This window comes from Pinus tabuliformis, chromosome J (genome assembly GCF_031772625.1).
Source record: "Pinus tabuliformis cultivar Carrire ecotype Pingquan chromosome J, CPIR1, whole genome shotgun sequence".
Classification (NCBI taxonomy): domain Eukaryota; kingdom Viridiplantae; phylum Streptophyta; class Pinopsida; order Pinales; family Pinaceae; genus Pinus; species Pinus tabuliformis.
The window spans coordinates 688,981,444-689,269,801 of record NC_142295.1 but is presented as its reverse complement, the minus strand read 5'-3'; the positions used below and the strand labels follow the sequence as shown (position 1 = coordinate 689,269,801).

Sequence of the window (288,358 nt, the reverse complement as noted above, 5' to 3'; positions counted from 1 at the left end):
GATTTTTCCGGAAGATTTTTTCTTAAATAATGGATCACAGAAGCCTCCAATCTGAGAAAAAGAAACTCTTCCATAAAAATGATGCATGAAGGCATGTAGATAATGTGCCTTGAACTCTTCTACATATTGACATGATATGATCTCATAAAGAATATGAGGTGGTTGGGAATCTTGGTTCCTATGATAAAGGAACTATGTATATAAGATCTTGAGAAAGAAATAAGTGAAGAAGGTGAAAGAAGAGTTTGTGAAAGATGTTTCTGTAGTCACGTAAGCTAAGTTGCACGAAACGGGGAAACGGGTACGAGTTTCCGAAACGGGAAGCGATACGAAACGCGACCTCCCCAAATTTTGGAAACGGGGAAACGCGATATATATATATATATATATATATAGAGAGAGAGAGAGAGAGAGAGAGAGAGAGAGAGAGAAAATATTTAAATATATATATATATATGTGTGTGTGTGTGTGTGTGCAATCATAAAGCATAAATGATACATTATAATTTATTACACTTAAACATTAAGATTTAATTTACATCACATTTACTCATGAATGATCACATAATGAAAATAAAAATATCGGAATATCCAAAAGCAACCTTTATTAGATATCCAAATCTCAAAATCAGCCTTTATTTATATTAATATATGAGGCTGCAAGTACAATAAAGACTATAAGGCTGCAAGAGAGAGATAGAAATCAGGATTTTCTGCATCCACATCCCATTCTTTAGAAGGACCACTGTTGTATTGGGGGTCTCCTCCTACATAGTCGAACGACCTTAGTGCTCTTGATTAAATACACGTTTCATACCCTAGTACCCTACATGATCTTGATTATTGGGAGTTTCCCCTGCATAGAGGGCTTGGTTATCTTAATTAAATACAAGTTCCATACCCTAGTACATGATAAAATCCAATGGAAACATTGCAATCCCCCCAATCCTGAAATCCTGAAAAACAAATAAGTCTGCTGGATTTTGAGTGAGATCTAAAATTCTACTTTCTCCATATGAAATCCAATGAGGGCGAAACCACTCTCAAACATCCTGAGTCATTTCATGGTAATGTTAAAAATTTAAGTAAAAGGATGAAAATGAAAAATAAAGGAGAATATGACTTTTACTTTAAGAATTTAACATTACCATGAACTGCATATCATCACTAGGGCAAAAATTCACTTTTATAACTTTAGACACACATCTAGAAAATTAAAAAACAAATTTGAAAAAAAAAAAAAAAAAATTAAAAACACAATTCAATTGGGAAACGCGGGTTGTATGGCCGGGAAACGCGTTTTGGGCCGTACTGCCACGTTTCCATTTCGGGAAACGTGGCAGTACGGCTGGAAACGCGTTTCCTGGCCGTACCAAACGCGTTTCCGCGTTTCGTCCCAGTTTCCAGCCGGAAACGGGCCCCCCCCCCCCCACGTTTCCTGCAACATAGTACGTAAGATAAGGTAAGTGGTCAATATCTAATAAAAAGGAAGGATTAGTAATGACATCTCCATGGAGAAGGTGTAAATACCCTAATATGTATGTTGGAAAAGGAGAACCTTGGTATTGTATGTCTTGGACATGGATTCATACATGTGCAAGATGTTGATGTTGCTAGAATTTGATGTCATGATGAAAGGCCATCATTAAGAGGTAACTTTGATTTAATGTTCATTTTGATTTTTGAGAAAAAATTTGGTTGGGTTGAAACAGGGCTACCGAAAGAGGGTTGTAGAAGTCACCTACAACTAGTACTCATGAGATTGGATGGAAGATACTGAAAGAAACATGACTTGGAAAAGGTAGTTGTATGAAGAATAGCCAGATGTGAATTAGAAGTTCACTTCCCAATGAAGAAAAGGATGACATGACTATTGGTTCAACATTATGTTTCATTGAAGGGAAGTGATGAAGAAGATGGCCAATGCCCTACAAAGAAGTGATGCAGAATAAGGCTTCGTGATGAAGAAATTGAAGTTCATTCATGACATGATGTGTTGAAATAAGGAGCCCTACAAGAAAATGGTAGTACCATGATCTCCGCCGAAGAGAAAATAGTTATTGTTAGATACAAGTCCCTAGTTAAGAGGTAACTTGGGTATATTTATTTTATAGGTATGAGTTGATCCTCCCTAGTTGAGAGGGAGAGATAGACAAATCATTCTTGTCTTCATGTTATGAAGAAAGAATGGAGGATTGGGCAAGCATATAAGATTTATTTCGATACTCTTTGAGGATGAGGTAGGGCATCCAATAGCTAAGAGTATTCAAAGAGAAAATTTCATGAGGATGAGTAAATCCAAGATGGGAATGGTCCTAGAAGGACATACCTTGTGAACATCAGGATGGGGTATGTGCCTTGAGAGACAATGATGAAGGTATCTATTAGTCATTATCTCCCCAGCATTGTGCTCTAAATCTAGTGGAGAGATAGACCTATTATTCAAGGTCTTGTTATATGACAATGTTGTTTAATATGATGAGATGCACCTATATTAGCTGATAAGATAGCTTATGAGATGGCTTACCAATATGACTCTTTTTATGAGAATTCTTCAGTATCAGAATTTCCAAGTACCTTGTATGTATTATGAATACTTCCCTAGTTAAGAGGGAGTGTTTAAGTATGTAACTAGGTTCAGTCTTCATAAATGTGAAAAGTACTCTTGATTCTTGTATATTGTGAAAAGAAAGAAAATTTATTATTTTTTTTATAACATGGGTTTCATGCTCAAAGTCAATTTATTTGTAGGTCAAGCACCCACTAAGTGCTTCTATGGTTTTTCATAGAGTCAAGAAGTCAATTGAGTCATTGTCATATATGAAAGACCCCTTTGGGCATCTTGTATTATGTCAAGAGAATTTATTTGAGTCATAAAAAGTTCCATAAACACCCTCCAAGACCTAGTCAACCTGAAGTCAACAAGTCGGCTTACAAAGAGATGACAGGTCAACCTCATAAGGTTTGTTCGACCTCCATAAGAAGCCCATATATAAGGGAGAACTCCACCTCACTTTAGAAGCATCTAAGAAGTTCGTACAAGGACAAGAAAGGAAAGAAAAGACAAGTGAAGAAGAGGAGAAACTAAGGAAGGAAGAGTGAAGTGTCTAAGGATTGTTTTTAGGGCTACATCATCTCACACGTGCGAACCTAGGGCACCATTATGTTGTATTAAGACTGAAAACTTACAGTCGTCATAAAAGTTGAATTTTGGGGTTAAAAAGGATAAAGTTTGCAATCTGAGTTACCAAGGGAATAGGATCAAGCCAAGTGAAGGAGAAAAGGTTCATAATTATGCCCTAAACTACTCACATGTGCGAAATTGCAGAAAGTACAGGCAAGCCGAAAAGTGTAGTTATGAAGTAGTGACCGAAATCTGAAGTAAGAGCCAAAAATCTGAAGTGTTGAAGCATTTCGACTGGCGTTGACTTTGTTGAAGAGAAGATTATCAAAGGAAATGTTGACTTGGTCTTGAGGGGTATTTTTCAAGGGTCTTAGATCTTGGAATTCGTCATTTGAAAATTCTAGAAAAAGAGAAGAATTCTTGTGGGTTTTCATCTCAAGAGGAGAGATTTTGGTCCTAGCTAGCAGCCTATATTTTGTGTCCTCTTTTCTCATTGATATTCATATTTTGGTAGTTGTTTGATGATAAGAAAATAATAATAATCAATTAAAATAAGAAGCTAACTACAAGTACATCAAGTTAAGTAAAAGAAAATCACAAGCAGTTGTCAAAGTAAGAGAAATCTCCCTAATCTAGTTACCCTTGATTTCTCAATAATAAACAACAGTATTTGTATGCAAGAAGGAGGTCACATAAAAGAGATTATACCACCTTGGAAACTGACAGTAGCCCTAGCATATCACCAATGAGAAGGTCCAACAAGAGAAGGTATCATAGGAAAACTTACATGGGGAGTTAAAAAAGATTAAATGTTATGAAACCAACTCACAAAAAGATAGAAAAGATATATCAACACCTTATAATTCAGCCTCTTCGAGGGGGAAACCTCCTTTACATTACACAAATGAACAATCCTTGGATGATTCAAATGAAAAAACCTCCTTTCTATATATATGAGTCGAAGGGGTCACAATATAACCAAGCTGACCTAACAATAATAATATAAAGGCACAAAATTAACAATAGTGGGATTCTATGGGGCACAATAATAACAATATGGGGATAATATGGGCACAAAAATAACAATAAGGGATACAATGACAATATTAATAGGGGAATAACCAGTATTATAGGGACCTAACATGGCCCTCTCCTTCAAAAAAAAAAATTCCTCAATGCTTGAGTAGTTCTGGATGCTTCCGTATAAAATTCTCATCCTCCCATGTGGAATCTTCAACGGGTAAGTTCTTCCACTTGATGAGATACTCTGAAGTTGATTGATTTCATAGCTCTCGAGTTCTTATTTCTTTGATTGCTTCAGGTTCCAATATGATTTTTCCTTCCTCATCAAGTTCTGGCAATATTGTTTGAACTAGAAGCTTGTCACCTATAACCTTCTTTAAGCATGAAACATGGAAAACTGGGTGCACTCAGGAAGCTACAAGAAGCTCCAATTTGTATGCCATAGTACCTATCTTTTGCAACACCTTGTACGGACAATAATACTTTGGTTATAATTTATTATCCTTCTTAGCTTTCTTGATGGACATTTGTTTATATTGTTGTAGCCGTAGGAATAACCAATCACCTACATCAAAATATCTTTCGCTACGATGTTGATTTGCCTATTGTTTCATTCTATTCTGCGCCAAGGTGAGGTTATCCTTTAAGAGTTGGAGAACTTGTTATTGATGCTCGATGTGATATTCCACTTCTTGAACCTTAGAATTTTCTCTTAAGTATGATGTGATGGATGGTGGATGATATCCATAAAGTGCCATAAATGCTATCATTTTTGTTTCACTATGGAAGGAATTGTTATACCACCATTCAGCTAGAGGCAACCATTTGACCCATTGTGTTTGTTTATCAGATACAAAGCAACGAAGATATCCTTCCAAACATTTGTTTACTATATCAGTTTGCCCATCAGATTGAGGATGATAAGATGAGCTATGAGCTAATTGAGTACCAAGAGAAGAAAATAAGTATGTCCAAAAATTTCCAGTGAAAATGGGATCTCTATCGCTTACAATAATCTTTGGGTTTCCATGTAACTTTTGAATTGTTTCCATAAATGCAGTAGAAATTGTACTCGCTTTAAATGGATGAGATAATGCACAAAAGTGTGCATACTTTGTAATTCTATCAACTACCACCATGATAACACTCTTTCCTTCAGACTTGGGTAAACCTATGATAAAATCCATTGAAACCTCCTCCCAATGTTGGCTTGGAATGGATAAAGGTTGTAATAGTCTCGGGGTCTTAATTGTTTCAACTTTCTTTGGTTGGAAAACCAAACATTCTTCCACAAACTTTTGAATATTCGATTTAAGGCCATCCCAAAAAAAAATCCTTCTTAACCCTATGGTAGGTTTTTAGAAATTGTGAGTGCCCTCCTAAGGGAGAGGTGTGCAATTCCCCAAGAATCTTTTGTTTGAGTTGGGAATTCTTACATAGGTATAACCGATCCTTGTACCATAACGAATTATTTTTTCAGGTAAATATATCAGATGTACTGGGATCTTGTTGTATATTTTGAATGAGTTCCCATACTTCCTCATCATTCTTCCATTCATTCGTTGCTTCGTTTATCCAATCTAGTTGGATAATAGAAATGGAGCAAAAAAAAACTTCCACATCCTCATCCTTTCTTGAGAGTGCATATGCCACAACATTGTGCTTCCCTTTTTTGTAGATGATTTCAAAGTCATAACCCAACATCTTTCTGACCCATTTTTGCTGCTCTTCTGAAGATAATCTTTGTTCTAAAAAGTATTTAAGACTATCATGAACTATTTTTACCTTGAAGTGTCTTCCCATTAGGTAGGGTCGTCATTTCTTAAGTGCATGTAGTATTGCCAACATTTCCTTCTCATAAATAGCTTTGTGTAAATACTTCCCTTTGATTGGATGATTATTGAAAGAAATGGATCATTCTTCTTGCATTAAAACAACACCAATTCCATTTCCTGAGGCATCACATTCCACAATAAAGGTTTTTGTGAAGTCTGGTGTAACTAAGACTGGTGCTTGGCACATTGCCTCTTTAAGATTTTCAATGGCCTTCGTTGCTTTTGGAGTCCATGAAAATGCATCTTTCTTCAATAATGTTGTTAGAGGTGCTAATATTCTCCCATAATTATTAACAAACTTGCGATAATACCCTGTCAACCCGAGAATCCTTGTAGATGCTTTATGGATATGGAGATTTTCCATTCCTTAATGGTTTTAATTTTGCTAGGGTCTACCTTAACACCTTCATGAGATATAATATGACCCAGATATTCCACCTCATATACTCCAAAGAAAAATTTGGAAATTTTTTCATATAACTGTTTCTCCTCCAATAGTTTGAGCAGCATGTCAACATGTTGGACATGATCCTTCCAAGACTTGTTGTAGATTAGTATATCATCAAAAAATACTAACACAAATTTTTTAAGGAAGGGTTTGAAAATGGAATTCATCAAACCTTGAAATGTAGAAGGTACATTAGTAAGGCCAAAAGGCATGACCAAAAATTTATAATGCCCCTCATGAGTTCTAAATAATTTTTTTGGAATGTCTTCAGTCTTCATTCTGATTTGATGATATCCCGAACGAAGATCCAACTTGGTGAAGTAAATTGATCCATGCAATTCATCCAATAATTCATCAATGACGGGAATGGGAAATTTATCTTTAATAGTGAGCTTATTGAGCTCCCTATAATCTGGATACATGCACCATGATCCATCCTTCTTGTGAACCAATACTACTGGAGCATAGAAAGAACTTTGACTAGGTTGAATTATACCAGCCTCTAGCATTTCTACAACCATATGTTCAATTTGACTCTTTTGGACATAGGGATATCTGCAAGGCCTGATGTTTGGAGGAACACTTCCTGGAATCAAATTAATAGCATGATCATGATCACGAATAGGTGGGAGGCCTTTGGGAGTCACTCCACTTGCAACCATCACTTGACACTCTAGTGCTGGATATAGGAAGGAATTCAATTCCTTGGCTATCTTACAATGAATAAAATTATGGGTGCTTCCCGAACCAATCAACACTATTAACTTTTTCTTCTTGATATGCCCTTCTATCTTGATAGTTTGAGGAGTGGTAATTCCAGCCTATGCATTACAAGATATGGTAAGATTCATTTCTTATTTTTCTAGGGTTTGTTCCTACTGTATATCCTCTTCTCTTGATGTTTCTTATTCCTTTTCTTCCTCCTCTTCACAATCTATGTAAAATAATTTCTTCTCGGCACACCTATGACCTTTAGTGTATTTTCTATCACAACTATAACAAATCCCTTTTTCTCTTTTTTCTTCCAATTTTTGTGGTGTCAACCTTGTAGATTGTGGATGACTAGGGGCAACAATACTTCCATCTTTATGATTGTGAGCGGTAGGCTTCCTTGTTTCCATAATTTTGCTTTCCATTCTTCTTGCCAATGTGAATGCTTTCTCCAATGAATCTGGTTCCCAAAAGTGAACCTCATGTTGGATGTTATCTTTTAAAGTCCCTATTAACACATCAATCCTATGCTCCTCTGGAATATATTTTACCCTTATATTCAATTTTTGGAAGTCCTAAATGTGCTTCATCATTGAACCCTTTTGTTTGAGATTTATCAATTGGCTAAAGAAAGTGTTGCTTTTTGTATCCTCATAATGTGCTATCATTTCATCCATAAAAATAGCCCAAGTGAAAATTTGTTTAGGAGAGAAAATCCATCGATACCATACAAACTGATTTGGTTCTAAATATAAAGTTACAATGCGTACCTTTTGTGTGTTTTGCACATTATGGAGATCAAAAAATTTCTCCATCTGTAGTATCCATGTTCCGAGATCCTTGCCATCAAACTTCCTCATATCACTCTTTGAAACATGGTGGTTCTTCGATCCAAAGTTAGAGTTTATGAAATCATTATTAACATTTATTTTGTTCTCATCATGAGTTTCCTTTACTACCCTTTCTCCATTAGTAAGCATTTCTTGTAGAAACTTTGTCAAATCTGTCTTCAAATCTTCCATGCCTTTCTTTAAATCATCCATCTTAGCTTCCATGTCATCCATCTTAGCTTCCATAACGTTCATCTTAGCTTCTACACCTTTCTTTGAACCATCCATCTTAGCTTCCGCACCTTTCTTTAAACCATCCATATTAGCTTCCACGCCATACATCTTAGCTTCTACGTCTTTCTTTAAACCATCCATCTTAGCTTCTGTTACTTTTTGTGCGAGTGAAATTTGTTACACTTGGTCTCATAATTTTGATATATCATGTTGCATTTCTTCCTCCTCTTCATGAGTCATGCTAGAGATTTCATGTTGCTTAATAGGTGTTTCCATTTTCTTTATTCGGGGAATCAATTACCGATAATAATGCTTCACTATGCCCTTTGAATTCCTTCAAACTAATTTTTCAAACCAAGCTTATGCAAAAATATAAAAAAAAAAACTACACACATTTTTTCACTTTGTAGGAGCTCGATATTGAATCTGATGTATCTCTATAATTTTGGATCTCCAAGGTCTGAAATTTCTTGTTGCAGTAACCCTTTGAGTAATCTTTCTAAACCCGCAAGTCTAATCAAGATTGGATTCTCCAATGAAGAGTTATGCCAAATATCCCATGATGACCTGAGTATAGACTAGTTCAGTAGAGTGAACTTGGACGATGTGCTGCGGGTCATTGTTTCAACCTTAGGTTCTGAAAATGATATCCAAAAACCTATAGTTCGTCCTCTTCCTGTAACTTCTTACGAAAATTCAATCTGATGCTCATAGCGAAAGTTATGATGATTTTCCCAAGGTTACCTATTTGGAATGTAATTCGAGGTCTGCAAAAACCCTAACTTCCTTAGATTGTATCTCCGAAAATATAGCGAGACGGGATCTGAAATTCAGAGCTGAGGTTTAGACCGATTTATTATCAAATGGGTTTTTTTGGTTTTAGCTTCTGAAACTTCATAGCGAAAGAGTTATAGTGAAAATTCCACGATGGCTTGTTTTAGTTGAAATTCTGGAGCTTGCAAAAACCCTAACTTCCTTAGATCATATCTCTGAAAATATAGCAAGACAAGATCTGAAATTCGGAACTGAGGTTCAGTGAGATTTCGTCTCAAATGGATTTTGTTTTTAGCTTCTTAAACATCACAAAACAAAAAAAAAATAGCGAAAATTCCATGATGACCTGTTTGGAGCAGCAAAACCCTAGAATCCAAAGCTCTGATACCAAATGTTATGAAACCAACTCACAAAAAGATAGAAAAGATATATCAACACCTTATAATTTAGCCTCTTCGAGGGGGAAACCTCCTTTATATTACACAAATGAACAATTCTTGTATGATTCAAATGATAAAACCTCCTTTCTATTTATAGGAGTCTAAGGGGTCACAATATAACCAAGTCGACCTAACAATAATAATATAAAGGCACAAAAATAACAATAGTGGAATTCTATGGGGCACAATAATAAAAATATGGAGACAATAGGGGCACAACAATAACAATAAAGGATACAACAACAATAGTAATGGGGGAATCACTAGTATTATAGGGACCTAACATTAAAACTCCCACTTTTAATGAAGAACACAAAAAGGGCGAGGAAGTTGAGGCCTAGTTGTTGGCGTTGTGGAGGTACCTATAGTTGTTTGATTACTCCTCAAATATGGAAGCTAAAATTTCCATATACCTGTTGAAGGCTAAGGTTCACCTATGGTGGGAACATCTTAAGGAAGTCAAGCATGTCGATTAAAAGAGGTTGACTTGGCAAAAATTTAAGGAATATTTTCAAAGGAAGTATTTGTTTGAACACTATTGTGAAAAGAAGATGCAAGAATGTTTTTGAGTTGAAGTTGGGCAACATGACCATGGAGGAATATGGCTGAAAATTCACAGCGTTTCTACTGTATGTTTTCTTTATTAAAGACAAGAAGGTTGAAATTCAAAGATATGTTAGAAGGATACCTTCAATCTATGCAAACAAGCTCAAATTTGACGAGCCCAAAGTTACTTGAATGTGGTCATAAGGAAAGATGAGCAGCTATATGAAAAGAACAGGAATAAATCAATTATACAAAAGGCATGGGACAGTAAGAATAAGAGTTTCACGAAGCAGATTAAGAAGGGGTTTAAACCCTCACCCTCCAAAATTGGGTCACAAGTGAAACCACAATCAACCTTAGTTATTAGTGAACCCATGGGCGGTGACATTTCAAGCAAGAAACCCTCTATCTAACCTATCATGTGTTGGGGGCATTGAATATATCATAAATTTCAAAATTGTGCTTATAAGGATGGAAGTAAAAAGATAGTGCACAATATGTAGGCAATCAATACAGTGGAGCATGTGGGAAGAAGCATGCCCAAAATATATGTTGCATTGGATAACAAGCAGGTTGAACACTAAGTGTACATGATTAAGATTAAAAGTATGTTGCATAATCAGCGTATTATTATTTTAATTGATTTAGGAGCCAGTCACAGCTATATTTATCTGAAATTAATAAGGAAAATAGAAGAGCAAGGGCCAAAAGTCATGTCTAATTCAATTAGCTATCGAAGTAAATAGAAGAGTTACAGAATTAGTGAAATAATGTATGATTGTTTTGAATGGATTAAGCACTAAGTCTAAGCTTAATATAATGTCCTTAGGAACATATGATTACTTGATTGGTATGGATTGGTTGGAGAAACATCACATAATTCTTGATTGTTATAATAAATAATTTACATGTGTTGAAGATGAAGTTCAGCAGAGGCACATCTAGGGAATCCATAGATCGATATCTATACAAGAGATATCTACCTTGCAGTTATGAAATAATTTTAGAAAAGGTTGTCAAGTTCTGGCAGTTCATTTGGAGGAACCCAATAGGGTTAGCATGCCAATTTGGAGGATTATCTAGTGTTAAAAGAATATGCAAATGTATTTTTTGAAATCTCAAGTTTACATCTGAAGAGGAATATAGATTTATAAGTTGATTTAATCCCTGGAGCTGCTCCATTATCTAAGACACCTTACAAAATGATAACTCTAGAGCTTAGCGAACTGAAGATGCAATTGGAGAAGTAGTTGAATGAGTACATACAACCCAATGTATCGCCATGGGGGGATCCAGTCCTTTTTGTCAAGAAACTGGATGGAACCTTGCCCTTATGTGTGGATTTCTAGCAATTGAATAAAATGACTATTAAGAATAAATATCCATTTTTGAGAATAAATAAAATATTTGATCAGCTTCAAGGAGCTAAGGTGTTTTCCAAGATTGACTTGCAGTCAAGATATCACCAATTGTCAATTAAGGAGGAAGATATCAATAAGAAAACTTTCTGAACTCATTACAGACATTATGAGTTCATAGTGGTGCCTTTTGGATTAACCATGCACTAGGTGTTTCCATGTGTTTGATGAATGGTGTCTTCCAAGTTTATTTGGACAAGTTTGATATTGTTTTTCTAGATAGTAAGGTATATTCTAAATCAAAAGAGGGGCACAAGTAGCATCTGAGGATAGTTTTGCAGATGCTTTGAGAACACCAATTGTATGCTAAGATCAGTAAGTGTTATTTCTATCAGAAGTAGATTCATTATTTGGGCCATATTATTTCGAAGGATGGGACAGTTCTAGATCCAAAAAATATTAAGGCCATCAAGGAATGGTTAGCATCGAAGAATGTTACAGAAGTATAAGTCTTTTATGGGCCTAACTGGTTATTACAGGAGATCCATTGAAGGATTTTCTTAGATTTTTCATCCCATCACTTCATTGTAGAGGAAAGTTGTTAAATTTGAATGGAAATCTACATGTGAGGAAGTCTTTCAGGGTTTGAAGGCTCTATTAACAAGTGCTTGAGTGTTGAAAATTACGGATCCAAATGAATATTTTCTCGTATGCACTGATGCATGTCAAGAAGGTTTGGGAGGAGTGCTTATGTAGAATGGACATGTGTTATGTTGTGAATCCAAAAAGCTAAAGGACCATGAGAAAAATTATGTTGCACATGACTTGGAATTGGGAACTATTATTCACGCTCTTAAGATGTGGAGACATTATCTTATGGGCTGAAAGTTTAAATTGCAGACATATCACTATCGATTGAGACAGTTATTCGAGCAGTTGAATATGAATGCTCGGCAGATTAGGTGGTTGGAATTGTTAGTTAATCATATTAAGTACATTAAAGGAAAATAGAACAAATTTGTAGATGCCCTTAGTCGAAGCGTGCATTTGATGCATGCCTCAGTAATAAGTATATGTAAGGCGGATATGATATCCAGAGTTAAAGAAGTTGTTAATTTGAATGAGTGGTATTTGGGCATCAAAAATAGTTTACAACATTAGGAAAAGCAACCAATATATTTGGATTACGAACTTGGAGAAGATGAATTTATTTTGTATAAATGTTGTATATATTTTTCAAATGTGCAAGAGGTGAAAGAATTGATTCTGAAAGAGATTGTTAAAATTGGAAAGTAGGGCCAAACTCCATGTGGGTCATCTTATTTATGGAAGCTAATATTATTCTTGTATTTGTAGGATTGATCTAAAGATCATCTGATTCTGACATACATTCATGGAGATATGAATTTATTTGTATTCTTGACAATTTGTCAAGGTCAGCTAGCAAGTAAAACAGTCATTTTCACCCCCAGCTTATCCTCAACGTTGCATATAAAAGGAGGAGACCTTCTGGAATTATTTCACTCATCTCATCTCACATATTTCTCTCTCCTCTTGATTGGGTACGCATAAAGGAGCAGCATCTGTCTCACACATGTGGCTGGAAGAAGGGTTTTCTTATTAGGGAAACGTTGACCTAGGTTGACCGAAAACTGGAGTCTGTCTTTTTTGCCAACGTTGACCAAGTGTTGACCCTTATCATATATGGATTGGGTTAGGTTGCCTCTCCTAGGCAGGCTATAGTTCTGGACAAATGTGTTGACCTCATTTTTTCCCCACATTCAATAGCATTGAATTTAAAAAGGTTGACTGCAGGTTTGACCATAGTTGACTGAAGTTTGACTGGATATTTCATATTGTTTTGGGCTTCCTCTTCTTGCTGTTGGAGGTCGAGTTGATTAAGCATTGACCGAGATTGTTTAGAGGTCAAATTTAACCCATTTGACCAGCTTTGACTTTGTTGGTTAGGGTTTTGCAGTTGTTGTCATAAAATTACATAATTGTATATTTGTATTATCTCTCTCTCTCTCTATTGAGTTATTGAAGAATATAAGAAGAATTGATCAAGGGTTTCCCCACATTGGGGTTTGTCCCTGGCTGGTGCCACATCTTGTGTCCTCTTATCTTGGCTTGTCTTCTACTATTAATATTTATGCTCTATCTGCATTTTACTATCATGTTGATGTGACTGCTATTCTGGAAATTGATATTGGTCTAATAATAAATTTAAAGTAAATTTCTCTTAAGCATAAAACATGCCAAAATTAACATGGTATCAGAGCTAAAGGGAAGACAAAGTCCAAGAAAGAGTGAAAGAGCAATCACCAAAGACAGTTGGAAAGGAAAAAAGGCTCAATGGGTTCCTCATCCCACTTCCCGGCTGAAGCCAAGCTCCGTGAGAATTCTGACTATCACATATGGAAGATGTCTCTTGATCTGAGATTGGAAGAACAAGAAGTGTTGGACTATGTGAAGGGTAAAATCTCAGAGCCTCCATCAAATGCATCGGTTGCTACAAATAACAAGCACATTAAGGGTGAAGTCAAAGTGAAGAAGATTATTAGAGATTCCATTGACAAGCGTCTGGTGGACTACATCTCTGATTTGAACACCTCCAAGGAGATCTACGACAGATTGGTAATCATGTTTAAAGTTAGTGATGCAAATCAAGTTTTGTTCCTCAAAAATAAGTTGAAGGATATTAAGAAGGGCAAGGAAGAGGATATCCAATACTACTTCTTAAGGATCACTGAGATCAAGAATGATCTTCTTCGATTGGAGAAGTCATTCCTGACAGGGAACTAACTATCACTACCTTTGGACGGCTCCCTTCTAAATGGTATATGTTTAGAACCACTCTTCTCAACAATGACTGAATTCCAGGGTTTGAAGAATTGATGTCAAGATGCATTCAAGAAGAGACAAGAATGGTGGAGCAACAAATGCCTTCAAATAGAGGCAACCCCACTGATTTCTCCTCTCATGCCAAAAGGAGAAATGATTCTGGGTCCAAAGTTCATTTCAAAGGAAAGCCCGGATCGAAGGGTGGAAGGAAGGGAAGATTCTTTGTTTGCAATAAATTTGGCCACTATGTGAGGGAGTGTCCAAATAGAAAGGACACATCACATGATGATGATCACAATCATTCCAGGGGCAACTTCAACAACAACAATCAAAGGAATGGCAAGTTCAATGGCAAAGGAAAGAGGACTGTGGGAAATCAATGAAATGGTCAACCCTCCAAGAAAGCAAGGAACTCCAAGTATGAATGAAATGTTGTTAACAATAAGCAAGATGAGTATTATCTTATATCGACCCTCTCCACTACCTCTCCTCTGGACTCATTGGAGATTGGCTTATTGATAGTGGTGCCTCAAGGCGCTCCACTGGTTAGAAGGAAGATCTCTCTAATTTGATAGAGAAGGAGACAAACTTGGAGATTATTCTTGGAGACAATGCCACCTATCCCATAAAGGGTGTAGGGAATGTTACCCTTCAATTAAATCCAGGTAACACAATCCACTTGCAAGAAGTCTTATATGTACTCGATCTCAAGAAGAACCTGGTGTCCATTTCGGCAATGGAAGATAAAGACTACAAGGTGGCATTCATCGATGGAAAGGTACGTGTTTGGAAAAAGAATTTTAAATATGCTTTTACACTTTGATTCTGGGTTGACTATTCATATCAAGTTGGAGGAAGTCCATTAGGGGCCATGTCTTGCGACACATCTCTACAATCTAAGCTATGGCACCGAAGGTTTGCCCACCTTCATTATAAGACTCTAACTGATTTAAGACAAATGGTGACAAGGATGGCCAAGTTCAAAGTAGAGCATGAAGGTGTATGTCCAAGATGTGCCAAAGGAAAACTTAAAAGGGGACCATTCCCCTCAAATAATAGCAAGACTTCAGATATATTGGAGTTGGTCCACTCCGACATATCTGGTATGATGCCCGTAAACTCTTTGGGAGGATATCTATATTATCTCACATTTACAGATGATTATTCTCACAATACTTGGATCTACTTCTTGAAAAAGAAGAATGAAGTGTTGACCTAGTTCCGTCACTTCAAAGCCATGATCAAAAATCAATCCGAGAAGAGAATCAAGATATTGAGGACTGATAATGGGATCGAGTATGAGTCCAATGAATTCCATGCCTTTTGCAGATAAGCTGGCATTAAGAGGGAGACCACAATACCATACACTCCTGAGCATAATGGTGTGGATGAAAGGAAGAATCGTACGATTGTGGAAGTTGTTCATGCCATGCTCCATGATCAAAGGCTTCCGAAGTTTCTATGGGCCACAACTGTGAATACCATCGTTTATGTTCAAAACCAATGCCCTCATCAAGCATTGGACTCCAAGACTCCCGAAGAAATGTTCACTAGTAAGAAACCTAATGTCTCTCATTTTAGAATTTTTTGGAAGTCCCGTATACTCTTATGTGTTGAAAGAGAAAAGAAGCAAATTGGGTGCATCTGGAAAGAAAGGAATCTTTGTGGGCTATAGCGAAAATTCTAAGGGCTATAGAATTTATGTGGCTGGTCAAAGGGAAGTTGAGATAAGTCATGATGTCACCTTTGACGAAGATATGGCTCTTAGCAAGGTTGACAATCTTCCTATTCCAAGGAAGGATAAAGAAGTTGACACCAGGAAGCCGGAGGAAAGAAGAAGAAACGATTCCGGATGTTGAAGAACGTATGGATCCTATTGATCCTCCTCCTCAAGAGCCCTCCTCCTCTAGCAAGAGGCCCTCATGGCTTAGGGGGACTCTCGAAGATGTCGAGAGACATATTGCACCCAGAGGGACTTTCCGTGAAAGCAAGAAGTCGACCAGGTATCAGGGATACTTGACCATTATGAGCACCATCATTCAAAATGAGCCTACATCATTCGAAGAAGTCGTGAAGCATCAAGTATGGAAGGATGCTATGAATGAAGAATACGAGTCCATCATGAAGAATGATGTCTGGGATGTGGTCCCCAGACCCCAGGAAAAAATAGTTGTCACCTCGAATGGCTTTACAAAATCAAGCATGGAGCTTATGGGAGTGTTGAAAAGTACAAGGCTCGCTTTCTTGCTCAAGGCTTCTCTCAAAAGGAAGGTGTGGATTACAATGATATATTTGCACCTGTTGCCCGATACACCACCATCCACTTGATCATAGCCCTTGCTTCTTCGCAAGGATGGAACCTAAATCATATGGATGTCAAAACCACATTCTTGCATGGTTCGATTAAAGAGGAATTCTATGTGGAACAACCCGAGGGGTTTGAGATTCATAATCGGGAATCTCATGTATGCAGGTTGAAGAAATCTCTCTATGGGTTGAAGCAAGCACCCTGAGCTTGGTATGAGAGGATCAATATCTATTTGATGAAGTTGGGATTCACTAGGAGTGAAGCCGATCCGAACCTTTACTTTAAGGTTGAAGATGATAAGCCTCTCAGACTGGTGTTGTATGTGGATGACCTCTTTCTAACTGGTTCATACCCTCTCATTCACAAATGTAAGAGGGATTTGGCTTTCGAATTTGAGATGAAGGACCTAGTACTGATGCACTACTTCCTAGGGTTGGAGGTCTGGCAAAAGCCATTAGAAATTTTCCTATCTCAAGGAAAATACATGGTGAAGATATTAGAAAGATTTGGGATGGTGGATTGCAAGGCCATGACTACCCAATGGAGCTTAACTTCAAGAAGTTATGTGGTAGTGTTTCCGGACCTGAATTGGGAAATGATTCTGAGAATCGTCAACTCATAGGAGCACTAATGTTCTTGGTGAACTCCCTTCTACATATATGTTTTGCAGTCAACACGTTGAGACAATATATGGTTGAGCCTCATCACTCACATTGGATTGGTGCTAAGAATCTTCTGAGATGTCTTTGTGGCACAATCATTGAGTGGACTGAGATACACTGTTGGAGATGTGAGGTTGCATGGTTATTCTGGTGTTGATTGGACAAGTAGTGTGGAGGATCGCAAGACAACTTATGGGTGTTGGTTCTCTTTGGGTTCTGCTTCGATATCCTGGATGAGCAGGAAGCAAAAGTCAGTTGCTTTGAGCACAGTTGAGGCTGAATACATAGTTGCGAGTATGAACTCATGTGAAGTTGTCTAGTTGTGAAATCTCTTCAGTGAGACGTTTGGACACATGCTGGATACCACAGTGATATTCAGAGACAACCAAAGTGGGATTCGATTGGTGAGGAATCCCATGTTCTATGATCAATCCATGCATATAGACATCAGGTGCCACTTTATCTGGGATATCGTACAACGAGGAGAAAGAAGACTCCATTACCCTGGGACTAATGTGCAGGTCACCGATATTTAGATGAAGCCCTTGGGAAAGGTCAAATTATTGACTTTCTGAGAACGACTAGGAGTCGTGGAGAGACCCTCTCCTGAGGGTCTTCTATGATATGGACATTGATCTCTGGGAGCTCTAGGGGGCCTAGTGGTACTTCTTGGAGTGATGAAAAACCATAGGGTGAGTGGTTAAGCCTTCCCCTAGTGGTTTTATATGTAGGCAGGATGAGCGGTTCATCCTTCTCATATTGAGACACACTCATATGGTGAGTGGTTCATCATTCCCCTAGTGATTTGTTGTGTACAAGGTGAGTGGTTCAGCCTTCCCCTGGGATACCCCATGGTGACATGTAGGTAGGATAAGTGGTTCATCTTTCTCCTGCTGAGACATCCTACCCATGCAGTCTGGGACTCATGGGAAGTACCTCTCATCTGGAGAATGAGTAGGAAAATTAGGATAGGGACCATAGTACTATCGATGGAAGCATCGTGTACTATTGTACTCCCTATTCTAGGATGATATTAATATGGGATCAATTGGAATTGACTTCGGGTCAGTAAGAGTGGTATGAGACACTCTCTTTATTTGGAACTGAATTCGGATCAGTAAGAGTGGTATGGCACACTTTGTTTATTGGAACTAACTTTGGGTCAGTTAGAGTGGTATGAGACACTCACTTTATTTGGAACTGATTCAAATCAGTAAGAGTCGTATGACACACTCTCTTTATTAGAACTAACTTCGGGTCAGTAAGAGTGGTATGATACACTCTCTTTATTTGGAACTAATTTCGGATTAGTAAGAGTGGTATGACACACTCTCTTTATTGGAACTGATTTCGGGTTAGTAAGAGTGGTATGAGACACTTTTTTATCTGGGACTGACTTCGGGTCAGTAAAGAATGGTATGATACATTCTCGATCACTTCTTCTTCTTCATAGTTTAGCAGAGCAGAGCAGAGCATTGCATTGATGGTAGATATAGTACTGACAGACAGTTGGATTAGCATATGGAGTTCTCCCTAGTTGAGAGGGAGTGTTAAAATTGGAAACTAGGGCCAAAATCCATGTGGTTCATCTTATTTGTGGCAGCTGATATTTTTCTTGGATTCCTCTCATCGAGATGTGTAGGATTTATCTAAAGATCATGCAATTCCGACATATATTCATGGAGATATGAATTTAGTTGTATTCTTGACAATTTGTCAAGGTCAGCCAGCAAGCAAAACAGTTAGTTTCACCCCCAGCTTATCCTCAACGTTGCATATAAAAGGAGGAGACCTTCTGGCATTATTTCACTCATCTCATCTCACATCCTTCTCTCTCCTCTTGATTGGGTATGCATAAAGGAGCAGCATCTATCTCACACGTGTGGCTGGAAGAAAGGTTTTTCTATTAGGGCAACGTTGACTTAGGTTGACCGAAAACTGCAGGGTGTCTTTTTGGCCAGCGTTGAAAAAGCGTTCACCCTTATCATCTGCGGATTAGGTTAGGTTGCCTCTCCTAGGCAGGCCGCATTTCTAGACAACATCGTTGACCTCATTTTGTCCCCACGTTGACTAGCGTTGACTATCAAAAGGCTAACCATAGGTTTGACCAGAGTTTACTAAAGTTTGACTGGATATTTCAGATTGTTTTGGGCTGACTCTTCTTGTTGTTGCAGGCCGAGTTGACTGAGCATTGACCGAGATTGTTTAGAGGTCAAATCTGACCTGTTTGACCAGATTTGACTTTGTTGGTTAGGGTTTTGCAGTTGTTGTCATAAAATTACATAATTGTATATTTGTACTATCTCTCTCTCTCTCTGTTGAATTATTGAAGAATATAAGAAGAATTGATCAAGGGTTTCCCCACATTGGGGTTTGTCCCTGGCTGGTGCCACATCTTGTGTCCTCTTGTCTTGGCTTGTCTTCTATTATTTATATTTATGTTATATCTGCATTTTACTATCATGTTGATGTGATTGCTATTCTGGAAATTGATATTGGGATAATAATAAATTTAAAATAAATTGCTCTTAAGAATAGAACATACCAAAATTAATAGAGATGCATAGCGTGACTTATGTGGGAAACCCATAATACTAGAAGATTACTACAGTGATCAAGAAGCAGTATTTCTAGCCTGGATTAAAGAAGGATGTAGCAAATTACATAGCTAGTTGTTTGAATTGTCAAAGAGTTAAGGCTGAACACAAGCACACAACAGGCTTTTGTAGTTTGTTACCGCTCAAACTAGCAGGGGGCCTAAATGGGATCGCTAAAGGGAAAATGCTAGACCAAGGGAAACAAATGGAGACTTAGTCCATTTTCACATCAGCTAAGGCTCCCTACTATTTACGGAATTTCACCGATGGGAGGAGACCCAGTATATTATGGAGTCACTAATGAAGGATAAATCAATAAGTGGATGTGGAGTGACCCAAATGATCCCTTTCCAAAAGAGGTTGAAGGATAGAGCTTGCTTGCCTTTTAAGAAACATGTAATGTCTTCTAGGAGAAGGATGGGAGGATTTCAGGGTTAGGTTTAGGGAATATGACTTGTGAAAGAGTTTCTCAACCCTTAAAATCCTTTTTAAAATTGGTACCCCAAATGGTTCTTGAAGAATTGTCTTTTCAAAGAAATGGGACCACACAAGACCAAGTGGACCTAGCCTATGTTAGGATGTAAGAGTATAGCAACCAAGGATGTTCTTAACCCAGACAAGGAAGGGGAAAGGATCAAAGAAAGAATTTTCACTTAAAGGTGCTGAATTGATCCTATGAGGCACTAGCCTTGGGCATACTAGGCAAAGTTTGATCTCAGACCTAAGGCTTGGCTTTTCTCACAACTCCACCGTCAGAATGGCTTCAAAATTGGAGGAGGCCTTCAGCAGACACCAGCATAGGGGAGACTAAGAGATAGAACTTTTTGTATGGAAATTTTCTCAAGAAAATGATGCCCTAGGTGACCCAACTTGGCTAGACCTAGGAAAAGGTGAAAAAGAATTGATTTTGGGTGACCACTTCTTGGTAGATCAATGCCTTAGTATTGGGAGAATGGAGTTTATGTTGGGTCCCTATAATACTAGTGATTACCCCATTACTATTGTAGTTATACCCCTTATTATATTGTTGTGCCCCTATTACCCCCATATTGTTATTTCTGTGCCCCATAGAATCCCTCTATTGTTATTTTTGTGGCTTTATATTATTATTGTTAGGTCGGCTGGATTATATTGTGACTCCTTAGACTCCTATATATAGAAAGGATGTTTTGTCATTTGTATCATCCAAGAATTTTTCATTTATGTAATATAAAGGAGGTTTCCCCCTCGAAGAGGCTGAATTCTAAGGCGTTGGTCTATCTTTTCTATCTTTTCTTGAGCTGGTTTCATAACATTTGGTATCAGAGCTTTGGATTTTAGGGTTTTGCTGCTCCAAATAGGTCATCATGGCATTTTCGCTATAAATTTTTTTCTGTGACGTTTCAGAAGTCGCAAACAAAACCCATTTGAGAAGAAATCGCGTTGAACCTTGGGTCCAAATTTTAGAGCTTTTCGCGTGATATTTGCGGAGATATGATCTGAGGAAGTTGGTCTTTTTGCAGACTCCTGAATTACATTCAAAACAAGTGACCTGGGGAAAATCGTCACTTTCTCTCTGGGGATCGGATTGAAATTTCGTAAGAAGGTACAGAAAGAGGACGGACTGTAGTTTCTTGTGGGTGTGTTTCATATTCAAAGGTTGAAACAGTGACTCGTGGCATGTCATACAAGTTCGCTCTACTGAACCAGTCTAAAAGCAAGTCATTGTGGGAGATTTCACATAACTCTTCCTTGGAGAATCCAATTTGTCTCAAACTTGTGGCATTGGAAAGAGGACGCAGAAGGCTACTAAAGGTAGCAATTTCAGAACTAAATGATCTGAAATTATAGAGATACATCAGATTCAATATCAGGCTTCTATAAATTGAAAAAAGGTGTGTAGTTTTTTTTTAAATTTTGTGTAAGCTTAGTTTAACGGAATTCAAAGGGCATAGTAAAGCATTATTATCGGTAACTGATGCCCCGAGGAAAGAAAATGCAAACACCTAGTAAGGAACCTGAAAGCTCTAGCATGACTCATGAAGAAGAGGAAGAAATGCTACATGATATATCAAAATTACAAGAACAAGTGCAACAAATGTCACGCTCACAAAAGCTAACAGAAGCTAAGATAAGTGGCGTGGAATCTAAGATAAAGGGCATGGAAGCTAAGATGGATGATTTGAAGACAGATTTGAAGAGAGACATGGCAGATTTGAAGATAGATTTGAAGACAGACATGGAAGAATTGAAGAAGTTGCTACAAGAAAGGGTCACTAATGGTGAAAAGGTAGTAAAGGAAACTCATGATGAGAACAAAAGAAATGTTAATCATGATTCCATAGACGCTAATGTTGGATCGAAGAATCACCATATTCCAAAAATCGATATGAGAAAGTTTGATGGCAAGGATCCCGCCACATAGATATTACAGATGGATCAATTCTTCGATCTCAATAATGTGCAAAACGCACAAAAGGTACATATGGCAACTGTATATTTGGAACCAAATCAGTTTGTATTGTATCAATGGCTTTGCTCTTGTAAACAATTTATCACTTGGGCAATTTTTACGGAAGAATTGATAGCACATTATGAAGATACAAAAAGCAACACTTTTTTTAGCCAATTGATAAGTCTCAAACAAAAAGGTTCAGTAATGGAGCACATTGAGGAGTTCCAAAAATTGAACATAAGGGTAAAAGATATTCCAGAGGAGCATAGGATTGATCTGTTCATAGGGTCTTTAAAGGATAATATCCAACATGACGTTCGCCTTTGGGAACCTGATTCATTAAAGAAGGCATTCAAGTTAGCAAGAAAAATGGAAAGCAAAATTATGGCAACCAAGAAGCATACCACTCACAACTATAAAGACGGAAGTGTTGTTGCCCCTAGTCTTCCACAACCTATAAGGTTGACACCACAACAATTGGAAGAAAAAAGAACAAAAGGGATTTGTTACAGTTGTGATAGCAAATACACTAAAGGTCATAAGTGTGCTGAGAAGAAATTATTCTACATAGATTGTGAAGAGGAAGAAGATAAGGAGCAAGAAAGGTCAAAAGAAGAAGATATACTCCAGGAACAAAGCCTAGATGAAGAAAAAATAAATCCGACCATATCTTGTAATGCATTGGCGGGAATTACCACTCCTCAAACCATCAAGATAGAAGGAAAAATCAAGAAGAAAAAGGTAATAGTGTTGATTGATTCAGGAAGCACCCACAATTTTATTCATTGTAGGGTAGCAAAAGAATTGAATTGCTTCCTATATATAGCACCAGAGTGTCAAGTGATGATTGCAAATGGAGGAACAATAAATTGCTCTGGAAAGTGCCATAATATCAAGCTATCCATGGGAGAATATGTATTGACTAGCCCAATGCTTTCCATTCCAATGGGAGGTGTTGATGTTGTACTAGGAGTCCAATGGCTACAATCCTTGGGTACAATAGCTTTTAATTTTCAAGAAATTTTCATCAAATTTTCTACGGAAGGAAAGGAAGTTGAATTAAGGGGTATTGCAGGGAAACCAGGAAAGATAATCAGCTCTAATGGCATGACAAAGCTTCTAAAAAAGGAGCAAAGAGGTGTAATTGCACAATTATGTTCGCTAGATGTTTCCACATTGGAATCATCTATTTCTCCAGATCTCCAAAAAGTCCTGGACAATCATTCCAAGTTATTTGAGACTCCAAAAGGTCTCCCACCTATGCGTGATCATGATCATGCTATTCATCTGATTCCAGGAAGTGTTCCTCCAAACATCAAGCCGTACAGATATCCCTATGCCCAAAAGAGTGAAATTGAACGTGTGGTTGCAGAAATGCTAGAGGCGGGTATAATTCAACCAAGTCAAAGTTCTTTCTCACCTCCAGTAGTATTGGTGCACAAGAAGGATGGATCATGGCGCATGTGTCCGGATTATAGGGAGCTCAACAATCTCACTATTAAAGATAAGTTCCCCATTCCTGTTATTGATGAATTATTGGATGAATTGCATGGATCAATTTACTTCACCAAGTTGGATCTTCGTTCGGGATATCATCAAATCAGAATGAAGATTGAAGACATTCCGAAAATGGCATTTAGAACTCATGAGGGTCATTATGAATTTTTGGTCATGCCTTTTGGCCTTACCAATGCACCTTCAACATTTCAAGGTTTGATGAATTCAATTTTCAAACCATTCCTTAGAAAATTTGTGTTAGTATTTTTTGATGATATACTAATCTACAGCAAGTCTTGGAAGGATCATGTTGAACATGTTGACAGGGTGCTACAACTATTGGAGGAGAAACAATTATATGCAAAAAGATCCAAATGTTTCTTTGGAGTCCAGGAGGTGGAATATTTGGGTCATATTGTATCTCATGAAGGAGTTAAGGTAGACCCTAGCAAAATTAAAACCATTAAGGAATGGAAAATTCCCACATCCATAAAGCATCTGCGATGATTTCTTGGGTTGACAGGGTATTATCGCAAGTTTGTTAAGAATTATGGGAGAATAGCAACACCTCTAACAACATTATTGAAGAAAGATTCATTTTCATGGACTCCGGAAGCAACAAAGGCCTTTGAACATCTTAAAGAGGCAATGTGCCAAGCACCGGTCTTAGCTACACCGGACTTCACAAAAACCTTTATTGTGGAATGTGATGCTTCAGGAAATGGAATTGGTGCATTTCTAATGCAAGAGGAAAGACCCATTGCTTTTGAAAGTCGTCCAATCAAGGGAAAGTTTTTAAGCAAAGCTATTTATGAGAAGGAAATGTTGGCAATACTCCATGCACTTAAGAAATGGCGACCCTACCTAATGGGAAGACACTTCAAGGTAAAAATGGATCATGATAGCCTTAAATGCTTTTTAGAACAAAGATTATCCTCTGAAGAGCAACAAAAGTGGGTCACAAAGATGTTGGGTTATGACTTTGAAATCATCTACAAAAAAGGGAAGCAAAATGTGGTGGCAGATGCACTCTCAAGAAAGGATGAGGATGTGGAAGCATTGTTGTGTTTCATTTCTATTATCCAACCAGATTGGATAAACGAAGCAAGGGAGGAATGGAAGAATGACGAAGAAGTGTGGGCACTTATTCGAAAGCTACAACAACATTCTAGTACTTCTGATACATTTAGCTAGCAAAATGATTCGTTATGGTACAAAGATCGCTTATACCTCTGTAAGAATTCACAACTAAAACAAAAGATTCTTATGGAATTGCACACTTCTCCCTTAGGAGGGCACTCAGGATTTTTAAAATCTTACCACAGGGTTAAGAAGGAATTTTTTTGGGATGGCCTTAAATCAGATATTCAAAAGTTTGTGGCAGAATGTTTGGTTTTCCAGCAAAATAAAGTTGAAACAATTAAGACACCGGGTCTATTACAACCTTTATCCATTCCAAGCCAACGTTGAGAGGAGGTTTCAACGGATTTTATCATAGGTTTACCCAAGTCTGAGGGAAAGAGTGTCATCATGGTGGTAGTTGACAGACTTACCAAGTATGCACACTTTTGTGCATTATCACATCCATTTAAAGCCAGTACAGTTTCTACTGCATTTATGAAAACAGTTCAAAAGCTACATGGAAACCCAAAGATTATTGTAAGTGACAAAGATCCCATTTTCACTAGAAATATTTGGACAGAATTATTTTCTTGTCTTGGTACTCAGTTAGCTCATAGCTCATCTTATCATCCTCAATCTGATGGGCAAACTGAGATAGTAAACAAATGTTTGGAAGGATATCTTCATTGCTTTGTATCTGATAAACAGACACAATGGGTCAAGTGGTTGCCTCTGGCTGAATGGTGGTATAACACTTCCTTCCATACAGCAACAAAAATGACCCCATTTATGGCACTTTATGGGTACCAACCACCATCCATCACATCATATTTAAGAGAAAATTCTAAGGTTCAGGTAGTGGAACATTACATAGAACATCAACAACAAGTCCTCCAACTCTTAAAGGATAACCTCCTGTTGGCACAAAATAGAATGAAACAACAGGCGGATCAACATCGCAGTGAAAGAAGTTTTGATGTAGGTGATTGGGTATTCCTACGGCTACAACCATATAAGCAAATGTCCCTAAAGCAAGCTAAGAAGGATAATAAATTATCACCAAAGTATTATGGTCCGTACAAGGTGTTGCAAAAGATTGGTACTATGGCATACAAATTGGAGCTTCCTGCAGCTTCTCGATTGCACCGAGTTTTCCATGTTTAAAGAAGGTTATAGGTGACAAGCTCCCAATTCAAACAATATTGCCAGAACTTGACGAGGAAGGAAAAATTATATTGGAACCAGAAGCAGTCACAGAAACAAGAACTCGACAGCTACGAAATCGATCAATTTCAGAGTATCTTATCAAGTGGAAGAACTTATCCGCTGAAGATTCCACATGGGAGAATGAGAATTTTATGCAGAAGTATCCAGAACTACTCAAGCGTTGAGGACAACACTTTTTTGAAGGAGAGGGGCATGTTGGGTCCTATAATACTAGTGATTACCCAATTACTATTGTAGTTATACCCCTTATTATATTGTTGTGCCCCTATTACCCCCATATTGTTATTTCTGTGCCCCATAGAATCCCTCTATTGTTATTTTTGTGGCTTTATATTATTATTGTTAGGTCGGTTGGATTATATTGTGACTCCTTAGACTCCTATATATAGAAAGGATGTTTTGTCATTTGTATAATCCAAGAATTGTTCATTTATGTAATGTAAAGGAGGTTGCCCCCTCGAAGAGGCTGAATTCTAAGGCGTTGATCTATCTTTTCTATCTTTTCTTGAGCTGGTTTCATAACAGTTTAAGATAAATATGAATGATGACTTTGTTTCTCAGTCAAGGAGGCCTTAAGACTACCTCACTAGTCTTTTAGGGCAAAGGGAAGCAACCTTACAGCTTTTATACTTCAACTTGCAAAAGGTGATGGTTTATCAATATGAATTCATTGATAGAATTATCCCTAGAAAATTTTATTCAAATTACATGGCCCATACATTGAGAGATGTTATATAGAGACAAAATTCCACAATTTAAGCAGTAAATGAATGCAACAATTAGCCCTAAAAATAATGAAAATCTCAATCCAATGTATATGACTAAGTAAAACAAGAATAGCATTAAAATCATGTACTAACATGTGATAGAACATATCCAACCATCCACAATTTTATAATAGAGAAGCTCCAAGACAAGATAAACCAAATCCAAACATCAAAATTCATCCATAAAGCTCCAATTCATCCTCTAAGAAAAAGTGTGAAAATATCAAGAGAAAGAAGAAATCCAACCCAAAGTGATGATGAGAAAATGAACTCATCTCACTTGTATTTATACACTAATGAGGAGTTTGAATTAGTCTCATTGGCCTACATAAGCCCCAAAAATAAAATAACGTGCTCATAATATAACTTTTAGTGACAAGCCCACCAAACTAACTCACAAATGAAATAATAAGCCTCTTAAGAGGTTTGATGATGAATAATACATGTCGTAGGGCCTCCCAAGAGGCCTGATAAGGTCCATAGGTTCCATAATAAAGAAAAGGACCCTCAAAAGTGATGGACAAGGGGTTTGCCGCTTGTTTTCTCCAACAATAAACCTATGGTGCTCCCAGTGGGTGTGGGGGAATAATAATAACCTCAAGGGTCTCCAAATGAGTCGAAGATGCCTGTAGATCATTTACAAGGGCTCTGATAATGGTGTAGGTGATGCCACATAATCCTACAAGTCTTGGTTCAACTGTCAATATCTGTGGGGCCGGTTGGGCAAAGGTGAACCAGGTGCATCTTCCTTATCCAATAGGTAAGTCTCAAGCATCTATTAACATCCTCGTGGATCCATGGATTGTTTTCTACTGTTTTGGAGGCCCATGGCTCTCAACACACACCCTACTGTGTCGATGTATCCCTCTGGAGGATTAGGACCCTGTATAGGGAGACCAATCCCAAGATGGAGACCATCTGCAATCCTTCATAAGATCCAAAGTGTCCCCTAGCCTTCCAGTACAATAATTCATTAGAGAAATTGAGTAAATGATCTTACCAACCATGGACCACATGTGGGGACTTCATAATGGTCTTCCATTCCCTAATGGGCTTCGGGATACGCCAATGTCTCATAAACTCCAAATGGGGTTAACCAAGTATCCTATTAGATGGATTCTACTTTTAAAGGGGATAATAGGTTCAAGGTACATCCTTCAAAGGTGGTGGCATGTGACAGATAGGTGAATGAAGTAGGGGATGAGAAGGGGCATCCCTGGGCCACATGTTAGGGTACAAGGGTGGCTAATAAAAGGGAAGCCCACACTTGGGTTTATAAGTTATAGGAGGGAGAAATTGTGGTATATGAGGTGCCCCGACTTTGATTTTTCCACCCTTCTTTATATGCCTTTTGCCTCTTTTATGATTTTCTTTGATTAATTGCTCAAGGTTCAAGGTGTAACAGCGTGATGCATAAGATATAGCAGCGAATACCCCCCTTTAATGTAAGGTGGTTCATTGCCCACTAGGGGTTGGGACAATCATGGGTTCCTATATGATGAAGGAGGCTCATAGATCCTGTAGGAACCAAAGTGATGGCACGATGATGGGGTAGATCTCATGTATTGGTTTTTTCTCACGTGCTAAATGTGTTTGTCCCAACCATTTTTGCATTTTGTGGTATATTTTCCTGTTGAATGTGGTCAAATATGCTTTCATATTTCTTTTTAGTTGCATCAACCTTCGGGCATCATTCCAGGCCTAACCCAAGGTTTGGGCAAAGGGAAGGAGCAAGCTAACCATATGTGGACCTAGTGGAGGAATGTGGACCTAGGTGGGAGAAATGATGAATGGGGTAATAATGAGTGGAAAGGGGTAAAATATGTGGATAAGGGAGTGGGACCACGCAACCAAAATCAGAGTTTCCCATGAAATACCATCCCTAAAGACAAGTGGTTAGTAAAAGAGATCCCATGGGACTTGAATCCAGGTTTAATATCCAAAAGGGGTCTAGGGGACAAGAGCACAGACCTAGCTCATTCTTTCTTCTGAATCCCCCCACTAATCCATGCCGAGAAGTGTCCATGATAAGAAAACTACAACATTCAATTACCAAATGACAATGCATACATTTAGGTTAAGGAGAACCACCTTCAAACATACGATCATTGCAGATGGGCGAGGGACCACATGGTTGACTCAAGTGGTAGAGAAATGGCACAATCAGCTAGTTGGTGGCTACAATGGGTTGTTGGCTACTAGCTGAGGACCATCTTCGGGGAAAAAAATAATCCCCTAAGGATATCACCCACAAAATGGTGGGTAACACAACCCATACGTATTCCTAAGTGGAAGTGGGATCTTGTGTCGATGAATTTTATTACTAAATTGCCCTAGACAACTAAGGAGCATAATGTAATTATGGAAGTGTTCTATAAGCTTACCAAAGCTACCAATTTCATACCAATAAAATTGACACATAAGCCAACTAATATATTTGATATTTTTATGAGAGAGATTGTCAGACTGCATGGTGTGCCTAGGGTGATTATATCAAATAGATATATGAAGTTCACATCTAATTTTTGGATAGGATTATTTAAATGGTTGGGTACTAACTTGAATTTTAGTATTGTGTATCACCTTGAGTGTGATGGATAGACTGGGAAAGTTAATCAGGTGTTTGAAAATATGTTACGAATGTATATCATGGATAAACCAGCCAATTGGGAGGAGTACCTACATTTGGTAGTGTTTGCATATAATAGTGTATATTGGGCTTTGTTGAAAATGAGTTTTCTTTAAGCATTGTACAATAGTAGGTGTCATACTCCAATGAGTTGGAGTAATCTAATGGATAGAGTTATGGTTGGTCTGGAATTGCCCAGAGATTTGGAAGAGCAAGTTGTGAAAATTAGGAAAAATCTTAAAGCTACCCAATATAGGCACAAAAGTTATGTGGATATGCATAGAGTTCACAGATAATTTAAATTTGGAGATCATGTGTTTTCAAAAGTTAGGCTGTGGAAGAGCTCATTAAATCTTGGCAATTGTGCCAAATTAGTAGTATGTTATTGTGTACCTTTCAAGATCCTAGAGAAAATCAGTCCAATTGCATACAAACTTGCTTTGTGTTAAAATTTGACAGCTCAGAGATGAATTTCTCCTGGAAGATATTTTAGTTTTGTTTGAACCACCTATAATAAAATTTCATTTCTAACAATTCTAAAATGACTTTCCAAAAATAGTAAGTCACATATCAATTTGGAAGTGACTTTCCAAAAATAGAAAGTCATGTCTAAATCATCAAGGATGATCTTGACATATGGAATCCACTTTAAAATCAAATCAATCATGATTATACAAGTCAATAATTAATATTTTTATCCTTACTAGTATTATTATTATTATTATTATGATATTATTATTTATAAAATAGTCTAAAGTCTCTCACCTTTAATGGATTAATAAAAAAAATTCTCTCATGAAATAAGTAAATTAAATTGAGAATCTCTTACTTGGCAAATTGAACCTCTCTCTTGGAATAAAATAGTAACTCCACTCTTAAGAGAATGTAACTCTCCCTCACTAATTCAATGTATGACAAAAGTGTAACTCTTCATGAAATGCACTTGTAACTCCCTCTTTCAATTCGATTTGTAACTCTCACCAAATACTCTCTCTCTCCCTAATTAAAAAATAAATCCTCAAGACAAATGTACCTCTCTCTCTATTCTTGGGATGAGTTACACTTCTCCTCAAGTAACTCTTCCCTCATGGAATTGAATTCTCCTCTTATTGTCTCAAGGAATGAATTAATTTTGTAACTCTTATTTCTGATCTATTTAAGCAAAAGGAAGTGAGAGTTGAGAGTAACATGTTCTTTGTGAAGAAGGAGAGTTAGAGTTGAGTGTGTACAAAATAATTCTGAGATCAAGTGAAGAGTAAGAGAAAGGGAAGAGTTGGAGCAATTGTATAGGTCAAGATCTAATCAAGAAGGAGAAGATTTTCCGGCAAAGAGCAAGAGCACTTCGGCTACAAGTTGATCAAACATTGGTGACTTTATTCATTCTCATTCTCTCTCTCTATGTGTGTACTCTACTCAACAATTGAAGAAAACTAATAAAAGAAGAATCATTTGGGTTTTCCCCTTGTGGGTTTTGCCCTAATCATTGGAACTAACTCTCAGTGTCTCATATTTGTGATTGGTTGCCTTCATATTATCCTTAAGTTTATGTTCTATCTAAAATTGTTATTCTGAAAAGTTGCGAAAAAAAAAATACAAGTAATTGTAACAGCATATTAAATTCAATTTTATGCAAAGTGCATTCAATTTTCTGCAAAGTACATTAAACTTTCTATAAAGTACATTCAATTTTCTGCAAAGTACATTCAATTTCCAGCATAAAACTTTCAAGTTTCTGCAAAGAATTTTTAAATTTCTACATAGAACTTTCAAAGAGAACATCATATAAAAGCCTTGGTGAAGACAAGTCCAAAGAAAACAGGGATCACCTGAGGAGACCACACTTGCTGCCAAAGTTTTCTAATCGAGATAACTTCGTCCTACTTCAAGATAGAGGAGAAGTTGAATGATGCTTCAAACTTTTTTCCATGGAAAGCAAGGGTAGATATCACTCTTGAAGAACATGAAGTTATGGAGTATATTAAAGACACAATAGTTGATCCACCAAAGAATGCAAATGTTGATGTTAAATCCAAATATAAAAAGGGTGAAATCAAAGCTAGAAAAATTATCCTTGATTCTCTTAGTGATCATCTCATTACTTATGTTTATAGTTTGAAGAAAGCTAAAGAAATGTATGACAAATTAATTAGCATGTTTTCAATTAGTAACTTGAACCAGATTATTAACTTGAAGAATTAGTTGAAGGACATCAAAATGAATAGAGGAGAGACAGTTCAAGCATACTTCCTGAGAATGACTAAAATCAAGAATCAACTGTCAACAGTTGGTGAAGTTGTACCCGAAAAAGAAATGGTGTTGATTGCACTTGTAGAACTTCCCCTGTTTGGGAGACTTTTATCACCACCATCTGCAACATCAACAGTATTCCCACATTTGATGAGCTCTTGGGAAAGTGTATTCAAGAGGAGGCCAGAATAATCTCCAGAGGGAGAATTTCACATCATGAAAAAGGAGAACCTACTACATTTTCAGTCTATGACAAGAGAAACAAACGTAATAAAAAGAAATTTGATTTCAAATCAAGTAAAGGGAATCTAGACCTGTCAAATGTTAGATGCTTTAACTGTCAAAAACATGGTCATTTTTCTCATAACTGTAAATAAAGAAGAAGAGCTCCTAGATTCAATAGCAAACCTGATTATAGATAAGACTCTTTTGAAAATCAAAGAAAGGGGCATCCTAAGAAAACAAGAAATCCAAGATATAGAAATAATGCAGCACAAACTCAATTAGAACTTTTTCTTGTTTTTTCTTTTTCCAATTCTTCTTTTGCAAATTCATTCGATAGTTGGTTACTTGATAGTGGTGCTTCCAAAAATTTTACTAGTTACAAAGAGACACTCTCTAATCTAGTTGAAAGGGAGACTAATTTAAATGGTATCCTTGAAGATAATTCTACTCACCAAGTTAAAGGTTATGGTTCAGTTTCATTTCAATTAGATGATGGAAAATATATTTTTCTGTAATAAGTTTTGTATGTACCTAGTTTGAAAAAGAATCTTGTATCCATATCTGCTCTAGAAGATAAATGGATGAAAGTTACTTTTATTAATGGAAAAGTTCTAACTTGGCCTTTCAACTCAAGTATGAGAGAAGTCTTCACTCTTGGATCAAGATGTGAATGGATTTACAAAGTCGATGGTAAACCCATTCATGCATTGGTCCATGATATCGATCTTCAGTGTGAGCTATGGCACAGAAGATTTGCTTACCTACACTACAAAGCCTTACCTCATGTAAGGAAGATGGTTTCTGGAATGCCTGAGATCAAAATGGATCATGAAGGAGTTTGCCCAGGATGTGCAAGTGGAAAGCATATATAGGGACCATGCCCTTGAAGCAAAACAAAAACTAGCCAGGTACTTCAGCTCATACATTCTGATTTATGTAGACCTATGCATGTTACTTTTGTTGGTGGCTACTTGTATTTCATGATTTTTGTTGATGATTTTTCTCGCAAGACATGGATATTCTTTTTGAAAAATAAAGGGGAAGCATTTGACATGTTCAGATATTTCAAGGATTTGATTGAAAATCAAATGGGAAAGCTGATCAAAGCTTTCTGATCTCTTAATGCGAGAGAATTCACCTCCAATGAGTTTAATGATCTTTGTAGAGACATTGGAATAAGGAAAGAAACCATTGTGTCATACAATCCACAACAAAATGGTGTGGCTGAGATTAAAAATAGAACCATTATGGAAGCAATTAGAGTCATGTTGCATGATAAAAAGCTACCGAAGTTTCCGTGGGGAGAAGCTACAAATATTGTTGTTTATGTGCAAAACATAACTCCTCATCAGGCCTTAGACAATAAGCCTCCTGAATAAATCTTCACTGGTAAAAGGCCTGAGCTGAGTCACTTGATAATATTTGGTTTTCATGTGTAATTCGTGTTGGAAATATTGAGAGTGAGGTGAATCATTATTTCTTTTCAATTTTTATTATTACCAGTTTAGATTCTTTGCAATTTTAATCAAAGAAATAATTTTATTAAATATAGAAAAATATTGAATACAATATCTGATGAATTTTTCCAAGCACCAACTTGGACTTTGATGAGGCTCCAACCTCTAGGGCTCCGACCCTATCTTGTCAAGGAACCAACCTTGGATTTAGGAGCACCAACTCCAAGGACACCAATCCTTCCAATTCTGAAGCACCAACCCGAAGGGCTCCGACCCTATAGTTTTTCTTTGTCAAGAAATGTTTTTTATTGTATTACATTGCTCCCTGTCCTTGTGATCTTTGTAACAGATCGTGGTTTTCACTACATAACTGCTTCAGGAGTGACTGCTTCTCATTATATTACTTCCAAGGAATATATTCATACATACTTCAATGCAGATGTAGTTTATTGCTTCCTTCAGACGATGACTGATGAACCCTTATTTCATTTACAGACCTATTCTCCAGATTGTGTTCTGTACTTCTTCCACACATTACAGGTTTGAACCCTTTTAGAGATTAACCCAACCAACAGACTTGCTCGGCCTTCGGCTTCCTTCCTTTTATTGGACCTTCAGCTTCCTTCTTCATGTTGGACCTTTGGCTTTTGTCTTCGACCTTCAGCTCTCTTTGTTTCTTCAAGTTCATGAGTTGTGAACTGTCAATTCTTCTTTGTGCCTGATGCCAAGATCGATGCTTGAGGTGAAGGAGTTTAGCTTGTATTTATACAAGTTTCACTAATACCAAAAGGACACATTCATTGGGAGGAGGCCGACTTGTATATTAAAATATATCGAAGAGTCTTTCATCCAATTATATCGTAGACTTGATTATTCACGGAAACCACATAAAGGAGAGACTATACCCACAGGGAGGTCCCACATGCCACGTCACTGCTTAAATCGCAATCGCAACTTCATAAGACTCCCGCAATCGCAACTTCAGAGGTCTGCATATAACATTTTCGATCCCCTATTACCGACGGAGCGGATGCGATGTGATATTAAATTGTTTTTGATAAGCCCGTAGGGTCCACAACTCTATCGCAATCAGCGGTCTGTCAGGTCTATTGTAATCAATGGTTTGAATGTGTCAAGCCTTTAATGAAACTTGCGATACGTAACTTTCGATAGGCGGATGTGATATTTCTTTAGGGCATATTATAACAATGCAGCGAGTCCACAATATTATATCACAATCGACAGATTTGAATGTGACATCCTTTCAGACTTGTGATATGACAAGCAATTTTTCATTGAGTCATAGTGTAATGGAGTTATCAGGTCCGTGTTGTATATCGCAATCAGGGGTTATGAGCAGTGTTACATAACTCAATGTAATAGAACTGTTGATAAAGTTCCTCTGATGACATTGTTAACTCGTCTCGAGTCTTCCTCTTGGGCACATGTGCTTTAAAGGGTTTCCATGGTTTAATACTTGGATGTTCCTTAGCTTGTTGCTCCTATGGTGATAGCTCTTCTTTGATTCTCAATGGCTTCCAATGACTTCTTCCTTTTACTCTTGGGTTCTCACTCCTGTGACTTCTCTTCACTCTTCCGCTCTTATGATAGCTATTATTCGTTGTGTGTTCCTCTTTGCTCCTTCCGATGTCGCTACTCTTCTGACGTAATGCTCTTGTTGCTTCACGGATTTGCTCTGCACATAATTTTGTTGGATCTTCTCTGCTTGGCTTCACATCACCATTTAGTATCCCATAATATTTCCATATTGACATCAATGACAATCTAGATCAACAATCTCCCCCTTTATCATTGATGGCAATATTCTTCTTCTCTCCCCCTTTGACATCAATGCCAAAGGATTGCACAAGGACTCCCCCTGTCATGCGGCATCTTAAGAATCAGTTTAGTGTGATGCTAAAGCAATAAGCCCCCTCTTTTGACAGAGATGTTCAAATGCTTCTCGAGGAAGAGGTTTGGTGAGAATATCAGCGATATGTTCCTTCGTATTGATATATTCCAACTTCATGTTTTGTTCAGCCACCTAGTCACGGAGAAAATGATACTTGATTGGTATATATTTGGTCTTTGAGTGCATCACCAGATTTTTACTTAGACTAATAGCACTTGCGTTGTCATAATAGATGGTGATTGGTTGTTCAGTTTCTATGTTGACATCCTTCAAAGCTTCCTTCATCCATAGTATTTATGTACAACAGTCAATTGCGGCTATATATTCGACTTCAGTTGTAGAGAGGGATATATATTATTATTTTTTGCTAAGCCAATCTACCAGGCAATCTCCCGTAAAAAATGCATTTCCACTTGTGCTTTTACGATCATCCATGCTTCTGGCCCAATTAGCATCGGTATAAGTTGTCACTGTAATATTTTTGCTTTTGGGATACCAAAGACCAAAGTCAGGTGTTCCCTTCAAGTATCTGAGAATTCTTTTCACAGCCAACATGTGGGATTTCTTTAGGAGCTTATTGAAATCTTCCACCATTCCCACTACTTGAATAATGTTAGGTCTTGTAGTAGTTAAGTATAAGAGAGCTCGAATTATTTACCTATAAAGAGTTGCATCTATCGGGGGGGATTCATCATCTTTGCTTAATTTGCATTTTGTGGTCTTCGGTGTGCTCATAGGTGCACATTCTTCCATTCCATATCTTTTAAGCATGTCTTTGAGATATTTTGTTTGAGAGATAAATATACCTGTTGTGGTTTGTGATACTTGTAGTCCAAGGAAGTAGGATAGCTCACCAATCATTGACATTTCGAATTCTTTTGTTTTGAGCAATCTCATGGCTCATTTCATCATTATTGCTAGCAAAAATCAAGTAATCAACATATACAAGGGTTATTAGTAATTTATCCTTATCCATCTTCATGTAGAGATTACTTCCTACCACCCCCTTTTTGAAGTTTTGTTGTTGTAGATAGTGATCCAATCTTGCGATAGTGATCCAATCTTGCGTACCACACTCTCGGAGCATGTTTCAAACCGTATAATGCCTTTTTCAACTTACATATAAAGTATTTTCCTTCTACTAGATCAAAACCTTTTGGTTGCTCCATGTAGACTTCTTCCTTGAGTTCCCCATTCAGAAATGTTGATTTTACGTCCATTTTTACTTTGAATCCTTTTGAGCAAGAAAATTCCAAGAACATCCTTATAGCTTCCATACGAGCTACTGGTGCAATTCTTCAAAATCGATTCCTTCAATTTGTGAATAACTCTTATGGACAAGTCTTGCCTTATTTCTAATTATTTGTCCATCTTCATTCATTTTGTTTTTGCACACCCACTTAGTTCCAATTATATTTTTATCCTTTGGACGAGGTACCAGCTCCCATGTCTCATTTTTCTCAATTTGAGACATTTCTTCTTCCATGGCTTCCACCCAATGAGGATCCTTACTTGCTTAAAGCTTTTGGTTCTATCATAGATAGGTTATCAACATCATTTTTATTTGGTGTATTTGTCATCCTTTCTAATGTTCTTAAACAGGAATGTAAGTGACATATAAAGCATGCAAACAATCCAGCAATCAGAAAAACGAAATATACATTAAGCACCCATGGAAACACTGGAAAAAGAAAACTACTGAGCCATTTTATTTCTTCTTCATCAGAAAATACAATAGTAAAAGAGAATGGCTCACCTAGGCTTGTCACAATGGTCAAGCATGACAAAACCTAGGTGAAAAAATGTTGAATTGAAGGCTGTTGCACCAAACTAAATTGTGCTGCCCCAGAAAATCGTTTTGTCTACTAACTTCGAAGGGCTGGAATGACTACTTCTCGTGCTCAGAGACTTATGAGATTTCAGCTCCTTGGCCTAAACCCAGAAAACCCACGAAGGAATTGGCCAAATGTTGACCTCGGAATTTTTCCCAAATTCCCCTTAGCTCCTCTAGTTGTTGACTGAGTTGGTACCCCTATTTGACCCCTTAGATCTACCCTAAAATTCTATAAATTTAGGAGTGTGATCCTTGCCCAAAACCTAGAAAACCCCAAAAAGGGTTTCCCTTGGTTAAAACCTCAAAAAATTGACCCTTCACAGCTTGGCCCTCCTCCAATTTCGAATTATGTCGCTATGATTGATCCTATCAATCTCTGCTCTCCCAACTCCAACAATCCTCCTCAAATGGCCCTCCAAGTGATCTCCTACTTCTCCCAGCCAGCTCCAGCTCTACAATTCCTTCCTCCAACTCCCACGTGAGCCTAGTGATGGCTCTCTGCGCAGGCCCAGGTAACTGTAAATTGGACTGCTGGGATGCTGGCTTTGTTGGCTCCAAACTTGCAAGAAAGGTTGGCCCTTTGCTACTCTCCCAATCCTCTAACTCTCCCGGCAAATGTTTGATCACTGATAGCTAGAAACTCCCCTTGTGTATTCTCCAGCTAACCAGAAATACGCACTCCCAGTTGTGGCTGAATGGTAGTGTTGTAACACACTCTCGAAACTCCTGAAATACTTATGGAACTACCTCTCTAGGGTGGGCACAGATGGTCCCCCAAAGTAGAGGTTGAATCTCCCGCATGATAGATTCGTGGCTAAACAGCTGGTTGACTCAACTAAATAGCAAAGCGAACAGACAATTAATTTTCATTGCAAGGTGTAAGAATGACTCCAAAATGAGAGTTGCTCCCTCCTTATAAGTCATTAGGCCTCCCTAGCCTCATGTGGGCCCCTCCATCCACCTATTCGACTTTCCCTGCAATCTCTTTGAATGGGCCAATTCGACTCCCATGTGGGTGGCCCCCACATTCCACTAGCAACCAAATAAAGTTGAATTGCCTCCTAAGTCCCTAAGTCGGAAATTATGGGTTCTCTTCCTTAGCCAAAATTGTGCAAAATTGTGTAGCAGCACCCTGTTACAAATGTGTTTGAGAAGGGACATGACAGTCCTCCCTTCCCAAATGTTTTTTTCCCTCAAGAAACCTCACAGCTGGGTACTCCAAAATGTGCTCACTCTCCTAGGTGGCATCCTCATCTAGCAAGCTTTTCCAATGCACCAAAAATCGCTTGTCCTCAAGCAAGCCCTGAGCAAGCAACCTCTCTAAATATTGCTCTCCACTGTCACTGCAAAATGTTCCAGGGTCCCAAATGTGCCACTGGATCGTGCTTGACCTCTGCACTGTCTTGATATGGAAGAATCCTTCAATACCAAGACCCCAGGAAATCTTGTCCAACATGAACCTCCCCTCGCGCCACTCACTATCCTGCCCAGTGAAAGTACCAAAAGTCCCCTGCTCCATCGATGACTTGCTAAAGCCCAATGGAAGATTTGCATGATCTCCCCCTGCAGTAGTCAGCACATCCCTAAAGGTTATTGAGTTGTGATGAGTTGTGATGAGTTGTGATGCCCCAGTTCCCTGCTAGTCCCAAAGTGGTGCCACCATGCTGACGTCACGCTACTTTGACTATGTCATACTCCCCATCGTGCACAGTCAGTATCCTCCTCTCCTGGAACTCGATGGTGGAACACTAAAAGAGGCAAGACACATCCTTCCTGGGCATCTCCATGGCACCCAAGCCTACCCATCCAAATCTAACTATGAACCTATGCAGCAACAGAGAATGTCTGCCTCCCCATATGATGAAATCCTCCTTAAACCCCCATGTGTCATCGCAAGAGCGAACTATATCACTCTCTGCCACGACTCCTCTCATCATGAATGATCTATCGATCAATTGAATCCTTGCATCCCATAGCCAAACCTTTTGTGGCATAGCTCTATCAACTGATGGAATCCCTCTGGCCCTCATCTCTACTCGCTGCATGTGATCACTATATAGGATCCATATATCGTGGGCTAATCTGATGCAAGCTAATCTGCCCTATGCCTGCCACTGTGTAGACCGACGATCGCTGGAAGCCACATGTGCCAAAGAGCTACCCCCTGAATGCAACCAAAATATGGGTATCCAATACTCGTAATCGACTTAGGGTATGTAAATCCCTCCTGCCCTTGCGAACCATCTCTCCTAGGTTTGTCATCTGCCCTCTCGATAATGTGCCAATATAAGGTCTAGAGCCTTGACACATATTGGGAAACTACCTCAGTCGTAACCACTATCCTCTGCTCATGCTTGGTCCTAAAATGCCCTGAGAAAAGAGTGACACATGTCTCCCTCGGGACTAGATCCCTAGACGTAGGCTCGGTGATGAACGATATTCCACCCTTGCAGATGATCACCTCATCCCCCAACTTGTGGTTGTCAACTGACGCACCAACCCAACGCCACTGTTGAAAATTCTCCCCCCTAGTGCGTTGAGTCTCACCCAAATAACTCGGATGAGCTCCTCGTCCCTCGTGGCTCATGTCCGAAGTGCAGAAAGTCGACAGGAAAATCGACTGTGCCCATGATGGATGTAGAATAGGTTCAGGCATGTGAGTCCTCGCGAATACCATCAAGTATCGCTCATTTGTGTCCTCATCAATCTTAGGTGAACTACGCCCAAAAGTATGCCCAGTGTTTCCGTCGAAGGGTCTCCCTGCAGGCAACACTCCATGACCTCGTTGTGCAGCACTATACACCCCTGCATGCCACCGATCATCCTAGTACTCCTAGACATGCCACTATACACCATGGCCTACCCCTGTACACTGTTGGATACCCTCAGCTAGAGCTATGTCATCCTGTACTGGCATGTGTCCTGCATGTGTCACTGTACCTATCACTCCCCTTATGTACTCAATGCAATGTGAGGCATTCCCACTCTACAGTGCAATCCAACATATTATGAAACACCACCTTGCATCTCCATGCTCCTCTGTAGGCCCCTGCTCCTCGCTCCATAGCCCCACACACCATTGGATGTTATGGCCTAACATTGGGTCTGTATGCATCAGATTGCATCCCTCTACATAGCACTGGCCGCTATGACATAACTCTGTGTAGTCTTGTGTACCATTGCAACTTTCGTACCACCGTGTAACATATAGTATCCTGCACGGGCCAAAATTTCATCCATGATGTGGGCTACATCCCCCCATCTGCTCCGAAAAACCTGAGTGGCCTGACTCCCCACTTGATAACGGAAATGACACTACTGCACGTATCCTCAATAGTCCCTGCATCCCGTATGCTAGTAAGAGAGCACTCTCTCCATACAATGCCCTGTCCCATCGCAGCAAACCCATCCCATAGCTACTACTATCACCTACCAGCTCTATGATGTGATGAAAAATCCCACCTGGATCCAAAAAATAGTCTTTCCCTCGAGTCCCTCTAGTAATCCATGGCCTCTGCTTACATGTGGCCATGGATGTATCCAACCGCCTAACCTGCTCCATCGAGTACCAACTCAGTGCCTCTCGCCATTCAATCCCAAAGGAGAGATCGAATGTGTAATCCTCTGTTGAAGGAAAAATCCCTCCAAGCTGATGTGGTATCATGCTCAACTCAGTCTTGCTAACCTGTCCACCCCCTTGGGTACGTCTAGACAACTCGGCCTCCCTCAATCCAATGCATAAGGGTGGGTTGATAACGCTATAGACCCCGCCAGTAAGCCTCTAAAGTTAAATATGCTGAAAACACAACGCGTGACCTCTATGCTGCCCCTCATCAATGGCTAGCCCAAGGGATTGCTGCACATCCTCCTCCATCACGGGCTCGACATGAGCCTTCAACTGCTCACCAGTCAGTTGTAGGTGATTATCATCTGGCAACTTTCTGGAGGCCTCTGTACCTATCGGCTCCTCAATAACAGTGGAGTCATCTTCCGGAACCTCACCAACCTGTGGTGCATTGTTATCACCTGAGAACTCGGTCACAACCTCGAATACCTCATCAATGGATGATGCCTCATCAATGGGTGTATGCTCAGCTATCTCTTTGCCAACCATGGCCCCTTCAACTACTCTTTCATCTTTTTTCTTAATACTTCTCATCATCCCTACAAAATCCCACTGAATCTCCATTGGTTTGTGCATACCCCTTAGTTCACAGAATTCCCAAAAATAGAGGGACACCTTAATGCCATGACCCAATGATTGGTATGCCCTCCAGTTTTCCCCTAATAACTCCACATTAGTTGCAATCATGTCCGGATTCCCAATTGAGGAATGAATCAACTTCTTCCCCACATCAATCATCATTTGTTGTATCATCACCACCTCATTCCAAGTGACCGCCATGTTGTTTGATTCTAATATTTCCCACACACTGAGCCAAGATTATGGCTCTAATACCACTGTAATGTTCCTAAACAGGAATGTAAGTGATATACAAAGCATGCAAACAATCCAGCAATCAGAAAAACGAAATATACATTAAGCACCTATGGAAACACTGGAAATAAAGAACTGTTGAGCCATTTTATTACTTCTTCATGAGCAAATACAATAATAAAATAGAATGGTGCATGTGGGCTTGTCTCAATGGACAAGCATGACAAAACCCAGGTGAGAAAATGTTGAACTAAAGGTTGCTACAACTGTTGCACCAAACTGAACCGCGTTGCCCCAGAAAATTGTTCTTCATGTTGACTTCGAAGGGTTGGAATCACTGCTTCTCATGCTCAAATAATTATGATATTTCTTCTCCTTGCTCCTTAGCCTAAATCCAGAAAACCCCACAAAGTAATTGGCCAAATGTTGACCTCTGAATTTTGGCCCAAATTCCCCTTAGCTCCTCTAGTCGCTGGCTGAGTTGGGACCCATGTTTGACCCCTTAGATCTGCCCTAAAAATTCTATAAATTTAGGAGTGTGATCCTTGCCCAAAACCCAGAAAAACCAAGAAAGGGTTTCCCTTGGTTCCAAATTTCAAAAATTGACCCTTCACATCTTAGCCCTCCTCCAATTTTGAATTATGTTGTTGTGACTGATCCTGTCAATCTCTATTGTCCCAAATCCAACAATCCTTCTCAAATGGCCCTCCAAGTGATCTCCTACTTCTACCGGCTAGCTCCAGCTCTATAATTCCTTCCTCCAACTCCCACGTGAGCCTAGTGATGGCTCTCTGCGCAGCCCCAGGTAATTGTAAATCGGACTGCTAGGATGATGGCTATGTTGGCTCCAAACTTGCAAGAAAAGTTCGCCCTTTGCTGCTCTCCCAATCTTCTAACTCTCCCAGCAAATGCTTGATCACTGATATCTCCAAACTCCCCTTGTGTATTCTCCAGCTAGCCAAAAATACGCACTCCCTATTGTGGTTGAATGGTAGTGTTGTAACACACTCCCGGAACACCTGAAATACATATGGAACTGCCTCTCTAGGGCGGGCACATATGGTCCCTTGAAGTAGAGGTTGAATCTCCCACTTGATATATTCGTGGCTAAACAATCGGTTGACTCAGCTAAAGAGCAGAGCGAACAGTGAAGTAATTTTGATTGCAAGTTGTAAGAATGAATCCAAAATGAGAGTCGCTCCCTCCTTATAACTCCTTGGGCCTCCCTAGCCTCATGTGGGCCCCTCCATCCACCTATTCGACTTTCCCTCCAAGCTATTCGAATGGGACAATTCGAAATCCCATGTGGGTGGCCCCCACATTCCACTAGCAACGAAATAAAGTCGAATTGCCTCCTAAATCCCTAAGTCAAAAATTATGGATTTTCTTCCTTAGCCAAAATTGTGCAAAATTGTGTAGCAACACCCTGTTACAAATGTGTTTGAGAAGGGACATGACATCCTTCTTCAGGTTTGTACTCCTTCATCTACATTTCCAATAATCTGCTCTTATGGGTGATGTTTTTGGACGAATTTTACTTTTGAAGGAGTTTGAGATGGTTCTTTTTTATTTTGTTTTTCTTGATCGTTTTCCTACTTTTCAGGTTCTTCTTCACTTTCTTCAATAAAGGGGTCAACTTCATGATCTTAAATTTTCTTTTCTAGAAGGCCTTCATCAATCTTTACATTAATAATTTCCACTATTTTCCGTAGTCGATTATTGTATCACTTGTAAGCTTTGCTTCTGGTAGAATATCCAAGAAATATTCCTTCGTCAACCCGAGAATCAAATTTTCCTGGTGAGTCATCATTGATCTTTATGAAGCATTTGCTTCCAAAAATCCTGAAGTATTTTACTAAAGCAGGTCTTCCTTTCCATAATTCATAAGGAGTCTTCTCATTATTTGGTCTTAGTTGAGTTCAATTCAAGGTATAAACTGTTGTCCCGACTGCTTCCTTCCAAAATTTTGGTTGCAAGTCAGCTGCTAGTAACATAGTTCTTGCCATTTCTTGAACAGAACAGTTTCTCCTTTCAACTACCCCATTTTGTTGAGGTGTTCTAGCAACGAAGAGTTATCTTTTGATTCCATGTTCGTTACAGAATTCATCGTATTCTTTTGATGTGAATTCTCCCCCTCTATCCGTTCTAAGACATTTAATTTTGGAGTCCTTTTCATTTTCTACAAGAGCTTTAAGATTCTTAAAGCATTCAAAGGCTTCATATTTATATTTTATTAAATATAACCACATCATTCTAGTATAGTCATCAACAAATAAAGCAAAGTACCTTTCTCCTTGGAGTGTTGGAGTTCTTGTTGGCCCACATAAATCTGCATGAATGATCTCCGAAGGTTTTGAAGTGGAGAACTCCTTAGTCTTGTGGTTGGTTCTAGTTTTCTTGCCATGTTGACATGCCTCACATACAACTTGATCTGGCTTGAACATCTTTGGAATGTCCTTTACTGCATTGTTTTTTCTCACATTGATCAAGTTATCAAAATTTGTATGCCTCAGTCGCTTATGCCACAACCATCTTTCATCTGTTTGACTTAGATAACATTTATCTTCTTGAATTTTGTTTAGAAAGTAGACGTTATCTGATGTTCTAACTCCTTTTTCTACAATTTCTCTTAAGGAAGAGTTCCTTATTTCACAATTTTTGGTGCTAAAGACAACATTATGTTCTTGATCACAGATTTGGCTAACCCTCAAGAGATTTTGTTTGAGCCCATCTACCAGCAAAGCAATTTGAGCCTTTCCTTTTCGATTAATAACGGTAACGGTTCCTTTTCCAGCTATTTTAGCATATCCACTCCCAAAGGATACATGTCCTTCCATTTTGTTCAATGAGACAAACTTCCATTTGTCACTTGTCATATGTCTAGAGCACCCACTAGACACAAACCAAATATTTTCATCAATGTGAGCACATAGAGCTAGACCACATTTATCCATGTTGGGATTTTCATCTCTTGCTTCTCTTCTTTTGAGGGGGTCAATTTTGTTCACCATGTCCATTATCACTACATAATGAGCAAATTGGATCAAATTTGGCCAAAGGATCAAAAGAGCTAAAGGCTTTGATTTGTCCTTGCCCTTTGAGACTACATGGTTTGTTTGTTTGATCCTTCAATCTTGGTGCTTCATTCTTACGAGCCATGCAATGTTTAGCTCAATGACCAAAATTTTTACAATAATAACAATGCCCAAGAAAGATAGTTTGGTACCTGTTGTAATAGCCATGATTTGAATCAACCCTCTTTCTTGGAGTTACTCTTTCTTCATTCTTTGGATTAGAGATGGGCCTTTGATAAGATGATTCTTCTTCTTTTGGATTGTTGGAAAGTACGTCAGCATAGCTTCTTGCATTATCCTTAGTGCTCGATGATTCTCCTTTAAAACCAATCCCGAACTTGTCACTCTGAGATTTCTAAGTGTTGAGAATGTGAACAAGTGTTTGAGAACTTTTCCAACTTCTTTTGATTTGTTCCAATTCTTTCTTGAGAGATACTATTTCAGCTTCATGTCTTTCACATATGACGTCCTCCCTTCTTTTAGCTTCCTCTTTTTCTATTTTAAGAGAGATAACCTTCTTTCGTAACTTCTCATTTTCTTCAATGGCACTTATTAGTAATTCATTTGTATCTTCTTCATTTTCCTGTCTTGGTTCATCATCTTCAGTGAATGCCATAAATAGTACTTCCTTGCTTCCAGCATAGTTATTTTCTTCATCTGATTCATCATTACTTTCTTTGGATGATTTCTTTTTGATGACCACATATTCATCCTCATCAGATTCATCTTGTTTAGAGAGGAAATTCTTCTTAGTAAATCCTTTCTTTTTGTATATCCTCCTTTTTTAATCTTCCTCATCATCACTGTCATGCTTATGAGGACATTTTGCAGCATAATGACCTATTCTTCCACATCTGAAACAAATAAGAGGGTGATTACCTTTTAGCTTGGAACCTTTCTTTAGTCTTCGTACAAATTGTGCCAATTCGGATTCAAAGTCATCACTGTTGCTATTCCATCCTTCCCCTTTTTGATTTTGAGGCCTTGAATGTTGCATCTTTGGAACTTGGGATTCCTTTCTCATCTCATAGGCAATCATGATTCCATGAAGTTCATCCATCTTGAGACTGTCTAGGTCCTTCATTTCTTCTATAGCACTTATTTTGGAGTCAAATCTGTCTAGGAGAGATCTTAAGACTTTTTGAACATCAGTGCTTTCTTCAATCTTTTCTTCCAATCATTTAAGAGAGTTGACTACTTCAGCTACTCGGAGGAAGTATGATGTAATATCTTCTTCATCATCCATTTAGACTTTCAAACTGCCTCCTATGACTTTGAAGTTTTTCCTTCTTAACTTTGGAGTCCCCATCATATAAGCTAACCAGCTTATCCCATACTTCTTTGGCCAAGTCACAATTCAAGACTCAAAATCAGTAATTCCATTGGTACTGGAATTTAGAGCTTTGGCATTTGCAATGTACGCTTTCATTTCATCTTGATCAGTAGGAAGAGTGGGAGGGGCATTGTACCCATTCAAAACAGCGTTCCAAACTTCAGGTACAAAGGACATTAAGTAGTAAGACATTCTCTTTTTCCAAAAACCAAAATTTGTACCATCGAACAAGGGAAGCCTTCCTATCATTTCTTGATTCTTCATTTTAACTAAGAATCATTTTTCCAGTTGTTAGGTTGATTCTGAAGAAGCTCACTTTGATACCAATTATTGGAAATACTAGGAGGGGGGTGAATCAGAGTTTCTTTTCAATTGTTGTTATTACCAGTTTAGATTCTTTACAATTTTAATCAAAGAAATGATTTTATTAAATATAGAAAAAGATTGAATACAATATCTGATGAATTTTGCCAAGCACCAACTCGGACTTTGATGAGGCTCCAACCTCTAGGGCTCTAACCCTATCTTCTCAAGGCACCAACGCTAAGGGCTCCAACCCTATAGTTTTTCTTTCTCAAAAAATGTTTTTGATTGTATTACACTGCTCCCTGTCCTTTTGATCCTTGTAATAGATCATGGTCTGCACTACATAACTGCTTCAAGAGTGACTGCTTCTCATTGTCTTACTTCCAAGGAATATACGCATACATACTTCAATGTTGCTACAGTCTATCACATCCTTCAAACGATGACTAATGAACCCTTTTACAGACATGTTCTCCAGATTGCGTTATGTACTTCTTCCACAGATTACAGGTTCGAGCCCTTTTAGAGATTAACCCAACCAACAGACTTGCTCGACCTTCGGCTTCCTTCCTTTTGTTGGACCTTCGGCTTCCTTCTTCATGCTGGACCTTAGGCTTCCGTCTTCGATCTTTGGCTCTCTCTATTTCTTCAAGTTCACGAGTTGTGAACTGTCAATTCTTCTTTGTGCCCGATGCCAAGATCGATGCTTGAGGTGAAGGCGTTTAGCTTGTATTTATACGGGTTTCACTAATACCCAAAGGACACATTCATTGGGAGGAGGTCGACTTGTATATTAAAATATATCGAAGAGTCTTTCATCCAATTATATCGTAGACTTGATTATTCACAAAAACCACATAAAGGAGAAATTATACCCACAAGGAGGTCCCACATGCCACGTCACTACTTAAATCGCAATCGCAACTTCATAAGACTCCCGCAATCGCAACTTCAGAGGTCTGCATATAACATTGTCGATCCCTTATTACCAACAGAGCAGATGCAATGTGATATTAAACTATTTTTGATAAGCCCGTAGGGTCCACAACCCTATCACAATCGGCAGTCTGTCGGGTCTATCGCAACCGATGGTCCGTCGGGTTTACCGCAATTAGCAGTTTGAATGTGTCAAGCCTTTATTGAAACTTGTGATACGTAACTTCCGATAGGCGGATGTGATATTTCTTTAGGGCATATTATAATGGTGCAGCGGGTCCGCAATATTATATCGCAATCGGCGGATTTGAACATGACATCCTTTAAGACTTGTGATATGACAACTCTGATACAGCGGACGCGATGTTTCATTAAGTCGTATTGTAATGGAGCTATCGGGTCCGTGTTGTATATCGCAATCGGGGGTTTTGAGCAGTGTTACATAACTCAATATAATAGAACCGCCAATAAAGTTCCTCTGATGACACTGTTAACTCCTCTCAGCTCTTCCTCTTGGGCATATGTGTTTTAAAGGGAAAATTTTAAGAACCCCCCCAAATTTATATGTATAATAAATGGGTGAATCTCCATGGTATATAGGAAAAATGGAAGGCGAATTTATCAATAATATAATATGTATATATAATTTTTTGGCGAATCTCTCACCAGACATGGCGAATATTTTACTCAATTATAAAATCTTGTAAGATCTTGGAATTACCATGGGTTATCATAAACCTGGAGCTTAAAAATTACTATTAGAAATTTATAAAAATTAATAAAATTAATAGTTGATTTTTATTTTATTTTTTATTTTAACCAAGCTAAAATGTTTAACATACATTAAATTACAACATCCATTTTTACTCACCAAGCCCCGAGAGGGATCAAATATCTTTTCACTCTATGCTAGTTTGCATATCACGATATTTGATACCTCTCGGGGGTTAGTAGATTGAGAGTAAAGATGGATCTTTGCTGGTTTAATTCCCCCCATTTAAATAGGCTACATTCCAGGTGAATACCATGGGTCAATACCATGTGCCATTTTGGTGAATACCATGGGTCAATACCATGTTCCATTTTTATTTTTATTAATACTAATATTAGGGTTAATAATGTTTTTTTCATGGTATTAATAACAATCTAGTCCATGGTATTTGTCCCATAGTATATTGCCCATAGGTTTCACCTAAATATAACACATTTTTTGAGTGTTCGTAAATATAAAGTGACTTATGGAGTAAATATAAAAAAATGTTTTATTTGTTTACCATACCTCTTGTTTATTTATATTTTTATTAATTTACCATACCTCTTTTACAAATATGGTATTTGGCCCATAGGATTCACTTAAATAAAACCTCTTTCTTGAGCCTTCATAAATAGAATGAGGGTTATGGACTAGTTTATTTATATTTGTATTTATTTACCATACCTCCACTTTACTTATATTTTTATTTGTTTACACCGTTGCATGTATATAAGATGACTTATGGAGTAAATATAAAAAATGTTTTATTTATTTACCATACCTCTCATTTATATATATTTTTATTAATTTACCATACCTCTTTTATAAATATGGTATTTGGCCCATAGGATTCACTTAAATAAAACCTATTCTTGAAAATGGGCGAATGGATTCACTTAAATAAAATCTATTCTTGAAAATGGGCGAATGGAAGGTTGTAACTCCTAATTTCAAGGGCTAAATCTACCTTTTTTACCCTCTCCCTTAAAATAAGGTGAGCTATTTGAGGTGACTTGTAAAAATGTACTATGATACAAAATATTCGCCCACTAAAAATTTAAAACCCCTTAATTTCGCCAAAGGGCGAACATTCGCCCCTAAAATTTTCTATGGTTTCCATGGTTTAATACTTGGATGTTCCTTAACTTGTCGATCCTATGACTTTCAATAGCTCTTCTTTGATTCTCGATGGCTTCCAACGACTTCTTCCTCTTACTCTTGGGTTCTCGCTCCTGTGACTTCTCTTCACTTTCTGCTCTTCCGATAGCTCTTCTCCATTACGTGTTCCTCTTTGCTCGTTCTGATGTCGCTACTCTTCCTATGTAATGCTATTGTTGCTTCGCGGATTTGCTCTGCATGTAATGTTGTTGGATCTGCTCTGCTTGGCTTCACATCATCATTTAGTCTCCCAAAATATTGCCATATTGACATCAATGACAATCTAGATCAACACTTCCATGTGTCAAAAGAGAAAAGGAACAAACTGGAAGCTTCAGTTAAGAAAGGTATGTTTATTGGTTATTGTGATAATTCAAAAGCTTACATAATTTATGTATCTGATCAAAGAACTATTGAGTTCAATAGAGACGTAACATTTGATGAAGATGCAGCTCTTAGAAAAGCAAGAGACTCTCCTCCTCTTGCCATCGCTGAAAGACAAGTTGTTAATGAAAAAGAGCATGCATCTGAGTCTGAACCGGAGCCTAAGAATGAGTTTGTTGATAATCCAATGGGTTTTATGGATCCTCTAGATCCTCCACCACATGACGCTCCTACCAGAAAGAGACCATTATGGTTGCGAGATACCTTGCAAGATGTTGAACAACATGTTGCCCCAAGAGGAACATTCAAAGAAAGTAAGAAGCCAAGTCGGTTTCAAGTGTACAGTGTTGCCATGAGCAACATCATTCAGGCATAACCATGCACATTTGAAGAAGCTGCAAAAGAACAAGTCTGGAAAGATGTCATGACTGAAGAATACGATTCCATCATCCAAAATGATGTATGGGAAGTGGTTCCTATACCTCAAGGTAAATTTGTTTTCACTTCCAAATGGTTGTTTAAGATTAAACATGTTGCAGATTGTAGTATTGAAAAATATAAGGCTAGATTTTTAGCTCGAGGATTCTCTCAGAAAGAGGGAATAGATTATGATGAGACTTTTACAGCAGTAGCTCGATATACTACTATTTAATATGTTGGTGCCTTAGCTGCTAGCCAATGGATGGACTCTTCACCAAATGGACGTGAAAAATGTTTTCTTGCATGACTTCCCCAAGGAAGAGGTATTTGTGGAACAGCCACAAGGCTTTGAAGAGCATGACAGGGAAACTCATGTATGCAGACTGAAGAAAGCCTTATATGGGTTGAATACTCCAAGAGCTTGGTATGCTCGCATTGATAGCTACCTGATAAAGCTTGGTTTCACAAGAAGCAGCGCAGACCCAAACCTCTAGTTCAAAACAGTGCAAAGTATACCTTTGATTTTGTTATTGTATGTTGATGATTTATTCTTGACAGGAGGAGAACCTCTTATCCACTAATGTAGGAGGGAGTAGTTAGCTTCTGAATTTGAAATGAAAGACCTTAGTTGGATGCATTAATTTTTGGAACTAGAGATCTGGCAAAGACTTGGTGAAATTTATCTTTCTCAAGGAAAATATGTTGTTAAGCTTCTTTAAAAATTTGCTATGGTAGAATGTATGTCATACATACTCTTATGGAAATGAACTTTAAGAAATTATGTGGCAAAGTCGCAGGACCTTGTCTAGCAAATCCCACATAGTATAGACAGCTCATTGGTGTTTTGATGTTTTTGGTAAACACTAGGCCTGATATATGCTTTGTTGTAAACACTTTAAGTCAGCATATGATTGATCCCTTTCATATCCATTGGATTGTTGCAAAACATGTACTTAGATACTTGCATGGCATAAATCTAAGATTGAAATATACTGATAAAAATGTAAGACTTCATGGATACACTGATGTTGATTGTGCAGGTAACTCTGATGATAGAAAGAACACTTCTGGGTGTTGTTTTAGCTTGGGATCTGCCATGATCTCTTGGATGAGTAGAAAGTGGAACTATGTTGCACTAAGTACAGTTGAAGTAGAGTACATTGTTGCTACCACGGCTAGTTGTGAGGCAGTTTGGCTGAGAAAGCTTTTTGGGGAACTATTTGAGCAAGTTCCAGACACAACAATTATATATTGTAACAATAAGAGCGGGATTCGTCTTGCAAAAAATCTTGTGTTTCATCACAAATCCAAGCATATTGAGATCAAGTATCACTATATCCGGGATATGGTGCAGAGAGGAGCAGTGAGGCTCCACCACATCTCCATTGATGATCAGATAGATAACATTCTTACCAAGCCTTTACTGAAGGGAAGTTCTTGGTTTTTAGATAGCGACTTGGACTTATGGACGTGACCCTTCCGGAGGTAGTCACAGCTGATCAAAAACACTAAGTTGTCTTTCCCCCCTGTCAGAGTTCACAGGATTAGGAAATGATGTCGGAAAGCTCGTAAGGATGAGGGACCTCTTGTGTAGTGGGTGCCACAAGAGTAGGCATCAGTATGCATCCGACCCATAGTCTCGAACGTGTGAAGAGCCATCTATCTGGCCAATAGGTGTAGTGAGAGTTGTGTGTGACTTGTCTAGGATGCAAGTATTCCACCACTTGACACTTGGTTGTTTGATTCTTGTATGTGTGACTTGTTTGAGTCTTTTCTAGGTGGTGTCTGTGTTTTATCACCTTTTATAGATGAAAATTAATTGAGTATAATTCTTGTTTATGTGACATGTGATGGTTCTTTCCTTCACAAATTTGTGTCAAGTGGATGATTCTTCTTTAAATTGTGACTTCATTGTTACAGGTGTTGCCGAGCATATTTGAATTGAGATGAATGAAAGAAGGTCATTAATCTCTCTAGTTTCGTTTTTCCCCCTGCTATTTTTAAAGTCTTGAGCAAAGGCTTAAATTTTGCCTTAGCCCCTAGAAAAATCCCTGTGGAGGATATTATCTGTGATATTGAGTTTGGTATCAGAGGTCTACCCGATAGGATCAAGGATACTATCAGGCAGGATTGTGCTGTGGCCTTGAGGAAGGCTAAGCCGCCCAAGAGTAACCTCAGCAGGGATGAATCTTTAGCTCTCAGATCCTTAAACCAGAACAAGGATATCATTGTCCTGAAGGCTGACAAGGGTGGTGCCGCCGTGATTCTTGACAAGGTTGATTACCGCAGCAAGATGTTAGACCATCTTCATAATAGTGGAAGCTACAAAAAGCTTTCCAAAAATCCCTTGAAGAAGGTTGCTAGAAATGTGGCTATGGCTATTAAATCCATTAGCTCGTTGAGTTCATTACACCATAAGCTCATTGAAAGTAACCCGATTACTCCGAGAATCTATGGCCTCCCTAAGATCCACAAGGAAGGTGCCCCCTTAAGGCCCATCGTCAACACCATTGGAGGTCCTACTTATCTCCTCGCGAAGTTCCTGGCTTTAAAGCTTAAGCCCCTCGTTGGTAAGACTGAGTCCTTCGTAAAAGACTCTGCATCCTTTATCGACGAGCTCAAGGACATTAAGCTTGATCCTGGGGACATTCTGGTTAGTTTTGATGTTGTCTCCTTGTTCACTTGCATCCCTATTAATGAGGCCATGACTGTGATCAACCGCCTAACGGATCCTGACACGGCTAGGTTGGTTGAGATCTGTCTCACTTCAACCTTTTTCAGTTTTGAAGGGGAGTTCTTTGAGCAAACATGTGGGGTTGCTATGGGATCCCCCCTTTCCCCTGTTGTGGCTAATCTGTTTATGGAAGATTTTGAGTCCAAAGCTTTGAACTCTTCCCGACTCCTTCCTAAGCTATGGAAGAGGTTTGTGGATGACACCAATGTCATTTGGTCTCATGGCCAGGATGAGCTTGATCTCTTCTTTGATCATCTTAACAAGCAGTCCTCAGCCATTAAGTTCACTAAGGAACAGGAAGTTGATGGATGCCTTCCTTTCCTTGATATTCTTATTTCTAGGAATGAGGATGGCTCCCTGGCCCATCAAGTTTTTCGAAAGAAAACTCATACGGAGCAGTATCTTCATGCCAGTTCCCACCATTTCCCAGCTCAGAAGATGGGGGTTCTTAGTACCCTTGCTACTCGGGCCCTGAGGATCTCAGACAAGAAGAGCTTTGAGAAAGAAAAATCCCATCTGCTGGATGTCTTTGTGGAGAATGGTTACAGTAGATACCCGGGTCATAGGGCTTTCCTTAAAGCTTCCAAGAATTCTCTGGTGAAAAAAGAGCCAAGAGATCGTGTTCCTGGTGTCCTTCTTCCTTATGTTCAAGGGACCACGGATAGAATTAGTAGGATTCTCAGGAGACATAGTATCCCGGTATCCTTCAGGCCCCTGAACACCATCCGTTCGTCTCTCAGATCGGTGAAGGATCCCATCGACCCTAAGGATATGAAAGGTGTTTATTTGATCCCTTGTTCGTGCGGGACCCCCTACATTGGGGAGACTGGTCATTCCATTAATCAGAGGATTAGTGAGCACGCTGCGGATCTGAGGCATAGGAGATTTAAGTCTTCCGCTTTGGCTGAGCATGCGGAGAAAACCAGTCATCATATTTGTATTGAAGAAGCGAGTGTTATTGCTAAGATTCCGCATTTCCATCATCGTAAATTCAGGGAAGCGCTAGAGATTGAAAAGAGACCTAGTAATCTCAATAGAGATGATGGTTGGAAAGTCAGCAGGTGTTGGGTCCCTGCCCTCTCCTCCTAGTGGTTTCCGTCCTCGTTGGTTTTTTATTGTTCTCCTTTTTATGTTATCGTCATTATTTCGCCTCTCCTAATTTTATTTATGGACCTCGGTATAGCTTTTTTCTTCTTATATTGCTTTTCTATTTTACTATTTAACTCGCTATTTTTATTATATTTAACTGTATTCATTATTCCATTCACCTATTTTTCCCTTTTATTTTCTTACTTTATTTGTTATTATTATTATTATTATTATTATTAGTAATTTTTATTTATTTAATTTGTTTTTATTATTATTTTTATTTTATTTATTTATTTATTTATTTATACTATTATTTTTATTTTTCTTTCAGTTTTGTTTTATCCCCATTTGGTTATTCAATTTAATTTTATTCTTTTTATTTTATTTTTCGTATTATTTTATTTTAATTCACTTATTAATTTTTAGTTTTAACTAATTAATTTATTATTATTATTACTATTATTAATATTATTATTACTTTTTATTAATTAATTTATTTTCATTATTTTTCTTCATTTAGGTATTTATTCTTTACCTTTGGTCCTTCAGTTAGGTTTTATTCCCCCTTTATTTATTACTTGATTACTTTATTAGTTTGTATTATTATTATTATTATTATTATTATTATTAATTTAGTTATTTTAATTTATTTTTATTATTATCTTTATTTATTTATTTATTTATACCATTATTTTTCAGTTTTGTTTTAGCCCCATTTGGTTATTCAATTTAGTTTTATTTTTATTAGTTTTCATTTTTATTATATTTTTTATTCACTTATTAATTTTTAGTTTGAATTAATTAATTCATTATTATTAATTATTACTTTAATTATTTTATTTCTATTCTTATTATTTATTTTCATTTATTCTTTACCTTTGGTCATTATTCCCCCTTTATTTATTATTTGGTTTCATTATTCTTAGAGCTTTAGTATTATTTTGCATTACTAAGTTTTAATTTATTAATTAATTAATTAATTAATTTGTTTTAATTTTATTTTTACTATTGGTATGTGTTTTATTCCATTGATCCATGAGCGTTTTAACTTTTATTTATCTCATTTGTTTTATTCGATTTGGTTGTGGATTTATTTTATGAGTTTTTTATATTTTCATTCTCCCTTAATTTAGTAATCTGTTGCAACTAATTTTCTTACTGTATTTTGATCCTGGTCCCTTGGTCATATTAGCGGCTGGTCAAACTAGCCGTTGGAGGCTCTACTCGGTCTATTTAACATGCTTCGCTAGATCTGTTCTTCAACTTGTCCTGACGATGAACCACACTAGTTGGTTCGAAACGCGTCGACAAATGATTTTCCATGTGATTTTCGCCGAAATCTTTCTCTAACATGAATGAAAGAGATCAGGGCAAGCAGAGATCTTTGATGCAGAGAGAAATTTCTCCCTAGTTGAGAGGGAGCGTTAAAATTTGACAGCTCAGAAATGAATCTCCTAGAAGAAATCATATATTTTAGTTTTGTTTAAACCACCTATAATAAAATTTCATTTTTAACAATTTTAATATAACTTCCCAAAAATAGTAAGTCACGTCTCAATTTAAAAGTGACTTTCCAAAAATAGAAAGTCGCGTCTAAATGATCAAGGATGATCTCGACATATGGAATCCACTTTAAAATCAAATCAATCATGATTATACAAGTCAAGAATTAATATTTTTATCATTACTGGTATTATTATTTATAAAATAATCTAAAGTCATTCACCTTTAATGAATTAATAAAAACAGATTCTCATGAAATAAGTAAACTAAATTGAAAATCTCTTACTTGCCAAATTGAACCTATCTCTTGGAATAAAATAGTAACTCCACTCTTAAGAGAATGTAACTCTCCCTCATTAATTCAATGTATGTAAAAAGTGTAACTCCCCATTAAATGCATTTGTGACTCCATCATTCAATTCGATCTGTAACTCTCACCAAATACTCTCTCTCTCCCAAATTCGAAATGTCGCTTCTCAAGACAAGTGTACCTCTCTCTCTATTCTTGGGATGAGTTACACTTCTTCTCAAATAAATTCTCCCTCATGGAATTCAATTCTCTTATTATTGGCTCAAGGAATGAATTCATTTTGTAACTCTTTTTTCTCATCTATTTAAGCAACAAAAAGTGAGTTGATAGTAATATGTTCATTGTGAAGAATGAGAGCTAGAGTTGAGTGTGTGCAAAACAAGCATGAGAGTAAGGGAAAAGTTGGAGCAAGTGTGTAGAACAAGATTTAATCAAGAAAGAGATTTTCCAGCAAAGAGCAAGAGCACTTCAGTTGCAAGTTGATCAAACATTGGTGACTTTATTCATTCTCATTATTTCTCTCTTTATACTCTGATGAACAATTGAATAAATCAAATAGAAGAATAATCATGTGGGTTTTGCCCTTGTGAGTTTTGCCCTAGTCATTGGACCTAACTCTCAGTGTCTCATATTTGTGCTTGTCTATCTTCATATGGTCATTAAGTTTATGTTCTATTTACAATTGTTGTTCTAAAAAGTTGTAAAGAATAACCCTGCATTCTAAGTAATTGTAACAACATAATACATTCAGTTTTCTGCAAAGTACATTCAGTTCCAATCAAATTTCTGCAAAGTATATTCATTTTTTTTGCAAGTACATTCAGTGTTATGCATAGAACTTACAAATTTCTGCAAAGAATTTTTAAATTTTTGCTTAGAACTTTCAGATTTTAACACTTTGCCTACATCCATGCATGTTCATGATGTATTCCATGTATCTTTGATTAAAAAGTATATTCCTACTATTGGTCACGTGATTGATTCGCATATAGTCCATGTGGTCCCAGAGGGTTATTTCCAGGTACAACCCACACAGATTTTGGACAGGATGGTCAAAGTGCTCCGGAACTGAGTCATCAGCATGGTAAAGTTACAAGGGACCCTTCTCGGTCCTAATGAGGCCACATGGGAGCAAAAAGATGTAAAGAGGGAAGAACACCCTAATCCTTTTTACTGGTGTATTGTATCTACATGTATAAATGCGGCGGTGAGGACAATGCATAAAATAAGGGGGGAGGAATGTACTATCCCCACCAATTTACAATGTAAATATGTGTACCTCGATATTAGGTTGGTGAGTTGGAGACATTTTTGTGGGCATGCATGCCTATGTATCTATGTTTTGTGTATTGTGGGGGGCAATATGTCCAGGCTTATTTGTTGGTTTTGGTTATGTGGCCGAAGGGCCAGGATTGTAAATATAATATAACTGATGTACATATTTTCTTTATAATTATTTAATATGTTGGTTGTAAAGCCCACTCTACAATAAGAGTATGGAGGCATGCGACTCCACAACAACACAGGGTAACGATGTTGGATGGCGAATGTTGGTGATGTGGACACTTGGGGCCTACATGGCTTTGGGGTGTGCCAGATGGAAAAGAGGCCATGTAGTTATGGGCAGTGTAAATATACTTGCCTGCAAGATTGATGATTATTATTATGACGATCATGATTATGATTCTAATGATGGTTAGAGTTCAATTCTGAGGAACAAGTTGGTGAGACGTAAGCCCTAAGGTTAGGGACATTACAGTGATAGAGAAGGAAAAAGTATTGTTCTCATCCTCTAATTTTGAGGCTACACTTGAATTTATATTCTCCATGTTCTCTAGTGTTGTTCTTCTATATTCTGTGTGCTTGCACTCTCATCAGTGATTGCTCACATTTGGTCTTGTGCAGGAAGTTCATATATGACCCACAGTTAAACTTAAGATGACTTTTCTTGAGACTGTATTGAACAGATTCAAGCCATCTTGGAACCTTGAAGAGCTTCTTTAGAACTAAGTGCCAAGTCAATAGGGTACTTACATAAAGGTGTTCATGAGCAAACATGAACCTTTGTATGCCACATTCCGAAAGGGCCGACATAATAGGCAATTGCACGTAGGTCCATCAAACTAAACAATATACCACTCAGTCTACTGTAAAACAAGGGCACTACTATCGTTATCAATTCCATCTATACTTTTGCCTGTCCAGGTGGGTTTTCAAGCTTACAGGAGGGGAAATTTACTGTTCAATAATTAGCCCTGCACTCAAGCAACCCTACCCAATCTCTAATGGCTATTGGAACCTCTGCCAGTGGACCTTCAATGTTTACATTGCAATTTCCCTTGGGTTAGCAGCTTGATTTTCTAGTTTTCAGTTCAAGTGTTCTAGTTTTCCCTTACTAAAATTGGTTTAAAACTAAGCTTAAGATAAATATTTATGTATGTACTAAAAGCCAAACAATATATTTGTTCCAGTAATAAAAAATTAACTACATCAGAATGCCTGTTGAACTTTGCAAAGACTTTAATCTATGGCAGGGTTTATTCTAATAAACTGTGGAAATACAAAAGTCTTTTTAGATAATGGACAAATAGGTTTCTTTATGTGTGGTGTCGAATTGAACAATGGGATACAATCAAAAAATAAATAGTAATTTATTTTTTTGACCATGGTGAATCAGTAGATCAAAAATAAATAATAATAATAATCTAATTTTAGGGTCATGGCCAAGCCAAACACCAAATCGGTGTATGAGACCCCCTTGTTTGTGAGACAACGGAACCACCTCCATGCAGCAATTTCTAACTGCTAAAGTCTGCAAAGTGTACAAACACTAGCCCCCTCTGGATTTGAATCTATGACCTCTTATGAGGTAGTAAATGTTCTTAACCATTAGGCCCAGATGTTAATCTATCAGCCATTCAATGCATTTACAAAAACAGTCACGTAAGTGTGAAATTCATACACTTACCTTCTGAAATAAAAATCGCTACTAAATAAAATCACAAAACAAATGCTTGATGGCGAGATCAATATACCTTTATCTCAGCCATTCAATGTATATCTACAGAAACAATGAAGTAAAAACCAGTTGTATGAAAGTAATACTCTGTTATCTTAATTGACAACTTAACCCATTTCAACTCCAAAGAATTATTCATCCTCGTTATAAGGCTCCCAAGCCATTTCTTAAGGCTAAAATTTAGAAATAAAAGAATACAAATAGACATTTCCAATGATAAAGAAAAACCAGTGAACCTTATTGTTTTATCACAAACCAGAATGAATTCAAATTTTTCATGCATCAAAACATATGAAGCATGTCCATACAGTACAATTTTTTAAAACTGGTTTGCACCTCTATGAACTGCATCAGTTTGGAGAGTAACCCAGAAGCAAAATTAATGGCGATGTATCAACAGAAGCCATACAATAGGATTATATGTCTACAAAACTCAGAAGCACCTCTATAAACTGCAACTTGCAAAAAGAGATGTTGTTTACTGTCAAAAGCACTGGAAAAATGTAATGGTGCATCAAGATTCAAGCGACATGTTGTGCTAAGGTTAAAATTTTTACAAGCTTTTTTCTCCTGAGTTCATGTGGTACAGGACCAAATACTCGGGTTCCAATAGGCTCTCCTTGTTTATTCACAAGAACAACAGCATTGTCATCAAACCTGATCTCACTTCCATCACATCTTTGTCGCTGCATAGCAGCACGCACGACGACACAATATACTACTTCACCCTTCTTAACTTTCCCACGAGGATGTGCTTCCTTCACAGATGCAATAATTGTATCTCCTAGGCGTGCTCCTTTCCTCCCCTTGAGAGCCTGGATACACATTACTCGCTTTGCCCCTGAGTTATCAACAACTTTAAGACTGGTTCTCATTTGTATAAATGTTCTTTGTTGCTGTCAATACCGAAGAAAAAGATTAATAGATTAAGTATACGCATCCCATATTTAAAGATATTTTGAGCACTGATAAACTTTAAAGTACACACCCAAGAAAGTTTCAAAGGAAAAATGTCAAAGTTTGAAAGAAGTCACAAGGAAAGGAAGTGAGCAAATGCTGGAAATGTGCTTTACATAAAAGTGAGATATGCACCACCAAAGTTCAATAAAATTTATTTAACAGGAGACCTATGTTAGGAACCACTTCTGTACATGAAGCAGCCATTTCTGTACATGAAGCATTCCCCTGATATGGTTACAAATGACTGGTAAACATTTCCCTTTACAGAATGCCTGTCTACAAGCCTACAGTACAGATAAAAGTATTAACATACTCCAGAAGATGGACATTGTAAAGATTTGTGGAATGCTTATAGCAACCAAAGAGGCTTGTTTCATTTCAGTAAGACCTACAACAAGGACAACCATTCTGAGCAAAGGGAGTAAGCAGTTGTTAGATTCAAGAACAGGAAAGATTAACTATTCATTTTCTCATTTTGCAAAGGTTTTCAAGGAAAGCTATATTGTCGTGTACTATTTCAGTTTTTCCCCTTGGAAGTATCCCACATACACAAAAAAAAAGTAAGTTATACCTTGTTTAAAATGCTCAATGAGATAAGTATTAAATGACTAACAAAGGACTTGTGGAGAAATGGCAAGAGAAGATTATGCAAATTGCAAATATCTTCTTAGAGACATTAGTTTTCACTCAACGCAATAAATGAATAAGCAAAGGTTTAAATACCCGAAGTATCAGATCACAGAATACAACTAATGCACAAATATCACTGTAAGAATTCAGCAAATGCATGAAGATCACTCTTTGCAACAAATGAAAAATTGTTAGTGAAACATCTTCGAAGGAATGGAATGAATCCAGAATAACAATTTCAAAGGTAAAAGTTCAGTGTTTCATATCCCAAATGCACATTGCAAACATAATATTATCTTTTACATTAAAAACCATAGAGATGTTACTTGCCACTAGACACGAAAAGATATACTCAAAGACTGTAGAGATGTTAATCGCCTCTAGAAAGGTCAAGTATACCACTATATTTGACAAAGTATATTTTGGCATTCAAAGATTACATGCTGGCGCAATATTTTATGCCAAAGATTTAGAAACAGGTAAAGTGCACCCAAAGAAAACTAATGCTTAAATGTAGTACCTAAGCAACATAAAATGTACTATAATATAAGATATTATATGATAATTTTACTAAAGTCTAGAGGCAAGCAAAAGAATAGACCAAAGATAAGATAAGATAATTTTACTAATGGCTAGAGGCAACCAAAAGAATAGACCAAGTTACCAATATAAATAGAAAATACAAGTTACCAACATAGTGTGGGAGTGTCAAGGCTACTCCTGAAAGCTAAAAGGTAAAGAGGTACAAGTGAAAATGAAGGAAAAGCAACTACGAAAGTATGAAATGAGAGGGAAAACACTAAAAAGAGAGAAGCAGAGGCAGATTTAGGGTAGAGATCAAGGCCATCTCTATCCCCATCAATCACTATGAAAATACCAAAGAGAACCCTGATAATATTCCATGGGAAGTGCCTGAGGCTGAGAGGACCTTGTTGGGTGATTCTAGGAGGATCCTGGGGGCAATCAATTGAAGATCTTCTTGCATTTGAGGTCAGAGAAAATCTAGTGACATGCATCTGATTGCTCGACTTGGGTTAGCTCCACATTGAAATCATGTACATCTTTATAACCTCATGAAAGTGGTTCGGTCATCAATAGAATGGGAGGAAGCATGTCCTCTCATTGATCTAATATCATATGCGTCCATGACCAAGGAATTTGCACGACACTAAGTACCTCCAAGCCGTACTTCTAGAATCAGCCCAGTCAAATTGAAAATCGGTCAAACCAACCGGTTAGCTCCCTGAGATATCAAACCAGCCCAATAAATCCGATTCGTTGGTCGGTCATGACCGGTTAGGTATCAAACCGGCCAGTTTGGGTACCAAACCAGCCGATTTCGTAAAAAACGATCGATTAAGAAGCCACATAGTTGGGCATGTCGATGGGACTAGCAGGTGGTTTTTGGAAAACCATGGCAGGTTCCCTCCTAAATCTGCCCCCCTAAGCTCCTATTTGCCTCACAAATTTGATTTCTAGTGTTTGTGAGCATATGACAGCTCGGGAAGTTCTGCAATAGCATTCAGTTTTGGAGCAACAATAGCAAGTTTGGAGATTATTTGCCATCTTGGAGTTGGTTGGAGTTGTCTAGTGGAGTTGGGGGTGTTGATCCCAATGCAAATCTGGAAGTTAAACCAGGAGCTGAAGGAAGCGAACCACCAATACCAAGCATGGCACATGGTGACACGTGAGGGAAGCAGTGGTCGTGCAGCTCACCGAACTCGTGGTTACAGTATTTGTAGGCCTAGTGTTGTTGCTCATACTACTACTAGTACTGCTATTAAGGTTGGAGAGGAGTTTGAGGAGTCCTCAGACTCTGAGCTAGATGATGTTTATGTAGCTCTTGGTGATGATCCCATGTGTAGTAGTGATGATGAGTTTGATGAGTGATCACTGATTTGTAATAGGTTGGTGGCCTAGTAGCTTAAGTTGTAGCAATGCTTTTGGATTCTAGAGGCCATTTAGAGCCTCAATGTAGCATTGTTTTCAGACTCTAGAGGCCATTTAGAGCCTCAATGTAGCATTGTTTTCAGACTCTAGAGGCCATTTAGAGCCTCATTGGTTATGTATTTTTTCGATGATATCTTTGATATGTATTGCACTTGGTTCCATTTTGATATTATGCACCCTTACATGGTATATAGATGAGAAGACTTTCCATATTTTGGTTCTAATGCTTTGGAATCATGGTTTGTAATCTTAAAAATAAGTTTTTTCATTAAAAATTGATTATTTTATGTATTTTAATTTTTTTCCAATCTTGGTTTATTGAATCTGATGCAATATGGTTTGATCCGGTTCCAGTTCGAATCACAGTTAGATAGGTGAACAATTTGAATCCCAGTTCCAATTTTTAAAACTATGCCTCCAAGTACCTCCAATGGCCAAGATAGGCTGAAAGAAGCATGTGACAAACTTGGTAGGGTAAGGTCTAGATAAATCTTGTAAGGTCTATCCTCTATAAGTGGTTGCCTTGCATATGTAAATAGCCAAACATCTATAATCTAAATAGTGGAAGAAGGCAGCAAAGAAGTCTCCATCGTCATGATATAGATAGGGATATCTCCCTCAAATGTCATAATATATGAGAAATCTAAAGATATAGTGCTCCTTAATATCAATCTTCTATAGATGATACAACTTACAAATCCTCTCCATCCACAGGATGTGATGATCAAGCTCAACATAATGAGAACAAATCCTCAATTCATCAAAAGAAATATTGAGGCCATGCGGCCAATGACACTAACAACAATCATGGTGGATAATAAGGTTATCCTTCAGTTGCAAAAAATGCAAGGCCATCTTAGTACATAGAATCTTGGGGAGGAAATATATGTGAAATGAATATATTGTCGATATATGGCTTGATTGACCACCTTATTGATATGATATGATATCCTTTCTAGAGGGAGGAGTTGTCTATGATCATCCAAAGAACACCCAAAAGGAAGTACTCAATAGAAATGCCAATGCATTCAAAGAGCAAAGAAGCCTCTAAGAACCAACACTACTTTCACCCCAAGGGATCCATGGAGGCAATCCCCCCAAAAAGAACAAAGGGCCAAGTAAGGGTATCTTTACCATCATGTAGCTAAATAACTTAGGAAGCATATCCTAAGAAGAAAAGCAAACAAGTTTGAAAATGCTCCCAAAGGCTAAAGCACTTAGCTCGGAAAAGTGCCTACAGAACAATCCATTTTCTATGAATCATGTGCTAGAGCATGATATATTAGAATCTCTAGACAAAACCAATTCGTAGTAATCTAGGCCCCTAAATCTTAGGCTTTAGCACCATAAAGCACAATGGGTTTGATGATCATGTCAAAGAGATGCATCTTGGAGGGAACATCTTGAAAGTGCAAACATTGGCACTCAAGGATAAAAAGAGACTCGTTCCCCTTACTAAATTGAGGTTGGGAAACAAACCTCTAATTGAATCTAAGACACATGAATTGGACCCTCATAAAAGTATATGTTGCGGTGATCTCCACCTCTCCGCCTTGTTACCCACCATTTTGTGGGTGATATCCCTAGGATAAAAAATATTCTCCATGATGATCCTCAGTCGGCAGCCAGCAGCCCCTCGAAGCCACCAACTAGCTCAATGTGCCATTTCTCAGCCACCTGAGCCAGCCATGTGGTCGCTCACCCATCTGTCATGATCGTATATTTGAAGGTGGGCCTCCCAAACCTAAAAGTATGCCTTGTTATTTGGTAATTGAGTATTCTAGTTTATTTATCATGGAAACTTTGGGCATGGATTAATGGGGGGATTCAACGAAAAGAGTGGTCTAGGTCTATGCTCTTGTTCCCTAGGTCCCTTTTGGAATGTTAACCTTGCACCCTACTCCCGTGGGATCTCTTTTACTGGCCTATTGGTTTTAGGGATGGTACTACATAAGAAACCCTAATTTTGGTTGTGTGGTCCCACTCCCCAATTCACATATATTACTCCCCTTCCACTCATTACACCCCCAATCATCTCTCCTCCCACTTGGGTCCACATTCCTCCACTGGGTCCACATAGGATCAACCACCACCTCCCCTTGCCCACATCTTCGGTCGAACCTAGAATGATGCCCGGAGGTTGATGCAACTAAAAGAAAAAGAAAAAGCATAATTGGCCACATTCAACAGGAAATTGTACCACAAAATGCAAAAGATGGTCGGGACAAAAGCATTTAGCATGTGGGCAAAAGCCATGACATGAGCTCTACCCCATTCCATGGCCATCACCCTAGTTCCTACATGGCCCTTGATGAGCCTCCTTTATCATTCAGGAACCCATGATTGTACCAAACCTTAGTGAGCAATGAACTGACCCACCTTATAAGGGGGTATCCACTGCTATACTTTACGCATCATGCTCTCATTACCTAGAGCCTCGAGCAGTTAACCAAAGAAAATCATAAAAAGGCAAAAGGCATATGAAGAAGGGTGGAAAAATCAAGGTCGGGGTAACTCATGCACCACGATTGCTCCCTCCTACACATTATTTACCCAAGTGTGGGCTTCCCTTTTATTAGCTACCCTTGTACCATGGCATGTGATCCAGGTTGCCCCCTTTCATTCCCTACTCCATTCCATCATTATACCACCACCATATGAAGGATGTACCACGGACATACCACCCCCTTTAGAGGTAGAAACCACCTAATAGGATGCCTGGTTAACCCTATTTGGAGTTGGGAGACATGAGCACATGCCAAAGCACATTATGGAAGGGCATTCCATTATGAAGTGCCCACTTGTTATCCATGGTTTATAAACTCTTTTACTAGATTTCTTTAATGACTTGGTGTGCTGGAAGGCACGAGGACGCATTGGATCTTATCCAAGATTGCAGGTGGTTTCCATTTGGGTTTGGTCTCCCTATACGGGGTGCTGAACCAAGAGGACTACATTGGCACATGTAGGGTGTGTGTAGAGAGCCATGGGCCTCCACAGTAATAGACAACACTCCATGGATCCCCACAGCCATTTAGAGATTGCTCGTGGTTCACTTATTGGACGAGGAAGATGCACTTGATCCATCATGCCCAGTTGGCCCCAGAGTTGCACCATACACTTGGCAGATGATCCGATACTTACACAATGATGTGACATCACCTACACCATCATCCTAGCCCTTGCAGGCGATCTACACAAATTTTCAATTTGTTTGGAGACCCATGAGAACACTTGTGTGCCCCACATGTCATTTGGACCACCACAGGTTATTACAAGGGGCCAACCCCTTGCCCACTAATTTTGGGAGTTCAACTACACATTATGCCACATATGGACTCCATTAGGCCTCCTCCAAGGCCCAACGACATGCACTATTCATTATTTGACCTCTTGAGAAGCTTATTCTTTTGTTTATGAGCTAGTTTGGTGGGCTTGTCACCAAAAGTTAGTTATTTTGCACATTATTTTATTGTAGAGGCTAATGTAGGCCTAATTATCTAAATCAAACTCACTAGAAGTGTATAAATACAAGTGATGTGAATTCATTTTAGCATCATCATTTGGTTTGGACTTGTATCTCTCTAGATATTTTTGCTATTCCTTCTCAGTGGACAAATTTTTAGAGGATGGAATGAATTTTGATGTTTGGATAATTTTCATATGTCTTGGAGCTTCTTGATGGCAATTTTTAGGATGGTTGGATATATTCTTATACATGTAAGTACATTTTAATGCTATTCTTTCTATCTAATTTTGTCACATACATCGTTGCTGGGATTTCGTTATACTAGGGCTTATTTGTTGCATCTCTTATGCGAAGTTGTGGAAATTGTGTTTCTGGATAGTGAATGCTTCATGCATGGGCCATGTATAATGAATGAATGTTCCTAGGGATGTTTCATCACTGAAATTCATCTTGAAAAGCCATTTATCCTGCAAAATGAAATATAAAGTCTTTGAAGTTGCTTTTGTCGCTGCCCTAGTGCCAAGCGAAGTTGTCTTTAAGGCCTCTTTGACCTAGAAAATTCAAAGGTCCATAATCATAATTCTACCTTAATCCAATCTCCAAAGGATTAGGCACTGGTCCACCCAAAGGTGATCACCTTAAACCTGTTTTCCTTCTCCCCTTTCCTCTTCTTTGGGTCACTTAGGCATCAATTATCTCATGATCTAGCCATCCAAATACTTTGATTTTTGGTCCACAAATGTGATGGTGTGTCTTCAAGAAGCCCTCCAAATTTCATGAGATTCCGACGATGGGATCTTGAGATATCGCAAGCCCTAGCTCGAAGACCAATTCTTGCCCTTGGTTTCCCTTAGGGTAGAAACCTAACTGGGATCCTTTCATTGCCTTTCATTGAAAATTCATTCCTTGATCCCTTTCCCCTCCCTAATTAGGTCAAGCATATCATTGGTTGTTGAACTCCCTCCTCTTGACTTAACCTAGGTCCACTTGGTCCCTTTGGTTCCATATCTTATCAAAGTCAACTCTTAAAAACCACTTGGGAAACCAAGTTCCACAACGATTTTAAGGTTTAGGAAACTCCTTTACGAGTCACATTCCCTAAGCCAAGCCCTCAAATCCCTATTCCCCTATCCTAAATAACCTTGCACCTTGCTTAAAAAACAAGCAAGTCCCACTCTTGAGTCTCTCCTAGGAAAGGATCATCGAGATCACTTCACATCCATCTTAGTTGATCTATGCTTCATAAGTGATTCTCTATATATCGGGTCTCCTCCCATCGGTGAAACTCTGTAAAGAGTAGGAAGCTCTAGCTGTGGTGACAGTGGGCTTTAGCTTCATTGTTGCTCTTAACCTAGCAAGTGCCCCTCTAGAACACCCTGCTAGTTTGAGCGGTAACACACCTCAAAAGAAGAAATGAGAATTTTATCAAATCATTCATAGAAGTATTAAATATCATCATCTTAGTTGTGTGAAGTTGCTTTCGTAGGCACTCGGGGGATGAAACCCAAAGGATGACATCATCTATAAAGAGAATTAGTAAAATCAAGGCATACTATAAAAGGCAACCATTGTTATCATGTGTGTGCTTCCCTGAGGTGTACCTCAACTCATCAATGTAGATCAAATAAGGTCAACAAGTGAAGTCACCCTTGGGCCTTGTTTGACCCCAATCTCTTGATTAAGTTAGAATGTCCATGGGGCATGTGAATGCAACCTATAACTATCTCATATAGCTTCATCAATGAAGAGATACTACAAGATGTCAATACAATGCAATCATTGTTGATTTGGGGTAGTATCGGATGTGCTCTAAGCCTCAAATTTTGTAGGGAGGCTTGGGCACAGGTATTCCAAAGAACCTAGAAAGTGTTTTGGGAAATTCCACCCAGAAGTGATTTTATTAAAATAATTAATATTTTTAATGGGGTTCCTAAGTCTAAACTTAGGAAAATTAAAATATTAATCGGTATTAATCTAATCCGGGGTGAAACTTATAGAAAAAGCCATGGATCAAGCCAAAATGATCTGAGCCTTTGATTAGGAGTTAATCTAGGCCGTTGGTTGTCCAACAGAAAGATATAAGAAGGGGCTTAAGGGTCATTTGGAAAACACACAGAGAGATTGAGAAAATCGACTTTCTGAGGTGAGAAGTTCTCAAGAGGGAAATCGATTGAGGAAATCTTGCAGTAGAGGGGCAGTGAGAATTCGGGAGAAGGAATTTCCGGAGAGTACTAGGCAGAGAAAGAACAGAAAGACAACCAGAGGAAAGCTGACGCTAGCCTACGCAAAGGTAGCGCAGTCAGTGAGAGGAAGTCGATTTCCTGCTGAAGGAAGTCGAAGTTCAGTTGTCGGAAGCCAGGGAGGCAGAAAAGTCGATTTCTTAGCCAGCGGAGGATCCAGAGGAGAGGCAACGTAATACCCAGGAGGGGTGACGCAGAGTTTGCCCAAGGTGACGTAGTTCTGCACAGAGGCCACGCAAAGGGTGACGCAAAGCCTCCAGAGCTCAAGGATCAGTCACTGATTCTCCAGTGACAGGGTGAGATCATTTCACCAGTCTTTTGTTCAGTGTTCTCTCTGTAACAGATTGTTAGTTGAGCATCCTAGAATTGTACTCAAAATTTTCTCCTGCATAATAATAAAACCTCTGAGTTGTTGCACCATTTTTCCCGCATTGGGTTTTTCGGGGACATTTTGCCCAAAAATAACTATGTCCTATGTGTTGTATTTTTCTTTCTTGCTAAGTATTTTGTTTCCGCATATATGTTAATTAAGTGAAGCCTACAGATGTATTTCTTCGATAGTTATTGTAGAACACAGTAAATAACTTGCATGGATTAGCAAGTAGGAGAAGTAACGTTAGTTTGCTGCAATAGGGATTCCGACCTAGGAATTTTCACATGGCATCAGAGCTAGTGCATGTGAGACAAGAAGAGCAGAACTAGAAACGCCAGCACTGAGCAGAAGGGGAAATTGAAAAGTTGCATGAGGCAGCGAGTCAAAACCCGAGAGGGTTTGTGCAGTTCTAGCCGGAGGGTCGAAAATTCGAGGTAGTTTCTCTCTGAGTGAGTTGACGTAGAGAAAGAACTTCTAGTTCGAATTTTGTTGTCGCAAAGGGAGCAGCGTTGAGCCTCAGCGTGAGGAGCAGTTGGTGGACGCAGATTTTTCAGTGGCCAACTTTGCCAGGCTGAAAAGATGTCAGAAGAAAGAAGCAGCAGAGCATAGTGAGGGAATACTTCCTCAGTGATTTCTTGTCGAGGAAATCAACATTTCTCAATTGCTGAATAGCAAAGAAGCAGCAGCTTATCAGCTCCATCAAGGAGTGCGTAAGTCAGCATAGGAGCTACGCAGTAGGGAGAAAGAGGGAGCAGTTCGACAGTTTTCGGAGGAGATGGCAACTAGTGGCTTGAGGGATCAGGACAGGTTTGACGAGGCTTCCAACTATGCCATCTGGAAGGCTAGAATGACTTTCCTTCTAGATGAGCATGCCCTCAAGATGTATGTTGATAATGTGGTAGTTGTCCCAGCGGATGCAGATCCGCTGAAGAAGTACAAAGCTAAGATGGCTAAGGCAAAGAGGATGATCCTAGATGGAGTCAAGGATCACATGGTGTGCCACGTTGCAAGCAAAGGGACCACTAAGGAGATGTGGGATGCCTTGGCCACATTTTATTAGGGATCTTCTGAGCAGCAGAAGATGTACTTAGAGCAGAAGTTGAGATATACTTAGATCCAAAAGGGAGAACGTGTGGATCCATTCCTCGCGAAACTAAAGGAGACCCGTGATGAGCTGTTAGCTGCGGGACATACACCTCAAGGCTCGGAGTTAGTGAGACTAGCTCTAAATTCTGTCTCAAACAATTGCCAGATCTTTGTCCAGAGTATCCTGGCCAGAGCAACATTACCAAATTCGAAGGATATGTGGACAGCTCTAAAACAAGAAGAGCTGAGGAGAGACCTGCTCAAGGTAAAACTTGATGGAAGCAGCAGCAATAGTGGGTAGAAGCCCAAACTGGAGGAAGAGGATAACACAGCCCTTGCATCGAAGGGACAGTAGGGGCAATAGAGACGAAAGAAGGATGTCCCCAAGGTGAACTGCTTCAGATGTGGCGAGATGGGCCACTATGCATCCCAGTGTCCTTTGAAGAAAAAGGGCAAGGATGAGAAGCATGATCCCAAGGTTGCAACCACGAAGATCGACGAGGAGGAATTTGCCATGACAGCCAGGATACCTCCAAGAGGGAGGTGGGCTGATATAGAGTCGTAATCAGGAGGACTACAGCTGGGCAGGATCCTTGAGGAGCCCACCTCTTGGATCATCACCTTGCTACGGGAGCCCATGATCAGTAGTAGCAGGATGGTGGAGTTTTAGTTGGTGCCATGGAGTGTTGATTCAATAGATGCAGTGACTAGAAGAGCCAGAGGTTGAGTAGCGCAGAGCAGAGAGGCAACAGTGCGAGGAGGCACAGTGTAGAGCTTCAGCAACGCAGTGGCTTCAGACGCAGCATGAGACTAGCAGCAGTCAGGATTTCAGCACCGAAGTGTATCCACTGGATACTTGTCCAGTTTGGGTGTTTTCAGTTGCTTCTCTTAGCAACTGAGTTGCAATGCAGATGCAGTGTTGGGAGGAAGGACCAACAGCAACACGGATGAAGAGGGAGCTGCAGTACAGATGTAGTATTGGCAGTCGCAGTGTCAAAGGCATTAGTACAATAGCAGTAGCAGCGCAGTGGTTGGTAGACAGCAAGTCAGACATCAACAGTGCAAAGACGATGCTTCAGAGTTAGATCAGTACGCAGAAAGGCAATGTATTGCTAAAGCAGATTCCTCGCTAAGAGGGAGTGTTGATTTGGGGTAGCATCAGATGTGCTCTAAGCCTCAAATTTTGCAGGGAGGCTTGGGCATAGGTATTCCAAAGAACGCAGAAAGCGTTTTGGGAAATTCCACCCATAAGTGATTTTATTAAAATAATTAATACTTTTAATGAGGTTCCTAAGTCTAAACTTAGGAAAATTAAAATATTATTGGGTATTAATCTAATCAGGGGTGAAACTTCTAAAAAAACCATGGATCAAGTGATCTGAGACTTTGATTAGGAGTTAATCTAGGCAGTTGGTTGTCCAACAGAAAGATACAAGGGGCTTGAGGGTCATTAGGAAAACACACTGAGCGATTGAGAAAATTGATTTTCTGAGGTGAGAAGTTCTCAGGAGGGAAATCGATTGAGGAGATCTTGCAGCAGAGGGGCAATGAGAATCCCAGAGAAGGAATTTCTGGAGAGTACCAAGCAGAGAGAGAACAGAAAGACGTCCAGAGGAAGGTTGATGATGGCCTACGCAGTGCTGATGCAGAGGCAGTGCAGTCAGTGAGGGGAAGTCGAGTTCCCGCTCAGGGAAGTCGAAGTTCAATTGCCGGAAGCTAAGGTGTGAGTCTGGGAGGCAGAAAAGTCGATTTCTCAGCCAGCAGAGGATCCAAAGGAGAGGCAGCGTAATACCCAGGAGGGGTGACGTAGATGCTGCCCAAGGTGACGCAGTTCTACACAGAGGCCACATAGAGGGTGATGCAGTTTTGCACAGAGGCCACGCAGAGGGTGACGCAAAGCCTCCAAAGCTGAAGGATCAGTCACTGATTCTCCAGTGACAAGGTGAGATCATTTCACCAGTCTTTTGTTCAGTGTTTTCTCTATAACAGATTGCTAGTTGAGCATCCTAGAATTGTACTCAATATTTTCTCCTACATAATAATAAACCCTCAGAGTTGTTGCACCGGTTTTCTCGCATTGTGTTTTTCCAGGGATGTTTTGTCTAAAAATAACTGTGTCCTATGTGTTGTATTTTTCTTTCTTGCTCAGTGTTTTGTTTCTACATATATGTTAATTAAGTGAAGGTTGGAGATGTATTTGCTTCGATGTTTACCATAGAACACAGTAAATAACTTGCATGGATTAACAAGTAGGAGAAGTAACATCAGTTTGTTGTAGTAGGGATTCCTGCCTAGGAATTTTCACAATCTTTGTATTAAGGATTCCATTCAAACATAATCAAAAATCGTTTGAATGTCCACAAAGCAACAAATGACTTTGGATGACCATTGTTTAGCCTCTTTAATAATAGCATGAACAATAAGATGTGGTCAATTGTCTGGTAATCTCTCCTAAACCTTGCTTGCCCCTTAGTCTCTCCAAGTGCTCTAAAAAATTCTCATTCAAGATCATAACAAAAAGCAACGCAAAGGTGTGCCCAATTATAATAGCCCTTTTGTAATTTGGATCAAAGTTGTTTCCCACTTTGAAAATAGGGTGGATAATAACTTTTGAACACAAAGAGGAGAAGCTTGAGCAAACAACATCATTAAAGAGATTAGCAATATGGACTACAAGAGAATCAATACCATACTTCAAAAATATGTCTTGAAAACCTTCCTCCTCTGATGCTCTGCTAGTGCTCAAAGTTTGAATAGTTCTCTTAATGTCTCCCAAGGTAAAAAAGTGACAACAGGTGGAGGGTGACTGGACAAGTATAAGGGCCTAACCCAAAAAGTCATAGAGGGAAGTGACCAAGAGTGTTAATCAATCTCTAGTAGAGGAGTGGTTTTTCAAGGGAGGAAGGTATGCCAAAAGGTGAGAGGAAAAGTGTGTAGAGTTAAAAGAAGTTTGTGTCTCTTGAGAGAAAGAAATTCTCATTTCTTTCACTAAAGGAGACATTAATACTCTTATGATGATTTCGCTGCACAGTAGAAATTTTGATAGGTTGATGTTTCAAAAGAAATAACCAGATTCAACATCGGGACAAAAGAGTCAAGCAAAAGAAGAAATGAAAACAAGGATCAAATATATGATTAAAAATAAGATGAGAGGATTAAATATATTTAATCATATATTTAATGAAAACAAGGATCAAATATATGATTAAAAATAAGATGAGAGGATTAAATATATTTAATCATATATTTAATCCTTGTTTTCATTTCTTCTTCTCCTTGACTCTTCTATCCTGATGATGAATCTGGTTATTTGATTTGAAATGTCGACATATCAAAATGTCTACCAAATCTACTCTGGAAGATCAAAGCATAATAATTCATTCCCACAAGAATCTCAAATTAACCATTGACATTCTTTCTATGTGGAAGGAATGAAGGATGGATCATGCTTGAGGACAAAATAATTATGCCTATACATAGTCTTGCAATCCTCATTGTACCACTAGTTCATGAAACAATTTCCGAGGGGTTTAAGAGATTTTTTGTGGAGTAGGAGTCTAAGCCCACTTCCCAAAGGACCTTTCATAATAAGTTGTATTTGGTTGTGATCGTGTCAAAGGAAGAGAAGTAGGAAAAATGTGGGATAAGCAAGCATAGGTGAAAATCATGAGCATTAGTATACTTGATGTCAAAGCAAATTATAGTATGTGCATTGCCATATGACCTTGGGGGAGGGAGAGGGGGGAGAAGGGAGACATCCAAGAGGCTAAACAAAACATAGGAGTGATTAGCAATGAGGAGTGGAAGGAGACAAATATCCAATAAGGGGGTCCAATGCCTACTTAGCCATAACATTATTAACCACATTGGAACCACCCCTATGGGGAAAGCAAGTATACATGTTGGAATCAAGGTAGCAAGAGATTCCATTGAGAATAAAAAGACTATGTGATTCTCCTAGGTAGAGAACATCTCTCCCATATGTTGTGATGGGGATGGATCCATCTCTTGACTCCCTTCGTAAGCCAACTACATCGAGGTCTATCTCATGAAGGCAAACTACATCCTAGACTAACAAGGGATTGATGCCTATTAAGTCAATGAGTAAGCATTGAAATTTACTAGGCATATGATATCCCTAAAGAAATTTATAGTGTGATATAGAACTTAAGCGACTAAAAGTATTTTTCAAAGTTTATTCAGGTATGAGTTAATAGTCTATGATTTTCCAATCAGGTTTAGATTTATAGCTTCCATATTGTAATACATAGTGACTTTACAAAGCAAGTTTGCGAGCATTGGCATAGATTAAGTAGAACTCCACATTGGCATAGATCAAGTAGAACTCCACATTCTAATGATTTGAATGCGATCTCCCTTTTCACTAGTTGGGGAAAAGGTCTTTGGCAATTCCCCATTACATAAACCTTGTGGGCCACTCCTCTAAGCTTCATTATCTAGCTGCTATGTATGTCCCAAAATAGAGGAATTTTGAAAGAAGAAAACCCATCCTTGAGGGTCGTCTAGAGAGACATCAAAATAAATTTCAAAGTTCTATCTATTCATCCCCAACCTCAAGCACACAATGATGAATAAATAACATCTTGGTCTCTTCGATCATCAAATTGGAAATTACAAATAACCCTACCAAGCTATTAAAAACCACTAACTAGACACCACTTGAGCAAGTGTGGTTCAAATTCAAATTTGATGGAACCTCAAAAAAAAATCCTAGATTGGTCGGAGCCAATGGTATCCTCAAATTGTTGAGAAATCTAGGGCATTAACATTAGGCGATTTCTCTTCAATTAGTGATTGTTTGTGAATGATTTTAACTTGTTTAGATTAGGATCTTCTTCATGTTAGATTATTAATGTTTTTCTTCATCAAACAGTAACCAATGCATGAACATAAATAGACAAGAGACACAACATGTATGCAATGAACCAGGACCAAAACCTCTCACTCTGTGAGAGGAAAACCCGCACAAATTCTTCTTATGGAGATTCCTGTTGGAAATAATACTGAGAGGGGGGGTGAATCAGTATTATCAGATTAATCAAACTTTTTAAATGCTCAGAAACATACGCTACTTCAGTTAAGTGAACCAGCGTGTACACGCTACTGTGACGAAGTAAAACAGCGTATAAGAAGAAAACTCACAATTTAGTTAGCTTATTCTTCAATTAAGTGCATCAAGACATTATTCACCATATTAACAGTAAACATGTGCAGTATAACAGAACAGATAAAAAGCCACACACATGAACACCAAGATATAAGGTGGAAACCCAATGTGGGTGAAAACCACCTGCTGCAAGTTGTCTCTATCTTTCTTTAATATGAAACTTCAGTTTACAATCTTTTGTACTGGTGCAGCCTTATACCAGTACGCAGGCTACAACCTGCAGAAGGCTACAACCTTCTCTCGTTCTCCAAACTTCCTTGGAAGGGAGCTCCAACCCCCTTTGCTCTTGTACTAGCCAAGATACTAGTACGTAGGTGCTGACCTACAATCTTCCTTCTTTCAGGTATCACTTTTCATACATTTTCAGACTTGGATATTCCTGAAGCACAACATTACAATCTGAAGACCACAATTCATTCAATTTAGATCATTGAAGCATAAAACAACCAAACTTTGAATCACTGAACCACTGAACCCTGTCAATCACCAGTTACCAGAACACAGAGCAGACTACAGAACTCTGCAATAACAGTCAGACCCCACTGTAAACCCAAAATCAAGCTTCAAAAGATATACGCTACTTCAATGAGCAAAACCCGCGTATACACGCGCTTTTACCGAAGCCAACCTGCGTACAGATCTAAAAATAGACTTTCTCAATTTGCAGCTGTACCAGACATTAGTTAGACCCAGAACGTAACATTGCGACAATATGCAGATCTAGAAATACGCATAATCAACCATATCATGATAGTGCATTTCAAACCATTAGATCCCGATCTATCCTTAGATCTAGTCTTCCATCAACCGATGTGATCTCTCCTTAGCTCATATCAAGCAACCCGAACCCTGCATATCAGATCTCTTTCTCTCTTAGATATTCAAGCCTTGTCGAAAGATGATTTTGCCTAATGATCTTCTTCTCCTTATATAGTCTTAGGCCTAGCTTAATACCAAGAGCCAAAACCATAGTAACACAATACCATCAACTTTAAAACTAGGGATCGACACGCCCGTCGAGACATAATGGTCCGAAATCATAGGTACAACTTCCAAGGACTAACCACCATGGACCAAAGGAACCTTTCCACATACACGCGCTTTTTCTGAATCGAACTAGCGTGTACACGCGACTTGGGCTTAACGAAACGGCGTGTATGAGCTTCCTTGGCATGCTGTACAGAGATCTGCCTTCTGATTAAGTTGCCATCACCTGTACCAACCTCTGAGCACTTGTACCAACCTCTGAGTAAGTTGCCATCAAGGACAATACTTGAATCATAATGCCAACAATTCCAATTCACGAATGCCAAGACCAAGACCCTTGATCTAGTAGCCTCTCTAAGACCAAGACACGCATCCTTTTTCCATATTCTCGTCTTCTCTTTCACTTCGACCTTCTTCATAGCATAAATTGAGATCATCTCTTCTCATGACAACGAACTATCATGTCATCAAAGATAGCTCCGAATCCTTGAGACCTCTTCCTAGCAGAGATCCGAACTTCATGTAATGACTTGATCTAGACTGGTCACTGTGATCTGAATTCAGGGATACCTCCTCTATTCTGTGATCCAAGTTCTGAGAGAGATCTGAGATTCTCTTCAGCCCTTACACTTCGCTACTCCCTTATCATTTTAATAGTTGTCCCTCATTCTTGTTCATGACTAGACATCTGAACTTGTCACATTATCACTGTCCTTGTGATCTGAATCTTAGAGGGATCTGAATTCCCTTTTTCCTCCCACAGATGTGTAGGCTTCAATTGCAGCCTTTAAACTGAAGCCTTCATTGAGATATCTATCCAAATTGAAGGTAATCCAAACCTCCCTTTCTGTCATTTCTTCACCGAAATCTCAGACATATCCATCCAAACTTTCTTCTGTTATTAGCCATCCGAAATCATAGAGATATGCAAAAACATGACTGTGGAAATGTGAAGTATGTTCACCCTATTTATAATGGTTGGTCCATATATGAAGTCGACATGACATCGTGAATAGATGTGTCTCCATACAACGAAGCCGACATGAGTTATTATTTCATCTTGCAGGCCGACATAGGAAGAGGATTGTGTGCTTGTCGTTGGAGGACTATTTAGACACATTATAGACTCAAATACATTGTTATATCCCCAAGAAGGGTTATTCGTATATGAAATAGACTCTTTGAGTTTTAATAACCAATCCTAAGGCTCTCAATGGGAGTCATCTAAAACAAAATCACTTGCTCATGAAACCCATGAAGCAAGGCTTACAAAAATAATTTTATTTTCTTCATTACATCATTTACAAAAGTCACAATTACATGTCATTATGAAGACCGAACCTAGTTACACTTTTCAACACTCCCTCTTAACTAGGGAGGTATTCATAATGGTACTTGGTCATTCTCAATCTGAAGAATTTCTCATAAGAAGAATCGGATTGGTAACCCATCTGTCTAGCATCATATCAACCAGCATTGTCACATAGCAAGGCCTTGACTAACAGCTCTATCCACATGATCAGAGCACAATGTTGGCGAGACCAATGATTCATAGACACCAAAATCATTATCTCTCAAGGTACATACTCCACCTGATTGTTCACAGAGTATGACCTTCTTTGGACTATTCTTATCTTGGATAGCCAGTCCTCAAAGAATGTCGTTCCACAACTACTCTTATCTTGGATGCCCGCTCTCATCCTCAAAGAGTATCGGAAGCTAGATGATTACCCAATCCTCCATTTTGTCTTCCCAAGTGAATACCACAATGATGTGTCTCCCTCTCAATTAGGGAGGACATCAATTCCAATAATGAAATGTACTCATTCCTATGGAAGGAATGTACCTAAGCTCCCTCTTGGCTTAGGAATTTCCAAGTTTCTTCCAAGTAAGAAACTTGCTTTTAGGCTCCCTCTTAATTAGGGACCTACAGCAGCTCCTTGATCAGCTGCTAGAAAAACTCATTCCTTCGATGTCATGAATTTCTTTGTCCACGAGTCTTCATCTTTGTGGATTCTGCATAGAGCATAGACCATCCATCACTTTCATCCATGAGTTAGTCATGTCATCATTCCTTTTATCATAAAGTGATCCATCAGTCTTCATCTGGCCTTGCTTCATGTCATGCTACTTTCTCCATGCCATATTTTTCCAAAAGGATCTTACATCCTTCTATATGGTCCTCTCTTGGAAGCATCCATAGTTCTTCCCTTTGGCAATCCTGCATAAGCCCATCCAGATATTTGTTCAAAAATAAGAAATGAACACTTAAATCAAAATTACTTTGTGATGGTCTTTCATCACAACATCTTCCTATAGGTATCAGCATCTTGCATACATTTTGAGACATCTCCCAAACATATCCATTGTCAAGGGTCTCCATCTTTTTCAGAATTCCATCAGAGCCTTCATATCTTTCTGGGAGATTTCCTAGTCAAATCTTCTTGGTCTTTGGATGTTGATTGTTTTTATCATGGTTGCATATCTCATGATCTCTTACTTCCTTTCTTCACACATTCCATTCCCAGGAGCTTCCAATCAGAGTTCCTTAATTGTAGTCAACCACCTCATACTTCATATGAGGACATATTATGTTGATTTCATCTAGTGTGACATATGCCTTCCTGCTTTCTTTCAAAGGAGGAGATCATTTTCCCTTGATCATGCTTCTCAAGATAGAAGTAGTGATCCATGTTACCTGCAACCACATGACATGACATTATCATATTAAATGCATACATACCCTATTTACTTTTAGGTCATCTAGGCTTCTTTCAGCAGCTTCCATGATTCAAAAGATCTTCAACCCCTTGATCTGTTTCATCTCTTATGTCATCATACCATCATCCCATGAACTCCACAAGTTGGAGTTCCTGATGAAACACTTGCTTCCTCTCTAGATCGGTGAACCCTCCGATGAGGATTCCATCAGAGAATCTTGAGGATCTTGCATATCCCTATCCGGCAGATGTTTCCTTTTTGACTTGATGTATGATGAGCCTTGTCCTGGATGACTTCTTCTTAAGTTTGCAATGAGGTTCTCAAGAGCTATATCCTTCATATTTGACTGCCATGGATTTTGTTCCAGACATCCTTCATGTTTCCTATGGTGATGTCACAAGCTCTTATTTCTAATGCTTCCAAGAAGCCACGATGCATCTTTATTATTTATTATAGCCATAGCTTCTAAGTTCTAACAAAAGATTTAGGAGCTATGACAAGACCTTTTGTAAGGGAGACTATCTCAGCATAGTAGAGATCTCTTACTTCCTCTTTTCTTGGAATTCTTCTCTTCGGCTCCACTTCTTTGGTGATATGGGCTTCTTCTCTTCTTTTCTTAGGAACATTTTTTCCAAACTTCCCTTTCCTTCCTGATAATGTTTGAGTCCTTTAACCTTCAACACTTATATCCTCAACCTGTCTTCTTCTATCTTGCATAGAAACTACAAGTTGTTGAATGAGATAACTTTCTTATCCCCATGGACATTTGTTACCTTGTTCATCAGTTGGTGCATTTAGAACAATGATGATTATCTTCTTATCATTTCTCCCAGATCTCGCAATTGAGATCTTATGAATATATCCCTTCCTTCTTTGATACCTTCAATTTTGTGTAGCTCCAATCTAAGTCATGTGACCTTCTTTATTGCATCTTTAGAGAATAGTCTTACAAGCTTATCATATACATCTCTTTGATGTCTCCAATACTACTATATGGGGGGACCCTTCATAACAATCCCTTTCCATGCATTCAAAGGAGACCTTTTTTGTTGATGTGTTCAATGACTTCACTTTCTTCGAGGACTATGTCTATCCTCTTTTCCATGTAAGGAATTTCGATGACTCAGCCAGCTTATAGATCTCCTTGCAAACACGAAGTCATTTTACCAAATTGATTAAAGAATGAAAGATACTTACTTGACAAGTGAAGATGAAATCTTCAAGTTGATCACTTTAATGATGATTGAAGAAGATGTATTAGTGCTCCCTTTTGGATGATCTTCTTCCAAATGAAGAAGCCTTCTTCAGTGAGAGGAGATTGCACCTTTTATAACGACAGCGCCTTTAGATCTAACTCTCTTGATTATCTTCTCCTTCCTCCTTTCGGTTCTTCTTACACATTGAGATCATTTCATTTCTGAGCATAATATGATAGCAACAAACTGTTGACACGCTTGAGATGGCACTATGTTACTATCTTGACAACAAATTGTCCTTTCTGCAGCATTAGCAAGACATTCTAATACTTCTCTTAATGGCAGCTCCTTCACATCACCAAACCATGGCTTCTATACATCATCTAGCCAAAATTATATTGAAACTTCTTTAACTGTGGAGATCCGAACTTTACCCTAAACAAACCCTCGCTTTCACTTCTATTTAGTCTGAACTTGATACTGTGATATGACATCTGAAACTATCCATCAACACAGAGATCTAAACTGTTGTGCTAGGAGTCTGAATTTATCAGTGAAGATAATATCGGCGATATTCGCCGAATATCGAAAATATCGCGATATTTTCGGCGAGCCGAAATACCGCCAAGAATGTTGGCATTATGATTATGGTTTGGCTCTATGGTACAGGTGTTGTACTTGATGGCAACTCACTCAAGTGGCAAAACTCTGTTCAAGCCCTCAAAATGATGGAAAATAAGAGGTTCGCAGGTGCATCGTTCAAAAGGTGCGGACCCGCAGGTTCGCCATCCAGGAAGTGCGGACATACCCGCAACTTCTCCGTTCATAAGGTGCGGTCCCCCAGTTCACTCACTCCAATGCAGAGAAGCGCGCTCACGTGGGGTTTCTTATGTTTGGCCCTTGGTATTTAGCCGTCGTTAAGGGATCCTATGGTTTTGGCCCGTGGTATAGGATCTAAATTATTTGAACCCCTGTTTGGATCCCTTGTATTGGTTTTCGATGGTTTTGTCCCATGGTTTGAATAAGGGCTTGCCTATAAAAAGGAAAAGAGATCACTTGGCCGGACACTTGTGAAATTTGAATATCTTAAGATCTGAAATTTTGGGTGATTGGTTTTAAAAGCTAGATCTAAATCAAGGAGAAAACTTAAAGCGAATTTATTGATAAGTCGTGATCTCTCGAGCGCATGATCAGATATGTGGATCTGACTGTTTGTGGCACATTGGAGGACTGTTAATTTGGCCCTAATCAAAGGTTCGCATGTGATCCACGGCGTGAGTGCGGGGGTACGCAGCGTAGGAGAAGGCGCAGTGCGGGGGTACTCAGCGCAGCAGAAAGCGCAATGTGAGGTACGCAGCGCAGAAGAAAGCACAGTGCGGAGGTACGCAGGGAAGCAGAAGAACCAGTTGTGGAGGTACGTTGTCAGGCGGACAGTGCAGGTGCAGATCTGAGCAGAGGTACGCAGGGCAGCAGAACGAGTGGTGCGGAGATACGCAGAGCAGAAGACCGAACAGATGCGGATCTGCGCAATTTAGACACAGAAGAGTTGCGGGTGTTCGCAGGCTTCTATTGGTGAAGTTGCGGACCTATCTTGAAACATTTGTTGGTTGTCTTTTATCTATTGCTGCAGAGTTCTGGGTTTAGATTTCTGGTATTACTTTTCTGTTTACAGCATTCTGAGAAGTTAGGTGATTCATTGGTTGATTGAATAAGGAGATTGGGTGATTTGCATGTACTTGATGATTATTTGATCTTCTTGGATCCAGTTTGAAAATTAATGAAACGTGGTCCTTAAAGAAGTAAAAGAGTTAAGGGGGTTGTAGCTCCCTTCCAGGAGTGACTGGAAAACAAGAGAGAGTTGTAGCTCTCTACAGGTTGCAGCCTGCGTACTGGTAAAGGACTGCACCAGTACAAAATCCTTGTAAAAGAAGTTTCTAATTGAAAGAAGATAGAGACATATTGCAGCAGGTGGTTTTCACCCACATTGGGTTTCCACCTTATATCTGGTGTTCTTTGGTGTGCCTATCTATTTTTCTTGTTCTTGTTCAATATTATATGGCACTGACATACAAATTAATGATCAATATCTGAAGAATAAATTAAAGTATAAATCTGGAAGGTATATTGAAAAGAATTTGATAATACTGATTCACCCCCCCCCCCCTCTCAGTATTATTTCCAACAATTGGTATCAGAGCAGGTTCTTCAGAAGAAGCCTGATCGCTTGAAGAAAGATCTTTCATCATGAGCAACTACGAGAGGGATGCATCAATCAAGCCACCGATTTTTTATGGGACAAACTTCATTTATTGGAAGGTAAGAGTTACTACCTATCTTCAATCTCTTGGTACAGAAGTCTGGGATATCATAGATACAGCGTATACTTTTCCATCAGCAACTCCTACAGATTCGGCTGAGAAGAAGAAATATGAAACAAATGCAAAGGCGGTCAATACTCTATTATGATGCCTATCTCAATCAGAATTTGTCAAGATAATGCAGTTTAAATCCGCAAAAGAGATATGGGACAAGATTGTTCTGAGCTATGAGGGAGATGATCAGGTAAAACGAGCAAAACTTCAAACCCTCAAGATTCAGTGTGAAAATCTCAAGATGTATAATGATGAAAGTGTGGCTAACTATTTTCTTCGTGTAGATGAGATTGTTAATTGTATGAAAAATTTGGGTGAAGAAATAAAAGAGGCTGTTGTGGTTGAAAAAGTTCTAAGATCTTTGTCACCTAGGTTTGAATCTAAAGTTTCTGCTATAGAAGAAAAAGAGAATCTACAAAACCTTAAAATGTCACCGCTGCACGGAATTCTAACTGCTTATGAAATGAGGAAAGGAGGTCCATCAAACAGGAGAGAAGCTGCCTTCAAGGCTTCAGGCAAAGGAGAGTACTATGAGTCAAGACATGTGTCATCAGAAGAAGAAGAATCAATTTTTGTCAGAAATCTTCAACGGGGTATTGGAAGATTCAGAGGTAAGTTACCTTTCAAATGCTTTGCTTGTGGAAGAGTAGGTCACTATGCTGCCAAATGTCCTCATAAGGATAAGATCGACAAGGGAAAGGACCCTGTTAGATGGAACAAGAAACAGAATGCAAATAAGAAAAGCTATTACACTCATGAAGACAGTGATGGACTATCAAATAGTGATGAAAATGAACGAGGTAATGACTATAAACTTTTAATGGCTTTTGAAGATGATGATTACATGGATGCTATAGATGTGGATAGCTTTTATGAAGAGATTTCTAGACTCAAGACATGTTTAGAAGAAAAGAATGTGATCATTGATACTCTGCAATTTCAACTTGATGAAAAAAAAAATTTCTTGAGAAGTTAGAATGTGAAATTGTTGGCCTTAGAAAAGAAATTGAGAAAACAAAGGCTCTTAATCTTAAATTTGTTAAAGGATTTGAAACTCTGGATGAGATTATCAATATACAGCGTTCTCCACTAATCAAAACAGGTCTGGGTTATAATGGAGAAACATCTCAAGCATCCACCTCAAAGAGTTATCTTGATGCAGCAAGGAGGAATGAGCAAAAGCCCAATGGAGATCACCAGGTAAAGCAGGGACGAACTACAAACAAAGACTACCAGTTAAACCAGGGGCAATCCATCTTAATGGTGAACAAAAGCTACAACCAGCCACAGGTAAAAACTTCTCAATTTGCTTCAAGAATGGATGACAATAGAAATTACAATCATTTGGCTGGTAGATTTGATAATCGCAGAAGTTTCTTCAATGGCCAATGTTTCTCTTGCCATAACTTTGGTCACAAAGCAGCTCAATGTGTTGCCTATAAGACAATCATGACTAGAGAAGCTCAAAAACAAAGAAGTATGACTGGGATTACGAAAAGGACCTATAACAACTTTTCGGCACTTGAAAATGAAATTGAATGTTCTATCTGTAAATAACTTCGGTGATGAAGATTCTGAATGCAGGAGCAGGTTTCGGCAGACAAAGGAACAAGCCTCAAGCACCAGAACATGGAGAATAAAGGAACCACAACCAGAAAGATGTGGGATAGCTTTTTATGCAGAAGGACAGGAAAATCTATGGTACATCGACAGTGGATGTTCGAAGCATATGACAGGTGATAAAGAAAAACTTGAATCATATACTGCTTTAGAAAAGGGAAAGAAAGTTTCTTTTGGAAATGATACCCCTGCAGCCATAAAAGGAAAAGGCACTGCTCAGTTGAAAGAAAAGGTCAAAGCTGGAAATGTTTTGTATGTTGATGGCTTGAAGCATAATCTACTGTGTCAGTCAGATGTGCGATCAAGGAACCGAGGTAATATTTCGATCAAATGGATGTAGTGTTCGTGATCTTGATACAGGAAAAACAGTGATCAAAGGTAGAAGAACTCCAAATAATTTATACATATTCGAAGAAGGACAACAACAATGCTATTTGAGCAAGGATGATGAACACTGGTTATGGCACCGGAGGTTAGGGCATCTAAGCTTTTCACAAATAAGGAAAGCATGCAAATACCAGGCAGTTCGTGGTCTTCCAGATATCAAAATTCCAGACAACACAATATGCAAATCATGTCAGTTTGGTAAGCAAACCAGAACTAACTTCCCTGAGAAGGAAGGATCAGCTAGCAGGCCTCTTGAGCTAGTCCATACAGATGTATGTGGTCCATTTAGAACAAGGTCACCTCGAGGAGAAGAATACTTTATATTATTCATTGATGACTTCTCCAGGATGGTTTGGTTAGGACTTATGAAGCACAAAGATGAAGCATTCGAAAAATTCAAAGCCTTGGCCGAAAACGAATCAGATCACAAAATTAAATGCCTCAGGTCCAACAGAGGTGGGGAGTTTACCTCAAATGAATTTTTCGATTTCTGTGAAGAACATGGAATAAGAAGGGAATTCTCTACAACTAGGACTCCTCAGCAAAATGGAGTTGTGGAAAGGATGAACAGAACGGTCCAACAAATGGCTCGTGTTATGCTTGATGAATCTGGAACTCCCGCAACCTTCTAGGGTGAAGCTGCATTTGTTGCGGTTGTTATTCTCAACAAAACAAATGTCCGAGTGAACAACACTCAAACTCCTCATGAGCTCTGGTATGGTGAGACTCATTCGGTAAAGCATTTCAAAATTTTCGGAAGCAAATGCTATATTAAGAATAATGATGAACAGCTTGGCAAACTTGAACCTAGAGCAGATGAAGGCATTCTCCTTGGTTATTCTCCCCACAGCAAAGCATATAAGTGTTACAATAAAAGACTTGGAAGAATTGTTGACAACATTGATGTAGTGGTTGATGAAAAAGGATACATTTCTAGGCAAGTCAATTATGAAAATATCGAAGATGATGAAGACTACTCTCCAAATCAGATTGATGATGAAGAAGAACCTCAAGAGGCACCAGAGGAACAGATAAGGATAGAAGAGAAGACTCCATCCAGGTACGTTCAAAAGAATCATCCAGAATCTCAGATTTTGGGGCAGAAAGAGGCAGGTGTACAAACAAGAAGAATAATTGCAGAAGCCTCAAGCTATTTGGCATTACTCTCCTCCACTGAACTACAAAATGTAAAAGAGGCGTGCAAAGATGAATGCTGGGTCAAGGCGATGGATGAAGAACTTGAGCAGATCGAAAAGAACAACACTTGGGAGTTGGTTCCTAGACCAAAAGATAAGAATGCCATAGGGACAAAATGGATCTTCAAAAATAAGTTGAATGAAAATGGGGAAGTAATTAGAAACAAGGCCAGACTTGTTTGTAAAGGGTATGCTCAACAAGAAGAAATAGACTTTGAAGAAACTTTTGCTCACGTTGCTAGACTTGAGGCCATCCGAATGTTCCTTGCTCTCTCAAGCTTTCAGAAGTTCAAAGTATTTCAAATGGACATAAAATCAGCCTTTATGAATGGAGACTTAGCAGAAGAAGTGTACATTGAGCAACCAGATGGGTTCATCCTTGGGAATGATCCAAATCTTGTATGCAGACTAAAAAAGGCTCTCTATGGTCTTAAACAGGCTCCAAGGGCTTGGTACTACCGTTTGGACAAATATCTTCATCAACAAGGTTTTTCAAAGAGATCAGCAGATAGCAATCTTTATATAAAAATTGAAAATGACAAATTGCTAATACTTGTTGTGTATGTAGATGATATTATCTTTGGCAGCAATGAAGAAGCTATGAGTCAAAGCTTTGCCTTGGTGATGCAGAAAGAATTCGAAATGTCTTTGCTTGGAGAACTGATATATTTTCTTGGATTGCAAATCCAACAAAATGAAGGCGGGATCTTCTTGTCTCAAACCAAGTATCTCAAGCAAATTTTGAAGAAATATGGCATGGAAGATGCAAAACCAGTATGTACCCCCATGGTCACAGGATGTAGCCTCAGTGCAAATGATGAATCAGCAGCAGTGCATCAACCAACCTACAGATCTATGATTGGAAGTCTACTTTATTTGACAGGTACCCAACCAGATATCATGCATGCAGTGGGAATAGTTGGAAGATTTCAAGCAAATCCAAAGGAAACCCATCTTCGGGCAGTGAAGAGAATTTTCAAGTACCTTCAAGGAACTCAAAACTATGGCTTATGGTATCTTAGAGATACAGATCTCACACTTCATGCTTATACAGATCCAGATTGGGTCGGAAGCGTGCATGACAGGAAGAGCACAAGTGGTGGTGCATTCTTTATGGGTTCCAGATTAGTATCTTGGTTCAGCAAGAAATAGAGTTTGATTGCTTTATCTACAGCTAAAGCGGAATATGTGGCTGCTGCATCTTGCTGCACTCAACTCCTTTGGATGATGCAGACCTTGCAGGATTTTCAAATCACTTGTACACCACCTATCTCCATCTTATGTGATAATACAAGTGCAATCAGCATTTCAAAGAACCCAGTCATGCATTCAAAGACCAAGCACATACCGATCAAGTATCACTTTCTCAGCGAACAAGTGCTTGAACAAAAGGTCAAGTTGGAGTATGTTCCTTCTAAGGAACAAGTTGCTGATATACTCACCAAACCATTGCCCAGGGAGACCTTTGAATACCTCAGGCAAAAGCTGGGGGTTGTTGATGCATCATCTTGTTGTTGAATCTCATCTGTTTCAGAGATTGTTGGTTGTACGCATGTTTCATATGGGGTATACGCGTACATTTGCTAGGTTGCAGATTGGTCGAAGACAGAATGGCACAGGTTCAGGGGGAGCATATATTCTTCTAATAATGCATTGTTGGCATTATGGTAGAATATCTTGGAGAAAGTACAGAAGGAGAACATGGATGTTGATCTGAATATTGCTGCAATATGTCTCTATCTCTTTTCACGGTCATTTATGGTGTATGGTGGATTATGGTTCTTCTTGAAGAACTTTTTCTTTTGCAAACCTGATCTATATTCAAGGGGAGCTTGATCAGCAAAGCAAAGGCCTAAGCATGTTCTCAGGGAGAGCATAACCCTTTGCCCTTGATGTCAAAGGGGGAGAATGACGTTGAGGATCTTGAGGTTGCCATCAAGTCTAAAGGGGGAGATTGTTGGCATTATGATTCTGGTTTGGCTCTATGGTACAGGTGTTGTACTTGATGGCAACTCACTCAAGTGGCAAAACTCTGTCCAGGCCCTCAAAATGATGGAAAATAGGAGGTTCACAGGTGCATCGTTCAAAAGGTGCGGACCCGCAGGTTCGCCGTCCAGGAAGTGCGGACATACCCGCAGGTTCTCCATTCATAAGGTGCGGTCCCCCAGTTCACTCACTCCAATGCAGAGAAACGCGCTCACGTGGGGTTTCTTATGTTTGGCCCTTGGTATTTAGTCGTCGTTAAGGGATCCTATGGTTTTGGCCCGTGGTATAGAATCTAAATTATTTGAACCCCTGTTTGGATCCCTTGTATTGGTTTTCGATGGTTTTGTCCCATGGTTTGAATAAGGGCTTGCCTATAAAAAGGAAAAGAGATCACTTGGCTAGACACTTGTGAAATTTGAATATCTTAAGATCTGAAATTTTGGGTGATTGGTTTTAAAAGCTAGATCTAAATCAAGGAGAGAAATTAAGGTGAATCTATTGATAAGTCGTGATCTCTCGGGCGCATGATCAGATCTATGGATCTGACTGTCCGTGGCACATTGGAGGACTGTTAATTTGACCCTAATCAGAGGTTCGCAGGCGATCCACGGCGTGAGTGCGGGGGTACGCAACGCAGGAGAAGGCGCAGTGCGGGGGTACGCAACGCAGCAGAAGGCGTAGTGCGAGGTACGCAACACAGAAGAAAGCACAGTGCGGAGGTACACAGGGAAGCAGAAGAACCAATTGCGGAGGTACGTTGTCAGGCGGACAGTGCAGGTGCAGATCTGAGCAGAGGTACGCAGGGCAGCAGAACGAGTGGTGCGGAGATACACAGACCAGAAGACCGACCAGATGCGGATCTGCGCAGTTTAGACACAGAAGAGCTACGGGTATTCGCAGGCCTCTATTGGTGAAGTTGCGGACCTATCTTGAAACATTTGTTGGTTGTCTTTTATCTATTGCTGCAGAGTTCTGGGTTTAGATTTCTGGTATTACTTTTCTGTTTACAGCATTCTGAGAAGTTGGGTGATTCATTGGTTGATTGAATAAGGAGATTGGGTGATTTGCATGTACTTGATGATTATTTGATCTTCTTGGATCCAGTTTGAAAATTAATGAAACATGGTCCTTAAAGAAGTAAAAGAGCTAAGGGGGTTGTAGCTCCCTTCCAGGAGTGACTAGAAAACGAGAGAGAGTTGTAGCTTTCTGCAAGTTGCAGCCTGCGTTCTGGTAAAGGACTGCACCAGTACAAAATCCTTGTAAAAGAAGTTTCTAATTGAAAGAAGATAGAGACATATTGCAGCAGGTGGTTTTCACCCACATTGGGTTCCCACCTTATATCTGGTGTTCTTTGGTGTGCCTATCTATTTTTCTTGTTCTTGTTCATTATTATATGGCACTGACATACAAATTAATGATCAATATCTGAAGAATAAATTAAAGTATAAATCAGGAAGGTATATTGAAAAGAATTTGATAATACTGATTCACCCCCCCTCTCAGTATTATTTCCAACAAAGAAAATATCGCGATATTTTTGGCTCCCGAAAATATCGCGATATTTCCGAGATATCAACGATATCTCGGCAAAATATCGCGAGACGATATAAAATGTCGCCCAGCATGTTTTGTCGCGGCTAGAAAAAAAATATCGCCGAGCATGTTTTGCCGCGGCTAGAAAAAAGGAAATATCGTTTTTTTTCCTTCATTTTTGCTTTTGAGTGTTGGAGAAGGAAGGGAAGAGTTTTGTGGTGGTTGTCAAGGAAGGTTTGAGGATCAAACAACAATTATCACCACCAACTAAGATTTTTTTGTGGATTAAAGATTGAAGAATAGTGAAACAAACTTCATTTCTTCCATTAACAGGTATGTTCTTTTTTGTTTTTGAGGTTTCTGCGAGTCTAATGTTTATGTAGATTTACTTCCGGATCCATCGCATTCAAATTCTTTTTTGATCGACGTTTCGAACCAGCAATAGTGGTTCATCTTCAAGATGTGAAAGAATTGTTGGAAGACTGGTCTTATTTATCAAATATATAGAGATGTGTGACATGCTTAGCTGAGAGATTCTTTTAAATTATTTTTAATTGTCCTATTTAAATGTATTTGTATTAATTGTTTCATGTTTTAATTTTATTTATTTTAATTATATTTAATTTAATTATATTCATTTTTAATTATTTATTTATTTTAACTATTTTAATTTTAATTAATTTATAAATTAAAATTAAAATACATATCCATGTTTATTTATTAATTAAAATTAAATATATTTATTTTAAAATCAACTATGTATATGTATTTTAATTTTTTATTAATTAAAATTAAAATACATCTATGTTGGTTATACTTCTATTTATTTCATTTATTTTATTATTTTAATTAATTATTAATTTTAATTGTTATGATTCTATTTGTTTATGTTTTAATTTTAATTTGTTTTAGGATGCGTTGCCCTATTTTAATTGTGTTAAATAATCCTCAAGTTATTCTTGTTTGATGAATAATTCTTTTAATTATTTTAATTTTAATTAATTTATTCATTAAAATTAAAATACATATTCATTTTTATTTATTAATTAACCCTTTAGTTATTCTTTTTGATGGATTATTATTTTGATTTTAATTAATTTATAAAATTAAAATACATATCCATGTTTCTTTATTAATTAAAATTAAATATGTATATGTACATATACATATTTATTTATTAATTAAAATTAAATATGTATATGTATTTTTAATTAATTTATTAATTAAAATTAAAATATATATATATATATATATGGGTTATACTTATCTTTATTACATTATATTCATTTATTTTATTATTTTAATTGTATATTAATTCTAATTGTTATATTTCTATTTGTTTTTGTTTTAATTTTAATTCGTTTTAGGATGCGTTGCCCTATTTTAATTGTGTTAATTATCTTAATTTTATTAATTTTAATTATATGTCTTGATTATTTATTAAAGCTTCCTATATATAGTCCTAGGTTGTGGAGTTCTTATGGTTAAGATATTTTCAATTATTGTTAAATTATATTTAATTATGGTCATAGTGTGTTAATTTAGTTAGAATAGATTAGATTTTTTATGTTTGATATAGGTCAATTAGAGGAGGATTATAGTTGGGTAGGGGTAGATTTGGATGATAGGATAGGAATCCAGTTTTCATTTATGGTCCATCCATCGTCTCTATTGAGGTTATTAGGGTGTTTGCTAATTTCTACGGCTTCTCTGAATTTCCTTATGAAGTAGTGATCACTTCTAGCTAGGATGCGGATATCCTCTATACAGATTTGGTGCTTAGTTTTTTCAGAATGTTCAACTAGAGTTGAGGATTTGGATCGATTGTGTTTAATGTTAGCGGAGTGTTCCTGGATTCTTGTGCTAAAGGATCTCCCAGTTTCACCTACATAGGGTTTGCCGCATGAGCAAGGAATTAAGTAAACACCTTTATGGCATTTAGGATCAATCTTGTCTTTGACTGGATTAAGGCAGTTACAGATAGTGTCTAAGGGTTTTAAAGTGGTTAGAATTCCATTATTTTTCAGGATGCGGGAAATTTTGTTTGTAGTCCCTAGTATGTAAGGGAGGTTGACTGTTCCTTTTATATTATCAAAGATTTTATTTTTGTTAGGACTAGTGTATGCCTTATTTATGGCTTTGATAGCTTGATGTTTCTTGTATCCGTTTTTTAGGAAAACTTTAGTAAGGTGTTCTATTTCTTCTTCTAGGTGTTCCTTGTCAGAAATTCTAAGGGCTTTGGTTGCTAATGTGTTGAGGACACCCAGTTTTTTAAAAACCCCTATGTTAATTATTTTTTCATAGATTTAGGGTTATGCTTGCTTGCCTCTTTGCCTACCAACATTTTGTTTCTTTGTTTTTTTTTCCATTTGCTATGATTTTCATGCGCATGAGCCAATGCAAGGGTTTTCTCCACATTTGGACAGCAAGCTTCATTTTTTTTCAACTTTCTTATGCACCCTCTTATTGCCATTTTTCATTCACATTACAAAATGCAAATAATGTAGTAATTTTTCTTAAATGAGGTGGTTATTACTTATTATTTTTTGTGTTTGGGGGTTTAATGCCAATTTTTTGTTTTTTTTGTGCCCTAGGTTTGAATTAGTTCACTACAAATGTCAAATATGCCAAAAGCCTTGGACCCATTTTAGGAGTATGGGGAGGCTGTTATATCATGCAAATTGTGTGGGACCAAGATGTCAGGAGGGGTTACACGATTGAAATACCATCTGGCTAGACTCTCTACACATGATGCAAATGTAATGCCTTGTATGGTTTCTAGTGCAGAGGTTATACAAAAAGCTCTTGAAGCAATCGCTGAACAAGACAGAATGAAAGCTGCTAGGGAAAGGCCAATGGTCTCAGATAGATAGCTGCTAGTTTTATTTGTTTTGCAACTTTTGCTACATATAAGTTTATAACTCATGATGATGAAATACTTTTAAAGTTTTATATATGTGATGTTATTTTGTTTGAGTCCTTGATTGGACAATTATCAGGGATCAACAGGATATGTGATGTTATTTTGTTTGAGTCCTTGATTGGACAATTATCAGGGATCAGCAGGATATGTGATGTTATTTTGTTTGAGTCCTTGATTGGACAATTATCAGGGATCAGCAGGATTTGGTATCGCCTTTGAAGTTTGATGTATCATTTCTATTTGACATCATATATATCAATGCCTTCTTCATATTTATGTGCCAATGTGTTTAGTTCATGTTGTTATTGCTTTATATGTTTAGAAATCTAAAAAAAAATGAATATATTATGCATTTTTTATGCTTACCGATATTTGCCGATATTTTCGTCGATATTGCTGATAAGATATTTTCTGGACCCTCGCCGATATTTTGTCAATACCGATATTTTCAACACTGGAATTTATCACTGTCCTCTCCAAGACAATGTAATCTTCAACTTTAAAGTACTTCGAGCTACCTTGCTTTGTAGATAACTGGATGAGGATATTTGTGGTCTTTTTATGATAACTATAGGATCCAAAAACTTTTGCTATTGTAGATTGCCTCTTTGATCTAGGGTTTGATTCTTCAATGTAGTCCTTGATTTTTTGCTTTAATAACCTTCGACTTGCTTTGATGCCTTTCTTGAAACTCGATCCTTGAGTGTCTCTTTGATTAGATGCCCTTCCTCTGACTTCAACACCTTAGCTCTGATACGATGTTGAGAAATCTAGGGCATTAGCATTAGGTGATTTCTCTTTGATTAGTGATTGTTTGCGAATGCTTTTTACTTGTTTAGATTAGGATCTTCTTCATGTTAGATTAATAATGTTTTTCTTCATCAAACAATAACCAATGCATGAACATAAATAGACAAGAGACACATGATGTAGGATATGAGCCAGGGCCAAAACCTCTCACTCTTTGAGAGGAAAACCTGCACAAATTCTTCTTATAAAGATTCCAATTGACGAATGCCAAGACCAAGACCCTTGACCTAGTAGCCTCTCCAAGACCAAGACACACATCTTTTTTCCATCTTCTCGTCTTCTCTTCCACTGCAACCTTATTCATAGCATAAACTAGGATCATCTCTTCTCATTACAACGAACTATCATGTCGTCAAAGATAACTCTGAATCCTTGAGACCTCTTCCTAGCAAAGATCCAAACTTCATGTAATGACTTGATCTACACTGGCTACTGTGATCCGAATTCAGGGATACCTCCTCTATTCTATGATCTGAGTTCTGAGAGAGATCTGAGATTCTCTTCAACACTTACACTTCGCTACTCCCTTATCATTTTACTAGTTGTCCCTCATTCATGTTCATGACTAGACATCCGAATTTGTCACATTATTACTATACTTGTGATCTGAATCTTAGAGGGATCTGAATTCCCTTTTTCCTTCCACAGAATTGTAGCCTTCAATTGCAACCTTTAAACTGAAGCCTTCATTGAGATATCTATCCGAATTGGAGGTAATCCAAACCTCCCTTTCTGTCATTTCTTCACCGAAATCTTAGACATATCCATCCGAACTTTCTTTTGTTATTACCCATCCGAAATCATAGAGATATGCAAAAATCTGACTATGGAAATGCAAAGTATGTTCACCCTATTTATAGTGGTTGGTCCATATATTAAGCCAACATGACATCTTGAATAGATGTGTCTCCATATAACAGGTATCTTGTTTAAATTGTTGGATTTTAAGATAGCATTAAAAATTTTATTCGATTGGCAGGTATTGTTAGGATATTCCGACACATAGGAAATAGTTAAGTATAACTTGGTCTAGTATAGAGTTAGGTAAAGTGTGTTTCTTTACTATGTACATTTTGTAACTTACAATCCGACGGTCACGATATGTAGTGATCCGACGGTTCATTCTCTCCTCGGTATTACCGACACTTGATCCGTGGCTTAACACCCAATTGGTCCATGATCTCTATTTAAAGAGCATGGAGGGTCATTTGTAGGTTAACCGTCCATGAAAGAAGCTTATGTAAATTTTCATTCTTTTATTAATAAATTGCCTAAAGTGGCCGCGTTGGCTCAGGCCGTGGACTGTTTCCCTCTTTGAGGGTTTTAACCACGTCAAAAGTACTGGTGTATTGATCTGTGATCTGTGTGTGAGCGGTGTCCTTTGGTGTTCTGTCTAAGGAACTTACCCTGTAAATTCCTACATGGTATCAGAGCTATTTGAGGGTCGCGTCCGTTGGTGATCCAAATCTGAAGCCGGTAGAACTGCATCAGAATGTCGTTTCCTAGATCTACTGTTTCTGACTACTTTCGAGCCAAGAGGACTGCTCTATTGTGTTGGGAGCATCTGTTCCAGTGAGAAACCCCTTTCGTTCATGCGAAAAGGTTTCCGGTAGCCCTAGCTACGTCATTTTTAAGATCTGGAGGTATACAGTGTTTATTTGCAATTTACAGTTATTTTCTCTTTGTTTATTTCGGTTTCGGTTTATTTAGCCTTTTTTAATTACCGGATCTATACCTTTCATTTCTGCATATGCTCTTTGCCCCGCGACTCTGTGCGATCTGGGCAAATCAGAAACAGAAAGGAAGGATTTTTCTCATGCGTATGCTCTTTTCCGCTGTGCCTTAGTGTGATCTCGGAAAATCAGAAACATTGAGGAAAATATTTAGTTTCCGGCTAAAGCTAACTTCGAGCCGCAAGGTTCATTTTTTTTGTATGTCCGTGTTGGGTTTTGTGTTTTTTTTTGTAGGGAAAAAGAGCTTTCTCAAAGCAAGCACGCAACCCAAAGCTTCAACCCCCCCCCCTCTCTCTCTCTCTCAAATTTTTTGTATAGCTCACTTGGTCCAAAGCTAATTTATGAGAGTAGAGGTCTTGAGTTCAAGTCTCCTTTTTGTGGGGGCAGATTTTTCATTTCCGCACATTCCCGCACTTTGTCGACACCTTCATCAAATTTTCTTCAAAAAGCCATAACTTCTTCATCCGGAAGCCGTTTTCAGAGCCCTTTTTTTTAACCAGCCCACAATCTCACTACCGGAATCTAAGAAACGAATTTCTTCGACGAGCTTCCATCCTTGTTCAACAACCGTAAGTGAGGTAACGGACGAGCTTCATTCTCTTCATCGCCCCACCTGATCGATGCTAACCGGAGGTGTAGGCTAGGCGGCTCCTACTTTCAACCGGAAGTCCAGCGCCAGCAGCAGCACCAACTCGAACCAGTGGCCAAAGCTAAATCACTCGAACCAGTGGCCAAAGCTAAATCAAGTCCATTTTTCGCGATCTTTCCATTGGAACACTTAGTTTCAGCATCTATAGCTTCAGTTTCTGTTAAAATTGAAAGTCCATGCCAAGTTATTCTTGACAGCACCAACTACTTCCAATGGTGGTCCTACATTGTAGATTTACTTAGAAGTAAAGGTCTCTACAGAATAGCCTCAGGCCAAGAAACCAAACCGAAAGATGAAGATAAGGCAGCTAAATGGGAAAATAGGCAAGATCAAGCACGTGGGTTGACAGGAATGTCTATTTCTCCAGATCTTAGATTCCATATTGCAGAACTTGATACTCCTGATGAAGCATTGAAACAGATTACTAAAGTTTTTGGAATCAAAAATGAACTTAGAGCCCATCAACTTGAAAATGAGTTGCTTACATTGGACCCCAATAATTTTTCTTGCATTGAAGATTTTTTGTCCAAGTTCAAGACCCTTAGACTTCTCTTGGAAGGTGTCAAGGTTAAGAAAGAAGATAGTAACCTTATCTATTCCATTCTTACTAAGTTGGGACCAGCCTACTCTATGTTTGTTTCCACCTTCCATTCTACAAGAGAAGCCTTCATTTCTCAAGGACAAGACTACAAGTCCCCTTCCTTTGATTCTTTTTGTGATTCTTTAATAAGAGAACAAGAAAAACTCTTACACCTTGGTCTTCTTAATCTTGGAAACTCTTCTAAGAAAGTGTTAGCCGCCCAGCAGCAACCAAATCCAAAGAATCCTAAGAAGTTGTATCCTAAAAGGAATGGTCCACCAAACAAGGGTCCTAAGCAATTTCAGCCTCAAAATGAAAAATCATTTCAACAAAATGATAAGACAAATAAAAACAAAGGGAAGAAGACTGATAGACATTGCAACTTTTGTAATCGAGATGGCCACTTAGAATCCAAATGCTTTAAGAAGATGGAAGCCTTGGAAGCAGCAATGAAGAAGCATAACATCCATTTGGACCACTCTTCAACTTCAACTTCATCTTCAGGAATGGCACTTTCTGCATGTGGTTGTCAAGCATCTCGGTCTGGCTATGCACTAAATGTATCTTCTTCTTCTCATTCTCATGAGTGGCTCATTGATTCTGGAGCTTCTTATCACATGGCCAAAAACAAAGCCATGTTTTTTTCTTTAAATAATTGTAACACCAAAAATATATATGTTGGTGATGATAGATCTCTTAGTGTTGTAGGGACTGGAACTGTTCATATAGACAATGGTCAGTTTAATGATATATTATGTGTTCCAACCTTATCCTGCAACCTTCTATCTGTATATCAAATAACTCATTCAGGTGAAGGTAAAATCGTTGAATTTTCACCTCACGATGTTGTAATTAAGGACCTAAGAGATCCTAGACAAATTTTAGCCACTGGCATTACTGATGATTCTACAAGGTTGTATAAGTTTCACAACTTTGGGTCATCAAATCTTCCCTCGGTATTTGTTGCTCATAATGATGAAGTGAGCAAACTTTGGCATGAGCGATTTGGTCACTTAAACTATCACTCTCTTCAGAATCTATGTAAAGAAAATATGGTGACAGGTCTTCCAATGGTATCTTGCAGAGATGGTGTTTGTTCCGAATGTGTACTCGGAAAACATCATCGGGACAGTTTTGAAAAACGTGCCTCTTGGCACGCCTCAGCCCCTTTACAACTTGTGCATAGTGATTTATGTGGTCCACTTCCAGTTGTTTCATTCTCTGGCTACAAGTATTTCTTAACTTTCATTGATGATTTCTCCAGACGCACTTGGGTATACTTCTTAAAACTCAAGAGTGAAGTATTTAACATGTTCTTGGCCTTTAAGGCCTTTGTTGAAAAACAATCTGGACATCAAATTCTTAAGCTAAGATTTGATAATGGCGGAGAATATGTTAACAACAAATTCATCAACTTTTGCACTGATAATGGAATTCAAATGCAACATATTGTTCCATATACTCCACAACAAAATGGTGTAGCTGAAAGGAAGAATCGCACCTTAAAGGAAATGGCTAATTGTATGCTTCAATCTAAAGGACTTAGTCTTAATTATTGGGCAGAAGCAATTAACTGTGCAAATTACATAATAAATCGCACTCCTACTAAGGTTTTAAAGAATATCACTCCAAAAGAAGCATGGAGCTCAATTAAACCAGATGTAAGTCACTTTCGTGTTTTTGGAAGTGAAGCATGGGCCCATATTCCAGATGAGAAACATAAAGCTTTAGAACCTAAGAGTGAAAAGTGTATTTTTGTTGGATATTCTGAAGATGTCAAAGGATATAGACTTAATCCACTTAAGCCCAAAAATGTTATCATTAGAAGAGATGTAAAGTTTGCTGAAAATATATCGGCCTACGAGCCTAGTTCGGCGGATGTGCCACCTCTCCCTATCTCTTCTACTTTTGAAAATATTTCTTCTTCAGATGATGAAAGCGAGGATGAAAATCCTCCCCCACCTTCTTTAGATCCTCCTTCAGCTCCTCAGCTTCCAAAATGGGTCCATGCTACTCGGGATGCAGCAGGGGATCTTACCGATGATCCTACAGATCAGCGACGTACACGTTCTCAGTTTGATAGAGCCTCTTCTTTACTGGCTCAAACTTCAGTGAATTATGATCCTGACACCTTTGCAGAAGCTTCAGGCCATCCAGATTGGGAAGCAGCTATGAATGAAGAATATCATTCATTATTGGTAAATGATACATGGGATCTTGTTCCTCTACCAAAGGGACGAAAAATTGTTAGATGCAAATGGGTTTACAGAACCAAGTATGGACCAGATGGGAAAGTTTATAAACATAAAGCTCGTCTTGTTGCTAAGGGTTTTTCACAAGTTGAAGGCATTGACTACACTAAAACCTTCTCCCCTGTTGCCAAAATGAACTCTATCCGCCTTGTTCTTTCCCTTGCTGCCTCTTTCAAATGGGAAGTCCATCAAATGGATGTTAAATCTGCCTTCTTGCATGGGGACTTGCATGAAGAAATCTATATGGAACAACCTATTGGCTTTATACAAACAGACTCCAGCCTTGTATGTCGGCTTAAGAAATCCCTTTATGGTCTCAAGCAAGCTCCTCGAGCTTGGTATGCCAAAATGGATAACTTTCTTTTAGAAAATGGCTTTTCTAGGTGTCATTCTAACAATACTGTCTACACCAAGAAAGTGGGCAAGTCTCTTATCATTCTTGTTCTTTATGTTGATGATCTTATCCTGACTGGTAGTGATCCCGACCTTATAAACCATGTGAAGTCTAGCCTTAAAAGGAAGTTTGAAATGACAGACTTAGGACACTTACATTATTTTCTTGGTCTTCAAGTCTTGCAATCCAAGGAAGGTATTTCCCTTTCCCAGTCCAAGTATGCCTGTGATATTCAACGCCATTTTCACATGGAAGACTGTAAGCCAGCCCCTTCTCCCTTTCAGTCTGGAGTCAAACTTTCAGTCACTTGTACTTCTCCTGAAGTTGATGCTACCTTATACCGTTAACTTGTAGGAAAACTTTTGTATCTAACCCATACTCGTCCTGACCTTTCCTTTTTGTTGGCCTTGTTGCTCGGTTTATGCAAAACCCACGTGAAAGTCATTGGAAAGCAGCTAAAAGAATACTTCGTTATGTTCGAGGTACAGTTTAGTTTGGGATTCATTACAGTGCCGAAGCATCTCCTCTATTGGTTGGTTTCACTGATTCCGATTGGGCTGGTGACCCTGATGATCGAAAGTCTACTGCAGGTTATGTGTTTACTCTTGGTTCAGGACCTATTACATGGGCTTGCAAGAAACAAGGTGCCATTTCTCTTTCTTCAGCAGAAGCAGAGTATCGTGGTGTCATAGAAGCTAGTAAGGAAGCCTTGTGGCTTCGTCAGATCCTGTCAGAGTTTGGCTTTCAGCAGCAACATCCGACTACACTTTGGTGTGATAATCAAAGTGCCATTCAACTATGCAAAGATCCAGTCCAACATCAGCGCAGCAAACACATTGAACTGCACATGCACTTCATCAGAAAGCTCATCCACGACCATGTTCTTGAAGTGCAATATTGTTCAACAGATGATCAAGTTGCAGACATCTTTACAAAGGCTCTCACAGAGGCGAAGTTCACTAAACTTCGATTTATGGTTGGAGTTCAGGAAGTTGTCACTAGGGGGGATAGGCTCTAGTGCCTCCTTCCTTCTCCTATTTTGTCATATTTGTAAATCCTTCAATCCTATCCCAAATTGTTCTTAAGGGGGGATGTTACGATATTCCGACACATAGGAAATAGTTAAGTATAACTTGGTCTAGTATAGAGTTAGGTAAAGTGTGTTTCTTTACTATGTACATTTTGTAACTTACAATCCGACGGTTCATTCTCTCCTCGGTATTACCGACACTTGATTCATGGCTTAACACCCGATTGGTCCATGATTTCTATTTAAAGAACATGGAGGGTCATTTGTAGGTTAACCGTCCATGAGAGAAGCTTATGTAAATTTTCATTCTTTTATTAATAAATTTCCTGAAGTGGCCGCGTTGGATACCTCTATTAATTTGACGACTTATATTTGAAGTGTGCAGAAGTCATCCTTATTCAGAGATTTTGGGCGTTTGGGGAAGTCCTCAGTTGGACCAGCCGACTCCCGAAATTTGAGATCTGGAGAGTCTTCCGGATTGAAACTCCAAGATTATCTAACAATCTATTTTTTTGCAAGGTGTTTCTGGGCTAGTACCTCATTAAAAATTTTAAATATCTTTTATAACTTGTGCAAAAGTGATAGATCTGGCTAGAAAGAGTCTTAGATCTACAGATTTGGGAGCGAAGTTGGACTCATACTCCTCGGATCTGATAGATCTATAACTCATTTGTATAAATTTGTAATTATCTTGAATAGATCTGAGAATTTTTTTTTAATTTGGGTCTTGAGGTTTTATTTATTTTTGTATATATTGGGATTTGAGTATTTTTGTTTTCTATTTTGCAGGTGCGGATCTAAAAGAAAAAAGTTAATTTGGATCCATGTCTAGACCCTGGAGGGCAAGATTTGGCCTAAGCAAAAATTAGCAAAGAAGATTATTCAGAGAAATTTTCTTCAAGGGTTTCAAATTTAGATCTGAGGATTTCATAATTTTTTTTAGAACAAATTTGAAGCAGAAATATATCAGTTTAAAATATAAATTTCTAGGAAATTTTTTAAGGTCCTTAGGCTACCATTTTTTTATCCTATTCGTTGCCTTGAAGCTTCAGCTTTCTGCTCCCTCTTTTACTGCTCCATTGCATTTCGAAACCCTTCAAATTTCACTACTAAACCCTCTATATTTTTCCTTTCTTTTCCTCTACTCGAAATTGCTCCTCTTTTCTGCTGCAATTTTGCTCCCCTCTTTCTGCAAATTTCGACTTCCTCCCTCTTTGCCAAATCGTTATTTCCTCCCTTGCATTTCGAAAGGCTTTGTCCCTCTCAGCTACATCATTTTTGCAGCCTTCTCTATAAACCCTCCCTCATTCCCTTTCATTGCTATCTCTTCCCTAACTCATAGCTCTCCCTCATCTCCATCGCATTTTTCTTTTTCGCTGCCATCATCCCTGTGTTTTCCCCTCTTCCTCCTACCCTGTGTCATGTCCTGATGTGCCCTAGTTGCTCCCTCTTCCCTCCTGTCTGCGTCCCTCTATTCTTCCCTTCTCTCGCGTCCCTTTCTTCTTGCATGAGCACAGTCCTTCCGCATCCCTTGGCCAAGCTCCATTTCCCTCGATGCTCTTTCCTCTTCACCTTGCGTCGATTGCCATCCAACTCGCAAGTTCTCGTGAGCTCCTCCTCCTCGCGTCCCACTCTCTTCCATCACCACTCCAACTTACATACATCATTCCCTTCCGCTACCTTTATGCTTTCCCCTTAACCTAATTCCCAAAGCAAATCAAAAATCAAACCTTTGTGACTTTGCCCTTTTAAAAAAAAAAATAACCATAGTTTAACTTTAAAAGTTAAAAGAATAAAATACTTTTAAATTTTAATTTTTGTTTAGAAATTTTAACATAGAATATTAAAGAAAAAATCAAAAAATTTAAATTTCTTTTGACTTAAAATTTTGAAAAAAAAATGGAAAACCCTTAGGCTTGAGAAAGAAAATTTGATTTGTGGAAATTAAATCCTTATAGTCGACGTGACATAATTTTTTTAATATTTCTAAAGTTTGACTATAGAAAAAAATAAAAATTTTCTAGATTGGAGTTACTTAAGAAAATCATTTTAATTATGGAATTGCTTGAAGTGTTTAGCATTTAAATTTCACGGTTTTTCATGGTAATTAATTTTCGAAATTTAAGTGCATAAGCCTTTTGCATGCTAAGTTTCATGTTAGGTCCCTATAATACTAGTGATTACCCCATTACTATTGTAGTTGTAATCCTTATTAATATTTTTGTGCCCCTATTGTCCGCATATTGTTATTATTATGCCCCATAGAATCCCTCTATTGTTATTTTTGTGGCTTTATATTGTTATTGTTAGATCGGCTGAGTTATATTGTGACTCCTTAGACTCATATATATAGAAAGGAGGTTTTTTCATTTGAATCATCAAGGAATCATTCATTTGTGTAATGTAAAGGAGGTTTCCCCCTCGAAGAGGCTAAATTCTAAGGCGTTGATCTATCTTTTCTATCTTTTTGTGAGTTGGTTTCATAACATTTGGTATCAGAGCTTTGGATTCTAGGGTTTCGCTGCTCCAGATAGGTCATCGTGGTATTTTTGCTATAACTTTTTTTCTGCAATGTTTCAGAAGCAAAAAAAAAACCCATTTGAGACAAGATCGCACTGAAGCTCAGGTCCGAATTTCAGAGCTTTTCGCACTATATTTGCGGAGATATGATCTGAGGAAGTTGGTCTTTTTGCAGACTCCTGAATTACATTCCAAACAAGTGACCTGGGGAAAATCGTCATAACTCTCTAAGCATCGGATTGAAATTTCGTAAGAAGGTACAGGAAGAGGATGGACTGTAGTTTCTTGTGTATATTTTTCAGAGCCAAAGGTCGAAACAGGGACACTTGGCACGTCGTACAAATTTGCTCTACTAAACTAGTCTATAATCAGGTCACTGTGGGAGATTTGGCATAACACTTCCTTGGAGAATCCAATTTGGATCAAACTGGTGGCATTGGAAAGAGGACACAGAGGGCTACTGCAGATCGCAATTTCAGAACTGGAAGAACCATAATTACAGAGTTATAGTCGTTTCAAGATCGAGCTCCTAAAATCAAGAAAAGGCGATATGAGGAAGTTTGATGGCAAGAATCCGGTAAATTGGATACTTCAGATGGAGCAATATTTTGATCTACATGGTGTACCACTGTTACAAAAGGTATGTATTGCATCTTCATATTTAGAACTGGATCAATTTTTATGGTATGAAGGGCTTTGTTCTCGTAAACAACTTGTTACGTGGTTTATTTTCACGGAGGAAATGATAGCACATTATGAGGATACAAAGAGCAACACCTTCTTTAGAGCAACACCACAACAATTGGAAAGAGTAAAAGACCTTTGTTACATAGTGGAAAGTAAAATTATGGCAACAAGGAAGTCTACCCCTCAAAACTATAATAATGGAAGTTTTTTTTCTCCTAGCCTTCCACAATCTACAAGGGTTACACCACAACAATTGGAAGAGAAAAGAGAAAAAGGGCTTCGCTACAATTGTGATAGCAAATGCACAAAAGGTCATAAGTGTGCTGAGAAGAAATTATTTTACATAGATTATGAAGAGGAGGAAGAAAAGGATCAAGAAACATCAAAAGAAGAGTATATACACCAGGAACCAACCCTAGAAAAAGAAGAAATGAATCCGACCATATCTTGTAAAGCATTGGCAAGAATTATCACTCCTCAAACTCTCAAGATAGAAGGACATATCAAGAAGAAAAAGGTTCAAGAAGTGAAAGATCACATCGAGAAAGAAGAAATGAATCCAACCATATCTTGCAATGCATTGGCCAGAATTACCACTCCTCAAATTAACAAGATAGAAGGACATATCAAGAAGAAAAATGTTCAAGAAGTGAAAGATCACATTGAGCATCAAGAAATGAATCCGACCGTATCTTGTAAAGCATTGGAAGAAATTACCACTCCTCAAACTCTCAATATAGAAGGACATATCAAGAAGAAAAAGATTCAAGCAGTAAAAGAACACATCGAGCATCAACAACAAGTTCTCCAACTCTTAAAGGATAACGCCACTTTGGTGAAAAATCGAATGAAACAACAAGTAGATCAACATTGTAGTGAAAAAAGTTTTGATGTAGGTGATTGGGTATTTTTACTGCTACATCTCAAGCAAGCTATTTATGAGAAGGAAATGTTGGAAATACTACATGCACTTATGAAATGGCGACCTTACCGAATGGGAAGACACTTCAAGGTAAAAATGGATCATGATAGTCTTAAATACTTTTAGAACAAATATTATCTATAGAAAAACCGAAAAAATGGGTCACAAATATATTGGGTTATGAGTTTGACATCATCTATAGAAAAGGGAAGCAAAATTTTGTTGCAGATGCACTCTCAAGAAAGGATGAGGATGTGGAAGCATTGTTTTGTGCTATTTCTATTATCCAACCAGATTGGATAAATGAAGCAAGGGATGAATGGAAGAAGGACGAAGAAGTGTGGCCACTCATTCAAAAGTTGCAGAAGATCCCAGTTCAAACAATATTGCCAGAACTTGACGAGGAAGGAAAAATTATATTGGAACTGGAAGCAGTCACAGAAACAAGAACTCGACAGCTACGAAATCGATCAATTTTGGAGTATCTCATCAAGTGGAAGAACTTATCCGTTGAAGATTCCACGTGGGAGGATGAGAATTTTATATAGAAGTATCGAGACCTACTCAAGCGTTAAGGACAACACTTTTTTGAAGGAGGGGCATGTTAGGGCCCTATAATACTAATGATTACCCCATTACTATTGTAGTTGTATCCCTTATTAATATTGTTGTGCTCCTATTGTCCCCATATTGTTATTACTGTGCCCCATAGAATCCCTCTATTGTTATTTTTGTGGCTTTATATTATTATTGTTAGGTCGGCTGGGTTATATTGTGACTCCTTAGACTCCTATATATAGAAAGGAGTTTTGTCATTTGAATCATCAAGGAATCATTCATTTGTGTAATGTAAAGGAGGTTGCCCCCTCAAAAAGGCTGAATTCTAAGGCATTGATCTATCTTTTCTATCTTTTTGTGAACTGGTTTCATAACATTTCATGATCATTGACATTGAGTTTTGAATATTCTTGTGCTTGATATCTATTGAGATTGCTCGTCATTTAATTAACTCTAAGTGTGGGTTTATTTACTTGAAATTATTGGATATTTCTTGCATATTTAATTTTGAGAATTTTTTCAAGTAATTATTGAATACTCTATTGTGGACTTGTGGAAAATCACATATCTTTCATTTCTTAAATTGAGTATTTTGAGCATCTATATAATTGGCATTATCTTGAGGGTGATAATGAAGAATTGTGAAGAAATATTTGTTCTCTTTGAACTATAATTGCATTGGAAAGAATTTAGATCAATTAAAGTGATAAGCTTGTGATTTAATTGGGCATTATATTGTGATATTTTAAGCATATTGTTGAGAAGTTTATCTTTCAGTGATTGTCTAGTGAAGTGAATATTTATTTTGGCGATTAAAGGCTTTGGCACATAACTCAGAAATAAACGGTGACATAAGCGCTTTCAATCCTAGAATCTAGCTTCATCTCGCTCCATCTTCTAATCATCTCGTGCATTTGCATATTAAGTTAGCCTTCCAAAAATTAAATTTACTTCCAAGCATAAGCTTGGTCGATAAAAAGATAGGTACCCATCCATCTTTGTTTAAGAAGCCTGGTTTTAATAGTACTTAAAACAGTGACCTTGCAGTGGTTAGAGCCACAGTTCTCTGCAATGCCAAAGGCACCAGGTATGTTAGATTTTCAGGAGAGGTATCGTTAATCACACCTTAATGTGATTCACCTCATCTTCCCTCTACCACTTACTACGAAATCAGGCTCGATATAGAAAGGATTGAAGGGTTTAAACTTAGAATAGGCATTTAACTAAAATTAACCAAGATTCCTACATCTCACATTAGTTTTAGGATCTGTATTTCATATAAGATAGTTATTCATCCAAGCAGTAGTTGCTCATCAATTACTTGGTCCTAAATTTCCTAGCAAGATAGTTGACTCCATAAGGCACTGGTACCAATCATCTAAATCTAATTGAATCATGTAAGTCTTGCTAAATCTAAAACAAGTACTTGGTCGCTTAATTGTGTCTCACGAATTGGTTGGTTCCAAACTAGTTCTCCTTCACTCCATTTCCATAGGGTCTACCCCCTTAGTCTGTTATTGGGAGATAGCTTAAATGGAGAGATTGGAGATCATGCTGACAGCCCCCGATCTGAGTCGTTGTCACGATGCCTAAACATTCTATGCGACAACAAGTCTTCTTGACATGGTAACACTGGCAGTCTATCTGCCATCTTTTTTGTATCCAGTACCTATGTTTAAAGTCTATTTTCTTTCTGTTCATTAGGCCTCTATGGCTTTCACAGCCAAAATTTTGTAAGTCATGTTACTATGAGCTTCGCATCCAACCGGATCCATATGTCCAGTCATGGAAATTTTGAGTCAAGCCTTCATTAGAGCTCTCAGAGTCATTCCAGATTAGGCTTGATCGAACAATCTATCTTCAGAATGCACTGTACATATTTGCAAATATAATAAATTGTATATGAGCTTACAAAGAAAACAAAAGTTAACATTATAATTATTATAGGTTTCATATATAAGTATTATTATTTAGATGAGTACATATCTAATTTCAATGTATATATAACTTTATAAATTATATATTTATAAATACTTATATCTTTAAAATTTTATATAAATTTTATTTTAAAATTATATAAATATGTTTGTAATATATACTTAAATTGTTTGTACTTGTTGTTTCCCCATTGTATTCAAATACTGGCTTCTTATAAATCTAGCAGATCTGTATCCAAATCCTAGAAATTTAGGTTTCATATGATCGACTGTAAACCCTCATTTACTCCTGCAGCACTAAATTTGAAGTTGCATGTTGATTTGGATTCACATTTGGTATATCCTTCAATGTATAAACAGTTGGTTAGATGTTTGATGTATCTGCTTAATAGCAGACCTGATATATGTTTTGTGGTGAACTCCATGAGCCAGTGAATGGTTGAGCTGAGGCAGATTCAAACTGCTGGAAAGGTCTGAGGATCCTGCCTTCTTTGATTCATATAGAACAAGGATTCCATGGGCTCTTCTGGGCCTTCCCCCCTCAAAACTGCTTTAAAGGAGGCCAAAATGGGCATTTGTCAGTGACATTTTTATAAGCACATATTGTTGAGAAATCTAGGGCATTCAGAGTTAACGATTTCTCTGCTTGATAATTGTTTGTGATGCACTTTTACTTCTTTATCTTATAGTATTTTCTTTGTTAGCTTATTAATGTGTTTTTTCATCAATACAACTACCAATAATAAAATACAAGTGACACAGTATGTGGGCTTCTCAGCCAGGGCCAAAACCTCTCACCTCTTGAGAGGAAAACCCGATCAAAATCCTTATTCTAGATCTTCAATTGATAAGTACCAAGACCATGACACAAACCCTTGACTCTAGAATCCTCCCAAGAACCTTGTCACTAACCTTGATGCTCTGCCTCTTCCCTTCCTCACCTTTCTTCTTGACCTCGAACTGCTCTCCCTGGATCCTTCTAGAGAAACTCAGTCTCTATCCTATAAATTGTTTTTCTCGATTTTCTCTAGAGAATCTCGGTCTCTAGATTTCTATCTAGTTTTCCCAGCAAAATCCTTCCCTTGCTGCCCCAGAAGAAACCTCTCCTTTGCACTACCCCAGAAGAAACCCTTCTTTGCACTGCCCCAGAAGAAACCCCTTCGTTGCCTTATCTTCACACTTCCCAGAAAAATCCTTATCTTCGCACTTCCCATAATAAAGACTCCTTTCTTTCTCACACTTCTCCTTTACCCTTCTTTGCACTTCTGTTCTTCCTTCTCCTTCCTACTTCTGCTTGTCGAAGTTAGATCGAATTACTTTCTTAGAATGGAGGACAAGTGTGTCTATATATACACCTCACTACATGTCCTTTAGGCCGACATGACTGCTGGAGGTAGGTTGACTTGTTCTAGAGAGTTCCTTCATCGTTTGTAGGCCAACTTGAAGAGGATAGATGACAAGTTCTTGGAGGATATTTTACATAGATAATATTGACCTTTTACAAAGTGCAACATGACTTCATTATATGACAATGACTCTAACATTTTATGACTAGATGACAAATAAGTCCTAAAGACTCTCAATGGGAGCTTTGACTCAAAAATAAAATCCCTTGCTCTTGAAAGCCATGAAGCAAGTCAATAAAATAATTTTATTCTTCTTATTTACATTTCATTACATAAAATCATATTTACATGTCATTATGAAGACCAAACCTAGTTACACTTTTCAACACATATTCCACAGATTTCAACAGCGTCCGAAGGACATTCATTTTTATCATGCTTCCCCGGCTATTTGGTTGTTTAGTATGGTGTTCAAAGTCTATGGTATATAATGCTATCTGTACCCCTATAGCTCCCTGCTCAGGCTGGAGTAAGATGCCACCAGCAACTGAAATTGACTGAGCTTTTATGCTGGTGCTTCTGCCTTAGCTACCGTGCTTGCATCCTCTACTTCTGGACCGTTTATATAAGATGCTGCCTATGATACTACATGTAGCTCCAAAACATGTGCTTCATTACTTAAAGGGCTCACTGCATTATGGTCTGGGGCATGCAGGAGATAGGGAGTTGATGTTATATGGCTTTTTGATTCAAAATGGGCAGGGGACACTGGTAACAAGAAGAGTGCTTTAGACAGTTGCTTCAATTTGGGCTGAAGAATGATATACTTGCTTAGCACAATGCAGGGATCAGTGGCATTGAATTTGACAGAGACATAGTATATGGTAGCCAACACTGCTAGTTGTGAAACTATCTGACTTTGCAAGTTAATAGTAGTGCTGATAGGTGAGATGTTGGAGCCTATTGAGGTCTATTGTGACAATCAGCGTTGTGTCAAACTCTCTGAGAATCCAATATTACATGACTGCACCAAGCACATTGACATCAAATACACTTTCTCTGAGATAGGGTTCATAAGTGAGTGGTGGCGTTGAGATGTTCAAACTTCAGGGAGAGTGAGTTTGAAGGAGAACACCTCCCTTGCCAAGAGGAAGTGTTAGATTTTACCTTGTTTAGCTCTGGGAGTATTCTCGACAATAACAAGATACACTCAACAAACAACTACAGCAGCAGTAAGGGGGCATTTTATAATGTCCTTAGGAAATTTTTTCCCTTTAGGGTTGTGAAATCATAAGATAAGCTCTAGTAATTGCACAGTACTCTTTAACTTTAGACAAAGATAATACAATAACGCAGATGACAGTGGATTTCACCACACATAAACTAGTTCACATCTATCTTATCTTTACAACTGCTACTTGGACTGTTATACCAACAGTAGTTATCTATCCAATGTAAACTGTCCAATACTGTATTTTCAACAGTAATCAATATTTAAGCAACAATACTGATCCCATAATCAATTCAACCAACTTACACAATGATTTAACAGTGTGGTCTAAGCCCACAGAGAGTCCTCCTACCTAATGAGACCCTAACTGGGCTTTACCCAATTCTGCCTTCCAAGCTTGTTCAGTCCAATGTGTATCCAACAGTCCTTGGGGAATATAGGCTGCAGCTTCCTCAGACCCCTCCGCAATCAACTCTGTCACCAGGAAACTGTTCCTTGCAGGTCCGCTACCACAGGGAAGGTTCAGACTGCCCTGCTACCCTTCAACAGCCACAGGGAAGGTGCATTGATATACTGCAGCCTTAGGTACATTCAAAAGAATGGTCCATTGCCCTAAGCAGCTTCAGGGAGGTTCCAACAAACTGTTTCGCTGCCCTAATAGCTTCAGGAGGGTATGAAACTGCCTTCTATAGACAGCCACAGCCCTAGAAGGGGCTGATTTCTATGCTGCTGCCCTCAGGGATGAGAAATGGGCCTTAGATGTGCCCTAGTCTGCTACTAAAACTGGCCTCAGGAAGGGAAACGAGCCTCAATTGTGTCCTTCACTGGCTGGTGCTGCTCCTTCACTGGCCTTGAGTCAGGATTTGGTGACCAATACAGCCTTTGCTGCCTCGGAATAACCACATAAATAGCCCTTTTGCGGCTTGATCAGATTTTTGGAGGTCAAGTAAACCTTCACCGCCTCAAGATATCCTCAAACTAGCTTCCCCTGCCTCAAGATATGATCCTCGGTGCCACGGAAAACAATCACAGAGAAATAAATCCTTCCTTCACCAAAATCAGATAAGAATTGCCGCAGAATATTATGCTTCAACAAGATAGTGAATGGGAAGACAAGTAGCTAGGGTGGGATCGTCTCCACCAAAATTAATCAAGGGAAAAGGGGTCGTAAAACCCTCAGAGCCTCAACTCAAAGAAAATAGAGATATTCCAATCCAAATCAATGATCATTGATCAGAAAATGATTCCATCTCTCTCTTACTTATAGATTCGTCATGGGGTCTCTTTCCCTTAATTTAATGTGAGGGGTTACAAATGTAGCCCCCAATTTTAGCTTTTTGCCCCAACTACCCAAATTTACCCAATGTTACCCCAAAAAATTGGATAATGAGTTTCCCCCTTTATCAATGACTATAGCCTATGGGGCTGAATAGGCTACTTTGTCCTTGTTACCCACCACCTTGTGGGTGATATCACCAGGAGAAATTTTCCTCCATGATGAGCCTCAGCCAGCAGCCAACGGCCCCTTGATGCCTCCAACTAGCTCGTTGTGCCATTTCTCTGCCACATGAGCCAGCCATGTGGTCCCTCACCCACCTGTATTGATCGTATGTTTGAAGGTGGGCCTCCCGAATCTAAAGGTATGCCTTGTCATTTGGTAATTGAGTATTGGGTTTACTTATCATGGATACTTTTGGGTATGGATTGGTGGGGGGATTTGGCGGAAAGAGTGGGCTTAGTTTGTGCTCCTATCCCCTTGATCTCTTTTGGGTTGTTACCCTTGGATCTTAGTCCCGTGGGATCTCCTTTATTGACCATTTGGTTCTAGGGTGGTACTACTTGGGAAACCCTGATTTTGGGTGTGTGGTCCTGCTCCTTTATCCGCACATATCACTCCCTTCCATCTTTTTTCCTTCCTAGGTCCACATTTCCATCCTGGGTCCACATAGGGCTATCCTTCCTACCCCCCTTCCCCCACCTTGGGTCAAGCCTAGAATGATGAAGCAATTAAAAGAAAAATTGAAAAGCATAAATGGCCACATTTAACAGGAAATTGTACCACAAAATGCAAAAGATGGTTGGGACAAAAAAATAATTAGCACGTGGGCAAGAGCCAACACATGAGCTCTACCCCATCCATGGCCATCACCCTAGTTCCATAGGCCCTAGATGAGTCTCCTTTATCATTCAGGAACACATGATTGTCCCAACCCCTGGAGGGCAATGAACCGCCCTACCTCAAAGGGGTAATCACTGGTATATTATACACATCATGCTCTTGTCCTTTGAGCCCCGAGCAGTTAACTAAAGAAAATTCATAAAAGGCAAAAGACATATAAAGCAAGGTGGAAAAATAAAGTTTGGGGCACCTCATGTACCACAACTACTCTCTCCTATACATTATATACCCAGGTGTGGGCTTCCCCTTATCTAGCTACCCCTATGCCCCATTATGCGGTGCAGAGCTACCCCTCTCATTCCCTATTCCATCTCACCTATTTGTCACTTGCCAACCCCATTAGAAGGATGTACCTAAGACATACTATCCCCTCTAAAGGCTAAAACCACCTAATAAGCTACTTGGCTAATCCCCTTTGGAGTTTGGAAACGCTAGCACATGCCAAAGCCCACTATGGAAGGGCATGCCATTATGAAGTGCCCACTTTGTTATTCATGGTTTGTAAGCTCCTTACCTGATTATTCTAATGATGGATTGTACTGGAAGCCTAGGGGACGCATTAGATCTTATGCAAGATTGCAAGTGGTTTCCATTTGGGTTTGGCTTCCCTATATGGGATCCTGACCCCCAAAGGCCCACACTGGCACATGTAGGGTGTGCATAGTGAGCCATGGGCCTCCACAGCAGCAAAAAACACTCCACAGATCTTCATGGATGTTCAGAGACTACTAGCGATCCACTTTTAGAACGATGGTGACATGATTGGTACATTATGCCCAGCAGGCCCCCACAGGAGCCCCACACTCTTGGCACGTGTCCCAACGCTTGTAAGATGTCATGGCAGCATTCATTCCACCACCTGGACCATTGTAAAGGATCTACGGACATCTCCAATTCATATGGAGACCCATGGTGTCATTGATGTGCCCTCAGACCCACTGAGAGCACCATATGTCTACTACTTGGAGAACAAGGGGCCAACCCCTTGTCCATCATATTCTGAGGAATTTATTCCTCAATATGGCACTTCAGGATGTTATTGAGCCTTTGGAGGGCCCTACGACATGCATACATCATTATTTGGCCCCTTGTGAGGCTTGTTTTCACATTATGAGCTAGTATGGTGGGCTTGTCACCATTAGGAGTTATTATTTACACATTATTTTATCTTTAGGGGCCCACAGGCTAATTCGAACTCCTTAGGAGGCTATATATTAATGTTAGATGCATTCATTTGTATCATCAATTGACTTGGGATCTCTCTAGTCTTAGAGAATTTTCGCAACTTTTCCTTGGAGGATATTGTTGGAGATGGATGAAATTTGATGTATGGATTTGGGCTATTTCTCTTATCTTGGAGCTTTGTTATGCAAACGAATTGTTGGTTGGATATACTCTATAAGGTTGTAAGTGCTTTTATCGTTGTTATTCTTGTTGTTGCATGCTACTAAAATTACGCTAGTTGTTGCATTATTGTAATGTGGAATTGAGTAATGTTTTAATTATTAAATGTATGGGCCAATGTTATATGAACGAAATGTCCTAGAGATTATTTATCTCGAGAAGCTTGCATCATTTGCTTTAAAGTATAAATGCTTGAAAGTCGCTTTTCTTTTCTTACTATCTACATTGGATGAAGTTGACTTTTTGGGCCTCCTTGATCAAGAATCCAAGTTCTTACTCATTACCATCCTTGACTCCATATCCCCAAGTGAATTAGGCACTGGTTCCATAAAAAGGTGATCATATTAACCTTTTTACCAGTTTTTCCCTTTTTCCCATTGGGTCACCTAGGGCATCAATTTCCCAGCAATTGGCCCAAGGAAAAAATTTGATCTCCTCTAGGCTACTGTGTTGGTGCATCTCCTCCCTCTCCTCCAAATTTGAGGCAATTCTGACGATGGAATCTCCGGGAATCCCAAGCCCTAGCTCTAGGACCAAATCTTGCCTAGGCATCCCCAAGGCTAGACACTAATAGGATCAATTCAACCCTTTAAAGTGAATATTCTTGTTTGGTCCTTTCCCCTCACCTTGTCCAGGATAGGAACATCATTGGTTGTTACATTCCATCCCCGAACCTGGGCTGGGTCCACTTGGCCCCGTGTGGTCCCACTTCTCAATAAAGACTATTTGTCAAAGACCATTTGGGAGTCCAAGTTTCCAAGGATTATAGGGATTGAGAAACTCCTTTATAAGCTTATTCTTTCTCCCTCAACCCTCCAATCCAATGTTGCACAAAACGGGGATGTTTTTTGGAAGCAGGGACGCGAAAGCATCATTTTCCAAAAATCTAGGAAGTGAAGCGTCTCGAAAGCGTCTACTATATATATATATATATATATATATATATATATATATATATATATATATATATTTATTTATTTATTTATTTATTGTTTTGCATTTATATTAAAGAAAACATCCAAAATACCAAATTAGTTGTAGAAGACATGAAAACATGCCTATTTTTACATAAATCGAGATAGATATGGCATCCATTGAACATCAATGATTAATTATTCCAGCATCAACCATCTACAATCTAGATTCCTCTTCTCTTGTCTAGCCTTTTCCTCTACTTCAATTCTATAGGGATTTTAGTCAACATTGCCTTATTTTGATCAAACAGCTTAATCCAAGCCTTATAATATGGTAGAGAAAGCTTAACATGCCTAATCAAAGATTTTGACTTGAGTGAAGGGTACATAATTGCTAAGGCCACGACAAAGGAGTTCAACAATCAATAACACCAACAATGGGGGGGGTACATATAGGGCTTGTTGCTCTTCGTTAAATGCCAATAACATGCCCTCATACATGATATAATCCAATGAAACACCACAATCCCATTGATCCTAACAACTGTTAAGTCTGCTGAATTTTGAATGGGATATGAAATTCTATTCTCTCCATATGAAGTCCGATGAGGTTGGAACCACTCTCAAACATCCTGAGTCATTTCATGGTAACGTTAAAAATTTAAGTAAAAGGATGGAAATGAAAGATAAAGGAGAATGTCACTTTTACTTTAAGAATTTAACATTTCCATTAAGAAGCGCCTTGGGAGTATTCGAAAAGTGTAGTTCCTCACAGAACAATTCGAAATTTCCAAAAACAAAAAAAGCCCCGCGGAACCGTCCACCTTCTCTCAGATCCGCTCGCGATCCGCGGTGGATACACGCCCGAACCTCCACAAATCCGCACCCGATCCTTTCTGGATCCATGGATCGAGAAATAGGAACCGCGGATCCTGCAGTACGAGCCACGGATCGGGGCCCCACAAATCCATTTTTGTAGGAATCGCCAAAACAAAGACGATCCGCGGATCCGATTTTCCGATCCGCGATTCCGCCGAAGGATCGATGGCGGATCCGTACGGGATGCGGATCTACCTTTGGATCCTTAGGTGGGGGGACGGTTCCTGCAACACTACTCCAATCCTCACCCCTTACCCCTGGTGGACAAAGTCCCTTGCTTAAAGAGCAAGCAAGTTCCATTTTTCATTCCATCCTTAGGAAAGTGTTTTTAGGTCACTTCTCACCTATCCATTGACATCTACTTTACAAAGTGATCCCTACACTATCGAGACTCCTCCCATCGGTGAAAGTCCGTAAAGAGCAGGGAGACTTAGCTGTGGTGATAGTGGGCTAAGCCTCCACCATTGCCCTTGATCTAGCATTTGCCCTCTTAGGAACCCCCTTTAGGTCCCTTGCTGGTTTGAGTGATAACAGTCCTTCCTTTGGCACTTAATCAATAGGGAATATTACAGTCCCCCCTTCCCGACATGGTTTATCCTCAAGCAATTGCACGTTCATGTGCTACATAATTTGTCTCCCTGTTTTTTGTACCTCTACTTTGTTATCTGCAGCAACATCAACACTCCTTGCCTTCAAAAACTTGTTAAGAGTGCGTACAATTCTCCTAGATCTGGTCATTTTGTCCTTTGGAGAACTGTGGAATGATTTCTTTGATTTTGTGGGCATTTTCTTCTTTGTCGAATCAAATTTGAGACTTTTAGTCACACTTGAATGTTGTTTCCCTAAATCCTGAATGATCTTACCCCATTGATTACTTCTTTTGTCATTTTTGTTCATTCTTGCTCTTTGTACTAGTGTTGCGACATCTCGATAACATCCCGATTTATCTCTAAATCGCAATTTTTTGGCCTAGCCGATGTTTGCCGATTTTTACCAATATTTTGATGGTATCTTGATTTTGTCGATGTTTGCCAATTTTTACCAATATTTTCAGCGTTTTTACGATTTTTTTGGTTTTTCGAACACTTGTCGATTTTATCCCAATGCTGATGTTCGCAACATTGCTTTGTACCACTAGGATTAGAAATACCTTTCCTTTCAACAACTTTCTTTCTGGGTGATCTTTTTTTCTCTTTGTTTGAGCTTTAGGTGTGTTGGTCTGTGGGCTTTTACTCTTTCCCTTTAACAATGGACTTTTGTTTCTTTGCCTTTGATGTCTATCGAAAAGGTGGTGTCTGATATTCTACAGTCTGGTATTTTCTTGATTTACCTAGAGTAACATCTATATCCATCCTTCAGAACTTTTTTACAGATCTATTAGGCTTCTCGTGCTCATCATCATCAGCAGATGAATGCCTTTTACAAGAAACAGATGCCTTAGCATCACTAACTGGCAGCAGAATGCAATCAAGTTCTTCTTTCTCGAGCTCCTCCTCATCCCCATCTTCATGCAAAATCTTAAACCATTGTGATTCAGGAAGAAATTTCACCAATAGTTTTTTTCTTATTAAATCTCTTGGAAACCTTCCGCCATTTCAATGATTCAAATTCCTTTAGGATACTTTCAAATTCTTCAACATTTCTATGTTCCATAAGCTCAACATTGCGCTTTGTGATCCCTCCGTGAGGGAGGATTAGGATTTGACTCAAGACAGGCCAATGTGGTAGTATTTTGTAGAACATTTCCAGAATGCATATTCTCAAACTAAGTAGAAGGCTAAGTTTCACAATACAGGGAAATGGGTATGAGTTTCCCAAACAAGTACGAGTACGAAACGTGAAACCCCCCCCCAAATTTTGGAAACGGGGAAACACGATATATATATATATATATATATATACAAATATATGTTAGGACATTTAGGAAATGTTATGTGCAATCATAAATCATACATGATACATTATTACATTATGATTACATTGTCCAATGTCGTTGCATAAACTATAAGTCTATCAATTATACATGATGAAACAAATTAACATCACATTTATTCATGAATGATCACATAATAAAAGTAGTAATATCCAAAAAAATCCTTGATAAACGAGGTTTATTATAAAAATATATCCAAAATAAGCTTTTATATATGAGGATGCAAGTACAACGCTACATCGACAAGTGTCAAACTGTGGACATGAACACATATAGAAATAAAACATGAGCTCAATCTAGTAAACAATAAAGACTAATAATCTTTGATCTTCATCCTCATCATCATAATCCTCGTCAAAAATAGAAGAAGCAGCATGCTCAACAGTGGATAGTGGAGCGGAAGAAGATGATGGGGAAATTACACTTCTAGGCTCTCGGTCCTCATTATTCAGGGCAGCAAGAGAGAGCTCCAAATCAGGTGTTTCTGGACCCATATACCATTCTTTAGAAGGACCACTACTATATTTTGGACCCCTACGAGATGCAAGGCGAAGGTTGGAGTGCGCATAAACAAGATCCTCTACTCTCCTCCTCTTTTCTCCTTTCTACAATTGCCCCTTTCCAAGTGAAACGACTTGCTCAATTCGTGCGATGAGGGAATGAGTCGAGAGTCTTTTTATAACCTGTGAGAGACATTTAGAAACATCCACACGTTATTTTAATTGCCAAATAAAAATGTTAAAAGGAAAAAAGAAAAAGAAAAAATGAAAAAAAAACAAGTTCTTTAGTCTGAAACACGGTCGAACAGGCTACGTTTCACCCTCGTGAAACGCACTAGTATGGCCTAAAACATGTTTAAGGCTCGTACCAAATGCGATTCAATGCTTCATTTCTGTTTCCATGCTGAAATGCCCTCCTAAACAATGTTTCCTACGACATCAGTAGAAGGTAATTGTCCATTAGAAGTGAATACCTTATTATCATCAACCTATGACTTGTCATCAACACCACCAGCAACCTCTGACTTGCCATCAGCAACACCAACAACATCTGGCTTGTCATCAACAGCACCAGTAGTTTGTGTTGTACTTGGCATCTCTTCAAGTTACTAACAAGAGCATGTCTCCTCTTCTTTCATTGTTTCCATTTCAGGTTGCTTTTGATCAAAATCTTCCTTCTATTCATTCAAAGATTCTAGTCCATGTTTTTTATTTGAATTTTCTTCCTCTTCTTTCATCACTGCTCCATCATGCTGCTTCTGCTCCCAAATCAACTATGTTTGTTCTTTTTCAGGCTAATTCAGATGTGGCTGAATTTTTACAAGTCTACTCACTGCAAGTTTTGTTGATACATTTTCTACACATTGAGAATTATCTAGACTAACTTGATTAGCCTACACAAGCTCCTTTTGATCTCCGTCACCATTACTTATATCAGAAGTTGCTTTAATTCCTGGTTGCTTCTAGCAATCCTACATTCCTTTCAAAGCCTACAATCCAGGTTCTTCTTGATTAGAGACTTCTTCCATTGCTTTTTGTTATGTATAAAATTAATTAATGTTTAGTTTAAGGAAAAAAGGGCATGATCAAAGGGTCATGCCCCCTCATGTAAAGGCACTTGAGATTGTATTTAAGCCAGGGGCCCTCCCATTGTAAAAGCCTTCATTCAGTTCTTATCAATAATAATTATTAATAATATATATAAACATTTTGTGAAACTCTTGCTTCATTTCGTATCATAGCAGTGTGTTCCTCAGCTGGAAGTTGCCTTTATTCCCCCCTGCATCTCACCTTCAGTTGTGCATGTTTCGTCGTTACCCATTCTCACCTATGTCAATCTTGTCCCCGTTGTTCCTCTAATTTTTCCACTACCACTACTCCCATCACTGCATCAGTCGTCGACTTTCTCTCCCACTCACGTCCTGAACCGCCATCCTGCATACAACTCTCCCGTCGCCTTGTTTTCATATTAGTCATCCTACTTCCGTCGTATCTATTTTCACCTATTCGTTGTCATCCCAACATCTTCCGCCAATCGTTCCCTTCAAACAGTTCTATCCATCGCCATATTCTCCTGTTGTTTGAATCCCCCACCACTGTCATGCCTATCCCCCAACACTCCCTATCTCGTCCTCTTGTCGACTTCCCGCGTCACCTTATCTTCATAACCCCACTGTCGAACATCACTACCTATACTTCATTTCGCTCCAAGCTTCGCACGGTTGCCGACACATAGTTCTAGTCGATCCGCAATCAAGCCACTATTTTGTTAATTCAATAGTTATATACATGTTGACATATATCGTATAGTTATATAATGAGTAATGAGTATATAATTAATAATTATATAATTATAGTTATATAACTTTAATAATTAATTATAAAAAAATTTATATATATATATATATAATATTTAAAATAAAATAATAAAAAAATTAAGTTAAGGAAGCAAGTTAAGTTGGAGCGTTATACACCACCATACACTCAAACAATGTCAATGAGCGACTTTAGTAAAAAATTCACAGAACTTGAGAATAGGCTCAACGAAAATGACGAGGACATTAAGAAGCTCCTGGGTACAACAGAGAGTATAAAGAATCAGCTCCAGCAAAATTATGATGACCTTTGAAAGGACCACGCAACCCTTTCAAATAAGGTTGATCAGAATCAAACTCGATCAATGGGGATGTTGAACTAGATCTATCAAAAATTGAATATTACAATTGATCTACAACATCAGAATAATGAAGCTACTCAACAACCAAATTCTTCAAATACATCAAACTTGTCAAACTTACATCATATCCCTAAATCTCCACATGCATCTTCCATACTCAACCCCCAAAACAATATACCGAATTTTCAAAATATGTAGGTCTCAACCCAAATTCTTTTCTTCACTCCACGGATTGCCACATATCAATGAAGAGCAAAACTCGAGCTATCCAAATTTGATGGTAATGAGAAACACAGTGTAGCATGGTTCAATAAGGCAGAGGAGTATTTCGAGATTTACAATATTGACAATGACAATGAAAAAATCAAGCATGCATCCATGCAATTGGAAGGCAAAGCATATAATTGGTATATGTGGTGGAAGAAATCGACACATGCTATCAATTGGAGGAAATTCAGAGATGCTTTCTTTAAAAGGTTCCAAGGTGTCAAAGAAAAATAGTTCTTCACAACACTCACTAGGCTACAACAAAAAGGAGATGTGGACGAATATACTAGAGAATGGGAAACTTTAGCTACACGAGTACCTGGAATATCAGAAAAATGCCTTATTCAATCATACCTCACTGGACTTAAACCATATCTCCAGAATGAACTTAAGCTTCATGACATTACATCTCTAGAAGAAGCAAGACAGAAAGCAAAAGCCACAAAAAAGAAGTTCAAAAGAATACAGTTGCCAAAAGTTGAAAGAGTATATTCAAGACGAAACCCCAAACCTCTGACATGGAAAATACAAGGTAGATTCCACCACATTTACATGAAGGAGGAAAATATAATATGGAGGTGCAAAGAGTAAACGAGGGTAAATGCAAACGTTGTGGCGAAACATGGGATCCTAGACACAATTTTTAAAGGAAAGGATACCAAGAACTTGTATAGATGTGAAGCAACCAATGATTCAGATAGTGAAGAATTAGACATAGAAGAAGTTGTTGAAAATTGGCAGCTAAGGGATGAATTTCCTTGAATAAAATTTCATTTTTGACTATTCTACAGTGACTTTCTAAATATAGAAAGTCATGTCTATCATTGCAACCATGACTTTCCAAAATTAGTAAGTCACCTTGCTTCAATTGGTAATCATGTATAGATGATGGAAAATCACTTAACTTATCCTTAATCAATCTAAATTATTTAATTTTTTATTTTTTACTTTAATTATCAATATTATTATTATTACACTTGTGATACTATAATATTATCTAAAGAGGAATTACAAGTCACCTCTCCTACTTGGCACTCAATGATGCCGCTTCACATCTCTCTCCTTGATAGCAAATCGAATTCTCTCATTCAATGATACATTACTCTTTGTCTCTCTCTCAAAGGATACATTCGTCTCTCTCTTTAATGCTCTTACGCACCTCTTACACTCTCTTACACACTTTAATGACTCAACATAAAAAGATTCCTCTTACACCTCTTTAATGCATATGTTACACTTCTCCTTAATGGCTCGAATTACTAAGGCATGTGTTCTCCTTCTTTATGGCACAAGTCACAAAATCATTTGTACTCCCTCTTGATGGTTGAGTTACTAAGGCAAGCGTACCTCCTTTATGGCATAAGTTACACTCCTATTTTGGCATATGTAACTTCTCCTCAAAGCAAGGGAGTTACTCCTTCATGAATTCGATCTCCTTGCTCTTCCTATATATTTGTGTCTCTCATCCTCTCTACTACTCACTTGTGGATTGTGAAAGGAGAGTACGAACTTGAGAAAGAGAGAACTAGAGAGACTAGAGAATAATTGAGAGAAATAGGGTCTTGAAGAGTAAGAGCAGAACTTGGTGAGCCAAAGTAATTCAATGTTTGCATCAGCTACTGCTATCAAAGAACTTCTTCACATTTGGGTGAACTTCTTCTCTCTCATTGTGTTTTGTATCTTTGTTGAACATTTGATTTCTAATAGAAGAAGAATCTGGTTAGGTTTTCCCCTTGTGGGTTTTTCCCTGGCCATTAGACCTAAACTCATTGCATCTTATTTTGTTCTTGGTTGTCTTTTATTGTGTATATGGTCTATGTTTTATCTACAATTGCTTAACCAATATTGCAGAGTAAAGAAATTATTGGAACGAGTAATTGTTACAACATACAAATTCAAAATTTCCACATGGTATCAAAGCTTTGGTGAAGACAAAATCAAGAAGACAAGTGTTGTTCCAACCCATTTTTTGTTGAAATATCTCTTGTTGTCCACTCTATTTGTAGCGCATTTTCTGCTAAAATATTTATTGTTGTCCACTCTATTTACAACCCATTTTCTGCTAAAATATCTAGTGTTGTCCACTCTATTTGCAGCCCATTTGCTGCTGAAATATCACTTGTTCCTTCTACTTGCTACTCATTTTCTGCTGATATATCTCTTGATGTCTTTTTCTATTTGCTTCTGAAATTTTGAACAGATCAAGATGTCTACCTCTTACTTTAAGAATGAAGAGAAGTTGGTTAATACTTCAAACTTCTTCTTTTGGAAGGCCAAATTGGATATTACTCTTGAGGAACATGATGTTCTGGAGTATGTTGAAGGATAGGTAGCAGAACATGCTGAAATCTCCAATGCTACTATCAAGGCCAATTACAAGAAAGGAGAAGTCAAGGCTAAAAAAATTATCCTTGATTCTCTTGGAGACCACCTCATCACTTGTGTCTCCAACTTGAAAAAATCCAAAGAAATGTATGACAAGTTGATTGGAATGTATCAAGTGAACAACTTCAATCAAATTCTTGCTCTAAAGAATTAACTCAAGGATATTAAGATGAATAGAGTAGAGACCATTCAAACATACTTCATGAGGATATCAATAATCAAAGATCACTTGTCAACTTCTAATGAAGTTGATTCCGATAAAGAGCTAGTGTTGATTACACTTGGAGGTCTTCCTTATTCTTGGGAAATTTTTATTACTACCATTAGTAACAATGACAAGTTTCCTACATTTGATGAGCTCCTTGTTGAGAAATCTAGGGGCAGCTATATTAGGTGGTTTCTCTTTCTTTAATAATTGCTTGTGATGTTTTTAACTTTAACTTGTTTAGCTTCTTCTTTCACTTGATTATTATTAGTCTTCTTATCATCAAACAACTACCAAACTATGAAGATCAATGAGACAAGAGGAAACAAAATGTAAGTTGCTAGCCAGGGCCAAAACTTCTACTCTTGAGAGGAAAACCCACAAGAATTATTCTCCTATAGAATCTTCAAATGACGAATTCCAAGACCTAAGACCCTTGACAAAGACCCCTCCAAGACCAAGTCAACCTTCCTTCTTGATGAGCTTTCCTTACAAATCTTACAACAACAATCTTTGACCTTCCAGCAACAACTTCGACCCCAGCAATTTCAACCCTAGTAACTTTTCCAATAACTTCGAACCCCAGCAACTTTCTAGTAACTTCGACCTCTAGCAACTTCAACTTCCAGCAACTTGTTCTCTAGCAACTTTTACCTAGCAGCTTCAGAATTTCGTTGAACTTAATATAGAGAGAGAGTGACCCAAGACTTCCACTCTAGCTTCCTTCTTGAACTTTGCTTGCCTTAGGACTTCTTTTTTTAAATACCGAACTCTTTTCTTACTTCTTCATATGTGTTGGATGTGTGCTCCAAATGAGGTTGAATGCCTCTTACATATAGGCTTTCCAGGGGTACAAATTGCCTCCATGAGGCCAACTTGGTCTTTCATGCAGGTCGACTTGTTATAGCTCATTGACAAGGTCTTGGAGGATCTTTTATGACTCAAATAAATTTCTTTTACATAATACAAGAATGTACGACAATGACTTTTTTGACTTCATAATTCTATGACAAACCTAGAAGCACTCAATGGTTGCTTGACCTACAAATAAATTTATCTTGAGCATGAAACCCATGCATCAAGAATGACAATAATAAATTTATTTTCTCTTTAATATCAAATATATAAACTCATGATTACAATAGACATTATGAAGATCGAACCTAGTTATACATTTCAACACTCCTGGGAAAGTGCAATCAAGAAGAGGCCAAAATGATTTCCAGAGGAAGAATTTTCAAGCATGAGGAGGGAGAACCTATTGCCTTTGTTGTCCAAGGCAAGAAGAAGAAGGAAGAAGAGGCCATCACTATTCGAAAAATTCTGCTCCCAACAGTTCCTCTAAATGGAACAGAGACTAATCAAAATTCCATTGCTACAATTGCCATAAGAATGACCACTATGCCCATGATTGTCCAAATAACATAAGAGCACCAAGATCCAACTTCAGTAATCGTTCCAACAAATCTTATTATAGAAGAAGAAGAAGAGAAGCTCCTTCTACTCATAAAGAGAGCTTTTGTTCTTCAAGGAACCCAAGGTATGACAACAATGCAGCTGAAACACAATCAAAATACTTTCTTGTTTTTGCTCTTTCTAGTTCCTCTCCTGTAGATGCTGACAGCTAGTTCGTTGATAATGGTGCCTCAAGGCACTTTACTGGCTATAAAGAAGTCATCTATAATCTGGTTGAGAGGGAGACCAATTTGAATTCATTCTTGGAGACAACTCTACATATCCTATAAAGGGATCTAGTTTTGTTTCCTTCCATCTGGATCATGGTAAAACCTGAACTCTTTGTGGTACCTTGTTTGAAAAAGAATCTTGTTTCTATTTTTTCCAATGTTGCACTAATCATTATCGGGATAATATCGGCGCGAGGAAAAAATCGGTAATAATCGGGAAAAAATCGTTTGGTACAAAAATATTCATTTTTTTCAATTTTTTTAATATCTAAACCATCTACAACATAAAATAAATACATTTGACACATAAATACGATAAAAGAACTAATATATAAGATGTTTAATATCATTTCTAGTGCTAAAATCACACATAACAGTGAATCATGTCCTGAATAGTAAGTCCTAAAACCTGAGTCCCAACTCAACCTCAAAATATCAACAAAAAATATAATAATGTATCTCATATCATGAGTCATAATGTCATATACAATGAAATGAACCAAATAACTAAAGTCTAATACTACTAATTTTCTTTGCCCCTCTAGATGTAGATGTCGGTGGAGTTGGTAGGCCGCAGTAGACTATGGAGTCTGTTGTGCTCTACAAGCTGAAGAACTAGGAGCTACAGGAGGTGGACCACGTCCTCTACTTGTGACAAGGGTAGCTTGGGTCACCTCCTCCTCCTAAAAATAAATAAATAAATAATAATAATAATAATTAAATAAATAAATAACAAAAAAAAATCCCCACGATTTTTTATTTTTTCGAAAAAATCGCCTATAAAAAGAAGTTTGAGTACTACTCGCGATTTTATATTTTTGCTGAAAAATAGCGACAAAATGATAATATCGCGATTTTAACAACACTGATTTTTTCTTTAGAAGATAAAGGAATGAAAGTTGCTTTCATAAATGGTAAAGTTCTCTCTTGGCCAATGAGATCCAACATGAGAGATGCCTTCACTCTAGGACCAACATGTGAAGGTGTGTATAAAGTCAATGTAAGACCTATTCATGCATTGATCCATGATAGCAATCATCAAAGTGAACTTTGGCACCGAAGGTTCGCTCATTTGAACTATAAAGCATTACCTCGTATGAGAAAGATGGTTTCTGGAATGTCGGAGATTAGATCTGACCATGATGGAGTTTTCCAAGGGTGTGCTAGTGGTAAGCAAGTAAAGGGACCATTCCCTTCAAGCAAAAGTAGAACCAATCAGAAATTGGAATCAGGAAAAAGACCACAGTACCATATAACCCAGAACAAAATGGTGTGGCTGAGAGAAAGAATAGAACTATCATGGAAGCAATCAAAGCTATGTTGCATGATCAGAAGCTACCAAAGTTTCCATGGGGAGAAGTTGTTAACACAGTTGTCTATGATCAAAAGAGATCTCCTCACCGTGCCTTAAACAACAAGACTCCAGAAGAATTCTTCTCTGGTGAAAAGCCCGAGGTTGGGCAATTGACGATCTTTAGCTTCCCTGTCTACTTCCACGTGCCAAATGAAAAGAGGAACAAGTTGAAAGCTTCAGGTAAGAAAGGTATGTTTGTTGGTTATTGTGAAAATTCTAAAGCGTACAGAAAATATATACCTGGACAAAGAAATATAGAGTTTAGAAAAGATGCAACATTTGATGAAGATGCAGCTCTTCGAAAGGAAAGAGACACTCTTCTTCCTCCTGCTAATGCTGATAGTCAAGATGATGCATTTGAGATACAAGAAAATCCTGAGCCTGAAATTGATCCTATTGATGAACCCATGGAACCCATGGATCCTTTGGATCCTCCTCCATGTGATCCTCCTGCTAAAAGGAGACATTTATGGCTTCATGACATCCTTCAAGATGTTGATAAACATGCTGCTCCTAGAGGAACCTTCAGAGAAAGCAAGAAACCATGTCAATTCTGTTACCCACCATTTGTGAGTGATATCCCTTGGAGAAATGTTTTCTCCAAGATGGTCCTCAACCGGTAGATAGCAGCCCTTGCAACCACCAACTAGCTCGTTGTGCCATTTCTCCACCACCTCAACTAGCCATGTGGTCCCTCCGCCATTTGCCATGATCGTATGTTTGAAGGTGGGCCTTCCGAACCTAAAGGTATGTCTTGTCATTTGGTAATTGAGTATTGTATTTTGCTTATCATGGACACTTATGGGCATGGATTAATGGGGGGATTCGGCAGAAAGAATGGTATGCTATTGTCCCCTAAACCCGTTTTGGATGTTAACCTTGGATTCTAGTCCCATGGGATCTCTTTTATTGGCCTTGTTGTCGCACAGATTGACATGACAACGCTCAGATCGGGGGTTGTCACTCTGATCCCCGATCCCTCCGTTTAAGCCTGTCTCCCGCGGCTAAGGGAGTAGTCCCTGTGAGATAATGAGACCAACTGTCGACCAGTTGGTTGGGAGACACGAAACACGACTAAGATAAGCACTAAAATGAATTGATTAATTTAGCAGACCAGTGCCTTAAAAGATTGGGGTTAAAACGATTACTTGTTAAATGATATAAAAATTATGGACCATGAACAGCAATAATCTATCATCAACTAAATCACAATGCTCTTAGAATGACCAAAACGATATCCAGCAATTGAGAATTTTTTAAAAAAATGAATGCTTTAAACCACCACGAATCATAAACCATTGACCAGATATCAATTTCGCATCTCGACTTGAAAATTTAGATCTCAGCGTGAAAGATATGACAATTCCCGAAAATAACTGGATCTAAAAAAAATTTCCACAATATTTTTATATTTTTTCGAATTTTTTTTTTTTTTTTAAATAAAAACTGAACCTAAGCTAAATCCTAAATTTAAATAAACTAAGCTTAGAATAAATCCTAAAATAAAAGAACTAAATCAAAACTAAAAAGGACTAAACTAAATGAAAATCGGCTTATTATTTTTTTTATTTTTTTATTGTTAATAAATCTTTTTTTAAAATTTTTATTACTTTTTATAAAATAAAAATCTATAAAAAATGAAAACGATTAATTATAAGAATTAAAATCTAAAAAAATTCGTAACTTTACAAAACCATAAACTAAACAAAAAAAAAAAAAATTGAAATCTAAATACATGACTATACAAAACATTAAATTAAAATCTACGCTAACTATGAATAAACGCTATTACGCATGGATATCAAAATTGAAAAATCGAAAACAACTGAACCCTAAAGATACGCATGTGATTTACCTGCTACGAACATGAAGTGATTTTTACCTGCGTGACGGTTGAAAATCTTCGAAGGATAGCCAGCGTTGAAATCTCAACAGTCGACGACGTGGATGGAAACTGCTACAATGCCAACGCTAGCGAAAAATGACGCTTTCAACGCAGGGATGCATTTTCTTGTCAGAGCATACAAGTTCAGACAGAAGACGTAAGCCCAGACCAGAGGTTTGATCACGTAATTCGAATGGCGGAACATCAATTTAACCCGGAGCTCCCATTGACGCACGATGATTTTTAAGCTGACTGAGAAAAGAAAAATCGTAACCCTAATAAGACGCAATTGCTGAACGCGTGAGGAAAAAAAAAAAATTCCGTAGCAAGAGCTGGTGAATACAGCTAGCAGTTTGAACGTTCTCGAAACCCCTCCACGCTGGAAATATACACTGTTGATTTTACTTGGAACGATGGCAGATGAAATCGTTGTACAGAGACTGCGTGTGCGGAATTTTCGCTGGAGAACGAGGGTCAAACATCTGCAACCCACGGCCTTTTTTTACGCGTTGATGAATACCTGTGACCCTGAAATCTTGAAGCTTTCGTGCTGAATAGAGATACGCAGACGCTACCTCTCTCACAACGCTTTCGGAAGCTTTGACTGGTACGGTGTACGCTGTGCGTTCTCACCACTAGATGACTCTGAGGATGGCGGAAAGGCGAACAATACACATGTAGTGATACTAAGGTTCGGCTATTTTTTGTGTAGATCTGAAGCATGCAGCCTCCAGCAACTTTCTAAAATGTTGCGTCCTTCAATCCTTTGCACAGGTTTATAATGATTTAATTCTTTAGCCGTAATATCAGCAGACAACGATGCTAATGCTTCAGCACCTCCCTTTGCTGGCAAAAAGGTCACACAGCTGAACTGCAAGCTCTCACAGGTTCATGGCAACCTGAGAAGGAAAAGATCACTGAAAACCCTAATCAAAACTGCATAAAGCAAAAAAAAAAATCTAAAAACCCTAGATCAAAAAAAATTTGAAACCCTAAGACAGTTAATTAATTTACAAATTTGGCCCCTTTAACAGCCAGATTTAGCAATAAGCACGGAAAACATTTTAAAAAACAGAAAATTCAGATTGTCACTGTGAAGAACTTCAGAAAATCTGTCATGCAAACTTAGAAAAATAAACCGAATGATAGACCCAAGATCAAATCCAACTGGGCTCAGCAAAAAATGCTTGCGGGAGTTGGCTGGTTCAGCCGAGAACTTCCCCGAACGCCCACAAAATTTCCTTCAGTGATGTTTTCTGCACAGCTCAAAACAACCGTCAATAAAGAGGGGCAAAAATGCTGCTGGATCTCAGGAAGTAATGGAGATACCTGCCATTACTTCAGAAACCCTAACGGCACTCAAACCCCAGCGAGTGAACAAGATACCTGTGCTCACAATACTCTACAAAAAGCTATTATTAATGGCTGAAAATAACATATGCAGAAAATGAAATGATCTCACAGCATTTCAAGAGAGTAACACCAGCAAGATATGGACCCCAAAGTCTTCTTTTATTAACCAGAAACAGATTTACAAGAGAGCTTCTTCAGTATCAGACTCACAGATCCAATTGCTCTGAAATGACCACCTAAGACCCTATATAAAGGAAATGATCCCAACGGCTAGTTCGAATGATCCATGTAGAAATGATCTCGACCGTTGATGGGGATCAAGACATCTCTTGATCTCATCCGTCGATTTATTCACTTAAAATATTATTTTATTTTATTTTTTAAATTTTTAAATTTTTAAATTTTTTATTATTTTTTATTTATTTCATTTTTTAAATTTTTAAATTTTTAAATTTTTTATTATTTTTTTATTTTATTTTTTTAAATTTTTAAATTTTTAAAAAAATTTATTATTTTTTTTATTTTATTTCATTTTTTAAATGGATCATCGAACTAAGCCTTTGGAAACATCACCTAGGACCTAGGACTTAGGACTCATGAGGGGATTTAAAACATTTTCAACCCTCAAGACACATTTCATGATGACTTTTTACAATTTACATCTCAAGGGGACAAACCCACTTAATACAGACCCTCACAAAACACCCAGTTCTGCGACACAACTATAATCTAACAGATCAACACACTAGGATTCTCCTAAAGTTCTAATGACAAAATCCATCCCGGCTTTGGGGTCAGGTTTGAAGGAAAACTCTGCCGATCCATGGATCGGTGAGACGAAAAACCTTCCGGGACGTAGATTACCACTAGAAAGTTAGGTCCACCTAGGCAATACACATACACGACTCATGTCTGCTAAGATTATTTACAATTCATACATGCAGACTGGGTTTACAATCAAAATGATCAAGCTGCTGATGACTGCAGGATGGTACGGAAACGCTGATCAGGTGATGCCCCTTTTTGCAAAGAAAAAGGGGGTGTACTGCATGGGTAGTTGACCGGTAGAGGTCAACATCTGGCTCTACTTGGGGACACGTTGCTGCTTGCAGGAATGTGAGAATCCAGAATCTGCATCCATACAACACAAAAATAAGTAGCGTCCATCCAAAATCATCATATACATTAAGCACAATAAAGATAAAAGCTCTTCATTTATTAACTATCTAAAGCAGAAACGAAAATGCGGAAAAAAACAAGGAGTAGGGTTAGAAATACGATACAAAGGATGCCCTACGGCATCAGATGTTTTCAATATAGTGCATACTGAGCATTTGCCTGCTTTCAGGCAAATATGTCGGCTGCTTGTCGGATGTGCCATGTCCAATTTTGCATATGGTAGGACTCTTTCCTATCCGAAAATCAAGCTGCTCACGGCCGTCTGATGCATCAAATCTTCTTCTTATTTTCTTTCTCTTACGTTTTTTCTTTCTGGCAGGTTGAATTACTGATGACCTGGAACTTTCTGTTTCAAAACTATCAGATGAAGTATGCGTGATATGTCTTTCTTTAGCCCGCATCTAATCTTTATCCTTCTTAAGTCTGTCTGGATCACCTTCAATTAACCATCTTTCAATCGAATCAATAACCTCCTCATAATAAGATGGAACTTGTTGCAACAAATGAGAAGGCTCCTGATCTGTTGATGTTTGCTGGTTTCTCTCATCTTCCAATTGCTGAAACCTTTGAACCTGTATTCTAATGGCATCCATCTGACTAGAGCATTCATCCCTTATAGCACTGATTTGTATGGCATGATGTTCTTCCATGTCTTTTATTACTTTATCGTTCCTTTCCTTTATGTTCATCAAGCAATATTGCATGGAGTTTATTTCTTCTTTATGATTCGCTTGCATGTCAGCCAACTGATTATTATGATTGAACGTCATGATAGTCATTTCCTCTTCCATAGTTAATAACTTGTTTTGCATAGAGTCAATTTCCCTATCATGATCAGCTTTAATGGTCACCATATTTTCCTCTAAGACTGACATCTTGCTTTGCATGATTCTAATTTCTGTTTCATGATTAGTCTTCATGGCCTCAATTTCTTTAGCATGGTGACTTTGCGTGACTTCAATCTCCCTATTACGTTTTTCCAGGTGGGTGCATAAAGTTTTCACATCATTGACATAATTAGTTTGATTGATTTCCATATTTCTTACCAGCATCATTAGGTCTCGTATAATTTGCTTTTTCTCTTCCCTTTCATTGTCATTTGTCCCTGATTTTTCACTATCATGAACTTGATCTGCAATATTTTCGGTGGATGACACATTCTGACATGAAGAATCGTCTTGGGATCTTTCAGCTGGACCTCTTATCAAATTCTGTTGCACAATTTTAAAGGAAGAAGGCAAGCTGTTTGGATAACCATATCTATCTTCAAAAGCATTGATAATGTCTTCCAAAGAAGTGAAAAAATCTTTAGGAAAATTGTTAAACCAATTCAAAGCATCATCTTCTAAAGAAAGGACAAATAGACGCATTTTGATATCTTCATGATTAAACTGAGGGGGTCTGCAATATATGATCATGATGCGAATAAACAAGTCTAGATGCCTTTTAGCAGCAATTGGATCACCATCTGAAAAAATAGGTAATTCAGGAATGGCCTCCTCCGGAAAATCATGGAGACGGTGAGTAAAACAACATGGTTTACATGAATAATCCATGATGAACAATAAGAGATGAAATGGATAATAGAACTAGATCTCTGCTCAAGAAAATCAAAAGATGAAAGAAGTGGAGTCGCCACTTGAACAATAAATCTGATTCCAAGATCCAAGAAGTAATCAACAAACAGATATGCGGGAGGCTTCTTGTCTGGGAAAAAATAAGAAAATGGAGTCGCCACCCAAACAAGAAACACACCGAAGAAATAAGGCAATAAAATATCCAAATGATAACCTCAAACGCCGAATCTGCCAGCTCAAATGAGAAATAAGAACGATGGGAAGATGAAAGAAAAGTCGTTGAAACACCGAGAATAAAGTATCCCCGGCAACGGCGCCAAAAAATGTTGGCGTTGCCGGCTCAAACGAATGATAGAAAGATGAACGATGAATGATGAAAAGATTTTGAAACACCAAGGACAGAAAACCTCTATCCCCGGCAACGGCGCCAAAAAATGTTGGCGTTGCCGGGCCAAAAGATAAGAAGTGAGAAAGAAGATTGTTGTTGAAACGCCGAGAAAACAATGTCCCCGGCAACGGCGCCAAAAAATGTTGGCGTTGCCGGGCCAGATGAAAAGATAAAAATGAGGAAGATTGTCGTTGAAAAGCCGAGAAAACAATGTCCCCGGCAACGGCGCCAAAAAATGTTGGCGTTGCCGGGCCAGATGAAAAGATAAGAAATGAGAAAAATGATTGTCGTTGAAACACCGAGAATAAAGTGGTCCCCAGCAACGGCGCCAAAAAATGTTGTCGCACAGATTGACATGACAACGCTCAGACCGGGGGCTGTCACTCTGATCCCCGATCCCTCCATTTAAGCCTGTCTCCCGCGGCTAAGGGGGGTAGCCCCTGTGAGATAATGAGACCAACTGTCGACCAGTTGGTTGGGAGACACGAGACACGATTAAGATAAGCACTAAAATGAATTGATTAATTTAGCAGACCAGTGCCTTAAAATATTGCGGTTAAAACGATTACTTGTTAAATGATATAAAAATTATGGACCATGAACAACAATCATCTATCATCAGCGAAATCACAATGCTCTTAGAATGACCAAAACGATATCCAGCAATTGAGAATTTTTTAAAAAAATGAATGCTTTAAACCACCACGAATCATAAACCATTGACCAGATATCGATTTCGCATCTCGACTTGAAAATTTAGATCTCAGCATGAAAGATATGACAATTCCCGAAAATCACTGGATCTAAAAAAAAATTTCCACAATATTTTTATATTTTTTCGAATTTTTTTTTTTTTTTTTAAATAAAAACTGAACCTAAGCTAAATCCTAAATTTAAATAAACTAAGCTTAAAATAAATCCTAAAATAAAAGAACTAAATCAAAACTAAAAAGGACTAAACTAAATGAAAATCGGCTTATTATTTTTTTTATTTTTTTATTGTTAATAAATCTTTTTTTTTAATTTTTATTACTTTTTATAAAATAAAAATCTATAAAAAATGAAAACGATTAATTATAAGAATTAAAATCTAAAAAAAATCGTAACTTTACAAAACCATAAACTAAACAAAAAAAAAAAAAATTGAAATCTAAATACATGACTATACAAAACATTAAATTAAAATCTACGCTAACTATGAATAAACGCTATTACGCATGGATATCAAAATTGAAAAATCGAAAACGACTGAACCCTAAAGATACGCATGTGATTTACCTGCTACGAACATGAAGTGATTTTTACCTGCGTGACGGTTGAAAATCTTCGAAGGATAGCCAGCGTTGAAATCTCAACAGTCGACGGCGTGGATGGAAACTGCTACAATGCCAACGCTAGCGAAAAATGACGCTTTCAACGCAGGGATGCATTTTCTTGTCAGAGCATACATGTTCAGACAGAAGACGTAAGCCCAGACCAGAGGTTTGATCACGTAATTCGAATGGCGGAACATCAATTTAACCCGGAGCTCCCATTGACGCACGATGATTTTTAAGCTGACTGAGAAAAGAAAAATCGTAACCCTAATAAGACGCAATTGCTGAACGCGTGAGGAAAAAAAAAAAATTTCCGTAGCAAGAGCTGGTGAATACAGCTAGCAGTTTGAACGTTCTCGAAACCCCTCCACGCTGGAAATATACACTGTTGATTTTACTTGGAACGTCGGCAGAGGAAATCGTTGTACAGAGACTGCGTGTGCGGAATTTTCGCTGGAGAACGAGGGTCAAACGTCTGCAACCCATGGCCTTTTTTTACGCGTTGATGAATACTTGTGACCCTGAAATCTTGAAGCTTTCGTGCTGAATAGAGATACGCAAACGCTACCTCTCTCACAACGCTTTCGGAAGCTTTGACTGGTACGGTGTGAGCTCTGCGTTCTCACCACTAGATGACTCTGAGGATGGCGGAAAGGCGAACAATACACATGTAGTGATACTAAGGTTCGCTATTTTTTGTGTAGATCTGAAGCATGCAGCCTCCAGCAACTTTCTAAAATGCTGCGTCCTTCAATCCTTTGCACAGGTTTATAATGATTTAATTCTTTAGCCGTAATATCAGCAGACAACGATGCTAATGCTTCAGCACCTCCCTTTGCTGGCAAAAAGGTCACACGGCTGAACTGCAAGCTCTCACAGGTTCATGGCAACCTGAGAAGGAAAAGATCACTGAAAACCCTAATCAAAACTGCATAAAGCAAAAAAAAAATCTAAAAACCCTAGATCAAAAAAAATTTGAAACCCTAAGACAGTTAATTAATTTGCAAATTTGGCCCCTTTAACAGCCAGATTTAGCAATAAGCACGGAAAACATTTTAAATAACAGAAAATTCAGATTGTCACTGTGAAGAACTTCAGAAAATCTCTCATGCAAACTTAGAAAAATAAACCGAATGATAGACCCAAGATCAAATCCAACTAGGCTCAGCAAAAAATGCTTGCGGGAGTTGGCTGGTTCAGCCGAGAACTTCCCCGAACGCCCACAAAATTTCCTTCAGTGATGTTTTCTGCACAGCTCAAAACAACCGTCAATAAAGAGGGCAAAAATGCTGTTGGATCTCAGGAAGTAATGGAGATACCTGCCATTACTTCAGAAACCCTAACGGCACTCAAACCCCAGCAAGTGAACAAGATACCTGTGGTCACAATACTCTACAAAAAGCTATTATTAATGGCTGAAAATAACATATGCAGAAAATGAAATGATCTCACAGCATTTCAAGAGAGTAACACCAGCAAGATATGGACCCCAAAGTCTTCTTTTATTAACCAGAAACAGATTTACAAGAGAGCTTCTTCAGTATCAGACTCACAGATCCAATTGCTCTAAAATGACCACCTAAGACCCTATATAAAGGAAATGATCCCAACGGCTAGTTCAAATGATCCATGTAGAAATGATCTCGACCGTTGATGGGGATCAAGACATCTCTTGATCTCATCCGTCGATTTATTCACTTAAAATATTATTTTATTTAAATTTTTAAATTTTTAAATTTTTAAAATAATTTTATTATTTTTTTTTAATTTTATTTCATTTTTTAAATGGATCATCGAACTAAGCCTTTGGAAACATCACCTAGGACCTAGGACTTAGGACTCATGAGGGGATTTAAAACATTTTCAACCCTCAAGACACATTTCATGATGACTTTTTACAATTTACATCTCAAGGGGACAAACCCACTTAATACAGACCCTCACAAAGCATCCAGTTCTGCGACACAACTATAATCTAGCAGATCAACACACTAGGATTCTCCTAAAGTTCTAATGACAAAATCCATCCCGGCTTTGGGGTCAGGTTTGAAGGAAAACTCTGCCGATCCATGGATCGGTGAGACAAAAAACCTTCCAGGACGTAGATTACCACTAGAAAGGTAGGTCCACCTAGGCAATACACATACACGACTCATGTCTGCTAAGATTATTTACAATTCATACATGCAGACTGGGTTTACAATCAAAATGATCAAGCTGTTGATGACTGCAGGATGGTACGGAAACGCTGATCAGGTGCTGCCCCTTTTTGCAAAGAAAAAGGGGGTGTACTGCATGGGTAGTTGACCGGGTAGTTGACCGGTAGAGGTCAACAGGCCTTTCGACTTTAGGGATAGTATTACATGGGAAACCCCGATTTTGGTTGCGTGGTCCCACTCCCTTACCCATATATATTATTCCCCTTCCACTCATTATAACCCCATTCATCATTTTTCCCACCTGGGTCCACATAGGGTTAGATTTCCCCTCCCATTGCCCACACCTTGGGTCAAGCCTAGAATGATACCCCGGAGGTTGATGCAGCTGAAAGAACAATAAAAGCATAACTGGCCACATTCAACAGGAAAATGTACCACAAAATGCATAAAATGGTCGGGACAAACACATTTAGCACGTGCGCAAAAGTCAATACATGAGCTCTACCCCATCATCATGGCCATCACCCTAATTCCTACAAGCCCTAGATGAGCCTCCTTTATCATTTAGGAACCCATGATTGTCCCAATCCCTTGGGGGCAATGAACCACCCTACCTTAAAGTGGGTATCCACTGCTATATGCCACACATCATGCTCTTACCCCTTGAGCCCCAAGCAGTTAATTAAAGAAAAATCATAAAAGGCAAAAGGCATATAAAGAAGGGTGGAAAAATCAAGGTCGAGGCACCTCATGTACCATGATTGCTCCCTCCTATACGTTATATACCCAAATGTGGGCTTCCCTTTTTATAGCTACCCTTGTAGCCCAGCATGTGGCCTAGGGTTGCCCATTTTTATTCCCTACTCCATTCATCGATTTATCACATGCCACTACCTTTTAAAGGATGTACCTTGGACATATAATCCCCTTTAAAAGTATAAACCACCTAATGGAATTCTTGGTTAACCCCATTTGGAGCTTGGAGAAATTAGCACATGCCAAAGCCCATTTTAAAAGGGCATCCCATTATGAAGTCCCCACCTATTGTCCATGGTTTGTAAGCTCATTTACTCGATTTCCTTGATGACATGTTGTACTGGAAGGCTAGGGGACGCATTGGATCTTATGCAGGATTGCAGGTGGCCTCCATCTTGCGTTTGGTCTACCTATACGGGGTCCTGACCCTCCAGAGGGCTACATTGGCACATGTAGGGTGTGTGTTGAGAACCATGGGCCTCCACAGCAGTAGACAACACTCCATGGATCCCCAGAGACGTTCAGATATTGCTCGAGATTCACTTGTTGGACGAGGAAGATGCACCTGATTCACCTTTGCCCATCCAGCCCCACAATTGTACCATGCACTTGGCAAATGACCAAGGACTTGTATGTTGATGTGGCGTCACTTACACCATCATCTGAGCTACAGATGGTCTATCAGCATCTTCAACTAACTTGGAGACCTATGAGGTCACTTGTGTGCCCTTGCAACCATTGGCAGCACCATGGGTTTATTATGTGGGGAACAAGGGGCCACCCCCTTGTCCATTACTTTTGGAAGTTCAATCCATCATTTTGGCACTTACGGACTTCATCGGCCCTCTTAGACAGCCCAACGACATGCATTATTGATTATTCGACCTCTCGAGAGGCTTGTTATTTTGTTTATGAGCTAGTTTGTTGAGCTTGTCACCAAAAAGTTAGTTATTTGCACATTATTTTTATTTTATGGGCTAATGTAGGCTCAAATAGGTAAATCGAACTCACAAGAAAAGTATAAATACAAATGATGATAGTTCATTTCTCATCATCACTTGGTTTGGACTTGTATCTCTCTTGAGATTTTCGCTATTCCTTCTTGGTGAACGAAATTTTTTGGAGCATGGATGAATTTTGATGTATGGATTGTCTTTTCTTGTCTTGGAGCTTCATGATTGGCAAGTTTATTGGTGGTTGGATATATTCTCTTATATGTAAGTACAAATTTAATGCTATTAATCTTTTACTTTGTCACATGCATTAAAAATGAGATTTTCACTATACTAGGGCTCGTTGTTGCATGTGTTTACTGCTGAATTATGGAATTATGTTTCTATATAGCATATCTCTATGTATGGGCCATGTATGTTGAACAAATTCTCCTAGGGATAATAATTCTATGGTTGAATTTATCTTGATAAGCCATTACACCTTGCAGAAACGAAATATAAAAGCTTGTAAGGTCACTCTCTTTTGCCCTAGTGACAAGCGAAGTTGATCTTAAGGCCTCCTTGTCCTAGAAACGAAGTCTATCTTCATAGTATTCTTGACTCCAATCTCCCCAAAGGATTAGGAATTGGTCTACATAAGGTGATCACTTAAAGACACATTTTTCTTCACCTCTCCTCCTTTATTCTAGGTCTAGCCACATTTAGGGCTCCTGGGCATCATTTTCTCGACAAACCACCCATAAGAAAAATTCGATCGCTTGCCTCTACTGCACTGGTGTCTCTCCTAGGCCTCCTCTAGTTTTGAGGAAATTCCAACGGTGGAGTTGTTAGATATCCCAAGCCCTAGCCTCGAGATTGGTTTTTGCCCTAAGATCCACTAGGCTAGTTGCTCATAGGGATCATTTTGCACCTTCAACTGAAAACCAATTCTTTGGTCCCCTTCTCCTCCTTGTTTGGGTCAAGCATATCATTGGTTGCTAAATTCCTTTCCCTTCACCTAACCTGGGTCCACTTGGTCCCGTGTGGGCCCATACCTTTGAAAAGTCAACTCTTCAAAAACTACTTGGGAAACCAAGTTCAATAAGGATATTAGGATTTTGGAAGCTCCTTTACAATTCACACTCCTTGAACCTAGCCCTTAATTCCTCATCCCCTTATTCTAGAAAGCTTTGTACCTTGCTTAAGAAGCAAGCACATCCTATTCTTGAGCCTCACCTAGGAAAGGGTCCCCAAGATCACTTCACACCCATCTTAGCTAATCTATCCTTCATAAGTGATTCTCTATATATTAGGTCTCCTCCCATCGGTGAAATTTTGTAAAGAGTAGGAAGCTTTAGATGTGGTGACAGTAGGCTTTAGCTTCATTGTTGCTCTTGACCTAGCAAGTGCTCCTCTAGCCCCCCCTGCCAGTTTGAGCGATAACATTTTGGCGTCATTGTCAGGGACACGAAACATGTGTCTTGTTCCCAACACAACATATTGACAGAACATTATTGGCGACTCCATTGGAAGAACAAAACCTTAGTTCTTCATTGAACTTTAAGGTCGATGCTTGTAGGGTGAAGCAAGCATTTTTCTAGGCATCTTTAAATTCACCCTGGGGACTCCTACATATTTTTCATGTATATTTCAAATAGGTTGTCTTTCTTTGATAAATTTCTCGCTTTGTGCATTGCTAGCATCCCTGGGCATCCTAATCATGTCACGGGAAGGATGATACGTGGGGTGCTCATGTTTGATGGTGATCCACTCTTAGCAATTGACCACGTAGAAAGTTTTAATGCACATGCTTCAAGAGAGAAGGTTGTTCACCAAGATGTCTTTATGTTATTGTTCATGGTATCTCTCAGTGGTCATAACTCATGATGCATGATCATAAACCTAGGAGCATCTCATCTATTGAAGAGTTCATTGACGGCTTTCTTAGACATTTTCAAGTACACCTTGCATTAAGTATCCAAGAGGAAGCCTTCATCGAGCATCATCAATACATTGAGAATCTAAGTAACGAGCCGGAAGACAAGTCCTTGCATCCACATGATGTAAAGGATGATTTTAAGGACACGTGTTGGGAAGAATGAGGATGCGGAAAGTGAAGTTGAGACTAACCTTACCTTTCTCAAGGATAGTACTCCCGATGATTCTCCTTTTGAGAACCTTGAGGAAGGTGATCCCATTAGCCCCTTAAAAGATGACATTAGAGATTATTTCCATATTGCAAAAGAGAAATGGGATGTTGATTGCCCTCAAATTGAATGTGCTCCCATTTATGACACCGACAAGGAGGATGAGGTTGACCGTGGTCCTCCCTTTCTCTCGAGCATTATTTATGAGGACATAACCATTGGTACCCCTGGGAAGTAGAATTATCACTTCCCCTTGCATGAAAAGGAGCAGTTGGAGATGATTGATTCTCCTTTTTGGGAAGACTCTATCTTTGATACCAACAATGATAGGATTGATAAGGCCCTTGCTCATACCTACCTTCCTTATGATTTCGGAGTATATTTAAATCACTTGAGCCTTTAGAGTTGGATTTTCTGGAAAAGGATCCAATTGAGACTTCACCTTCCCCTTTGCCCTTTTCTGTTGTCCATCATCTCGAGTCTTCATCGAGTGATTCCCTCACCCCTTTACATATGATCTCAAGTGACCATGAGCCCTTTCCCCCCTCCGAGTATAGTGTCGAGGAAGAGCCCCTCATTGATTATACTTTACCTCCTTGGACACACCCTCAAGGTCTTGATCACTCCATGACCTCCCCTCACCAATGTGACCATCACCTTGAGCGACCTAATTATTACACCCCTTTCTTCTCTCGCCTTTTGTTCCCCTCTCATCACGACCTTGTGGCATCTACAAAGCATGATATTATAAACAATGATTGTGATAGGGAATTGTTGAGAGTGATCTTTCATTCCACCATTGCATACTTAGAGGGAAAGCCCTGCACTTTTAGATTGGCTTATTCTCCTTCTCCTAGGGCTTCCTTTTACCTCAAATGGAGATCATATTTTCCCACCTCCCACCTGCTTCGTCCTCCATACAAATGTATCCGCATCCACTTCGGGATTTGCTACATGAGTAGTCCTACTGGCAGGCATATGTATATTGATATGATGATATGTCGATTGCACTGGCTTTATGATTACACTTAGCATTAGCATCATTATATGCATGTTAGGGTAGGATGCATTGCATGCTGATTTTTGCATTAGAACTAATGACATATGATATTTTTCATGATAGATTAGCTGCATTTAGATTAAAAAACTGCATCTACTTCTATGGGTCAATTTTATGGGTCTAATCCAAGCATGTGCGATCATGAGACGCCACCAAAGCATGTTGCCCCATGTTTTTCATCTATTATGTGTAGGTAACAGGTCTACGGTAACCAAGAAATTGTTAGAGTTCTCGTGACCTCCCGTTAGAGTAGCTGACGTCCCAGTTGAAGCCAGATGTTACCCACCATTTTGTGGGTGATATCCCTAAGAGAAAAAATTCTCCAAGATGGTCCTCAACCGGCAGCCCCTTGTAGCCACCAACTAGCTCGTTGTGCCATTTCTCTGCTACCTGAGCCAACCATGTGGTCCCCCACCCATCTACCATGATTGTATGTTTGAAGGTGGGCCTCCCGAACATAAAGGTATGGCTTGTGATTTGGTAATTGAGTATTGTAATTTGCTTATCATAGATACTTATGGGCATGGATTAATGGGCGAATTCTGAAAAAAGAATAGTCTAGGTCTGTGTTATTGCCCCCTAGACCCCTTTTGGATGTTAAACTTGGATTCTAGTCCCATAGGATCTCTTTTAGTGGCCCTTTGGCTTTAGAAATGGTATTACATGGGAAACCGTGATTTTGGTTGTGTGGCCCCACTCCCTCATCCATATATATTACTCCCTTTCCATTCATTATAGCTCCATTCATCATTTTTCCCACCTAGGTCCACATCCCTCCACTGGGTCCACAAGCAGTTAGCGTTTCCCTCCCCTTGCCCACACTTTGGGTCAAGCCTAGAATGATGCCCCGAAGGTTGATGCAGTTGACAAGAAAATTAAAAGCATAATTGGCCACATTCAACAAGAAAATCTATCACAAAATGCATAAGAGGGTCGAGACAAACACATTTAGCACGTGGGCAAAAGTCAATACATGAGCTCTACCCCATCATCATGGCCATCGCCATGGTTCCTACAGGCCCTAAATGAACCTCCTTTATCATTTAGGAACCCATGATTGTCTCAACCCCTAGTGGGCAATGAACTACCCTATGTTAAAGGGGGTATCCACTACAATATCCCACACATCATGCTCTTACCCCTTGAGCCTCAAACAGTTAATTAAAGAAAAATCATAAAAGGCAAAAGACATATAAAGAAGGGTGGAAAAATCAAGGTTGGGGCACCTCATGTACCATGATTGCTCCCTCTTATATATTATATACCCAAAAGTGGGTTTTCCTTTTACTAGCTAACCTTGTACCCCAACATGTGGCCCAAGGTTGCCCCTTTTCATTCTCTACTCCATTCATCTCTTTATCACATGCCACTATTTTTTAAAGGATGTACCTTGGACATATTATCCCCTTTAGAAGTAGAAACCACCTAATGGAATACTTGGTTAACCCACTTGGAGCTTGGAGACATTAGCACATGCGAAAACCCATTATGGAAGGGCATGCCATTATAAAGTCCCCACCTGTTGTCCATGGTTTGTAAGCTCTTTTACTTGATTTCCTTGATGACTTGTTGTACTGGAATGCTAGGGGACACATTGGATCTTACGCAGAATTGTTGGAATGCTAGGGGATGCATTGGATCTTACGCAGAATTGCAGATGGTCTCTATCTTGGGTTTGGTCTCCCTATACGAGGTGCTAACCCTCCAGAGGGCTACATTGGCACATGTAGGGTGTGTGTTGAGAGGTATGGGCCTCCACAACAATAGACAACACTCCATGGATCCCCAGAGATGTTCAAATATTGCTCGATATTCACCTATTAGATGAGGAAGATGCACTTGGTTCACCTTTGCCCAGTCAACCCCACAATTGTACCATGCACTTCGCAAATGACCCAGGACTTGTATGCTAATGTGGCATCACTTACACCATCATCTGAGCCCTTACAGATGGGGTCTCAGCATTTTCAACTTACTTGGAGACCTATGAGGTCACTTGTGTGCCCTCGCAGCCATTGGGAGCACCACAGGTTTATTATGTGGAGAACAAGGGGCCACCCCCTTGTCCATTACTTTTGGAAGTCCAATTCATCGTTTTAGCACTTATGGACTTCATCAGGCCTCTTAGAGAGCCCAACGACATGCATTATTGATTATTCGACCTCTTGAGAGGTTTTTTATTCTATTTATGATCTAGTTTGGTGGGCTTGTCACCAAAAGTTAGCTATTTGCACATTATTTTTATTTATGGGCTAATGGAAGCTCAAATGGGTAAATCAAACTCATTAGGAGAGTATAAATACAAAATATGAGAGTTCATTTCTCATCATCACTTGGTTTGGACTTGTATCTCTCTTGAGATTTTTGCTATTCCTTCTTGGTGGACGAAATTTTTGGAGCATGGATGAATTTTGATGTATGGATTGTCTTTTCTTGTCTTGGAGCTTCATGATTGGCAAGTTTATTGGTGGTTGGATATATTCTCTTACATGTAACTACAAATTTAATGTTATTATTCTTTTACTTTGTCACATGCATTTAAAATGAGATTTTCGCTATACTAGGGCTAGTTGTTGCATGCATTTACTGCGAAATTGTGGAATTATGTTTCTATATAGCATATCTCTATGTATGGGCCATGTATGTTGAACGAATTCTCCTAGGGATAATTCTATGGTTGAATTTATCTTGATAAACCACTTCACCTTGCAAAATGAAGTATAAAAGCTTGTAAGGTCACTCTCTTTTGCCCTAGTGACAAGCGAAGTTGATCTTAAGGCCTCCTTGACCTAGAAACGAAGTCTATCTTCATATTCTTCTTAACTCCAATCTCCCCAAAGGATTAGGCACTAGTCTACCACAAGGTGATCACTCAAAGACACATTTTTCTTCACCTCTCCTTTATTCTAGGTCTAGCCACATTAGGGCTCTTAGGGCATCATTTTCCTGACAAACCACCCATAAGAAAAATTCAATCTCTTGGCCTCTACTGTGTTGGTGTGTCTCCTATGCCTCCTCTAGATTTGAGGAAATTATGACGGTGGGGTTGTGAGATATCCCAAACCCTAGCCTCAAGATTGGTTTGTGCCCTAAGATCCCCTATGCTAGTTCCTCATAGGGATCATTTTGCACCTTCAACTAAAAATCAATTCTTTGGTCCCCGTCTCCTCTTTGTTTGGGTCAAGCCTATCATTGGTTGCTAAATTCCTTTCCCTTGACCTAACCTGGGTCCACTTGGTCCCATGTGGTCCCATACCTTTGAAAAGTCAACTCTTCAAAAACCACTTGGGAAACCAAGTTCAATAAGGATTTCAAGGTTTTGGAAGCTCCTTTACAATTCACACTCCTTGAACCTACGTTATGACTATAAATCATAACAAGTAAATAAATAAGATAAATGTAAATATTAAATAATTAAATATTGGTTATGTTAAGTAGTCATTAAGTTAAGTGAAAAGGCATGTCTAAAAGACATGCCCAGTCACGAAAGGACACCTTCTTAGGTATATATATGCCGGTCCTCATTGTAACAATTATCACTTGTACAGTTTATATATTAATAGATTATTATTACAAATACATTTTGTGTATTTTTACATTTAAAGTCGACAAGCTATCAGTTTTGATGCTTCAGCGGTATCAGAGCCATGGCACACAATATAATCATGTGGGTCTTTGAACGTTGTTCGCCGCACAATATGCCATTACGTTCACGTCCTAAATCCATGGAGAATTTTAGTAAAATTCAAGAAGCATTTCAGCGTTTAGAAAAATCATATGCAGAAGTTAAAGCATGTCGAAAGGAAAGCGATAACAAGGAAAATGATCTAGATGATGATTCCGATGAAGCTTATACAGATCAAGATGAGGATTTAGATAAAGTTGATCTTGATGTGAATGAGGATGATCTAGATCAAGATAATGATTCTGATGTAGCTGATATAGATCAAGAAGATTATAATGTTGAAAATCCAGATGAAGTTGATCTTGATGTGGATGAGAATGATATAGATCAGGATGATGATCCAGATGAAAATGATGTCGATGAAGATTATGTAGATCAAGATGATGATCCAGATGAAGATGATGACAAGAAAGGTGTGAGGCCAAATTTCTGTGGGAATCTGAGATGATCAAAATAAAGGCAGCTATGTTAAAAGCTACGGAGGTGCCAGCATCTCTATATTCTGTTGATTGCTTCTTGTTGCAATCTGGGTCATCATTTTTCATCTGGCACGGGAACTCCGGTTCATTGGAGCAACAACAACTAGCGACCAGAAATGCAGACTTTCTGAGACCTGGTGTTAATTTAAAGCATGCAAAGGAAGGGACGAAAATATCAGCTTTCTAGTACGCATTGGGTGGGAAGCAAAGCTATTCAAGCAAAAGAGAAGCCCAAGAAACCAATAGGGACACTCACTTATATGCTTGCAATTTTGAAAAAGGAACATTAGAGGTCACTGAAGTCTTCAATTTCAGTCAAGATGACTTGTTAACAGAGGATATCATGATCCTTGATACACACTCTAAGGTCTTTGTTTGGGTTGGCCAACATGTAGATATCAAACAAAAGCGGCAAGCTTTTGAGATTGGCCAAAAGTACATGGAACAGGCAGCGTTGTTAGAAGGTTTATTGCCAGATATACCGCTTTACAAAGTTACAGAGGGGAATGAGCCTTGTTTCTTTACAAAGCTTTTTGCATGGGATTCAGCCAAAGCTGTTATTCAAGGAAACTCATTTCAGAAAAAGCTTGTTACTCTCCAAGGGATACCTATACAGGCTATAGAGAACTTAAAATGCAAGTCCCAACAACTAATGTTGGCTCATCTGAGAGTCCAACACGTAGTTCTGACAGCTCCAATGGTTCAAAACAAAGTGGCCCAACTCAGAGAGCTTCAGCATTAGTTGCCTTGTCATCTGCTTGCAGTTCAAGCAGTGGGAGTAAAGCTGCACCATGAGCTACGAAGGCATCTATCTCTCCCTCCAATCAATCTTCTCAGAGAGCAGCGGTAGTTGCAACATTATCCACAGTTTTGAATGTTGAACCTAAAAGAATCTCACCCACAAGGACAATAGTAGGTGGTGAACTAATACCTATCTTCCCAAAGTCTCATGCTACACATATTCTGGGATTTAAATTCCAATACTACCAGCGTCAAGATGTAAATGAGCCTGTACCTGATGGACTGTACAGACTTACAGTAGAACTAGTGAAGGCAGATTTTATTGACCTTGATAACATATATGCACATTTACTTCCCGAGGATGAAGAAGCATTTGAGCATTATGAAGAGATCTCAAAAAAGCAAATGGATGAGTCTAGTGAACTGGTGTTTATGGGGAAGAAGAAATCAGGATATTTCAGGATGGCTGCAAATATAGAAAACTGTAAGCTTTTACAAACAAGGAATATCGATGAGACTTTGCAAGAAGAAAAAGAACTGAAGCAGAATGAGAAGGTAGATTTTCGAGCACCCTGCAAAATTCGGACACCTTCATTACTTTTATTTTTCCTTATGATGATCCACAAGATGGAGAACTCCCATAACTACATGGAGCAACTCTTGTTGCGAGAATTGGATAGTAAATATCACTCCATCAAATTCAACCAAAGGCATACCTTCAGCGGCTTCGAATCTAAGAAGTTATATCAGTTGCTTGAGATGGAGGAGGTTCACATGTTGGCTTTTTTTGATAAACTGTTATATGTGCTCGAAATAAAAGGAAGGATTGTGGCTATTGAATGCGAGAAATTTGAAACTGTGTACATTTTGAGAGAGCCAATCAAAAGCCACATCACTGCGAAAATCTTTTACCACAATGAGACGAATTGTTTGTTGTCGTCTATGGAATTGTATGGAGAAGTTGGCTCTGATTTTCCATGCGCTACTCTTTATCGAATTCCAGAACAATCGATCCTAGACGGACTTCCTGGAAGATTAACCATACACTTGGAGTCTGCGGACTGGGAATTTGACATCCCAAACCATTTCATTTTGGCCAATTGTCGTCATTGGTTCAAGGTGATGAGCATCGAGTGGAGGTCGACGTTGGGGGGGGGGCCTTTGTCAAAAACCGCTAATAATAAACTTGCCACTGCAAATAATAAACTGCCACATAAAAAAATCGAGACTGCTACTCCAACATGCCTCCCATTTCGTTGTTCCGACATCCAATATGTTAAAACAACGACTCCTTCCTTGCCGTCAAATAGTGTGTGGTCGAAAGTTCAATGTCAAGCGATGTGTGGTCAAAAGGTCAACCGGTTCAGCAGCGACAACGACATTCTGCCGCCAGAAAACAAGTCCGTCGGCAGCCGCCTTCCAGACACTCCTTCGTCAACAACATGTATTCCGACAAGCCCATATCGTAACCACCTTACCTATTCGCTATCGAGGAGTATTGTCACTGTGGGTCGTGACTGTGTTCTGCGATGTCTACTATGGGCGTGGAACACCCCACTACTGTGTCATCCGAGGAGTTCAGAATTGGAACTGTCTATGTCGTCGTTTAACACATCCGTCCGGTCAAAAACGTCAACGGTCGTGGTCTGTCCGAACGGTGGGTTTTCAAAGGACGCGTCTCGTGGTTGTCAACAGACGGGCCCCAGTATCAATTCAGAAACGGTGATTCAATCAGGGCTTGGTGAGTTATAAAGTAAAATATATATATATATATAAAACTTATAATATATATTTATATATGTATATAATATATAATTTGTAATTATATAACATAAAAATATAAATATAAAATATAAAAAATAAAAATAAAAATTATTTAATTTATTAAAAAAATATAGTAATTTAAAAATAAATAAAAACAAAAAAATAGAGTTATTAAAAAAATAAATAAATAATTAGAGTTATTAAAAAAAAAAAACGATAACCCTAAATTCAAGACAGTGTTACCAAGCGAATTATACAGGCAGAGGTGCCAATGGCATCGAGTTACATATGTCGAGATGACAAATGCAAACTGAAGGAAACTGTCGACAATACAGCTTTGAGGACAAAGCTTCTGAAGGAAGGGGCTATGTTATGAATATAAATCATATGAAGTAAATAAATAAAATAAATGTAAATATTAAATAATCAAATATTGGTTATGTTAAGTAGTCATTAAGTTAAGTGAAAAGGCTTGTCTTAAGGACATGCCTAGTCACGAAATGACCCCTGCTTAGGTATATATATGTGGGTCCTCATTGTAACAATTATCACTTGTACATTCTATATATTAATAAATTATTATTACAAATACATTTTGTGTATTTTTACATTTAAAGTCAACAAGCTATCAGTTTTGATGCTTCAACCTAGCCCTTAAATCCTCATCCCCTTATCCTAGAAAGCTTGGTACCTTGCTTAAGAAGCAAGCAAGTCCCATTCTTGAGCCTCACCTAGGAAAGGGTCCCTGAGATCACTTCACACCCATCTTAGCTAATCTATCTTTCATAAGTGATTCTTTATATATCGGGTCTCCTCCCATCGGTGAAAATCCATAAGAGTAGGAAGCTTTAATTGTGGTGACAGTGGGCTTTAGTTTCATTGTTGCTCTTGACCTAGCAAGTGCCCCTCTAGGCCCCCCCTGCTAGTTTGAGTGGTAACAGTTTCCAAGGATATGTTGTAACTATGAGCAACATTATTCAAGTTGAACCATGCACTTTTGAAGAAGCTATGAAGGCTCAAGTGTGGAAAGATGCAATGGTTGAAGAATATGAGTCCATCATTCATAATGATGTATGGGAAGTGGTTCCATGACCCCAAGGTAAATATGTTTTGTCTTCTAAATGGTTGTATAAAATTAAACATGGTGTTGATGGCAATATTGAAAAATATAAAGCTAGATTTGTGACCAGAGGGTTCTCTTAGAAAGAGGGAATAGACTATGATGAAATCTTTGCACCTGTTGCCCATTATACAACCATCTGATCTATTGTGGCTCTAACTGCTAGCCAAGGATGGTCCCTTCACCAAATGGATGTGAACACTGCTTTTCTGCATGGCTTCCTCAAGGAAGAAATATTTGTGGAGCAACCACAAGGCTTTGAAGTACATGACCAAAAAACTCATGTGTAGACTAATGAAAGCCCTCTATGGTTTGAAGAAAGCTCCGAGAGCTTGGTACATCCGCATTAATAACTTATTGATGAAGCTTGGTTTTACTAGAAGTAATGTTGATTTAAATCTTTACTTCAAGACAGTCCAAGTTATGCCTTTGATTTTGGTACTATATGTTGATGACTTATTTCTCATCGGTAGTGAACCTCTTATCCTCCAGTGTAAGAGGGAGTTAGCTTCTGAATTTGAAATGAAAGATCTTCATTTGATGCACTACTTTCTGGGTCTTGAAGTATGGAAGAAACCTGGTGAGATTTTCCTTTCTCAAGGAAAATATGTTGTCAAGCTGCTAGAAAGATTTGGTATGACAGAATGTAAATCCATGAATACTCCAATGGAGATGAACTTCAAGAAGTTGTGTGGTGAAGCTACAGGTCCTGATTTGGCAAATCCTTCTGAGTATCGACAATTGATTGGGGCACTAATGTTCTTAGTGAAGACTGGACCGGACACATGTTTTGCGATTAATACTTTGAGCCAATATATGATTAAACCATCTCATGCACACTGAATTGTTGCAAAGCATGTGTTGAGATACCTGCATGAGACCATCAATCTTGGATTGAAATATATTGTCGAGGATGTAAGACTACTTGGGTATTCTAATGTTGATTGGGTTGGCAACTTTACTGACAGAAAAAAGCACATCTAGGTGCTACTTTAGCTTAGGTTCTACAATGATATCTTGGATGAGCAGGAAGCAAAAATTTGTAGCCCTCAGCAAGGTTGAAGTTGAGTACATTATTGCTAGCATGGCTAGTTGTGAGGCAATATGGTGGAGGAAGCTCTTTGGAGAGTTGTTTGAGTATGTTCTGGACACAACAGTAATTTACTGTGACAATAAAAGTGGCATTTGACTTGCAGAAAATCCTGTGTTCCATGACAAGTCCAAGCATATGGAGATCAAATATCACTATATCTGGGATATGGTGCAGAAAGGAGCAGTAAGACTCCATCATACAGTGACTGATGACCAGATCGCCGACATTCTTACCAAGCATGTGTTGAAAGGGAAGTTCTTGGTTTTCAGAGAGAATCTTGGGCTGACGGATGTGATCTTTCCTAAAGAGGGTGGTCATGAATGATGAGCCTTAGTTGTGTGAGATCCTTGTCGTGTATTGACAAGTGGATCCTCCCACGCAGAGATGAAACTTGGTTGTGCGAGATCCTTGTCATGTGTTTCCAAGTGGATCCCCCCAAGCAGAGATGAGACTTGGTTGTCTGAGATCCTTGACAAGTGGGTTATCCCCCCAAGCAGAGATGTGACTTGGTTGTGCAAGATCATATACAAGTGGGTTATCCCAAAGCAAAAATGAGACTTGGATGTGCGAGATCCTTGTCAAGTGGGTTATCCCCCCAAGCAGAGACAGGACTTGGTTGTGTAAGATCCTTGTCATATGTTGGCAAGTGGCAGCCCCCCAAGTGAATATAAAGTGATGGATGAATCTCCCCTATGATGATTCTTCTTCATTAGATTGTAATATCATTGTTCCAAAGCAAAGATTACAGAGGATCCTAGTGCCAGAAAGAAATTCCTCCCTAGCTGAGAGGGAGTGCTGAAAATTGGTAGCTAAGGGGTGAATTTCCTTGAATAAAAATTCATTTCTGACTATTCTAGAGTTCCTTTCTAAATATAAAAAGTCATGTCTATCATTGCAACCATGACTTTCCAAATTTGGTAAGTCAACTTGCTTCAATTGTTAATCATGTATGGATGATGGAAAATCACTTATCCTTAATCAATCTAAATTGTTTAATTTTTTAATTTAATCATCAATATTATTAATATTATTATTACACATTTGATAATATAATATTATCTAAAGAGAAATTGCATGTCACCTCTCCTACTTGGCACTCAATCATGCCACTTCATATCTCTTTCCTTGATGACAAATCGAACTCTCTCATTCAAGGATACATTACTCTCTCTCTCTCTCAAAGGATTCATTCATCTCTCTCTTTAATGTTCTTACGCACCTCTTACACTCTCTTACACACTTTAATGACTCATCATAAAAATATTCATCTTACACCTCTTTAATGCATTTGTTACACTTCTCCTCAATGGCTCAAACTACTAAGGCATGTGTTCTCCTTTATGGCACAAGTCACTAAGGCATCCATACTCCCTCTTGATGGTATGAGTTACTAAGGCAAGCGTACCTCCTTTATGGCATAATTTACACTCCTATTTTGGCATATGTAACTTCTCCTCAAGGCATGGGAGTTACTCCTTCATGAATTCAACCTACTTGCTCTTCCTATATATTTGTGTCTCTCATCCTCTTTATTACTCACTTGTGCATTGTGAAAGGAGAGTACGAACTTGAGAAAGAGAGAACTAGAGAGACTAGAGAAGAATTGAGGGGGAGAGAAAGAGAGTCTTGAAGAGTAAGAGCAGAACTTGGTGAGCCAAAGTAATTCAGTGTTTGCATCAGCTATTGCTATCAGAGATCTTCTTCAGATTTGGGTGAACTTCTTCTTTCTCTCATTGTATTTTGTATCTTTGTTGAACATTTGATTTCTAATAGAAGAAGAATCTGGTTGGGTTTTCCCCTTGTGGGTTTTGCTCATTGGACCTAAACTCATTGTGCCTTGTTGAGTTTTTGGTTGTCTTATATTGTGTATATGGTTTATGTTCTATCTGCAATTGCTTAACTAACATTGCAGATTAAAGAAGTTATTGGATAAATTAATTGTTACAGCATACAACTTCAAAATTTCAACAAACGTTGAAGATTCTCAACAATTTTCCCTAGAATCGGACAATGAAAATATTCCGCAAGTATCATTATCAGCCATGATAGGAATAGCTCAGCCCCACACATTAAAGTTAAAAGGACATATCAAAAAGAAAAATGTAATGGTTCTAATAGATATAGGAAGCACTGGACTCAAATATTGCAAAAAGGCTCAACATCTTCACATACTCAATGCCTAATATGAAGTGATGGTAGCAGATGGAAAGAAAATCAAAAAAGCAAGAAAATGCCATAAGTTCAAATTGCAGATTTAGGACTACAATCTAGAATCCCAATTCTACACTGTACCACTTGGAGGAGTGGATGTGGTCCTAGGTATCCAATGGCTACAAACCTTAGGCACTTACTCCGCCAACCATCAAAAACAATTTATAAAGTTTACATGGGAAGCGCAGAAATATAAGTTATATGGTTTTCAACCACCTCAAAATCAAATTGTATCATCCTACTAGATGATGAAGCCGATCCAAAAAGGAGCACCAACATATATAGTGCAATGTCATCAGATGGAAATGTTGGCTTTGAAATTGATTAGCGAAGAACCACCTGAAATTCAGGAGTTAATTCAAAAGCACAAGAAGGTATTCCAAGATCTTCCACTGCAAATGCCTCCTAAAAGAGAAATTGAGCACATAATCGAAGTCAAGTCAGGATCAAATCTTGTCAACATCAAGCCATATCGATACCCACATCATCAAAAAACTGAAATCGAAGGACTAGTCCAGGGTCTTTTAAAATGTGGTATCATCACAAAAAGTAGAAGCCCTTACGTTGCTCCGGTGGTTCTAGTCCAGAAGATGGATGGATCGTTTAGGCTATGTGTAGATTATAGAGGATTGAACAAGATAATGATTAAGAACAAGTTCCCTATTCCCTTCATAGACGAAATGCTAGATGACCTTCACGGAGCTAAATATTTTTCAAAATTGGACTTGAGATCTGGATATTACCAAATCAGAATAATATTAGAGGACATAGCGAAGACCACCTTTCGAACTCGTGAAGGTCATTACGAGTTTAAGGTAATGCCTTTTGGATTAACTAATGCTCCGACAACCTTTCAAGCTACCATGAATGAGGTATTCTGATCATATTTAAAGAAGTTTGTTCTAATTTTCTTTGATGATATTCTAGTCTATAGTAAAACATGGAAGGAACATCTACAACATCTAGAGCAAGTTCTCACTATACTAGAAGAACAACAGTTTTATGCAAAGATGTCCAAATGCACCTTTGGGAAAGAAGAAGTAGAGTACCTTGGGCACATAATATCCAAGGAAGGAGTAAAGGTAGATCCTAATAAGATCAAGGCTATAAAAGAATGGCCCAAACCAATTAATATCACCAAATTAAGAGGATTTTTAAGGTTGACTGGATACTATTGAAGGTTTATTCAAAACTATGCTCATGTAACGACGCCCCTAACAAACCTTTTAAAAAAGAACTCATTCCAATGGGATAATAAGGTAGAAAAGTGTTTTGAAACCTTAAAGGAAATTATGTCCAATGCACTTGTATTGGCAACTCCAAACATTTCAAAGCATTTTGTAATTGAATGTGACGCTTCAAGTTTTGGAATAAGAGCAACGTTGATGCAGAATGGCCATCCAATAGCATTTGAAAGTAGGAAACTCAATAAAAGGAAATGTCTAAAATCTACATACAACAAGGAAATGCTCACCATTATGTATGCATTAGCCAAATGGAGACAATATCTTTTGGTAAGTTTTTAATAAGAACTGACCATAATAATCTTCAACACCTTCTCTATCAAAAAGCACTTCCTACAAAATAGCAAAAATAGATCGAAATAATTGTCACCTTTGACATGGACTTATTACATAAAAAAGGGAAAGACAACGTAGTAGCAGACGCTCTGTCCATAAAAGATGAAGAGTCGTCATTACTTGCAATTTCAATTGTAGTTCTAGAATGGCTTAACAAAATTCAAAGTGAGTATGCAAAAGATCCAAAAACATGTGCTATAATCAATAATCCTGCTTAGAATTCAAAATTTGAATGGAAAAATGATATTCTTTGGTATAAAGGAAGAATTTACTTAAGCCCAAATTCCAAATTTAAGTCCAAAGTTCTCAAGGAGTCCCATGATTCACTATCAACAAGACATGTAGGTTTCTTTAAAACCTACTATAATGCACGCCAATCTTTTTTCTAAGAGGGAATGAATAATGATATTCAAAAATATGTAGCAGAGTGTGACCAATGCCAGAGAAATAAAAATAAGAACATTATGACCCATGGTCTCCATCCCTTAAATATTCCAAACCAAAAATCGGAAGAGATATCAATGGACTTTATTGAAGGGCTACCCATATTGAATGGAAAAGACAAAATCCTCGTAGTAGTCGACAAGCTCACCAAGTATGCACACTTCATAGGAATGAAGAAATCAGACTCGGCAAAACAAATCACAAAGATATTTTGCAAAAATGTCTACAAATTACATGGATTTCCCAAAGTCATTGTTAGCAATAGAGACACCAAATTTAAAGGGAATTTCTAGAAGGAATTTTTCAAACAAATTAGAACATACCTCAACATGAGTTCAGCTTATCATCCTCAAACAGAAATTGTCAATAAATGTTTAAAAGCTTACCTTCGTTGTTATGCATCAGACAAACAAAATAAGTGGGCTCAATGGTTACATCTAGTGGAATGGTGGTACAATTCCACTTATCACACTTCAACAAAAATGACCCCATTTCAAGCTCTTTATGGTTATGAGCCTCCTAAATGGAAGGAATTCTCCATTATCGAGACAAAATTTCCAGTAGTTAAAGATCAGTTAGAAGAAACACAAAGAATATTTCAAACACTAAAGGAAATCTAAATATTGCAAGAAATCGTATGAAGCAGCAAGTTAACCAGCACAGAACAGAAAGATAATTTTAAGTTGGAGAATGGGTATTTGTTAAATTTCAACCTTACAAGCAATTGTTGCTAAAGCAGAAGGGAAAAAATAAATTGGCACCAAAGTTCTACAGGCTATATCAGATTAACAAAAAGATTATCCAAGTAGCATATAGCTTGGACCTTCCTGATAAAAGTCATGTTCACAATGTTTTCCATGTATCTTGCCTTAAAAAAGCACTACGCAAACACCAAGCAGCATAGACGACACTTCCCACATTAGATGATGAAGATAAGATCGTTTTAGAACCAAAAAAATTCATTATCGCCAAGGAAAAGAAATTGCGGTCACAAGTAATTAAAGAATATCTTATTAAGTGGAAGAACCTACCAGAAGAAGAAGCCTGTTGGGAGACAGAAACATTTCTTCAACAACACCCATTGTTACATATGCTTTGAGGACAAAGCATTTTTTCGAGAGGAAGGCAATGTTATGTTTAAAATTAATTAACATTTAGTTTAGGAAAAAATGAGCACAATGAAAAGATCATGCCCCCTCATGTAAAGGCACCTGAGGCTGTATTTAAGCCAGGAGCCCTCCCATTGTAAGACCTTCATTCAGTTTTTATCAATAATAATAATAATAATAATATATAAAGATTTTGTGAAATTTTTGCTTCACTTTCATTGTTGTTGTTTCAAGCTGCTTCTGCTCCCCAGAAGGCTCTATTTGTTCAGTTTCAGGCTGACTCAAATGTGGCTGATCTTGTGTTGTACTCACTAAATTTGTTGTAGTTTTTAGCTTGATAAGGTAATGGAAGGAGGGGCAGTTGTATTGGGGCCCCTCCTTCCATGTAGTTTTTGTTTTGTTTGCTTCATTTGGTATCAGAGGACTTGGAATATAAAGATATCCATGAGGATACAAATATTATATATTAAATGTCTGAATAAGAATGATTTTACAATGAGAACGAGAAGCTTGCTTATATACCAAGCAGGTATCTCTTCATGGAGAGTCATGTCTCATTTAGACATGCCTCTTCAACCTCATTACTAATTAACTAATAATTATTTATGATTATTGTCATTTACATTATTTCCTATATATTTATTCATAACACAAGCCCGAGAAGGACCCTCAGTCCTGCCAGATCCGTTCCACTATGCACTGCCCTTCCTTCATCATCACTTTCTTTATCCTCCACATTATCTTGCTCTTCAGGAACCCTGACAAAACATGCAGTGTTTTCCCTCTCAGCATTTTTATGCTCCCAATGAAGACCATTCTACCTTGAAGTGGATTTCTCATTGGCATCAACTAGCCTTGATGATATTGGGTTATTTTGAAGGGTTGTATCCTTACCACCACATGACCAAAAGTCAATATTGTCTTCAAGCTCTTGTGTAATTGTCTTTTCCAATGATGATGCCCCACTGTTACCATATGTCATCGTTCCATTAATAGGCATAGCCATTTCCTTCATATTTATTGTTGGTTTGCATCCAACAGACACAGGAGATTGATCAGGCTGTTAGGTAACAAGTACCCTAGGGTTTTATTTCGGAATGAACACGGCATCTGTCTTTGGAGTCGACAGAGACATTGTCCTTACTTGAACAACTTTTTCATTAACGGGCAAACTATATATCCCATATTGAACAAAAGGAGAAGATTCCCCTCTTCAAACAATAGACAATTGAGACATTACCAAAAGAGTGTTTTGCTACAGTTTTTGGTGTAATGACCATTCTATTTTGTTGAGTGGGCTGCCCAAAGGTGCTCTGCCCCAAAACTAGAATTGATACACCACCAAAATCAGCAGATTTAACAGATTGAGGGATTTTATTCGCGTTAGGAGGGTATAGCCATGACCAATCATTTGGTTGTGCCTTCGCCTGTGGTTCAGCTTCTCTTGCTATGTTCTTATGAAATTCTTCACACTTCTACCAAGATTCTGCGTACTCCTTCCCAAAAACTGATTCTGGTCGTTCCATTTTTCATACAAACCCTCTAGGCTAGCAGGAGAGCCAGCTCTGATACCACTGTAATGTCCTTAGGAATTTTTTTCCTTTAGAGTTGTGAAATCATAAGATAATCTCTAGTAATTGCACAGTACTCTTAAACTTTAGGCAGAGATTATACAGTAACGCAAATGACATTTGATTTCACCACACATCAATTAGTTCACATCTATCTTATCTTTACAATTGCTACTAGGATTTTTATACCAACAGTAGTTATCTATCCAATGTAAACTGTCCAATACTGTATTTACAACAGTAATCAATATTTAAGCAATAATACAGAGCCCATAATCAATTTAACCAACTTACAAATCATTTAACAGCGTGGTCTAAGCCCACAGAGACTCCTACTACCTAATGATGCCCTAACTGAGCTGACCATCTAGCTGTTTACCCAATTCTACCTTCCAAGTTCATTCAGTCCAATATGTATCCAACCAATGTTACTTGGGAGCGGGAGCGGGAGCGTGGAGCGAGAGTGAAAACGGGAGCGGGAGCGACCATTTTCAGAAGCTCCCGGTTTGGGAGCGAATCCAAGAGCGATTTTTAAAAAATATATATTTTTTATATTTTTTAATTTTTGATACATGTGTCAACAAAAACATGTAGAATGATGAATTAGACATAAAAAACATAAAAAAACATAGATTGATCATTGAACCATATCACATCAATCATCTAGAAATTATAATCGTCATCAACCATGTCCACAAGTTAGTAAAATACATATTACAACTGCAACATATTGAGTCTTATAAATCATGATTCATCAAATTCAATCTTAAAGTTTCAACTTCAAGCTTTCAGAATTGAAAATTCAATAACATTTATCATCATTGATCACCAAAGTTGTACTTGTAAGCTAAGTTTAACCATTACAGGAAGTAATATCGAAGATATTTCTAAGTCCTAACTTCTAACTGTTAACATGATATGAAATGTTAAAAATTTATAAAATGAAACATGAATAATGAGATGAAATGAAACAACTTTAGTCTTTCACAAAGCATCATATTCATAATTCACAATCATTACCAATGAGTTATAATTGCCAAGGCCCAACTTCAAACTTCAAATTTTCATTGTCACAGTGATATAATGTTTACAAAAAATATCATTATGATATGAAAGAGTCAAGAGTCAAGAGTCAAGGACTCAAAACTCAACAGTTATGAAAACTAAAGTCTAATAGAAACTAAAAAAGACAAGTAAACTGTAAATCTACATGTGGCCCTTGCCACGAGAGTCTCCAGGAGTATAAGCAAGTCGTGGTGGTCTTCTAGGAGTCTCCCGCACAGACCGACGACTAGAACTAGAACCTCCACACGAGGGTGTAGATGGAGGTGGCGACAGCAAAGGAACAAGACTCGGACCTCAAGCACTGCTACTGGATGGTGGAGGTGGAGGTGGAGGTGGCATGGCTGCTACAGCTGCTTCATTTTCATCCCTTACAAGTTCCTCTTCTAGTTCTTCAATATGAACAATGCCATCCTCCAAATTGTCATCCTCTGGGTGATTGTCCCAAATTTTATATGGGGGATCCTCATTAGCCCGATCACAGTAATGACTCAACAACCTCAAGTTGTAGTGCACATAAACCAAGCTTTCTGCTCGGTTTTCATTGAGTCTGTTTCTTTTCACATTATGTATATAGTTGTAGGTGCTCCAACACCTCTCTGTAGAAGAAGAATTTACAACCTGTGAAAGAACTTTTTTTGCCAATTTTGGCAAAAGTCTGTGGCCGCCATATGTTTCCCACCATGTGAGAGTATCAAATTTATCTTTGTCGTCCATTGCATGGAAGTTACCATACAAACCAGTGCCACTGAAGTATCTGCCTATTTCAAGGCGCACAGCTGCACATTCCTCCCTATCAGGTACCAACTTTTCTAATGCTTCCAAATATCCTTTAGTTACCTCTGGATCTAAATGGGGTTTGGTCCTAACCCCACCCCCTGCTGCAGGTTGGCCCAACCAAGATGTAGAGTAGTATTTTGGCGTAAGGATATACGCCAAGCAATGTAGTGGAACATTAAGCTTATTCCACCGTTCACACACACAATCATGAATTAGTTTGTACAAGTTGGGATCTCTATTATGAACAATATCTTTTATTTGCCCCAACATGGTATCCATTTGCTCATACACCTCGCCAATCACTGGTTTGTCTGTATCTGCAAACCGAATCATGTGATAAATTGGCTTGGTGAAATCCAATACCTGCCTCACACTTGTCCAAAACTGCCCATCAAGAGCGGCCTCCTCCACCATTTCAAAACCTCCCATGTCAGCTGCATTTGTAGCCCTTTCCTTTAATACCTGCCAATGTGGACTTGATACCATGCTAGCTAATTCCTCTCTTACCTTCAAAAGGCGCCTGAAGGTGAGGTAATAGCTATCAAATCTAGTCTTCGCAATCTTCAGCAACTCCAATCTCGAGTGACTGCAGAAAAGGCCATGGGTATTGCTATGATTTGTAATAAATTTTATCATTTGTTTGCCTTTCTTGTACAAATTACCAATCCATTGGTATTGTTCATTTTTGTTTTTGACAATATCATGCAACAGAAGGTTCAATGTGTGAACCAAACATCCAGACCAAAATATGTTGGGGTATTTATCCTCAATAATTGCTCCCGCTGCCTTACAATTAGGAGCATTATCAGTGATGACTTGGATGACATTGTATGGGCCAATACGCTCAATTGTTTCAAGTAATGCTTCTGCAATGTTGATGACAGCTTGAACTTGTCTGAGTAATCATGTGCAGCTAGAAAGATGGGACCACTAACAGACACAGCAAGAACACTTATCAATGGCTTGCCTTTTACATTTGTCCATCCATCAGATACAATGGACACCCCATGGTCAGTCCAAGAACTTGTCATTTTATTCAAAGAATGTGATATTTTTGCTTTTTCATGATCAAGGCCAACGGTTCTTGCCTTGTCATACCCAGGGCTCTTGTATCCTTTAGGGGCATCATTTATGGCAGAAACCATTTCGTGCCAATAAGGTGAGCAAAGAACATTGAATGGTATCCCACATGCATAGAGAAACTTGTAAACTTTTGAATCCACATCATTCCTACACCCCTCATCAAGGAAATCTGATATGGTTCTACGCCTTAAAGATGATGACCCTGTGCCTCCATGTCCATATCCACTGCCTTGGGAGAATGCTGAAGGAGTTCTTTGTGATTGTGAGCTTGGTTCAAAGAAACCCCTTGATTTTTTTGTTCTGTATTGGGCTTCCTCCTCTTCCCTTATGTATTTGGCTCTATCCGCTGCTGACACCGTTGTACAAGTTTCGGTTCCTATTTGTTTCTCTCCATCCCATGGCCTTTTCCCGCAAAGGTGTCTTCTAGCACGGGTGTATGAACCTGTGTAATCAGTGTTGCAATGGGGGCAATGAAATTTAGTGGTTCCACCCCCTCTCCCTGTTTCAGCCCTGTTAACATATTTCCACAATGGAGTTTGGTCTTGTTTAGTTTTTTGAGGGTCATGTTCACCCTCCTCCAGCTCCTCCTCACCGGGGTTTTCACCCATTTGACTTCCTCCGGCTTCTTCATCCCCCTCTTCAATTTGGGGCTAGCCCCTCCGTTTCCTACTCTCCAGCACCATAATAACCATAAAAGGGACCAGGAAGAGGAAAATGCCAAGAAATATAGCCAGGTCCATGGTGTTTGATGTTTGTAGGGTTTTGATTCTTGAATCTGCAAATTAACTTAATTTATTGGGATTAATTAATTTAATTTAAATACATGATTTTTAAACTCAATAAGCTAAATTAAATTAACTAAATTACTACCTACCCAGCTAAACTAACTAAATTACTAAGTTACTTACCTCTGCAGGCTTGCTCCTCGCTCCTTGGCACTTGCTCCTCGCTCCTCGGCACTTGCTCCTCGCTCCTTTGCTCTTGCTCCAGCTCCAAACTCAAGCTCAATGAAGTACCAATGAATATTTTTTTGGCCCATTGGCCTTTTAAAACCAAAAAAAAAAATTTAAAAATTTATTTTTTTCGGGTCCGTGGAATTTTTTTCCGCCGGATCGCTCCCGGAGCGATTTTTAACGCCCGGGAGAGATCGGTTAAAAATCGCTCCGGGAGCGCCGGAGCGATCGCTCCCTATGGCGATTCCTAACAGACCAAGGAGCGTAAATTTTTTTGAGGGAGCGCACTCCCGAGCCGCTCCCGCCCGGAGCGCGATTCGGGAGCCAGTTCGAGGGGGGGGCGCTCCCCCGCAACATAGTATCCAACAGTACTTGAGGAAAATAGGACGCAGCTTCCTCAGACCCCTTCGCAATGAATTCTGTCACCGGGAAACTGTTCCTTGCGGGTCTGCTACCACGGGGAAGGTTCGGATTGCCCTGCCACCCTTCAACAGCCATAGGGAAGCTGTGTTGATATACCGCAGCCTCAGATAGGTTCAATAGATTGGTCCGTTGCCCAAAGCAGCCTCAGGAGGTTCCAACAAACTATTTCGTTGCCTTAACAGCTTCAGGAGAGTACAAAATTGCCTTCTATAGATAGCCACGACCCTAGAGGGGCTGATTGCTAAGTCACTGCCCTTAGGGAGGACAAACGGGCCTCAGATGTGCCCTAGTCTGCTCCTAAAAGTGGCCTCAAGAAGGGAAACAAGCCTCAACCGTGTCCTTTGTTGCCTGGTTCTACTCCTTCGCTGGCCTTGAGTCAGGATTCGGTGACCAATACAACCTGTGCTGCCTCATAATAACCACAAAAATAACCCTTTTGCAGCTTGTTCAGATCGTTGGAGGTCAAATAAATCTCCACTTCGTCAGGATATCCTCAAACTAGCTTCTGCTGCCTCAGGATATGATCCTCAGTGCCACAGAAAACAATCACAGAGAAATACATCCTTCCTTCACCAAAATCAGATAAGATTTGCCACAGAATATCATGCTTCAACAGGATAGAGAATGGGATGAGGAAGAGCTAGGGTGGGATCATCTCCACTGAAACTAATCAAGGGAAAAGGGGTCTTAAAACCCTCAGAGCCTCAGCTCAAAGAAAATAGAGATATTCCAATCCAAATCAATGATGAGAAAATGATTCTATCTCTCTCCTATTTATAGATTCCTCATGGGGTCTCTTTTCCTTAATTTAATGAGGGGTTACAAGTGTAGCCCCCAATTCTGGCTTTTTGCCCCAGCTACCCCAAATTTACCCAATGTTTCCCCAAAACATTGGATAATGGGTTCCCCCTTTATCAATGACTATAGCCTACGGGGTTGGATAGGCTACTTCGTCCTTCCTTGGGCACTTAATCAGTAGGGAACATTACACATTTATTGTAGGTACATATCACATCAGGTGTAGTTTTTCGGAGAGTAGAGAATGCATGCATGCCTTCAACATGCATGTGCTAAGGTTAGTATATTTCCAGTTTCGTCACCTTCACTTCAATCCAGGTTACTACTGTTCCAGATTTAACAAATTCCAATTTGCTTCAATTCGAACTTCAACTTTCAGCTCAGTGCAGATTTAGAACACCTGCATAATCTATTCTTAGGCAAGGCACAGATCCCTAGGTTGTCTAAGGCGCTTGCATGGGTAAGGTTGGAGGCACAATTCTCAAGCAAGAGGGTGCATGTTTGCATGCTCCAGTTGATCTTCCAATTAAGACACACTTATCAATGCAGCTAGGCACAGTAGGTAATGAGATGAGAGTTAGGACTAGACTAAGTCACCTTGAGCATTTCGTACATGTGTATTGAAAAATGAAATTAACTCAGATAGATATATAAAACACACATAATAAACCAGACACAAAATATTGGTGGAAAAAGGCTAAAGCCTCATGCTTCCTCAGGTATTCTCATTCTCGTTTTTATTAAAATAATTGAATATAGTGTTACAAATAAATAGATGAGAGACAGTGTTCTCAAGATAGTGTGTGCTATCTTAGACACTTTTGGTTGAGATAATTTCTCCTTTGGTTGAGATAATATCTCACCAAACACACACCAATATAGGAGTTACCTAAACTAACTCCTATCTTAGAGGAACAACCCAAGAGTTAGGCACAAATTCCTAACTTGGGATATTTAATTTATTTATTTATTTTTGGATTTATTATTGTTTTATGAGAAAAGCTAACATTCCCCCCTTCAATGATAAATCCAAAATAAGAACAAAGAACCATCTTCCAAGTTCTCATGTTGATACTCAAAAACATTGCCTGAAAAAATCGCCAAAACTGGACGTTGGAAAAAACTCAAATCTGAAGAGAACATGAATGAGCTGCATGCCTGATTCATCTCTAAAAGTCGCTTGACAACTCCATCACGTGCCAAGCTGCAAAAGGATCCAACTATCCTTTGCTTGAAAACAACATCCGATGTCCACTGACACAATTTGATGAACGCCCACCGACGTATTTGTTGATGATGATCACCCACTAGCTAATGATGTCGAAAAACAACTCAATGTTGCTTTTGCTATGATGAAAGCTGCTCACTGCTGCTTTGTTGTTGGTCGCCCACTGGTGAATTTGTTGATGCTCACTGTGGATGAAAAATGCCCACTGGCTGATGAAGATGCCCACTGGCTGCTTCACTGATGTTGTCGAGACTTTCAGTCTGACAACCACTTGTCAATTTCATTGACATTTTCTCCCCTTTGTCAGCTGAAAGGAGAGACAATCTTCTTCAAATTATATCTGAATTTTGAACTCCCCCCCTTCAGGTGTAGGAGAGTCTCATTGTTGTACTCCCTCGTTCAACGGCATGAGAGTACCATCATCATTTCATTGTTGGCTGCACTATGTGTGATTGTAGTCGGTTATAGAACTGAGACAATCTTTTGACTGTGGATGACCATTCCCGAGGATCGATCCATTCATAATGTATCTTCAATCTGGTTGATTTTTGTTGGTTACGACATTTTTCTGAAGAATGATTCTGCTTGCCACAATGGCGACAAGGATGGAGATCAAAACACTGATCTTCCATATGATTGTTTCTTTGACAATGAGAACATTTCGGTTCGACATCAACTTCAGGTTGCGTGCATTTCTGTTTGTCTACAACTTTCTCAGAACCTGTTGAGGTGTGTTGTGCAAGAAATCCTGCACTGACGTACTTAATTGGCTTGGAATAATCTGGGATATGTAAGTTGGTGTCATCAGTGACATATCCTAAGCCTTGTCGATTCTTGTTATTTTGAATTTCTTCCCAGGGCTTGATGATGGGTTTGGAAGAAAATTGAACTGGAACAACTTCGACACTTGAAGTTGTTGGGATGAATGACTTATCATCTGGATGGTTCAAAGACTTGAAAGTATCACTCTTTTCTTGCAATTCATTCCTTTGAAGTTGCGACTCGAGTTGAAGAAACTCAATGGTTTCATGTGTTTGTCGTAGATGCTGTGAAAGATCAGCAAGAGTTTCTTTGCTGATGTGCACCATGTCTTCATCACTAGAGATGATCAAACTGTGAAGAATGTTTAACAACTGAATATGTTGCACCATCTGAACTTGCTCACTTGAAATCAGGCTCTCTTGTCGCAGATGGTGTGCTTTGAACTGTTTCACTTGATTTTGTTACTTGCATGACAGGCTCGCTTGCTATGGGACTTGAATGGCGTGCTCGCTTGATTTGTTGCTTATTGCACTTGCTGGGAACACTTGTTAGAGTTGTAGACCTTTCTTGCTTAAACTCTGAAATTCACGCTCACTTGATGACGATCATGTTTGCGTGAACGCTCACTTGCTTTACTTGATGACTTCACGCTCACTTGAATGAATAGCCACGCTCGCTTGATGTCGATCTCAACTTGCTTGATTGGTGTTAGAGCTGAACTTGTTTGGTTGCTTTGATGAACTTCACTCTGGCTCGCTTGAAGGTTTGAACTTTGTACTTTCTTGATGCAAATTGCTTGAATGAGTAATCACACTCGCAGGAGATGTGAACTTGTTGCTTGTTTACTTTAGAGTTAAAATTCGTGCATTCACTTGATTCTGCTTAAAGGAAGGGTGTCGAACACTGTCGAAAATGCACCCAAAAAACGCTTAATGATTTAGTGACTCACTACAATGAATTCAATTTGACTCAATTCAAGACTTGGGTGTCGGTTTCAACCGAGAATGCACCCTTACAATTCAATGTAATTTGAGTTTGATTAGAAGTTCAATAATGTTGATGTAGACTGTGTTCTGAAACGTTGAAGTTTACAAATTCATTAACTTGATTGTAGTGATGTAGACTTTGCTTTGAAATGTTGGAGTTTGCAGATTCATGAACTTGATTGTATTGAATGAATTTGTTTGTTGAGGTAGAATGTCGATGTTGAAAACTTTGATTATTTGTTGTAGTGACGCAAATGCATGTGTTGAGCTTAATTATCCTTCCTTGTAGCTATTTCGTTACATGTGTTGTGCTTGCTTGTATTGAACTTTATGTGTCTTAAAGGAGATCATTTATGTGTCAAAACTAGACACAAATCAAAAAGCAAAAAACATGAAGCAATAGAAATGCCTGCCATCACAAACATACAAATGGTGTACCTAAGATCCCCTTATTCAAATTCAGGCGGATCTAGGACACATCAACACCACAAATAATATGTCTTTATTAAGTATTAAGGTCATCAATCTTTCATCTTTAACAACATTGTGAATGAGATTTCTCAAACAATAAGAATACCAAGCTTACAAATTCTTGAAGCAACTTCTCTTCAAAAAACTGGTGCACTGACTCAATCGCTCTCAAAGTAAAATATTACTTTGAATTACAATAATAACTTTCTCTAAAACAAACTCACTTATCACTCCAAATAAAAAACACTTATCACTCCAAAAATACAAAAAATACTTTCACCTTATTACTCCACAAAATCACACCTTACTTCTCACTCCAAAAAACTTATCACTCCAAAATATTAAAACATACCCTTATTACTCCAAAAACATCACTTTAGAACCTTCACATACCCACTTCCTCGTCTTTATAAATGTTTACTTTTTTACTTTTTTTAAGTAAAACCATTGAATATAAAAGTTTTGTTTTAACCATTAAAAAAGTATTCCCATATGTTTCTTATAACTAAAATTCGTGGGCATCAACATTATTTATGAAGCACGCAAGCCAAACTTCGTCCTCGATTTATAAATACAATTAAAGAGAATTTAATGATACCTTTTTTTTGAATGCGGCCACGCACTGGAATTTCATGCTCTTCATTCCACACATGGTTCTCGATTACTGCGAATATGAAAAAAATTGTTCCATTATGTATTGTTCTTTAATTCATGGTGGACGTTGGCTCCTCCATTGGTGCAAGCAGGTTCCTCCACAGGCTCTAACGTTGATCCGTAGTGCAGGTTTAGCGTAAGGTCAATGATCCTACGCCTGTATTGATCCTGCAATGCCCCCGGTGCTGCAAAAAACTCACGGGCACCCAATGCTAAGAGGAGGGAGAATCATGTCACAGAGCCATGGGCTCTCTGCCTCCCAAATTAAATCTTTTGCAGCAATCTGCGATACATTCATCCCGTCAGTTCTCCCTTCTAAGGACCTGCAAGATCCGGAGGTCGAATCCGTTTATCGTCGGAGGAATCGCAGTTTGAGATCAGGGTTTTCTTTCACCGGCACCATGGCTGCAGCTAGCACCCCGATCACCATGAAGGGGGGGCAAAACACGTCTATGCAGTTGAATGTTCTCACATGGCTGACATGGCACAAGAAATTGTTAAAACAAATGGCAAAATCGAGGAAATAGAATTGCCTGTTCAAAATGTGGATATCATAATTTCAAAATGGATGGGCTACTTTCTCCTCTTCGAGAATATGTTGAACACCGTGCTATATGCTCGGGACAAATTGCTGATTCCAGGTGGTATTGTGTTACCAGATAAGGCCTCTCTTTACCTAACCGCCATTGAGGATGCAGACTATAAGGCAGAGAAGATTGATTTCTGGGAGAATGTCTATGGCTTTGACATGACATGCATTAAGAAGCAAGCAATGTTGGAACCTCTTGTCGACACAGTTGATCGAAATCAAATAGTTACGAACTGCCAGTCACGCAAGACAATGGATATTTCCAAGATGAAACCTGGTGATGCATCCTTCACTGCATCTTTTAAACTCGTAGCCGAGTGCCAAGAAGCCAAAACTTCACCAGCCTTAAATTGCAGAGCCTCAAAGCACACTACAATTCAAGATCGCTACAATAGGCATTACAGCACATTTAATTTACAAGTCTTTACACCGACATAACCTAAACATCACAGCTAATTCCTTTGGTGCAGCACGAATAACGATCAGATTTTCGGCATTTCCCAGCTTCTAAAGAGACTTGAGATGGATCAAACTCTCGACCTCCGAGGAATGATGAAAAACTCAGCGATGTACAGCTATAAGCATTCACAATACTGGAGGAATTCGATGATTTTCTGCCAACGAAATACACACAATAAATATTGTGCACAGCACCTCTACACAGCAACTTCAATTTTCTTCAGTGGCAACGCGGTCCCTTAGCACCAGTACGCACGTAGTACTGTTGCAGCCACACTACAAGGCTTCAATTAACATGCGATTCGGTCTCCCACCATCGCTCACGAGTCGCCTTCTAATAGTAATTTACAGGTTTCAAATAGAGCCTATCACGCAAACATCACACACAGCACTCAACTCTTTGTGTCCTCTCTGTGCACTACTCCATGTTCTCTACACTAACGCAACTCATCCTTCTTGCGACACACCATACAAGCTAACCAGAACTCAGCACCACAATCAACACAGCTTTTCGTCACAACCCCAAATCAAACAACCTCACTCCAGTACCACATATTGAAAAATGAAATTAACTCAGACAAATATATAAAACACAAATAATCAACCAGACACAAAATATTGGTGGAAAAGGTTGAAGCCTCATCCTTCCTCAGGTATTCTCACTCTCATTTTTATTAAAATAATTGAATATAGTGTTACAAATAAATAGATGAGAGACAGTGTTCTCAAGATAGTGCGTGCTATCTTAGACACTTTTGCTTGAGATAATTTCTCACCAGACACACACCAATATAGGAGTTCCCTAAACTAACTCCTATCTTAGAGGAACAACCCAAGAGTTAGGCACAAATTCCTAACTTGGAATATTTAATTTATTTATTTATTTGTGGATTTATTATTGTTTTATGAGAGAGGCTAAAAATGTGATCAGATGCATTGTATATTTCCTTATCTTCCTATTATATAAAAGAGATGCAGGGAACACCACTGCATTGGTTTAGCGAGTTTTTGGTTTATTTCTTCTTTCCTTATTCAATAGACAATAGATGTGATTGAGAGTTCCAAAATGTGATTGCTGCTATTATTTTTCCACAGTATGTGTTTGTAGATTCCTGGGATTCAAAGGTGCTTGTTTTAACTTTTTATAAGTTTCCAGCTTTAAAGTTTCCTAAGGTTTTAGTATTGTTCTTTGAGCTTACCATGATCTGAAAAACAAAGGTAGAAGAAAACATTCATACATAGGCAGACAGCTAACTTTCCACGTGTACACCAAACAAATAGAAGAGAGAACTTATGCATATATATGCTTGGGCATGAGAAAACCAACAAGAGGAAAAAGAAATTAACGATATAACGTGTTTTGTTTTAAATTTGTTGCAAAAGTAAGGATAAAAGTTGGAACCCACATAATTTCGTTCAAGATGACAGACAATTTCAGATTCATAATACCAGTTTGGTACCCCAACAGACTGTATGAACATAATAAGGTTTTACAAATACAAAACTACATATTAGCTGATCTTCAAGGGCATTCAATTTTCCAAAAACATATAACCCTTGATTGTTGCTGAGCAGAGGTTGTAAAGGCAGCATTCCCTCTTCATGCTGCAACCTCCTGTATTTACATCTGGCTCTAGACTTTTGGGTACTTCAAATTCATTCACACCAAAAGCCTTGTGGTATTACCATGCATTTCTATACAAAACTTCAAATGTATGCACATTCGTATGCCTTGATTTAGGTTGGTTGAAATTTTATGCTTTAAACTCTGATGAAAACATATTTGTCATGTACTTTGGTTCAACTTATTTTCTGGAAAAGAAAAATGTACCACTGTTGTATATTGACATATATTCAACATTATTGTCATACCTCAAGGCAAGTGCAGCTAGTTATACGTTAGAATTGTTTATGTTAGGCCTTTATTCTAACCAAGCTTTGATTTTTCTTCTGTAATGGAGCATGTGCCTTATTGTAATCTTTGACAACTCTAGGATTTAAGATCTAACTTTGCGGCTATATCCAATTACAATTCAAAAAATTAGCATACAACAGCAACCCTAGTGAAGACAGGAAAAATAGAAGTGGTGATTCTAGTTTGGTAACGGAACTCAATAACAGATTCAATGAAGACAGGGCAACTTCAAGTAACAATTCTGATTTGGCAATAGGACTCTATCACAGATTCAAAAACAAGTATACCGCATGTTATGACAGAAATAAAGGTAAGTCAGTAAATAAGAATGTCAAACTGGATGCTAAGATATTGAAAATGCTCAAATGGTATGCATTTGAAGGTTGATAGAAAACCTGAGATAAAACTTGATGTAATCCACCAATTGGAAACCCCATTGATTCAAGAAAGATTGATGAGCTGCCCCACAAATGGTTTCCATAATGTCCCATTAATCCTAAGCTAAGTCCATCTGCTGCAAACAAAAATCAGAAGAAATTCAGTTCTTCAGTCACATCCACCTGAAATTACAATTTCAAAAAGAATAGGCATTATTTCATATGAAGGATGGCTCCCTTGCTACAAAAGTCATGAGCAGAAGTAGAAAATAAGTTGCACAAGTATCCTACCAGACTGTCGATCTGTGTTGCAGGAAACACCATAGGAGGGGCTGTCCTAGTACCCAAAATGGGTCGAAACGCCGAAATGGCTTTGAAACACCGCCAAAACGTCACTGGTCATCCCGGATGGCATTTCGAAAAGTGATACGCCATCCAGGATGGCCGGCAGCGTCTCAGGGCTGTTTATTTTCAAGGTTGTTTCGGCCCATTTCAGGTACTGGGACGGCCCCTCCTATGGCGTTTCCTGCTACGGGCTCCATTTCAGGGGCAAAAATTAATTTTTCTTTGTTTTTCAAAAGAGGCCAACAAGCGTGTGGGCCCCTTCTATCACCCAAAGACACTAACTAAACACTTTTGTATGTGGCTGTTAATAAAAAAAAAGAAAAATGAAATAGAATTCTCTAGAAACCTTATCAGCCTCTTCTTTTCTTTAAAAAGGCACTTCATTCTCTCATTTTTCACACATTCTTCTACAAGAGGAGCTTCTTATAGCAGCAACAACAATTTTATTTGTGTTGAAGAGAGATTCCATACAGGCTGGAAGAGTATTTAGTTAATGGAAAAACCTGTGAGCAATTTTGAAACCAACGTTTCGGACTAGCTAGGTGAGTCCATCATCAGGAAGGGTGTGGGCAGCAGCTGGGCAGCAACAGGAAGGGTGTGGGCAGCAGCTGTTTGGGTGAGTGTTTCCTTTTCTAATTTTGTAGCATTCATGGCTTCCCAAAGTTGTGTTTCCTTTTCTAATTTTGCAGCATTCATGACTTCTCAAAGTCGTGTTTTCAGTGCCCTTAAATGTTAAAATTGGAAACTAGGGCCAAACTCCATGTGGGTCTATTTATTCATGGCAGCTGATATTTTTCTTGGACTCCTCTCATCGAGAGGTGTAGGATTGATCTAAAGATTATCCGATTCCGACATGTATTCATGGAGATATGAATTTATTTGTGTTATGGGACAATTCGTCAATGTTGGCCAGCAACCAAATTACCCCCACTTGTGCTCAACGTTTTAGTATAAAAAGAGGTGGCTTGCTAGTCATTTGGACACACTCTTCTTGTGATCTCTTCCTCTCCACTTGTCTTTGGGTTTTGGTGGAAGGAGGAGTCACTAAGAGAATACGCTGCCCTAGAGGGTTTGCCCTAACCCTAGACACTATCTAAAGAAAATCTATACGCTGCCCTAAGAGGAGTTACCCTAGCCCTACTTACAGTCAAAAGGGAGAGAAGGCTCTACGCTGCCCTAATATGGTAGAAGCCTAACGCTATCATGGAGGACAGCTCTTATGGTGGAGTCTACACAAGGTTCCACGCTGTCCTAAATGGGACCTTTCTACACAGCAATAAGAAGCCTAAGTACGCTGCCCTAAATGTTGTCAGTCTAATGTTGTTCCCTATGGAGATGACCTTAAGGCCTAACGCAGAATAAGGAGAGGTCTACACGCTGGTATAATCCGCAGTCATTGAGGGTTCTAAGCAGCAAGAGAAGGATTCATGTACACTGGAAAGATGAGGTCTTAAATAGCTCCAGACGCAGTCAAAAGGAAGCGTATTCAAGAGTGCCCTAGCCGCAGTCATACCACAGTTATATGATGCCTAATCTGACATCTATTTGGACAGGGACAGCATCAAAAAGGAAGGTATGGAAGCCGCAGTAAGGAGGCCTAAAGAGGCCCCAATCTCAGACGTAAAGATGCCCTCATCAGCTGTCACATCTAGTCATAACTAACTGCTGTCCTAAGCTTGGATGAGGTACAGTTGGGAGCAGCTGTCATTATGGGCTAAACTGCTAGCTATAGCCTAGCTGCTCGCTATGGCCTGCTCTGCTAGCCTGCAAGCCATAGCAAGCAGCTAAGGCTGGTAAGATACAGTATTGCAGTGTAGTGATGATGAGTATGGTGCATGGGCAGAATGGTGCAGTAAGGTGCATGGAGCAGCATGGTGCAGTATTGGCGCATGGGCAGCATCGTGCAGTAAGGTGCATGGAGCAGCATGGTGCAGTATGGTGCAAGGTGCAGTAAGGTGCATAGAGCAACATGGTGCAATATGGTGCATGGGCAGCATGGTGAAGTAAGGTGCATGGAATGAAAATGAACAAAAGATGGTTAAAAATGGTGATGTTGCTCCTGCTAGGGTTCCTGCGCAAACTCTGATGCCCTAATCCTCTATGCACACGGTATCGAAGCTCGGCGCCTCGGGCTTATCTACTGACTCTCTCTCCATGAATCCGCCCTCCGAAGGGTGGGCATGCCCCCCCCCCTCCCCCCAACGATTCCTCTTCTAGCAACTCTGCAAGCGCAGACACAAATGCCAGTCCCGGCTCCACCCCACTGGCCGCCCATGTTATCGATCCCGCTATCGACAATGCTGGCAACACTGCTGCAGGCTCCGCGACCGCTAAAGACAAAGGCATAGACCAGAATGCCTCGACGTCACTGCCAAAGGCGTCCTCTGCTACATGCATCCCCAAGACTTCAGAAAGAACCAAAATAGATCTCCCCAGTCACCGAATCAACGGCCAAATCCAATATATGAGGGATCATGCCCTCATAGGCAAGTTCTTAGGACTCTGGCCTACTGAAAAGGCCTTGCAAGGATGGATCGCTTCCAAATGGAAGCCTAAAGGACAAGTTACCCTGCAGCTTGGTCCCAAAGGCTTCTTCACTGCTATTTTCAACTGTCTGGAGGACAGAACTCGTATCTTTGAGGGAGGCCCGTACTTCTTCAACTCTGCAGGCCTGTACCTTCGTGACTGGATAGAGAGATTCAATCCAGACAAAGAAGATTTCAACTGGGCTCCAGTATGGATCCGTATGTACTCTCTTCCCCTGGAATACTGGGACGAGGAGACCTTAAAGGACATAGGCAATGGCCTGGGGGTTTTTATCAAAGTCGCTGAGGAAACTAAACACCGAAGATACACCTCCTATGCCAGGATCTGTGTACACATGCATCTGGCCAAAGCACTCACGGACTCGGTAAGTCTATTTCATGACGATTTTGAATGGGTTCAAACTATAGACTACGAGCATGTTCCATTTCGTTGCAGGAAATGCCATGAACATGGCCACCTATTTAGGGATTGCCCACTGAATCTTCAGTCTAAAGCCCCTGTCACTGAGACTAGCAAAGATGTTGAGGGATTCACAAAAGTCACTAGTCGAAGAAAGCATGCCAAGAAATCTCCAGTCGCCCTAGATAATCTCAAGAAACCTGAAATACGAAACAGCTTCAAAATCCTGACCTCACAAAATAACTTGGAGGATCACCTTTCTATCCCTTCTTCTTCAGATCCACCTCCTACTTCTTCCCCCCCTCTTCCAAAATCTTCAGCTCTGCTCTCAGCCTCCGATCTCACTATCATTCCCGCCTCTACCTCCTCTGATAATAAAGATCAAGATACAGCCCTTCAAACATCCAACATGGAGATAGATGCAGCTCTAGCTCTCAGTATCCATCAAAAGCCAAACAAGGAAGAACAGAACATACACATGGATGAGGAACCAGAGAGTATAGATTTGGGAGATCTGGACATTCTCAGCCTGGAAACAGCGTGTCGACAGAAAGAATTCAGTGCTATACCCCCCGGCAAATCGAAAGTCTTGAAGTAGTTTTAGCCAGAGCACAGCATAACAAATGTCTTGGTATTCAGGCAGGCAGTCCTTGGGATGGAAAAAAAATACTGAAAGAATCGAAGAAACGCAGGCGTAAAACGGATCTGCAAAGGACCATTATTATTGGAGAAATGCTGGTGGAATCTGGTAGATTCCCCAAGCTGACCAAGTTTTTCAAATCTCTTCCCCACTGTTCCTCATGAAGCTCATCTCATGGAACGTGAGAGGGCTTAACAGCCCTGCAAAACACAGAATGTTAAAAAACATGATCCAGCAAGATAAGCCTTCATTAGTCTATCTACAAGAAACAAAATGCAATAGCACTGCACTGGAAAAGATCCTAAATAAAGCCTAGTCTGGATGTCGTTTAGTCTCAGTGGATGCTTCAAGGGCTTCAGGAGGGCTAGCAATCATTTGGAACCCTCAAGTTCTCTCCCTTCATGATTTTCACGCCTCACACTACTTTATTCAGACAACTTTCCACCTAATCGGGACCAATATCCATGGTCATCTCTCTAATGTGTATTTCCCACAAGATTTACAAAAGAAGTTGGATCTGTTGGACACTCTCACAGCTCTCAACTCTGTCAGGAGCTTTCCCCTTTGGATTTGCGGTGGTGACTTCAACATCATCACAGCTTTGGAGGAAAAATCAGGAGGAAGATCGAGGCTGGAAGGAGACAGCATCGGCTTCAAAGACTTCATCCACAGAAATCAGTTAATGGACCTACAGACTTCTAATGGTATGTATACATGGACCAATAAAAGAAGGGGACCACAACATATAGCCTCCAGGCTGGATCGATTCCTTATGTCAGATAATGCCATTCACCTAGGTGGGGACTTTCATGCCTCTATCATGCCTCAAGTGGGCTCTGATCACTGGCCCATAATGCTACAGTGGTCGCGTCTGGGCTCTAGGTGTAATAGACCCTTTCGCTTCGAATCATTTTGGTTTTCACATCCTAACTTCAAAGAAGTAGTTAACGATGCCTGGAAATCCTTCACTCCCCCTGAAGGAGCCAAGATGTTCCAGTTTCAACAAAAGTTAAAACACCTCAAACAAGCTCTCAAATCATGGAATCGCACTCAGTTTGGTAACATTTTTTACCATCAGAAAGCGCTAGAGCAGCAAATGAATACATTGCAACAGTGTATTATCTCTGAGGGAAGAATGGAAGACTATGCGCAACAGGAGAAGGCCCTCTTGACCAAGATTGAAGCACGAAGGCAAAAAGAAGAGACCCTATGGCGTCAAAAATCCAGGGTCAGATGGCTTAAGGATGGGCAGAAAAATACCAAATTTTTTCACAGGTCTACTATTCAAAGGAGAATGCACAATAAAATCGCCTTCATTAATAATCGGCAAAGAGAGCAACTGGAGGTGCATGAAGAAGTTGAACAAGAATTCAAAGAGTACTTCCAGGACATTCTTCGGGAACCTCTGGGCTGCAAAAATCAGGCCATTCGATCTATTACGCAGCATATTCCAAAAATCGTTACAGCGGACCACAACAATATGCTTCTCCAGCCTATCTCTATGCAGGAAGTGGAGGACGCTATGGCCCAACTTAAGGATGGCAAAGCGCCTGGCCCCGATGGCTTCACAGCCAATTTCTTTCATGCTTTATGGGAGCATATCAAAACAGCGGTCTGGGAGCTCGTGGAAGAATCGAGATCGATGCATTAGACCCTTCCTTCCCTTAACACGACCTTCATAGCGCTAGTACCTAAAGTGGAAGAATCCAATACACCAGATAAATACAGGCCCATCGGACTCTGCAATGTAATCTACAAACTCATATCTAAAGTCCTAGCGAACAGGCTCAAACCTCTTCTCCCTCTCGTCATTTCACCAAAGAAGACAGGCTATGTAGAAGGGCACCAGATTTTGGACGATATCATTCTCTCACATGAAGTGATCCATTCACTCAAGATTCTAAAAAAGCCAGGTATGATTCTCAAGTTAGATCTTTCTAAAGCTTTCGATAAACTCAGCTGGACCTATATTAATCAAATGTTATTAGCATTTGGCTTTTGTGCTACTTGGACACGTTGGCTTATGAATCTTATCTCCTCCCCCTGTTTCTCCATCCTTCTTAATGGTTCTCCTTCCTCGCCCTTTCGTCCCTCCTGGGGTATTCGTCAAGGCGACCCTCTCTCCCCGTTCCTTTTTGTTCTCATGGCCGAAGGCCTTAGTCGCCTTCTTCATTCTGCTATCTCTTCACACTCCTTAAAGGGCATTTCTCTTCATGGTCAACCCCCCATCTCTCACCAACAGTTTGTCGATGACAATATGCTTTTCGACCATCCGTCAGTTCAAGAGGCCTCTGCCTTCAAGTCCCTGCTCAATCTCTTCTCAGAAGCTTCTGGCACCACCATCAATGCTTCCAAATCCCAACTCTTCTTCTTCCACACTCCCATTCTCACTCAGAGAAATATAGCCAGGATTTTGGGCTTCCCGATAGTTGTGCTTCCTTCGAAATATCTTGGAGCTCCCCTATTTGACTCAGCCATCAAACATGCTTCTTGGAGATCCCTCCTTGACAATTTAGAAACCAGGCTCTCTTCTTGGACCTACCGCTCACTCAACATTGCTAGCAGGCTTATCCTAATCAAATCCATTCTCCAAGCCATGCCTCTGTACTTATTTTCTATATTGGTAGCCCCTAAATGGGTTCTTAAAAAAATTCGCAATCTTCAAAGAAACTTTCTTTGGGGTTCCTCAGGCCTCAACAGAAAATGGGCTCTTGTCAAATGGACTGAGGTTTGTCTTCCGAAGTCAGCTGGTGGGCTTGGTCTAAGGGATCCCCTCCACAGCAATAACACCATGGGCGCCCGCATCTGGTGGAACTGGATCTCCAAACTGCACACTCCTTGGGCACGTCTCTGGCAGGCCAAATATGCTCCAGGCAGTCCACTGGAGGATCTCATCCGCATTAGCACGACCACCCCTGGCTCGTTGATTTGGAATGCGGCCAAGCAACATAGTGCCTTTATTCAAGCGCACAGCTTCTGGGAAATCCATTCAGGTACCACAACAAGATTTTGGGAGGACTCTTGGCAACAACTTCCCAAACTCGCCTCTCTCTTCCACAAACCCAAGTGGCAAGCTACTATGCAGCACAATGATCAAATCCATGTCCATCAGTTTTGGCAGCAGCAATCCCCTCAAGGTTTTCAACTTTGGAGATCAGCTGGCACCTGGCAGGCTAACTGGCAGGAGGAAACTTATGAAGAGATCGATCAAGAGCTCAAACTCAGGAAAATTAAACTCTCTGATCAGAAGGACAAAGTGCGATGGGGATATACACCCAAAGGTATGTTCACTACCAAGGAAGCATACCAACTTCTCTATCAACCCACGCAGATAATAAAGGATCAGCTATGGGATCAGGTTTGGCAACCAAGCATCTGGCCTAAGGTCTCTACTTTCCTTTGGCTACTAAGCAAATAGCGGATCCTCACTTGGGACAATCTACAAAAGCGAGGATTTACTGGGCCTTCCAGATGTCCCAATTGCAATCTTCACACAGAGACCATCTTGCATCTCTTGGACACCTTCCCATTAGCAGCACAACTTTGGGAGAGAACTGCACAGTGCAACAGAAGAACAGGCAGACGTGTGGGAGATATTTTAAACACCATCAAGAACTGGCCTCGGCATCCTTTCCAAAGTCTACTACTCAATTCCCTCTGGAACCTCTTACCGGGCTTTGTCTATTGGATCATCTGGAAGGAGAGAAATAATAGGATCTTTAAAAATCACAGTACGCCCCTTGACACCCTGTGGCTACTTCTCAAACAAAACCTTCAAGAAACTCTAGCTCTAAGACACTGGCAAGACTCGGATTTGCCAACTTCACCCCAGGAATGCCTCATTCTGAAAAATTGGAACCTGGACCTCACATTTTTAGCTCAAGTCAAGCCCAGCTCCTCCATCCATACTGATTCTCCCCAATTCTGGTCTCCTCCTGCCACCCACTCTTACAAACTGAACTTCGACGGAGCTGCTAAGGGCAATCCTGGGCTGGCTGGTTACGGTGGTATTTTCAGAGATGTTGTAGGCTCTGCTTTGCACATATATCATGGTTCGCTTGGAAGAGACACCAACAACGCTGCCGAACTTGAAGGCTTATGGAAGGGCATTTGTATAGCAGAAATAGAAAAAAATTTCCCTCTAGAGGTAGAAGGGGATTCTCAAATCTTAATAGAGGCAGCTATTCGGATTCACTCAGGCACCTCAGCAGCAAAGATCGCTTCGAGCTGGCGGCTTCTAAGCAGATTGGAACAAATTGAAGAATGGCTCAGGGCATCCCGCAGCATTACCTTCAAGCACATTCGGCGTACAGCTAACAAGGTAGCAGACAGACTGGCTAATCAAGGCGTCAATCAGCAGCTCCCATTCTTCTCTGGTCCACTGAGCAGTTCTAATGATGCACAACTCAAACAAGACTGCACTCTTCTGGTGCAACAAGATCTATCTCTCCTGGATGCGGGTGTGTAACATTGCGTTCTGTACGTGGGCGGCTTGGTGGGTTGGCGCATGGCTTATTACCACCGCCATCTGGCCTCGCGTGATGCCAGTCTTTAAGTCTTCTGCTAACATCTTCAATGCTGCGTTAATGTAGCTCGTCCCTCCACACCAGCCTGCAAGTTCATCTGTCATGGCGCCCCTCCAAGAATTCATTCATGCTCCTCCCCTGCGCTCGTGTTGTTCCCTTGCTGCCGCAGAGCCTCGCTCTTGGACCAGCCCAGGGAAACGTTGTGCTCTGGAATGCTGTGTTGATTTATCATCGGGATTTCATGTTTCACAAAGCCCATTCTACAAATTCAGTTGTCGCTCATCCTCAGTCTTTCCCAGTGCTCCTCTGCGAGCTGAAGCTAGGCCCCTTTCAGTCCCCCCCTGCCTTCACAGTACTGCTGCCTGTTCAGCACCTCCTGCTCTTTTCATTATGCCTAGATTGCGCCAGAGAATGCGCTGCAGGAGGGGAAGTTCCCGTGGGCGAGTTATCCGCCAGCCCTCCTCCTCTACTTCAGACTCCTCGTCTTATTCCTCGGACTTCTGCTCTGACCGCTATCCCGTTACCAGGAGTGGTCGTGGACGGGGTCGAGGGCAACATAATTCAGCAGCACGCTCTCATAATTCTCAATCTCACACCGCTCGTTTTCAGTTCCCCTGTACACTCAGTAATTTCTCCTTCATAGCTTCAGTCACCATTGAGCTTTGAGAGGATACTTCTGGTCTGGTTGCTGTGACACCAGGGGTGACTCTAGAGACGAGGGCGGAAGATAAGCATGGCACTTCTCAGATTGACAACAAGCAGAGTAAGGATCCTGGTGGCACTGCAACCCAGGACATGAACATTCAAGCTGGTCCGAGCGTCCCTACTAGTGGTGGTTCTTCAGGCAAAGAGGGCCATCCCTCTGAGGATGAAGATCCCTACAAATATGGGTGTCGCATTGTTGAAGAGTCGCCTTCCACCTCTCATGAAGCTTAATCAGGTCTGCGTCCAATGGTTTTTGATTCTCTGTTGCTCGAAGGTGCTCAATTCCCACCTGTTTTCTAGTCATTATATGCTCTACAGTTCTCATGCTCAGACCTTTTTTCTAAAGTTAAATTGTCGGTTTCCCCTGCATGGGCGGCATTCTTCTGACTGTGTCTTTGGGTCTCAGTTACGGTTACAGTTGTTTAATGGGTCAAATTTCAGTTTTGAATTGGGCAGCGCTTCCCTGTTTATTTGTATGGGCCCAGTCAACCTGTTTTGGTCTTTGAATTACCTCTGGTCAGTCTTTAGTTTCGATATTGGCGTATTCTGTTTCTATGAACTAGTCATGGTCATGGTCCTAGAAGCTCTTCTGGTCAGTCTTGAACAAGTCTTTTTGGTCAGTGTTCAGCTATGTAATGTGAGCATGCCGCATCTCTGGGCTAGACTTCTCGAGGCCACTGCCTCTTTGTAAAACTATTTTTTATCAATATAGGAGTAGACAAATTCAGATATAAAAAAAAAGTAAGGTGCATGGAGCAACATGGTGCAGTAAGGTGATGGGCATGGATGTATAGCAGCAGCATGATGTATTGGAGTATGCATTGAGTGTATGATGGGTGCATAATAGTGCAATGAAGGGTACAGCAAAGTGCAGCTTAGTGATGGGAGCAGCACCATAATGAGAACAGCTCAGTGTTGGGTGCAGCCTGTTGGATGCAGCATGGTTAATGCAGCACATTGTTGGGTGCAGCATAGTGATCATGAATGGTGCAGCATATATAGTGCAGCATAGTGATGGGTGCAGCATGGTGATGGAATCACCTGTGTTCAGATCAGTGTTAAAAATATCGGTATCGGCAAAATACCGGCGAGGGTCCAGAAAATATCTTATCGGCAAATATCAGCAAGCATAAAAAATGCATAATATATTCATTTTTTCCAGATTTTTAAACATATAAAGCAATAACAACATGAATTAAACACATTGGCACATAAATATGAAAAAAGCACTGATATATATAATGTCAAATAGAAATGATACATCAAAGGCGATACCAAATCCTGTTGATCCCTGATAATTGTCCATTCAAGGACTCAAATGTGGAGAACCAATACAAAATAACATCACATATATAAAAGTATCTCATCATCATGAGTTATATGTAGCAAAACAAATAAAACTAGCAGCTATCTCTCTGAAATCACTGCCCTCTCCCCCCTTTACGGGAAAACATGATGGGTTGTTTGCCATTCCTGCTCCTAGTAGTAGAAGGCCCTGACCTTGCCTCTGCACCTAATGTCAAATAATGAGTGCTAGGTATGGGGTTGTGCTCTCCTATATTTATAGCAGATGGTATTGATGTTGATGCTCCCACAGTGTCCTCCTCCTCCGAGTGTTGTTGCTCCTCCGAGTCCTCCTCCTCTTGTTGCCCCTGTTCTAATGGATCATCTGCCACTGGCTCTAACCATGAAGGTGACTCCTCCAAGATGGGCTCCTCAGACTCCACCCTCCACTGAGACAATACATCAATATTGTCTAAGGAAATGGCATCTGGATCCATTGGTGATTCTATTTGCCTCACTCGAAGTCGGATGTTGTAATGCACATACACTAAATCATTGAGGCGTGCGAACTCCAACCTGTAAGAGTCTCAAAAAACTAATAGTCTTGACTCTTGACTCCTGACACTTGAAGGTCATAAATTAAAAATTAAAAATTACAATAAGTGTAATTGTTCAACTGAAAGCTGGAGCTCAAAGTTATACCTGTTGCGCTTTTTTGCATGTATTTTCTCAAATACACTCCAATTGCGCTCACACCCTGAAGAGCTACATGTTTGACTCAAGATTCGTATGGCCAATTTCTGCAAATTTGGTGCCCTTGCACCATAAGCTTCGCCACCAAATATCTACAACAAAATAATGAAATAAAATATTCAAAAACTTAAAACATAATTAAACTTTCAAATAAAAGTTACACAATTGAATTTAAAAAAAATAGAATTATAAGGAAATTCTAAATTGAAAGCTCTTATTTCTAATGAGTAATGACTTGTCACTTACATGGCATGAAGAGGGTCCTTTCCCTAATAGCATCATCAAAGCCAAATAGGCCAACACAATCCCGATAATACTGTATCTCGCGATTGATTTTGCTATGAAGCTCAGGATCAGGTACCATCCTCTGAATACAGGAATGGAGCCCTTCCATCACCTCGCCATCAAAATCAAAGCCGCATTTGTATGAAAATGCGGGGTTGAGGAAGAGTGCTGCTACATGAATGGGTCGAAGAAGCATCCCTATCCACCGACTATCAATCGCATCCCATAACATCATCTCTCTATCAAGGCCAACAAAACCCTTGTCTGCATAATAAGAACGAATCGCCTCCTTGGCCCTCTCCATGACCTCATACAAATAAGCCATTGCAGGCTTCTCCCCATCTACCAATCTGAGAACCTTTACTATAGGTTCACTAACTGAGCATGCTTCTTCTACTCCATGCCAAAACGTCTCAAAGTACACCATTTTTGCAATGGCTTTCCCGTCCTGTCTCCTGCTATATCTACAATTACGCCAGTCATCAGACACAAACATTTGCTTCAACTTGAACTGACATCAAAGCAACGACTGAAGAGTAATAAAGTTTGTGGCAAAACGTGTGATCATAGGACACCGCAACTCCTTGTTTCTAGCGAACCTCCTCATGAGGCTAAGAACAAAAGCATGGTTATAAATAAACTTGGGGACGCTCCTAGCCATGTCAACTGCCTCCTTGATGAAGGAGAGTTTCCCCATATCCTCAAGCAACAAATCGAGACAATGTGTTGCACACGGAGTCCAGAACAAAGTGGGATGCCTCTCCATAAGCATCTTGCCGACAGACACATAATTAGATGCATTGTCTGTTATGACTTGCACCACATTCTACACACCAATCTCCCAAATGAACCCATCTAACAACTCACATATCGTTGTTGCATCTTTGATATGTTTTGATGCATCCAACGATTTAATAAACATGGTACCTTTAGGACAATGTACCAAGAAATTTAGAAGGGTCCTACCCTTCCTATCTGTCCAACCATCAAACATCATTGTGCATCTAGTAACTTGCCATGTCTTTTCCAACTCCACCAATCTAGTGTTGATGTCCTGCTCTTCTGCTTGAAGAATTGGCCCCCGCAACTCCTCATATGTAGCACTTTTGTACCCTGGGCCCACAACAGCAATAGCATCACACATTGGCTGCCAAAATGGATTGGTTTTGGTGATGCTGAGAGGTAAGTCGCTCCAGAAAATACACCTCCCCATGACTCTATCTGCTTCTTGCTTCTCCTTTTTTTTAACAAGCGATTTTATGCTAGGTTGTGCTCCATGTCCTATTCGTGGAACAAAAAATGATGACCTCGCACTAGCAGTAGCAAGTGATGATGTGCCCGTTGTGGAGCCCCTCCCACTACCCTCAACATCAAAATCAGGAGAAGGTATCCCAAAAGATCTACCTGCACGTTCAGCCTTGTTTCTTTCTGTCTCTTCCTTCTTTTTATCTTTTTCATCAATTGCCTCAAGAGCTTTTTGTATAAGCTCCGGACTAGAAACTGTACAAATCCCAACATCATGTCCACTGAGTCTAGCCAGATGGTATTTCAGTCGTGTAACCCCACCTGTCATCCTGGTCCCACACAATTTGCATGTAAGATATACCCGATTTGTCCCACCATCAGGGTTCCTATACTCCCAAAATGGGTCCAAGGCTTTTGGCATATTTAAATTTTGTAGTGGGCTAACTCAAACCTAGGGCACCAAAAAAAAAATTGAAATTAATAACTTAATAAGTAATAACCACATCATTTTACAAAACAATTTTTTGGCTACAATATTTGCAATCTTGCAATGTGAATTCAATGAAAAACCATAAATGACAATAAGAGGGTGTATTTGAAAGTTTACAAAAAAATGGAGTTTGCTCTCCAAATATGGAAAAAATTAAAAACTTAAGACCCTTGCATTTGCTCATGGGCATGAAAATCTTTTCAAATGGAAAAAAAAAAACAAGCAAAATGATTGTAGGCAAATAAGCAAGCAAGAACAATCCTAAAACTAACAAAACATTCATTAACATAGGGGTTTATTTGAACATACCTGTTAATGGAAGAAATGAAATTGTCTCACTGTTCTTCAAGCTTAGATCAATGAAATCTTCGTTGTTGGTGGCAATAATAGCTATGCAACGCACAAACCCTCCTTGGCAGCAAGCACATAGCTCTCCCCTTCCTTCTCCAGCAATCAAAAATAAATGATTGAAAAAAACCAAAATCGGACTTTTATAAGCCGCGCGGAATTTTTTGACTGTCGCTGGGCGATTTTTTGAATTGCCGCGCGATATTTTGCCGAAATGTCGCCAATATCTCAGAAATATCGCGATATTTTCGGGAGCCAAAAATATCGCTATATTTTCTCGGCGATATTTCAGCTCGTCGAAAATATCGCGATATTTACAAAAATCATCGATATTTCGACGATATTATATACATTGGTTCAGATTAGCTACCTCATGTGTTATCTTCTTAGTGAAGATCTCTGCTCTTATTTTGTCAATTCAAAATTTTGACTTTTGATGTATATGTACTATCTCTCTCTGCTAAACTATTGAACATAAGAAGAATTGATCAAGGGATTCCCCACATTGGGGTTTGTCCCTAGCTAGCGCCACATCTTGTGTCCTCTTGTCTTGACTTGTTTTCTACGATTTATGTTTATGTTCTATCTGCATTTTACTATCATGCTAAATGTGATTTCTAATCTGGAATTGATACTGAGATAATATGAAAAATTGAAGTAAATTTTCTCTCAGCATAGAACATACCTAAAATTAACATTAAATCTACTCAAACAACCAGGCAGCAAGAATATTATTGTTAAAACTGGCAACTAGGGCCAAATTCCACCTTGGGACAGCTCATATGATGGAGATGATTATTGCATTGGATTCCTCTTTTTGAGAGGTCCAATTTTGATGTAAAGATCATCTCATTCTGATCCAGGTGGCTCTAGAGACACACACAGGACAAAGAGGGCTTATAGAAGCTCAAAAATCAAAGTGATTAGAATGCTTTTGAACCAGGACTTGCTTTTGAACCAAGACGAGCCAGTCAAAGTTTTGCTCAAAGTTGGGTTGTTGGCCAGGTTTAAGTGTCCTACAATTTGACCGACCCCAAGGCATGAAACCTAGCGCCCGAAAGCAGGCGAAATTGTTGCCTCTTTAATTTGTCTAATAACCCTTATATTAGACAAAATCAAAAAAAGGTCTATTTTTAATAAAAATCAAAAAATTAATATAATTTGGGTGCTGGGCCATGACCCCCGCCACCCCCGACGGACCCAAAATTACATTTAAATCAAAAAAATTATGGGTCGACGGGCCATGACCCCTGCCAGCCCTCTCGCAACCACATACCATAATTAAAATTTAATTGTGGCTCGACGGCCATTACCCCGTCGAGCCCTCCAACCTCATGTTACCCATATTAACACTTAATATAGGGTGGGCACGGACCACACCTCTGGTGGACCTGGCCCACACCCCAACAAACACATGTCGCATTAAAAGGAGGGGCCGGTGGGAGTTGAACCCACGGCCGACAGGAGGGCCGGCCCCGCCCACACAGCAGCCTCATATGTCACCCCTCATATAACACGCAACCAACAAACATTAAGTGCGCCCCCATTTAATACAATAGGTAATACGAAGGTTACGAGGCGGGCCGCCCAATGCGGACCTGACCCCCCAAACAAAAATGTATATGCGGTTTATTAAAACAGTTTTTGGGGTTAATATGGAGGGGTCGGGGTTTGACCACCCGACCTCCTCCTCATAATGCGACCCTGTCACCAATTCATCTACAACAGAATCCTTGTTATATCCGCCCTCAAATATTATTATAAAACCCGACTTATATTTGCACAGGCAGCATGGAGGAACCAGGAGCGTGCACGGAAATCAAGGCGCGAATATTTTAATTAATTTATTGCAGGTGGAACCATGAGCCAAGAGGTAGACGAAACCATGATTGGGCGAAATTCTCAGGAGGGTGAAATTTTGCAGTGTCCAAATTGGACAAATTTTATGTCGATCTTACACCTCTCAGCGACACGAACCTGATAGCACAGTCAGTTTCTTGATCTAAGCAGTGGATTTTCAAAGGACCCGGAGGAGGGAATCTTTGAGGAATCTAGGGGGAATCGAAAAGATTCCTTGGGCCCCAAATTTCCACTTTCTCAGAATTCAAAAATTTGACAGTCGATTTTGCACTATTTGACGCCACAAATCTGATGATGCATTCAGATTTTCCATTTGCTCATTTCATTTTTCGGCCACTTTTCAAAGTGGAGTGCAGGTGCCAGCATTCATGTGCGAGCAGTCATTTCCATGCGATTCAACGACGTGAGATCGATGGGACGAACAGCTTCAACAGCTTGACATCCTTTCCTTCAGATGGCCCTTGGAGGTGAGGTATATGCAGTGCATTCATGTACTTCTTTTGCTATGAGATGCATCGCGCTGCATAGATCCCTGTTTGTTGTTTGATGTGGAATCTTGTTTTCTTCCATGCTTCATGATTCCTGCTTGGTGTGACGCGAAATCATCTATGTGATGTACTTGTTGTCATGATTCATCATGTTTTATTTGAGATCCCTTTGTCGTCATGTTGATGGGATACTCATGTTGTCGCCATGTATGTTTGCATTGAGATCCCTTTTATGCCATGTTGGCGGGATGCTCATTATCATCATGCATGAGTTTATGTCATACTGATAGGAGTCCTTTTGACTGAGAATTCCTGTAGCGGAACATCTCTTGGAGCCACTCCTGCGTGAAGGCATTTTCCTTGTATGATAGCGAAGTCACCTCTTATGTACGTCATCACTATTGACAGCACTTAATGCAGCAGCCTACACCATCTTGACACCGGGGGCCTGGAGACATAGTCCCTCCTGGACGAACTCCATTATCAACGTCTTGAGTTTTATGTCGTTGATGATTGTTATGTTCCTTCTTCTTTACCACATGTCAGTGTTACTTGGGATCGGGAGCGAAAGCGGGGAGCGGGAGTGAAAACGGGTGCGGGAGTGACATTTTCAAAAGCTCCCGGTTTGGGAGCGAATCCTGGAGCGATTTTTATATAATATATATATTTTATATTTTGATACATATATGTCAACAAAAACATGTAGAATGATGAATTAGATATAAAAAAACATAGATTGATCATTGAACCATATAACATCAATCATCTAGAAGTTATAATCTTCATCAACCACGTCCACAAGTTAATAACATACAACATATTGAGTTTTGTGAATCATGATTCATCAATCTTAAAGTTTCAACTTCAAGCTTTCAAAATTGAAAATTCAATATATAACATTTATCATCATTGATCACCAAAGTTGTACTTGTAAGCTAAGTTTAAATGTTAATCATTACAAGAAATAATATCTAACATGAAATGAAATGTTATAAAATGAATTATGAAATGAAATGAAACAACGAAGCATCATATTCATAATTCAGAATCATTACCAATGAGTTATAATTGCCAACTTCAAACTTCAAACTTAAATTGTCACAGTCATATATTGTTTACAAAAAATATCATTATGATATGAAAGAGTCAAGACTCAACAGTTATGAAAACTAATAGAAACTAGAAAAGACAAGTAAACTGTAAATCTATTATCTACTACTTCATGTGGCCCTTGCCATGAGAAGTGTCTAATGTATGAGCAGGTCGTGGTGGTCTTCTAGGAGTCTCCTCCCGCACAGACCGACGACAAGAACCAGAAGGCACATGCCCTCCATGTGAGGGTGTAGATGGAGGCGGCGACAGCAAAGGAACAAGACTCAGAACTCGAGCGCTACTACTGGATGGTGGAGGTGGCATGGTTGTTGCTTCATCTCCCTCTCTCATAAGTTCCGCTTCCAGTTCTTCAAGATTTATAGTGCCATCCTCCAAATTATCATCCTCTAGGTGGTTGTCCCAAATTTTATATGTTGGATCCTCATAAGCCTGATCATAGTAATGACTCAACAACCTTAAGTTGTAGTGCACATAAACCAAGCTTTCTGCCCGGTTTTCATTGAGTCTGTTTTTTTTCACATTATGTATGAAGTTGTAGGTGCTCCAACATCTCTCTACAAAAGAAGTATTTACAACCTATGAGAGAACTTTTTTTGCCAATTTTGGCAAAAGTCCATGGCCGCCATATGATTCCCACCATGTGAAAGCATCAAATTTGTCTCTATCTTCCATTGCATGAAAGGTACCAAACAAACCAGTGCCACTGAAGTATCTGCCTAATTCAAAACGCACAATAGCACATTCCCCCCTATCAGGTATCAACTTTTCTAATGCTTGCAAATACCCTGTAAATACCTCTTCATCTATATGGGGTTTGACCCTAACCCCACCCCTTGGTGCAGGTTGGCCCAACCAAGATGTAGAGTAGCATTTTGGCATAAGGATATACACCAAGCAATGTAGTGGAACATTAAGTTTATCCCACCGTATACACACACAATCATGAATCAATTTATACAAGTTGGGATCATTGTTATGAACAATATCTTTTATTTGCCCCAACATGGTATCCATCTGCTCATACACCTCGCCAATCACTAGTTTATCTGTATCTGCAAACCGAATCATGTGATAAATGGGCTTGGTGAAATCCAATACTTGCCTCACACGTGCCCAAAACATACCATCAAGAGCGGCCTCCTCCACCTGTTCAAAACCTTGCTTGTTAGCGGCATTTGTAGCCCTTTCCTTTAATACCTGCCAGTGTGGACTTGATACCATGCTAGCGAATGACTCTCTTACCTTCAAAAGGCGCCTGAAGGGTGAGGTAATAGTTACCAAATCTAGTCCTTGCAATCTTCAACATCTCCAATCTTGAGTGACTACGGAAAAGGCCATGGGTATTGCTATGATTTGTAATAAATTTTATTATTTGTTTGCCTCTCTTGTACAAATCACCAATCCATTTGTATTGTTCTTTTTTGTTCTTAACAATATCATGCATCAAAAGGTTCATTGTGTGAACCAAACACCCAGACCAAAATATGTTGGGGTATTTATCCTCAATAATTGCTCCCGCTGCCTTACAATTAGGAGCATTATCAGTGATGACTTTGATGACATTGTATGGCCCAATACGCTCAATTGTTTCAAGTAATGGTTCTGCAATGTTGATGTCGGTCTTGAACTTGTCTAAGTAATCATATGTTGAAATAAAGATGGCACCACTAACAGACACAGCAAGGACATTTATCAATGGCTTGCCTTTTACATTTGTCCATCCATCAGATACAATGGACACCCCATGGTCAATCCAAGAACTTGTCATTCTATTCAAAGAATGTGATATTTTTACTTTTTCATGATCAAGTCCAAAGGTTCTTGCCTTGTCATACCCGGGGCTCTTGTATCCTTTAGGGGCATCATTTATGGCAGAAACCATTTTGTGCCAATAAGGTGAGCAAAGAACATTGAATGGTATCACACATGCATAGAGAAACCTGTAAACTTTTGAATCCACATCATTCCTACACCCTTCATCAAGGAAATCTGATATGCTTCTACGCCTTAAACCTGGTGACCCTGTGCCTCCATATCCATTGCCTTGGGAGGGCGTTGAACCAGTTCTTTGTGCATGTGATTGTGAGCTTGGTTCAAAGAAACCCTTTGATTTTTTAGATTTGTATTGGACTTCCTCCTCTTCCCTTATGTATTTGGCTCTATCTGTTGCTGACACACCTGAACAAGTTTTGATTCCTATTTGTTTATCTCCATCCCATGGCCTTTTCCCGCAGAGGTGCTTTTTGGCACGGGTGTATGAACCTGTGTAATTATTGTTGCAAAGGGGCAATGAAATTTAGTGGTTCCACCCCCTTTCCCTGCTTTAGGCCTATTAACATATTTCCACAATGGAGTTTGGTCTTGTTTAGTTTTTTGAGCTGACTCATGTTCACTCTCCTCCAGCTCCTCCTCACCAAGGTTTTCATCAAATCCACTATGACCCCCTTCTTCATCCCCTTCTTCATTTTCAACCCTCCTTTTTCTACTCTCCAACACCATAATAACCAAAAAAGGAACCAAGAAGAAGAAAATGCCAAGAAATATAACCATGATGTTTGAAATTTGAAGTTTTGAATCTACAAAATTTAAAAAAATGGAATGTGAATGGGAATGGGAAATAGAGAAAAAAAAAATATTTATTTATTTAGGAATGAACATTAAAAAAAAATTGCTAGACACTGTATTCAATATTGTAGAGCCTACCTCTTTGGCGTCCAATCTCCCCTTGCTCCTTGCTTTCTCTTGCTCTCTCACTCCCTTGCTCCTTGCTCTCTCTTGCTCTCTCCTTGCTCCTCACTCTCATTCTCACTCTCTCTCACTCTCACTCTCATTACAATGATGAAATGAATGAGGGAGGGTCTATTTATATTCTTTCCTTCCCTCCCTCCCTCCCTCACTTTATTTCCACACAAAGCCCCTTTTTTTTTTCTTTTTCTTTTTCTTTTCTTTTCTTTTATTTCTTTTATTTCTTTTTTTTTCGGCGAAAAGTTTTTTTATCTGCGCATTTTTTCCGGGCGTCGCTCACTGCCACCGGGAGCGATTTTTATAGCCCGGGAGCGATCGCTCCCCGACCACTCCTGGGTTATAAAAATCGCTCCCGGAGCGATGGGAGCGACGCTCCCTATATCGATTTGGAAAAAACCAGGGAGCGGAAATTTTTTTAAGGGAGCGCGCTCCCGACCCGCTCCGGAGTCGCTCCCGCCCGAAGCGGGATCGAGAGGGGGGGGCACTCCCCCGCAACACTGCAACATGCATTTATGTTCCTTTATGTTATTTTAATCACAATTCTAATCACATCACGAAAGCAAAAGATCTTGGTTAAATCCGGGAGTTGAGTCAAGGTAGGCCTCAGTCAAATGTAAGCTCAAGAAGCCCAACGGATGTGTCTCCTCACCCTCAATGAATTGTATAAATAGGAGTGACCTTTCTCCCCATTTGGACATCACTCAACACATCATTTCATCTCTCTCTCTCTACTCTTGATTGGTTCGTACAGTTGGGCAGCCTCTCTCTCTTATTCGCACGTGTGGTAGGAGGCCGAAAATTTCAGGACAAGGACAGGCCGAATTGCAGAGAAACAAACCAACATTGACTAGGGCTCATTTGACCAAGTTTTGACTTCGGTTTTCAGGGAAGAAATTTGTTTTTCCTAGGCCAAGTTGTTGGGCACAAATTCCTAGGTGTTTTGGGCAGGTTGACTTGAGCATTAACTTCAGATTTGACCGCAAAAAATTACAGGAGTGTTTATTTCTCCCTTTGGACCCTATATTAGGTGGGCAGACCTACTTATGGTTTTGTATATGGATTTCGCACATGGGTTTGGGCACGATGGTTCTCTGTCCATGGTATGTTGTAGATCCAGTCAAGGGAACTACGGTGATGTTCTAATCCAAGGTTAATGGATTGGGGTTTATGGATGCTTCGGCATGTATATATATGTATTGTAACATTGAAAGGAACATAATGAAAAATCAATCCGGTAGTCACGGTTTTGGGATCCAGGGGATAATCTCTGTGTATATATGTTTTATGTTTTATGCTCTCGCCATTGTTTATTTTTTGTTTTTAGAATTCGTTGGCAGGTAATTTTTGTAAAAGGTTAAAACCTGCACTTTCACTATCTTTGAAGACCAAATTGGACTGTTGTAGACCGAGCTACTTGGAGGACATTTTGGTGACGATTTGACCAGCGCTGACTTTCTGGTTAGGGCTGCAGTTGACTGTTGATTTTGTCAGGGTTGTTTTGACTATGTATGAATTTGATCTATGTACTCTCTCTCTGTGCTGAATTATTGAATAATAATAAGAAGATTTGATCAAAGGCTTTCCCCACATTGGGGTTTTTCCCCATTGAAGTAAATTGTGCTAAAGCGTAGAACATAACATTGTTATCTAAACTTAACATGGTACTGGATCTTAGGTGAAGACAAAGCCCAAACAAGAGTGAGAAAAAGCAATCACTAAGGGAAGTTGTTGGACAAGAACTTGGAACTAGTCGTAATGACGACTACATCCTACTTCAAATCTGAGGACAAGCTTAAGGACAAAATCGACTATCATGCATGGAAGATATCCTAGATTTGACATTGGAAGAAAACGATGCCATGGACCATGTCAAAGGAAGAGTAGTAGAGCCTCCTTCAAATGCATTCGCAGCTGCACAAACAAAGTACAAGAAAGGTGACGTTAACGCTAAGAAAATTATTGTTGACTCCATTCACAAGCCTTTGGTTGCCTATATTTCTAATTTGGAAACATCCAAAGAGATGTATGACAAGCTAGTTAGGATGTTCAAAGTAAATATAATGCAAATCAAGTTCTCTTTCTCAAGAACAAGTTGAAAGTCATCAATATGGATAGAGGAGAATCCATTCAATCCTACTTCATGAGGATTACCGAAATCAAGAATGATCTATCTATTGGAGAAGTCATTGTTGACAGGGAGCTCACTCTTATTGCACTTGGAGGCCTTACAAGAGAATGGTATGTGTTTAACACCACCATCCTCAACAATGACAGGATTCTGGGATTTAATGAATTATTGGCTAGATGCACTCAAGAAGAAATAAGGATGATGGAAAGAGACAAGCCCTCAAATGGAAACAATCATACCGCCTTCTCCGCTCATGCAAAAAGAAAGAACAATGCTGGTCCAAGAAGACAAGGTCAAGGGTTCAAGCCGGGATTCAAAGAAGGAAGAAAAGGAAGATGCTTCAATTGCAACAGGTTTGGACATTTTGCTAGAGAGTGTCCTCACAAGAAGGATACTCCAAGAGATGATGACAACCATAACAACAACTACAAGGGCAATGGCAATCAAAGGAACAACAGGTTCAACAACAAAGGAAAGAGGAATGCTCCCGCTACTCGAAATGGAAATGGTCGTCCTCCCAAGAAGTTGAGAAACTCCAAGTATGAAGAAGTTAATGTTGGTGAAAAGCAAAAAGAATTTTATCTTATTTCTACCCTCACCACTGCCTCTCCTCCGGATACATTAGATCATTGGTTGATTGATAGTGGTGCCTCAAGGCACTTCACTGGGTACAAAGAGGCTCTCTCAAATTTGATTGAAAAGAAGATAAATATGGAGATTATACTTGGGGATAATGCCACTTATCCCAGGAAAGGAATTGGGACTATTACTCTTCACTTAAATCAAGGTCAAACCCTTCATTTACAAGAAGTGTTGTATGTACCTAATCTGAAAAAGAATCTGGTATCTATTTTTGCAATGAAAGATAAAGGTTTCAAGGTGACATTCATTGATGGGAAGGTCCGTGTTTGGAAAAGGAACCCAAGAGATGCATTCACTCTTGGATTCAGGGTTGAAGGTCTTTATCAGGTTGGAGGAAGTCCGTTGGGAGAAATGACTTGCGATACTTCTCTTCAATCCGAATTATGGCACCAGAGATTTGCTCACCTTCATTACAAAGCCTTACCTAATGTAAGAAAGATGGTCACATGTATGCTTGAATTCAACTTAGATCATGAAGGTGTGTGTCAGGGTTGCACAACTGGAAAACATACAAGGGGACAATTCCCCTCAAGTCAAAGTCAAATTGTCGATATTCTTCAATTGGTGGATTTTTGTACTATGCAATTTTTGTGGATGACTTCTCTCGCAAAACATGGATCTATTTCTTAAAGAAGAAAGACGAAGTGTTCAAATGGTTCCGCTCTTTTAAAGCCTTCGTCAAGAATCAAACAGGGAAGAAGATCAAAATATTAAGGACCGATAATGGGACCGACTATGAGTCAAATGAATTCATTGACTATTGTAGAGAAGTTGGGATAAAGACGAAGACAACTACTACATATACTCTTGAGCAAAATGGAGTCGCCGAAAGGAAGAATCGAACTGTCATAGAAGCCACTCTTGCCATGCTTCATGACCAAGGTCTATCGAAGTTCTTATGGGGAGAAGCCGCCAACACCGTTGTGTATGTTCAAAACAGATGCCCACATCAAACATTCGACTTCAAGACACCCGAAGAAGTATTCGCTGGTAAGAAACATGATGTTTCTCATTTTAGAATTTGTGGTTGTCCCGTATATTTTCATGTGCCGAAAGAGAAAATAAACAAACTAGATGCATCTAGGAAAAAATAAACGTTTGTGGGCTACAGTGAAACTTCAAAGGCATATATAATCTATGTGTCTGGTTAAAGGGAAGTGGAAATAATTCATGATGTCACTTTTGATGAAGATTTTGCCCTTGGGAAAGTCTGAGATCTTCCTATCCCTAGGAAGGATAATGATGATGATACAAGGAAGCAGGATGAAACTTCGTCTGATGACCCGATGCCCGATGTGGAAGGTCCAATGGATCCAATTGATCCACCTCCTAGTGAGCCCTCTACTTCAAGAAAAAGACCTTTGTGGCTCAAATATACTCTTGAAGATGCTAAGAAATATATTCCACTAAGGGGAACATTTCATGAAAGCAAGAAGCCAAACAGGTACCAAGGGTACGTAGCTACCATGAGTACCAATGTAAAATCTGAGCCTTGTACATTCGAAGAAGCTGTGAAACACCAAGTTTGGAAGGATGCGGTGAACGAGGAGCATTGTTTTAAAAAACGGTGGAGTCCGAGTCAAACCGAGCCAATACCTGGTTGGGTCGGCTCGATGGCCAAAACAGAACAATTGGTCGAGTTGTTACCGAGCCAGTGATTGACTCGGTCAACTCGGTAACAACTAGGCCGACTCAGTAACAACTCGGCTGACTCAATAATGACTCGTCGGCTCGGTAACAACTCGGCCAACTCGACTCTTTGACAAAAATCCTGAAGCACATTTGTCAAAAGTTGTTCTGCCTCCTACATATCAATGGTTGGGTTGTTGCTTATTGCATATTTATAGCCCTAAAGTAATCTATCACTGTGAGAAAGTTTTGAAAATTACAAGGCCGAAGTATGGTTATCCTAGTGGCATGAATTAGAAAACTGAAACAATGCATTAAGCCATACAATGTTTTTAAAAAGGCAAACGTTCTGGGAATGCACTAATAAATACATATTTACATCTGATTTTTCTGGAGCTTGACCAAAATTAAATCAAGGGTTTTGAGACTTCATTAGGGGCAGAGAATTGGTATTATTGTTGTAGTAGTCTAGTGATTGTCCTTAGGCTAAGGTAGAAAAGAATCTTGGCATTGGTGGCTAAGTATGAACTTTGTATTGGACAATGCACTGGGTGCCATTTTGATATAATGGATATATTCATGAGCCTACTTTGATCATATGTTGTCTTCTCTCTATATTATGAAGCTTTGTGTTTGGAAACATGAATGAAAATCTTTAAAATTATGTTTTTTATAAAAAAAAATATTTAATGTATTTTTTACAACGACCAAGTCATTGAAATCAAACCGACCGAGTTGATACCGAGTCAAAGTCAGAGTCAGAGTCGACCCTCGGCCTTTCCGAGTAGGAGTCGGAGTTTTAAAACATTGACGAGGAGTATGAGTCGATCATGAAGAATGATGTTTGGGATGTGGTTCCTAGACCCAAGGACAAGTCAGCGGTCCCTTCAAAATGGCTCTACAAGATCAAACATGGGGCTGATGGGAGTGCTGATGAAAAGTTCAAGGCCAAATTTGTTGCTCGAAGCTTCTCTCAAAAGGAAGGAGTAGACTATGATGAGATATTTGCACCAGTTGCCCGATATACCACCATCTGTTCGATCATAGCCCTTGTTGCCTCGCAAGGATGGAGCCTTCACCAAATGGATGTCAAAACTGCCTTCTTGCATGGCTCGCTTAAAGAGGAAGTCTATGTAGAACAACTCAAGGGGTTTGAAGTTCAAGATCGAAAGACACATGTATGCAGGTTGAAGAAAGCCCTCTATGGGTTGAAGCAAGCCCCCAAGGCTTGGTATGAGAGGATTGATAGCTATCTTATGAAGTTGGGATTTACAAGAAGCGATGTTGACCCGAACCTATACTTCAAGGTGGAAAAGGACAGGCCTCTCATTCTGGTCCTTTATGTGGATGATCTCTTTCTGACAGGTGATGACCCTCTCATTCATCAATGCAAGAGGGAGTTGGCTTCCGAATTCGAGATGAAGGACTTAGGACTGATGCACTACTTCCTAGGGTTGGAGGTCTAGAAAAAGCCAGGTGAGATTTTATTTTCTCAAGGAAAATACATTGTGAAGCTACTTGACTACAAGTTTGTGTCTACTCCGATGGAACTCAACTTCAAGAAGCTATGTGGAAGTGTTGTTGGGCCCACATTGGCAAACCCTTCCGAGTATTGACAACTTGTGGGGGCCCTGATATTCTGGGTAAACTCCCATCCGGACATATGCTTCGCTGTGAATACATTGAGTCAATTTATGGTCGAGCCTCATCACATTCATTGGATTGCTGCTAAGAATATCTTGAAATATCTTAGGGGCACAATCCACTATGGACTGAGATACACTGCTAGGAACTTGAGGCTACATGGATATTCAAATGTTGATTGGGTTAGCAGTGTGGTGGATCATAAGAGCACGTCTGGGTGTTGCTTCTCTTTGGGGTCTGCTTCAATATCTTGGATGAGCAGGAAGCAGAAATCGGTTGCTTTAAGCACCGTCGAGGCCGAATACATTGCTGCGAGTATGGCCTGTTGTGAAGTTGTTTGGTTGAGAAAGCTCTTCAGTGAGTTATTTGAGCACGTGCTAGATACCACTGTGATCTTCTGCAACAACCAAAGTGGGATTCGCCTTTCAGAGAATCTCATGTTCCACGACCGCTCCAAGCACATTGATATCAGGTACCACTTTATCCGAGATATGGTACAACAAGGAGCAACAAGGCTCCAACACATTAGAACAGATGAGTAGGTCGCAGACATTCTCACAAAGCCTTTAGGGAAGGTCAAATTCTTAACCTTCTGAGAAAGACTTGGAGTCGTGGAACGACCCTCCTATGAGGGTCCCATATGAGTTGGATGCTGAGCTCTGGGAGCTCTTGGGGGCTTGGGGTACTATGGAGCTATAAGCAACCATAGGGTGAGTGGTTCACCTTCCCCTAGTGGTGCACTAGATACAGGGTGAGTGGTTCACCTTCCCCTGTGATACCCATGATGGTTGACATGTGTGTAGAGTGAGTGGTTTACCTTCCCCAACGATTGACATATGCATTGGATGAGTGGTTCACCTTCTCCTATGCAATATAGGCAGGATGAGTGGTTCACCTTCTCCTGTCGATGTCCCAACGCACATCCTACCCATGGAGTCTGGGACTCATGGGAAGTACCTCTCATCTGGCCAATGAGTTGGGAAAAGATGGTTAGGGACCATAGCACTACTGATGGACGCATTGTGTACTACCGTACTCCCTATGACTAGGATGCATGGTGTTCAACAACTTGATCTGGGATCAAGGACTGACTTTTGTCAGTGGAGAGTGGTAAGGTCTTGTGACTCACTCTCGATCACTTCTTCATTATTACTTCATGGTTCAGCAGAGCAATTCAGAGCATAGCAGTGATGAAAGAGATGGTACATGATGGCATGATGATGACAGATGGATTGGCAGGTGGAATTCTCCCTAGTTGAGAGGGAGTGTTAAATTGGCAACTAGGGCCAAATTCCACCTTCTTATGATGGAGATGATTATTGCATTGGATTCCTCTTTTCGAGAGGTCCAATTTTGATATAAATATCATCTCATTCTGACAAGAAAAAGTGGAATTTTGAATTTATTCTCATACACAAATTTTCTCTCGACCTTAGTCAAATGTAGGCTCAAGAAGCCCAATGGATGTGTCTCCTCACCCTCAACCAATTGTATAAATAAGAGTGACCTCTCTCCTCATTTGGACATCACTCAACACATCATTTCATCTCTCTCTTCTCTTGATTGGTTCGTACAGATGGGCAACCTCTCTCTCTTCTTCGCACGTGTGGCAGAAGGCCAAAAATTTCAGGACAAGGACAGGCCGAATTTCAGAGAAACAAACCAGCATTGACCAGGGCTCATTTGACCAAATTTGACTTCGGTTTTCAGGGCAGAAATTCATTTTTCGTGGGCCGGGTTGCTAGGCACAAATTTTGAGGTGTTTTGGGTAGGTTGACTTCAGCGTTGACTTCAGATTTGACTGCAGAAAATTACAGCAATGTTTATCTCTCCTTTGACTGGGTTTGACCGAACTATTTTGGGTTGACTTTGACTCTCTTTGAAGGCCAATTTGGATTGTTGTTGACCGAGCTGCTTGGAGGACGTTTTGGCGATGATATGACCAACGTTGACTTTCTAGTTAGGGTTGTAGTTGACTGTTGTTGACTGCTGACTTTGTCAGGGTTGTTTTGACTATGTATTGGGCAAGTGAATTTGATCTATGTACTCCCTCTGTTGAACTATTGAATAATAACAAGAAGATTTGATCAAAGGCTTTTCCCCACATTGGGGTTTTTTCCCTGGCATCCGCCAAATCCTGTCTCCTCTTGTCCTAGCTTGTCTTTTGCACATGTTTTTATGATGTTCTATCTACATTTACTGTCAATGTGATTAAGTTAATGTGATTGCTACTGGAAATTGAAATTGTCATTGGGTTGATAAGGAACATTGAAGTAAATTGTGTTAAAGCATAGAACATACTATTGTTATCTAAAATTAACAATTATCCTCTATGGAAGTATGTTACCAAAGTGAAGCAAATAGGTCTGGTGGTACATGGGAATGTAAGTGCAATTTATGCAAAAATGATAAGACCTTCAAGGGCTCTTACACAAGAGTGAAGGCTCACATTTTGCATGAAGAAATAAAGGGTATTGATGTGTGTGCACATGCTAGAAATCCAAAGGTGAGGGCTAAATTCAAAAAAGAGAACGATGATGCTCAAAGGTTGAAGGATCAAAGAAGCAAAATCAGCATGGGCACTACCAATCATCACATGACTGATAGCATTGAGCCAAGGATTGTTCAGGAAGCAAGAAAGAGGAGGGCGCTAGAAGTAGAAGAAGAGTTATCCAAGCCATCAACTCCAATTAAAGATAGTAGATTGTTGAAAATGATTGATAGTCAAGGGGGAGAAGAAGTTGACTCAAGAGTGGCAAGGACCATCTTTGTTTGTGGCATCCCTTTTAATGCGGTTCGATCCCATATTGGCAACATTTGGTGAGAGCAATTAACAAAGCCCCGCAAGGTTACAAAGGCCCAAACTATGAAAAAGTCGGAACTGTTTTGCTGAAGAAAGAGAGGCAACTTCTTGGTGATATTCTAAAACCAATTCGTAACTCATGGGTTGGTACAGAGTTTTCCATTATCTCAGATGGTTAGACTGATACAAGACACAGGTCTTTGATTAATGTCATTGCATCATCACCAAAAGAAGCCATGTTCATCAAAGCGGAAGATTGTTCGAGTGAGGTAAAGGATAGTAAGTTCATTGTTGAAATTTTAATTTCTGCTATTGAACAAGTAGGGCCACAAAATGTGGTGCAAGTTACACAGATAATGCACTTGTTTGCAAAGTTGCAGGGTTAATTGTTGAGAGTCAATACAATCATATTTCGGACTCCTTGCATTGTCTACAATTTAAATATGATTTTAGAAGAGATTGAGACAAAAACATAATGGATTAAGGAGGTCACAGGGTAGGCTAGGGAGATTATAAAATTCATCACCAACCACCACCAATCTCAAACAATATATCGAGAATACTCCAAATTGGAGTTGTTGAAAGTTGTTGAGACAAGGTATGCCTCAAACTTCCGCCTTGTTGGAGTTAAAATTGTGTTTATGAGTATGGTGGTGGGTTCAAAATGGGCTAAGTGGAGACAGGCAAATTCAGAGAAGGGAAGTATGGTGAGGAGGGTATCGATTGATAACGATTGGTGGAATAAGATTGGTTTCTTGCTCTAGTTCACATTACCTGCATTTGATCTTCTCTGAGATGCAGACACAAAGAAAGCTTTCCTAGAAGAGGTTTATGATGGCATTGATACCATGGTTGAAAAAACTATGGAAATTATTACACAAAGGCTCCCACTCTTTCTTCTATGGATTTTGATTTTGTTGAACAAGTGAGGTTCATTATTGTTACGAGGTGGAATGCCTTCAACACTCCATTACCACTTTGGCACATGCTCTTGATCCAAAATTTTATGATGAAGAATTCATTGTTGAAAGCAATGGGAAGAGGAAGGGCCCACATAAGGACAAGGAGGTGGCCAATGGAGTGAAGAAAGCCCTTCAGAAGTTGTTTCCAACTTCTTAACAAACTGATGTAAGGGAGGAATTTGCATGTTTTGTTGTTGGATTAGAGGATTTTGCAGACATATCAACTTTGGAAGAGAGGAGGATCATGGACCCGGTTAAGTGGTGGACTTGCCATGGGGCAAGTAGTATTTATTTGCAAAGTCTTGCCACTCGTATACTATCACAAGTGGCAGGCTCTTCATCAGTAGAACGGAAATGGAGTGCCTATAGTTTTATTCATAGTGTGAAGTGGAACAGGTTGGGATCACATAAGGCAGAGGACCTTGTATATGTGCATTCAAACCTATGCCTTGTGTCTCGTAGGGGTGAAGAATATACAAGTGGACCTCATAAAGATTGGGATGTGGATGAAGAATGCCCTGATTTAGAGCTCTCTCTTTTTTCTCTTGATATTAGTGTCAGTGGTGATGCAAGTGCAAGCGGAAGTACTAGTAGAGTTGCCTCCTCTGCTGAACAAACATCCTATTCTATCTTTGTTGATGAGGATGAAGATTTATGTTAGTAATGATATATTAATGTAGCCATTAATTGTCTTTAGCTCATATTTTATTTCAATTTTAGCATATATAGCCTCACGTATAAAGGTTGATTTTGAAGTCTTCGATGTAAAGCATCATTTATAAAGACTAATTTTGGATTTTTGCATCATGTAATTGTTACTCGCCACTAGTGGGTGACACCTATAGGAGAATTTTTCTCCTAAATTTGTCTTCAACCGGCAGCCAGCAGCCCCTTGCAGCCACCAGATAGCTCGATGTGCCACCATTCTTCACCACCTGAGCCAGCCATTATGTGCCCTTGCCCATTTGTTATGATCATATGTTTGAAGGTGAGCTTTCCAACCCCCAAGGTATGGCTTTCATTATGTAATTGGGTATATTTGCTTGCTTTTCTTGGACACATTCAAACATGGATTAGTGGGGGGATTCGGCGAAAAGAATGGCCTTAGTCTGTACTCTTGTTCCCTTGCCCCAACTTGGTGGTTAATCTTGTATCCTAGTCCCATGGGATCTCTTTTATTGGCTAGTAGCTTTAGGAGTGGCACTACATGGAAAACCCTGATTTTGGTTGCGTGGTCCCGCTTCCCGACATCACATATCTCACTCCTCTCTGCTCATTATAACCCCTTTTCACATTTTTCCCATCCGGGTCCACATTTGTCCATTGGGTCCACAAGGAGTTAGCCTCCCCTCCTGTAAGGAGGTAACACCTCCCCTTGTCCACACTTTGGGCTGGGCTTGGAAACGATGCCCCAGAGGTTGATGCAACTAAAAATAAAGTTAAAAGCATAATTTGGCCACTTACAATAGGAAATGTACCATAAAATGCAAAAGATTGCCGAGACAAGAATTTAGCATGTGGGAAAAAGCCAAGCATGAGCTTTACCCCCTATCATTATGGCCATCACCCTGGTTCCTAAGGCCCCTATGTGTGCCCCCCTAAATCATTAAGGAACCCATGATTTTCCCAACCCCTGGTGGGTGATCAATTGCCCAGCCTTAAGAGGGTAATCATTGCTCTATCATACACATCATGCTCTCATCTCTTGGAGCCCTGAGCAATTAAAAGAAAGAAAAATCAATAAAAGAAAAAAGGCATATGAAGAAGGGTGGAAAAATAAAGGTCGAGGTAACTCATGCACCATGATCACTCCCTTCTACATTCATAGATCAATGTGTGGGCTTCCCTCATTATAGCTGCCCTTGTAACATGGCATGTGGCATGGAGCCTTCCATGTTGCCCCTACTCCATTCCATCGTCATTTCACATGACCCCTGCCATTTGATGGTTGTACCATGGACCTGTCACTCCCTTAGAGGTTGAAACCACCTAATAGGGTCCTTTATTAACCTCTCTTGTTGAGCAAGGAAACACTTGTACCTTCTAAAGCCCATTTGGAAGGGCATGCCACTATGAAGTGTCCACTTTTGCCCCTGATTTGCAAGCTTATTTACTCAATTGCACTAATGAATTGTTGTACTGGAAGGTGAGGAGACACATTGGATCTTATACAGGATTGTAGGTGGGTCTTCATCTTGGGCTTGGCCTCCCTATATGGGATCCAAGCCCTCTAGAGGGTCATAATGGCACTTGTAGGGTGCGCATGGAGAGCCATGGGCCTCCACCACAGCGGAGCATTGATTGCCACATCATAGGCATCTTCAACGCCACATATTACTTGTTCCTGCCTCACCCATATAGAGATGGTGATGCATTTGGACCACGTTGCCTAGTCGGCCACACATGTACACATTACACTTGGCAGTTGATCCAGAACCCAGACGGGGTTTTGTCTCATCCAGAGAGACATATGAGGGATTGTATCATCATTCTAGCCCTTGTTGATGGAGCATTGACATGTTTGATCCAGTTGGAGACCCATAAGACCATTTATTGTGCCCCTCGGCTACTTGTGAACACCACAGATGTTTTGCTTGGAAACCAAGGGGCTACCCCCTTGGTCATCATTTTGGGAGCCCCCCACTTCATCATGGCACATGGATTACTTATATTGGCCTTCCAACAGCCCTTTGCACTACTATTTTATCATTTCGACCTCATTAGGAAAACTTATTTTGTACTTATAAGCTATTTGGTGGGCTTGTCACCAATAGGATTGTTATTTTGCACATTAAAGTTATTTTTAGGGGCTCATTAGGCTAATTAGACTAAATCAAACTCCTTGAGGCTCATATAAATATAAGGAGAGCCTCATTTGTGAAGTATCATCATTTGGATTGGGATTTTCTCTTGTAAAAAAGAATTTGAACTTGCAATTGATGGACGAAATTGGAAGTTTTTTATGCATTTTGATGTTTGTATCTTTCCTATCTTGTCTTGGAGCTTCTATTTTGCAAATATGATGGATGGATATATTTGCTCTATCTTGTAGGTAATATTTTGATGCCATTTCTTTACTTTGATGCATGATTAATGTATGGAATATCTTGTCATAATCTTAATGTGCCCTAATTGTAATGTGAATTCATGAAAACACTGGGATTTTGAAGTATTGCATGCATTACATGTTAGATATTGTGAATGAATGTTCCTAGAGGCTAGTTATGCTTGTTGCATCCTTAAAACTCCATCATTTCTTGCCAAACGAAGTATAAATTCCTTTGTAGTCAAGTTGTTTCCACCTAGGGTTAGCTAAGGCTACATAGGACTCCTTGGAAGAGCAAAATCCTTTCATCAAAGCTAACCTTGCCTCCATTTCTCCCAATTGTCTAGGAACTAGTCCTAATTCTAGTTGATCACCCCTAAAATACTTTCTTCTTTGGTCCCTGATGATGGATGGAGATCCATTTGAAACATTGTACGGATCACATATGTCACACAGTGCAATTCCGGAAATAATGAAAAACTGTGGAAGTCTCCAATCACTCATACTTTCTTCTTCTCACTTTCAATTCTTTTGCCTAACCCTAGAAGGTCAACTAGGGCCTAGTGCAAATTGCATTAGGAGGATCTCATTGGGGTGCAAGTTGGTACACTATTGTGGTGTCCTTTCTTCTAGCTCCCCTCAAAATTTGAAGCAATTCTCGTGGCTAGTTTGAGATAAATCTCAAGCCCTAGCTCCAAAACAATTACTATCCTTTACCTTCATTCTTTATTTTCTTGCAAGATAATGTATTATTAACTCATTTAACTCTCTCTCTCTATATATATATAGATATGACGTTTTGGCTAGCATTTCCATTTTCCGGGGGTTGCGTTTCAGGTCATACCCATTTCAGAAACTTCTAGACATTTCGGCGTTTCATGCAACTTGGTTGTCGATCAATGTGTTTGTTGTTATGTTATGTGATCATCCATTAGTGTGTGCATGTACTATAATTCTATATTCATATGATATCAAACATCAACAGTTTTTTTAGTTCTTTGTAGAGGAGATCTTCCTCATCAATAGCTACTTGTCTTCCATCCAGAATTGAACAAGACACCTCCATAGCTATAGGATCTTCAGTAGAAAACATCCTTAGACAGGTCTTTAGGGACTCATTAAAGGTAGACAATGTATGGAGAATACATAGTCCATTGACAGATACATATAAATCAACTACACTATCTAAGTGATAGCTATACAACATTTTTGTTTCATATCTAATTTAAAGCCTTTCAACTTATGCACTTAGCTTGAGGAGCCCTTATTCAATCCTTGGATGTAGTAGTTTCCATGACATTAAGAAATCCAACTGACTACTTTTGGTCATTTGTGAACAATGTGTTAATTTTCTCTTGAAACTTTGTCCACTACTTAGATGAATCACTGAAAACAAGGTAACTGAAAACTACAAAGTTTTTTAACAATCAATTAGCAGCAGAAAAACACCAGAGATAAAAACACATGCACACAAAATTGACACGCTTGTTTTACCAGGGAAACGCAAAAGGAAAACCCTGCTTTCTTTGTTGTGGTATTTTATTGATTGTTCTTTGAGCAATTGGATCTATTACAATTCATGTTGCTACTATAGCCAGCAATTTGTCTCTGTAAAAGCACTAGGCTTCTGCTCACTATTCTTAGCTCTTGATCTCTGTTGAAGATAGTCTCAACATGCCCTGAGGATCCCTAATCCCTACTCCACAATCCTTGCGCACTTGGTTCTTATTTCCTTGTGCACTTGGAGCTCCTATTTCCTTGCACACTTGGCGCCTATTTCCTTGCGCACTTGGAGCTCCTATTTCCTTGCACACTGGGCTCCTATTTCCTTGTGCACTTGGAGCTCCTATTTCCTAGTGCACAAGCTCCTATTTCCTAGCGCACAATTGCTCCTCAATTATGCGCACTCCACACACAAAAAATTGATCTCATATTGTTCCTTCGTCCTTCTCTTTGTAGATAGAATTTGATCCATGCAAGGAGGCTTAGATCAATTAGTAGTTCACACTACTATCACAAGTTTCCTTTGCTCGTTAACTAGAGCAAGTCCTAGCTACTTGGACTAGCTCGAGTTCCTCCTTGATTTACTCTAGTTGTGATTGTGAGTTAACTGAGAACTAAACTTGTTCTCTCTCCAATCAACATTGAAATCTTAACACGTTCTAACTGAACTTGCAATTGCCACCTCATCATGTAGTCTAACTGAAGAAGACTCCAATGAATTGAAGCTCCAACACTATGCATGCAACATTGATGACCATTCTAGTAAACTAGAAATAAACTCATCGAAACTGAAGTCTATCTCATGAACATGCATCCATGTTAGAGAAAGACTAAGTCGAGGTCTTCACTGGCTAAGGCGCAAGACAAAAGACCTTCCATCGCTACATTTTCAACACTACCTCTTAGCGAGGAAGGGATTCAGTACAACTCCCAACTTATCTCTGAAATAGACGGAACTGCCTCTTGCCAATGCCTTGGTCAAGATATATGTTGTTTGCTCCTCTGTTGGAATGTACAGGAGCTTCAATATCCCTTTCTACACACAATTCCTAAGATGATAATACCCGATCTCGATATGCTTGGAGCAATCATGAAACACTAGATTTTCAGAGAACTTAATGCAACTTTGATTGTCACAATGGATCACAGTGGGCTCCATCCTCTACTTGAAAAGTTCCACAAGAAACTTCCTTATCCAAATATCCTCACACGCTACCAAACTGGCAGCCATGTACTCGGCCTCTACTGAACTAAGTGCAACTGATCTCTGCTTCCTACTAAGCCAGGAAACAGCTGTTAACCCAATGTTGAAGACACAACCTAAAGTACTCTTCTGATTTGTGGAGCTCCCTGCCCAATTTGCATCTATGAAACCCTCAAGCCTCACTCCATGAACCTGTCTGTACACAATCCATAATTTGTCGTACCTCTAATATATCTCAAAACATGCTTCGCAGCAACCCACTGAACTCTAGTAGGATCCATCATAAACTAGCTCAATTGGTTCACTACAAAACATATGTCAGGTCATGTGTTGACTAAGTACATCATTGACCCAATGGGTTGCTCGTACAATGTAGCATCTACTCGCTTTCCTCTGCTAGCATACCCTCCTCTAGTTTGTGACTATAGGTGTGGTCATGGGCTTGCAATCCTGCATATGAAACCTCATGAGGATCTTTTTAGTGTACTTCCCCCGCCCCAAGAAGATTTCCCCGTCACCCTTCCATACTTCCAGCCCAAGGAAATAATGCATAAGCCCTATGTCCTTTATCTCAAACTTTTTTGCAAGATCTGCCTTGTAATCCTTAATCAAGTTGTCTTCTCTAGTCAAAATAAGGTCGTCAACATAGAGCACTAGAATGAGAGGAAGCCCTCCAACCGTACAGGTTGACATCTGCCTCACTCTTATTGAAGCCCAATCCTCGAAGGTAGTTATCAATGTGAGTGTACCATGATCTTGGTGCATGATTGAGCCCATAAAGAGCTCTCTTCAGCAAACAAACATGAGTGTTTATGTTGAAAATCTCAAACCCCTCTGGCTGCTCCATATAAATCTCTTCCTCAACCACTCCGTTGAGGAATGTTGCCTTCATGTCCATGTAGTGTATTTTCCACCCCACCTATGTTGCAACTGCCAGCATCGTCTTGATGGATGAATAACATGCCACTAGAGCAAAGGTTTCGTCATAGTCGATGTCCTCAACCTGCGAGAAGCCCTTGGCCACAAACCTGGCCTTGTACTTCACCACACTCCCTTCTACTCCATGCTTCACCTTGTACACCCAGTGTGAGCCTACTACAAATTTGCCTTTTGGGTGTGGCACAATCTCCCGGTCATCGTTCTTCATGATGGAGGAATATTCCTCCACCATGGCATCCCGCCAAACCTGTTGAGAGGCTATGTCGTCATAACAAGAAGGCACTAAGTCCAACAACTTAGTCATCAATGCCATGTACCTGGTGTACCTTTGTGGTTGCTTGCTCTGTCTGAACATAATAGAGGTAAGAGTCTCAACTCGCTCCTGGGGCTCCTGAATCAACCTCTCGACCCACTTAGCTCTCTTCCTCTCTATGTTGGGAGTCACTAACTGAGTGGTTGCCTCCACTCGTCACGGTCTCTTCTCCTCATCCTGCAATGACTCCTAGTCATCCTGCTGTGTGGCCCGATTGCCACTTGGTTGAGACTCAATTTGTGATACTGGCTGAGGCTCCTGCTTGGGAGCGAATAGCTCCTCCTTAGGTACTCCAACCTACTTTTGCTCCAAGGATTCCCTCTATTGAAAATGTATAGATGGAAGGTCTTTTGGCTTGTGCCTTAGCCAGTGAAGACCTCAACTTAATCTTTCTCTAGCATTGATGTGATTCATGGGATAGACTTCAGTTACGATGAGTTGAATTCCAATTTACTAGAATGGTCATCAAGTTTGCATGTGTAGTGTTGGTGCTTCAATTCATTGGAGTCATCTTCAATTTGACTACAGGACGAGGTGGCAATAACAAATTAAGTTAGAAAGAGTTAAGGCTCCAGTGTTGAATGGAGAGAGAATGAGTTGAGTTCTCAGTAACTCACAATCACAATTAGAGAAAATCAAGGAGGAACTCGAGCCAGTTCACTGGGACTTGCTCCAGTGAACTAGCAAAGGAAACTCATGACACTAGTGTGAATTGCTAATTTGACAAGGCCTCTTGCATGCTTGATTTCTATCTATAAAGAGAAGGACAAAGGCACAAGATCATTATTAGATCAGAAATCATTCTTTGTGTGTGGAGTGCACATAATTGAGGAGCAATTGTGCGGAAGGAAATAGAAGCAAGTGTGCAAGGATTTAGTGGCTCAAGAGCGCAAGGATTAAGGGGCTCAAGTGCGCAAGGATTGTGGAGCAAGAGGATCAGGATTTGAGAGCATGTCTAGACTATCTTGAGCAGAGATCTATTGTGTAGGGCTGAGAATAGTGAGGAGAAGCCTAGCGCTTTCTCAAAGACAAGTTGTTGGTTGCAGTAGTAGCATGAATTGTAATAGATCTAATTGCTCAAAGAACAATCAATAAAATACCACAACAAAGAAAGCAGGTTTTCCCTTTTGGGTTTCCTGGGTAAAACAAGTGTGTCAATTTTGTGTGCATGTGTTTTTATCTCTGATGTTTTTCCACTGCTTATAGATTGTTAAGAAACTTTGTATCTTGGTGAAAGTAAATTTGGTTTCAGTTTTCAGTTGCCTTCTTTTCAGTAGCTTCACTAAGAAGTTGCAGAGTTTCAAGGAAATTTAACATGGTACCAGAGCAGAGTTTAGCATAAAGACCAGCACCATAAATGTTCAGTCAATGAAGAGCACAGTTCAATTTGAAGACTTGTGATAGAGTTTTGAAGAGCAATTTTTGGATAAGCAGTACGTCGTTCCAAGGACTAAAGCCCGATCAGAATTTGAAGGAGCTTTGAATTTCTTCTCATGGAAGAAGCAAATGATAGTGATGTTGGAAGATAATGGGGTGCTAGAATTTGTGAAGAATCAAATAGTTCCACCTACAGATGCCCAACAGTTGATCTAACATAACAAGAATGACACCAAGGCCAGGAGGATCATTCTTGAGGGGGTCAAAGACCATATTATCCCTCATCTCCATGGGAAGAAGACAACATACGAGATGTGGAAAGTCATCTTAGATTTGTATCAGGGTTCCAGTGATGCCAGGAAGCTTGCTTTGAAGGACAAGCTAAGAAATATCCAGACGAGAAAAGGAGAGCCCAACATTACGTACCTTTCCAAGTTCACCCAGGTTCGGGATGAGCTAGCTAGAGAGGGCAAGATTGTAGCAGAAAATGACCTTGTGAGTATTGCGCTACTGGAACTTCACAAGTCTTGGGAGAATTTCCAGGATGCAGTCAATGCCAGAGACAATCTTCCCAGCAGGGAAAGGCTATGGAGTGACTGCGTCGAAGAAGAAATTTGGAGAGGGACGAGAGTTGGAAGATCAGTGAAGACAGAGGACGAGGAGAACTTTGCCTTGGCAGGCAAAGGTAGCAAAGCCAAGGGCAAGAAGGGCCAAGGAAAGGCTGAGTCCAGTCAGAAGGGAAAGAAGAAGAAGAAATATCTAAGCAAGATCAAATGCTTCCATTGCCACCAGTTCGAGCACTATGCCACTAAGTGTCCTAACAAAAAGAAGGGATCCAGTAAGGATCATGTGGCTACATCAACTGAGGTAGATGAGTTTTCTTCTCAGTTCGAGAAAGACTTCTCATTGATAGCTTGCATGGCAAGCTCAATAGGCAATAGTGTATGGTACATTGATTCTAGAGCATCCTTCCACATGACCGGGAACAAGGAATATTTCAACCAATTGAAGGAGAAGGACATGCAGTTTCACATTGAGCTAGGAGATGATGGCAAGTACATGACTAGGGGAGTTGGTACTATCAGCTTTGAGAGGGAGTCTAACAGCTCTCTCCATGTTAGGGATATCCTCTATGTTCCAAGCCGGAAGAAGAGCCTTGTTTCTGTTGCTATCCTAGAGGACAAGGGTGATGATGTCATCTTTGACAGAGGTAAGGCTTACCACAAGCACTTAGCTTTTGGATCCATGAAGCAAATAGGTGTGAGGATGAAGAATCTTGATTCTTTATACACTGCAGGTTGAGTCATGCACAGCCTTGAGCAACAAGGCAAGAAGTGCACAGAGCATAGATGTGAGGGAGCTTTGGTACAGACGCATGGGGCATTTGCATCATGGGGCGTTGAAGATCCTTCAGCAGATAGCCACAGGACTACCACAATGCGCATTTGACCAACATGATGTGTGCAAGGGGTGCACACTTGGCAAGTATGCCAAGTCATCTTTTCAGGGCCGAGACAACAGAGCCAAAGGGATTTTGGAGTTGGTACATTCAGACGTATGTGGGCCCTTCTCTTCTCCATCTCTCATGAGACACAAGTACTATGTCACTTTCATAGATGATTATTCTCAGAAAACATGGATCTTCTTTATGAAGAAGAAGGAGGAGGTCTTCTCCAAGTTCATGGAGTTTAAGGCCTTGGTAGAAAACCAGACCGAGAAGAAGATCAAAGCATTGAGGAGTGACAATGGCGGGGAATATGTCTCCAATGCTTTCAAGGACGTGTGTGCCAAGGAGGGAATTAGGAGATAGCTTACAATACCCCATAACCCTTAGCAAAATGGGGTGGAAGAGAGGAAGAACTGTAGCATAGTTGGAGTTGCCAAGGCTATGTTGCAGGGGTTGCCCATGTTCTTGTGGGCATAGGCATGCAACACTGCAGTATTTCTGCTGAACAAGAGTCCACACAGAGTGCTTGGATGAGTTACACCAGAGGAGGCTTTCACAGGCAAGAAGCCTGATGTTTCTCACTTCCACATCTTTGGCACCAGAGTTTACTGCCATGTGTCGAAAGAGAAGAGGAAGAAGTTGGAGCCCACAGCTGAAAAGGGAATTTTTGTGGGTTATATTTAGACATCTTAGGCGTACAGGGTGTATATACCATCACTTAAGAAGACAGTTATTAGGAGGGATGTGAGGTTTGGGGAAGACAAAGCTTTGAGGGAATCCTTGGAGCGAAAGCAGGTTCGAGTAACTGAGGAGGAGTTACTCACTCCCAAGCAAGAGCCTTAGTCAGTACCACAGGTTGAGTCTCAGCCAAGTGGCAAGCGGGCCACAGAGTAGGATGACCATGAGTCATTGCAAGATGAGGAGGAGAGACCAAGACAAGTGGAGGCAACCACTTAATCAGTGACTCCCAGCATAGGGAGGAAGAGAGCCAAGTGGGCCAAGAGGTTGATTCAGGAGGCCCAGGAGCGAGTTGAGACTCCTAGCTCTATGTTCAAGCAAAGCAAGCAGCCACAGAGGTACACCAAATATATGGCACTGATGACAGAGTTATTGGACACAGAGCCTTCTTGTTATGAGGAGGCAACCTCTCAACAAGTTTGGCGGGATGCCATGGTGGAGGAATATTCCTCCATCATGAAGAATGATGTTTGGGAGATTGTGCCACACCCAAAGGGAAAATCAGTAGTAGGCTCACACTGGGTGTACAAGGTGAAGCATGGAGTAGATGGGAGTGTGGAGAAGTACAAGGTCAGGTTTGTAGCCAAGGGCTTCTCGCAGGATGAAGGCATTGACTATAATGAGACGTTTGCCCCAGTGACCCATTATTCATCCATCAGGACTATTATGGCACTTGCAGCACAAAAGGGGTGGAAGATCCATTAGATGGACGTGACAACAGAATTCTCAAAGGGGTCGTTAAGGAAGAGATTTATATGGAGTAGCCAGTGGGGTTTAAGACTTTCAGCAAAGACATGTTTGTTTGTTGATTCTTGAAGAGAGCTCTTTAAGGGCTCAAGCAAGCTCTAAGAGCATGGTACACTTGCATTGATAGCTACCTTCAGGGATTGGGCTTCACTAAGAGTGAGGCAGAAGTCAACTTGTACTACATCACAGTTGGAGGGTTTCCACTCATTCTAGTGCTCTATGTTGATGATCTTATTTTGCCTGGAGCAGACAGCTTGATTCAAGATTGTAAGGCAAACCTTGCAACAAAGTTTGAGATGAAGGATATAGGGCTTATGCACTACTTCCTTGTGCTAGAGGTATGGCAGGGCGATGGGGAAATCTTCTTAGGGCAAAGGAAGTACACTACAGAGATCCTCAGGAGGTTTCATATGTAGGATTGTAGGCCCATGACCATGCCTCTAGTCACATACTAGAGAAAGGTGGACACTAGTAGAGCAGAGAAAGTAGATGCTACATTGTATAGGCAACTCACCGGGTCGTTAATGTACTTAGTCAACACATGAACTGATATATGTTTTGCAGAGAACCAGTAGAGCCAGTTTATGATGGATCCTACCAGAGTTCACTGAGTTGCTATGAAGCATGTTCTGAGATATCTCAGAGGCACGATAGAGTATGGATTATGGTACAAATAGGTTGATGGAGTAAGGCTTGAGGGCTTCACGAAAGCATATTGGGCGGGGAGCTCTACAAATCAAAAGAGTACTTCAGGTTGTGTCTTCAACATTGGGTCAGTAGTTGTTTCCTAGTTAAGCAGGAAGCAGCACTCAGTTCATCAAAAGTTAAATACATGGCTGCCAGTTTAGTAGCGTGTGAAGCTATCCAAATGAGGAAGTTGCTTGTGGGACTTTTTAGGCAGAGGATGGAGCCCACTATGATACAATGTGACAATCAGAGTTGCATTAAGCTCTTTGAGAATCCAGTGTTTCATGATCGCTCCAAGCATATCAATATCAGGTATCATCATCTCAGGAACTACGTGCAGGAAGGGATAGTGAAGCTAGCGTACATTCCAACAAAGGAGCAAACAGCAAATATCTTAACCAAGGTCTTGGAAAAAGGCAATTTCGTCTATTTCATAGATAAATTGGGAGTTGTACAGAATCCCTTCCTTGCTAAGAGGGAGTGATGAAAATGTAGCGATGGAAGGTCTTTTGGTTTGTGCCTTAGCCAGTGAAGACCTCGACTTAGTCTTTCTCTAGCATGGATGCGAGTTCATGTGAAAGACTTAAGTTACGATGAGTTGATTTCCAGTTTACTGGAATGGTCATCAAGTTTGCATGTGTAGTGTTGGGGCTTCAGTACGTTGGAGTCTTCTTCAGTTTGACTACAGGACGTGGTGGCAGTGACAAGTTGAGTTAGAACAAGTTAAAGACTCTAGTGTTGATTGGAGAGAGAATGAGTTAAGTTCTCAGTTAACTCGCAATCACAACTACAGAAAATCAAGGAGGAACTCGAGCTAGTTAACTGAGACTTGATTGAATTAACTAGCAAAGAAAACCCATGACATTAGTGTGAACTGCTAATTCGTCTAGCCCTCTTGCATGCTCAATTTCCATCTATAAAGAGAAGGATGAAGGCACAATATCATTATCAGATTAGAGATCATTCTTTGTGTGTGGAGTGTGCACAATGAGGAGCAATTGTGCACAAGGAAATAGGGCTCAAATGCGCAAGGATTTAGGAGCTTGTGCGCTAGGAAATAGGAGCTGCACTAGGAGATAGGAACAAGTGTGTAAGGATTTAGGGGCTTAAGTGCGCAAGGATTGTGGCGCCAAGAGGATCAGGATTCAAGAGCAAGTCTAGACTATCTTCAGCAAAGATCTACTATGCAAGGTTGAGAATAGTTAGGAGAAGCCTAGTGCTTTCTCAAAGACAAGTTGTTGTCTTCAGTAGTAACGTGAATTGTACTCAAAGAATAATCAATAAAATACCACAACAAGGAAAGCAAGTTTTCCCTTTGGGGTTTCCTAGGAAAAACAAGTGTGTCAATTTTGTGTGATGTGTTTTTATCTTTGGTGTTTTTCCACTACTTATAGATTGTTAAGAAACTTTGTATCTTGGTGGAAGTAAATTTGGTTTCAGTTTTCAATTGCCTTGATTTCAATAAACTCACTAAGTAGTTGTAGAGTTTCAAGGAAATTTAACACCATCAGAGTTCTACCCTCCTAAAACCTCACATTTTGTCTGATAATTATCTTCTTGAGTGATGGTATCTACACCCTATACACCTAATATGTCTCAGTGTAACCCATGAAAATTCCCTTTTCAGTTGTGGGCTCGAGCTTTTTCCTGCTCTCTTTAGAAACATCGCAGTAAACTTTGGTGCCAAAGATGTGTAAGTGAGAAACATCAAGCTTCTTGCCTATGAAAGCCTCCTCTAGTGTAACTCATCCAAGCACATTGTGTGCACTCATGTTCTGTAGAAATATTGCAGTGTTGCATGCCTTTGCCCACAAAAACATGGGCAGCCCCTGGTCATGCAACATGGCCTTGGCCGCTCCAACTATGTTAAGATTCTTCCTCTCAGCCACCCATTCTACTGAGGATTATGGGATGTTGTAAACTCTTTCCTAATGCCCTCCTTGGCACACATGTCCCTGAAAGAATTGGAGACATATTCCCCGCCATTGTCACTCCTCAATGCCTTGATCTTCTTCCCAGTTCAGTTTTCTACTAAGGCCCTAAACTCCATGAACTTGGAGAAGACTTCCTCCTTCTTCATAGAGAAGATCCATGTCTTCTGAGAATAGTCAATTATGGAAGTGACATAGTACCTGTGTCTCTTGTGATGATAAATCTGGGGCATTAATGATTAGGAGATTTATCTTCTTGATAATTACTTGTGATATACTTTTACTTCTTGAGTTATGATCTTCTCTTCGTTATATTATTAATGTGTTCTTTTCATCAAGACAATTACCAAATAATAGAAGACAAGAGACACATTATGTAGGCTTGTCAGTCAGGGCCAAAACCTCTCATTCTTTGAGAGGAAAACCTAATCAGAAAATTCTTCTTATAGATCTTCAATTGATGAATACCAAGACCATGACAATGACCCTTGACTCTAGTGTCCTTCCAAGACCCTTGTCACCAACCTCTTCTTTAACGATGCTCCTCAACTTCCTATCTCTTCTTGTGCTCGGCTTCTTCTCTTCTGGATCTCAGCTCCCTTTGAATCTCAGTCTCTTCTTGTAGGCTTTTCAACCCACCACAAAAACCCTAGCTTGTCTTTGCTTTCTTTCTAGTTTCAAGAGAGAGTCTTCTTGACTTGGCTTATCTCAGCTAGGTCTAGTCCCGGCAATTTCTTCAGCTTCTTCTAGATCATTTTGATTATGTTATCTTCGTATGAAGGAAAACAAATTAACCCAAAAACAATACTTGAATTCCTTCGCTCTTCTTCTCCTTGACTTAGTTGGTATGGAGGCTTCTCTAGATGGCTATTCCGTACTTCTTTTCTTGACTTTCTCCTTTTCCAAATTGCTTGCTTCAAGTGAGGCCGAGTGAGGCTATATATACACTTTGTCTCATGTCTTTTAGGCTGACATGATCTCTTGTAGGGAAGCCGACTTCATCTTCTAGATTCTTCATTCGTTTTAGACTAACTTGGAGAGAGTTAGTGACAAGGTCTTGGAGGACTATTTTACATAGACAAGTGTAACTCTTTACAATGTGTAACATGACTTCATTACATGACAATGACTCTTTTATTCTAGATGACAAAATTCCTAAAGACTCTTAATGGAGTCTTGACTCAAAAATAAAATCTCTTACTCATGAAACCCATGATGCAAGTATTACAATATTTTATTTTTCTTCTTTACATAAAATCACAATTACATGTCATTATGAAGACCGAACCTAGTTACACTTTTCAACACTCCTTCTTAACTAGGGAGGTATTCATAATGGTACTTGGTCATTCTCAATCTAAAGAATTTCTCATAAGAAGAATCGGATTGGTAACCCATCTATTTAGCATCATATCAACTAGCATTATTATGTTGCAAGGCATTGATTAGTAGCTCTATCTCTCCATAAGATCTGAGCTCAATGCTGGCAAGACCAATGATTTATAGACACTTTCATCATTGTCTCTCTCGGAACATACCCTACCCGGGTACTCAGGATATGTTCCATGAGGACTATTCTTCTTTTAAACTCCCCAACCCTCAAAGAATATCGGTCCTCCACGACTACTCTTCTATTAGATGCCCTATTTCATCCTCAAAGAGTATCAGATGCCAAATGATTACCTAATCCTCTCATTTTGTCTTCCCAGGTGAAGACCAGAGTGATGTGTCTATCTCTCCCTCTCAATTAGGGAGGACATATCTATTCCACTAAAGGAATTTACTCATTCCTACACAAGGAATGTACCTGTTGACGATGTTGGACCCGCCAACATGTCAAGGGTATCTCCCCAGTAAGAAGTCCCAATCAGACCTCGGACCGTTTGGTGTAGGAGTCCCAGCAGTGGGTCGTAAGGTAATGCCTTGCCCGCGATGTCGCACAGAGGCAAGTAAGATAACTTTGTCAGTATCAAGGGTGTGATTGATGCAGTGAGTCAAGGAAGGTGTATGAGAGGTTCTAACACTTCGAAAGGGGAAGGAGGTGAAGGTGAGTTCCAGGTTGAAAAGGATCAGTCCCAACTCGGCTAGGAACACACAACACAAGGGACATGAACAACTTCCGGCAGAGCAGTCCACTCGGATGCGGCAGTCACATCATACAAGGTAAGATAACACAGGGATCAGTCTACGATGAGTGTGATGGTTGTTATAGCAAGGTTCAAGTGAAAGGTCTGTCTGATGTCTAGCAGAGCAGTCGACACAGACAGTGACAGCATTAACAACATATGCAACACATTAACAACAAGATTCATATAATTGCATGTGAATCAATTCATACACAAGTATGTAAGTTAAACAACATATATCATTAAAGCAACTGGAGCAGTCCAACTACAATAACAACATATGCATGAAAATGTGTTGGCTCTTATTATATAAAGAAGTGTAAGTCACAATCATACAATACATCCATGTAAACTTGCTAGCCCCAACAATGGAACGTTACAGCCACATCCGCCTGCTCCTCCAAAGAGATGTACTAGCTCCGTGCAGTGGAGAAGCCAAGGCGCGTTACAATACTGTCCAAGCCTTCTTCAAGATAGTCTTAGTAGAAGCTTGGATGACCAAAAGCCTATACAATGAGTTATGAGGAACTATTTATAGCAAAGGGTGGGGTGACCCTTGACATTCCCCTTTGTGATAGTTCAACTACCCTCATGACTCTTCACCTACTCTATGACTGTTACGTCCAACTATTGACACTTGACTTACACTTGGCATGACTCAACGTTACAATGCACATGTACTCGTGAGACAACATGGCTTGAGCAAGCCTTGCAAGACAACACTAACACTCGGTCCACTGTGATGAGACCAACTCTTTGAAATGCTTGTGATGGTGAAGGTGGTGAGTTGATGCCAAGCTTGGTCGTCCGTGATGGTGTGCATGCACCTCATGGTGACATCTTGCTGAAGCGAACTCTTGCCTCCATTGCAACCGGTGCATTGGTTCGGCTCCTTCATCCAACTCATCTGCTAACATGCGCATGGTCTTCTTGGGTGCAGCTGAACCGGCAACACACTGATGCATAATGTTTGTGTTGATCTTCAAGTGTGTGTTGGTGATCATGCGCATCAACTTGCCGAAGTACATGTTCAGCTCCAGTTGGACTTGCTTCTTGTCTTCGCCTTGGTGAGTGTGTTGAATGGGTTGGATTGCATGTGTGTGCTCAATGACATGCATGATGTTGAATCCCTTGCATGCGATCAACAACACTGCTCACCATGTTTGCTCTGTGTCAGTTGTTGGGATGGATCTTTAACTTGTACGAGCGCAATTTCATCTGTGAGTGCATGTTGCGCTCACTGTTGTTCCTGTTCCTGCTGCAACTCATTCGTCTGCCTGTGCAGCTTCATGTTCTTCCTGAGTTGTTGCTTCAGCACATGCAACTCCTTCTTTGTTCCATTCTCTGTCTTCGCACGATCTTCATGTCGCGTCGTCACCTCATAGTCGGAGTCTCCAAAGTTGCTTTCATCATCAATGGATCTGCTTGAGCTTGCAACCTTGTTGTCAACAACCCTCCTCTTGCATTCGTTGCATTTGGTATGTTGTCTTTAGCTACTATTCATGATGTTGCTCGTTGTGATGTTGCTACTATCACGTCGAGATGTCCTTGTTCACAAACAGCTTGATGTCTTCGTGGGTAGGCAAGTCCATAGACACTTGATCGACTACATCCCCAAGTGTGCTCTGAACGGTGTCTTCGTCTCTGCTCTCCTAGAAACCATTATACCTATACTGTTGAGAGGCAAATGAACACCTGCGATACCTGGAGACATGGCAACACTCATGGCAAGCAATCTGTCAGTCGAAAACCAAAATGAACATGAGAACTGACTTGCAACATACCTGGGTGAATGATCATGAAGGTTGCGCAATTTCGGCCAGGAGGTCGGGAGACCGACTGCCAAGACTGCACAAGGCACAGTCTGGGCTACTGGGAGACTGACTGACTGTTGGAACTGCGCAATGCACAGTCCAGTCTGGCTACTGACTGCTGGGATTGCGCAATGCGCAATTCCAGCTGGGAAGGACTACTAGCCCAGGGACAGATTTGTGCAATTTCTTGGGCCAAGCAGCCACTGTCCTCCAGAAATGTGCAAAACAGTCCTGGAGGCCAGTTCTGGGCAAGAATGCGCATTTCTGGAAAGGAAGGTGAGCCTTCCTTCCCCATATTGCACAATGCAGCCTTGGTGGGGGCAGAGTCCAGGCCAAGGTTGCCTCGACTCACCGACGGGCAACTAAAAGCAAATAAGACATTGAATGCATGGCGACACTAAGTGATAGCAAAAGTGATCGATAGTGCATGCAAAACATGTCGAAAGATTCAGCAGATAGATCAACATGCATGTGGGTGAGGCAGTTCGCCGGTTGGGCGAACGCCCATGCAAAACAGTTTCATGCATGCGACAGCAGTGAGATAGCAACGAAAACTGAAACAGAGCTAGGACGAGCTAGAATACATGTAAACAACAGCAAGCACTCAAAGAAATCAAGCAAACAATACTCACACAAGCGAAAACACAAAAAGCGACGGAAATGCAGCACAAGGCATGGGAAGCAATCTTACCCCAAAACAGCTACGCTGAATGTGTCGACTACTCCTAGATGTGATGTGGGATGTCAGAGCTGCAAGGTTGATGTGAGGAATGAGCTCTGCAACGTCCGGTTGATGAGTTTTGATAACATCGAGGTTGTGACGCGCATGCCACAAATTTAGGGGAAGTGACACTTGGTGGGAGGTTTCTGAATTGCTCCTTACATGTAACCTCCAACTACTAAACATAGATCCCTGAGACAAGGGATGCCTTTGCATGCTGCCTTAGGAGAAGCAGCTTATGCATGCAAGTCTATTTTGCTCAGTCCCAGAGGGAACCAATCAACTCAGTTGCACATGCAAGAGGTTGTTCGATTGCTTGAAGGAAATGCGCATTCCTGGCTGGGAGTTGAGCTGACTGCCCGAGAGATTTGCGCAATTTCTGGGCAGAGCAACTAACTGCTGCCTAGATTTGCGCAAATTCGGGGTTGAGCAGCCCTGCTGGGGAAAATTGTGCAATTCCTGCTAGGAGTGTTGACTGGCAGGATTGCGCAAACTTGGAGCCCAACCGGCTGCCAGAGAGGATTGTGCAATTTCTGGAGAGAAGGTTGATTGCAAATGTGCAATTTTCAAGGGGAAGTTGCTCAGCCTGCAGCTGGACCAAGTCTGGGTGAACAGCCTGTGAGGGGAATGGAACAAGCTGTGACCGACAGGCTCCCTTTGTGCAGGAAAGACACTGAAGATTGTCAACTTGACGAGGCAAGGCAAGCTGCTGTGAAGGTTGGAAGGGAGGTTGCAAAACAAGGCTAAGGCAAAATTTTGGAGGGTGGTTGTAGCCGCTACAACAGTACCTAAGCTCCCTCTTGGCTCAGGAATTTCCAAGTTTCTTCCAAGAAAGAACTTTCCAGGCTCCCTCTCAAAATAGGGACCTCAAGCGGCCTCTCAGGTGGAGATGATGGGGCAACCGGCTGCTTGAAGAACTCCTTTCTTCGATGTCATGAATTTCTTCTTTGTTGTGGAGTCTTCATCTTTTGGGGACTTCTTCATAGGGCACAGACCATCCATCACTTTCATCCATCAGTCATGTCATCATTCATTTCATCGGAAAGTGATCCATCAGTCTTCATCTAGCATTGCTTCATGTTCTTCTACCTTCATTAGACTTTCTTTTTCGGAAGGTTCTTGCATCCTTCTACAAGGTTCTTCATGGAAGACATTCATAGTTCTTCCCTTTGGTAGTCCTGCATAAGCCCATCCAGATACTAGTTTATAAATAATGAATACTTAAATCATAATTACCTTGTGATGGTCTTTCATCATGACATCTTCTTGTAGGCATCAGCATCCTGCATATATGTTGACACATCTCCTTAAAGATATGTATTGTCAAGGGTCTCCATCTTTTTCCAGACTTTCATTAGAGTCTTCATATCTTTCTGGGAGATATCATAGTCAAATCTTCTTGGTCTTTTGGATGTTAACTTCCTTTACTATAGTTGCATAGCTTCATGACTTCTCCCTTCCTTTCTTCACATATTTCATTCTCAGGAGCTTCAAAGTTCCTTAGTTGTAATCAGTAAATCTCATATATGAGGACATGTTATGTTGATTTCATCTAATAAATATGTGACTCATGCATTATAGCATCCTTTGAGGGAGGAGATTCCTTCTTTGATCATATCCCTTAAGAGAAATGATCCATGTTAATTGTAACCATATGACATGACTTCCATAATATTAAATTTGAGCATACATACCTCATTTTTTCTTTTTGGGCCATCCATACTTCCTGCAGCAGCTTTCTTTGAATGAAGGAATTTCATTCCCTTGATCTGTTTCACTGTCTATGAATTCCACAAGATTGGAATTCTTGAAGAAACACTTACTTTTCCTCTTGATCAGTGAATCTTTTCATTGAACGCTCCAATAGAGATTATTTGAGGATCTTGTATATCCTTATCATGCCGATGTTATCTTTTGTATGATAACCCTTTTTCCAAATGACTTCAATAATTATCACTTGAGCTTTCAATGAGGTTTCTAAGAGCTATACCCTACATAGTTGACTTCCATAGGTTTTTGTTCCAGACATTCATCATATGTCACGAGTTCTTACTTCTAATGCATCCTAACTTATTTACAATGCTTCCTATCTACAACAGAAGAGTACCTTTTTAATGAAGGAGATTCTTTCACTTCTTCTTAGGCTTCTTTGTCTTAGGCTCTTCTTCTTCAGTAATATGGGCTTCTTCCTTATTTCTCTTTTTATTGTTCCTTTTAGGACAATCTCTTCTATAGTGCCCATATTTTTGACATTTATAGCATTGTTCCTTAGCCATGTTCTTCTTTTTCTTTTGAGGGCCAAATTTACCAAACTTCCCTTTTCTTTTCGTTACTAATTGATCCCTTTCATCTGATCTTTTGTCACTTACTTTTTTTAACCTGTCTTCTTCTGCCTTGCATAGAGACCATAATTTGATGAATGGGATAGCTTCCTCTTCCTTAGTAGATATGAGGTTACCTTGTTCATTAGTCAATGGATTTACAATAATGGAGATCATTTCTTTATCAGATACCATGTCTCCTAGATCTTGCAATTGAGTTTTTATTTGAGATGCTTTTGAAAGGCATGAAGATATCCCTACATCCTTTGATACCTTCAATTTATATAGATTAGAGCTAAGTGATATGATATTTTATATCGTACTTTCAGAGAAAAGTTCTACCAACTCATCATATATCTCTTTAGATGTCTTCAGCTCGGCTACATAGGGAATGAGAGGATCTTTGATAGATTCCTTAAGAATCTTTTGAGCCTTTAGATCCCTTTCCATGTATTCAGATAATGCTTGTTCTTCGGATGGCTTGGAGACCTTTCCATGGACAAGATCAATGACTTCATTTACTTCGAGGACTATATCTATCCTTCTTTTCCATTCAAGGAAGTTTAATATTCCAACCAGCTTATGGTTTTCCTTGAAACATGAAGTCATTTTTACTAGATTATAAGAAAAAGGTACTTACTTGTGAAGATAGAATCTTCAACTTGATGATGATGACGAACTTGATGCTTCAGATGATCCTTTTGAGAAGGTTCTTACTTTGACGAGGGAAGACTGCCTTCTTTAGGATGATCTTTTTCCAAATGAGATCCTTGCTTCAATAAAGAGAAGATTGCCTTTCGATCTAGCCTTCCTTAGTTTTGAAGAGCTTCCACTTCTTTGGTGATATATGAGTGATGATCTCAGAAGTTCTTCTAGGGTTTTGGTCTTTCTTCCTGCTTCCTTCTTGAAGATGATTTCAAGACTCTTTGCTAGAGTATATTTCTTCGATCTAGAGTTTTTGTTATGATGAAGATCTTGATTTCTTGCTTGGTGTTCTTTGACTTGCTTTGATCCTTCTTTGAAGCTTGATTTCTGTGTGTCCCCTTGCTTGAATGCCCCATCTTGACTTCAGCACCTTATCTTCGATACCATGTTGAGAAATCCAAGGCATTAATGATTAGGAGATTTCTCTTCTCGATAATTGCTTGTGATATACTTTTACTTCCTTGAGTTATGATCTTCTCTTCGTTATATTATTAATGTGTTCTTTTCATCGAGACAATTACCAAATAATAGAAGACAAGAGACACATTATGTAGGCTTGTCAGACAAGGCCAAAAGCTCTCACTCTTTGAGAGGAAAACCAAATCAAATAATTCTTCTTATAGATTTTCAATTGACAATACCAAGACCATAACAACGACCCTTGACTCTAGTGCTCTTCCAAGACCCTTGTCACCAACCCCTTCTTTAACGATGTTCCTCAACTTCCTATCTCTTCTTGTGCTCGGCTTCTTCTCTTCTAGATCTTGGCTCCCTTTTTGAATCTCAGTCTCTTCTTGTAGGTTGGTCAACCCACCACAAAAACCCTAGCTTGTCTTCGTTTTCTCTCTAGTCTCAAGAGAGAGACTTCTTGACTTGGCTTCTCTTAGCGAGGTCTAGTCCCAGTAGTTTCTTCGACTTCTTCTGGATCACTTCGATTCTGCTATCTTCATATGAAGGAAAACAAATTAACCCAAAAACAATACTTGAATTCCTTCGCTCTTCTTCTCCTTGACTTCGTTGGTATGGAGGCTTCTCTAGATGGCTATTTCGCACTTCTTTTCTTGACTTTCTTCTTTACCAAATTGCTTGCTTCAAGTGAGGTCGAGTGAGGCTATATATACACTTTGTCTCGTGTCTTTTAGGCTGACATGATCTCTTGTAAGGAAGCCGACTTCATCTTCTAGATTCTTCATTCGTTTTAGGCCGACTTGGAGAGAGTTAGTGACAAGGTCTTGGAGGGCTATTTTACATAGACAAGTGTAACTCTTTACAATGTGTAACATGACTTCATTACATGACAATGACTCTTTTATTCTATAAAACAAAATTCCTAAAGACTCTCAATGGGAGTCTTGACTCAAAAATAAAATCTCTTACTCATGAAAACCATGATACAAGTATTACAATATTTTATTTTTCTTCTTTACATAAAATCACAATTACATGTCATTATGAAGACCAAACCTAGTTACACTTTTCAACATCTTGAGCAATGGAGAATAGAAGGGCCCACATATATCTGAATGTACCAGCTTCAAAATGCCTTTGGCTCTGGTGTCTCGGCCCTAAAAAGATGACTTGGCATACTTGTCAAGTATGCACCCCTTACAACATCATGTTGGTCAAATACGCATTGTGGTGGTCCTGTGGCTATCTATTGAAGGATCTTCAATGCCCTATGATGCAAATGCCCCACGCGTTTGTGCCAAATTTCCCCGCGTCTTTGCTTTGCGCACTTCCTGCCTTCTTGCTCAAGGTTGCACATGTCTCAACCTGCAACCTGTAAAGGTTCTTCATCCTCACACCAATCTGATTCATGGATCCAGAAGCTAAGTGCTTGAGGTAAGCCTTACCTCTGTTGAAAATAACATCATAACCCTTGTCCTCTAAGGTAGCAACAACAAAAAAGGTTCTTCTTAAGGAATAGAACATAGAGAACATTACTGAGATGGAGAGAGCGACCAAACTCCCTCTCAAAACTGACAGTATCTACTCCCCTAGTCAAAGTACTTGCCATCATCTACTAGTTTTATGTGAAACTACATGTCCTTCTCCTTCAGCTGGCTGAAATATTACTTGTTCCCGATTATGTGGAAGGATTCTCGAGAATCAATATACCATACATTGTTGTCTACTGAGCTTGCCATGCAAGCTATAAATGAGAAGTCTTTCTCGAACTAAGAAGAAAACACATCTACCTCAGCTGATGCAGCCACATGGTCCTTACTGGACCCCTTCTTCCAATTAGGACACTTAGTGGCATAGTGCCCAAACTAGTGGTAATGGAAGCATTTGATCTTGCTTAGATCTTTCTTCTTCTTCTCGCCCTTCTGACTGGACTCGGCCTCTCCTTGGCCCTTCTTGCCCTTGGCTTTGCTACCTTTGCCTGCCAAGGCAAAGTTCTCCTTATCCTCTGTTTTCATTGATCTGTCAGCGCTCATCCCTCTTTGAATTTCTTCTTAAACCCAGTAACTCCATAACCTCTCCCATGCTGGTAGGTTTTCTCTAACACTGACTGCATCCTGGAAATTTTCCCAAGACTTATGAAGTCCCAATAGCGCAAAACTCACAAGGTCCTTGTCTTCTCGCGCACTCCAGCTAACTCATCCCAAGCTTGGGTGAACTTGGAAAGGTACGTAATGATGGGCTCTCCTTTGCTCATCCGGATGTTTCTTAGCTTGTCCTTCAATGCAAGCTTCCTGGCATCACTGGAACCCTGATACGAATTTAAGATGGTTGAACACATCTTGTTGGTTGTCTTCTTCCCATGGAGATGAGGGATAATATGGTCTTTGACCCCCTCAACAATGATTCTCCTGGCTTTGGTATCATTCTTGTTATGTTGGATCAAATGTTGGGCATCTATAGGTGGAACTATTTGGTTCTTCGCAAATTCTAGCGCCCCATTATCTTCCAACACCACTATCATTCGCTCCTTCCATGAGCATAATTTCGAAGCTCCCTCTAAATTGTGATCAGGCCTTAGTCCTTCGAACAACATATTGTTATCCAAATACTGCTCTTCAAAACTCTAGCGCAAGCCTTCAAACTGAACTACACTCTTCACTGACTAAACAATTCTGGTGTTGGTCTTTATGCGGAACTCTACTCTAATACCATGTTGATTTTCTCCTGAAACTTTGCGCACTACTTAGATGAATTGCTGAAAACAATGTAACTGAAAACTGAAACCAAATTTACTTTCACCGTGATACAGAGTTTCTTAACAATCAATAAGCAACTGAAAAACAACAAAGATAAAAACACATGCACACAAAATTGACACGCTTGTTTTACCCAAGAAACCCAAAAGGGAAAACCTGCTTTCTTTATTGTGGTATTTTATTGATTTTTCTTAGAGTAATTGGATCTATCGCAGTTCACGTTGCAACTGCAGCCAGTGATCTGTCTCTAAGAAAACACTAGGCTTCTCCTCATTATTCTCAACTCTTGATATATGTTGAAGATAGTCTCAACTTGCCCTGAGAATCCTTGATGATAGTCTCAACTTGCCCTGAGAATCCTTGATCCCTGCTCCACAATCCTTGCGTACTTGGTTCCTATTTCCTTGCGCACTTGGAGCTCCTATTTCCTAGCACACAATTGCTCCTCAATTATGCACCTCCCCACAAAAAGAATTGATCTCATATTGTGCCTTTGTCCTTCTCTTTGTAGATAGAATTCAATCCATGCAAGGAGGCTTAGTTCAATTAGTAGTTCACACTAGTGTCACCAGTTTCCTTTGCTAGTTAATTGGAGCAAGTCCCAGTTACACTTGGACTAGCTCTCAGTTAGCTAGCTCGAGTTCTTCCTTGATTTACTCTAGTTGTGATTGTGAATTAACTGAGAACTAAATTTGTTCTCTCTCCAATCAACGCTGAAGTCTTAACTTGTTCTAACTGAACTTGTAACTGCCACCTCATCCTGTAGTCCAAATGAAGAAGACTCGAACGAACTGAAGCTCCAACACTACACATGCAACCTTGATGAGCATTTCAATAAACTGGAAATCAACTCATCGAAACTGAAGTCTATCTCATGAACTCGCATCCATGCTAGAGAAAGACTAAGTCGAGGTCTTCACTGGCTAAGGCACAAGCCAGAAGACCTTCCATCGCTACATTTTCAACACAATTGACATTAATCTGCTTTATTTTCATGTACTTGAAGAAATGAGGTCCAAAAGGCGTTTATAATAAAACAGGGACAAGCATGCACACAAAAAGTTGAAAGTTGAAATAAGGACGGGTAAAGCTTCAAGAGAGATTTGTTACAGACGAGTAAGTACACCTCACAAGAAAGGATTTTATGTATCAAATTGCTTGGAATACCAGAAAAAAATTGAAAACTCTATAGTAAATACCCTTAAACATCTCCAAAGTTAGAGTGGTTAATCTCCACTTATTGACTAAGTAATGATGTAATGTTCATTGTTACCTACCCCTTGTATTGTGCCCGTGGTTTCATATAAGCCATTGTTCTGTATGAGCAGCTTGACGTAATGTTTTGCCTGTTTTTGGAAACGTTGTAAATATCGTTTCAGAAAATATATTGCCAAGGATCTGAAAAGAAACTTATCAGAAAGATCGGGGAATAGATGGGAAAATGTCAGTGAGCATAAACTTGGACCTGAAAAACTCAAAAAAGTAAGTAATCTGAAAAACTAAGAAAGAATCAGAAATATCGGGAGAAATTGAAGATGGTTGCAACACTGATTTACAGCTTAGCGTAATAGAATTTGGTAGAGTAAGCATTTTGATAATATGGTTGCACTAGTGTATCATTGATCATACGTGTGTCTTTCATTACATTTCTGTATCTACTCTTTTGACTCCCGCTATGTACAACATTTGGTTCCAAAGCATGTGAAGGTTGAGCCTGAGATTATTCAGCCAGAGAAACAGAGAAAGATGCAGGAGAGATATGTACACAGCTTCGAAGACAAAATAGTGTCAATATGGTTGTGGAAAGTCCTGAGGGTAAAACTATCTGCAGGTTTACATTGAAGCAGCTTAGATTATTTAAAATTTCATATCTCTATATTTGCAGATATTTCCTTTTTGTAGAGAACTACTGTCTTGAAGAGAAATAACGACCTGAATTAAAAAAAATGAAGATATGAAAATGCAGAGTATAGATGTAAAGTCAAAAAAATCATCTCCCTTATAGACATTGATATGTCTATGATATAGATTTTTTTTTTCCTCTATATTAAATGAGTATATTTTGAATGGTTTTGGGATCCAATGTTATCCTCCTCACCTAGATTATATTCTCGCACACAGATTATATTCTCTTCCATAACACGTTGAGCTCACATTGAGTATATTTGCAATAATGACTTTGAACTTGACTGCCCTAAAATAACCATCCTCGAAATGAGAGAAAGTATGTAGAGTTTTCCCAAAGTAGTGTAACCTAGAAAAAAAAATATAAAATAATAGTTGTCCTCCCTTTCTACACGTTAATCGTGGCTTGTGCATGCTCTTTCAAGATATCGTCAAAGGAAAGATCCAACCAATTAAAAGCTTTGACCAAACAAATCTAAAGTAAACCACAATTTCACTCAGGTGTTTACAGCCTTCCTAGCTTTGCCTAATAGCCTTAAGCCAAAGATAATTGCAGATTTTCTGAAGAAAGCCATGATTCTGCAAGACATTCGACGTTTCATTTTCTGTTGTTCGTGTGGATTTAAGTATCTCTATCGACCTTGATACAGTCATTTTAACAGCGACGGATTGGCTTTTTGTATTGCCCTGGACTTCATACACATTTGCTCTGAATCAATTAATTAAAATCTCGTTCAAAATTATTGCAAAGGCCCTTGGAGAAATGTTCATTACTCTAGCGGTAGAGAAATTTTAGAGAATTATTCAGGAGAAAGTACTAACCAGTAGATGGAGCTTTGAATCCACCGACTGCAGATCGGACAGAACGAGTAAGTTTCATTAGCGAAGATGCCATTGCTGCGATTCTAATTCCAACACAACTGCTTAAACCCTAAACCCTAGTGTTTACAAGCCGAGCTCATCAGTGATTCCTATGAATGGCTTGGAAATGGCTTCTTTGACTCCAATGAATGGCTTGGAAATGGCTTCTTTGACTCCAATGAATGGCATGGAAATGGCTTCTTTGGCAGCTTACTGTAATAATCTCTCAAACCATTGCAACGGCACTACAAATGTTTATAAAACCAAAACTCATTGATCGCCGCTATATCATCGCCACAGCCCTGCTATATCATGGCCGGACAACCAAGAGAGAATGTCGTTGCCACTGCCCTACTATATCATTGATCACTGTCCCTAAAGTGCGTTCAACCTGTGGTAACATGAAAGTTGAGTGCGTTCAACCTTCTTTTCTTTTTTTAACAACCTGTGAATCGTAAGGAAAACTGAAGGATTATCTTTCTTTTTTTGCTTTTTTTCTTTTTTTTAAAGCAAGAAAAAATGTTCTGTTTTATATTATGGTAAAAAAGAGTACATATTTATGATGGACCTATCGTCCCCATCCATCTTGAGATTTTCACATCATGACTATAATGAGTATAAAATATTCCACATACATCTCTTTGAATAGTGGTTTAATAATTACATCATTAATGATTATATTTCAGCAATATTTGCAATTTATACAAAGTCTAATATGTGAATTTTACATCACAATTTTAATGTGTTCTTCCCTTATATGAATTTTATACAAAATCAGATGCAAAATTTATACAAAATTTTTAAACAAAAAAAAAAACAGGAAAATTATATGGACTTCTCTGCAATGTAGTTTTGTGTTTTTGAGCTCTCTTCCGTGATCTATCCCGGCACCTTTAGATTTTCTACTTCTGTCTCTTCTATTCTTGTTTTCAACATGATGTGCATGCCATCTTTTGTGGCTTTACGTCCCTTTTTTGATAATTCATTATCAGTTTTGTAATGTGCCCTGTTGATGTGCTCCATGGACGAATTCTGGAAGGAACTCTATATATTTTTTATACGTCTCAGCGAACCTTGTAGGGAAGTTTGTTGGATATTGTTCTTCTCGTTGACATGGTCTATCAAACATTTTGTATCCCCAAAAATTTGAACTTGAGGGATATCCAAGAACTTGATAAACCATAATAAACCCCATAGTGCAACAGCTTCTGCCTTCATACTTGTTCCTCCTCCCACATGCCAGTGTATCCGGAATTTCTGTTCTTCTGTCAGTTTTAAGCAAAAGCCACTCCCACATCTTCCTCCTTGAGCCGCTCCATCAAAAAATCCCATCGGATAGTTGGAGGGTTGAATTCTCCCCTTCTCTGTCTTCTTCTTCTTAATTTTCATACAACCTTCATTCTGATCTAATACCATCCACTGTTCTATGGATTCATAAATTAAGTTTTCTCCTCATCTGTTGGAACAAAAAATCAGATGATTTCGATCCTTCCAGATTCCTTGAAAAATAACCAAAGCTAGAAATCTCCTTCTTTTACTCTGAGTACTCCACCATTTTAAACTCTCCTCGATTGTATTACACTGAGTGAAAGGAATCTGCCTCATGTTAGTGAAGTGTTTCCAAATATTAACCGATCTATTGCAGCGTAAAAATAAGTGTTCATTGTCCTCTGAATTATTCCTAATCCCAGGGCCATAGTGGTTCTTCTTTTGTAAGTTTGCCCATGTAAGATTTTTGTTCTGCCATGTTAGCCAAAGGAAGATTACAATTTGAATTAAAATGTTAATTTTCCAAAAACTGTGCAACCAACAATATTCAACATTCTGAAATTCCTTCATGCAAATTTTGAGATAGCAATCCGCCACCTCTACTTCTCCTTAAACTTCTTCTTTCCAGCCCATGTCAAACAATCCCCTTTGCTGTCATAACTTCTCCCTACCTCCTTTAATGTTTTTACCATCTGTAACCAATCATGTTTATACTGATCAGCAAGATTCAGTTGAGAAAAATCACACCAAATTGGAATGTTTCCATTCCAATCAATGATGAGCTGACTTAGGACATAAATGCCACTTCCATTTAGATGTACTATCAGGTCCACTGTCCCTAGTACACCCTCTCCTGCTCCTTCAATGCTATCTTTTCCCAGCATAATTCGGTTACTTGATCCAAAAGACCACAGAATATTTTAGAAAATAATATTTTTTACTTTTCTAAAACTGTTCCAAATTTGTGAGCCGCATCTTTTCCCAATTTCTCCTTGTCTGAACCAGAAGGAGAAGTCCTTATTCTTCATATATTTAGAGCGGATCAGCCTTCCCCATATACTTCTACTGTTGATACCCCTCCAAAGAGATTTCAAAATAAGAGCCCACCCAAAGAACTTTAAGTTAAGAATACCCCAGCCACCCAAAATTTTGGGTCTAGTGATCTTTTCTCGCTTTACTAAATGATACTTGCTATTCGTCCTTGCACCTGACCATATGTAGCACGCCAGTACTAAATTCATAAGTTTAATAATCACTTGTGGAATACAAAATAGATGTGCCCAATAAATCCCCAGCTGAGTCGGCACTGACTATGTGAGGATGATACGTCCTCCCATGGATAAACATATGTGTTCCCATCCCTTAATCTTGAGATAGAATCTTTCCACCAGCCACAACCAATCTGCATTTTTGTAGCTTCCTCGCTTTAATCGATACCCCAGATATTTCATTCCCTTATCTATATTTTATGCCTTCACTCCAAAATAGTTCTGAATAAAAGATATATCATCCTGGGCACATGATCCATAGAGAATAATAGATTTCTGTTCATTTTGAACAAGACCCGTGGCTACCCCAAACTTCTTTATGAGTAATGAGAGAGATAACCATTTAAACCTATTTACCATTCCCATCAACAGGATATCATCCACAAAAAAACTGTGAGAAACTATGATACGATTGCTAATTTTCAGTGCTTCAAAATCACCGGCGGACGCTACTTTTCTTATTTTAAGGCTTAAACCATCCATCACCATGATAAACAAGAGAGTTGATAAAGCACATCCTTGTCTGAATCCTCTACCAGCAACAAAAAATTTAGATGGGAGTCCATTAATTATAACTGCATAGCGAACTGTTGACACACATCCCATGATCCATTCAGTCATTTCTGAGTTTACTCCAACTTTGAACAACACCATTCTTAGGAATCCCCAATCTACACAATCATGAGCTTTTTTTATGTCTACCTTCATCACAACTGCATTCGTTTTTTTTTTTTTTTTTTAATTTAATATTGTGCATACATTCCTGTGCGACAACTACAGCGTCATGAAGTACTTTATTGTTTAAAAAGCCATATAGTTCTGGTGAGATGAATTTAGATAAATGAATTTTCAATATGTTGGCTATTATCTTGGAGATAATCTTAAATGATAAGTTGCACAGAGAAATAGGGTGGTCGTAGCTACCAACTTGCATGAAAGTTGAGGAGTGCGTCCAACGGTGAATCGTAACTGTTTGACCTAATTTAAGGAAGACTGAGGATCAATTATCGTAGCTGCCAACCTGCATGAAAGTTGAGGAGTGTGTTCAACCTTTTTTTTGTTTAACAATGTTGTGAATCATAATTGTCTGACCTAATTTGAGGAAGATCGAGGATCAATTCTTGTAGCTGCCAACCTGCAAGCAGATGTAACTGGCCGACCTAATCTAAGGAAGACTTGTTGAAAAATGTGCAACAATAAATGTTAAATTTAGAATGTGCTAAAAATAGCATGTCTAAAAATAACATTTTGGCCAGTGAGGTCATTGGCCACATTGGTGAGAGGTGAAACTACTAAAAATAGAAAGTTCTAAAAATAGCATTTCTAGGTCCCTTCCTATTTATAGTAGTCCCTAGTCTATCTATAGGAAGTAAAATTAATTTTGGTCTTAACAGCAGTTGGAAATATTAATTAATTAATTCAGTTGAGTTAATTAGTTAAGGAAATATGAATTTGAAGTCTTTGTGAGCATGCACATGAGTTCTCCCACTGATTGAGGAAATTATCCTTAATTTCCTCCACTGATTGAGGAAATAAGTATGAGTTCTATAATGAGAGAATCAGTTGACTTAGTTCTAACTAGTCAAGTCCAGTTAGATTATTTTAACAAGTTGTTAAAATAATAAAATATAGTTTGTTAATGCTTGCATGCATGTGACAACTATTATTTTAGATAACTGAGGATTCACTCATGGATAACTGTTGCATGTTAGTTCTGTCAGAGACCCAGTTGAGATCAGATGTGGGACAGTATACTATCAGATGCTTGACTATTTCTAATAAGTAGTTTTTGCATGGTTGAGGAACTAGTGTCCTCAAGGATTGCGTAGTTGGACCATTGGTTATTTTGGTATGTTTGGAATTAATAGCATATGCTTTTGCTATTATTTCCTAAACAAACTATGTAAGGACCATAGGTAAAGCCTATATAAACAGGGCTTGGTTGGTTCATGAGATATATCTTCATATCTTTATAGTTCATTGAGAACTGAATAGCTTGAGAGCTAATTCTTTTTGTATTGTGAAGAGGATTTCCACTTGATTGATAATACATGGTTGGGGTTTTATGCCGGTGCTTTCCCCTAGATACATCTTTGGTTATGTGTGATTATTTCTCTTGATCAGTTATGCATGTTTCTACTTGATGTTGCTCATGAATTCGATTATGCTTCCGCTTAATGTTTTGTAGAAGTAGAACAAGTATTATGCTTTAGGGCATTGCATATATCAGTTTGTTCTACAGGCGAAATTTCTACATGGTGTCGGAGCCCAGGTGATCAAGCAAGAACAATATACTAGCAAGAGAAATTCGAAGTTTATTATTCGGGATATAGAATTTGATTATGCTTCAGCTTAATGTTTTGTAGAAGTAGAACAAGTATTATGCTTTAGGGCATTGCATATATCAGTTTGTTCTACAGGCGAAATTTCTACATGGTGTCGGAGCCCAGGTGATCAAGCAAGAACAATATACTAGCAGGAGAAATTCAAAGTTTATTATTCGGGATATAAATCTCAAGTTCTAATCACATCTATTTCATCGATGGCGTTCTATGGTTTGAGGCTTGAGTATGCCCTTGATGGCAGCTCAAACTATATAGCTTGGAAGGATTGCATGGAGGCAGTTTTGGAAGATAATGGTCTTAAGGATTTCATTGATCAAGAAATCCCTAAGCCTACCAACAAGACTGAGCAGGTGGAATGGAGGAAGTGTGTGGCTAGAGCTAAGAGAATTCTCTTGGAGGGAGTGCGAGATCACATTGTCTCGAGCCTCCATGGGAAGGAGACTCTGCATGCAATGTGGAAAACATTGAAAGATTTATATCAGAATAGCAGTGATCAGAGGAAGCTGGCACTGAAGGAGAAACTTCGAAAGATCAAGTGTGAAAGGGATGAGACGATCTCTATGTATCTGAACAAGCTCATCACATGCAGGGATAAGCTTGCAAGTGTAGGGGTCGTGACATCAGATGAGGATATGGTGAGTCTAGCACTCCTTGGCCTTCCTAAGAGCTGGCATAGCTACCAGGACTCGGTGAATGGAAGGGAGAAACTGCCAAATTGGGAACGACTATGGTCGGATTTGATGCAGGAGGAGATCAGACGGAGCACCAAAGATAGTTCTTCATCCATGCATGATGAGGAGAACTGTGCCTTAGCAAGTAAGGCGAAGAAGGGGAAGGAGAAGGTTTCTCTTTCCGAATCGAGTTCTTCCAATGATGGAAAGAAGATTGACAAATCGAAAGTGTGATGCTTTCGTTGTCAGGTGGGCCATTATGCTGCAAATTGTCCACGGAGGAAATCCAAGAAGGGACCCGGGGAAGGAGGCACTTGCTTCACAGTTTGAGTTGGATTTCACACTCTTCGATGCATGGTTTCATCCATGGTGGGAAGTGTTTGGTTTCTTGACAGTGGAGCTTCTTTCCACATGACCGGCGATAAGATTTTGTTCAGTACTTTGGACGAGAAAGATCTCCAGATACTTATAGCGATGGGTAATGATGAGAAGTATAGTGTCTCAGGTGTAGGCACGGTTATTTTTCAGAGGGAGCATGGATCTCGCCTTACCTTGACCGATGTCAAGTATGTACCAGGACTGAAGAGAAACTTGGTGTCGATCGCGATGCTGGAAGACAGAGGCTATGATGTAGTCTTCAGTAAGGGAAAGGTTTTCCTTAGACACATCATCACTAGACAAGTGAATCAGATTCGTTCACAGGTCAAGAACTTGTATGCTCTTGAGGTTCAAGATGCATGCAAAGCCTTGAGCAGCAAGGCAACTGATGGAGACTTGGTGGTTGAGAGGGAAGGTATATTACCTCTCAACATGCAGAGCCAAAAGAAGTCTCAGACGATTGTGGAGGAGCCACGATTGGTGCAGCAACTTCAAGAGGTTGTGAAGCAGCCACAACAGGGGAATCTGAGTGGAGATCGAGTAGAGACATCTACTCATGCAGAGACCTCCAATAGGGGGAAACTTCAAGCCAGGTGGGCTGAGGGATCACATGCAACCATACCTCCAGGTAGGAGGTGGGGCGATATAGAGTGATCATCCCAAGGAGGAGGGGCAGGATCCTTGAGGTACCCAACCTCTTGGATGAGACGTTGCTACAGGAGCCCCGATGTGGAGTAGCAGGAACTGACTGAGTGGGTAGTGACAAATGCGGATGGAGCGGCAGAGAGAGCGACAGTGCAGGGAATCCCAAGACAGCGCATAACTAGCAGGCTGCAGCAATGCGAGAGGCACAAGTGTTTTGCACAGTGCTAGGTGGCACATAGAGGTGTGCAATAGTGCGAGATGCATGGAGATGTTGCAGTAGCGCAGATGTCAGAGAGGGACCACTTGTCAGCAGCAGGTAGAGCTTCAGCATCAGAGTATGTTCTAGCCCAATAGAGTGGTCAGTTGGGAGTGTTTTTGTTCCAAATGTTGTTGGAGCAAGTGGACCGTGTAGATGTGTTGCATGCAAAACATGTCAGAGTTACAGGATCGGGTTTGAGAGAAAGCCTTTCTTGTTGAGAGGGAGTGTTGAAAAATGTGCAACAAGAATGTTAAATTTAGAATGTGCTAAAAATAGACCTGCTAAAAATAACATGTCTAAAAATAACAGTTTGGCCAATGAGGTCATTGGCCACATTGGGTGAGAGGTGAAACTACTAAAAATAGAAAGTTCTAAAAATAGCATTTCTAGGTTCCTTCCTATTTATAGCAATCCCTAGCCTATCTATAGGAAGTAAAATTAATTTTGGTCTTAAGAGAAATTGGAAATATTAATAATTAATTCAATTGAGTTAATTAGTTAAGGAAATTCGAATTTGAAGTCTTTGTGAGCATGCACATGAGTTGTCCCGCTGATTGAGGAATTTATCCTTAATTTCCTCCACTGATTGAGGAAATAAGTATGAGTTCTATAATGAGAGAATCAGCTGACTTAGTTCTAACTAGTCAATCCAATTAGATTATTTTAAAAGTTGTTAAAATAATAAAATATAGTTTGTTAATGCTTGCATGCATGTGACAACTATTATTTTAGATAACTGAGGATTCACTCATGGATAACTGTTGCATGTTAGTTCTATCAGAGACTCAGTTGAGATCAGATGTGGGATAGTGTACTATCAGATGCTTGACTATTTATAGTAAGTAGTTTTTGCATGGTTGAGGAACTAGTGTCCTCAAGGATTGCGTAGTTGGACCATTGGTTATTTTGTTATGTTTGGAATTAATAGCATATGCTTTTGCTATTATTTCCTAAGCAAACTATGTAAGGACCATAGGTAAAGCTTGTTACACAAAAATATCGTCACCATGACTATTTGCAGTCAGTATGGGTCTATCATCACTTGTACTGTCCTCCTAAGCAAGTCTCAGACCTCAGCTCTTCAAGTCAAGCTTTGAAAATGAGAGAAAGACATTGAAAATCAACAAAGCTTTGGTTCCGCACTTTCTCTCACTGTTGCCTGCGGTCCCGCACCCCCTGTTCACAATACCTGCGGACCTGCCCGCTCTGTCCCTAAAGGAGTGGGTGCGGACCCCTGTGAAAGTCAAAAAGGCACAAGTTTATTCTAAAAAACTCACTTTGGGTTAATTCTAGATGATTCTAGAAGGAATTTTGACGTGGATTGTTCGCTCTTAGGTGGTTCATGCATCCCAAAAGAGAAGGAGCTAATCCCTTGATGAGAGGAGCTATCCCTTGATGAGAGGAGATATCCCTTTGAAGGAGGGCTTTATCCCTTTGAAGGAGGACCTAGTAACTTCCCTCCATTGCACTATAAATTAAGGCATTGGGCTGGTTGTTAGGGAGGTTAGAAGCCGAACATTTTTTAGGGTAAATGCTTGGTGGAATTGAGACTTCCTAGTTAAGCTTGAGAGGAGAGATCACATACCTTTTTGGCTTCATTGGGAAGAGAGTGAAACTTGTCAAAGTAGAGGAGACTTCTTGTTGGACCCTGGGAGGAGCTTGTACAGCATCAAGGCACAGGTTGTAAAGTTCTTCTTTGATTTGAATTAATACAATCAGATTCATTTTTCTCAACAAATTGTCTTATGTCATTTGTTTCATGAATTCCTTGATCATCATGATAAGTATGCTTTATGATATTGGCTTTTCAAGGGCTATTTAATTTGTTTTCTTGTTTGTGTTTGCAGATTCGCTACAAGGGAGCTCATTTGGATCAAAGGAGCGAGGCTTCCACAAACTTGCATTGGACCCAAGGTAGGCCTAAAACACTTGTTTTCCTTTGTTTATAAGTTGCATATTTTGAGAAAGATAGTTTTTGATTGGCTTTCTTGTCACTATATATCGTTAGATACCAAGGAGGTCTATCTTGTCCGCAAGATCGACTCATTTCGTGTGACAAAATGGTGACTCCACTGGGGACTTGATTTCTTTATTTGCTTTACTTTGACCTGAGAAACCATGTTTTTGTTTCTGTTTTTGGCTTGTTGTGTGTGGAATTGGCTAGATTTAGTAGATCTAGGATTATTTTTTGTTTTTCATAACTTTGGGAGAGGATCGCACCCTCGGCTTGCAACACAGTGCGGACCTATCCACACTTTTGCTTTTCACACAGAGTGGTACCGCACCTGTGTGAACTATGGGCCTGTGGACCCTGTCAAAATTTTGGAAAACCTAAGATTTTCTTTGTTAGTCAGTTTAGTTTTGTTTAGATGTTGTTATCCCCTGCCCAAACCTACATATGACTTGTTAAGAACTTTTCTTAGGTTAATTCCATTGGTGTTAGGGTTTTAGGTGAAATTCCTAGAAGTTTTGGTTGCCGAGCTTGATTTTCATTTTGGTCTTGTAGTAGCTCAGAGCTTAGAAGCTGTAGAAGCCTCAGATCATCTTGGTTTTTACTGGCCTTCTTATGAGTCTGACCATTTGCAAAATCTACCTTTGTTGAGAAATCCGCCTTGTGTTTTCTCTTTGCGAAACTTCGAAAAGGCTTGTGTTAAAAGTTTGGATTTCATTTTTAGAAAAGAAAACAAAAATTGGTTGTTTTTTGACTGATTTGTGATTCTGGACAAATTAGTCCTTAGTTTGCTTATAGCTAAGTAAAACATCCTTGAAAAAGACATCTTGTAAGCTTTGACTTCAAATAGTTTTTTTTATAGTTTATAGATCTCAAGATTAGTTATTTCCATAGTTTTGAGTGTTTTATAAAAAATAAAAAAATCTCTTTTGGAAAAAGTTTGTTTTTGTAGTATTTGAGTGTTTGAAAGAAAAGGAAATTTTTGTGAAAATAATTAGTTGTCTCGTTTTGAGTGCATTGGAAAAGACAAAAAGCTCTTCTTTTAATTTGTTGGTTAAGAAAGATTTGTGTTTACAAGCATTTGCATTCTCAAACTTTTTCCTAGCTAGAAGTTCATTGAAGGGAAAAGATTGCTTAATCATCTTAAGTGCATTTTTTAGTGATTTCGAGTCGTGTCTTCACACCACAAGTTTCATCTCCGCACCTCTTGACTTAAACAAAAACCAAAAAAAATAACGCTTAAAGTAAAATCTATCTAGTAATATTTTTATTTCTAGGGCTCTATTACACCAACATAGCTTAGGCTAGTGTCTTGGGGTAGGGAGTAATTAACTCTCCAAGACAGTAAAACAAACAAGTAGCTGTATCTTGCGGTAGGAGAAAAATCCAATTGTTGCATCTATGCTTTGGGAAAGCTCCTCTTAAAGGAGAAGCACGAGATCGTGTCCGAACCAGTGTGGGAATCAATCCTTCCTCATTGGGAAAGACGCCAGATATTCACGTATTAAAAACGGTAAACCTTGGATTAACCATTTCGAGGAGCCTGGGGTCACTTGTTGGTAAACATTGGATTATGTCAAGGAGCCTTTAAGGGGATTGAGCTTGTTACTATGTCCTTGCGTGCGTATCGGATCGTAGACTGTTCCCCCAGGTATATTTGTTTCCGTTGGTAACCATAGTGGCCATTTTCTATAGGATTCTTCCTAAGGTGACAGTGGTGGGAAGATCCCACTGTACCTGGAGCAGACGTCGGCTAGACTCACTTGGATTTTCTGGGGGTTCTCTTCACTCAAGACGGTTTAGTGGAGGAACTTGTGCCAGTCTATTCATTAAGCAGGTTGCCGGGGTAACTGTTCCAACCGCCATTTCTGTATTGAACTCTGCGATGTTGGATTTCATCACCAACTAGTGTTTTCAGTACGGAAAGTTACTGTTTGTGTGTGGTTTGATCTCCTAGATTCTTTAGGCGTGTGATTCAAATTTGTTTGGTTCTTTAGAGGCTTTAGGTGGTTTTCATTGAGATTTTACTTTGTTTGCATGTGAAATAGTTAAAATATTTAATTGTGGCTGAATTACCAAGGAAGTCCCGTAGACTTTGGGGCCAACCTCCTGAGTTTTCACCGAGCCAGCTTGAAGGGTTAAGAGCCCTCGTCACTCCTAGAGACAGTAGAGTTGGGTCACCTGAAGAAGGAGAGTCTTCTTTGGTGGTACATCCTGATTTTCAAGCTCTAGTAGCAGATTATAATCCACAATCTGTGTCTGTTTCCGAAATTACTGGTAGCTTTTCATCTACTAGTGATATAGGTGAGGAACCTGAAAGTGAATTTGCTGCTACTCCAACATCAGGGTTTACCTCTCCAACTTCTAGTGGTCCTGGTTCACCCAGGGTAGAAAGAATAATTACCCAAAATCTTCCTTCTAGACTTATAGCTATTGAAGAACTTGCTACTCCGGAAGAAGAAGTAGGCATCCCTATCCCTGAAAATCAACCTGTAATGGAACTTAGGGAGCGTGAATCAATCTTTTACAGTCCACCTAGGAGCAGTGCTTGGTATCTTTCATTGACCAATTTTTTGGAAAACCCGGGACTAAGTCTTTCACCACCTTGTATTCCTTATCACCCAACACCTAGGGGTTACTATCCTTCGTTAAATATGTCAAGACAATCGTCCATGTTTTCTCAATCTCCAGAATCCTTTTTGTACGGTGGTTCTTCTGTTCCCTCTGGGTATCAGTCACTTACTGGTACTTTTTCGGGAGCATCTCCTCAACCCATTGAACAAGGGTTATTAACTGGAAACAATGGTACTAAGTCGTTGAGTGTAGAAGATATTCTCATGATGTCAGGTACTATTCCTAATCCTCAACCTCAAGGTGGCCAGTTACCGCCTGGGGGGCAGCCTCAAAATCCTCAATTATCGCCTGGGGGGCAACCTCAAGGTACCCAATTTGTGCCTGGGGGGCAACCTCAAGGACAGTACATACCTACTGGACAGTATGTACCTCAAGGTTAACCCCGGTATCAATATGTACCTCAAGGTCAACCCAAGTATCAGTACGTGCCTCAGGGCTATCAACCCCAAGGTCAGTACTCAAACCAAGGTTTCCAACCACCTTCCGGTCAATCATATGTTCAAGGAACTAGAAATGTACCTCTGAATTATCAACCCTACCCTCAACCTGGTTATGGTCCTCAATATTCTCAACCTGTTATGGATCCGTACCCCAGAATGAACTTAGTGTGGGATCCATCTCAAACTCAATAGGTCTTGCAACCGAATGTACAGTTGTCATCTCAAACTGGACAACCCTTAGTTTCTGGTTCACCCCAGCAACCTGTCCAGTCTACTATTCAAACTTTTGTACCTTCGGTAGTTTCTCAGCCTAGGCATAGTATGCCTCGTACTCCACCTCAAACGACTGCTGCAACCGCTGCAACATCTGTTTAATCTACCCCACCTACTTCTGGAGTATCGACAGCTCTGGTTTCTACTGTTCCTGTATCAACTCCTTAGACATATTTACCTCAGTCTGGATCCACAATTCAAACTTCAGTCCAGATGCCTGTAGGACAACCTGGTTCAAGTACGGTTGTCACAAGTCAACCTCAATTTACTTATCAACCATACCAGGGACAATACCAATTCGTCCCGCTGTGCAACAGCCAGTCTATCAGTATCAACCGTACCCTGGGTATACATATCAACAACCTCAACAACCCTAGTACGGTCCGGTTAATCCTGGTTTTCCAGGAGGATATAATATCCCAAATGCAATTCCAATTCCTAGTTATCCTAGATATCCTCCTCCTGGGGCTAGTCTCATGACCCAGAGTTTTAGGGACCCTAATCGTCAGTTACCGTTTATCGCAACTTTGGACTTGCCTGACTTGTCGCGCCTTACGAACAATCTAGTTAACTATCTTCCGTTTTGGCCGCCAATGCCGAATAAGTTGCCTAGTGATATTCCTAAGTTTGAAGGCAAATCAGGAGAGGACTCGTCGAACCATGTGATGACTTATCACCTCTGGTGTGCGTCTAATTCCATTTCAGATGATTCAATCTGTTTAAGGCTTTTCCAGCGTACTCTAATTGGTCTTGCGGCCAAGTGGTACATTGGGTTACCGCGAGCCACTTTTTATAATTTTAGTCAGTTAGCTACTTCGTTTTTAACTCATTTTCAGTTGCCAGTCAGATATGACAATGGCACGGAATTACTAACTTCATTAAAGCAGTCAACGTCCACTTACGTTTCAGATCACATTCATGAATGGAGACGTCAACGGCGTTTAGTGAAGGTTTTTATTCCGGATCAGATCTTAGCTGAATGGTTTGTAAAATCTTTATTACCAAAGATCACTGAGGATGTAGCTAAGGCCGGAGTCGTTACTGAGGAGCAAGTAATTTCTCAAACACAGTACCTTGACTTAGTTTATATGCATTTAGGTACGTTACACGAGAAAATCCCCGATCTTCCTAAGGAAAATCAAATCGTTGCAGCTCCTTCAGGGTCTCATGCCGCTGATGGTATGATTGGTACGGTTAATACCAAAAGTAAGAAGAAGTCTTCCAAGAATTCTTCTCCTATCATAACCTTGCCAGATTCCCCGACAGGAGATTCTTCCGCGGAAATTTCCGCCAATATTCATGTTGTAGAGTCATCTACAACCAAATCAAAATTCGGTGGTAAGAAGAAAGGGAAGAAGAAAAATAAAACAGATAACAATTCGAAAGAGAAACCAGGAAAAGCGGAATCAAATGATGAGAAACGAAAACCTCGTTATCCTTGTCTCATTTTTGACAAAGAGCATTTTACAAGAGACTGCCCTCATCGTGCAGAGGTTGCCAAAATTGTCAAAGGTTCCCAAACGCCTGCTGTTTTGAAGGATCCTTTTCCAAGTCAAGACAATAAGATGATAGGTTCTTCCTCAAATGCCAACGAAGAACCCATACTGATGATGTCCCATGTTAGGATTGCGACTCAATCGCATGATTATGCAAGTAAAAGTCCTGTTGGTGGTAAAGAAGCAAAATCTTCTCATTCTAACCCATCAACCTCAGCTCCTGGTTCCGATCTGCTACAGATCGAGAAACCTAATCCAGACTTAGTAATCAAACTGCCCACCAAGGGTATACTTCGAAAGTCAGCTTTCAATCCACATGCGAGAGCGGCTCAGAACTATAACATTGTTGAAGATTTAGTTGTTTCACCTTCAGCAATGTCGGCTTTGGAAGTGTTGCAATCATGTCCAGCACAACGTAAATTACTATTGTCGGCTACAGGAGCTGTTGACGTTCAGGACTCGAACCTTATAATTTTCGATCTAGAAAATAGTACACCACACTTACCCCATCAAATGGCTTTCCAGATCCCAGTGTTAGTAAAAAAACAGACCTATTTATAGGACTGTGATTGATGAGGGAGCCTCAACGTGTATTATGTCGATACAGTGTTGGAGATCGCTTGGTTCTCCTTCACTAAATCAATCCCCGACAATTCTAAAGGCCTTTGATGGCCATGGGTTTCATCCGTTTGACATTCTACAGGATTTACCTATAGGGGTAGAAGGAAAAATTGTTAATCTAGATGTGGAGGTGGTTGATGCCCCTCTAGATTACAACCTTCTCTTGGGTCGTAGTTGGTCTTACGCTATGACAGCTATCATTTCATCGATCTTTCGGCTTATAAAGTTCCCTCATAATGGAAAGATCGTAACTATAGACCAACTGACTTACTTTTCATCCCACCCAACCTCTTCTGAAAGTATTCAGCATGTCGGCAAAACGACTATCCCGTATAAGGATGTTGGAGTAGGACTAGTTAAAGATGTCGGTTTACTGGGAACTTTTCCTTTTCCTCCTATCAACGCATCGTCTTCTACTGCAGCCATTCATATGATTTCGTCAGACACCATTATTTATGATGATCCTTGGATCGTACCTTCCGAATCTGAGATAGACTCATTTGGTGATGTTATGCCTTTGAGTCCATATGAAATTGCGTATCAGGTCGTGCAGTCGTTTTCGACCAATCTTCAACCAGAATTGACTTAATGAATGTGGTCCATGAGGAATCAATTTTCACATCAAACTCGGATTCAACAACGTTTTTCGAACTTGTTCACACTGATGAGCAAATTCATGATATCCTGTGTGTCGATGATTTACCATGGGAAGATCTCCATCATAGATCTTCGTTTCTACCCGAGAGTGATCGTTTTGAAAATTATTTTTCATCAATTTTTACGACTGAATATGTCAAGGAACCTCAGAATCCAGTGAAAAATCCTGATTCAGAGTTAAACTTGGGAAACATTTCTCGAACTATTCCTTTTAATATTTCGTTTAAGCCTGGAATTGTTGAAAACATTCATATAGGTGCCTCGTGTACAGAAGATGAAATTCAAATATATAAGGCCCTATTTCAAGAATTCTGCGACATGTTTGCATGGTCATATGAGGAAATGTCAGGAATTGACCCCGCAATTGTTGTTCATGAAATCAAAACTTACCCGGACGGGCGTTTGCGAAAGATCCACCCGAGAAAAACTGCTGCTATTAAAGCAGAAGTTGAAAAATTACTCAAAGCAGGTTTCATTTATTCAATCCCGTTAACGGATTGGGTATCGAATATTGTTCCCGTTAACAAAAAGCAAGGGACAATAAGAATATGTATCGATTATAGGGACATTAATTGAGCTTGTCCAAAGGACAATTACCCAACTCCCTATATCGATCAAATCATTGATGATTGTGCCGGCAGTGAAATATTCTCCTTCATGGATGGTTTTTCTGGATACAATCAAATCAATATTCTACCTGCCGATCAACAAAAAACGGCTTTCATTTGTCCATAGGGGACATTTGCTTATTTCAAATTACCTTTTGGGCTCAAGAATGCCGGGGCAACTTTTCAAAGGGCCATGTCTTATGCGTTTCATGACATCAAGCACATTGTGCAACCCTATCTCGATGATTTGCCTGCTCATTCATTACATCGAGCTGATCATCTCATCCATTTACGAGCAATATTTATGAGGTGTAGGCATTATCGGATTAGGTTGAATCCACACAAGTGTGTTTTCTGTATAGAAACGGGTCGGTTACTGGGGTTTGTTGTTTCAAAAGCCGTCATTCGCGTTGATCCCTCGAAGGTTGAAGCTATTGTCAAATTGCCTCCTCCTTCGAGTCTTCGCCAACTCCAAAGTTTGCAAGGGAAAGCAAACTTTTTATGTCGATTCATTCCTAACTACACCGAGATTACAAAGGGTTTTACCTGGTTGTTGAAACAGAATACTCCATTCTATTGGGATGAGATAGCTCTGAAATCTTTTGATGCACTAAAACACGCGTTGACCCATGCATTGTTATTGCATCCTCCCAACTACAACCCGGACTACTTCTTGTATCTCGCCGCCTCCCATTCCACCATTGGAATGGTGTTAGTTCAGGAAGATGAATTCAGTACTGAACATGTGATATATTACCTTAGTCGAACTTTAAATCCCATTGAGCTAAAATACTCACATGTGGAGAAATTGGCATTGGTAGCTGTTCAAGCTGTCCAACGTTTTCGTCATTACATTTTACTACGTAAAACTACAGTAATTTCTGATTGCAACCCTATGATCTATATTTTGACCAAGCAATTTCCAGGGGGCAAGTACTCCAAATGGATTGTGATCCTACAGGAGTTCGACTTGGAATTTGAAAAGTCTAAGTCGAAGAAATCTTTAGTTTTTGCAGAGTTAATGTGTGACTTCCCGCATGCTGACATGGAAACTGTGGCGGAGGAGCCCATTGCGGACGAATCCTTGTTTCTAATCAGCACTTTAGATCCATGGTATGGGTATATCATCGTTTATCTCCAGACCCAATCCTTTCGGCCAGAAATATCAAGGTTAGAACATCGAAAAATACGATTCCAGCCCCAACAATTCAGAATTATTGGAGATACTCTTTATCGTCATGGGGCAGACTCTGTTTTTCGACATTGTTTGACTCACGAGGAAGCTGAAAGGGTTCTGAATGACAGTCACGCTGGAGCGTGTGGCGGTCATATGTATGGGTATGCCACAACCCAAAAGATATTGCGCGCTGGCTACTTCTGGCCGTCTTTGTTTAAAGATTGTATTAACGTGGTCCGAAAATGCCACGACTGCCAAATTTTTGATCGAAAGATGCGCGCTCCACCTGCTCCTCTCCACCCTATAATTGCCATCGGTCCGTTTGCGAAATGGGGTATCGATTTTATTACATGTAACCCTCACTCGGCCGGGGGGCATGCGTATATCATCCTTGCGGTAGATTATTTTACCAAGTGGGCCGAGGTGATGCCTGCATTTGAGGCAGACGGCAAATCAACTGCGATTTTCGTGTTCAATCATATAATTGCTAGGTTTGGTGTTCCACAAGCGATTATCACTGATCATGGGCATCATTTTCGAAACGTTATGACGACTGAACTTACAGGCCAACTTGGATTGCATCACAATAGTTCAACTCCTTATTATCCACAAGCTAATGGTTTGGTTGAAGTCATCAACAAAGTTCTAGTCATCATGATCCGACGAATCATTGGGATTCATCGGTCGAATTGGGATAAAATGCTATTTTAGCGCTTTGGGCGTATCGAACCTCAGTAAAAACGTCAATAGGGTTCACTCCTTTCCAACTAGTTTATGGTCTAGAAGCTGTGTTACCCATTGAATGCGAAATCCCGTCATTGCAAATGGCCATCGAGTTACTGCCAGCCACTTTCGAAGAGGAAATACATTTGTTATACTTGGCTCAGCTAGATGAGAATCGACGTGATGCTGCATTGGCGATCGAAACTCATGCGAAACGTATTAAAGCTCAGTATGATCGAAATGTGACCCCTCGAAATTTTTCGGAAGGAGACCTAGTCTTATTGTACGATCAAGCTAATGATAAATTAGGCACTGGAAAATTTGTTCCTATGTGGCATGGTCCCTATGTTGTTAAGCGAAAGCTAGCAAAAGGGGCCTATGAATTGGTAGACTTTGACGGGGACTCTTTAGGTAAACCCAGAAATGGTCTTTACCTGAAGAGGTATTATGCTTAAAATATGGGTGCGGGGATTTTTAGTTAGGTTAGCTTTCTTTCTAGCTGGTGTGTTTTAGTTTAAAAAGTGTGCTTAGCTTAGAGAGTGTTTTTCGTCATTATTCCTGCTTATCTTGGTTTTACTCTTGATATTGCAGATGTCGATGCCTCTCCAAACATACATTGGTTTTGTTGATGGTGCTTGTCGTAATACACGGAACATTTCTTCCGCAGCTTGGGTTATCTATTCGCCCTCTGACAAGTTGGTATCTATGCATGGGGTAAGCCTCGGTCAAACAACGAACAACAATGCAGAGTATAGTGCAGTGATTGAGTTATTATCTGAATCTATTTCATTTGGAATTCAGAGTTTGATAGTGAGGTTAGATTCTGAACTCGTTGTATTACAGCTTAATAGAGTATATGCCATTAGAAATCCAGTGTTATTGAGATTATTTTTGAGAGTGCGTCTCTTGGAACGTGAATTTGATTATATTGAATATCAGCATATTCCAAGATCTTTAAATACATTAGCAGATGCAATTGCTTCTCGAATGTTAAGTAGACATTTGCAATAATCATACAAATAAATTTAAAAACATTCCATAACATGTTTTACAAGATAAGCCGGTAATAGTGATATAGTATAATATAGGAGTGTGTCAAAATATACATCGTCCTCGATCATAGGTTGAAAAACACCTTATGATCGGCAAAAATGATATACAAAAAGCAAAAATGTCATATGTGTCTACAATAGGCGATCATCTTATCACTGGTGATGATCTCGATAAGAAACCACTGTACGGGCCACCTTACAAAGGAACCTCCTAAAAGGTCCTGGGACCCAAATCACATAGCGCTGTAGTCGACGAGGAATGTCATCTATGCCGGTCTCTGGAATGTCTCCTGTCAAACGCTCTAGATGGCTCTCTAATTCGGCCAAGGTCTCTGCTGATTCGTCCTGTGGGGCTGGTGCCGCTGCAGCTGGTTGTTTCCTCTCGTAAGGCCGGAGAGCGGCTGGTCGCTGTGGACCCACATATGCATTTGAAACTTTTACTATCAATTTTGCGACGAGATAAAAACGAAAAAAAAAATAAACTAGAAAAATGTTGAACATGATTTTCCCTGAGTCATCCCATTACTCTCCTGGTGGAAGAGCCATGTTTGGACCACCGCGAAAATCTATCCCAGCATAAGGAAAGTTCTGAATAACAAAACCTGGTTTTCCAACCAATGGAAATACTCAGGTTTGAATCGAACGACCTCTGTCCCCTCATCAGGATGACGTGCCATAACTGCAACCCATCGCATCAGTTTGGGCTCTCGAGGAAGTCCACCTCCAATAGTGAGGTGCTGCGGGACCAACATTGGGACCCTCTCCAGACCAAAGCTCACAACTAAAGAACCATATCCAAAGGTCTTTAGTTGTCCGTTCTTGGCTCTGGTCAGTTGGCCTTTTACATTAGCCAACACAACATCGCACCAGTTGAAGATGGTGCCTCGAAAGCAGTCAACTGCCATCCGCATCTGGGATCCAGTGGCTATATGTAGTGCGACGCTCCCACAGAGCCTAGTAACAGTAAACGCAATCAGCACGAGTTCAGGACGGGATATGGTTTTGATGTCTATCCCTTTGTCTCTAGTTTGGTTGTTACAAAACTCTAGCGGAGGCTATCGACAGACTGGCCACCTGGCCTAGTCCCGAATAGAGTCAAGTCTTCACCTCTCTTAGGCAAACCAGTCAAAAGGTATATGTCTGTCGGATCCATTTCGAGCTGGTGACAACCAATGAAGAAGCACTGGTCCTGTATGCTCCACCTGTCTACCAGCCTTTGCAAGAAGTCCACCTGGGCCCTCATGCCAGGTATGGCCCAGAATTTGTACAAGTCGCATGCCTTCAATGCATCGATCGAAAGTTGGTGATTTAACGCGGCAAGATATACGTCCTCATGCTCCCGTTCTCGCCAATGAAGCATGATGTATACTCTACATCCAACAAAAAGGTGAATTAGAATGCAAAAAATTGAATTGTTTGGGTGAATTTTGAGAAATTTAGGATTAAAAACCCTTGCTGCGGGGACCGCACCTTCTCTGTTAGAGACAGTGCGTGGGTTCGCACCTTGCCTTCATGGCAGGTGCGGACCCCTGACTTTTTCCCCATTGAGAAAAAGTCGGGGTCCGCAGGTTACCTGTGTTGTGCCTGCGGGCCCCGCGTGTGGGTTTCTAGCCTAAAAATCCTCTAAAAATGAAATGAAACCCTAAAAAACAAATTGAAACAGATAAAATTGAAGAGTAGGATGATGTGGATTACCTGGAGGAGACAACGCTCGATTCCGACGGACGGATTTTCCGCAATATTCACGGGAAGTTTTTGACCAAAAGCTCTATTTTCTCACCCAAATCTCAAACGATAAAAATCAATTAACGAAAGCCCTTTTTATAAGTTTTTTGAATAAATGAATTGTAAATTTGTTTATGTTTCACTTTAGAAAGGTAACTTTTGCAGCATTTTTATCCATTTTAAACAAGTATGAGTAATGTTTGAGTTTTTGTTCAGGATAACAGATTTTTCAGGCGAAATCGGTCATTTTCAACGGAAAAAACATTAGACTCACCTTTAAGCTATTTTCTGACTCCTAAAACATGAAAAGATCATCGAGTTTTTCTTTTTAAACTCGTTAAAACGGAACTAAAAAGACGGTCCACTTACAGCTCTTTTTTTGACCGTAAAAACATGAAAAGATTGCTGGATTTTTGTCGTTTCAAATTCGATATTGGTTATAAAACGACGTGTCATTGATCGCTTTTTTACTTTTTCGGATGAGAGGAACTAATTACGAAAAGTACTCCTTGGTCGTAATGATCAAGCGGTTCTCTCAAGTATTATTTTATACTTTTTCGGGCTTTGGAGACACAAATTTACGAAAAAGGACAACCATGGAGTCTTCTTAAGTTTTTTCAGACTCTCTAAAATTGAAAAACGTCGAGTTTCTCCTATACTGGACTCGTTAAAATTTAACAGTAAAGGACCTGTTCAATTACAAACAGGAACGGATCACTCCTTAGGGTTCGAATTTAAACTAAGTTGGACTCATACGAAGGATGAGCTTATAATCAAGCAAATGTTATTCTCCTCAAGCTTGTCAAAATATAAAGAGGTACTTGCCAGAAATGGTGGGGGAAAAGAGAGAAAAATGAGCCTGTTTGTCGTACTTTGTAACCACTCTTGAACACGACACCTTTATTCACCTGGGTTGGGAAATCCTTTGCCTAACAGTTGATCAAACCACATTGAAAGTCTTCAGCTGGTTTCTGGGTATTAGCTTTGGGTCAATTGTCACCAAACCATCTGCCGTGTCGTTATGTGTTCAAGAGGTTAGTGCAAATAAGCCATTCATCTGCAAAATAGCTGTCATCCATCTTGACCATCCCTGAGTCAGTCCTTGCAACTAAATTTCTTTAAACTTGATCTATGATTTCGTGTTGTGAGCTTGCCTACAACAGATCGCTTTCTATCGACTTCAACTCATTATCTAGAAAGATGATCTAGAAATCGTCAGTGCCTTGGGATCTGCATGCCTCAATGGCAGGTTTCTCGCCTTCGACGATAGGTTGCATCATTGACCTTCGATCAAAGGATTCCGTGACATGTTCGACATCAACACATCTATTCACATTTCATGGATTGTACTGAGTACTTTGAGAGCCATTGACATTACGAGTGGTTTCTCTCACACTTGTTAACAGTTTACATCATTGACTGGTAATCAAGTGGTTTCTACCATGTTCGACTTCAACGCATTTATTCGCATGGATAGAATCGTACTATTTCGGGAAATAGAAATGAAGACCCTGGATCTAGTTTCCGCCATCGAGGCTGCGAGGAATTTTGTATTCATTAGATTATGGAATATTCATAAACAAATGGCTGTGTCCATATTGTGTCTACATATGTCTATACTTGTGATGTATTACAAGATCATTCCTATATCAGAGCAGTAGTTAGTTTTCTAGTCAGTTTTGATCTAAGTATGGGAATGCCTACCTCAGCGATGATATGATCTCATATATATATATATATATATATATATATATATTGCATTGAATGTTTTTACAGGTTCCAACTGGGCTCTCCACAAGATGATCCTCGAAATGATAAAGTACTTCACTCTTCCTATATGATAAATGAAATCCTCATCTACTACAGACTTCGCACTTTAGGGGGCAATCTGTTACACAAAAATATCGTCACCATGACTATTTGCAGTCAGTATGGGTCTATCATCACTTGTACTGTCCTCCTAAGCAAGTCTCAGACCTCAGCTCTTCAAGTCAAGCTTTGAAAATGAGAGAAAGACATTGAAAATCAACAAAGCTCTGGTTCCACACTTTCTCTTACTGTTGCCTGCGGTCCCGCACCCCCTGTTCACAATAAGACTAGGTCTCCTTCCGGAAAATTTCGAGGGGTCACATTTCGATCATACTGAGCTTTAATACGTTTCGCATGAGTTTCGATCACTAATGCAACATCACGTCGATTCTCATCTATCTGAGCCAAGTATAAAAAATGTCTTTCCTCTTCATAAGTGGCTGGAAGTAACTCGATGGCCATTTGCAATGACGGGATTTCGCATTCAATGGGTAACACAGCTTCCAGACCATAAACTAGTTGGAAAGGAATGAACCCTGTTGACGTTTTTACTGAGGTTCGATACGTCCAAAGCGCTGAAAATGGCATGTTATGCCAATTCGACCGATGAATCCCAATGATTCGTCGGATCATGATGACTAGAACTTTGTTGATGGCTTCAACCAGACCATTAGCTTGTGGATAATAAGGAGTTGAACTATCGTGACACAAGCCAAGCTGGCCTGTAAGTTCAGTCATCATAACGTTTCGAAAATGACGCCCATGATCAGTGATAATTGCTTGTGGAACACCAAACCTAGCAATTATATGATTGAACACGAAAATCGCAGCTATTTTGCCGTCTGCCTCAAATGTAGGCATCGCCTCGGCCCACTTGGTAAAACAGGCAGACGGCAAAACAGTTGCGATTTTCATGTTCAATCATATAATTGAGCTGATTTGATCGATATAGGGAGTTGGGTAATTGTCCTTTGGAGAGGCTCGATTAATGTCCCTATAATCGATACATATTCTTATTGTCCCTTGCTTTTTGTTAACGGGAACAATATTCGATACCCAATCCGTTAACGGGATCGGATAAATGAAACCTTCTTTGAGCAATTTTTCAAATTCTGCTTTAATAGCAGCAACTTTTCTCGAGTGGATCTGACGTAAGATTGTCGGATTTTTGTCATTTCAAATTCGATATTGGTTATAAAACGACGTGTCATTGATCGCGTTTTTAATTTCTCGGATCAGAGGCACTAATTATGAAAAGTACTCTTTGGTCATAATGATCAAGCGGTTCTCTCAAGTATTATTTTATACTTTTTCGGGCTTGGGAGACACAAATTTACGAAAAAGGACAACCATGGAGTCTTCTTAAGTTTTTTCAGACTCCCTAAAATTGAAAAACGTCGAGTTTCTCCTATACTGGACTTGTTAAAATTTAACAGTAAAGGACCTGTTCAATTACAAACAGGAACAGACCACTCCTTCTTAGGGTTCAAATTTAAACTAAGTTGGACTCATCCGAAGGATGAGCTTATAATCAAGCAAATGTTATCCTCCTCAAGCTTGTAAAAAAATAAAGAGGTACTTGCCAAAAATGGTGGGGGAAAAGAGAGAAAAATGAGCCTGTTTGTCATACTTTGTAACCACTCTTGAACACGACACTTTTATTCACCTTGGTTGGGAAATCCTTTGCCTAACTGTTGATCAAACCACATTGAAAGTCTTCAGCCGGTTTCTGGGTATTAGCTTTGGGTCAATTGTCACCAAACCATCTGCCGTGTCGTTATGTGTTCAAGAGGTCAGCGAAAATAAGCCATTCATCTGCAAAATATCTGTCATCCATCATGACCATCCTTGAACCAGTCCTTGCAACTAAATTTCTTTAAACTTGATCTATGATTTCGTGTTGTGAGCTTGCGTACAACGGATCGCTTTCTATCGACTTCAGCTCATTATCTAGAAAGATGATCTAGAAATCGTCAGTACCTTGGGATTTGCATGCCTCAATGGCAGGTTTCTCGCCTTCGACGATAGGTTGCATCATTGACCTTCGATCAAAGGATTCCGTGACATGTTCGACATCAACACATCTATTCACATTTCATGGATTGTACTAAGTACTTTGAGAGCCATTGACATTACTGGTGGTTTCTCTCACACTTATTAACAGTTTACATCATTGACTGGTAATCAAGTGGTTTCTACCATGTTCGACTTCAACGCATTTATTCGCATGGATAGAATCATACTATTTCGGGAAATAGAAATGAAGACCCTGGATCTAGTTTCCGCCATCCAGGCTGCGAGGAATTTTGTATTCATTAGATTGTGGACTATTCATAAACAGATGGCTGCGTCCATACTATGTCTACATATGTCTATACTTGTGATGTATTACAAGATCATTCCTATATTAGAGAAGTAGTTAGTTTTCTAGTCAGTTTTGATCTAAGTATGGGAATGCCTACCTCAGCGATGATATGATCTCATATATATATTTTGCGTTGAATGTTTTTACAGGTTCCAACAGGGCTCTCCAAAAGATGATCCTCGAAATGATAAAGTACTTCACTCTTCCTAGATGATAAATGAAATCCTAATCTACTACAGACTTCGCACTTTAAGGGGCAATTTGTTACACAAAAGTATCGTCACCATGACTATTTGCAGTCAATATGGGTCTATCATCACTTGTACTGTCCTCCTAAGCAAGTCTCAGACCTCAGCTCTTCAAGTCAAGCTTTGAAAATGAGAGAAAGACATTAAAAATCAACAAAGCTCTGGTTCCGCACTTTCTCTCACTGTTGCCTGCGGTCCCGCACCCCCTGTTCACAATACCTGCGGACCTGCCCGCTCTGTCCCTAAAGGAGTGGGTGCAGACCCCTGTGAAAGTAAAAAAGGCGCAAGTTTATTCTAAAAAAATCACTTTGGGTTAATTCTAGATGATTCTAGAAGGAATTTTGACGTGGATTGTTCGCTCTTAGGTGGTTCATGCATTCCAAAAGAGAAGGAGCTAATCCCTTGATGAGAGGAGCTATCCCTTTGAAGGAGGGCTTTATCCCTTTGAAGGAGGACCTAGTAACTTCCCTCCATTGCACTATAAATTAAGGCATTGGGCTGGTTGCTAGGGAGGTTAGAAGCTGAACATTTTTAGGGTAAATGCTGGTGGAATTGAGACTTCCTAGTTAAGCTTGAGAGAAGAGATCACATACCTTTTTGGCTTCATTGGGAAGAGAGTGAAACTTGTCAAAGTAGAGGAGACTTCTTGTTGGACCCTGGGAAGAGCTTGTACAACATCAAGGCACAGGTTGTAAAGTTCTTATTTGATTTGAATTAATACAATCAGATTCATTTTTCTCAACAAATTGTCTTATGTCATTTGTTTCATGAATTCCTTGATCATCATGATAAGTATGCTTTATGATATTGGCTTTTCAGGTGCTATTTAATTTTTTTGCTTGTTTGTGTTTGCAGATTCACTACACGGGAGCTCATTTGGATCAAAGGAGCGAGGCTTCCACAAACTTGCATTGGGCCCAAGGTAGGCCTAAAACACTTGTTTGCCTTTGTTTATAAGTTGCATATTTAGAGAAAGATAGTTTTTGATTGGCTTGCTTGTCACTAGATATCATTAGATACTAGGGAGGTCTATCTTGTCCGCAAGATTGACTCATTCCGTGTGACAAAGCCTATATAAACAGGCTTGGTTGGTTCATGAGATATATCTTCATATCTTCAATGTTCATTGAGAACTGAATAGCTTGAGAGCTAATTCTTTTTGTATTGTGAAGAGGATTTCCACTTGATTGATAATACATGGTTGGGGTTTTATGCTGGTGCTTTCCCCTGGATACATCTTGTGTTATGTGTGATTATTTCTCTTGATCAGTTATGCATGTTTCTACTTGATGTTGCTCCTGAATTTGATTATGCTTCCGCTTAATGTTTTGTAGAAGTAGAACAAGTATTATGCTTTAGGGCATTGCATATATCGGTTTGTTCTACAGGTGAAATTTCTACAAGGCTGAGGATCAATTCTCGTAGCTGCCACTATAACACTAAGAGTACATCCAACAAGACTAAGGATCAATTCTCGTAGCTGCCACTATAACACTAAGAGTACATACAACAAGACTGAGGATCAATTCTCGTAGCTGCCAACCTACAAGCAGATGTAACTGCCCGGCCTAATCTAAGGAAGACTGAGGATCAATTCTCGTAGCTGCCACTATAACACTAAGAGTACATCCAACAACCTGCAAGCAGATATACTAGCAGGATAATATACTCAATGTGATTTGAACTCTGACCTTGTGGGTTTCACCTAAGGAACCCAGCCGCCTCACCACACATCACTGTATGGGTATGAGGAGTGCGTTCAACCTTGTAACATGAAAGTTGAAAGTTTAATGTACAGTTCAATATTGTAGGTTGATGTCATCGAGGTGAAGGCTAAGGATATAACATTTTTAGTTTCACTGTGCAACCAACAAATAGATATTTTTGGCAAATGGTTTTTTCTAGATATTTTCTAGTTATTTTTAATCAAAATCAATTTAAGTATTTTAAAATCTTGAATTTAATTACCTGAGTTTAAGTTGTTTAAAGTGCAAAATTTTATTGTTTTAAAGCCTTTTTCTCACTAACTTAAAGTTAGTTACATGTATCTTATCTTTCCTTCTCATATAAGTAAATTTAAAGTTTTTTTCCAAGCCCAACACCAAATTGGTGTATGAGACCCCCTTGTTTGTGGGACAAGGGATTTAATGTATGGGACCCCTTTGTTTATGGGACAAGGGATTTGATATATGAGACCCCCTTGTTTGACCCCCTTGTTTGTGGGACAAGGGATTTGGTGTATGAGACCCCCTTGTTTGTGGGACAAGGGACCCACCTCTGCCAAGTGATTTGACTAAGCCTACGAAGGCATACATTCTCTACCCCCTCTAGTTTTGAACTTGTGACCTCTTAGGAGGAAACACATTCTCCTAACCATTAGGCATATTGTAGCATCCATTGTCCTTTTAATTTTATTTTCAGTCTTATTGCAAAAATGGAGAAAAATCAAATATTCTGTTATAGCGAAAATAATAGGAAATGCGGAAATTTGAAAGAAATGACTTATTTTATATTATTAATGGCTTTTGAATGTGAGAAACCCGCGAGAACATCTGAGCCGTCAGCTTTGAAGGCAACAGATCTGACGATAATCGCGCGGTTAACAAGCGCGAGGGTAATTCAAAATCGAACACGATAAATTATAAAATGGAGTTAAAACCTTAGTTAATCAAGGTCGTCTGCTTGAAGGCAGTAGATCCGACAGAGATCGCGTTGAAAAGTGAACGGGTTTTATTTTAAATTTCGGACCCGAGAAAGCTTTTAATAGCAATTTAGTTTCCTATCGAGTCCGTGGGGAAGTCAAAGGCTTGTGGAAAAAGCAGACGCGATAAGGTTTTTTTCAACAGGGTTAAAGTCTCATTGAGTTCCGAAGGATCAGACCATCCATTGAATGGGTGATCAGACGGTGATCGTGCTCAAATGTGCGTGTGGGTTAACGGCTCGGGAGTACCTAATATGTAATGAATTGGGGCTTAATTCCTTTGGTTTCTGGCAATGGTGATTGGTCATGTTTCCTTGTGTTTTGGCCAATCACAACACTTCCGATATGTAATGAACTGGGGCCCGTAACCCACAAGTCCACACATGGAGTTCTTGTAAAGTTGCAGTTTGTTGTGTTAAAATAGTCTAACTATCATCAGGACGTCTACAGGGTTACAACTTGCAGAATAACACTCATACCACATACTCAAGCCACAGATTCGAACAGCGAACAACCATCACCTTCTAATTTCTGTTACCTCTCGTTATTTTGTTTTCTTGAGGAGAATGAGGTGTCTTTTACCCTCCATTGTAATATTCTGTAATAACTTTTACTTTAGACAGTTAGGAAATAGTTAAGCAGTTTGATAGTTTTGGTGATTACCAACTGTCTCATAATGTATAAAAAGAGGAAAATTTACAGAGAAAGGGTTCAAATTTTGAAGAACCTGGAGACTAGGCTATTGTATTTTTGATAAATTGATGGTTAATGAAAGATTCAGAAGTTTTCCACAGATTGTTGGGTATGATTTTGTAACCACTACAACAAAACCAGCGATTAACGTCCCTTTTTACTTCTTTTTTTGCATCTAGAGCCCATTTTTGGTGCTATTTACATCCATTTATCAAATATGGTGCAAAACTTGACACAAAATTTGCATCAAGTTTTGCACCAAATCTTACACCAAGTTTAGCACCAGGTATTGCAATAGGTTTTGCACCACGTTTTGCACCAAATTTTATGCCAAGTTTTGTGTCATCCTTTACACCAGGTTTTGTTCCAGGTTTTGCATCAATTTTGGCACCTAATTTTGTTTGACATACTTTTGCATCCTCATTTGCATCCACTTTTTGCACCTACACTTGCATCAACTTTTGCATCGACTTTTGCATCCTTTTTTAAATCATTTTTTGCATCCATTTTTTCATCCATTTGTGCATCCCTTTTGCGCCAAGTTTTACATCGTGTTTTGTGTCTAGTTTTGCAGAAAATTTTGCATCTACTTTTGTTGCATCCACTTTTCCCTCTTGTTTGGCATCCATATTTACATCCTCTTTTGCATATATTATTGTACCCACTATTGCATCTAATATTTTTGTGCCAAAATTAGCGCCTAGTTTGGCACCTCCTTTTGCACCCACTTTTGATTATAATTTTGCATCCACGTTTGCATCCTCATTTGCGTCTAGGTTTTCATCAACTACTACATCTATTTTTTCATCCCTTTTTGTATCCAATTTTGGACCGGGATTTGCATCGGGTTTTGTGTCTCGTTTTGCATCTACTTTTGCATCGACTTCTATTGCATCCACTTTTGCACACAATTTTGCATCCACTGTTGCACCCATTTTAAATTTCACTTTTTGCATCCCTTTTTACATCTTCATTTGCATCATACTTTGATTCTTTTTTTGCATCTATCATTACATCCACTTTTGTTATGCCACAATTTGCACCATGTTTTGCACTCACTGTTGTATCCACGTTTGCTTCCAATTTTGCATCCATGTTCACATCCTCTTTTGCATCAAATATTTCATCTATTTTTGCATCCACTTTTATGTCAGGTTTATGCATTGGGTTTTGCATCTCGTTTTGTATCTACTTTTGCATCTACTTACATTATATCCATTTTTTGCATCCAATTTTGTTTTGCCTGTTGCATCAATGTTTGCTTCCACTTTTACATCCATTTTTGCATCTTATTTTGCATATTTTTTGTCTATTGTTACATCCACTTTTGTTGCACCATATCTTGCGCCTACCATTGCAACCACATTTGCTTCCACGTTTGCATCCCCTATTGCATCCACTTTTGTTTCATCCATTTTTGCATATACTTTTGTTTCTGTTGTTGCATCCACATTTGTTTCACCACAATTTGTGCCAAGTTTTACACCTACCATTGGACCCATGTTTGCTTCCACTTTTGCCTTCATGTTTGCATCCAAGTTTGCATTGACAACTGCATCTACTTTTGCATCCACTTTTGTGTCAGGTTTTTCATGTTGTTGTGCATCTACTTATGTTGTATCCACTTTTCATCCAATTTTACTTCTATTGTTGCCCCCATTTCTATGTTCGCTTTTGCATCCCTTTTCCAACACTCATCATATTTTCTACATTGATGATATTCCTTATGGCATTGACAATTATGAACAATTGATGACAATGTCAATAATATTGACAATGATGAAAATGAAGATGATGGCGATGACATGAATTGTGATTATGATGATAAAGACGATAGTGGTTACAATGACAATGATGATGCTGGCAATGATTATGATGATGACGATACTAATGATGTTGGCGAATCTTCCCAATTTTAGATTAGTTCATTGTGTCCTATTCAACAAAATCTACATGAGTAGAATGGCCAATTTCTATGTTTTTTGAACCAAGTGATAAGGCATCCATCCATTGGGCAAGGAGCAGTGATTTGAGGCAACTACAATCAACTTCTATGGTGTTTGTACATTAGCTTTGAATATGGAGAAGGTTCATGCCAATGGTAATATGTGCTACATTATTTTGCTTCATTTATGCCAAGTTGGTAGAAATTGTTGATAGTGTTGTGTTATTTGCTTGAATGATTCCTTCTTATCCATGAAGGACTTTTCATACTTCCTTCACCTCAAGTTTACCCATATCGAGCCTACCATAGAAAGTGAAGCTAGGACTCCTTTCCAGTCATGATAAAAGAGCGATGAGAGAGATACAAAGGAAAATAAATGTTAGGGAACCATTTGCGTGGATAACAAACAAGAACAAGGAATTTAGAGGAATCTTAATTAAACATATATCAAGAATTTGCATAAGAGCCAGATTGAATAACTACTTCGTAAAGTGAACCCAAAGGTTGGCCTAAAACCTCGATACTCATGGGAAGATGAAGCTTTTTTTCCTCTAAGAGATGCATACCTTAAAAAAGACTACATCGAAACCTTGAGAAATGCTTCCACCAGATGAAGCCATGTGAGTTTGAATGAATCCATATCCCAAAATATGTTGTGGGAGCCTAGGGAATTGCTTCGATTACCCACACATAGACCATGTTAAAGCAAGTGAAGGGTGAGGGGAATCAATGTTACACTATTCGATTTTAGAGATGCCCATTAAAAACCTTGGGTTGAGCACCCATTGATGCGTATGAGGGAAGAAAGGCCAAGAATTGTATTTATTACGTGATTGGGTAAGATTTGATGCTCCCATTCAAAATAAATATGCCTTGCTCTAATGTGGAAACCATATCAGCGCAAAGGCCGACTTCAATATTGAGCTCTTACTTGATATGGAGGAAGATGATTTTATAAAATTTGCTTGCTCTCTAATGGTTGATTTTGATCTTAATATGATTTCCTTTCAAAATTTTGATCTAAAATGGAAAGGAATATCTAATTTTCTCATTTTTTTTCCACTGGAAAAATCCGTAATTTTTCATTAAGATTGGAAAAATTACATATTGTAGATGCTTTACGCATATGCGATTTCCACTGTGTGTATAACAATGTTCCATATTTACATAAATATATCGTGCAGAGCACTATGTATTTCTCCGAGAAATAGTTCTGTCATATAAGACTGTTTACATTTTGCCATAAGGCACAAAAATATGCAATTTTCGATCATCATAGATAAACACTGTCTGCATGACAAAAAACAAAAATCCTTTCAGTAATTAAGATTCTGGTGCATGCTGGTATTCTTGGTCTATGTATGGTCGGTGAAAATATCTGTATTCATTCCGTCCCTTCACCTCTGCGGTCTCCCATATGCCTCTGTCCATCAACGCGGCCTCCTTGGATAATTTGTCAGCATGGCCGTTATGTTCCCTGTAAATGTGGGAGCACGAGATGTTGTTAAAAGCTGCCTTGAAAATAAAAACTTCATTTAGGATGATGCTGAGTGTGTGTATGTGACAGTCAGATATGCCATTGAACCAATTTATTACAGTTTTTGAATCCCCGAAAATATTGATGCTGGTGCAATGGTGGTGTAGAGCAAAATGGAGAAGATGTCGCAAGGTTATGAGCTCAGCAAAATTATTAGTTCCTGTGCCCAGGCCCGATTTTACAGTGTAATAATGATGTTCATTCAAATGTAATATAAAACCTCCCCCACAGCTTTGATGATTTGCAGCCCCATCAAAGAAGGCCCAAGGGATGTTTTTGTCAATGCAAGGGGGCGAATGAGGATGGCGCTCTTTTGGGGGCAGAGGGTCAGGGAGTTCCTTATAGGCAGCAGTGATAGTGGCTTCGATCAATGGCCAGATGATAGGTCTGTTCTCAAATATGGAGTGATTTCAAGCCTTCCAAATCTGCCAGTTTACAAGGATCGGAAGGAGTATACATTTCGATCCCTTATGTTTTTGTGCCCACTTTTCCCAAGCCTCAATCAGGTCCGATCCTTCCCAATTGCCATTGAAAGAGAAGTGATTTGAGAGAGATCGCCAAAATTCTAGTGTAGCATTGCATCTCAAAAAGAGATGCTCTGTGGATTCCGATGCGTCTTTGCACAGCACGCACCAAGTTGGCCCATGTATTGCTCTGTGCATTAGGTATTCTCCTGTAGGTACATTATCTAATTTTCTCATGAATTCAATATTGAGCTCTTACTTCATATGGAGGAAGATGATTTGATAAAATTTGCTTGCTCTCTAATGGTTGATTTTGATCTTAATATGATTTCCTTTCAAAATTTTGATCTAAAATGGAAAAGAAGGTCTAATTTTCTCATGAATTTAGTGACCACCACAATAACATGTTGATATAAATTAATATGCTAAATTTAAATCATACCCACACTAACATGTTGATATAAATTAATATGTTAAATTTAAATTATACCCAAACTCATTATATATTCTTGATGCTTTATTCTTAAATCAAATAATTTCTAACATCTTTTAATCTAATATATATATATATGCTAGATTCCCTTCTCATTATAATTAAATTAGAATCAAAATCCATCTTCAATTTATATACACATTCTAGATTCCCTTCTCATTATAATTAAATTAGAATCATAATCCATCTTCAATTTATATACTCATTTCCGACTATATTTAATTTGTAATATTCGCTTGAAATTTAATAACTTCTATTAAATAAATAAATGTGTAAAGTTTAAAATTATAATTATAATTATAATTTTTATTTAAATAATCAAACCTCATATGTAAGGATAACTTTATGACCCCCAACTCGTTAACCTTCCATGTTGCATTAAAACCTTATAAATGGAACATTTTATATTATTAAATAATAATATACATTTTTACTTCATTGTTGGGAAGTATAAATTATACCAAACCCTACCCACACCCCCGAACCCTAACCCCATCAAACCCTAACCTTACCTTAACCCGAGTTCGGAAAAATTAGGGTTTACAAAAACCCTTGTTACCCTTTACATAAATTCTTTTGAGTTTGACGAGAGAGGAGTTGTAGTAGCAGCAGCAGGAAGAGCGGATCCACCGAGGGAGGAGAATATGCCGGCAGGCCATGGAGTGCGAGCTTGGACGAGGGACCTGTTCGCCAGGCCCTTCAGGAAGAAGGGATATGCCCCTCTCAGCACATATCTGAGGACATACAAGATAGGGCAGTACGTGGATATTAAGGTCAATGGTTCGATTCACAAGGGTATGCCTCACAAGTGAGTACTTTACTTTTATTTCGTCTTTGCTGTGTCAGGGGTTCTGGGACTTGGCCCGAATTCGCTCTTGATGTGTGACCAGGGTTGTATGATTTTTTGAAGGGTTTCATATTTGTTTTCATGTGGCGCTTGCAAGACCCAAACCTGAGTTTGGACATAAATATTTTCAGAGAAGTTGCGGATTCATAGTTTCTCCCCCTTTCTTAGTGGGTATTTTCGTTCTACTGGGAAATATGCAAATCACTGGTCGAAACCTCAATGGTTAGGGCCGATCAATAATTTTATTCAGAAAATTTGATGCTTTGGTCTCTCCATGCTTACCCTGACTTGAGATGGGGTTTAGGCGTCACCTTCACCCCTTAAAATCCGTGGTTTTCAAGATTAGTATGTTTTTCCCCATTTAAGCTGTCAAGGTTCTTAGACAAGCTCCATTTTTCTGGAACTGGAGTTCAATAACCCCTTTCAAACGATCTGGCTTTACCTCTTAAAGCAGTGTCGTATTTGATCATTTATAACTCTGAATTTCTTCTTGTTCTGATTCATGATTCAGTGGTTTTCTTTTGCCGTTATGGGTTTTTAAACATTAAGATCGTTATATATATTGTATGGTAAAATGAGGTAGACACTGCTGTATTCTAACTGCTGCGTAGACTAATTCTTTGTTTGAAACGGTTAAGTCTGTTGTTGTTAAATTAGATATTTTGGGTGTCGTAATCAGGTTTGCCCTATCTATAGCCTTACTAGATTTTCTCTTATCTGAAATTGTAGAACTGCACTGGAAAATTTACCCATTAATATGTTGATTTCAATTTTCATGTTACTTTGGATGACATACTATACCAGCTCAACCCTTTTAGCTTGCCAATCATGTTCTTTTGCCATTGTATACTCATCTATTTTCAACTGTTGTGGCTTGGGTCGCTTCTTTTGAAGGAATCATAAGTTCTACCATGGCCGCACCGGTGTTGTCTGGAACGTTACCAAGCGAGCAATCCGTGTCGAAATGAACAAAGAGGTTCTACATTTTATTTTATTTTCTCCCACATTCGATCTTTTTCCATTAAATTTTGTTTCCCCATAGAATGTGTTCTGAGTATCATGTTTTGAGTCTAATGGAAGTCGATTGTGCGTGTCTTTTCAGCTTGATGTACTTTGGCAAAGTACATTTATAGTATTTTAGGTTGGTTGTTGGTGCAGTTTTCGAATAAATGACGAGAAAATCTTTGATTCTTTTATCAAGTTCTCGTTAAATCTGTTGTTTTATTTTATTCCGATTAAACAGATGTGCATTATTGCAATAAGTTTGCGCTCCCTTATTAATCAGTAAAATTGACAATCGGGTTAAACGTGGCTAGATTTTCTTTCCTCTTATAAGCGACTTGTAATCACAATAGTAAAATTTATTTTTAATCACCTTGAAAAAACTTATTTATAATCAGGTTTAATATTAAATTTATGAGCTGGCGTCCCTGTTACGAATATGCAGATGGTTTTCGTTTCATATTCTGTTCGTCATCACTCGTAAAAGTTTTTCTATGATCATGCATTTTAACTTTAGATACATGCTCTGGAATGTGCATCCCTGTTATGAATCTTCGCAGCGATAAATTGTTCTAGTCTGCTACATTCAGCTTTGATGTTACTATGATGCAAAGACTGCTTAAGAGTCCCATATTTTAGTATGCCTTCATGAGCTCTTTATCGTCGTCGGGCGTTTCCCCATGGCTTCGTGTGGATGGCACAGGGCAGGTGTAAGCACATTCAAATCTTCCTATAGTTTTTCCTGATTAAACGTGATTTCATTTTAGCCCCTTTGACTGGTGCTTTTATTGGAAACTTAAAACTGTTTTGGCAGTCAAGTGTCAATGGTTTGAATGGTTGGGAGGTAGGTTTCATACTCATCACCCAGGTTCAAATCCCCAATGAGACATTAATCCTACTGTGACCAGGCCAGAAGGGGAGATGTACCCCAGGGGTTTGAACTTCGAACCCGTGGGTATGTATTTGGGCATTTTGGCCCTTGCTAAGTCACAAGTTACCTGTCCGTGCTGGCTTATAGGCCATTGTTTATTTGGACATTTTGGCCCTTGCCAAGTCCCAAGTTACCTGTTAGTGCTGGCTTGTGGGCCATTGTTTATATGGATATTTTAGCCCTTGCTAAGTCACAAGTTACCTGCTAGTGATGGCGTGTGGGCCACCGTTGAGTCACAAGTTACCTGCTAGTGCTGGCGTGTGGGCCATCGTTACTAGTTGGGGGTTTATATGATATAAGCCCAAAATACCTTAGAATTGGTTTTTCCATTGCCAACTAAGCTGAGCCATGGGTGCTAGAGACATTTTAATGTTAAATCATATGTAATGTCTGCATTATTTGAGGGCGAATATGATGCATTTAATTTAATGAGATTTACATTTTTCCTTTCATACCTAACACCTCCAAATTATATAGGAGTTTCCCTTTTGTACTTTTGGGCTAAGTCTCATGGCTTGGGTTTGAGTTTGGGTCCGGCAATTATTAACTTTGGTTTGAGTTCGAGTTTTATGATGAAGTTTGCCATGAAATATCTCATAAAATAGTAAGGAATAAACATCAATAAACATAAAAAATGCTGTCATGAACATGGAAACTGCAAGGGTAGATGACAAACCTGAGTTATGACATGAAGTTATGAATTCTGAGCTTATGGACTTGGTCAATGACTATGGCGTTTGATAAGTTTTGTTAAACCTCAATTTTTTTTTAAGGTTTGCCAAATTTTGAACCTCAAGATTGAAGTTCTGTGAACGTTGTGACATAGCTTTTGGGATGATTTTCTATAAGTATTTACTTGATTCCTCTTGGTTCAAGTCCTACTAGAGCTTATCTACTACTGATTATACATGTTCTTTTTGACCTTGTGAGAGCTGGGATAAAAGTTTCTTTGATTAAGATGTATTTGCTTTTATGGCTTGGAATGATTGAGAGTCAGTATTTCTTGATTATAGTTTTTCTGTCTTGGAGTGATTGTAAAGAACTGGAAAGATTTTCTCTCCACTAGAGTATTTGTGATACTACAATGGATGGTTTCATGTTTATTATCCAAACTAACATGTCATTTGCACTGTTAGTATCTTTTCAAAACCTTTTTCGATGGAATTATTTTATGTTTTTGTTTCTTAAATTGCCTTGTCTCTTAGATATAATTTTTTGCTTTAGGAACTCCCTCCTACGATCTCATCTCATTTTCAGTTTCTTGTACTGGAATCTGGAATCTATCTTTTTGGATAGAAAAAGACTATTAGTGCGGCATCATGCCTTTTTTGTTTTTTCTTGTTGGGGATTCAAGTGTAAGGAATGAAACTATTGGCATTGCCAATGCATCTAGACGAATGCCATTAGATAATTGCTGATGCACCATCTTTTATATCGGTGGTGTTTTCCTCTAATTTATTAAGTAAATCTATTTTTTCAATGGTGTTTGGGATCATAAAATGGATTTTATATTTCTTAATAAACAATACATATTCTATTTTTTCAATGGTGTTTGGGATCATAAAATGGATTTTATATTTCTTAATAAACAATACATATTCTGAAATTTATTTGAGATTTTTTGTATGGCTTTGCTCTTTCAGCGATATGAGCATGAACCTTGGTTTGTACATCCTGTGTTATATCATCTATTTTTTTTTATCATCACAGTGGCACCTTATTTCAGTCTTTGGATACCCATCTATTGCAACTAGTATTGTTGTTTGTGCTTGTCTTGCATTTTTTTTGCATAAATGTTGTACGTATTTGCACTAATAAGGCTGCATGGCAGTCTAGTGCATAGGATTGGTGACATTGGTTTCTCAGGATGTGATTAAATTAACTAAGATTGATAATCCATGCCTGTTTTCATTTTAGTGCCCTCTTGTTTATTCATTTGTTAGAACTGTTGGATCATATGGTTACTGTAAAAGAATTGGTGGAAATGCAATTGGGATGGAGTTCTTTTGTCTTTCTTTGTTCTATGCTGAAATTCTGTTTGATGATCAGGTTCGTAACAAGATAATCAAGAAGAGAATTCATGTACGAATTGAGCATGTGCAACCGTCTAGGTGTGCGGAGGATGCTATATTAAGAAGAAAAAACAATGACCAATTGAAGGTAGAGGCCAAAGCACGTGGTGAGATCATCAGCACCAAGAGGCAGCCTGAGGGCCCTAAGCCAGGATTTATAGTTGAGGGGGCTGTTTTGGAGACAGTTACACCCATTCCATATGATGTTGTTAATGATTTGAAGGGTGGATACTAAGGTTTTAGAAAAGTAACTGGGTTTGGTTCTGGGGTTGGGCGAGGTTAACCAAGACAAAAGTCACTCATCGTAGTGGCCAGAAAGGTTTAAAAGCACTGATAACAACCTTTGTAAGTATATTAAACATGTGATATTTTTTTAATAAATTTTGTACTAGAAGAAAGTCATTGTTATCTAATTTCTCCCTATTTACTAATTGATAGGAACTAAAATATGGAAAACCTCCAAATCATTTGGAAAAGGAGGTGCTGCAGCAAAAGAGATGGGTTGAATTTGTTGTTTGGATGGACTCTATGGTATGTAATCTTAGTTGGATTTCCAATATACTTTTAAACCATATTTTCATTTTATTTTTTAGTACTATTAGATATTATATCTTACGTCATTTTATGGTTAACATTGTATAACAAAAACATGCGTTGTGTTATGTAATTAATACTAACATGTAATATTGATTTTTTTTGTCAGAATGCTATAGGTAATGATTGCCAAGACGACGATCCAAATTATGTTCAACATATATCAGGAGATGATGAGGATGAGGATGAGGATGATGGTGGTGAAGGAGGAGATGATGATGATAGTTGCGGTGTTGGTGATGATGTGGATCATAGTAATGATGATGGTCAAGATGATCATGAGGATGATCTTGGTGGTGGTAGCTAGGCATGCACATGCATTGTTTTTTATGAAGAAATTATTGTGTAGAATGACATTGTTATGTTTAGATGGGTGTTGTGAATTTACCCTATATCAATGAGACATTTTGATTTTGTAATCATACGATGAGTTTGATTTATGTATGTTGTTAATTTATCGTAGAATAACGATATTCATGAAATATTTTGATTTGTTAATCATATTTGAATTTTACTTGTTTTGATTAAAAATAATACTGATTTTATTAGTATTATGTTGCTATTTTATACATGTTTTAAAAATTGTTAATGACACATTGTTATTTTTTTGGATGGATGTTGTCAATTTCTCTTAAATTTCTTTACAAATGATTTTGAATTGTGATATATGCTTTAATGATATTTAGAAACTATCATATATTTCACTATGAATCTATAAAGGGGGTCATATATGTAAAGAAAAATATACTCTATATAAGAAGTCAAATGCGGATGTAACCATGGATGCAAAATTGAAAGTAAAATTGGATGTTAAACTAGGAATTAATACAAAATGCAAACAATTGACATACAAAGTGTTTTAAATTAGAAGTGAAAAATTGTGCAATAGTTGACACAAAGAAGGGAACAAAACATGGCATACAAAAGGATATCAAATTGGGCAAAAACAAGGACACATAAATGGGCACCAAATTAGATGCAAAAAAAGACAACAACTAGATGTAAAATAAGATGCAAAGTTGAGCGTTAAAAAGAAGCAAAAAACGTTACAAATTAATATGCCAAATGATGATGCAAATAATGGTGTAAATTTGGGATGCAAACTTGGGTGGAAAAAAGGAAAAAAAAAAGATGTAAGAAAAGACATAAAACAAGATGCAAAATGCGGCTGAAAAAAGGTGAAACCAAGGATGCCATATTGGATGTAAAAAATGATTCCTAATCACATGCAAATTTAGGCTCGAACTCAGACACAAAATTATATGCAAATGTGGACACAAAATGAGGCAAAAAAAGATGCAAATTTGGATGGTGAAAACGATGTAAAACTAGACACCAAAAAATGCAAAATTGGATGAAAAAGTCGGTGTAAATAATGGTGCAACATTGGACACAAGTAGACACAAAAAAATGGTGCAAAAAGGGGCATAAAATAGCTTAAAATTGGATGCAAAACTTGGTGCAAAAACAAATACAAAAGTAGACGTAAAAAATGGCTCTAAATTGAATGTACCATTAGACACAAAATAAGATGCAAAGGTGGACACAACACATGACTCAACATAAGATGCAAATATAAATGAAAATTTGGATGCTCAAAATGATGTAACATTAGATGCAAGAGATGGTGTTAAAAATGATGCAAAATTGGATGAAACAAATGACGCAAAATATGGTGCAAAATGAGATGGGAAAAATGGAGACAAATCAAACGTAAATGTGGATGTAAAAAATGGTCCAAAAAAAGATGCAAAAATGGGCACAAAAATGGATGCAAAATTTGGTGCTAAATCAAATTCAACACATGGTGCAAAGATAGGCACCAAAGCTGGTGCAAAAATAGAAGCAAAAACTAGTGTAAGACTAGATACAAAACCTGGCGTAAGACTAGATGCAAAAACTGACACAAACTGGATGCATAAACAGACGTTAAATTGGATTCAAAATACAGTGTAAACTTGATGCAAATGATGGTGCAAAAATGGAAGCAAAGAATGACACAAAATAGGAAGCAAAAGAGAATGAAAAATAGATGCAAAAAATGACACAAAACTAGAAGCAAAACCTGTCATAAAATAAGATGCAAATCTTGGTTCAAAATTTGACGCAAAAAATGATGCATAGTTTGGTGTAAAAAATGATGCAAAATCTAGCGTGAAAAAGGATGCAAAATCAGGTGCAAAAAAGGACGCTTTAAAAATTGTACAATAGAGCCAGATTTAGCGCCAGGTTGCTCATCACAATTACAAAAAAAATGCACTAAAATCTGGCGCAAATCGCTGGTTTTGTTGTAGTGAACTTCTCTGTTATGTGTCATCATATGTCTTCTTTCCTTTAAGTATGGTAATGAAGCTGCAGGTCTTTGTTTACTTGTGTGAATAAAGTTAAATTTCCTTAAAAGAGCGCTCCTATACTTAAAACCCCTACCTCTACAATTCTTCTAAGTTATAGATAGTAGTTTCTGTGTAAAATAGCATATTGTCTTTAACTTCCCTGAGTGTCATAGATAATAGTTTATGTGTAAAACAACATATTGTCTCTGACTTCTCTAAGCATTCTTCATTCAACATTCATATTCAGTAATCAAATGGCATTCTCAGACTTTCATATAACCTAAGTATTGAGGGTTTAAAACCAGGTCTTTCAGGTCCTTCAATTGAGAATACAACATATAACTGAGTGACATAAACAATAAACATTAATGTCTTAAGCAAAATTTCTACACAGCCAAGAAATTGGTTTCTTAAGGGACAACATTAATTGGCGTTGTCGCCAGGGAGAGAAGACAAGAACACTTTTCCCTGGGTTTTTAATATTTTCCTCTGGTTGTTCAGTGAGGAGGAAATATTTGGTTGTATTGAACAAAAAATAATAACTCTGGCTCCAAAAAGGCCCCATACAAGGTTAGATACCTCACAGCAGAAAGTTCAAGCCCTTTCAGACCTTGAGAGGCTAGTTTCCAAGAGGGTTGGAAGGCCAAAAACTCTAGTTACACCAAGTCCTACACTGTCTACACCTAGCAGTAATTCAACTCATTTTTCATCCAAACATTCACCTTTATTTGACCAAGAGTCACATCCACTTCATTTCGAGAACCCAACTGTCAAGAACATTCTTTAGAGCTTGTTTCTTTCTCAGTGTCTACTATAGTTATTCAACCTGAACCTATAACTACATTATCACCTTCTCATACTCCATTTACTCCTTAGTCAGGTTCCACATCTGCTGGTAATCAAGGTTCAGTAATTTCAGGAGAAAACATGGCAGCACCTGCGTTCTTCATGAATAGGTATGCACCTATTCAATTGCCACAACAGTTGAATCAAATGCCACAGGAACACTTGAAGATTCTTCCTCGTTTCATAGGGGAGGATGAACAAATAGCAGAGAATCATATAACAATATTTTGTAATCTTGCAGAAAATCTAAATGTTGAACATCTGGATGTTGTTTTAAGAATTTTTGTGCAATCCCTGGATAGAGAATCAAGAAAATGGTTTAAAGGGCTTCCTAATAACTCTATTCCTACATGGGAAGATGTTACACTAAAAAATGTCACCTTGACTACTTACAGTTAGTATGGCTCAAATCAACAGTCATGCTACCCTCTTAGGCAAGTCTCATGCCTCTGTTATCCATCTCAAACTCAAAGAAGAGAGAAAGTCTTGTAAAAACTATGTTTATCTCTGGGGTCGCAGGTTCTCTCTAGCCTTACCTGCGGGGACGCTGACCATGTTCACAAAATCTGCGTCCATGGACGCTCTGTATGTTAAGGGACAGGTGCGTCCCTCTGTAAAAGGCAAAATGCGCGAGTTTTATCTTGAAAAAGTTACTTGTGGTTACTTCTAGAACATTCTAGAGGTCGGTTTGATGAAATGGATGCGCCTCCAGTTGGTTCATGTATCTCTATTAAGGGGGAACTTATCCCATCAATAAGGGAGCTATCCCACCCATAGAGGGGGATGATCCCATTGATAGTGGACCTGAATAACCTCTTTACAGCACTATAAATAAAGGCATTGAGCCAGAAGGAGGGGAGGTTGGAGCTATACATTTTCTTTGGGTAAATGCTACAGGATTTAGGTCTTCCATTAGAGCCTTTGTGAGGAGAGATTGTCTTCACTTGATTCTACTTGGGAGAGGGTGAGCTTTGTCAAAGTAGAGGAAAACCCTTGATGGACCCTGGGAGGAACTTGCACAACACCAAGGCCAGGTTGTAAGAGTTTCTTTGTTTCGTTATTAATACAAACTGGTTTATTTTTCTCAATAGCTTGTGTTAATGAGTTATTTCATGTGTTCCTTGGTCTGCATGTTGAATATATGTTTTATTATATGAAATGCAAGTGCTTGGTAATTGTTTGATTGTTTGTGGTTGCAGGAATTGACTTGAAGGAGGAGCTCATCCGGATCGTCAAGAATGGACTTCAACAACAGCGTTTTGGAATAAGGTAAGCCTAAACACTTGTAGTTTTCATGTTGTAAAAGGTGTATTTAGAGAAAGATCACTCCATTTTGTCTTGTTTGTCATTAGAATGTCTTAGACTTCTAGGAAGGTCAGTCGTGTCCGCACCCTTGACAGATTCCGTGTGACAAATTGGCGACTCCGCTGGGGAATCCATTAATGAGAGAGTCTTTTCCTTTATATGAACTTTGCTTTGAGAAAATCATTTTTATTTTCTGGTTTTTGACTGTGAGAATTAGTATTTGGGTGGCTTAGCTTTAGATTTAGTTAGATTGGTTTTTCTTCATTTTCCCAGAAGGACGCAGTCTCTGAGTACTGCACAGTGCGTCTTTGGACGCGCTGTTGCCGTCTGCACAGAGCGGGGCCGCACCTGTGACAACGGGTTGCCTGCGTCTTCCTGTAAAACTTAAGAAAATTCCATTTTTGCTTCAAATTACTTTTAGATTTTGTTTTTCCTTAGTGTTTTCTGCCCAGATCCTTTAGTACCCTGTCAAGAATTTTCACCTAAACTTGTTTTGTGAGCTTTGAGTGTTTTAGTGGTTTTCAACGAAGTTTCGACCTAGGGTTTGATTTTTGGAAAGGCTTTGTAGTGACCTTGATAGTAGAAAGTTGTCCAGCCTTAGATCTCTCTGGTTAGTCAACCTTCTTAGAAGTCGGGCCTGTCGTAAAGTCTCCTTTTGTGAGCAACTTGCCATTTGAGTTGTTTTGGGTCAAATTTCGAATTACTTGTTTATAAAGTATTGATTTCCATTTTACAAAGAGAACAAAAAGATTAGAGTTTTGTTTTGGCTAGTTTTTGATTCTGCAATAAGCTAGTCCTTGATTTGATTGTGATCAAGTAAAACACCTTAGAAATAATCATTGTTAGTTTTGGCCTCGTTAAGATTGCTTAGAGTAAATTTGCCTTTAGTTTGCTTATGAGTGCATTTTCATAGATTTTAAGAGTTGTTAAGATTGATTTTTTGGTTACATTACATTTACTTGCTTTATTAAAAGAAAAATACAAAAACATCTTCTTAAAAAGTCTTGTTTCAAGTAGCTTTTTGTTTTCAAAAGAAGAAAAGAGTTTTTTCGTGTATGTAAAGAGAAGTTATGTTTTTATGCTTGGAAAAGAAAAACGAATTGTTTCTTTGATTGTCTTCAATTAAGGAGTTGCTTTTACAAAGATTGCATTCTCTCAACTTTTTAGTTAAGCAATTCATCGAAAAAGTAAAGTAGTGGATAAATCATTTTAGGTGCATTTTGTAGTGGTTTCGAGTCGAGTCAACACACCACTAGTTTCACTTCCATCACCTTTTGACTTAAGAAACAACCTTAAAAGTAACGCTTAAATTAAAATCAATCTAGTAATCTTTATTTTTCTACGGCTCTGAAGCACCAACATAGCTTAGGCTAGGGTCTTGGAGTAGGTGAGTACTTAACTCTCCAAGACTACAAAACCAAACAGATAGTCCATCTTGAGTAGAACAAATCCAATTGTTTCAGTTACATTCTGGGAAAGCTCCTCTTAAAGGAGAAGCACGAGCTCGTGTCCGAACCAGTGAGGGGATCATTCCTCCCTCGTTGGGAACGACGCCAGGCAGTACGTATTACAAACGGTAAACCTCGGATTAACCATTGTCGAGGAGCCAGGGGTCACTTATCGGTAAACCTTGGATTGTTGTCAAGGAGCCGGTAAGGGGATTGGAGCTTGCTACTCTGCCCTTGCGTGCTGTCGGAGTTTAGACTGTTCCCCCAGGTGTAATTGTTGTGATTGGTAACCTTAGTGGCCATAATATCTAGGATTCTACCCAAGGTGACGGTGGAGGGAAGGTCCCACTGTACCTGGAGCAGACGTCGGTTATACTCACTTGGATTTTCTGGGGGGTTCACTTCACTTCGAGACGGTTAAAGTGGAGGAACTTGGTCCAGTCTATTCATTAAGCAGGTTGCCGGGGTAACTGTTCCACCCACTATTTCTGTACTGAATCCTGCGAGGTTGGGCCTAATCACCAACTAGCGTTTTTGGTCCGGAAGACTACTGTTTGTGTGTGGTTTGACGCTCTAGATTATTTAGGCGTGTGCTTCAAATTTGATTGGTTCTTTAGAAGACTTTAGGTGGTTTGATTTGAAATTTTTTACTTTGTTTTCGTGTGTTGTAGTTAAAAATCTTTAATTGTGGCGGAATTACCGAGAAGGTCCCGTCGAATTGCGGGCCAGTCTCCTGAAGTTGTTTCTGTGGCCGAATTGTTGAGAAGATCCCGTAGACTTAGGGGATCCCCTCCTCGAGACGACCCAGGTAATTTAGAAGGGTTAAAGGTCCTTGTAACTCCTCCTAGTGGCAGTAGAGTAGGATCACCTGAAGAAGGAGAATTTTCCTTGGTAGTCCATCCAGATTACCAAAGTTTAGAAACAGGTTACAATCCCGAAGCTGTTACGGTTTCCGAGCTTGCTGGTAGTTTTTCATCTGCCAGTGAAACAGGCGAAGAACCTGAAATTTCAGAACCTGTTACTCCAACTCCTAGTGTTCCTGATTCACCAAGAATAGAAAGAATTATCACCGAAAATCTTCCTGTTGGATTAATTGCTATAGAAGAACTTGTTCCAGAGGGAGAAATAGGCGTTTCTGATTCTGAAGATCTAATTACCCTTGATCTAAGGGAGCGTGAATCCATCTTTTACAGTCCTCCTAGAAGTGAATCTTGGTACCTTGCATTAACCAATTTTTTAGACAACTCAGTAGGTTTTTCTACACCTCGTACTCCGGTTCCACCTAGAGGAATTCATTCTCCTGTAAATATGTCTGGTCAGTCATCTGTGTTTTCACAAAGTCCTGAATCATTTTTACATGGCGGTCCTTCTGTTCCTACTGGGTATCAATCACTTTCTGGTACCTTTGCGGGAGCATCTCCTCAACCCATTGATCATGGGTTATTAGTTGGAAACAGTGGTAATGTACCATTGAGTATAGGTGAAATTTATATGATGTCAGGTTCAACTCCCATTAACCAACCTCAAGGTGGCCAATTACCGCCTGGGGGGCAACCTTCGTTAATGCCTGGGGGGCAACCTCAAGGTACTTCATTTGTGACTGGGGGGCAACCTCAAGGGTATCAACCCCAGCCTCAATATGTACCCCAAAGTCAACCTCAGTATCAGTATCAACCTCAAGGATGGCAACCCCAAGGGTATCAACCCCAAGGGTATCAACCTCAAGGATACCAACCTCAAGGTCAAGGTCAACCCCAGTATTCGTATTTACCTCAAGGTTATCAACCTACGGGTCAATACCCTGGTCAAGGTTATCAACCACCTCAAGGGAAATCATATGGGACTGCACCTTACAGTTATCAACCCTATCCTCAATACGGCTATGGATCTCAGTATCCTCAACCTGTTACGAGTCAATACCCTGGAATGTTAACATGGGATCCGTCACAGGGTCAACAGATGTCGCAACCAAGTATACAGTCGGTACCTCAAGTAGGACAACCTGCAGTTCCTGGTCCACCCCAGCAACCGCAACCTGTCCAGTCAAGTGTTCAGACCCCTGTAACTTCTGTAGTTACTCAGCCGCCAATTGCACCTGGTACTCCACCTCACACGGCTGCAGCAACTACCGCTTCATCTACCATGCTTACTTCTGGAGTATCGGCAGCTCCGGTTTCTACTGTCCCTGTAACCACTCCTCAGACATCTGTACCGTTGTCTGGACCCACGGTTCAAACCACAGTCCAGATGCCTGCAGGCCAACCTGGTACAAGTACGGTTGTTACTACTCAACCTCAATTTGTTCAACCTCCGTACCAGGGACAGTATCAACCTGGGCAAGCTGCCCAACAACCGGTTTACCAGTATCAACCGTATCCTGGGTACACTTATCAACCACCTCAGCAACCCCAGTACGGTCCGGTTAATCCTGGTTTTCCAGGAGGATATAATATCCCAAATGCGACTCCTGTTCCTAGTTATCCTGGATATCCTCCTCCTGGGGCTGGTATTGTGACTCAGAGTTTTAGAGATCCTAACCGGCAGTTACCGTTTATTGCGACTTTAGATTTACCCGACTTGACGCGCCTAACGAACGATCCAATTCAATATCTTCCGTTCTGGCCGCCAATGCCAAATAAGTTGCCCAGCGATATACCCAAGTTCGAAGGTAAGTCTGGAGAGGATCCGTCTAATCACGTGATGACTTACCACCTCTGGTGTGCATCAAATTCCATCTCAGATGATTCCATCCGCTTACGTCTTTTCCAGCGTACACTCATTGGTCTCGCAGCCAAGTGGTACATTGAGTTACCACGGGCCTCTTTTTACAACTTTAGCTTTAGCTACCTCGTTCTTAACTCATTTTCAGTTACCAGTCAGATACGATAATGGTACAGAATTATTAACTTCGCTAAAACAATCGACATCCACGTACATTTCTGATCACATCCATGAGTGGAGACGTCGAAGAAGATTAGTCAAAGTTTTTATCCCGGACCAAATCTTAGCTGAATGGTTTGTCAAATCATTATTACCAAGAATTACTGAAGATGTAGCTAAGGCCGGAGTAGTTACTGAGGAGCAAGTCATTGCTCAGGCACAATACCTTGACTTAGTTTACACTCAGTCGGGTACGTTACACGAGAAAATTCCGGATCTTCCAAAGTCAAACCAAATCGCTGCTACTCCTTCGGGATCTCATGCCGCTGATGGTATGATCGGTATCGTGACTACGAAGAGTAAGAAGAAGTCTTCCAAGGCCTCCAATACTCCAATTATCACTTTGCCTGATTCTCCGACAGGAGAGTCTTCTCCTCCTGAACTTACCGCCGACATTCACGCTGTAGAGTCATCTACGGCCAAATCCAAAAACGGTGGAAAGAAGAAAGGAAAGAAGAAGGCTAAAGCAGACAAGGCTCCAAAGGAGAAAACGGAAAAGTCGGAAACCAATGACGAAAAGCGCAAACCTCGATATCCTTGTCTTATTTGTGAAGAAGATCATTTTACGAGAGACTGCCCTCATCGGGCCGAGGTAGTGAAAATAGTCAAAGGTTCTCCCACTCCTGCTGTGTTAAAAAATCCATTTCCAGAGCAGGAGAATAAGATGATAGGTTCTTCTTCGAATGCCAGTGAAGAACCCATTTTGATGATGTCTCATGTCAGGATTGCGACTCGATCGCAAGATTATGGTAGTAAGGCTCCTGTTGATGGTAAGGAAGCAGAATCTTCTCACTCTAACCCATCAACCTCAGCTCCTGGTTCCGATCCACTACAGATCGAAAAACCTAACCCAGACTTAGTGATTAAGCCGCCCGCCAAGGGTGTACTTCGAAGGTCTGCTTTCAATCCACATGCGAGAGCAGCCCAGAATTACAACATTGTTGAAGACTTAGCTGTTTCACCTTCAGCAATGTCGGCACTCGAAGTGCTGCAATCATGTCCAGCGCAACGAAAATTGCTTTTGTCGGCTATTGGAGCTGTCGATGTTCAGGACCCGAACCTAATGATCTTTGATCTAGAAAGTAGTACACCGCGTCTCCCCCATCAAATGGCTTTCCAAATTCCAGTGATAGTCAAAAACAGGCCTATTCATCGGACTGTGATTGATGAGGGAGCTTCTACGTGTATTATGTCGATTCAATGTTGGAGATCGCTTGGTTCTCCTTCGTTGAACCAATCCCCCACCATCCTTAAGGCCTTTGATGGCCGTGGGTTCCGTCCGTTTGGTATTCTACAAGAATTGCCTATAGGGGTCGAAGGTAAAACCGTTAGTCTGGATGTGGAAGTGGTTGATGCCCCTCTAGACTACAACCTTCTTTTGGGTCGAAGTTGGTCATATGCTATGACAGCGGTCGTTTCATCGGTCTTCAGAGTCATTAAGTTTCCACATAACGGTAAGATCGTGACTATTGATCAGCTGACATACTTTTCATCCGACCCAACCTCTTCAGAAACTATCCAGCATGTTGGCAAAACGACAATCCCTTATAGGGACATTGGTGTAGGTTTAGTTAAGGATTCCGGTTTACTGGGAACTTTTCCTCTCCCTCCACTCAATGCAGACCCTTCGTTCGCAACAATTCATATGATCACGTCAGAAAACATTATTTATGATGATCCTTGGTATGTTCCCTCTGACTCTGAGCTAGACTCACTCGGTGATGTTATGCCGTTGAGTCCGTATGAGATTGCTTATGAAGCTCTTATGTCTTTTACCGACTTTCATTCAATCGACCAAATGAATGTGGTCAGTGAAGAGTCACTTTTCACCTCACCCTTAGAACGGATAACGTTTCCCGAAGAAGTGTCATCTGACGAACAACTTCGCGAAATCCTAAGTGTAGATGATCTACCATGGGAAGATCTCCATCACAGATCTTCGTTTTTACCTAAGGATGATGCATTTGAAAATGATTTTTCATCTATCTTTACCGCTGAATATGTCAAAGATGCTCAGGATCCAACGAAACATTCTGATTCAGAGCTGAATTTAGGGAATATTTCTCGTACTATTCCCATTGATATTTCAGTGAAGCCCGGAATCGAGGAGAACATTCATATAGGTGCCGCATGTACTGAAGAAGAAATCCAAACTTACAAGGCCCTATTCCAAGAATTCCGCGACGTGTTTGCCTGGTCTTACGAGGAAATGCCGGGAATTGATCCTGCCATTGTTGTTCATGAAATCAAAACCTACCCGGATGCTAAACCCATTCGGCAACGGTTGCGTCAGATTCACCCTCGAAAAGCGGCTGCGATTAAAGAAGAAGTCGAAAAGCTGTTGAAAGCAGGTTTCATTTATCCGATCCCGTTAACGGATTGGGTATCGAATATTGTTCCCGTCAATAAAAAACAAGGAACAATAAGAATCTGTATCGACTATAGGGATATCAATCGAGCTTGTCCAAAAGACAACTATCCTACGCCTTATATCGATCAAATTATTGATGATTGTGCCGGAAGTGAGATGTTTTCCTTCATGGATGGTTTCTCAGGCTATAATCAAATCAATATTCTACCTGCCGATCAACCAAAAACGACATTCATTTGTCCATGGGGGACATTTGCTTATTGCAAATTACCTTTTGGACTTAAGAATGCCGGGGCCACTTTTCAACGGGCAATGTCTTATGCATTTCATGACATCAAGCACATTGTGCAACCCTATCTCGATGATTTGCCTGCTCATTCTTTACAACGAGCTGATCACCTTGTCCACCTACGAGCAATCTTTATGAGGTGTAGGCATTATCGAATTCGGTTGAATCCCCACAAGTGTGTTTTCTGTATAGAAACAGGTCGATTGCTGGGATTTGTTGTTTCAAAAGCCGGTATTCGCGTCGATCCCTCGAAAGTCGAGGCTATCATCAAATTGCCTCCTCCTTCGAGTTTGCGCCAACTCCAAAGTTTGCAAGGGAAAGCGAACTTTTTACGCCGATTCATCCCAAACTACGCCGAGGTCACTAAAGGTTTTACACGGTTGTTGAAACAGAACGCTCAATTCTTTTGGGACGAGATTGCCCAACAATCTTTTGATGCACTAAAACACGCGTTGACCCATGCACCGTTATTGCATCCTCCCAACTACAACCAGGACTACTTCTTATACCTCGCAGCTTCGCATTCCACCATTGGAATGGTGTTAGTTCAAGAAGATGAATTCAAAGCAGAGCATGTGATATATTATCTTAGTAGAACCTTAAATCCCACTGAGTTAAAATATTCGCATGTGGAGAAATTGGCCCTGGCAGCCGTTCAAGCTGTCCAGCGTTTTCGTCACTACATTCTTCTCCGCAAGACTACAGTTATTTCGGATTGCAACCCTATGATTTATATTTTGACAAAACAACTGCTAGGGGGCAAGTACTCTAAATGGATTGTTATCCTGCAAGAGTTCGACTTGGAGTTCGAGAAGTCCAAGTCTAAGAAATCTTTAGTTTTTGCGGAATTGATGTGTGATTTCCCGAGTGCTGACACAGAGACTGTGGCAGAGGAGTCCATTGTGGACGAATCTTTGTTTCTTATTAGCACTTTAGATCCGTGGTATGGGGATATAATCATCTATCTCCAAACCCAAACCTTTCGGCCTGAAGCTTCCAAGGAAGACCGTCGAAAAATTCGGTTTCGATCCCAGCAATACAGAATTATTGGAGATACACTTTATCGCCGGGGGCAGACTTAGTTTTTCGACGTTGTTTAACTCACGAAGAGGCTGAGAGAGTTTTGAATGATTGTCACTCTGGAGCATGTGGCGGTCATATGTCTGGGTATGCCACAGCTCAGAAGGTGTTGCGCGCTGGCTATTTCTGGCCGTCTATTTGTGTTGAAAATTGCAGGTTCCAACCAGGCCATCCACAAGACAATCCTTGAAATGATAAAGCGCTTCACCCTTCCTAGAATTACAAAACCCTACTCTATTCCAGGCTTCGCACTTTAGGGGGCAATCTGTCAGAACATGCCACAACTGTCAAGTGTTTGATCGAAAGATGCGCGCTCCACCTGCTCCTCTCCACCCTATAATTGCCGCTGGTCCATTCGCCAAATGGGGCATTGACTTTATTACTTGTAACCCTCACTCGGCCGGGGGGCATGCGTATATCATCCTCGCGGTTGATTATTTTACAAAATGGGCCGAGGCGATGCCTACATTCGACGCAAGCGGCAAGACAGCTGCAGTTTTCGTATTCAATCATATCATAACTAGGTTTGGTGTCCCACAAGCAATCATTACTGACCATGGGAGCCATTTTCGAAACGTCATGATGACTGAGCTTACAAGCCAGCTTGGTTTGCGCCACGATAGCTCTACTCCTTATTATCCGCAAGCCAACGGTTTGGTTGAGTCAATCAACAAAGTTCTAATCATCATGATTCGACGGATCATTGGTATCCATCGAACGAATTGGCATAACATGTTATTTTCGGCGCTATGGGCATATCGAACTTCAGTGAAAAATTCAACAGGTTTCACCCCTTTCTAGCTAGTTTATGGCTTAGAAGCCGTGTTACCTATTGAATGCGAAATCCCATCACTTCAAATGGCTGTCGAATTACTTCCAGCTACTTCCGAAGAGGAGAAACGGTTATTATACTTGGCTAAATTAGATGAGACTCGACGTGACGCTACTTTAGCTATCGAGACTCACGCGAAACGAATGAAAGCTCAGTACGATAAAAATGTAACCCCTCGAAGTTTTTCGGAAGGAGACCTAGTACTATTATATGATCAAGCTAACGATAAGCTAGGTGCCGGAAAATTCGTTCCTATGTGGCATGGGCCCTACATTGTAAAGCGAAAATTAGCAAAAGGGGCTTATGAGTTAGTTGATTTTGATGGGGACTCTTTGGGTAAACCCAGAAATGGACTTTACCTAAAGAGGTATTATGCTTAAAATGATGGGTATGGAGAAATTTTTAGATAGGTTAGATTTTCTTTCTAACTAGCAAGTGTGTTAGTTTAGTCAGTGTGCTTAGCTTAGCAAGTGTGGTTTTTCGTCATTATTCTGGCTTATCTTGGTTTTACTCTTGATATTGTAGATGTCGACGCCTCTCCAAACATACATTGGATTTGCTGATGGTGCTTGTCGTAATACACGGAATATCTCTTCCGCAGCTTGGGTTATCTATTCGCCCTTTGACGAGTTAGTTTCTATGCATGGGGTAAGCCTCGGTCAAACAACGAATAACATTGCAGAATACAGTGCAGTGGTTGAATTATTATCCGAATCTATTTCATTTGGAATTCGACGTTTGATAGTGAGGTTAGATTCTGAACTTGTTGTATTACAGCTTAATAGAGTTTATGCCATTAGAAATCCTGTGTTATTAAGGTTGTTTTTGAGAGTGCGTCTCTTGGAACGTGAATTTGATTACATTGAATATCAACATATTCCAAGGTCTTTGAATACATTAGCAGATGCAATTGCTTCTCGAATGTTGGACAGACATTTACAATAATCATGCAAGTAAATTTAAAAACATTTCATCACATATGTTAAACAAGATAAGCCGGTAATAGTGATATATATAGATAGAAGTGTGTCAAAAAATATATACATCGTCTTCGATCATAGGTTTAAAACACCTTATGATCGGCAAAATGATAGTACAAAAAGTCAAAAATGTCACGTGTGACTACAAAAGTGACTAGTCAATCACTGGTGGTGCTCTCTGTACGACACCACTGCGCGGGCTACCTTACGCAAAAATCTCCTAAACGGTCCAGGGACCGCGACTACGAAGCGCTGAAGCCTGATAGGAATGTCGTCCATAGTAGTCTCAGGTATATCTGCCGTGAGACGCTCTAGATCATGCTCCAACTCAGCTAGTACTTCTGCTGTCGCATCCTGTGGGGCCGGTACCGGTGCAGCTGGATGTAGTCTATCATAAGGCCGGAGGTTGGCTGGACGCTGTGGACCAACATCTGCATTTTGAAAGATTTACTATTAGTTTTGAGACGATATATATAAAAAATACAAAAAATACATAACTAGAAAACTTGTGAAAATAAAAAGTACCTCTGTCGTCCCATTGTTCTCCCTGTGGAAGAACCATGTCCGGATCACCTCTGAAATCCATTCCGGCATACGGAAAGTCCTGTATCACAAAAAGCTGGCCCTCTAACCAGTCAAAATAACTATCTGAGAATCGAACTACTGTCGCGCCCTCGTCAGGATGCCGGGCCATCACCGCAACCCATCGTATCAGCTTTGGCTGCTGGGGACCCAAGATATCAACAGTGAGTTGCTGAGGGATCAGCATTGGAATTCTCTCCAAGGCAAAGCTCACGACTATAGGCCCATATCCAAAAGTCTTTAGTCGTCCGTTCTTTGCCTTGGTCAGTTGGCTCTTCATATGAGCCGACACAGCTTCACACCAGTTGAAAATGGTGCCTTGGTAACAGTCAATTGCCATCCGCATTTGGGATCCGGAAGCAATGTGTAAAGCGGCCGCGCCGCAAATTCTGGTAACCGTGAACGCTATGACTTTGAGTTCCGGTAGAGTGATGTGTTTTATCTCTATGCCTTTTGAATGGTGAGCCCCAGGTGTGCACCAATTCTCGCGGAGACTATCAAGGGATTGGCCACCCGGCCTAGTCCCCGCAAGACTGAGTTGCTCACCTCTGTTTGGCAAGCCAGTGAGAAAGTATACATCCGAGGGCTCTATCTCGAGCTGGTGCCCTCCTATGTAAAAGCATTGTTCTTGTACGTTCCATCGCTCAACCAGCCATTCCAAGAATCTTACCTGGCCCCTCATGCCCGGTATGGTCCAATATTTGTATAATCCGCATGCTCTTAGGGCATCCAGGGAAGGTTGATGATTTATCGCAGCTTCATCTTCCTCTACATGCTCTCTTTCTCTCCAGTCTAACATGATTAATGCCCTGCATATCAAAAATAGCAATTAGAAATTAATTTGGGAATTTTTGGTGGTTTTTTGAGAGAGTTGGGGTTTTGAAATGCGCGTTTCTCGGAGGACGCACCCCGGCTTTGTAGCACAGGGCGCCCGGACGCAGCTGGCCTGAAGGCGGGCTGCGTCTTCCGACCATTTCCCCATATGAGAAAAAGTCGGGGGACGCAGGTCACCCGAAGGGCACCTGCGTCCGCCGAGAGGCGCATTCCAAAACCAAAACCCCCCCAAAAAATGAAACTAAAACCTAAAAATTGATTCTAAACGGATAGAAATGCAGAGTAGGATGTGTAAAATACCTGGATGAGACGACGTTCGATTCCAACGGTCAGATTTTCCGCAGCGACCACGGGAAGTTTCTTGTCAAAAGCTCCTTTTTCAACCTCAACAGTGAAACGGTAAAAATGACATGGTAAAAGGTCTTTTTATAGGTTTTTTGGATGAATTAGTTCATTTTTTACCATGAAAAGATGTTTTTGAATGTATTTTTGCCTATTTTAAACAGGTATGAGTAATGTGTCGCTTTTGTGCAGGACAAAGGGATTTCGAGGGAAATTGTGTTTTTTCACAAACAAAATTTCAGAGTCATCTTTTAAGCCCTTTTCTGACTCCTAAAACATGAAAAGATCGCCGAGTGTTTCTTTTTCACTCGTTAAAACGGAATTAAAAGACGGTCCCCTTTTAGCTCTTTTCTGACCGCAAAATCAGGAAAAGATTGCCGGGTTTTTGTCGTTTCGAACTCGATAAGGAAATAAAACGACGTGTCCTTGATCGCTTTTTACTTTTCAGGTTAACGACACTATTATGAAAGTACTCCTTGGTCGCAAGATCAAGCGGTTCCCCCAGGTATTATTTTATACTTTTTCAGGCTTGAGGGACACAAATATACGAAAAAGTTCAACGTGGAGTCTCCTTTAGTTTTTTCAGACTCTCTAAAATTGAAAAACGCCGAGTTTCTCCTATACTGGGCTCGTTAAACTTTTACAGTAGAGGACCTGTTCAATTACAAACAGGAACGAACCACTCCTTCCTAGGGTTCGAATTTAAACTAGGTTGGACTCGTCTGAAGGATGAGCTTATAATCAAGCATATGTTATCCTCCTCAAGCTTGTTAAAAATAAAGAGGTACTTGCCAGAAATGGTGGGGGAAAAAAGAGAAGAATGAACCTATTTGTCACCTTTTGTCTCAGAAGAAACTTTATTACCGCTCTTGAACACGACACTTTTCATTCACCTGGGTTGGGAAATCTTTTACCTCACAGTTGACCAAATCACTTTGAAAGTCTTTAACCGGGTTCCAGGGGTTAACTTTGAGTTATACGTCACCAAGCCATCTGTTGTGTCGTTATGTGTTCAAGAGGTCTGCAAGAAAAAACTTTCATCTGCAAAATACTTGTCATCCATTTGACCATCCCTGAGTCAGTCCTTACAGCAACATTTCTTCAACTTGAACAATGATTTCGTGTTGCGGGCTTGCCTGCAACGGGTCGCTTTCTATCGACATCGACACATTATCTAGAAAGATGACTTAGGAATCGACAGTACCTTGAAGTCTGCATGCATCAATGGCAGGTTTCTCGCCTTTGACGTCAGTTTACATCATTGACTTTCGATCAGAGGATTCCGTGAAGTGTTCGACATCAAAACATCTATTCACATTTCACGGGTTGTGCTTGGTACTTTGAGAACCATTGACATCACTGGTGGTTTCTCTCACGCTTGTTAACAGTTTACATCATTGACTGGTAATCAAGTGGTTTCTACCATGTTCATCACATGGCTAGAATCGTACCAATTCGGGAAGTAGAAGTGAAGACCCTGGATCTAGTTTCTACCATCCAGGCTGCGAGGAGTTTTGTATTCATTATCTATGTAGACTAATCATAAACAGATGGCTGCGTCCATACTGTGTCTACAAAAGTCTATAAAAATGATGTACTGCAAGATCATTCCTGTATCAGAATAGTTAGTCCATTAGTTAAAGTTTTGAATCTGAGTATGGGAATGCCTACCTCAGTGATGATATAATCTTATCCATGTATTTTGTGTTGAAAATTGCAGGTTCCAACCAGGCCATCCACAAGGCAATCCTTGAAATGATAAAGCGCTTCACCCTTCCTAGAATTACAAAACCCTATTCTATTCCAGGCTTCGCACTTTAGGGGGCAATCTGTTACACTAAAAAATGTCACCTTGACTACTTACAGTTAGTATGGCTCAAATCAACAGTCATGCTACCCTCTTAGGCAAGTCTCATGCCTCTGTTATCCATCTCAAACTCAAAGAAGAGAGAAAGTCTTGTAAAAACTATGTTTATCTCTGGGGTCGCAGGTTCTCTCTAGCCTTACCTGCGGGGACGCTGACCATGTTCACAAAATCTGCGTCCATGGACGCTCTGTATGTTAAGGGACAGGTGCGTCCCTCTGTAAAAGGCAAAATGCGCGAGTTTTATCTTGAAAAAGTTACTTGTGGTTACTTCTAGAACATTCTAGAGGTCGGTTTGATGAAATGGATGCGCCTCCAGTTGGTTCATGTATCTCTATTAAGGGGGAACTTATCCCATCAATAAGGGAGCTATCCCACCCATAGAGGGGGATGATCCCATTGATAGTGGACCTGAATAACCTCTTTACAGCACTATAAATAAAGGCATTGAGCCAGAAGGAGGGGAGGTTGGAGCTATACATTTTCTTTGGGTAAATGCTGCAGGATTTAGGTCTTCCATTAGAGCCTTTGTGAGGAGAGATTGTCTTCACTTGATTCTACTTGGGAGAGGGTGAGCTTTGTCAAAGTAGAGGAAAACCCTTGATGGACCCTGGGAGGAACTTGCACAACACCAAGGCCAGGTTGTAAGAGTTTCTTTGTTTCGTTATTAATACAAACTGGTTTATTTTTCTCAATAGCTTGTGTTAATGAGTTATTTCATGTGTTCCTTGGTCTGCATGTTGAATATATGTTTTATTATATGAAATGCAAGTGCTTGGTAATTGTTTGATTGTTTGTGGTTGCAGGAATTGACTTGAAGGAGGAGCTCATCCGGATCGTCAAGAACGGACTTCAACAACAGCGTTTTGGAATAAGGTAAGCCTAAACACTTGTAGTTTTCATGTTGTAAAAGGTGTATTTAGAGAAAGATCACTCCATTTTGTCTTGTTTGTCATTAGAATGTCTTAGACTTCTAGGAAGGTTAGTCGTGTCCGCACCCTTGACAGATTCCGTGTGACAGAAGAGATGGAGCGCCTATTCACCCAAAGATGGGGAGAGAAAAGAGACCATGGGTATTCACTCACAAAGTTCAATGCTATTAAGAAGAAATCTGATGAAAGTGTTGTTGAATTCATCAGAAGGTTCAATAAATTGTACAATAGTCTTCCAGTGGAGATTAAGCCCCCTCCTGCTGGTGCAAAAATAACTTTTGCAGGGGCTTTTGAGTCAAATTTTGGATTCACATTGAGGGAGAGAAGATCTACAACCCTTGATCAGATCCAAACTGATGCCTTAGATATAGAAGCAAATTTGGTGGCTGCAGGTAAAGCACCAGAGACACAACCTATCCAAGATAAGGGAAAGGCTAAAATGGAATCCTCTCAAAGTCAAACATTAGAGGATATGAGTAATGTAATTAAAAATTTGTCAAATAAATTGATTAAATTAGAGTTGGAGAGTAAGAATTCTCAGAGGCAAGCACAACAGAACAAAAACTTTAATCCTCAGTATAGAAGACAACCTCTGCAAATTTTGTAGAAGGAGAGAAAAGATCAAGATCAGGTTCAAGCACCACTTTACTTAGAGGCAGATCCTGATGAAGTACCAGAGCATTCTAGGGACCATGATGATCAGATTTCTACATTGTATGCAGTATATGAAGATGAACTAGGTGTTGAGGGAGAAGAATATGAATATGCCGAAACAGATGATGATGAGAGTGAAATTGACGAGTATTGGAAGCCGTTTTCTGATTTTATGCAGGTAGAATTACATAAGAAATATGGCTTGAGAACAAGGAAAAGATCTAGAAATCAAGAAAATGAAGGTGAGCAGCAAGTTCCAGCTCCCTTACAAAAGGCGATTCCACAAGAACCATAGCTTGCAAAACAATTGAATAAAGGAAAGCAATAATAGAATACAAGTAGCAAGACTCAAATACTTCAAGGTGAGTCTTCTCAAGGCAAAAGTGATAAAATTCCTTTAGAAAAGCTTGTTTCCATTCCACAAGAGGTTTCAATGATGAAGAGAAGTGAAGATGAAAATGAAAGGAATACTAAACAGGTTCATGTGTTTAGTCTTACTAAAGAATTAGAAAAAATCAGAATTCAAGTGCCCCTCACAGAGTTGGTCAAAACACCAGTTTATCAGAGAGAGATTGCTGAGTTTATCAATCTAAGAGAGAATGTGAATGTAAATGACATTATGAATCTGCAAGAAGATAAACCAGTAGTGGTTTTTGGTCCACATGTGGAGGAGGTAGATTCTTCAACACCTCCTTTCTACATTTCTTTATTGATTCATGATTTCCTCTTGCATAATTGTATGTTTGATTCAGGAGCTTCACATAACCTTATGCCATTATCAGTGATGAAACAACTAAACCTACAAGTTACTAAACCTTACAAAGACCTGTATTCTTTTGATTCAAATAAATTCAAGTGTTTGGGGGTGATTAAAGATATGGTGGTGTCACTAGCCCAGATCCCAACTAGAAGCTTGGTAATGGATGTAGTGGTAGCAGATATCCCTGCTAGGTTTGGAATGTTGCTGTCTAGGTCATTGGGGGCTAAATTAGGTGGTGTTTTGAAACTATATTTTACTTATGCTATCACACCAATTTTTGGTGGACAAGAAAGGAGGTTGTACAGAGAAACCAGATTTGTAAAAACAATCACAAAAAATGGAGCAAGTAATTCACCTGTATATAGCCAAGAGAAAGATGAATTTTCTTGCTTCGTGCTGCCAATTTTTGGTGGACAAGAAAGGAGGTTGTACAGAGAAACCAGATTTGTAAAAGTAATCACAAAAAATGGAGCAAGTAATTCACCTGTATATAGCCAAGAGAAAGATGACTTTTCTTGCTTCGTGCTGCATGAAAAAGCAGAATTGGCTAAAGATAATCAGAGGCAACTTACTTCAGCCAGTGTAAATATAGAGCTGCAAAAAGAAGAGGTGTGGAAGTGCTTCTTTGATGGAGCCTATTCTAAAGAATGAACGGGTGTTGGTTTCCTTCTAATTGCACCTAGAGGTAATATGTTCCCTTTTTATTTTAAATTGGAGTTCGAGGAAACAAATAATGTGGCAGAATATGAATCCTTGATCATTGCTCTGCAAACAACAAAACAAATGGGAGTCCAGTCAATTTCTATTTTTGGAGATTTAGAGCTGATTATAAAGCAAATAAAGAACCATTGTCAGACAAAACACCCTAGGCTTAGGGCATACAAAAATGAAGTGTGGGATTTGGTTGAGAACTTCTTTGAAGCTTTCAACATTCAGTTCATTCCAAGAGATGGAAATAGATTAGCAGACTCTTTGGCTGTGGCTGCTAGTACTTTTAGGCCTCCTATTAATCCAAAGCTAAGATATGAGGTTGAAATGAGGCATAGGCCTTCTGTTCCTGATAATATAAAGCACTGGTAGATTTTTGAAGATGATCAGTAGATTAAGGAATTCTTGACTATGATTGAAGATTTTTAGGGCACAGAGATTGATCAAGATGAAGATGAAGCAACAAAAGGAGCAGAAGTAAGTGGTTTGAAAAATTCTATAGTTAATCAAAAAAATATTCAATTGAAAGATAATAGTTTGCCAAGGAGGCTTGTCCCTCTTGAAAGACTTTTTAACTCCAATGATGTAGCTGTCAGTTCAAAGAAAATTCCACAAGATGAGCAGATTCAAGATCACAATATTGGAACCTAGAAGGAACCCAGGTTAGTCAAATTATTTAATGGAGTTCCACTTAACTATAAGGAGAAATATATTAAGCTTTTCAAGGACTATATTGATGTTTTTGCTTTGGTCCTATGAGGATCTCAAAACATATTATTTAAGTATTATTCAGCACAAGATTCTCTTGAAAGAAGGGATTAAACCATTTAAGCAAAAACTTAGACAGATAAACCCTCTACTTTTATCATTAATTGAGAAAGAAGTCAAAAAACTGCTTGATGCCAAGATAATAGTTCCACTAAGGTACTCTGACTGGGTGGCCAATTTAGTGCATTTAAGGAAGAAAAAATGGAGAAATAAGGCTATGAGTGGACTTTAGAAATCTCAACAGGGCTTCCTTAAAAGATAACTATCCGTTACCTAAAATGGATCATGTGCTGCAGAAGGTAACAAGATCATTTAGAATGTCCATGCTGGATGGGTTCTCTAGGTATAACCAGGTGGTTGTTGACAAATAAGATCAGAAAAAGACTGCATTCACAACTCCTTGGGGAACCTTTATGTATGCTCAAATGACTTTTGGGTTGAAGAATGCAGGTGCAACATTTCAGAGGGCAATGGACTTTGCATTTGTGGGAGATAAGTTTGTAGTGATATACTTGGATGACATCACTGTTTTCTCTAAGTTTGATGAGGAGCATCTGGACCATTTTAAAAAGACTTTTGAGAAATGTAGAAAATTTGGGCTTTCCTTGAATCCTAAGAAATCTATTTTTGCTCTAGAAGAAGGCAAACTGCTGGGGCATATTGCTTCTAGAGATGGAGTGAAGATAGATCCAGCAAGGGTGCAAGTTGTGCAGAAAATACCCTTGCTTAGGAGTACGAAAGACATTCAAATTTTTTTGGAAAAAATAATCTTTTTAAGGAGATTTGTGTCCAATTATGCTGAAATTGTAAAATAAATTACTAATATGTTGAAGAAGGAGAATGAAGTGCATTGGACCAAGGAAGCCAAAGAGTTATTCTCCATAATTAAAGAAGCATTACAAGCAACTCCAGTTTTAATTAGCCTTGATAATCAAAATCCTTTTCAAGTTTTTTCATTTTCATCATCTAATTCAATAGTTCTTGTTTTGTTACAGAAGAATGATGAAGAAAAGGTGCAGCCAGTTGCTTTCTTTAGCAAGATTCCCAGAGATGCTGAACTAAAGTACAATATTCTTGAAAAACAGGTAGATGCTTTGGTAAAATCCCTAAAGGCCTTCAGGACTTATGTGCAACAGTCACAGATCATTGCTTATGTGCCAAATGCTGCAGTAAAGGATGTTTTAGTCTAGAGTGATGTGGAAGGCAAAAGAGGGAAATGGATAGCCAAGATCCAAGAGTATGACTTGGACATAAAGCACATAAAGTTGGTGAAAGGTCAGGGATTGGCAAAGATGCTGACAAGAGTCAAATTTTCAGGCATTGGGAATCAACTTGCTAACACTTGCAAATGAGGAGATAATTGAAGAAGGCGAAGAAAAATCAAATCGCGGTATGAAGATCAGGTATAAGTTTTTATGTTCAGAATGGTACAAGCACATAGTCCATTATTTATGTTTTCTCTCTTGTCCTTAATTTTTGGATAGAAAAAAATATAGAACATTAAACATCAAAGCACAACCATATGTGATTGTTGAGGGCAGATTGTATTGGAAGGATCCTGTGGGAATTTTATTGTTATGTTTAACAGAGGATGAATTTACAGAGACCATTAAAGATTATCATGAGAAGTTATGTGGTGGACATTATAGTTGGAAGGCTATTGCACATAAAATCCTACAGGCACGGTTTTATTGGCCTACTCTATTTGGTGATACATATAAGTTTGTCAGAAGCTGTCAGAACTATCAGCTTTTCGCTGAGAAGAAGAGGCTAGCTCCCTTGCCTTTGATCCCAGTCTTCATAGAAGAACCATTCAGACAATGGGGACTAGATTTTGTTGGAGAAATTAACCCACCTTCAAGTGGACAACACAAGTGGGTTCTTACAGCTACTGATTATTTCACCAAGTGGGTAGAAGCTATACCTACTAAAAGGGCAAATGACCAGGTGGTGATGAAGTTCTTAGAGGAAAATATTTAAGGCAGATTTGGATGCCCTGTCAAAATCATAATAGACAATGCTCAAGTCTTCAGTTCAAGTAATTTTGTTGCTTTTTGTCAAAAGTATAATGTTATTTTATCTCATTCAACAGCTTATCATCCATAGGGAAATGGATTGGTTGAATCCACTAACAAAACATTGATGAAGATCCTTAAGTAAACAATTGCAAAGAATCAGAAAGGTTGGGATTCTAAATTAAAGTTTGCTTTATGGGCTGTCAGAGTGACTACAAGAAGGTCTACAGGCAAATCACCTTTTGAATTAGTGTATGGAACTCATGCTCTGTTCCCTAGTCAGCTTGTGAAGCCCGTGATTGCAATGATTCAGGAGGCAAAGAAGAACCCGATGCTCAGATAAGAAGGATGCATAAGGTAGCAGAATTAAGTGAAAGCAGGGATAAGGTAAGAGACAACGTGATTATGTACCAATCAAAGATGAAGGGTATTTTTGACAGAAAGGCTAGAGAAATTGATTTTAAAGTTGGAGACCTGGTATTAAGGTGGGATACTAGAAGAGAAGATAAGGGTAAACATGGGAAGTTTGATCCTCTCTGGTATGGCCCATTCAGAATTATAGAAGCAAGGACAAATAATAAATTCTTCTTGGAGAATCTTGATGGTGAATCTTTACAGCTGCCTGTCAATGGGCAGTACCTCAAACATTACTTCCAGTTCTGAAGCACAAGTGTTATCGGGAAATCTAGTGTCTATGCAGAGCTGCTAGTCCCACTAAGGCTGGTAGCTACCTTAGAAACAAACAAACTAAAACCACTTTCGTTTTCCTTTATGAGAAGTAGATAAGAGAGGAAAGAAGGAGACCAACCTCTGTCTTGCGCTTGGTTCCTTACTTGATTCCTCTCCCTTCTAATAGATTTTTGCCACTCACTTCCTCGTTTACCCAGCTTCAAAGAGCACCTGTAGAATCAAAGCAGCATAACACTATCCAAGAGCAGAGATCTACTATCATAAAAAATATAGGACCAGATATATATTGACCACACAAATGCATATATCATCAATCATACAAGAATGTGGAAGAAAACTCGAATAGCTTTATTAATAATCAAGAATAGCAAAGAGGGTTACAACCAATTGTTCTAACCCAGCGTCATCCTCTTAGCAAGAAAGCCCTTCTTCACCTCATGAAAAGCTTAGATCACCCAACACTATGATGTTACACCAAGAAACCAGCAACACTTCCTTACAAGATACAAAATTTCAGCCCTCGGATCTCTGGGATGAGGGATCCATATATAGATGTTTGCAAGGGGGGTGAGTTAGCTTCTGAGATTTGATTAGTGTCCTCTCTCTGATAGTTCTTGATTCCACTTGGATATTGATGATCTCTTACTCATCCCTGGGCGAATGCAGAGAGGCAAGTGTCACAGGAGAAGTTTCTGGAAGATTCCATGATCTTCCACCTCACAAATTGACCCCGCCATTTGTCCACTCTCACCCATTGCACCCCATAGAAGGGCTTTTCAGTATGCATCGCACCTCCCGTGTGCATTTAGGTGGGATGCAACGCACTTTGACCATGGAGTAGGTGAGATGGTCTAGTTTTGACCAGTTCTGAATAGTTTTTCATGGAGAACTTCTGGGAGATGTTGTAATCAAATGACCTTGTTATTTTAGAGGTTGTAACAACACTTTTAGGTACTTAGGAGCCCTTGGTTTATGGACATTTATGATTGGGGTTGCAGTGCCCAAAAATGTCTATAACAGTTGCCCCCTAAAGCATGAGGTCGTTAATCTTTTGATGTCGGGTGAAATGCTTTATCATGAGTATCCGAAGTTTTTTCAAGCTGGAAGGCGACCTGTAATAAGATACAATACAATACATTATCTTCATAATATTTTCATGATTTAGCTGAGGCGGGCATTCCCATGCTCAGATTTATAAATTCATTTTCATGTACATAAGACACACAATCGTCTGTGTGCATACTGATGATTCTGGTAGAGCCATCATCCCTTAGGTTGGATGATTATCTGTGCAGTAATGATGTACATTTGATGTCTTTATTTTCCTGAATATATATCGCAGCCCGGATGGATGAAACTAGATCCGGGGTCTTCAATCTCATTCGTTCTTCACTCAAAGTACAAGTCGATCCATGTCAGAGATGTTCTAGAGTCGAACATGGAAAGACATCGCCTGATTACCAGCCAATGATGTAAGTTGTTAACAGGCGCAAGAAGAATCACCGATAATGATGATGACCCTCAAGGTACTACAGTACAATTCACGTGGTGTGAATAAGGGAGTTGGCATCGAACACCACGCAAAATCTTTTGGTCGAAGAACATTGATGTAAACCTGTCGCTGGAAGTGAGAAACTTGCCATTGAGGCATGCAAGCTTCAAAGTACTGAAAGGGTTGTTCCTAGATCGACTTCTTGGATAGTGAGCTGATGTCGACAATAATCGATCCGTCATAGGAGGGCCTTAGTGAATCCCACATCAATGACACGGAACAGAGAAAATG

The 288,358-nt window shown here is 39.4% G+C and overlaps 1 protein-coding gene and 1 pseudogene across 3 annotated transcripts; one reads left to right on the top strand and one right to left on the bottom strand.

Moving 5' to 3' along the window:
• Positions 1-58,757: 58,757 nt before the first annotated feature.
• Positions 58,758-224,574, bottom strand: LOC149228695 (Ribosomal protein L14p/L23e family protein). Of its 2 annotated transcripts, none has more exons than XM_089378328.1 (3): positions 224,071-224,574; positions 166,998-167,113; positions 58,758-59,439 (listed from the first exon to the last, which is right to left on the bottom strand). In XM_089378328.1, exons 1-3 carry the CDS (start codon positions 224,141-224,143, stop codon positions 59,065-59,067), a joined length of 564 nt encoding a protein of 187 aa, XP_089234454.1. In that variant the 5' UTR covers positions 224,144-224,574; the 3' UTR covers positions 58,758-59,064. The 2 variants fall into 2 exon arrangements, with proteins under 2 accessions (XP_089234454.1, XP_089234453.1); XM_089378327.1 differs by having other exon boundaries at positions 166,998-167,116; positions 224,071-224,573.
• A 32,611-nt stretch (positions 224,575-257,185) lies between these two features.
• On the top strand, positions 257,186-261,751 carry LOC149228694 (large ribosomal subunit protein eL21x/eL21w-like; annotated as a pseudogene). Its single transcript, XR_016247228.1, has 3 exons — positions 257,186-257,368; positions 258,308-258,379; positions 261,386-261,751. The product of XR_016247228.1 is annotated as a large ribosomal subunit protein eL21x/eL21w-like (transcript).
• Positions 261,752-288,358: the final 26,607 nt, after the last annotated feature.

Bases quoted from the DNA above. Each gene is read 5' to 3' on its own strand.
- LOC149228695 (XM_089378327.1), bottom strand. From the start codon at position 224,143: ATGGCATCTTCGCTAATGAAACTTACTCGTTCTGTCCGATCTGCAGTC. The intron at 167,117-224,070 runs GTTAGTACTTTC...TTTTGTTTGCAG, and splicing joins ATTCAAAGCTCCATCTACTG to CAGATGGACTTAGCTTAGGA. The intron at 59,440-166,997 runs GTTTTCTATCAA...CGGTATTGACAG, and splicing joins TACATCAAGTTTTATCTCAG to CAACAAAGAACATTTATACA.